Source organism: Myotis myotis, unplaced genomic scaffold (assembly GCF_014108235.1).
Source record: "Myotis myotis isolate mMyoMyo1 unplaced genomic scaffold, mMyoMyo1.p scaffold_m19_p_5, whole genome shotgun sequence".
NCBI lineage: Eukaryota > Metazoa > Chordata > Mammalia > Chiroptera > Vespertilionidae > Myotis > Myotis myotis.
The window spans coordinates 107717262-107960132 of NW_023416357.1; the positions used below are offsets into that span (position 1 = coordinate 107717262).

General features: G+C 50.8%; 3 protein-coding genes, 2 non-coding genes and 1 pseudogene across 8 annotated transcripts; 1 reads left to right on the forward strand and 5 right to left on the reverse strand.

Moving 5' to 3' along the window:
- The first annotated feature begins 2227 nt into the window (after positions 1–2227).
- Positions 2228–70549, forward strand: COG7 (component of oligomeric golgi complex 7). Its single transcript, XM_036309494.1, has 17 exons — positions 2228–2527; positions 9020–9168; positions 9463–9579; positions 15527–15695; positions 25306–25388; positions 26106–26228; positions 39255–39453; positions 42134–42261; positions 43856–44010; positions 49999–50115; positions 52038–52103; positions 56619–56805; positions 58317–58457; positions 64041–64124; positions 66748–66862; positions 68137–68280; positions 70140–70549. The coding sequence occupies exons 1-17, from the start codon at positions 2359–2361 to the stop codon at positions 70304–70306; spliced, it is 2313 nt and encodes a 770-aa protein (XP_036165387.1). The 5' UTR covers positions 2228–2358; the 3' UTR covers positions 70307–70549.
- Positions 24051–24155, reverse strand: LOC118657231 (annotated as a pseudogene).
- LOC118657215 lies at positions 38817–38886 on the reverse strand. The gene has a single exon (XR_004967936.1). It is a non-coding gene; the product is annotated as a small nucleolar RNA U2-30 (small nucleolar RNA).
- Positions 39053–39132, reverse strand: LOC118657216. Its single transcript, XR_004967937.1, has one exon. It is a non-coding gene; the product is annotated as a small nucleolar RNA U2-19 (small nucleolar RNA).
- A 4064-nt stretch (positions 70550–74613) lies between the features above and the next one.
- Positions 74614–124901, reverse strand: SCNN1B (sodium channel epithelial 1 subunit beta). Of its 4 annotated transcripts, none has more exons than XM_036309497.1 (14): positions 124767–124901; positions 108140–108283; positions 90976–91294; positions 88553–88829; positions 85858–86048; positions 81291–81394; positions 80529–80692; positions 80190–80297; positions 78366–78483; positions 77929–78004; positions 77782–77839; positions 77112–77173; positions 75717–75792; positions 74614–75253 (listed from the first exon to the last, which is right to left on the reverse strand). In XM_036309497.1, exons 3-14 carry the CDS (start codon positions 91284–91286, stop codon positions 75116–75118), a joined length of 1683 nt encoding a protein of 560 aa, XP_036165390.1. In that variant the 5' UTR covers positions 91287–91294; positions 108140–108283; positions 124767–124901; the 3' UTR covers positions 74614–75115. The 4 variants fall into 4 exon arrangements, with proteins under 4 accessions (XP_036165390.1, XP_036165388.1, XP_036165391.1 ...); XM_036309495.1 differs by having other exon boundaries at positions 74614–75484; XM_036309498.1 differs by lacking the exon at positions 108140–108283 and having other exon boundaries at positions 74614–75484; positions 124767–124849.
- Positions 124902–184786: 59885 nt separating this feature from the next.
- Positions 184787–213003, reverse strand: SCNN1G (sodium channel epithelial 1 subunit gamma). Its single transcript, XM_036309314.1, has 13 exons — positions 212892–213003; positions 209064–209411; positions 207025–207334; positions 205173–205363; positions 203741–203841; positions 201077–201240; positions 190893–190991; positions 189222–189339; positions 188607–188685; positions 188442–188499; positions 188194–188255; positions 186472–186547; positions 184787–186190 (listed from the first exon to the last, which is right to left on the reverse strand). Exons 2-13 carry the CDS (start codon positions 209378–209380, stop codon positions 185810–185812), a joined length of 1956 nt encoding a protein of 651 aa, XP_036165207.1. The 5' UTR covers positions 209381–209411; positions 212892–213003; the 3' UTR covers positions 184787–185809.
- Positions 213004–242871: the final 29868 nt, after the last annotated feature.

Below are 242871 nucleotides of genomic sequence, written 5' to 3' on the forward strand. Positions count from 1 at the left end.
AACTTACACCCTGAAAAATCTAGTACCCATCTGACATCATGCAGTTACTACAATATTATTGACTATATTCCCTATGCTTTACATGCCCATGACTATTTTGTAATTACCCATTTGTACTTCACCTTTTTCACCCATCTCCCCACCTCCCCTTAGATACAACAACAAATAGTATGACCCATATAAGGAAAAAAGTGATAATGGACCTTATCAAAATAAACTTGCATCTCAAAAGACACCATTAAAAAGGTGAAAAGAGGCCCTGGCCCAGTAGCTCAGTTGGTTAGAGAATCATCCGGATATGCCATGGTTACTGATTTGATCCCTAGTCAGAGCACTTACAAGAAGCAACCAATGGCCCTGGCCAGTGTGGCTCAGGTGGGCATCGTCCAAGCAACAGAAAGGTTGTCGGTTTGATTCCTGGCCAGGGCACATGTCTGGTAGGGGACCTGCAAAAGGCAACTGATTGATGTTATGCTCTCACATGGATGTTTCTTTCTCTCAAAGATCAATAAAAATTATTTTTAAAAAGGAACCAATGAATGCAAAAATAAGTGGAACAACAAATCGATGTTTCTCTTTCCCTCTCAAATAAACCAATAAATACCCAAAAAAAGTGGCCCTGGCCGGTGTGGAGTGTCATCCTGTACAAAAAAAGGTTGTGGGTTCAGTTCCTGGTCAGGGCACATACCTAGGTTGCGGGTTTTTATCTCCAGTCGGTCCATTTGGGAGGCAGCCAATGACATCTCTCTCCTCCCCCTCCCCTCTAAAAATAATGCCCTTGGGTGAGGATTATACAAAATAAAAAAAGGGAAAAAACAAGTTACAAATTAGGAAAAAATATTTGCAAACCATATCTCTTTAAAAGAAATATTTTCATTGATTTTTAGAGAGGGGAAGGGAGGAGAGAGAAACATCGATTGGCTGCCTCCCATACATACTCCAACCAGCAATTGAACCTGAAACCTAGGTATGTGCCCCAACTGAGAATCAAATCCTGGCAGTCTTTCAGGACAGGAGACGACGCCCAACCGAGCCATACCGGCCAGGTGGCAGTTTCTTAAATTTATCTGAAATTTAGCACTTATATTCCTAGGAATCCAAAAGTAATGAAAACGTGTCCAATAAAGCCTCAATGTCCATCAACTGGTGAAATGGATAAAATATGTCATAGCCACACAGTGGAATACTGTTTGGCAGCATAAAGGAACAAACTACTGATACATGCTACAACATGGACCCAACACCATGCTCAGTGAAAGAAGCAAATGCGGATCACATAGTAGATGATGTATCTGAAACGCCCAGAAGGTAAATGTGTAGAAAGCACATTAGTGGTTTCTTAGGACTGGGGATGGGGGCAGAGATGACGTGCATGTGGGCAGCCAGGAGTGTTTTGGCCGATGGAAATGTTCTGGTGGAGACAGCACAACTCTCTACATTTACTGAAGGTCATTTAACTGTACACTTACAATGAATGGGTGGACTTATGTCCTGTAAATGTATAACTCAGTAAAGCTGTTTTTAAAGTGTCCGCTGTTGGGGAGGGAAGGGGCACCTGGAGGCATCCCAGGCTTCTGAGCAGACGTGGGGCTTGATCCCTTGCTCCCAGGGGCGAGTGCAGCAGCCTTCCTAACGCTGGATGCAGGTCTTCAGGAGTTACCATACGCACTCCCAGAGGCTGCCCGTGGGAATGGTAAGCGGAAAAGTTAGTTACAACTGCACACTAGGGTGTTTTCTCCTTTTGTGGTTTTTTTAAAAAATTGATTTCAGGGAGAGGGAGGGAGAGAAACATCAATGATGAGAATCATCCGTGGGCTGGGGACCGAGCCCCCAAGGGGCATGTGCCCTGAGGGGAATCCAACCGGAGTCCCGGGTCCACGCTCCGTCACTGAGCCCCGCCGGCTGCTTGCTTTTTGTTTTGTTTCCTGTGACAGGATTCTCCTGGCCTCCCAGGTCTCCTTTCTGAGGTGCCCACCTTGTTCGTTTTCCACTGCAGGAAGCAGCGACTGCGGACTGGGTATTTCAGGGGCGACAGGTGAGTGCGGCCAGAGCGCTGGGCCGGAAGGGAAGGGCGGTGGGCAGAAGCCGGCCACGCCCCTCTGTCCCCCAAAGGGCGCCGGGGTGCAGGCTGCCTGAGCTCACACCCCGCAGGGCCCGTCCAGCTCCCGGACCGGCAGCGCCTCGGCTCCTCTGCGCAGCGGAGGAACGTGCTCCGCACGGGGACCGGCGCTCCCCCAGCTCCCGGCCGCCCCGCGCGCCCGAGCTCTCTATGGCAACGGCCCCCACTTCCGGGAGAAGTACGGCGCGCGACGAGGGCCCTTCCGGGCCGCTGGCCGGCTGGCTGACGCGGCCGCGGCCATGGACTACTCCAGGTTCCTGGCCGAGGACTTCGACGTGAAGGAGTGGATCAACGCGGCCTTCAGGGCCGGCCCCAAGGAGGCGGCGGCGGGGAAGGCGGACGGGCACGCGGCCACGCTGGTGATGAAGCTGCAGCTCTTCATCCAGGAGGTGAACCACGCCGTGGAGGGTGAGCGGCCGGCCGGGCGGCGGACGTGGGCGCTTCCGGCGGTGAGGGGCGAGCCGGGCTTCGTCCACCCGCGCGGGCCCACACTTGCTCTTTCCACCTCGGGTGGTGCTGTGGTTTCCTTACAAAACGCAAGCTAAAAGAGTTAATTTTAAGGATATCTACTATAAAAGTATATCTATGTAAAACCCTAATATGCAAATTGACCTATGGTTGGAACGACCAGGGGGCGGGGCCGGCGAGTGGGCGGGGCCAGGCCAGCCAGCCCAGGGTGCCAGCAGGCGATTGCCCAGCTGGTGGCCCCACAGATCACCCTGATCGCGGTCCAGGCCTAGGAACCCTACCCTATCTATTGGGAAGTGTCTTAGATTTAAAAATTAAAACCTGGCAAGGCTACTCTAACACTGAAAAAACAGGATGATGCAGCGAAGACATGCATGGACTCTGGCTTGCACATTCTGTGGTCAGCCCTGATTCTGACACTTATAACTGTGTGACAAAGCCAATTACTTAACTTCTCTCTGCTTCAGTTTTTCCACCCGTAAGATGGGGAAAATGGTACCACTGCCTCAGAAGGATCATGTTATGTACTCCTTTTCATAATCAGCGCAAAAAAATGTAGCTGCCTATTCAACAGCAAGGTGCCTTTCACCTGTATGAAAAAGTATGGTCACTGGTGCATGCAGCGTCCAGGACTGCGAGAGGGATGTCCGACTGCCGGTTTAGCCCCGACATCCCCTGAGGGGTCCCGGATTGCGAGAGGGCACAGGCCAGGCTGAGGGACCTCCCCCTCCCCTGTGCATGAATTTCGTGCACTGGGCCTCTAGTTAAGTAGTAATCACCTGATCCTTACATTTGGTAAACACATGTCAGAGGCGTATGGGAAAGACACACCTGGGCGGCGTTGTGTTCCTGCAAATTCCTTGCAGCGAGGAAGCCAGGCTGGTCAGAATAGAGGCTGCAACGGTTCTTTAAGGGTAGTTAGTTTTAAAAAATAACACACACCAGCAGCCATCTTGGGAAGTCCTGCACGTGACTAACCCACTGTCTGTTTATTCGGTATGGACTGTGCCCGTCTCCCTGCTGAGCTCTGGGAAAGACGAGGTCAGCAGGCTTAGGACCCTGGAAGCTTAGGGCCCAGTAAATAGACCTTTTAACAAAGGTTATGGAAAAGGACGCTGATTTCACTTCAGATTCTTTTTTTTTTAATTTTTAAAATATACTTTATTGATTTTTTTACAGAGAGGAAGGGAGAGGGATAGAGAGTTAGAAACATCGATGAGAGAGAAACACTGATTAGCTGCCTCCTGCACGCCCCCCCTGGGGATGTGCCCGCAACCAAGGCACATGCCCTTGACTGGAATCGAACCTGGGACCCTTCAGTCTGCAGGCCAACGCTCTATCCACTGAGCCAAACTGGTTAGGGCTCACTTCAGATTCTTTATTGTACTTTGCGTCTTTTACTAATTATTGAGCTTCTACTGTGTGTGTGTCACGAAACGGGCACTGAGGATGGAAAGTGTCCCTTCTGGAGTTTGTCCTGGGGACGATGTGGAAGCAACCTGCTAACAATGAGGTGGCTTTACTGAGACTAGAACCTGAGCTGGGAAAGCTGGAAGCGGGTGCAGGTACCTCCGGTCAAGGAAGGCGTCACAAGGCACAGAGGGGGAGGACATTAAGAATAGCAAATATTTGAGTCCTTGGTGTGTCAGTCACTGTTTAAGTGCTGTACATGCATTAACCAAGTGGTTCTCAACCAAGGGTGGTAATGCCTGCCCTTTCCCTGGGATATTTGGAAATTGGGAATTATTTTAATAAATGTTTTGTTTTTTTGTTTGTTTTTTAAATATATTTTTATTGATTTTTTTACAGAGAGAAAGGGACAGGGATAGAGAGTTAGAAACATTAATGAGAGAGAAACATCCATCAGCTGCCTCCTGCACACTCCCTACTGGGTATGTGCCCACAACCAAGGTACATGCCCTTGACCGGAATCGAACCTGGGACCCTCGAGTCCGCAGGCTGACGCTCTATCCACTGAGCCAAACCGATCAGGGCAGGGAATTTTTTTAGTTGAAGTGGTGGAGAATGTCACCAGGATTGACAGTGATGCCTAATGTTCCACAGTGAAGGGCTGCACAATGACGAAATGTCCCTGCCGAAAGGTTAGCAGTGCCCTCTCATTGGCATGATTACCTAGTTTAAGCCGGACAATAGTCCTGAGAAGTAGGTACAGCTATTACTCCCACTCTGTGGCTGGAGAAACTGGGGCTGAGAGAAGTAACTTGTCCTGCATCATGTTGCTAATGAATGGGAGAGTCTGGGTTTGAACCCAGACAACGGGTTGCAGAGCCCAGGCTCTTATCCAATGTATGTACTTTGCAGCCTCTCTGTATTAAAGGGAGAGGCTTGTTTGTGGCCATGAAAAGTCCTAGTCAGTCCAGAGAAAGGTGAGAGTTCAAACAGAGCTCCATCAATAAAATCATCATCATTATTATTATTAGAGGATCATGCTTTCATGGGGGAAACTTCTGCTGGAGATAAGGCTGGAGAGTAGATTGGGATCAAACTGTGAAGGCCTTTTTTAAAAAAAATATATTTTATTGATTTTTTACAGAGAGGAAGGGAGAGGGATAGAGAGTTAGAAACATCGATGAGAGAGAAACATCGATCAGCTGCCTCCTGCACACCTCCTACTGGGGATGTGCCTGAGCCAAACCGGTCAGGGCTGTGAAGGCCTTTTTGGCTGTCCTAGGGTTTGGGTTTCATCCCATGGGCAGTGAGAAGCTTTCGGAGGTGGATGTTTATGGGAGATGAGAGAAGGCCCAAGTCTGCAGTGAAGAGCAGTTAGTTACTCAGAGGTGCTGGCAGGAGATGGCGAGGCCCTCACTGGAGGATGGATGTGCTCATTCACTGTCAGCAAATATTTTTTGGGCACAAACTCTTCCCGGGTCTAGAGTCACACTGTTGAACAGACCCCGTCTTAGGTTGGAGAGGTAGGCAGGGCTAGATCACTCAGGGGTTTTAATGTCACATTAAAGAGTTCAGGCCCCGGCCAGTGTGCATCAGTCAGGCGCGTGCAGGAGGCAACCTGTCCTGTGCACAGAAAGGTTGCAGGTTCGATTCCTGGTCAGGGCACATGCCTGGGTTGTGGGCTCCATTCCCAGTGTGGAGCGTGTAGGAGGCAGCCAATCAGTGATGCTCTTTCGTCATTGATGTTTCTCTCTCTCTCTTCCTTCCTCTTTCTTTGAAAATCAATTTTAGAAAGAATTTGGATTTTACTTAAAATGAATGTAATGTGAAGGCAGTGGAGGATTTTTAAGCAGAGGAGTGACATGGTTTGATTGTGTCCCCATCTGGAGGCTGTTGCTGAGTTCAGATGATGTTGCTTCCTCTGGGGTTATGGCAGTGGAGATGGTGAGAAAGGGCAAGACGTTTTTAGGAGGAAAAAGGGGAGCTCTGCTGATGGGTTTGAATGAGGCTGACGGGGAGAAAAAGAATGAGGGCAGATTCTTGAACTAAATACAGTAACATCGAGAGAATTTATAGTGAACCTGCATTTATCCACTGTCCAGATGCTACAAATCTATCCATGTAATCCTTAATCCATCTTATATTTTTGATGTACATTTTTATTTATTTTTAAATCTTCACCCGAAGATATTTTTTTCTATGGATTTTTTTTTAGAGAGAGTGGAGGGGAGGAAGGACCAGGGTGGGGTGGGGGCAGGAGAGAGAAACATAGATGTGAGAGAGACACATTGATTGGTTGCCTCCTGCTTGCGGCCTGACAGGGCCAGGGATAGAGCCTGCACCTGAGGTATGTGCCCTTGACTGGGAATCGAACCCATGACCCTTTGGTGCCCAGGCCAACTGAACCACACCGGCCAGGACTTGATGCAGATTTTAAAGTAAGTTGCAGACACAGTACACTTCATCCCTAAATATTTCCATTAGAACCCTAATCATTATAATTATAATTCAGTATTTCTTTACAGTTTTTTTATTTTATTTTTTCCCTTTAATCCTCACCCGAGGATATGTTTTTATTGATTTTTAGAGAGAGAGGAAAGGAGAGAGAGAAACATCAATGTGAGAGAGAAGCATCAATTGGTTGCCTCCGTACACCCTCCAACCGGGTATCAAACCCACACCTTAGGCATGTGCTCTGTTTGGGAATTGAACCCACAATCTTTTGGTGCATGGATGACACTCCAACCAACTGAGCCACCGGCCAGGGCACAGATTTTTTCATTAGATAAAATGACGTAAGATGAAATGCATGGATGTTATCTGATGAGTTGATGAGTTTTCACAAGTATGTAACCAGGATACCTCAGACCTCCATAAGACAGAGAATGTTACCATCACAAAACAGTGCCCCCATACCTCTTTGCAGTGAGGTCTAACCCTTACCCTCCCAGAGGCAACTCCTAAAAGTGATAGTTTTAAATTGGGTGTAAGAGGGAACTACATTTTGGGGGGCTGTAGGGAGGGAGAAAGGTACCCAGGGCACCAGCCAGGCCTGAACAGTGACTCTGAGGCCTAGCACGTAGCACTGAAAAAGTGCGCTGAGGAAACCTTTGTGTTCTGGCCTTGTTTTCTCAGTCTGCGCATCTGACGTGGGGTCCGTGCTGGACACTGGGTGTTGTCGAAGGCAGAGCTGGGTGAACAGGCTCCCGAAGGGCGTCTTCACCACGTGGAAGTCTCCAGCCCCTGGTGGCACAGAGACCGGGCTTCTATGGTTGATTCCCAGTGAACATCTCATTAAAGGGCCAAAGGGTCTGCTGTTAACCACCCCCCCGCCCCCCACCCCATTACACATCCTGGTCTGCAGAGGTGTTCAAACTCGAGACATTAAAAAATTCGGGTCCCTTGGTCTCAATTTCACTTGGTCTCCTACCAGATCTACTACATAGGAACTCTGGATGGTGGCCTAGGGACCTGCGTGTTAACGTCCCCGCAGCAGGTGCTGGTGGTCGGTCTGCAGAGCTGTAAAGCTTGGTTTCAGCTCTGTGAAATCGTGGGCAAGTTACCTGCCCTCTCTGCGCCTCCGTTTTCTTATTTGTAAGAGGTGGCTGTCAATGACTGGCATGGGCAGTAAGTGATAGAATGTATGTGAAGCACCTGCCTCATAGCTGGCATTCCCCTAATGTCAGTCCTTCGTTCACTCTCCTTGGAGAGGGTGTTAAAACTGAACTCAGTTGATGGTGGAAAACAATTGAAAGTGGGTCAGGTCGATGGTGCGCGTTGTGTTCAATCATATGGTTCTCGCCCATCAGTCTGGAGGATATAGTCCTGGCAGAGGCCAGCTCTCCTTTCAGCCCCATCTCCTTCCCTCCCTCCTTTCCTCCTTCCCCCCTCCCCTCCCTCCCTCCCTCCCTCCCTCCCTCCTTCCCTCCCTCCTTTCCTCCTTCCCCCCTCCCTCCTCCTTCCCTCCCTCCCTCCCTCCCCTCCCTCCCTCCTTCCCCCTCCCTCCCCCTTCCCTCCCTCCCTCCGTCCCTCCCTCCCTCCCCCTCCCTCCCTCCTTCCCCCCTCCCTCCTCCTTCCCGCCCTCCCCCCCTCCCCCCTCCCCCCCGCTTTCCTCCTTTCCTTCCTTTGCAGCCTTGCCTTTCAAAATCCTCACCAGAGGAAATTTTCCCCATTGATTTTCATACAGAGTGAAGGAAGGAAGGAGGAGGGCAGAGAGAGAGAGAGAAACACCTATGTGAGAGAGACACATCAATTGGTTGCCTCTTGCACGTGCCTCTATTGGGCCAGGGATCAAACCTGCACCCAGGTACATATGTGCCCTTGACTGGTTTCTTTTCTTTTTTTAAAAAAAAATACATTTTTATTGCCGAAACCAGTTTTGCTCAGTGGATAGAGCGTCGGCCTGCGGACTGAAGGGTCCCAGGTTCGATTTCGGTCAAGGGCATGTACATGGGTTGCGGGCACATCCCCAGTAGGGGATGTGCAGGAGGCAGCTGATCGATGTTTCTCTCTCATCGATGTTTCTAACTCTCTATCTCTCTCCCTTCCGCTCTGTAAAAAATCAATAAAATATATTTTTAAAAAATATATATATATTTTTATTGATATCAGAGAGGAAGGGAGAGGGAGAGAGAGATAGAAACATCAATGATGACAGGGAGTCATTGATTGGCTGCCTCCTGCACGCCGCCTACTGGGGATCGAGCCTGCAACCTGGGCATGTGCCCTTGACCGGAATCGAACCTGGGACCTTTCAGTCCGCAGGCTGACACTCTATCCACTGAGCCAAACCAGCTCGGGCCCCTTGACTGTTAATTGAACCCGAGACTCTTCGGTGAACAGGCCAATGCTCTAACTACTGAGAAACACTGCCATGGCTCCCTCCAACTCCCATTTTTCTCAGGGTCAATAAATGGTGTGGTTAATAGACAGCTCCCGTCCTGCCTGATTTTTATTGTTCATTGGTGACTGGTCTGATTTTCACCTTTGGTTCCTCTTTCTGTTCTTGGGTTTTTGCTACAGAAACGAGTCACCAGGCCCTTCAGAACATGCCCAAAGTGCTCCGTGATGTCGAAGCCCTTAAACAGGAGGCGTCTTTTCTGAAAGAACAAATGATTCTTGTCAAGGAGGACATTAAAAAGTTTGAACAGGACACATCGCAGTCAATGCAGGTATTTTGGCTCCCGTCCGAACGCTGACTCGTGGTTTCGGAAGATGTTCACTCTCAGAGTGGAGGCCAGCGTTAGCTCAGAATTCTACCAAGCACTCAGACTGCTCTCGTGCTGCGTTCTTTCAGTGTATTCATCTGTGCAGCACCCGCTGGACATGTAGCCATGTGATTGGTGTGAGGGGCACAGGAGCTCCCTGAGATAGGAGCGTGGCACATGCTCAGGTCTCGAGTCCCTGATGGGAGGCAGAGAGAATGGAACAGCTGCTTCCCTGGCTTCTGACCCCTTCCCTTTCAGGTGTTGGTAGAAATCGACCAGGTGAAGTCCAGGATGCAGCTTGCCGCCGAGTCCCTGCAGGAAGCAGACAAGTGGAGCACGTTGAGTGCTGACATTGAGGAGACATTCAAGACTCAGGTAGGTGTCTTGTTCAGGGGATGTTGTGCAATCTGTTCAGGGAACTGGAGGTTTGGGGAAACGAATGAGATACCATTCACTCACAGCCATAGGTAGGAAATGGCCACGGACAGAAGCATTCAGACACGGGGAAGGGACAGCCTGAGGGTGCTCTGAGCATTCCCACCGTCTTTACTTCGCACCCTCTTAGTCCCAGAGAGCGAATTCAGGAGAAGCCCCTATAAAAAGGCAGAGAGAACAGAGTGATTGAGAGCGTGGACTGTGGGCAGAGGGGCCTCACACACTGCAGGACGCGGGGAGTGAGCCCCTCCCGGGCTGCCAGATGTGGAAAGTAGTGAAAGTTGCGTATCAGGATGAAGTGAGATGAGGTCTTATGGAAAAGTCTTTTACTTGTAAAGCAAAATGGATTATTTATCATCTCTTGTTATTTTTAAAAAACTTAAAAATGTGGTAAGTGTATGTGGGAAAAACTTTAGTAAAGAGGAATAAACAACAACAGAAAGTCTTTCTCGTAACCCTGACCCCCTACTTCCCATACAAACTCTGTTACCATCTTTATGCCCGTCCTTCCAGACACACACACCTGTTCCCCGCCCTTCCCCCCACAAGTGTGAGCACTGCTTTGCACCTTGTATTTTTTTTAGAAAGAGCGGAAGAGGGAGGAAGAGGGAAACACTGATGTGAGAGCACATCTATCGGCTGCCTCCTGCACGGGCCCCACCAGGGATCGAGCCTGCAACCCAGGCATGTGCCCTGACTGGGAATCGAGCTGGCAACCTCCTGGTGCACAGGATGGCACCCAACCAACTGAGCCATACCAGCCAGGGCCAGTTATCATTGCCTTTATGTACAACAGAACCATACTCCCTCCCCTTCTATTTCAGAGCCTTACAGGGTGCAGACAAGTCCAGTTGATCTGGCTTTATAGATGTAGGTTGCAAATCTTACGAATTCTTGGCGTGTGTTTGAGAGAGAATGGATTTAAGTATAGTCTCTGAGTTTAACCCTAGCGAACTACTAATGCTAATTGCTTTTCTCCTTCCCACTGTCCTGTTATCCAGAACTGCCTGCGCACATTCCCACATGCATCCAGCCGCACTCCCCCAAGGCACTTAGAACCTGAAGTCATTGTTTCTGTCCTGGGCTACCCTCCTCTTGCTTTCTTTCAGCTTCCTGCCTTGGTTAACGGCATCATTTCCACGCCAGTATCCAGGATGCAACCTCAGCAGTCCTTACTTGCTCCTTCTCCATCCCTCTCTTATTTCTCCTCAGTTATCTGTCCTTTTCGTTCCTCTGCCACCACTCTAGTCATGCTTCCCAGTCGTTTTCTTGCTAAACCAGCAGTCGGCAACCGGTGGTCCGTGGACCACTGATGGTCCGTGAGGTCTGAAAGGTTGGCGACCGCTGTGCTAGACCATTGCAGCAACCCTCATGGGTCTTGCTGCCAGGTCCCTCCCATGTTCCAGTGTATCCTCCACAAGGGACCAGGGAGAGATTCTAAAGCAGCGGTTCTCAACCTTCCTAATGCTGCGACCCTTTAATACAGCTCCTCATGTTGTGGTGACCCCCAATTTCATTGTTACAAATTGAACATAATTAAAGCATAGTGATTAATCACAAAAACAATATGTAATTATATCTGTGTTTTCCGATGGTCTTAGGCGACCCCTGTGAAAGGGTCGTTCGACCCCCAGGTTGAGAACCGCTGTTCTAAAGCATAGATTGGCACTGGTCATTTTCCTGTCCCTTGCCTTCCCATTTAAAAAAAAAAAAGTTTTTTTATTTTTTTATTTCAGAGAGGAAGGGAGAGGGAGAGAGAGATAGAAACATCAGTGATGAGAGAGAATGATTGAGCCCACAACCTGGGCATGTGCCCTGATCAGGAATCAGACCGGGACCTCCTGGTTCATAGGTCGATGCTCAACTTCTGAGTCACGCTGGTTGGCCTCCATCCCCCATTTTCCTTTTCTTTCTTTTTTTTTTTTTTTTTTTTCATTTAATCCTCATCTGAGGATATTTTTTTCACTGATTTTTAGAGAGAGTGGAAGGGAGAGGGAGAGACAGAGAGAAACATTGATGTGAGAGAGACACATTGATTGGTTGCCTCCCGCATGCCCCCAACCAGGGCTGGGAGCCTGCAACCAAGATACATGACCTTGACTGAAATTGAACCCGAGACCCTTCAGTCCGCAGGCTCTATCCACCGAGCCAAACCAACTAGGGCTCGATCCCCCATCTTCTACCAGATAAATCTTATGCACACTCACAGGACATAGCCTGTCTTTCACAGCAGGGTGTGTGGTTTTCCCTGTGGCCGCCCGCTCCGTATGAATTCCACATCGTGGCTGCTGTGGACTGTTAACACCATCCCTTCGTGTCTTCCTGCTTTGCCCGAAAGGTCCTTCCTTTCCTTTTCTTACAGGCAGGAGACCGCCACTCGTCCGTCAAGGCCCCGCTGTAGTAGCACCTCCTTTCTTACTCTCTGCTAGCCCTCGCCTCGCACAGGCAGCGTGAAGTGCTCCCTCACCTGTGCTCCTGTACGTCTTAACCTGTATCGCAATCTCCTGTCCCAGTACTCTGTGAACTCCAGGCCAGCACCGTGACCTCCCTCATCTTTGTGTCTCACACCCCTAATACATTGTCTGACAAACCATAGACGCGTGGAATGCTGAGGTGGAATGCAGTTAGTTATTACACCCTTAATTCTACAAAAATAGCATTTACTTTTCTCATTATAAACATAATATATGTGTCTTAGGAGAATTGGAAAATTCAGAAAAATACATGGAAGGAAATAAAATGATCCCCATTCATATTCCCTAGTAATATGTTTTTTATGTCTTATTAGGTATTTTTTTTTAAGTATTTGTGCATATTTGTACTTATATATTTTTATATTTATGCATACATTATAGGTGACATAAATCTGTATATACATTCAAACCTCAGTTCTTGAACATCTGCCATCTCAAACAATTTGGTTCTTGACCAAGTTGTTCATGGAAAAAATGCTTGTCAAACAAATTTCGGTTCTCGACCTGACAATCCTTTGTATTTCTCAGGCCACAAAGGAGAGAATGCACAAGGTGTGAGGTTACTGTTAAACCTCACCTTCTTAACATCTCAGAAAATTGTGCTGTGAATATTTTTGTGTGTGTTTTTGCTTTTGTTGCTGGTGAAATGGATGGTTAGCACAATTTTAAAACATAAAGAGGCCATCGAGAGTGCTGATGTTGCCCTGGCTGCTATGGATCAGTGGTTAGAGCATTGGCCCACTCATCAAAGAATCTTGGGTTCGATTCATGGTCAAGGGCAAGTACCTGTGTTGCAGCTTTGATCCCTGGGCCCCAGTTGGGGCTTGTGTGGGAGGCAACCAATTGATGTGTCTCTCTCACATCAAGTCAGGCTCACTCTCTTTGTCTCTCTTTGTCTCTTTCTCCCTCCTTCCTTTTTGCCCTCCCTCCCGGCCTTCCAATCTCTCTAAAAATCAATGGAGCCCGTCCCACATGGCTCAGTGGTTGCTCGTCCACCTATGAACCAGGAAGTCACGATTTGATTCCCTGTCGGGGCACCTGCCCGGGTTGCGGGCTTGATCCCCAGTATGGGGCGTGCAAGAAGCAGCTGATCAATGGTTCTCTCTCATTGCTGTTTCTCTCTCCCTCTTCCTTCCTCTCTGAAATCAATAAAAAATACATATTATTTTTCAAAAGAAGAGCTTACTTTAAAAATAAAATTAAAAATAAATGGAAAAAATATCCTTGGGTGAGGATTAACAAAGAAATAAAAAAAAGTGTTGATGTTGCTAACGGTGTGCTCATCACAGGCACTTGGCAGGGTAGAAAGCCTGTTGTTGATGTGGATAAGTGAAAAGCAGTTAGCCTGTGGCAGCATTTCGGAGGCAGTGATATGTGAGAAAGTGATGATGCTGCATGCTGACCCGAAAGCCAGCCTGGAAGGGTGCTGCATGTGATTCGTTTAAGGCTAATAGCGGGTAGTTTGTTTATAGATTAAACAGTACCTTAGTCATGTCCGGTATATAAGAAAGGTTAAAGGAGGGAATCATTTGGGGGTCTAGAATAACTTCAGTTTCTATTCTTTTTAAAAAATATATTTTTATTGATTTCAGAGAGGAAGGGAGAGGGAGAGATATGAGAGAGAATCATTGATCGATTGCCTCCTGGACGCCTCCCACTGGGAATCCAGCCCTCAACCCAGGCATGTGCCCAGACTGGAAATTGAACCTTGACCTCCTGGTTTATAGGTTTATGCCTAACCACTGAGCAACGTCAGCCAGGCCAATTTACATTATTTCGAGGTGGGGAGGAAATGATTCAGTTTTTGAACAAACTCCTTCTTGAACAGCCTTCTGGAATGAATTAAGTTAGAGAACTGAGGTCCCACTGTATTCTAATATCTATATGCTTTTTATTTTTATTTTTTAATTTAATCCTCACCCAAGGATATGTTCATTGATTTTAGAGAGAAAGGAAGGGAGGGAGGGAGAGAGAGAGAGAAGGAAAGAGAAACATCTATTGGCTGCCTTCTGTATACCCCCTACTGGCGATTGACTTGCAACCTGGCATGTGCCCTGACCAGGAATTGAGCTTGCAACCTTTTTGGTGCATGGGATGATGCTCCAACCAGCTGGGCCACCTGGCCAGGGTTCTGTGGTTTTTTTTATCCTGTTTATTTCACTTAGTAGTTAGTGGTAAGTATTTTGCTGTGTAATTAATACTTTGCAAAAACATAATTTTTGTGGTTGTACAATATTCCACCTGCTATTTGAATGACCCATAATTTACATTTTATTTAGTATTATGGAAGATTTAGGTTGCTTTCAGGTTTTTGTTATTACAACACTAAAATCATACTAATTCTATATAATAAAAGCCTAAGTGTCCGGTCATCCATTCAATCAAAATGTACTATGCTAATGATATGCTAAGGCCGCTCAACCGCTTGCTATGACGTGCACTGGCCACCAGAAGGCAGACAGTCGACTAGTCGACCAGTTGCTATGATGTGCACTTATCACCAAGGGGCAGACGCTCCAACCAGTAGGTTACCTTGCTGCTGGGGTCCAGCCGATTGGGACTGGGCGAGACAAGCCGGACACACCCTGGAGCCCTCCCATGGTCTCTCCCCTGCTGGCCAACCTCCCGTGTCCCTCCCTGGCCCCGATTGTGGACTGGTGGGGTCCCTCGGCCTGGCGCCTGCACCCTCTCTCAATCCGGGACCCCTCAGGGGATGTCAGAGAGCTGGTTTTGGGTCGATCCCATAGGCCAGGCTGAGGGACCCCACTGGTGCACAAATTTGTGCACTGGGCCTCTAGTTAATTATAACATATTAATATCTTTGTGTCCTCTGATAAGTTCCTTAGACAAATTTCTAGAAGAGGGAATACCAGATCAAAGATGTGAATGTTTTTAAGTCTCTTGATGCATGGTACTGAATTGCCTTCTAGAAAGACATATGAATTTATGGTACCAGACAGACTTTTTTTGTATCCTCACAAACAGTAGCTATTATAATTTTTTAAAAGTTTTTCCAGCCCTGGCTGGTTTGACTCAGTGAATAGAGCGTTGGCCTGCAGACTGAAGGGTCTGGGTTTGATCCCAGCCAAGGGCACATGTCCGGGTTGTGGGCTCGATCCCCAGTGGGGGTGTGCAGGAGGCAGCCAATCAATGATTCTCTCAGCATTGATATTTCTATCTCTCTCTTCCTCTCCCTTCCTCTCTGAAATTAATAAAAGAAATATATTTTTAAAAAGTTTTTCCAATTGGTTAGGAAGATGGCACTTTCTAATTTTAATATGTATTTGAGTACTAATAATAGTCAACATGTTTATTGGCCGTTTTCTTTTGCTTTTTCATGCATTTTGTCCATTATTAACTGAAGTAGCAGGGGTGTTTCAAAATAAGTATCCTTTGTGTTGGTCTTCTTATAGGACATAGCCGTGATTTCCTCCAAGCTAACAGGTATGCAAAACAGCTTAATGATGCTCGTTGACACACCGGACTACTCAGAAAAGTGTGTGCACTTGGAGGCCTTGAAGAACAGGCTGGAGGCCTTGGCCAGTCCCCAGATCGTTGCAGCGTTCACCTCGCAGTCTGTAGGTGAGTGCTGGCTATTTCTCACCTCTGTGTACCCCTCTTTACAGATATAAGGTTTTTTGAGTGTTCAGTCTTTGTAGTGCCTGTGTTGATTAAATTATGTAGATTGAAAGTAAATTGTGACTTTATGGCAGTTGCCTTTTTTTCAACATTGTATATGAAAAATTTCAAAGTTCAGAAAAGTTGAAATAAGTCTACAATAAACACACCATCAGGATCCTAGCATTGGCATTTTGCCATATTTGCTTTGTCACATGTCTACCCATTTGACCACCTTTCTACTCATCATCTTTGATGCATTTCAAAGTAAGTTGCAGACATCAGTAAGCTTCACTCCTAAACACTTCAGATTCATGTTAATAACTTGAGTTTAGTATTGGTTTGTGATTTTTTTCTTATTGGGTAAAATTTACATGTAGAGAAATGAACAGATCTTAAGTGTACCACTTGATAAGTTGTGACCCTTGTCAAAGAACATTATGTGGGTATGTTACTTTCCAGTGTTATTTCAACACATATGTTTATCTGACTCTCCCTTTCCCTTTGCCCCCCAAAATGTTTGGTAAACCAGGAAGAAACAGCAGCAAAACGGTTTTCTTACCTTTACAGCTATTTGTTTTTTTTTTTTTTTTTTTTTAATATATTTTATTGATGTTTTACAGAGAGGAAGGGAGATAGAGAGTTAGAAACATCGATGAGAGAGAAACGTCGATCAGCTGCCTCCTGCACATCTCCTACTGGGGATGTGCCTGCAACCAAGGTACATGCCCTTGACCGGAATCGAACCTGGGACCTGTCAGTCCGCAGGCCGACGCTCTATCCACTGAGCCAAACTGGTTTCGGCTACAGCTATTTTTTGTTGTTGTTTTTTTTCACAGTTGTTTGTTTTGCACAAAACATAATCTGTCCACTGCTCCTGCTTCCTTCACTCACAAGCCCTTCTGCTCTGGGTTTAATGTTCTTCTCATCCTGTTGCATTGAACTCTCCAACAACTGTCACCAGCAAACTTGGAGGCCTCATCCATTTATACTTCACTGTTTCTCATTGTCAACAAGTGTTAATATTTTTTGCTCCCTTCTTTCTGAAACGCTTCCCTCCCTGGCTCCTGAGAGGTAGTATTGATTTTGTTTATATGATGGTACATTTCCAGTGATTTAAATTAAGTCATGAGAAGATGCTATCTTGGGTTCTGTATGCTGTCTTAAATTTGTTTTAGGATGGTTGCATGTGATGAGACCAGGCTTCATTAGTTATTTTTTTGGAAATCTATAGCTAGCTAGTTAATATGAATATGCAGACCTGTGTATATATAAACTCTTATCATACATATAAACATTATAAAATTTTATTGTACTGAGTTTGACCATATACTTTATTATTAAACTAGGACCCTTTTAGAGGAAAAGGGAGTGCTTTCAATCATGAAGCTGGGACAGCAGTTGTGAACTGTCACCCCTGTTCCCATATAGAACCCTTGAGAATGATCCTGTGGCTAGTTGAGTTATCCGTGTGGGTGAGAGCAGCTTAATAACCTCTCTGTGCCAAACAACTATGCTGTCCTCCCTCTGAAGATTTGCTAACGGGGAGCTTCGCAGTTCAGTCCCCCTGGTAGTCAGACCTGCAAAGGCCTGGCCTCCCTGCCCTGGTGGGGAAGCCACACCTAAATGGAACTCACAGTCAGCCCTCAATACTACTGTGCTAGCTAGTCACAAAAATTATTGTAACATTTTATAAATGCCTTTTTAATAGATGCTTTTAATAAAAGATTGAATGTATTATTTTTATTTTCTCTGACCTACTAAAATGGCAAATCACATTAATCGCATTTCTCATTGTTGCATTATTCTGCAATTCAACAAGCTCCACTTGCCCATGGTGGGTGTGTGCATGTGTGTGTTCATGTCCTACTGGATGTTTGCTGACATTTTACTTAGAATTTTTTTGTTGAGATCACATAAGTGAATATTTTGTCAGGTTGTAGTACCATGATTCTGATTCTGTTGGCCTCATGGAAAACATTGGGAAGCTTTTCTTCTTTCTTCTTTTTCTTTTTAATCCTCATTTGAGAATATTTTTCCATTGATTTTTTTTTTTTAAGAGAGAGTAGAAGGAAGGGGGAGAGGCAGAGAGAGAGAAACTTCGATGTGAGAGAGACACATTCATTGGTTGCCTCCTGCACACACCCTGACCAAGGCTGGGTCGAACCTGCAACCGAGGTACATGCTCTTGACAGGAATCGAACCTGGGACCCTTCAGTCTGCAGGCCATTGTTCTTTCCACTTCTCTTTTAGGATTTAAGTAGTATTTTTATCAATATTGTTATGACCCCTTGAGTACTTTTTGTCTGCAGTTCCACTTGCATATGAATATTATGCCTTCTGTCTATTCTTATGCCAGCACCACACTGTTTTGATTATTGTGGCTTTGTAGTAAGTTTATTTTTATTTTATTTTAGAGAGGAAGGGAAGGAGAAATAGAGAAACATCAATGTGAGAGAGAAACGTTGATCAGTTGCCCCCTGCACATGTCCCAACCAGAAATCAAACCCAAAACCTGGGCATGTGCCCTGACTGGGAATTGAACCCGCCACCTTTTGGTGTATTGGACAGTGCTCCAGCCAGCTGAGCCACAGGGGCCAGGGCGGTTAGTTTTGAAATGAAGTGTGAGATCACCAGTGTGGATGAGCACTGGGGTACCCAGTGATACCGCGCGGCACAGGTCTTCTTCCCACACCTTGCCGTGACCTCCCTCCACTCCCTGTCTCCACTCCTTTCCAGCGTGCTGCTTCGTGCTTATGTTCAGAGCTCTCCCAGCAGTTCCACTCCTCTTGAACCAAAATGATTGCATTGCATTCTTTGAAGTTTGTAGTACAGGTATTTTCCTGGCTTTAACGTAGATGAAATGGTGTTGTGTTTCTTTTGGTGGTTAATTCTGCTCTCAGGAAACCCCCCCCCCCCCAAAAAAAAGAAGAAAAAAGTAATGTGCCCTTTAATCAGTCATCTTTCCTGGAGGCCAAGGTGCTGCTGCTTTTTCTCTTCTTTTTTTTCTTCTTAACGTTTTTATTGATTTCAGAGAGGAAGGGATAAGGAGAGAGAGAGACATCAGTGATGAGAGAGAATCATTGATTGTCTGGTCGCCTCCTGCACATTCCCTACTGGGGATCAAGCCCACAACCCAGGCATGTGCCCTGACCAGGAATCCAGCCATGACATTTTGGTTCACAGGTCGATGCTCAACCATACCAGCCGGGTAAAGTGCTTCTTTACCTAGCAGTTCTTAAAGGGAGAGCTCTAATAAATTTGTACATCCCCAACACATACCCTTTTCTGTTTGTCTCCCAGAGTGACAATCTCTGTAATAGACATGCCTACTTTGTTTTATACAACCAGTTGATAAGTTGAATCAACTTTCTGTGGCATAATTTTACATGTAATAGAAAGATGCATTTATTTATGCCATCTTATGAAAAGAATAAGCATTTAAAGGCAAATAGTAATTTCCTCACCCATGGATTCCTACTCATTAAAGCAGTGTCTACAGTATTGGCAGGTTTCCAGAGTTTAGCTGGATTGTCTCTGCAGTGGTTGCCATTACAGATTTTCCTTCTTAGCAGTTTATTGGGCTTCCTAGAGATGAAGGGGAGCAAAGCAGATGTAAAAGGTGGGTCAGCTCAGGTTTTTTTCTTCTTTTTAATTGAATCCTAAGACTGTGGCATCTATGCTTTGGCCAGAAGGGGGCAGTGTTGCTGCACATTGAGGGCCAGCAGGGACCAGCCTTCCGCTTTCCTGCTGTCATCCTGGAAGCAAGGGCTTTGTGTAGTCATTTCCTCTCTAGGAAGCATGTCAGAAATTACTTGACATTAGACCCATAACTTGACTCTTAGAGCCCTTTGCTACGTGTGGAATGCTGATGTTTACCACGCTATTTACTTACTCCTTAAGCCACCAAATCTGGGGGTTGAGTTTGCATTTTTTTTATGGTTCCCATGTGGTATCACAGTGAGAATTTTCAAAGAGCTAACTAACTGGTAACTCTTACTTCAACCTATTAATAATGTGAGGAACAGGGAATATCCAGATGAGTCAGGTAAGGTTTCTGCCCGTCAGGACAGCTTGGGCGAGGGTGAGGCCCGGAGAGAGTGCACAGATAGTTACAAGACGGAATGTGAAAGCCACCGAGGCCAGGACCAAGGAGAGGACGAAGGAAAACGGAGGACGCTTTTATGCAGGAGCTAGAATCTGTGCAGAACCTTGAAAGAGATGGATTTAAAAACATCTGAAAATACTTCTTATTATAAATGTCATGCGTATAGAGGTTATTGGAAATTTGAAAAATAGAGAAAAGAAGATTGAGCAGTAAACTCCCCATAGAGATGACTGTTAGTGTTTTCTTCCAGTTTCCCCCCTTTGTATACATATATCTTTCAAGGAATGTATATATATTGAGTATATACATTTTTAATTTTTTTTGCCTCCAGTTAGCATTATAGTATGAGTATTTTCTCCTGGGCGTAAGATTTTGATAGGTGAGGAGAAGCATTTGGCAGAGGGAACATGTTTGAATGGTACAGAAGTAGGAAAACGGTCTGTTTTGGGGAATAATAAACCGATTTTTGTGGAGTGACTGTTGGGAAGTGGTCATTGATGAGGCTGGAAAGGAAGGTTGGGACAGCATGTTTTGCTTGAGCAGATGAAGGAGCTTCTGTTCGGGGACTATTCATCGCTGTTAGCAGTGTATTAGTAAGTCTCCCGAGGAGTCTGGCTGAGAGGAAGCAGTGCTGATTGGAGATTGGACAGACCTAGCTTTAACTCTCTGGCCGCTGCATATGAACAGTGAGACCACAGTTCCCTCAGTCACACGAGTGGAATACAACTGGGAGGATTAAGGGAGACAGCAGGAGCTGCCCAGGGGAGACACTCAGGGATCATTCATTCCTCTGGGACCTCCTGTTTGGAGACTGGGGCTCTGAGAGTGGCCCAAAGGGGACAGTTTCTACGAGGCTAGTGAGGAACGCTTGGAGATTCTGCTTGAATGAGAGCTGCAGCAGTCCTAAAAGGCCTGCAGCTCAGCAGATTTAGCTAAACTACAGATTGGAAGTGCAGACCCACAAATGAGTTAATTGGCTTTGCTTTTTCTTGAGTTCAGCTAAATCCCCCCACCCCCCGCCCCCGGCCCCCTGTCAGCTACAATGTTGGAAAAGTCAAATCATACTGAAGGTCTTATAGGGGGAAAATAGCTCCTCATGTCCCACTTCCAATCCCAGGAGACCACCACTTTTGATTTCTAGAGCTCTAGTTTTCTGGTATTTCTCTTTGCATTTCTGCATAATAAATGTATTACTTTATTTCTTCATATAAGATCTGTTGACCCCATTGTTATAGCTAAGGATTTAGCTCTCATAGCTTTCCTCCCCCCCTTACCCATTCTCCTCCTATATCATCATTTTATTTATTTATTTAATTAAAAAAATATTTTTATTGCCCTGGCTGGTTTGGCTCAGTGGATAGAGCGTCAGCCTGCAGACTGAAGGGTCCCAGGTTAGATTCCAGGTCAGGGCACATGCCCGGGTTGTGGGCTTAATCCCCAGTAGGGGGCGTGCAGGAGGCAGCCCATCAATGATTCTCTCTCATTGTTGATATTTGTATCTCTCTCTCTCCCTCTCCCTTCCTCTCTGAAATTTTTGTACGCCCCATTCTGGGGATCGAGCCCTGACCAGGGATCGAACCGTGACCTCCTGATTCATAGATCAATGCTCAACCGCTGAGCCACGCCAGTGGGGCTATACCATCATTTTAAATCGAATTGAATAGTATTTATATTATCAATTTTATAAATAGTTCCTTTATTTTTAACTCCTTTTCTGTTCAGCTTCATGTTTATCCTGAAGTGTCTGATTGCCTTTTTATTCTTTCTCTTCCTTCTTACCATCCATAGTTCTTAATTTTTTCCAAACACTGTATCTTGGGAGTAAGGCATTCTTCTGAGTTTCCCCTTGTCCCAGAGACTTCCCTTCTGGAGCTCTCTCTTCGCTGGTCTGGACCAGCACAGCTCCTGGAATTCTTTGGTAGGTCTGAGATTAAAATCTTGTGCCTGTCAGTTGTCATTATGGACAAGTCATAGGTGTTAGAGGATGTCTCAGGAACCTTGGCCCTTCTGGTTGTGTGATCTTGACTAGCTTATTTATTCTGTTGGCAGTTTCTCCACCTTCTTGACTCGAGGGTTGCATGAAGTTAGTGAGGTTATGTAAAGGGAAAGCTTTGGAAGAAGTCCTGTGAGTGTACAAGTGGGCCTGGTAGCTTGTCCACAGCGAGTTTCTGTTCCTGTGACCTACTCCGCAGAGCTGTCTTGGACATTATCCTCACTTCTCTTTATATTTACTCACACACTCAAGCACACGCTCTGTTTGTCCAGGGCAGAGGAGCAGCGAGCAGGGAAGGGTGAAGGGCGGTTCTCTCAGGCACATGCTTCGGACCGGTTCCTGCGGGCTGTAGCTGGGAGCAAACAGGGTGACGTGCAGACTGATACAGTGGAGGAAGTACTTTAGGGAGCGGTTTCAGGGCATTTTTTTCTGTATATTTATTTCATTTAACAGGTAATTCTGACATCTCTCCTGCATGTGGGGCACTCTGAGAAGCACTTACGTTGAAATAGAATGTGAAATCATATGTGAAAGCAGCATAAATAAATTTGGGGGACTCTTATTTTTTAAAAATATATTTTTATTGATTTCAGAAAGGAAGGGAAAGGGAGAGAGAAGTAGAAAGATCAATGATGAGAGAGAATCACTGATCGGCTGCCTCCTGCATGTCCCCTACTGGGGATCAAGCCTACAGCTCGGGCTTGTGCCCTGGCTGGGAATTGAACTGGCGACCTCTTGGTGCATGGGAAGAGGCTCAACCAACTGAGCTGCACTGGCCAGGGCCCACAATGAATCTTGATGGCATTTCATGGACAGTCTTTTGCACCTCTGATCAATTACTTTAATCAGGAGGATTTGACGCCCTGGCTGGCCAGACCCTGTGCCCTTTATAGAGTCAGCTTCACTAGGAACATTTAAACGGAAAATGGGAGAATGAGAGGCAGATGCATGGTTCCTCAGAGAAGAACCTGAGTTCTTTTAGCAGAAAAGGGGCAGTAGAGGCAGTAGAGGCGGGGCTGCAAAAATAAGTTCACTTTAAGACCCCACAGTACCAGCAGGTGGCTCTGCACCAGCAGGTGCCCAGCAGTTATTCTGAATTGAATTAGAGGCATTTGCAGGAGCCTAGAGTCCTTATAATCGCCAGTGTTTGTTTCCTATTTCTGTTGTTTGAACAGGAACTTCCCCCAGTTTCACTAATGTGTCTGTTTAATTTAAATGCACTAGTCTTGAAAAACTTGAATTCCTCTGTAAGGGCTGAAGATCCATGTATTATTACTTTTAAGTTTCACAGTGGTTTACTAAATGGGTTTGTTATATAGCCCAATTTTGCTTTATTACTAGTTTTAAGAAATAATAAATTCTGCTGCGTTGGGTAGAGATTGTAAAGTTGTGATTATATTTAGACTAGTAAACACTAGAAGTTTTTTTCTGAAAACATTCTGTGAATATACACCAAAATGTTGCCAGTGTTTAACAGAGTGTGATAGGATTATAGGCAGTTTTTTCTTCTTCTGTTTTCTGTTTCCAATATGCTGTAATACTGCTGACGTAAGCTAGGTGCTGTCCTCAAGCCAGTCCTGAGCTGTATCGCCTAAGGGCCTGTTCCTTGGGGCCCCTTCCAGTTGCCAACGCTGTTCACTCGGCAGTTGTGCTTCCCTGTACTCAGAAGTGATGCACTTCAAATCTGGTGACAGGAATCTGGGTGACAGAGGACTGATGGTGCTATTTTTTTAGGTGCCGATGCTGTGCCTGGTGATGCCTAACATCTAACCTTCACAACAACCCTGTTGTAAACTGTTTAGGCTAACTGGGACACACAGCTTTACCTCATGCTTGGCACGTATGCAAATGAGCAGTTGGCCCTAAATGGTAGTTTCTGTAAAAAGGTTACGTCTACACTTTAGCCACATGAGTTACGTTCCCACAACTCAAGACCGAAGCCCTTACACCCTTAAAGGCCATAGCCCATTTCTCTGTCCCTTTTCTACCACCATCCACACCACGACTAACAACCTGCATCTCACTGACCACTAAGGAAAGAGGAGAGCTGGAACTTGAAGGGCAGGCACAGGAAATGCGCGGGGCACTAGCAGAGCCTGCAAGGTCCCCGGCTTCTCCCTGGCAGGTCAGCCTTAGCTTAAGGACTGGGTCGTCACAACCCCTCCAACTCTCCCCCCACAACAACCCCTCCAAAAACCTGCCCCGGCAGCTCAGTGCTGCATTTGGCCCGAAGACCTGGGAGGAAGCAGTTATTCGCAAGCACGGGCTCTGGTGCTGCAGCCTGACCCCAGCGCCGCTGTGCAGTGCGGCTCAAAGGCAGCGCGTTTACTAGTACTGCCTACCATGGACTGTGTGAGCCCCTAGAAACAGTGAAATAAGACAGGGAGGCCCCGGTCCTGTGGAGCTTATATTTCTTTCTTTTTTTAAATCCATCACCCGAGGATATTTTTCCATTGATTTTTAGAGAGAGTGGAAAAGAGAGGGAAAGACAGAGAGAAATATCGATGTAAGAGAAGCGCATCAATTGGTTGCCTCCTGCACAAACCCTGACCAGTCAGGGAGGAGCCTGCAACCGAGGTATGTGCTCTTCACCGGAATCGAACCCAGGACCTTCAGTCTGCAGGCCAACGCTCTATCCATTGAGCCAAACTGGCTAGGGCTGGAGCGTATATTTCCAGGAAAGACCATAAACTATTATACAAGTAACTAAATAGAATAACATAGATTGTGATTAGTTTTATGGAGGGGAAGATGTGATAGGGAGTCGCAGCAATAATCCAGCCTAGGTCGGCTGATTGGGAAAGGCCCTTCTGATGAGGCGCAGGCCACACAGGGAGCCAGAGGGTCCTCCGACTTAGGAAGTGTGAAGGCCGGGTCTGCCCGTGTCATGTGAGTATTAGATGGGGCCGTGTAGGTCGGGGCTGGAGGAGGGTGCTCACGTGGGCTAGCAGTTGACTTGCCAGCTGCTGACGCTCTTTGGGCTGCAGTGTTCGCCGGGCACGGGGTTGGTTGACGGTTGTTTCAGATCCCGTTGAGGCTGATATGTTATGATTCAGCCTCGGAGCCAGGCAGGCGAGTTGCTTAAAGCACAGAATTGTTGGGGGCTCTCACCCTTCCTCGCACAACTCTGAGCGGCAGTTCCTTCAGTGTTACAGCCTAAGCCCCACCCGTGATCCTAATTCTTTTTTCTAGTCCCATGTAACGATTACTTGGCCGATGTATAGTCTTAGCTGTATTAATGGTGCTTATTGATGCATTATTCTGAACAGGCATGTCCCACTGAGACATGGTCTGCCCCTAACTTTGCTTATGTGTCACATTTATGATCTCCACGCGTGAGTTACGCCATTGCCTAGGTAGGAATTTCTGAATACTAGCTCATGTGTCCATCCACATTTATTTTCGTAAATTCTTTCTCTGGCTGCAACAGAAAACCTGATAACAGCATTTGCACGTTTTATGTTCTCCTTTAGAGCAATCCAAAGTGTTTGTGAAGGTGTTTACTGAAATTGACCGGATGCCCCAACTCCTTGCATACTACTACAAGTGTCACAAGGTGAGGAGCTGTGCGGGCCATGCTTGTGGAATCCTAGTTTTCCTGCTCACAGGTAAAAATTGCCTCCTGCTCTGACCTTTGTCCTTTCATTAGCCAGCAGGGGGTGCTCTGGGTCCAGCCTGGGGATTCAGTCAATTGCCAGTTGGAAAATGAATCATCAGTTTTGGTCCCATATTTATTTACAGCTGGATTTCATTTATAGGCTGAAAAGTTGTTTTTTTTTTCCTCTAAGAGAGATTAAGCTTTATTATGCCCTCAGCCAGCTATGAGAATTTCATAGATTTCCTTAGGGTGGTTGAGGTCAGGTTCCTGAAAAACTTGACAGTGTCCTGGGCTAACCTGATTTCTTTCAGGTCCGATGCTCATGTGTCATTTAAGCAGTAGTGTTAGAACTTGAAGCTAAACCCCCCCCCACCGCCCCCTCTTCTGAGGTCCCTTCAGAAGGGTGGAGGCCTGCTGAGGGAAGTACATTGGCCTGCTTTTGGAGCAAGATAAAAGGAGAAGGGATCACTTAGAGGGCACAGATTCGGTTTGGATTGATGATCAGAGCAGGTAACGCTAAGGGGCTTTTCCTGTCTTTGGAGGTGCACGGCCGTCCGTGGGGCCGTGCTCAGGAGAGGAGGCAGCAGTGCATTGCTTGCCATGGCGGGGACAGGGCGGCTTAGGGGCAGCATGTGCTGGTGTACCCAGCGGGGCCCCTTTGTTCTGCCTGTGCAGGCGCAGCTTGGAGCAGCTTGGCAAGAGCTGTGCCAGAGCGACCTCCCCCTGGAGCGGCAGCTCACCGGACTCTACGACGTCTTACTCGGAGCTTGGCACACGCAAACCCAGTGGGCTACGCAGGTAACAGCTCACTGGGGCTCTGGGGAGAACAAAGCCTTGGTGACAGGAGACAGGCGTCTGCTCTGGGAGCGGCCTCTCAACTGCAGCGCACCCCTGAAGAGCCTCCCTGCTTGCTGCCGGCAGGGAAGGGGTTAAAGATAAGCTTCCAATCCCAAGGCAGTAAAACCTCCCGATCTGTGAAAGCTCTTATCATCGTTCTTGTCTGTATCTTAAGTAGAATCTAATGTGGCAGTGCTGGTTGTAGTTCACAGGGGAGCCTGGAATTCCTGGGGCCATTATCTCTGATCAGAAAGCAGGCGGCTCTTGGTCAGGTGCTGTTTGTGAGAACAAGATCAAGATCATTTTTATCTTAACTTTGGATAAAATTTTCCTGGGCTATAGTTAGTTTCTCTTGTTCTCACAATACCTTGCGAGTTAGCAGAAGAATGTGGTTTCACAGGCACCCTCTGACTTGGGTCAGCGGCGAGGCTGGGCAACTTATGTGAAGCGGAACCTTTTCATCATTTCTTTCCAAAAATTTCTAGCCGTAAAGGGTGTGAATTATTGTCCCCTTGTCTTTTTATTGATTGGTGGATTTTATTTATTTATTTTAGAGAGGAAAGAAGGGAGAGAGAGATTGATTTGCTGTTCCACTTAGTGATGCAGTCATTGGTTGATTCTTGTATGTTCCCCGCCCTGGGATGGAACCACAATGTTGGCCCATCGGGATGATGCTCTAACGAACTGAGCTACCTCGTCTCAATGCCAGGAGGCCCCCGGGTCCTCCTTTAGAAGGGAAAAGGCTGCCTGACTTCGGAGTGGCGACTGGCTGGTCTGTTTATGGTGGGACTTACATGTTTTTACAAACAAGCTGTGAACCCTCTTCAGATGTCTGTCAGTCATTTGCTGGGCGAATTCAGCTGCAGTCGGACATGCAGGGCGACGTGCAAGGTGGGGAGGCCACTCTTCTCCATCCTCTCTTCTTCCTCCTCTGATCAGCCCAAGTCAGACTCACAAAGAAAACTGGAAAACAGCGTCCTGCAGCAGTTTCAGTGTTTGTGAGCCCTTAGTTCTCACTGGCCCTGTCCACCGTGCCCTTGCCTCTTCTGCTGATAGCACGGGATGGAGACAGGCCTTGTCCATGTGTACAGATGCTCTTCACCATCTAAGAACAAGGATCTAGACTCCCCAGACTGTGTTCAGGCCTCATCCACAATTTTATATCCTCAGTAAGGATTAACAACAAGAATAACAACAAAAAATACTTAAAAAAATTAAAAAAAGCGTTTATGCTAGGTCGTACTTTGGGCCTGTGACCCATTTTCCTTTCAGGATATAAGCATGGGAGGTGGTTGTCCTCTTCTGAAGTTCAGTCTAGTGCAAAAGGCACCAAGGGTGCTGGGGTGACAGCATCTCCTTCAGATATTTTCCCTCGTATTTTACTATGAAAACTTCCAACATATAACAACTGGAAATCATTGTACAGTGAGCACCCGTGTACCCACCTCCCAGGCCCCACAGTGAACATCTTATTGTATTAGCTTTATCACAGGTCTAGGCATCTGTCCATGTGTCTGTCCTGTCATTGACCCGTCTTATATTTTTTATTGATTTCAAAGTAAGTTGCAAACATCATTCACTTCAGAACATACATTTTTTTCTTTACATCTTTATTACTGAAAGTATTTCATATTCCCCTTTTTTCTTAAAAATATTTTTATTGATTTCAGAAAGGAAGGGAGAGGGAGAGAGTATCGAAGCATCAGTGATGAGAGAGAACTACTGATTGGATGCCTCCCACACGCCCCCCACTGGGGATCGAGCCCGTAACCCGGGCATGTGCCCCTGACCAGAATTGAACCCAGAACCCTTCAGTCTTCAGGCCACTACTGCATCCACTGAGCCAGACCAGCCAGGGCAGTCTCCTTTTTTCCCCCATTGACCCCTCTTATTTAGCTCACCCTCGCCCCAGGCCTTCGCCATCTTCTTGTCAGTGTCCATGGGTTATGAATATATGCATACAAACAACATTCATATTTTTAACCATGGGTTATGAATATATGCATACAAACAACACTCATATTTTTAACTAGAGTTTAACATTTGTGTATTTTTTTTTATAAAATTGGGAAATGCAATAATCTTAAATATGCCATTCGAATGGTTTTGACAAATGCAGCTATCTGTGCAGCCTCATCCCTATTAAGATACAGAACATGAGACCATCACCTAGAAAGTTCCCTCATGCTCCGTCCTCGTCAGTCTGCACCACACCTGGGAAGGCATCCACTCTTCCAATGGCTTCAATCATAAATCAGTTTGCTTGTTTTAGAATTTGATACGAAGGAAGCCTTGCAGTGTGTCTTTTCGTAAGGCTTCTTTCAGTGCGGTTTTTGAGATTTATTTATGTGGTTGTGTGTATTAGTAGTTTGTTCCTTTTAAAATATATATATATTTTTATTGATTTCAGAGAGGAAGGGAGAGAGGGAGAGAGAGATAGAAACATCAATAATGGAGAATCATTGATTGGCTGCCTCCTGCACACTCCCTAGTGGGGATCGACCCCGCCACTCAGCATATTCCTTTGACTGGAATTGAACCCGGGATCCTTCAGTCTGCAGGCCAACGCTCTATCCACTGGGCCAAACCAGCTAGGGCACCACTTTAACCATTTTTAAGTGTACAGTTAAGTGGTTTTAAGTATATTCACAATGTTTACTATCACCATTATTTCCAGAACTTTTTTTATCATCTCAAATGGGAACAGTGTACTCATTAAGCAATAACTGTCCATTCCTCCCTCCCCCATCATCTGGTAACTACTAGTCTACTATTTCTGTAAATTTTCCTATTGTACATACCTCATGTCAATGGAATCATGCAATATTTGTTCCTTTGTCTGCCTTATTTCACTTAGCATATTTTCAGGCATCATCCATTTTGTAACATGTGTCAGAATGTCATCCTTTTTATGACTGAATAATATTCCATTGTATATACATATGTAACACATTTTGTTTATCCATCTATCTGATGAGAGACACTTGAATTGCTTCTACCTGTTGGCTATTGTAAACAATGCCTCTATGAACATTGGTGTACAAATACCTATTTGTGTTTCTGCTTTTTTTTTTTATTTTTTCAGTTTAATTTTATTTATTTTATTTTTCCCAACACAATTTGCTGGGGTCCAACCCCAGCAGGTCCAGGGGTCCCCAAAGGTGTGGACGGAGTCAGCGAAGAAGGAATGGCACGGAGACAGCGTTCAGTTGATCAGCAGCCTAGAAAGGATCTCTAGCCAAGTTCTGGTCAGGATCTCCAGTGAAGTTCTGGCGAGGATCTCTAGCCAGGTTCTGTGTCCATGTTCTCTTGCTAGGTTCTCCAGCCAGGTTCTCCAGGTTCTCCAGCCAGGTTCTGTGTCCAGGTTCTGTCCAGGTTCTCCAGCCAGGTTCTGTTCAGGTTCTCCAGCCAGGTTCAGTCACCAGGTTCTAGTCAGGTTCTCTTGCCATGTTCTATCCAGGTTCTGTAGCCAGGTTCTGTCTCTAGGTTCTTCAGCCAGGTTCTCTCGCTAGGTTCTGTCTCTAGGTTCTGTGGCCAGTTTCTGCCGGGAGCCGGTCCATGCTTGCTGTTTCAAGGGACCTGGCTGCTTTTTTTTTTTTTAAAGTATTTTTTGTTGTTGTTCTTGTTGTTAATCCTTACCTGAGGATATTTTCCCATTGATTTTTAGAGAGAGTGGAAGGGAGCAGGAGAGACACAGAGAGAAACATTGATGTGAGAGAGACATACCAACTAGTGCCTCCCGCATGTGCCCCGACCAGGGCCGGGGATTGAGCCTGCAACTGAGGTATGTGCCCCTGACTGGAATTGAACCTGGGACCCTCAGTCCACAGGCCGCTCTGTTCACTGCGCCAAACCCGCTAGGGCTGTGTCCCTGTTCTCAGTTCTTTTGGGTGTATACCTAGGACTGGAATTGTGGGGTCATACTGTAATTTTTTTACATTTGGGGAGCTGCCAACTGAGTACCTTTTTTATATTCCTACCAGCAATGCACAAGAGTTCTAATTTCTCTACATCCTTGCCATTACTTGTCTTTTTAAAAAAATTTTATGATAGCCATCCTAGTGGGTAATGTGGTATGTTATTTGTATTAGCTTATTTGGAGATGTGTCTTTTTTTAAAAAAATATTTTTATTGATTTTAGAGAGAAAGGGGGGGAGAGAGAGAGATAGAAACATCAATGATGACAGAGTATCACTGATAGCTGCCTTCTGCATGCCCCACACTGACGATTGAGCCTGCAATCCCGGTATGTGCCCTGACCGGGAATAGAAGAACTGTGACCTTCTGGTTCATAGGTTGACACTCAATCACTGAGCCATGCCAGCCGGGCTGGAGATATGTTATTTAAAGTATTTTGCCCATTTTTGAGTTGGGTTGTTTGTTTGAATGTTACTGAATTGTAGGAGTTCCTTATATACACCCCTTATCAGATACATGATTTGAAAATATTTTTTCCCCATTCTATGGGTTGTCATTTTATTCTTTGATAGTATCTTTTTTAAAATTTTTTTTAGAGAGAGAGGAAAATGGACAGAAGATAGAGAGAGAGAAAGAGAAACATTGATTTGTTGTTCCACCCACTTACGTATTCACTGGTTGATTCTTGTATGTGCCCTGACCAGGGATCAAACCCACAGCCTTGGCATATCGGGAAGACACTCCAACCAACTGAGCAACCTGGCCAGGACTTGATAGTGTCTTTTGATGCACAAAATTTTTAAAATTTTGATTTTGTACAATTTATTTTTTCTTTTGTTATCTATGCTTTTGATGTCATATTTAATAAACTATTGCTAAATCCAAGGACATAAGAATTTTTTTCTATGTTTTCTTTTATAGTTCTGCTCAATGTTATGAGTTAATTTTTTTTACAGTGTTAGATAAGAATCCAAAATCTTTCATTTGCATGTGTATATACAGTTTTCTGAGCACCATTTTTATTTATTTATTTTATTGATTTCAGAGAGGAAAGGAGAGAGATAGAGAGATAGAAACATCAATGATGAGAGAGAATCATTGATCGGCTGCCTCCTGCACGCCCCCCATAAGGGGGGATTGAGCCCATAACCTGGGCATGTGCCCTTGGCCAGAATCAAACATGGAATCCTTTAGTCCGCAAGCTGACGCTCTATCCACTGAGCAAAACCAGCTCGGGCTGAGCACCATTTGTTGATATGCTTGTCCTTTCCCCTATTGAATGGTTTTGGCACCTACTAGTATGTTAAACATAATTTGACCACTTATATGAAAGTTTATTTCTGGGCTCTCTATTCTCTCTATTGGTTTATATGTTTTTTCTTTTCTTTCTTTCTTTTTTTTTTTTGCAGTGTAAGTGTATTACTTAGATAAATGGAGATAAGTAGCAAAAATTTATTTATTTATTTATTTTTAATTAAATCTTTATTGTTCAGATTATTACATTTGTTCCTCTTTTTTCCCCCCATAACTCCCCTCCTCCCAGTTCCTGCCCCACCCTCCGCCCTCACTCCCCACCCACTGTCCTCATCCATAGGTGCACGATTTTTGTCCAGTCTCTTCCCGCATCTCCCACACCCCTTTCTCCCCCAAGAATAGTCAGTCCATTCCCTTTCTATGTCCCTGATTCTATTATGATCACCAGATTATTTATTCACTTGATTCTTAGCTTCACTTGTTGATAGATGCATGTTTGTTGTTCATAATTTGTATCTTTACCTTTTTCTTCTTCTTCCTCTTCTTAAAGGATACCTTTCAGCATTTCATATAATCCTGGTTTGGTGGTGATGAACTCCTTTAGCTTTTCCTTATCCGTGAAGCTCTTTATCTGACCTTCAGTTCTGAATGATAGCTTTTCTGGATAAAGTAATCTTGGTTGTAGGTTCTTGCTATTCATCACTTTGAGTATTTCTTGCCATTCCCTTCTGGCCTGCAAAGTTTCTGTTGAGAAATCAGCTGACAGTCGTATGGGTATTCCCTTGTAGGTAACTGAGTTTCTTTCTCTTGCTGCTTTTAAGATTCTCTCTTTGTCTTTTGCTCTTGGCATTTTAATTATGATGTGTCTTGGTGTGGTCCTCTTTGGATTCCTTTTGTTTGGGGTTCTCTGTGCTTCCTGGACCTGTAAGTCTATTTCTTTCACCAGGTGGGGGAAGTTTTCTGTCATTATTTCTTCAAATAGGTTTTCAATATCTTGGTCTCTCTCATCTTCTGGCACCCCTATAATTCTGATGTTGGTACGCTTGAAGTTGTCCCAGAGGCTCCTTGCACTATCTTCGTATTTTCGGATTCTTTTTTCATTTTGCTTTTCCGGTTGGGTGTTTTTTGCTTCTTCGCATTTCAAATCTTTGCCTTGATTCTTGCACTCCTCTGGTCTGCTGTTGGGAGTCTGTATAGTATTCGTTATTTCAGTCCGTGTATGCTTAATTTCTAGTTGGTTCTTTATCATAACATCGAGGGTCTCATTAGATTTCTTGAGGATCTCACTACATTTATCAGCTGCTTCTAGACAGTTCTTAAGAGACCTTAAAAGTGTGGTTCTGAACTCAATATCCTCCATTGACAGTTTTGTCCTGTTTCTTCGTCTCCGCATTTTTTATGCTTTCTTGGTGCACCCCTAGTGGTCTTTGTGCGCAGTCTTGTTGTAGTTAAGCCTTGATTGTTGTCGGCAATACTGGGGGGATTTGACCTCCAGGCCAACTGGCTATCAGAGTCCGCTGTGTCTCTATATGTTTTTTCTTAAGCCAGCACCACACTGTTTTGATTATTGGAGCTTTGTAGTAAGTTTTGAAATTGGAAAGTAGGAGACGGCTAACGTTCTTTTTCAAGATTGTTTTGGCTGTTTGGCACCCCCTGAAATTCCATATGAATTTTAGGATCGGCTTTTCCTTTTCTCCATAAAATATCATTGGGATTTTGAAGGAGTTGCATTGAATCTGTAGATCGCTTTGGTAGTTATTACCATCTTAACAATATTAAGCCTTCCAATTTATGAACATGGAATGTTTGCCATTTTGTTTGTGTGTTCTTTAATTTCTTTCAGCAGTGTTTTGTTGTTTTCGGTGTACAAGTCTTTCAGCTCCTTGATTGTGTTTATTTTTAAATATTTTATTCTTCTTGATGCTATTGTAAATGGAATTGTTTTCTTAATTTTTTCAGATTGTTCACTGTTAGTGTATAGAAACAACGGATTTTTTTTAAATTAAAATATTTTTTTTAATTTTTGAGTATGATGTTAGCTGGGGTGTTTTCATAAATTGTCTTTATCATGTTATGGAAGTTTCTTTCTATTACTAGTTTATTGAATTTTTATTATGCTTTTCTTGCATAAATTGAGATGATCATGTATTTTTCCCTTTATTCTGTAAATGTGCGACATTACATCGTGTATATTACATTTGTGTATATTGAACCATCCTTGCATTCTGGAGATGAGTTTCACTTGGTCGTGGTGTATAATCTTTTTAATGTGCTGCTGAATTTGGTTTACATGTATCTTGTTTAGGATTTTTGTATTCATAAGGGATATTAGTATATAATTTCCTTTTCTTTTAGTCTCTGTCTGACTTTGGTATCAGGGCGATGCTGGCCTCTTAGAATGAGTTTAAAAGTGTTCTGTATTAGTTTGCTAGGGCTCCTATAACAAAGCACCACAGATCAGGTGGTTTAGGTTTAAACAGCAGGAATTCATCTTCTTACAGTTTTGGAGGCTAGAAGTTTAAGATGAAGATCTCAGCAGGGTTGGTTTCTTTATTCCTTTTAAAAATCTTTATTGTTGAAAGTATTCCGTAGGTACCCGTTTTCCCCCCCATTGACCCTTTCTAGCCCCACCCCAGGCCATCACCATCCTATTGTCTGTGTCCATGGGTTATGCATATATGCCTACAAGTTGTTTGGTTGGTCTCTTCCCACCCCCACCCCCTACCCTTCACCCCCCAACCCCTGCCTTCTCTTTGAGATTCAACAGTCTGTTCCATGCTTCTAAGTCCCTGGATCTGTTTTATTCAGCAGTTTATTTTGTTCATTAGATTCCACATATGAGTGAGATCATGCAATACTTGTCTTTCTCTGGCTGGTCTATTTCGCTTAGCATAATGCTCTCCAGGTCCCTCCATGCTGTCTCAAAGGGAGCTGGGTTGGTTTCTACTGAGGCCTCTCCTTGTCTTGCAGATGGCTGGTTCTCCCAGTGTCCTCACATGGTCGTCCCTCAGTGTGCCTGTGTCCCAATCTGCTCTCATAAGGATTAGGGCCCACCCAGATGACCTTATTTTACCTTAGTTGCCTCTTTATTGACTTATTTATTTATTTAAAAAAACCCCTCACTCAAGTATATTTTTCCATTGAATTTTAGAGTGGAAGAGAGAGGGAAAGACAGAGCGAAATACTGATGTGAGAGAAACACAGCGATTGGTTGCCTCCTGCACGAGCCCTGACCAGGCCCTGGGCTGGGGAGGAGCCTGCAACTGAGATATTTGCCCTTGACCAGAATCGAACCCGAGACCCTTCTATCTGCAGGCTGATGCTCTATCCACCGAGCCAAACTGGATAGGGCCTTAGTTGCCTCTTTAAAGTCTCTCTCTCCAAATGCGGTACATTCTGAGGTACTAGAAGGGGTTTGGATTTCCACGTATGAATTTTTTTTGGGGGGGTGGGGGCGGGCGTGGACACAATTCAGACCACAGCACGTCTCTTCCTCTTCAGTTTTTGGAAGAGTTTGAGAAGGATTCATGTTAATTCTTCCTTAATTGTTTGGTAGAAATTCATCAGTGAAGCCATCTGTTCTGGGTTTTTCTTTGTTGGGAGGTTTTTGATTATTGATTCAATCTCCTTACTAGTTATAGGTCTGTTCAGATTTTCTATTTCTTCTGAGTCAGTTTTGATAAATTTTATTTTTTAATTTGTCCATTTCATCTAAGTTAATTTGTTGGCATACAATTATTCATGATAATCTCTTATAATCCTTTTTATTTCTATAAAATTGGTAGTAATGTCCTCACTTCCATGTTTAATTTTATTAATTTGAGTCATCCCTCTCTTTTCTTCATCAATCTAGATAAAGATTTGTCCATTTAAATTTTTTCTAAGAACCGACTTCTAGTCTTATTGATTTTTAAATTGATTTTTCTATTCTTACATATATTTCTGTTCTAATCTTTATTATTTTTGTTCTTTTGCTATTGTTGAGGTTAGTTTCTTTTTTCTAGTTTCTTAATGTGTACAGTTAGGCTACCGATTTGAGACATTTCTTTTTTAATGTCTGTATCTACAGCTATAAATTTCCCTCTTAGCACTGCTTATGCTTATCCCCTAAGTTTTGCTATTTAGTGTTTTCATTTTCATTTATCTCAAGGTATTTTCTAATAAAAATTTTAATTTATTGATTTTGTAGTTATTAAACTCATACCTTACTTGGCCTAGGGCTGCATAAGAACAGTCATATATCTCGCTTCATGTTTGTGCATATTTAGTTATTTGTATATATGTAAAAGCCTAAGCGACCAGCCGATCGTTCTACCATCCGCCCGGTAGCTATGATGTACACTAACTACCGGGGGCAGACACTCAATGCAGGAGCTGCTGAGCTGTGGTGATTTGGCAGCTGCGGTTCTCGGGTGACTCACCCAGAACCAGAGAGGAGGGAGCCCAATTCCGGGGTGCGTCATCCGAGAACCACCCTCTCGCAATGAGGGACCCTTCCAGGGATGTCGGAGAGCCGGTTTTGGCCTGATTCCCACAGGCCAGGCCGAGGGATCCCGGATTCGTGCACGGGGCCTCTAGTGTGATGATAAAAAAGCATTTAATCAGCAGAGGTGGTCTGAAAGCATCCCCCTCTAAATTCACTGTGTATGTGATTAGTTTAGTCCAAGGTACCTGTCGTTCACAGAATGGGGTAAAGCTTCAATGAATAGATGAATCTATAATCTGAAAGGCTCTGGATACACTATTCCTGGTGGTCCTTCCCTTTACTGAAGATCTGTGTCAAGAGGAGAGGTGGCTGCGAGCTGGAAGGTCCTCCAGCTTCTTTTCGGTGAATTGCTCTTTAATTCAATTTTGTTCCCTCTTCTAAACCCTCCCAATTTCTGCATTGTCATCTTCACAGCCCTCTCTCGCCAGTTTTTGGTGACCATCTGAATACCCCATTTCGTAGATTTTTTTTTTTTAATATATTTTTTATTGATTAAGATATTACATATGTGTCCTTGTCCCCACGTTACCCTCTACCCCCCACCCCCCCACTCCCGCTCATGCCCTCACCCCCCCGTTGTCCATGTCCATTGATTAGGCCTATATGCTTGCATATAAGTCCTTTGGTTGATCTTTCCCCCTTCCCCCCACCATCCCCTACCTTCCCTCCAAGTCCCGACAGTCCAATCAATGCCTCTCCGTCTCTGGATCAGTCCTTGTTCATCAGCTTATGTTGTTCATTATATTCCACAAATGAGTGAGATCATGTGGTATTTATCCGCTCTCCAGTTCCATCCATGCTGTGGCAAATGGTAAGAGTTCCTTTTTCTTCTTCCTCTTCTTAAAGAATACCTTTCAGCATTTCATATAATGCTGGTTTGGTGGTGATGAACTCCTTTAGCTTTTTCTTATCCGTGAAGCTCTTTATCTGACCTTCTATTCTGAATGATAGCTTTGCTGGATAAAGTAATCTTGGTTGCAGGTTCTTGCTATTCATCACTTTGAATATTTCTTGCCAGTCTCTTCTGGCCTGCATGGTTTCTGTTGAGAAATCAGCTGACAGTCGTATGGGTACTCCCTTGTAGGTAACTGACTGTCTTTCTCTTGCTGCTTTTAAGATTCTCTCTTTATCTTTTGCTCTTGGCATTTTAATTATGATGTGTCTTGGTGTGGTCCTCCTTGGATTCCTTTTGTTTGGGGTTCTCTGCGCTTCCTGGACTTGTAAGTCCATTTCTTTCACCAGGTAGGGGAAGTTTTCTGTCATTATTTCTTCAAAAAGGTTTTCAATATCTTGCCCTCTCTCTCCTTCTGGTACCCCTATAATTCTGATGTTGGTACGCTTGAAGTTGTCCCAGAGGTTCCTTACACTATCTTCATATTTTTGGAATCTCTTTTCTTTTTTCTTTTTCGGTTGGGTATTTTTTGTTTCTTTGTATTTCAAATCTTTGACTTGATTCTTGGGATCCTCTTGTCTGCTGCTGGATCTCTGTAAATTATTCTTTATTTCAGTCAGTGTATGCTTAATTTCTAGTTGGTCCTTTTTCATGTCCTCCATGGTCTCACTATACTTATTGAGGGATTCATTAAATTTATCGGCGGTTTCCATAACATTCTTGAAAAACCTTATAAACGTGGCCTTGAACTCTATATCCAATCGTTTGCTTTCCTCCATTTCTGCCATTTGTGACCTGTTTCTTTGTCTCCGCATTTTGGCAGCTTCCCTGTGTTGATAGAGTGGCCCTGTGCGCCAGGTGTCCTGTAGGGCCCAGTAGCTCAGCCTCCCCAGTTACCTGGGGTGGACACTCTTGGTGCACTCTTGGTGCCTTGGTTGTTGTAGAATCACTGGGAGGAATTGACCTCCAGGCCAATTGGCTGTGAGAATCAGCTGTGTCTAAAGTGGGAGAACTTCTGTGCTGAAGACACCCTTCTGGGGCAAGACTTGCTTCAGTGGGGCTTTGGTGCTCACTGAGTCTGCTCCCTGAGTGTGTCCCTTATGGATCTGAGGAGTTGCAGTCTGGATGGACCCCCTCTGACCACTGGGTACAGTGGCTCCTGGATCTAAGGAGGTGCTAATTCAGCCTCTGCCTGAGGCCACACAGCAGGAGCCATGAAGAGGCTCAGCTGTGAAGCAATGCAAGCCTCTGCGGGGCCTTGGGCCTTCTCTTGGAAGTTCAGGGTCTGCCTGGTTCGGCTGCAGTTAGGTACATTCACATGCAAAAGCCTCTGCCGCAGCCTGGGTGGGGCGGGGTCTCAGGGAGTCAGAGGGCGGAGAAAGCAGCTATGGCCGATTCTCCGCCCGGAGTTGCGCGTCTCAGTGTCCCGGTAACGGCTGCAAGCACCTCTGAGGGAAAGCCGCCCTCAAGTTCGCTCGCTGCCGGACAGACCAGCTTCTCCCCGTATGAGACCTGGGTCCCCAGAGACTTCCCGGAACCGGAGTTCAGAGCAGTCGGGAGTTTGTGATTCAAAAAGACAGCCGCGTCCTCAGGCGCCACCCCCTTTCCTCGCGCGCGCAAGCCGCCGTACCTCTGCACTTCACCTCCGCAGCGCCTCTGGCTCTCAGCGTGCTTTTCTTTCCTTCTAGTTGTAGAATTTACACTCAGCCAGCCTTCCTGTTGTTCTGGATGATGTTTGCTCAGTCCTTTGCGGTAATTTTCAATTGTTGTGTGAGGCGACAATTTCCCGGTGTTTACCTATGCCGCCATCTTAGTTGCTTCTCCCCATTTCGTAGATTTGAAATAGTTCAGCACTTGGGGCCTGTGATGGGCATGAAGTAGCCAGTTGTTCTGGACAAGTTGCAGGTCCTGCCAGTTCTCTTGGTTCTGAGCATGTTCACATCTGCTGTGAAGAAAGCTTGGGGCTCATAGCTCTTTTTTTTTTTTTTTTTTTTTTTTCTGAGCTCAGGTCAAGTGTAGAAACCTTCATAATTACGAAGGTCAGTAGTCAAACCTTTTCATCATTGCTCAGAACTGATCAGCCTTTCCAACACATATGTCCCCCACCTTCCCACCCCGTCGCATTCATCCATCAGCAAGTTCTCAGTTATCCACTGTCACCTTTACAAACAAATACACACGCACACACACTCACACTCTCACACTCATTGTTTTAAATTACTTTATGCGTTTGCTTCTCCGAACTAGAGAGATCATGTGTCAGGTGGACTAGAAGGTCTTCTGATGCTCAGTCTTGGCTGTTTCCATCCCTGACCCACTTCAGTAGAGGCTCATAGCTCTTGATTCGACCCTGGGAGCGGTCCAGGAGATGGCTTCCTTAGGAGGCACGCACCCATTTGATCACGCGTGCTAACGCATGCGCCCTCTCCCACTGCAGGTTTTCAAGAACCCCTACGAGGTGGTGACTGTGCTGCTGATTCAGACCCTGGGCGACTTGGCACCCTCTCTGCCCATGTGCCTGGGCTCCAGTGTGGAGCAGGCGGGGCCCGAGCTGGAGCTCCCCAAGCTGCTGGAGCTGTACGCTGCCACTGCCCACTTTGCCAAGGGGCTGGAGATGGCACTGCAGCCCCACTCAGGTAAACACCCTCTCCCAGGCTCTGGCTTGTCTTTACTCACTTTTGTTCACGCTTCTGAGGCCTGGGTTGGTTTGCCTTTTTAGGCGACTGATTTTACAGCAGTGGGAGGAGTCACTGTTTTCCTCCTCAACAGATACGAAACCCTTTTCCACAAAAGCAGTGCCATTAGGGAATAGTTGCTGCTTCATGCACTTACCCAGCAGCAGTGCTGCCGGCGCTCGGCACGCTCGGAGCGATGGGCCTTTCTGAGGGTCTTAGGCGGCGAAAGAGGCAGGTAGACGTGGCCACCAGTTGGCAGAGGTTCCTTTGGGAAGGTAGCGTCCTCTTCCTTTATTTAAAGCTTCTTTTTCTCAGTCCTCACCCAAGGACATGCTCATTGATTTTTAGAGAAGAAGGAAGAGGGAGAGGAAGGAGGAGGGAGAGAGAAAGAGAAACATTGACATGAGAGAGGAACATCGATCTGTTGCTTCCCACACGTGCCTCCCCTGGGATTGAACCTGCAACCCAGGAATGCGCCCTGACTGGGAATCAAGCCCTCAGCCCCCTTGGTGTACGGATGACGCCCAACCAACTGAGCCACCAGGCCGGGGCAGTGTCCTCTTCCTCTTAAATCATCATATCACCTCAGGCAGTTCAGCCTAAAAGTTAGGTTTCGGAGGAGTTTTTTGCTGTGACAAACTTTGAGCAGGGATGCTGTGTCAGGACTGAGGTGGCCGCAGAGAGAATGGGCATCCCCCGCTGCCCCTGAGAGCAGAGCACTTCCTGTCTTCATTCAGGCACGTGATGCTGAGGGTGCCACGCAGCCCCAGCTGTTTCCATCTGCTCCTAAAGCACCATCAGCTTTTAGGTACCACAGACATCGAGACGCATGCTGCTGTCAGATCAGGAAGTAGCTCCAGGAAGGGCTGCTGTGCTGTGTGGCTACTGTGTCACCAGCTCAGCTTATTTAATAGTTATTCTCTATAATTACGCTGGCATATAATTGCCTTGGACATTCCAGGGAGTATGTTTATTGTTCAGGCTCCTGGTGACTCATAGGTGTTATTGGCACACTCACTGGTCAGGTCTTGGTTGTGGGAGAGGCACGGTGGCTGTGCAGCTTCCAGAGGACCAGGGTGCCCTTCCAAGTGGCCGGAGAGGGTGTGGGGACCATGCGTCCTGCTGGAGCGAGGGGCCGTGGGCAGTGTGGAGAGAGGAATGAGGAGAGAAGTGCTTCGGTAGTCAGCCATAGTGGGTGAGATCTCTAATGGTTCCTAAAGCGAGTTTTAAAAGGTATTTTTTAAAATGTAAAAGTCCTTTGGAAACACAAAAATAAAGAGGCTAAAATGAGCTGTAACCTTATTGCTCGGAGAGAGCCTACAACATTCTGTATTGCATCCCAGTAATTCAAATACACATTTTTCATAAATACATGTAAATACTTTATATGCACACACATGCATATGTGTATACATTTTAAAATATTTGTTGTATGCAATCTTATATTCTCTTTTTTTGCTTAAGATAATGTAAGGAGCATTTTCTTATGTCATTAAATGTTTAATGGCCACTTTATAACTATGAGTTACTATAACTTTTTATTCATTCTTGGAACAGTTTGTGTCAAAAAGCAAGAAAGCACTTAAAGACTGATAGGGACACATCAAAAAGGTACAGGCGCCAACCTGAAGGAGCAGCCACTGGCCATAGTTGAAATAATTTGAACATTAAAATGAATAATGACAATAGTGGCTGAAAACACAATGAATAAGAAAGGATTCATGAGTTCATAGTGATATTAAAGAGTGAGAAAGAGGCCTGGCTGGGTGGCTGTGCCAGGCACCGAAAGGCTGTCGGTGCAATTCCCGGCCGGGCACACACCTAGGTTGCAGTTCAGTTCCCAGTCAGGGTGCATGTGGGAGGCAACCGAAAGATGTTTCTCTCTACAGTGATGTTCCCTCTCTCCCCTCTCCCTCTCTCCCTCTCTCCCTCTCTCCCTCTCTCCCTCTCCCCCTCTCCCCCTCTCCCCCTCTCTTCCTCTTCCCCTCTCTTCCTCTTTCCCCTCTCCCCTCTCCCTCCCCGCCCCCTCTTTCTCCCCCTCCTTAAAAATCAATAAAAACATATCCTCGGTGAGGATTTAAGTAAAAAAAAGAGAAAGGAAAAATCCATTTATGGTCAGTAATGATAAAGTCTATTCAGGCAAAGATTATCAATGGATGCCAAAGCCACTGGGCAAATGGTCATTTTAGAAGTTGAATTGCTGTCATTTAAATTTTTGATACAGAAGTTTTACATTTTTATGTGTTGAAGATGGGCATTTCGGGAATCCCCGTGTGAGCACCTGTTCTGCAAAGCCCGGAGAGGGCTCCCCTGCAGGGCCTTGCATCATTTGAAGGTGTTCTTTTTCTTTTCTTTTTGACTTTAAAGAATTTTTTGTTTTCAGTTACAATATGAAGGGGTTCTTAACCACAATGGGTTGTTGGAGTTAGGGGGTGAGAGCTTTAATAGTGCTTTAGACAAACAATGCACAGAGTTCAAATGTATCCAGATACTTGTGAATGCTGCAGCTCGCAGGGACAGTACAGGCGGTGACGGTAGCTACCCTGAGAGGAAACAGGAGTCCCTGTCCCTGTCCCTGTCGTTTCCCAGGACTGATTTCTGACTGTGCTCACGATTGCCTCTCCCTTCTTACTCCCTGAAGACGAGCACAACCCGGTGAAAGCCATGGAGCTGGTGGGCGCTGTTTACGGCCCGTACAAACCCTACCAGCTCAGGTACGGCGAGATGGAAGCCCAGAACCTCCTCATCCAGATCAGCGCGGTGCCCCTGGTAATGCCCCCACCTCTCTGGCCGCTTGGCTCATCCTGCTTGCCAGGCGGGGGTTGGGGGTGGCATGCCCTGGGGAAGGTGTGCACGGAGGTGGAACGGGTGTGCGAAGACCGGCCTGAAGGGCCATGTGGGCTCTTGGGAACCAAATGTCAGATGAGACCACAGATGTGCACTCCCAGTTTTCTACTTCACATCTCCAGCAACGGTTTAGCCAAATGGGAAGCTTCCATCTGCTGGGGATAAGCTGATTGTTTCCTCGTTAACATTTTTTTAATAATTCCTTGTTGTTGTTGTTGTTGATCCTCCCCTGAGGTTATTTTTTCCACTGATTTTTAGAGAGAGTGGAAGGGAGGGGGAGAGACAAAGAGCTAGAAACATTGATATGAAAGACACATCGATTGGTTGCCTCCCACACACACCCTGACTGGGCTAGGGATCAAGCCTGCAACTGAAGTTCGTGCCCTTGACCAGGATCAAACCCGAGACCCTCCAGTCTGAGGGCTGACACTGTAACCACTGAACAAACTGGCTAGGGCTTTAATAATTTAAAAAAAGTTTTTATTTCAGAGAGAGGAAGGGAGGGAGAGAGAGAGAGAAACATCAATGATGAGAGAGAATCATTGACTGCCTCCTGCACGCCCCCTACTGGGGATTGAGTCCGCAACCTGGGCATGTGCCCTGACCGGGAATAGAATCATTGCCTCCTGGTTCATGGGTTGATTTAATTTTTGGCCATCTTTTGTTTGAGGCAGATGAGCAAGGGGCGCATCAGCGGGCACTTACACACAGGGCTCTAGGGGCACTGGAGGGGAAGGAAGGTCATGTCTCGGGCAGGTGTTAAGGTTGGTGTGAGGTGAGTTGACATTTAGGAACAGATCTCATGATAGTTAAATTTGCCTCCTCACCGCTGTTCCACTTTCCGGGGATGTACCGGGAGAGTGTTCTGCTTCAGTGACATGCTGGCCCATGAAGGAGGCGTTCGCTTTTCCCTGCATTCTTTTGGAAAATCTGATACAGAGAATTTGAGTCCTAGCTTGAGAACAGGAGAGAAAGATGCCATGTTAATCACGTGAAAAGAGGGAAGGGATGAAAATGTAAGGATGCATGTCAGGATTTGATTACACCTTTCTGCCAGGAGTTAATTTCTGTGATCTCTCTGGCCACTTAAACTGCTCTCCTCCACGTCAGGCTGGTGAAGAGCTATCCCGGTTGGGGACTGCATTTTTATTTATTTTTTAATTCTTATTTGAGGATATTTTTTTCATTGATTTTTAGAGAGAGGGAAAGACAGAGATAAATATTGATGTGAGAGAAATACATCGATTGGTTGCCTCTTGCACGAGCCCAGACCAGGGCCCAGGGCCTGCAGCTGAGGTACATGCCCTTGATCGGAATCGAACCCAGGACCCTTCAGTCCGCAGGCTGATGCTCTATCCACTGAGCACCACCGGCCACGGCGGGGACTGCATTTGTGATGTCCCTGCTGAGTGATGTCACTGTGGATGAGGAGGCTTGAAAGGCACCCGTCTCAGTGTTGTCTGTTTACTTGTTCCCAAGTCTGAGGCGGCTGTGTTTGTCCGTATTTGCTGAGCAGGAGCACGGGGAAGTCATTGACTGCGTGCAGGAGCTGAGCCACTCTGTGAGCAAACTCTTTGGCCTGGCGTCCGCGGCTGTTGACAGATGTGTCCGATTCACCAACGGCCTGGGGACCTGCGGCCTGCTGACAGCCCTGAAATCCCTCTTTGCCAAGTAAGGCTGGGCAGAGGGGGCAGGGCCGCCACGTGGGAGGGCAGCGTCCGCCCCAGTAAATGCGTGTGTCCCATACGCCTGCTTTGAACCCTGGGGGAGCACGCACCCAGAGCGCAAGGGGTGCTCCTAAGGATTTTTGTAGAGAGACATTCCAGCAGCCTGAATGTCCTTTAAGTTGGGCAGCGGCTCCATGAGATATGGTGTATTCACACAGGGACCTCTATGCAGCACTTAAGGTATGAATTCTGTCTACACGCACCAACATGGACAGAGCTCAAAAAGATTGTTGGAATAAAAACCAGTTGTAGAATAATATATAAAGTCTCTTACTTTACGTAAAAGGAACATACACAATCTAGGGCAGTGGTTCTCAACCTTCCTGATGCCGCGACCCTTTAATACAGCTCCTCATGTTGTGGTGACCCCCAATTTCATTGTTACAAATTGAACATAATTAAAGCATAGTGATTAATCACAAAAACAATATGTAATTATGTATGTGTTTTCCAATGGTCTTAGGCGACCCCTGTGAAAGGGTCGTTCGACCCCCAAAGGGGTCATGACCCACAGGTTGAGAACCGCTGATCTAGGGTGTATTTTCTGTATTGGGATTTGGAAAACCTTTTCTGCCAAAGGCCAGGTGGTAAGAATTTTTGGCTTTTGGGCCTTCCTGTCAATGGAGACCTTTGTGGCACCTGCCTTACTATCCTGGGAGCAGAGGTAGATGATACATCAACGAATGGGTGTAGCTGTATCCTACAGCTTCATGTGCAAAAACCACAGTGTCATCCTCTGTTCTGCATCTTTTTTTAAAAAAATATGCATTTTTATTGATTTCAGAGAGGAAGGGAGAGGGAGAGAAAGAAACATCAATGATGAGAGAATCATCGATTGACTGCCTCCTGCACGCCCCACATTGGGGATCAAGCCCGCAACCTGGGCATGTGCCCTTGACCAGAATTGAACCTGGGACCAGTCAGTCTGCAGGTCGATGCTCTACCCACTGAGCCAAACCAGCCAGGGCTGGATCTTTTTTAAATACTTTAAAATGCTTTTTTATGTTTCTGTAAAGTTGGGGTTGGCAAACTCCAGCTCATGAGCCAAATGTGGCCTGCCATCTGTTTTTGTAAATAAAGCTTTATGGGACACAACCATCTCTTTCACTTACCTATGGTCTGTGACTGCTTCCTACTGTGAAGGTAGAGTTGAGTAGTTAGGATAGACTTGTGACTCTCAAACCCTAAAAGATCTGGACCTTAACAGAGAGTTTGCTGAGCCCTGGTGTGGAAGGTTAGACAACACACTCAAAAGACTGGTTGTCTTTGGAGAGAGGGGGAAGGACTAGGGTGGTGGCCGTACTGGATTTAGTTTTATTTCTTAGTTTCTGTTTTTTAAGAAGGAGCATACATGCATTCGCATATTTCTTAGGTAATTAAAAATAAATAATAGAAAATGTGTAAGCATTATGCTGAGTGAGAGAAGCCAGCCACAAAGGCCACGTTACACGACTCCATCCACATGAAATGTCCAAACAGGCCAACCTAGAGAGACAGAAAGACCAGCGGGTGCCTCGGGCTGGGGGAGGACCATTGGGGGAGATGGGGATGATTGCTAAAGGGTAAGGGGTGTCTTTGGGGCAGTGAACATGTTCTGAAGTTGATTGTGGTGATGGCTGCACTAAAAACCGGTGAATTGTGCTCTGTAAGTGGGTGTATGTGCAGTAGGTGAGTCTTACCACAGTATGACTCATATCACAATAAAGCTGTGGAAGGGAAGAAAGAAGGGGAATCTAAAATCAAGCCAAGTTAGAAAGAAGAAAGGGAAGAAAGCAGGGTCAGGTTGGATTCTCTGCCATTCCCTGAGGGAGGGCCCTCGGTAGAAGGCAGCCTCTGGCTTGGAGACAAGTGCATTCTTGGGCTCTCCAGGAGGCCTGCCTCCGAGGCCTGCTCTGGAATCCAGTCGCCTTCAGTCTCAAGTAATTCCTTTTATTGGACTGAATGGTGTTTGATGTTGAAAGTTTAGGGAGCTCTTGTCATTCCAGAAATACTGAGCATGCCCCGGGAGCTCTGAAGGTCCTTGGGCCCTGTGCTCCCTGTCAGCCCGGGCAGTCAGCACTCCCAGGGCAGCTCACAGCATCGGCCTCTGTCCTGCCAGGGACGTGTGCTGCCCACAGACGGACATGCGGCCAGAGGGGCCCAGGGCGCTCCTGTGGGAAGAGAAGCGTTGGCGACAAGCTTAACCAAGTAGAATTTGACCTCTTCTCTGCCACCAACTGGGGTTTGGTGGATGGAAAGAATTTGAGATCTTGAAATTTTATTGTAAAACAAAAGCAACGCCTTTAAAATAATTTTAAAAAAAGAAAAGGTATAAAAATGGAAAGCCTTCCTTTTTTCCTTTCTGCTGACTCTCAGGCCTTCTCGTTAGGACTGATGAGCTATGGACCTTTCGCTCTTCGTCGTCTTTTCCCTTCAGACTTTCAATGTGTTTTGCTTCTCAGCCGTGAATGACGAGGCGCTGAGCTGATTCAGGCCAGTCCTCCTTCGTGCCCTGCTTCTCCCGGCTCTTGTCAGGGACAGTTTTACTTTTTTTTTTTTTTTTTAATATATTTTATTGATTTTTTACAGAGAGGAAGAGAGAGGGATAGAGAGTTAGAAACATAGATGAGAGAGAAGCATCGATCAGCTGCCTCCTGCACACTCCCCACTGGGTACGTGCCCACAACCCAGGCACATGCCCTTGACTGGAATCGAACCCGGGACTCTTGAGTCTGCAGGCTGACGCTCTATCCATTGAGCCAAACCGGCTAGGGCCAGTTTTACTTTTTTTTTTAGGATAAGTAATTTCACATATTACTTGGGTTTTTTTTTTCTTTATTGATTAAGGTATTACATATGTGTCCTTATTCCCCCATTGCCTCCCATTCCCCACTCATGCCCTCACCTCCCCCAACCCGTTGTCTGTGTCCATTGGTTAGGTTTATATGCATGCATACAAGTCCTTTGGTTAATCTCGCCCCCTTACCCACACCCTCCCCTACCTTCCCTCTGAGGTTTGATGGTCTGATCGATGCTCCTCTGTCTCTGGATCTGTTTTTGTTCAACATTTTTACTTTTAGTTCTATTATTGGTTATTTTGACTACTTTATTTAAAAATAATAACACACATCTGTATTAGAGCTTCAAATGGAAACCGGTCACTTGCTCTTAGAAGGAGAGATTATGAAGCTGCTAAGACAGCTGATGTTATAAAGTCGAGGCACAGGGTGATGCTGACTTGTGCAGGGTTCAAGGGGGACAATGTTCAGTAGAGGGCAGGGTATGGAGGGTGGAGCACGAAGGGGCGCAGGAGGAGATTGGCCTAATTTGAACCAGGGTGATGCTGCAGAATTTAGCAGCTGGTACGGTGTCAGAGAATTCGGGGTTTACAGCTGTGATGGAAGCGTGGGCTCTGGAGTTGGGGTCCCCTGGGCTCAGATCCTGGCTCTGACACTTACTGGTCGGGACCTTGGGGTGGGTAAGCGCACCTCTGGGAGTCTGGGTGTCTCCTCTGTGGGGGTGATAACATCCCCTTTTCTAGTTGTGGCTGTTAAGGAAAGTGTGTCATTGGACCCCTAAGCAGTCTCTCACATGGCAGAGGAAATGCTGATTGTGAGAGCGTGAGAGGGTGGGGACAGAGGTGATGCACACTGGTCTGCTCACCACCCCCAGGACTCTGTCCTCCGAGGGTCTGCAGAGCACGCCTGTTGGATGTGTATTCTTCGACGCGTTTGTCAGCCGCAGGGTGGTGACACAGTTGTCTGCCTCCTACAGCTGAAGCCCAGTTCATCAGCAGTCCTTGGCCATGTTGTCCTGGAGGCCTTCCCCTTCCAGGGGCTGCTTTCCCAAGAAAGCTGTCACCGTCTTGGTGGTAAGGGAAGGTGCTGTCAAGATCAGGGTTTCGGGGCTCTTCACGGTAATGGACAGGAGCAGCCGTGGCCGCTGCGGGCGGGCTGGTGGAAGTGGTTTCTGCTGCTGGGTTCCTGGAATGGCCTTTCTTCCCAGCACATGGATGTGCTCCTCGGGCTGGGCCGGGCATTGCCTCCACTCTCCTCACTGCAAGAGTGCAGCCTGCGGTCTGGGAAGCAAGAGAGGCACGATTTCCTATGATGCCACAGGTGGCATAGGTTTTCAGGGAGCCTCTTGGCTCCCAGAGAGCACGACCCCCAGCTGTGTGCTCAGCACACTCCCGAGGCTGTGCACTCACCTGTGCATGTGCTAACACCTTTCCCTTAGAATCGACACCCCACAGCGTGCCTGCCATACTTGTCAGAAAACACCTGTGCGTGTTGATTCATTTATTTTAGCATCATGACAACTCCAAGGCAATCCAGAAGGCGTCACTAAGTCCATTTTTAAAAACTTCCAACAAAACACTTTGCCGTAAATTTTGAAATTTTTAAAAAAATTTATGAATTGATTGGGGTGACATTGGTTAATAAGGTTACATAGGTTTCAAGTGTACATTTCTGTGACACATCATCTGTATATTGCATGGTGTGTTCACACTGTCAAGTCTCGCTCTGTCACCATATATTTGCCATTGAAGTAACTTCATTCAGTCAGTAATTAAGTTTTAGTAGTTTGCTTTCTCGTCAGGTGTATTTTGGAACTATAAAAGCATGAGGAAATTAAGCTATCATGAAATTTCTTTAAAATATTTTATGACCTTAATACTACCAGTTTACTTTTAGTTCTTTTAACTTAATTATTGTTTAGAATAAAGTTCTCTAAATCTGTATTTATTTTGGGAGGGGGTACTTTGTGATAGCAGCCTTAGACGACATAATGGAGAACAGCAGATACTGTAACGCGAGGCCCAGGTTTGGGAAGGCTAAAGGTCTGGGGCCGTCATGAAGCTGCTGTGGCCCTGACAAATGAGATGGCCAGAGCAGACGGCCCGTCGGCAGAGGTCCTAGGGTCTCTGTGGGTGAGGAGTAAGTCTGTTTGAAACAGGTTCAGAAACATGTAGGTACTTGCCCAGGTCTATAGTCAAGTCTTCATTCAGGGCTTCTTTCTGGTGTCTCCTTTATTTTATTTTTTAAAATATATTTTTATTGATTTCAGAGAGGAAGGAAGAAGGGGAGAGAAAAACATCAATGATGAGAGAGAATCATTGATTGGTTCCCTCCTGCACATCCTCCTCTGAGGATAGAGCCCACAACCCAGGCATGTGCCCTGACGGGAATCGAACCATTACCTCCTGGTTCATAGGTCGACGCTCAACCACTGAGCCACGCTGGCCGGGCTGGCGTCTCCTTTGTGCCAGCTCTGTGCTATTCCTGGGGATACGATTATGAGCTACAGTGGGACAGTCCCTGTTCTCTTAGAGCTTCTAGTCTAACAACAAGAGACATGGAGCACAGAGTTTAAATAAGCGGCTGGGTTTTACTTAGGTGCTGGGAAGGAAGTATGCGGTGTGCAGTGGGAGCAGGCAGCACCGTCTCTGAGGAAGGGGATTTCAACTTTGAATCCGGTGTAATTTGTGCCATTGAAGTCGGGCTCTTCCTGTCTTGGAGATGGCCGTTTAGTCCAAATTTGGGAGGTTAGAATGCAGCAAAAGTACCCTGGGCATCAGGGAACTGCCTTATAGCATCCCAGGTAACAGTCAGGTGTTGTAGTGGGTCCATGAGGTTTAAAACAGTTCTTTGAGCCAGTTTCCAAAGAATGCGTCTGTTAGGACAAGGGAGTAATTTGCCTGCATTGTTTTTTACCTGGCGGGTCTCCAGAGTCGTGGTCTTCAGGGCTGTCCCTTCCCCTCACTGAGCAGCTGTTAAAGCTGCTGCCAGGTGAGAAGACCTCTGGGTGTCAGGGTTATGAGCTGTCTCGCCTTGGGAAGGAGCCTCTGAAGGCGCTCTCACGGTCATTAGCACTGGTCCAGACTATGATCCAGGAGTCTGTAGGTCTGAGGAGTTTATGACCACAGCCCTGTACCCTTTTCCTTTCCCCACAGGTATGTGTCTGACTTCACCAGCACTCTCCACTCGATCCGCAAGAAGTGCAAGCTGGATGACATTCCTCCCAGCTCCCTTTTCCAAGAAGATTGGACGGCCTTTCAGAACTCCATCAGGTGACGTGGGGTTGCAGTTGGAGCACGTGCCTCATGTGGGCTGCACCGACATGCGCAGTCTAATATATACAATGACAAGTGTGTTCGTAAGGGATCGTTCTTTTCTGCATTTCTTTTAAAGCAAATACTCTAGACTCTAAAAACAAGTCCATGAATAAAAACCCAACCCAACGAGACAAACACCAAAAAGACTCCTCTTGCTTTAAAAATACTTTTATAAGTTCTTTATAAACTCCTCATCTCTTATGATGACTTACATGTGTACATTTGGTTTAAGATTTTCTCCCCCTTAGCCTATAGTTCTTACAGACCTGAAAGAGCTTAGAGCTTACGCTGTGGCAGAGGCCTCGCAGCCGGCTCCTGTTGCTGGGTCTGGGCGCCATGGTGCCAGATGACGGGCAGTGCTGCCTGGTTGCGTTGGCCCTGAGCGGGCCCTCCCAAGCGGTCGTGGCAGCCAGCTCCTGAGACAGCCGGTGTGGCCTGTGGGGCAGTGGGTAGACACCTGTTGCCCCAGCGGCCTGCTCAGTTTGGCCATTGATACATCCAGCCAGAGAGTGCAGATGGCTGGCCTGTGGCCAGATCTGACCTGTGGACATGTTTGGTTTGTTCACAGCATTACAGAATGTATTGGATTAGTTGCTAACATTTGAATGAAAAACCTGATTGAACATAACCTAGATTTCTCACAGCACTTAGAAATTGGAACCTCTGGAAACACCAGGCCCACATTGTCCCAAGACAGGACCCATGGGGGTTGTCAGCTGCAGTCCCCGTGAGACCGGCCGTGCGTTCTCTGCTGTGCTGTGGTTCTGCCATTGCCAGGGGCTTGCTAGCTATACTGTTAGGCTGAGATAAAAAGCAATCTAGAAATTGCTTTGCCTTAAAATCATTCTTCTGGGATATACATTCTGAAAAGAGAAGCTGCTCTTTCCCCACTTGCATTTCTTGCCTGACCTGTGGCCGAGGTGGTGTGTGCAGGGTGCAGGGTGCCGGGGCACGTGGTCTCGTGCAGTCGCCCACTGAGCAGCTCCAGGCCTCCCTCCGTCACTGGATACAGGACCTCCCAGCACCGCTTGGATTATCCCCTCATGGGCTCCGACTAGACTTGACGTTTTTTATGAGATTTAGTGCCCTAGATGCTCCTGTACACCTGTCACCTGTGTGGCCGGGAATGCCAGAAAGTGTTGTGTACAGGTTGTACCTGAGGCAAGTGGAGTCGTTCACTTTCTCAGAAACCCTTCTTATGATGGAATGCCTAGATAGCCTGGTGATGACAGGCACTTTTAGAGAAAGTTAAAAGTTAACTAGACTTAAGATGTTTTTAATCCTTGGATTTGTCCTGCATTATAGTTTGGTGTTGAAGGACCCAGGAGCCTAGCATAAAATTACTTGCAAATTAAGATTGTTAAGTACAGATCTGATGATCATTTGGGCTTATCTCTGAGAAACAAGTGGATTACTTTCCATCTGCCTTTCATGTGATCAGAGAGAATTTTCTAGTATCAAGACAGTTTTCTATGCCTGACAAATGGCAGGCATCTAACAAACATTAAATAACGAACTGTGGATTTTAAATTTTAGATACGGAGTATTTTCAGTCCATTTTCTCAAGGACAAAGCCCAAAAGCCCCTGAGTAGTTGAAAATGTAAAGTTATTTGGGATCATATTGGATAGAACTGTGACTCTTAGTAGAGAGGCCTGTGACGTGAGGACATTAGAAGAGGCTGTCATTTACCTTTTGTGTTAACCACCAACTAATGCAGCTTTCGGGTAGGCTGTCAAATGGTTAACTTGCTTTCCCAGAACCCAGCATTCCACCAAAGGAGTGAATAGTTAGGATTGTTATGAATGAGACAGTGTTTGTGCTGTAAATGTTGGCATTCCAGATACTTGAACTTCAAGTGCTCTCTGTTTTGTGTAGGATAATAGCCACCTGCGGAGAGCTCTTGAGGCAGTGCGGGGACTTCGAGCAGCAGCTGGCAAACAGGTAGGCGAGAGCTGGGGTGAGACCCTGGGTTCTTTCTGGGAAGAGCTTGGCACAGCACACAGCACACAGTACACAGCAGCGACAGCTTATGGTCAGATCTGAAGCCACAGAGTTCAAGGACTGTGTGTACCCAGATACAAGGTGTCATTGTTGTCATCATGAAACATTTATTGAGCACCCAGAAAGGCCAAGGCTCTGACCTTCTTGGCAGTGGTCGCATAATTTTGATTTAATTTGGAAGTCTCAGCATATATGAGGAGTGGGCTGGGTTCCACTGCTTGTTTGTAAGTCAGTTATTGGGACTGACCATGAATTTACCCATAGAAATGGTGTTTATAGGTGGTGGTGAGCCCCCGGGTCAGCCTACCAAATCAGAATTCAGCCAGCCAGCCTGTCTCTGGGTGCTGCAGCAGGATTCTGTGCTGCCCAAGGGGGTGCATCTCCATGGAGGGTTTCTGGGGTTGGCCTAGGAGAAGTCCCTTTGCCCTCTCTCTGTTCTGACACTTGCCAGGGCCTTATGTCGCCCTAGTGTACTGTTCAGGCTGATTCTCCCCACACGTGCTCCATAGAATTTGGCACAGGTAATAACTTTGTAGGTAAAAGAAGTTACTTACAGAAATACTGTGTCTGAGGTGATACAACTGTGAGGCAGTGGTTTGAATTGGACGTCAGCTGAGCCATCCAGAGTGCGTGACCGACGGTCACTCTTGCGCTGCCTGTTCTCACGGACTCGTGTCTGCCCTTGGACTCCTCTCTCCACATCAGAACACGCACTTTCCTTAATCTTTTTTAATCCTCATCTGAGGAGATTATATGTATGCATGTATATTTAAATATGTTTTTATTGCCCAAGGGAGAGAATGATAGAAACATCAATGATGAGAGAGAATCACTGATGGCTGCCTCCTGCACGCCCCCTACTAGGAATAGAATCCACAACCTCTTGGTGTACGGGAAGATGCTCCAACCAACTGAGCCACTCAGCCAGGCTCCTCAATTTTTTAATGAAGGTGAATAGAACATTCTAAAGGGTAGGGAAGGCTCTGATTAGGAAGATGATGGGGCCATGATAGATAAAGGATGAGCCTGAGGGCTTGAAAGCCTGGCTCGAGCTTTGGTGTGAGAGAGCGGAGAACAGACTGGGTGTGCCCAGGGGGCCTCTATAAGAGCTGGCATCATTTTGGAAGCACGGAGCCTGGAAAGGGAAGAGAGCGAGTCACCATCTGTGCTCCCGTCAGGGAGGCCGTGCGTGGGGCAGCGCCCACACAGCTTACCTTCCCTCCCCGCCAGTCTCACCCGAAGAACTCAGACTCGGAGCAAGGACCCTCCCCTGGGTGGCAGCGGTAGGCGCTGGAAGCACCCTGGTTACGCCAGGGGAGGAATGGCTGTTGCTCTCTGCCTAGAGGCCACTTCCTTGCAGGAGGGGGTCTTTTTGTGATTTATGGGTTGGGACAGCAGGACCAAGTTGGGTGTCAAGTGAGGGATTTCCCTCTCAAAATATTTTATTTTTCAACTCCAGTTTATAGTCAGTATTGCTTTGTATTGGTTTCAGGTATATAGCGTAGTGGTTAGACCAGGGGTGGGCAAACTTTTTGACTCGAGGGCCACAATGGGTTCTTAAACTGGACCGGAGGGCCGGAACAAAAGCATGGATGGAGTGTTTGTGTGAACTAATATAAATTCAAAGTAAACATCATTACATAAAAGGGTATGGTCTTTTTTTTCAATAGTTTTATTCATTTCAAACGGGCCGGATCTGGCCCGCGGTCCGTAGTTTGCCCACGGCTGGTCTAGACAATCACATACTTTACAAAGTCTTCCCCCTGATACTTCCAGTCCCCACGGGCACCATGCATAGTGATGACAATACTATTGACTATATTTCCTATCGGGTGCTTCACATCCCATGACTGATCTGTAACTACCGATCTATACTTCTTAGTCCCTTCACCTCTATCACCCAGCCCCCAAATCCTCTCCCTTTGTGAGTTTGCTCACTGTATCTGTGAGCCTGTTTCTGTTTCGTTTATTTTCTTTAGATTCCACGTATGAGTGAAATCTATGGTATTTGTCTGTCTCTGTGACTGATTTCACTTAGCGTAATGCCTTCTAGGTCCATCCATGTTGCAGATGGTAAGATTGCATCTTTTTAATGGCTGAGTAATATTTCATTGGATACATGTACCACAGTTTTTTTTATCTGCTCGTCTCTTGGTGGGCACTTGGGTGGCTTCCATATCCTCTGAGGGTTTCTCTGACGCAGGGCAGCCCAGGCCCACCTGCCCCTTCATGGTGCCCACCGCTTCTTTTGAGCAGTGGTGTTTTCACCAGGGGCAGGTTTTAGTGGGGTAGTTCCGTGGGACAATAGGGTTTGGGGAATCTAATCTAAACTTCCAAGTTGCCGTGACTGAGGGATGGGAAACAAATTTTCATGAAAAGGAAGCAAACCGAGGAAGTAGATGGAACTGAAATGTGAGTCCTACATGGGCCCATGCTTGCCTCCCCCGTTAAGCTCTGAGCTTAGGGGCAATGACTGTGTTCAGTCATAGTCCCAGGACGTGTCTCAGAGGCACTGCCGTTAGGAGAGAGCTTTTCTCTGATGAGTGAGGAAGTCCAGTGTCATTTCATGTGGTTGAGCTCACAGTGCTAGTAAATACCCAGGCCAGGGGACCATGGCCTAATGGAAATTGCCTAGTGTCTGGGGACGAAGAGGCCAGGCAGGGGGCCCTTAGTTCCTGGGGCTTAGAGCGATATTATTTGAGCATTTTTAATACTAGGCTTGGTTTTTATTGTAAAGCACACTATTCTGACATTTTAAGCTGTAACCTCTAGTCCTGGAAACATTCCCACCGCGTCTGCTGCTCTTCACCCTGGTGGCAGGCGAGGCCAGCTCCCCGCTGCCAGTCCTGTGGAGGGCAAGGCATGCAGCCCCCACCTCCTGTCACCACCTGGCATTCAGGAGATAATTACTGAGCACCTGCCTGTGCAGGGACCATGCGAGGTGCTAGGGACTCTGAGCCGAAGCACAGCCTCACCTTCTAGTGGGATAGAAACGAGACAAGATGACAAATGCCACGAGAGAGGCGAGGGGCTGAGGTAGCAGAAGGCTGAATGGCTTGGGAGGCGTGTCAGGAAAGACGTGGCAGAGAGAATGCCCTGGACCAGCGTGTGCAGGAGGAGTGGGTTCCCCAGGTGCACAGGGCAGGGCAGCGTTTTGGGGTGAGGGTGAGCACAGCATGTGTGTGGGAAGCATGGGGTGGGTTGGGGTTGGAGTGGCACGACGAGGGGCTGCCAGGGCTCTGGCCATGGAGGGCCTGGGTGCCCTGCCTCGGCATGTTTAGGTGTGTCCTGGGCACTGAGGGCTGCCCAGGCCTGGCTTTTGGAAAGCTCATGCTGTTAACCCACAGGAGGACAGAGCAAGTGGCGTGTGGAAGGACTGGAGGCAGGGAGGCTGCCGAGGTTCAGGCGAGGAGTAGTGACGACTTGGGAGTGGGGCAGCGGCAGGGACGGCCACAGCTTGGCAGATAGAGGACCCGTGAGCCTAAGCCGCAGGGCCGGTGGCCGCCCTCCGTGGCAGCGGCTCCTCAGGAGGGCCTGTCCCAGCATTTGTGTGCAGGTACGGGCGCTTGTTTCTTGGCAACTCACGGGATTTATTTTTTGGGGAAAAAGTGCTGAGTGCAACCTGAAAGCGGCAGGTCCAAAGCGGTGTTTTTCGTACGAAATGACAGGGAGGGCCGGGGAAGTAGCCACGTTGGGGCTGTCTGGCGACGTTTGCTCCGCTGGTTACGTTTGTTTGTACCATTCAGTACCCACTGAGGTGTGTAGGCTGGAGGATAAAGGGGCTGAGGAAAAACGAAGGGGAGGCTTTTCAGCATCCCCGGGGCAGGTCATCCTGTTGGAGACAGAACTCCAGCTTCCCCGCAGCACTGGGGTTGGTCATCAAGAGTCTCCTGGAGGCACTTTCCTTTCTTCGAGAAGTTGGGGAGGGCCAGCTCCTCCAAGGAGACCCCCTAGCATCTAACCATAAAGGCAGACTGCAGTGACATTGACACTGAGTGACGGCTAGTCCTGCATGGGGGGCGTGCAGTCTGTTTTCAGCTCTCTGGGACCAGCTGTCCCACTGCCCTGCCCGGTGTCCCTGGAACTGAGGTGCTGGCTGCTCCCAGGGCTCTGACTAGCCCACCCAGTGATGGGCATGTGGAAGGAAGGCCCACACAGAAAGTGCGGGTTCCCCATTGCAGTGAGGGACGGGCCCTGTAGCTGCCTGTCCTGTTAGGAAGACAGCATCTTCTGGAGGAGTGAGTGCTCATCAGCTAAGAGCATTACCTGGTGTCTATTGTGCACCTGCAACCAGCTCACTCCTCCCTGGGGACGGACGCCTTCATTTTCTTATAAAATGGACCCTAAGTCCACCTGCCTTGGGTTTCCTGGGATGGAGTAAGGAGCAGCATGAATGCTTCAAGAAGGCACTTCCAGACAAAGCCCTGGGTGTCATGCTCCCCACTGCCCTTGCAGGATTCTGTCCACAGCCGGGAAGTACCTGTCTGACGCCTACAGCCCCCGGAGCCTGAGCGCGGTTCACGACAGCATCCTGACGGACAGGAAGAGCTCTGCCAAGAACCCGTGGCAGGAATATAATTACCTCCAGAAGGACAGCCCCGCCGAATACACCAGCTTAATGGAAATGCTATATAACCTCAAGGTATGAGACCAGATCGATGGCATTCTTGCCCATGAAAGCGTTCCATTGTCACTCACCTTTCCCTGATCCTGGCTTTCTGGCCCCGTGTGGGCGTGGAGCCGTGGCATGTCCTGCTGCCACCTCTCTGTCTCATTAATGTCGTGGCTTTGAGGGGCTAAGCACTAGACTGGGTTTGAACCAATTACAACAAAGATGTAGGAGTCAGTGGCTGGAGCATTACTACTGACAGAGGTAGGCTGGAGAGTGTGGCTTCGATCTGTGGCCAAATGAGCTTGCTGTACTTCCCTCCAGTGTTAAACCTTCAGCAGCTCCTGGTCCCCTTTTACTGAGTGGCAGAGGGGGGGCCACAATGTGTACTGCCTGCCGGCGGGCAGACCCGGAAAGGTGGACCCCAGCCCAGAGAGGAGCGAGGGTGGAGAGGACCAGGCCTCTCGCTCTTTTGGTGCAAGTTCCTGCGGAGGCAAATGAGGACTTGGGGCAGTGCCCTGCTCACTGGTCCTTCAGAGTCTTAGTGTGTCTACCACAAAGCTGCCCTTGACTTTGAGCTTAAACCCTTGGGTTTAGGGATAGAAGGACCTCCCAATAAAGGGAATGAGTCGCACAGCTTCCTGCGAATGAGCCCCAGTTCCCAAAAGGCCACAGGCATCCTTCCCAGCGTCATCTCCCCCTCCCCCCCCTGCCCCCCGCATCCGCTGTCTGGTTTGAAGCTCATCTCTCGGTAAGAGGCAGAGGAGACATTGCTCGCGTAGCACCGAGCACAATCTGGAATATCCTGACGGGCCTCAGGCTCTGGGGAGACTGCAGGTGCTTCCGTTGCCCTCCCCGCCCCGCTCCCGGACCCTGCACCCTGGCCCACAGGCTGGCTGCACTGGAGCGTGACAAACCCTTGTTCAAGCGGTTCTGCAAGTCAGTCATCTGTGCTTCTGCGGTTAGGGTACAGCAGCTCCACTTATCTTTATTGCTGATCTGATTTATTTCTGTTTCTTGTAATCAGTTCATTTATAATAGCAAAACTCAGGTTCCATTTTCCATCTCTGCACTCTCAGGCTGATGGAATTCCTGGGGCTTGCGCAGGCTGTGCACGCTCTGGCCTACAGCCCAGTGTACTTGACCTGACCTCGCGGGGGTCAGGGCTTTGTCCATCACTCTGGTCTATACATGACACTTCCGGTCGGGTTTTCCCTGTTCCTTTATCCCCGAGGGACAGTCAGGCCAGTTTCTCCTAAGCTGCCAACCCACGAACCTGGGTTAGCTCAGCTGCATCAGAATCGCCTGGAAAAGGGATTTTAAAAATGATTGCTGGGCTCCTGCAGGCTGCTGGCTCCAAGTCAGCAGTTCTGGGGGGGAGCCGTGTCTTCCAATGGGCCTGTGCCCCCGGGTCCTGCTTTGGGAGCCCCTGTTGTCTAGCACCCCTCACTGTTTTCCTCTCAGTGGCTTTTCAGAATGTCCAGCTAGCCAATGCCTGGGCTGGACTCGGCCTAACAAGTGCCTTTTGCATGTTCTTATCTTAGGAGAAAGGGTCCGGCAACCACAACCTGCTGTCTGCCTCCCGAGCGGCCCTGACTCGGCTCAACCAGCAGGCCCACCAGCTGGCCTTCGACTCAGTTTTCCTGCGCATCAAACAGCAGCTGCTGCTCATTCCCAAGATGGAAGTGAGTCTCCCACCGCCCTGCCTCCTTCCCAGGAACATTCTCCCTGCTCCCCCAAAGCTTCAGGACGGGCCTGCGTGGACTCCCAGAGCAAGGAGTCCCCCGCTCAGAGGCAGCTCACTGCTTGCCAAGAATTCCTTATCTTAATTGCGGTTACTGTGGTGCTGTATTTCCAGGCGTTTCTTGGGATGATTGCTCTTGCTCGATTAGCTTCAGCCATCAGGAGCGTGGCTGTGCCCTCCCAGGGGAGTAGGGAGCCTAGGCGCTGGCTGGGCTGGGCAGGTCGAGGAGCTGAGTGTCCTGTGATGTTTTCGTCATGCCACAGGCCTTTCGGGAGAGTTGGTTCTGGGACTTCACTCGGGAGACTGCTCCCCAGATTCGACCTGGAGGCTGGAGGGGCTGGAGGGCTCTGCCCTGCCCTGGAGGCCGTTCCTCCTTGGCCGTCCTCCCTCCCCCACTTCTCTCTCCTGGTTGTCCTGATTCCTTCTCAAGGAATTGCCCACCAGCCATTCTTTCTCTGCTGGCTCAGTCTCCGGTCCTGATCTCATCGCTTTCCTTTTGGATTCCTGGGACCATCCCCTGGTTCATCTCTCACCGCCTCCTCAGTTCTGTTAGGATTTGGCTTTTTTTTTTTTAAATAGTTTTTTGGGAAAGATCCAATTATGGGGATTTAATAACGAGGGGCTCCTTTTAGGAAGCAACAAGAATGAGTTTGACATAATTACAAGTTCTTGGCTTCCTGCTGCCTCCCTGAAATCATACAGGCCGGGCAGCAAGCGTTCACTGTGCCCTTGGCAAGTCTCAGCCCCTCGCGGCATCTCAGAGTCTCCATCTATACAACGACCTGGTTTAACTACACGATTTCAGGGTTCTTTCCTCCCCTGGAATTCTGTGATTCTTTTAATGATTCGTCTATGCAATGCCATGAGATCTACTCTAGCCAGACTGTACATTTCTTGCATGGTTGGGGCGAGGGTGAGAGTGGAAGACAGCCATGCCGTCACAGTGCAGTGGGAGTGATGTCGGTGACCAGTGCCATGCATGGCTTTGGATCATGGGGCCGAGGCTGTTACTTCCTCTGTGACCTCATCTCATCTGTAAATGGGGACACCCATTCATTCTCACCATGCAGATGAGTGAGGATTAAGGGAAATTTTGTATATGATGGAATTGAGCACAATGGCCGCGAAATGAGTAGATGCTTCACAAGGGGTGGTTTTCTTTCTTTCTGTGCTTCTCATTTTTTAAGAGGAATGAGAATTTAAAAAATAAAAAAATATCTACATTTATTTTTAGAAATTAAGCAGTAAAGGAAGGTGTGAAGGAACAAGCAAACCTCTGCAGAATCCCAACACCTAGAAATAAGCAGTGTGAACATTTGTTCGTCCACCCAGACTTCTTTCCATGTCTGCCCACATGTCGAAGGCTACACGGCACTACAGGAGGAAGTGCAATTGGACAGCCAGGCTGTTGTTAAAAATAAAACATACACCATATACATTTTATTTGAATTTAACTAGAAAAAGAAGACAAAGGAAACCAAAGGAATGTTTAAACTTGAGTTGCTAGTTTTTTCATTGCAAAAGAAAGTAGTTCCAAGCCCTGGCCGGTATCCTCAGTAGTTAGAGGGTCGGCCTGTACACTGAAGGGTCACAGATTCGAGTCCTGGTCAAGGGCACATACTTGGGTTGTGGGGTTCATCCCCAGACACCGTAGGGGCACATGCAGGAGACAACCATTTGCTATGTCTCTCTCACATTGATGTCTCTCTCTCCTCCTCCCTCCTTTCACCCCCTCTAAAAATCAATGGGAAAAAACATCCTTGGGTGAGGATTAACCAAAAAAAAAAAAAAGAAAGAAATTAGTTCCCAGATCTCTCCAAGGTTAAGGAAAAAAAAATTATGGAAACTATTAGAGATCGAAGTCATTGTCTTTGCTGATCACGCTGCCATTTAATTTAATTTAATTCTGTGTTTTTATTGATTTGAGAGAGAAGAAGGGAGAGGGAGAGAGGGAGAAACATCCATCAGTTATCCATCAGTTGCCTCCCATGCACACCCTGACGGGAGATGAGTGCACACCCTGGGCATGTGCCCTGACCAGGAACCGAACTGGAGCCTCTCGAGGCCCAGGGTGACGCCCAACCAACTGAGCCACATTGGCCAGAGCTCACACTTCAGTTTAGACAGAGGTTGACACAGGTTCACCTGCCCTGAGAGGCGAGGAGTCAGCATCCTCACAGCTCCTGTCTCCCTCCCCTACTCCAGGCTTGGTTCCTGTTGTTATTTTTATTGGGTTGCAGCTGAAAAACCTTGACCTCTGCTCTGAAATCCTCATTCTCCGTCCCAGCTCTCCACGGGCGGGTGTGGATCCCCACACGCCTCCCCCTGCATCCCGAACTCGTTGTGGGGATGCTTCTGGGCTGCTGGGCTCTGGCCTTTGGCTGGGCCTCAGCACAGCGCCCCTGGCGTGGGCGTGGGCGTGGGGCAGGCCTCTCCGCCTTTGCCAGCACGGAAGCACAGCACAGAGGCAAACACTCTGGTTTTAAGGATTTGAAAATTAAACCCTGGTCATTGAATGTTTGTTTTTAATGTTTGGTCAGTTGTACCACCCTTTCATATGACAGGAATATAAACCCACACTCTATTCCATTTCAAAATAGATTGTTGAGGTTTAGCTGTGTTACCTGGTAACAGATGGATAGAAAAACCCATTTGAAGGAAATCTATAATAATAAAAGTGTAATATGTTAATTAGACCAGACAGCTGAATGACCTTCCGGGTGTCATTCCTGACGTCCTTCCAGACGAAGCTACCGAGGCAGGGGCTGAGGCAGAGGTGGTTAGGGGCGATCAGGCAGGCAGGCGAGTAGTTAGGGGCAATGAGGCCGGCAAGCAGAGTGGTTAGAGGCAATGAGGCAGGCAGGCAGAGGGGCTAGGGGTGATGAGGCAGGCAGGCAGAGGGGCTAGGGGCGATGAGGCAGGCAGGCAGAGGGGTTAGGGGCGATGAGGCAGGCAGGCAGAGAGGCTAGGGGCGATGAGGCAGGCAGGCAGAGGGGTTAGGGGCGATGAGGCAGGCAGGCAGAGAGGCTAGGGACGATGAGGCAGGCAGGCAGAGGGGCTAGGGGCGATGAGGCAGGCAGGCAGAGGGGTTAGGGGCGATGAGGCAGGCAGGCAGAGGGGCTAGGGGTGATGAGGCAGGCAGGCAGAGGGGCTAGGGGCGATGAGGCAGGCAGGCAGAGAGGCTAGGGGTGATGAGGCAGGCAGGCAGAGGGGTTAGGGGCGATGAGGCAGGCAGGCAGAGTGGCTAGGGGCGATGAGGCAGGCAGGCAGAGGGGTTAGGGGCGATGAGACAGACAGGCAGGTGAGCAGTTAGGAGCCAGTGGTCCCGGATTGTGAGAGGGATTCTGGATTGCGAGAGGGTGCAGGGCGGGCTGAGGGACACCCCTCCACCTCCCCCTCTGCCCCCCCTGTACAAATTTTGTACACTGGGACTCTAATTTTAAATAAATTTTGAACAATTGAAAACTAATTTCTAGCATTTCCCAGTTGCCCTCTTCAAGCCCACCTTCTCTGCCTGCTTTTTTAGAGACAGTGGAAGGGAGGGAAGGAGTAAGAGAGAGAGAGAGAGAGAAACATCGATGTGAGAAGACCCACCGATTGGTTGCCTGCCGCAGGTACCCTGACAGTGGTCTGGGCACAAACCTGCAACCCAGGTATGTGCCCTTGACTGGTATTGAACTCTGATCCTTTGGTGCACAGGCCTGCATTCTAACCACTGAGCACACTGGCCGGGGTCGTCCTTCTGTTTAAGTGTGGTTCCCATCTGTTCCCAGGGCCACTGCCCTGGTCCAGGCTCTCATCGCCTCAAGCTGTTTCTTGAGCTTTCTCTCTGCCTCCCACCCGCAGTCCTCCTCAGCGTTGCTGCATTAGTTTTCATAAAGCTTTGCTCTAATTTGGTCTCTCGCCGCCCAAAACTCTTCCTGAGCACACTTGGGCCAGGATCATAGTCTATTGAAAAACTTGCTCATTATGGAAATTTTGACACATATGCAAAGATAGAGAAGAGGACAGTGAGCTCCATGTCCTCAGCACCTGCTTCACCATGGCCAACTCCTGGCCACCCGTTCCATCGCCCCACCTCAGGCACGCCTCTTCCGCTCGGTGCGTTCCCTTCCATATCTACCAGCTCCATTTTTCTCTGTTTCTCTCCCCCCTCCCTTTGCAAGGTATTTCTCGAAGGTAAAGCCTTCTCTTAGCCTGGCGTTCTCCTGCTAGCCGTCTCTCATCACCTCATGCATCCTGTGGCCAGCCCCTTCTCCAGTCGCTCTGAGCTCTTGCTGCTCTGAACATTTATTGCACCTGCCACTGAGACCTCCTGAAGAGGGAGCCCGAGTGGATGCGTGTGGGGCGATTTCTTTGCTCTCTGCAAAGCCTAGCACGTCACAGGCCTTGGTCCTTGTGGGTGATCGGGTGTTCCTTCTCAGTGGGGTGGGAGTTAACTGAAAAGAAGGAGGACATTTGGAAAGAAAAGTGAGGGTTCTCAAGCAAGAACACAGAGTTTAGAGAATGGTAGGGCAGGGCGAGGAAGAGAACTTGTCTGGAGTGAAGAAAGTTAGGCAGGCCCTGTGCTGGAGAGCGCAGGAGGACGGCGGCTGAGCTTGGGCGGAAGCCAGGGTGGATGTGGTCACTGCCTTCCCAGAACGCTACTTAAAGGATCAGGCCACCGGATCGGCATCATGTGGCAGGAGAACCGCAGCGTGACCTCGGGAGCCACTCCAGGAGTCAGCCAGAGCGGCCTTGTTTTCCAGGCCGGCTTTAGGGTGACTCAGGTGGAATGAGATTTACGTGTGAGGGTGTGCCAAGCTGAGCTCTGTAACCATGTGTGTGCCGGCGATTTGCCTAACTATGGAAAACGCGAGGGGCTCACGCAGTAACACTGTAGACACCCCCACTTTAAGTGATGAAGGAGGACGTGCTGGTGCCGAGGTCGGCCCAGTCAGGGCTCACGTAGAGGATGGCAGCTGGGGATTGGGACTGCTTGCCTCCCCTCCCCTCTGAGTTCTGAGCCAGGTGAGGACTGGGTCCAGAAGGCGGGTGGCAATGAGAGCAGTAGCTCCAACTTAGCAGTGTGGTGTGGGTATTCCTGCAGCCAGAAAGGGCTTCCCAAGCCTCCGTCCCCAATTGTGGGTGCTGAGGTAGATTTGGGGTGTCCTAGCCTTTTCAGAGCGCTGGAGACCCAGGAGTGAGTGAGGCTGCCTGTGCCCCACGACTTGTGCCTATTGCCCCCACCCAGTAGAGAAAAAACTCAGAGCAGAAGCAGCCAACTCATTTCTCGTTCGGAGGGAGAAGTAAGGCCGTGGCTCCCACGGGATAACCCAGCGGAGGAGGTGGGAGCCCTCTTGCGTGGCTCCGCAGGCATGAGCTCTGAAGGCCTGTGCGGGCTTCAGGGTCATGGTTTAAAGAAGGGAAGCCCCTGGTCTGCCAGCTCCGAGCAGGTGAGGCCTGTGGGAGTGCGCCCTTCCCGCTGGGGCCCGCTCCCTCTCAGGTGCTGCCTGTGCTGACACTGACCCTCCTCTCCCCCCAGAGCTGGAGCACCGCGGGCATTGGAGAGACCCTGACGGACGCCCTGCCCACCTTCAGCCTCACCCCCCTGGAGTACATCAGCAACGTAAGAGCTGCCTGTGCTTCGCCCAGCGGTGGTCACAGCCTTTCAGGCCTCCCCTTGGGTTGTCATTCTCTCTAGGCCATTCCTGTCCAGGACTTTCAGGAAATCAGCTGGGAAACATGCTGCTTTCCGAACCTGGCACGCTGCCTCCCCTCCCCCCTCCCTAATGGGAGGCAAGTCAGTACCTGCGGCAGCAGAGTGAGTCCAGTGGGAAGGTTGGATTTGGGAAGCCCCACGCTCTCACTTTAGATCCCTCCCCCACATAAGCTATGACTGTTGTAATAGACACACTGGACTTTAAAGTAGAGGCTGAAGTAGAGGTTGTGCCTTCGGAGTGGGTGACGCCACTGGCGGGAGGATGGCATCCCACTCTCTGTCCACTGGGAGTGGTGAGTCCCGGGTGGCAGCCATTGTCCTCCTGTTTTCCAGGGTGTTACCCGATTTCCTGCTCTGTGACACCAGTGGGAGCGATCTCATTTTTAGAATCAAGACATACGCATTACAGTAAAAATTAATACGGGGCACCATGTTGCTAAAAGCAACTTTAGAGGTTATGGAATTGACCTCAAAGGTGTAGAGGAGTAAGGAGGCTGGGATGCGTTTCTAGGCCCGGCCTTGCCCTCCTGCTGGGCCCGGGGTGGAAGGAGCACTCCTCAGGCAGGCACTGTGCAGCTCGGTGCGGATTGGTGCTTGAGGGGGTGCACAGCCAGCCGGCGGCAGCCGTGTCCGGCCAGCGCGGGGCTCGGGCGGGAGTGGGGCGGGAGGCCATTTCTCCACGCAGCTGGGTTAGGACGCCAGGTGCTTCGTGCGTGTATCGCACAGTGTTAGTTTCATCCTCGCCACGGCCGTCGCAGTGAGTGTGAGCTCCTCGTCCCAGAAGTGAAGGAGCCAGGGCCCTGGCAGAGCCAGCTGCCCGGCCATCGTTCTCCCGGAGCGCTGAGCTACCCTCACAGGCATCAGCGGCGCTTGCGAGTTCGTGCCGCGGTAGCTTCCCTGTCCACAGGGGTTTCCGGGGGTAATGCGGACAGAGCTCCTGTGAGGAATCTGCACTCGGGAGTCTCAGAACCACAGCAAGCCCACGGCCGAGGGATGAATGTTTGAGATGCCAGATTATTGACATTTTATAACAAAGGACCTGCCTCGTTGGTGAATGCCCTCACCTATGCAGAACTGTGGGAGCATTCCAAAGGGGTGAATCAGGAGAAAACGCTGTGAAAAGCTTAAAGGTGACACTGGTGCAAGGTACAATGTGCTGTTTTATTGTGAACAAAACTGGGTCTGAATTTAGCCAAAGGTGTGGCTACCAATGAAGGGTGTACCAAGTACAGAATATACCTGAGGTCTGTGCACACAGTAGGTGTGCAGGAAGCGCTTGCTGAGTGGAATTAAGTGCTTGCTGAGGGGAGAAATCGGAGCCCTGGAAATCAGCACCCTTCTCTCCCTGCGACCTTGCAGAAAGTAAGGGATCTGCTATGGTTTTCAAGCAGAAATGACAGTGGTTGTTTTTAGTGAGTGAAGGGACCACTTGTCCGGTTCCTGTGAAAAACCACACTCAGTAAGTGAACGGGGAAAACATTGCGGCCTCTTTAGAGGGAGGCCAGCCTGTCGGGATTTTGTTAGCTGGATGGACCATGGGACGCGCAGACTCACTGCAGCCAGCCACGGGCGGTGTCGGGGTGACGGTGTAGTCGGCACGTGGTCCCTGGGCGGGTACATTTTGCAGTCTGCTCACTTCCGGAGGCCGTGCCCTCAGGAGGACCTGCCACTGGGTAGGTGCGTGTGAGGCCAGGTGCAGAGCCCTCAGACCTTAGCTTTCAGAGTTCCTGTTAACGCTCAGTGGAGACGAGTGTCTGGAATGAATATGGAGCCAAAAAAAGCAACAATAGGCTCACAGACCATGTTAAAATATAATATTATATTGTCATAACCTGGGAATCAACCTTACGTTATACTTAACACACAAACCAGTTCCGAGTAGTGATGGAAACAGGTGTCTAGTCTAGAGTATATTCACGGTGACAGCCACGTGGACCTGACGAACACCGGACAGGCACTGTGTTTCTTACGGCTTGTCCCGAAGGTCTTAGAGCCTGACCTTTTCCAGTTCCCCACCGGCCAATAAGGCTTTTTCTTTATTTCCTAGAGTTTGTATTATGAAGACAATATAGTTTTCCCTTCAAATTAATTTATAATCATAAATGGCTTCCCCCCCCCCCCGCCCCCCGAAAAAATTACTTCCTTCCCCTGTTTAAATCGCCTAGAAGGCAGAGACTGTGGTCCAGATCTGGGGCAGGGTTTGCTGGCCATTGCTATGGAGGTAGTGCCTTCTGGCTTTTCACCTGCGAGCAGTTATTACTGGTGTTGACACAAGTGCTATAAGTTGTCCAAAGTGCTTCGGTGCCCGTTACCTCATTGGAGGGGAGCTTGTGCTGAGTGTTCCAGAAATACTGAGCCCCCAGGGAGAAGGACAGTCGGCCCTGCATGCACACCGCCCTGGCGTGGCCATGCGCAGTGTTAGCACACATGGGGACTGGCCTTGGGCTGCCCAGGGCTAGCAGTGTGTCTGTCCGTCATGTGTCTTCACACAGGTGTGCCTCCTGAAGTCACCTGTGTGCTTCTGTTTCAGATCGGGCAGTATATCATGTCCCTTCCCCTGAACCTGGAGCCATTTGTGACTCAGGAGGACTCTGCCTTGGAGCTGGCGCTGCACGCGGGAAAGCTGCCGTTTCCTCCCGAGCAAGGTGAGGCACCTGCAGGGAGGGCGCGGCCTGGGGTGTGGGGACACGCCCACTCGGCACCCTGGCCGCATCCCACACAGCTCTCCCAGTCCCGCTGAAATGGTTTCTGAGGATCAAACAGTGACTGAGAAAGATTGGGGTATGCAAAATAACAGTGACTTTCACTTGTGTTTTGAAAAAACCAACCCTGTGTTTTTGCATACGTGCACAGGCATGTGAAAACACAGGCATGTGAAACCGTGGGAACAGGTCTCAGGGTGTGTGCTGGGTCAGTGGGGAGTGGGCGGGGAGCTGCTTGCTTTTTACTCTACTTCTGTGTTATCTGAAATGTCTTATAAGTTTAAAAAATTTAGAGAACATTTTTTCATAGAAATTTTCACACAGACACCCGCACACACACACATGCACGTGATGGGGATGGGGTGATGAAACCCACTGCCCTTCCCTGCCTGTCTGTATCTCCATGTTCACATGCTTCTTCGTGAGCAGGGCCCTTGTTGGGGTCCAACCCCAGCAGGTCTAGGGGTCCCCAAAGGTGTGGACAGAGTCGGCGAAGAAGGAAAGACTCGGAGGCAGCGTTCGGTTGATCAGCATGGTTGGGTTCTCTTGCCTGGTTCTATCCAGGATCTCCAGCCATGTTCTCTTGCTAGGTTCTCCAGCCAGGTTCTGTAGCCAGCATCTCCAGCCAAGTTCTGTGTTTTATTGTCTTGTTACATCTGTATTTATACCAGTTGATTTTAATCCTGTCAATTTCTATTCCAAAGGTTAGGGCGTTTCTTATCTCCATTCCAGGGAGTAAAGATTATGTAGCTTAAGGGTGATTGTTCGTAGTTAAAGTGATTAACTACCCTCCCTAACTTCAGGGAAAAATCCCTACCTGGGGAAACAACCTCTCTCGGAGAGGTGACCTTGGTTAAAACACATAGCGCCAAGAAGGTGAGCAAACATATTAAGAACAGTATGCCATATACGCCAGGTCCCTTGAAACATATGCTGTGCAGATGTTTCTTCCCTGCAGCGACTGTGTCAAGCAGCAAGGATGGACTGGCTTCCGGCAGGCCCTCTCACATGTGCCCTGTGGGTGGCACTGCTTAGCACACGTCTGTGCTCTGCTCGCTGCTCCTCCTGGTGTGCATGTGGCAAGCGGAGTGCCCACACTCGCCCTGCCTGTGGCTCCATTGCCCGAAGGCGCCACGGTTGTGGGTGTAACAGCTGCTGCAGAGGGTCTTTCCTGAGCAGGCTCAGTGAGTTTGGTGACTCTCTCTCTCCCTTTCCAGGGGATGAATTGCCCGAGCTGGACAACATGGCTGACAACTGGCTGGGCTCGATCGCCAGAGCCACGATGCAGACCTACTGTGACGTGATCCTCCAGATCCCCGAGCTCACCCCGCACTCCACCAAGCAGCTGGCCACTGACATTGGTGGGTCCTCCAGCTGGGCGGGAGAAGGGACAGCCCTGGCCCACGGCAATGGTCAGCCCCCAGCCTCCAGGCGTCTCCTCCCAGGTCTCCTCATGACATCGCTTCCGATGTGGCCCTGAAGCTTTCAAAAATGCAGTGGCTTCTCCAGGCCCCGTCCCCAGGGCTTCTGACTTAGCCTGGGTGGAGCCCAGACATCTGCACTTGGGAGTGTGGGAGGGATTCTGACAGGCGGCTGAGGCTGAGGCACCAGGGCAGCTTCCGCGAGCTGCTGCCTCGCCCACCCGGCCTTCTGTCCCATTTATAGAACTCCCTCAAACTAGCACTGGTTAAGCTCTTACTACACACCAGGCTGCCAGGTGCCGCGCCAAGCCCTCACGCCCGTTGCCTTACGCAATCTTCAAACTCCCCTTCGAGGCCCTCTCGCCCCCATCATGCTGATAGGGAAATGGAGGCTCAGGGTAGTTGTGTAATGGAGACACCTGGAGTCCCAGAGTCCCTGCCCGCCTCCGGGCAGAGAGGCATGTGCCCACCTGCTCCTGCTGGCGCCCGTCTTGCAGGTGGTGCTGAGGTTTGTGCTGTGGGCAGGCGACGCGAGTGTCCCCAGTCTCCTGGTGTCATTCCACTGCTTGCCTGGGGCGGCCCGGGGTGCTCAGGGCCAGGGTGGCAGGGGCCCAGCAGGGCTCTGACCTGAGGAGCACAGGGCCCAGTCAGCCTCTGGTTTTGCTGAAGGAGAGCTACAAGTGACGCCTTCCTCCTGGGCCCAGAGCAGCCAGTGGGGAGCCCGGCCTGGAGCCCAGACTCCTGGGCCCTGAGCTGCGCCCTTGGCAGTGAGCTCAGCAGTCGCCGCGGGAGGCAGCGCCTTGCCGTGTCACGGGCGCGTGCGCCTCCTTGGTGCCCCGTCAGTGCAGCAGGGGCACAAGCAGAGAACCAGCGGATAGAGAGTGAGCTGAGCTTGGGGTTGCCCTGGATTTCAGTTCACGTTATTTCCCCGCCCTGTTACGCTCCCCTCCTGGTGATCCTCCTTCCGTGTGGGTGGAGTACTGTCCGTGCTGGCCCGAGTGCTAGGAGGTGGGCTGTGGGCAGTGCCTGTGCCCTGGCGCTGGTTCTGGGGCGTGTGCTGGGGCCGGGAGGAGGCCGCCGAGGTGTGACACTCAAGCTGTGGCACGATAGGGATGGGTGAGGTCTGTGGCAGCGCACGGCCCCTTAAAGACGTTCAGGTTCCGTGTTAACAGAAACAAGCCTCAAACCATCCGCTGGCCAAACAGAGAAGGTCGTGGTGGGCCTGGGCTTCACTTCGCAGCCCCTGGCTCCGGCGAGTGGAGCTCAGCTGTGGGGACAAGCTGTGCAGGAGGCAGGTGCCTGACTGGTGGAGGCCGCCTCCTGGGAAGCAGCTCCCCCTGAGCCGGACCTCAGCCAGCAGCCGGGGCTGAGTAGGGCCTCAGGAGACACGGGAAGAGGCAGACCTGCCTGGCGCTCCCGCTGTCAGGGAGAAGGAAGGGCCTGGGCGGCGCTGCCTCCAGCCCTCCCGACAGGAAAGGCTCCCAGAGGTCTGTCCCCACCAGGAAGGAGGAGGAAAGGCAGCACCCATCACCGTCACCACAGTACGTCAGGCTGCTCCGGGCCTGTGTCCCCATTCCGTCCTCTTAGGTGCAGCCCAATGGGCAGCAGCTGGGCAGCAGCTGGGAGCGGGACGGGCCCAGCTCAGTCAGGAACACCCTCAGAGTCCAGGCCTCTTGCTGAGGGCAGAGCGGACCCCAGCATTTGGAGAGTGGGCAGGGTCCATTTATTACCCGAGGGGACCCCGGGAGGCCTGTGGGCCTGTCCTGCCTGTGCTGAGTCTGTCTGTCCCCACCCCACAGACTACCTGGTCAACGTGATGGACGCCCTGGGCCTGCAGCCCTCCCGCACCCTGCAGCACGTCGGGACGCTGCTGAAAACCAAGCCCGAGGACTACCGGCAGGTCAGCAAAGGCCTGCCCCGGCGCCTCGCCGCCACGGTGGCCGCCATGCGGAGCGTGGACTACTGACCCTCGCGCGGCCCAGAGGAGGGCGGGGCTGCGGCCCGGGCCAGGCAGCTCTCCAGGGAGGTTTTGCTCTATAACTGCCCGGATTGGGCAGAATTGGCTTTAAAAAGGCTTTCATTTGTGATTAAAAGAAAACACCCCCAAACATTGTAAATCAGAGGTTTATTTATTAGAGCGGTATTTTCAGATGATTTTTTAAAATGACCCAATCTGGAAAGTGGAATTAATAAATACAGTGAAACACAAGAACGTTCTTCCCTTTCTCTCCAGCGGATGGCTGGTTCTGCGCGTTGGGGACGTCCGTGAGAAAGGGAGGGCGGGGTCGGCAGGTGAGCAGCAGAGAAGATACTTTCAGATACTAGGGAGCAGGAGGGCATTGGGCGGAAGGCAGCCAGGTGAGATGGGGGGGCAACTCTGAGACCCAAAGGACAAGACCTGGCAAAGAGCGGGCACAGCGCCGACCCGGCCACCGGCAGGGCGTGAAGGAGGCTGGAGGCGGCTGGGCGACGGCCTCGGACCTCTGATGAGGACCAGCTTTTCCTTTTTAAAACGTGCAGATGGTGTGGATTCTGTTTTTTTGCCGGTAGCTTTGTATCTGTTATGAGTGTACTTGTCTACAGGTGACAGAATAATGTAATCTGAGTGACTCACACAAATAGGAGTTGATTTTTCTCAGTAACAGGTGTCAGATGGTGGGCCTCGGGCACCGATCCAGTGTGGATGAGCAGGCCTAGCCTCTGACCCGACCCTTACCTGGTCCTCATCCTGGCAGGGCAGCTCCTGCAACCACGAGGGGGTGGGGCAGGAAGCAGAGGCGCTGAGCAAGTCTGTCCCTCTCCTGGGGAGGCAGAGCCCCACCCGCTTCCTCCCAGGCCTCATTGGTCATTTTCTTGGTCACCAGGTACCTCCCCAATTGCAAAGGAGGCTGGGAAGGCTGGGACAGGACTGGCTGTACCAGGGTTTGCCAGTCCTGGCGCGAGCGACATTGGGCCTGCCCTGTGCACCTTGAGATGCAGAGCAGCATCCCAGCCTCCCCCGGGCCAGGCTGAGGTGCTCCCCTAGTGCGACAGCCAGCGTGCCTGCAGACCTTGCCCCAGGACCTCGCCTCCAGCAGAGAAACCCGCTCAGCCCACTCAGGATGTATCGCCTGGGCTGGGCCATCACAGCCCTGAACAGACTGGGCTTTGTTAGCAGGGGGAGGAGAGGGCCAGTGTCTCGCAGGGTCCCCTGTGGGGACTGGATGGGTGCTGTGCTCTCTGGACGGAACCGTTCCTCCCCTCCGCCTCCCAGCAGCCTGCCTGTGCTACACACACAGAAACTGAGGTTTCGAGACGCTCAGGGGGCTCGCCCGGAGTCCCTCAGCTACCAGGGGCAGGGCCAGGCTGAGCGCGAGCCTGTGACCGGCACCCCCTGCTCCTGACCACAGGGCGAGGCAGGCAGCACCACCGGTCCCACCTGGTCGGACCCGCCCCAGGCCGCCAGGATCTGCCTCGCTGGGTCGCCCGGGGGTTCTGGCACATCTGTCGTTCGCCCTGGCACCAGTTTTGCTGGCCCGGAAACCACGCTGTGACGCTGCACCGAGGACAGCACTCTGGCTTCTGCTGTGGGTCCCACGTGGGGCTGGCAAGGTGGAGCCTGGCTCCTGCCCGGAAGGAGGGAGGCCAGAAACCTGGGCGGAGCGGCGGGCTGCCCTAAGTGGAGATGTCTGTGCCAGTGTCCGTGCCAGTGTCCGCCATGAGTGCCGCTGGGCTTCCAGTCCCAGCCTCGCCACCTCCCAGCTGCGACCTGGGGAAAGGCAGCTCACCGAGCCTCCTTGCTAATCTGAGAAGCAGGCCCAGTGGTCCCTGCCTCGGGACCCTGAGGTTCGGTGGGGGCAGCGGCCGTGGCACAGGCAGCCGACCTGCCCTGTGGAGTGGGGGGGAGCCACAGAAGGCATGTCCTGGGCAGTCTGGGCCCTGGCAGCCTAATTTCCAGCCCTGAGAGGCTCTGGCGGGGCCCCGGGGTAGGAACAGGACAGTGCGTGTCCCCATCTGGAGGGAGAGGAGTGCCGTCTGCCGGCCCCGAGCGCCTGGCACTGACTGCTCCAGGCCGGGGCCCTCAGTGCTTCCTGGGAGAAGGGCAGCAGGTGGCCCGCCAGCCGCCGCCTCACATCTACAGGCACCTCGGGGGCAGGAAGCGGCCCCTCCACTCCTGCTTCATGATGTCTGAGCAGAGCCTGTCAGGGTGTGGAAAGGGGCTCCCCCTGGGTTCGCCCAGGGCTGGCAGGGTCCTCTCCCCAGCGATCGGTTCAGAAGAGCTGCATTCTCAGGGCTTTTGCTGGGACGCTGTGGAGGAGGAGCTTCCACGCAGGTGTGGCCAGTGGCTGAGCACCGACCTATGAGCCAGGAGGTTCTGTTTGATTCCTGGTCAGGGCTCGATGCCCAGGCTTGGGCATGCAGGAGGCAGTCGATCAAGGGTTCTCTCTCATCGGTGCTCTTCCTCTCTCTCCCTCTCCTTTCCTCTCTAAAATCAATAAAATAAAAAAAGGGGTTTCCGGCTGTGGCTGCTGAGCTGAGGGATGGAGTTGGACGGCGGGGAGAGAGGCCGGTGGAGAGAGCCTGTGTGAGAGGGACGCCCACACAGAAGGACGTAGAGCCAGCAGCTGGAGAAGCCACCAGATCTAGGTGAGCCCCTGGGCTTTCATTACAAGAGCCCATGTGCCCCTCTCCCCTTTTCTTTGTTAATCCTCACCGAGGGTATTTGTTCCATTGAGTTTTAGAGAGAGTGGGAGGGAGGGGAGAGAGAGAGAAACATCGATGTGAGAGAGACACATCGATTGGCTGCCTCACGCACGTGCCCCGGCGGGTTGGGGATCAAGCCTGCAACCAAGATACGTGCCTTTGACTGGAATCAAACCTGGGAACCTTCAGTCTGTGGGCCGATGCTCCAACCACTGATCCACACTGGCTATGGCCCATGCGTTAAATCAGTTCAGATTACCTTGTGGCCAAAGGAGCTAGATATGTGTTGCTCTACGTGCCCCATAGCAACAGATGAGACAATAAGCATGAAAGCCCTCAGGCCCTGCCATGCCCACTGGCAGCAAGAGGATGAGGCTGGGGTCTTCCTTCATCGCTTACTAGAATAATAGCGATCTTGGGTACCTTACTTTACCCCTCTGAGTCTCAATTTATTTACCTGGAAGATGAGAATTAAATGAAATAAGACTTCTAAAGTACTTGGCCTGGAGCCTGGCATGTGGTAAGAGCTTGATACAATATAACCACTGCTTGATAGCGAATGATAATAGCGAGTGTGGTGACAGCAACCCCTATGCCAATAGTAAAAGCAGTCATAGCAACAAACATGGCAATTACTAAGAGCTGCGACTCCAGCCTGCAGACGCCAGGCTTTCCCCAGGCCCTCCCTCCGCCAGCCCCGGCAGTGCTGCCTGGCCAGAGAGGCTCCAAGGTGCCCCCTGGGATCCTGAATCGGAGGCCAAGGCCCCAGGTGTTAGGCCAGCAGCTGGGCCGGGCCCTGGGTGCCAGGCTGTAGCCAGCGCTCCTCCCCGCGGCAGCGCCAGCCGTCGCTCCTGCCAGACCCACTCTCCTTCCGTAATAGCTCCCTGACCTCTGCGTGGGGAGCCGCAAAGGTCGCCATATTGAGCAATCAAAACTACAGGATGTGAGCAGTTAAATTTGAATTTCAGGAAAACCAGTGAGTTTTTAGTATAATATATCCCAAATATTATATAGACATATTTATACTAAAAAATGAACTCGTGGTTTATCTGACATTCGTATTTTGCTTGGCTGCCTGTATTTTATCCGCACCCGTGACTCCCTGGGGCCAGCGGGCCTCAGGTGTGGTCGGGTCCGAGCGATTCAAGCAGCCGCTGCAGCTGGCCGCACCCGTGGCCAAAGGCAGGCATGTGACCAGCAGCGGCCAGTGAGAGGCAGCCTGGAGCGGTGGCCGCTGGGGAGAAGGCGCTCTCCCAGCTGCTGGCGCCCTTGGCGTGGCCTGTGGGCGGCACTGTGAGCACAGCCCCGGAAAGCAGAGGCAGGGCAGTCCCTGGAGCTGCTGGAGCCTGAGCCTGAGCCAGCCGCGTGGTCCCCTCCCCGGCTCTGTCCTTATAACCCACGCGATGACTTGGGCGGCATTAAAGAAGCCCCAGTCCGCTGCTTCGGGGACAGCTGGAAAGGGACTTCAAAGGCCACCGCTTGGGGCTTCTCCTTGGCCAGGCCCTGCTCTCCGGCCGCAGGAAGTCCTTCCGCCCCCGAGACGTGTCCGACGCTTCCACTGCCCCCTCCGACGAAGAACATGGCTCCACGCGGTGTTTTCTACTTTTATTTTCTAGAATAAAACACGTGCCACCTGGCAGCCAGCCCCGGCCCGCCTGATGCTCTCCTGCTCTGCACAGCCACTGCCCTCACCGATCCCACCCCGGAGGCCAGCCACCAGGAAGGAAAGGCCGCAGGTTCTGGGGGTGGCCCGGCTCTGGAGCGGACGCCGACTGGCTGGAGGGAAGCGGCCGGCCCCCGGGGAAGGTGTCCTCGGGTCTCTGGAGCCTGGCTCAAGGTTAGGGTGGGTAGAAACCAACTGAGCACACAATTCCCCACTCCCGACAGCACCGCGAGCCTACGGCGCCCTCGGCCTGGGGCTGGGACTGCTGGCCTCTCTGCAAGAGACAGACTCGACCGGACACCTGTTGGCCCTTTGGAGAGGGCACGATGGAATGAGGCCTTGGGCCCTGGTCTCGGCTCCTCAGGTCCGAGTTCTTGGACTGCCCAGGTTGGGCAGGGCCAGGGGCAGGGGCAGGGGCAGGGGCAAGGCCTAGATAGCATCACCTTCACTGTCAGACTCAATGACGTCCAATGGCTGCAGACGCAGAGAGTCATAGTTGGGGGGCGGGGTGCCCGGGATGGGCAGGGTCTGCTCATCGGGGTAGGCCCCAGGGTTGGCCGTGTCAGGCTGGAAGGCAAAGTTGGTGTGAGCCTCCACCAGCTCGGCCACGGTGGGTGGGGGGCCAGCGTAGCGCGCCTGGGCCCGCCTCTGCCGCAGGCTCTTGGAGAAGGCCACCAGCCTGATGACGGTGATCCACAGGAAGTCGATGACGATCTCCGCGAACTCGATGAGACACAGCACCGAGCCCCCCATCCAGAAGCCAAACTGGCCGCCCAGATTCGAGAGCAGCCAGACGATCTGTGGGGGGCAGGGAGCTGAGAGCCTGGCGGAGGTGGGCAGGCCACAGGCCCTGCCTGGACCCCAGCCTCCTGGGTCCTGTGAGCTGGGCGGCTGACTGGGAAGGGGCAGGGGGACCATCTCAGCCCACGGAAACAAGTGCTTAGAGACCTTCCTTCCTAACGCCTCTGTGAGCAGGGGACCCTCCTGACCCGCAGGGTGCAGGGCAGAGGGGTCAGGAGCCCAAACTCACGTTATTAGCTGCTGACTCCTCAATGGTACGATAGTTGAATTCTTGGAAGTAGATGTTGAGTTTGACAATTCCCTTCCTGCAGGAGGCAACAGGGACTGGTGCCCTTTCCCGGACACACACACACACACACACACACACACACACACGCACACACACCTGCCCAGCCCTCCTCTGCTTGAGCTTGGCACAGGCCAGTCCCATGAGTGGCCCCTCTGAGCCTGAGTCACAAAAGGCATCTCTGCCCAGCGCCCATCCTGTGGGCCCATTTCTGAACCAGCTTCCTAAGGGATACTCTGGCCCAAGATAGCCCCTGAGAGCTCCCCTCTCCCACCCCCAGGGCAGCCCAGCCCACATACAGGAGATGCTGCAGAGAGTCCACCCTAACCCTTGCCACTGTTAGGAAACCTGGGGCAGAGAAGGGTGGCCAAGTGGGCTAGGCCCTTACACCCGGTGGCCCTCGGAAAGGCTGAGCTTGCTCACGTCCAGGCCTTACTTTTCTGAATAATTCTTACTCCTCCTTGGAGGGTTAGCTCCAGCACCACCCCCCTATACAGACCTCCCTTATCTCTCCTGGCTTTTTCCCACTGTGCTCCCACAGGGAGAAGCTCTGCTCACATCAGTCTGTCCTCTAGATTCAGGTTTCCTGATATATGCACCTCGTGTCTTTTCTGTGCTCAGTGCATGTTTGTGTTGTATGATGGATGGCTGGGGGATGGGTGAGTGGAATAATGGAAGGATGGATGATGGATGATGGATGGATGGATGGATGGATAGATGGAGGATGGATGGATGGATGGATGGATGGGAGGATGGATGGATGGATAGGTGGGTGGGTGGGTAGAAGACTGGAAGGATGGAGGATGGGTGGATGGGTGGGTAGAAGGGTGGATGGATGGATGGATGGATGGATGGAAGGATGGATGGATGGAAGGATGGATGGATGGAAGGATGGATCGATGGATGGATGGATGGATGGATGGATGGATGGATGGATGGAAGGATGGATGGATGGATGGAAGGATGGGTGGGTGGATGGATGGAAGGATGGATGGATGGAAGGATGGATGGATGGAAGGATGGATGGATAGATGGGTGGATGGATGGATGGATGGAAGGATGGATGGATGGGTAGAAGACTGGAAGGATGGAGAGTGGATGGATGGATGGATGCGTGGATGGGTGTATGAACAGGTGGCAGGAGGAGGAACAGGCTCTCCTTTGGGAGTGGTCCACTCTGAGTCCCCTTGGGTGGCTCTCTCACTCCCAATGCTGCCTCCTCCAGGCTTACTCCCAGGTCTGAGCAGTGTGAGAAGGGGTCTGAGGAGCTGCCCTGTGTCCAGACTCCTCTCCTGAGCCCTTTCCTGCCTCCCAGCCCTGCCCACACGCCAGGCTTACCTGCTCAAGGTGATATTGGTGCTTTGGTCCCGCTCCTGAGACAAGACATGGAAAATCCAGTCCTGCAACCCAAGGAAGCAGCTGAAAACAATGGGGCCTGCAGCACTCCCTCCCAAGGAGGGGCCCTGCTTCCTGTGGGGGGTGGGCCATCTCTTTGGGGATGTGTGTTGGGTCGGGGAGAGCAGGCAGGGAGGGAATAGTGCGCGATGTGGCTGCTGTTATGGGGAGGAGGCACTCAGGTCTCCAGACTCTTTCCCCCAGAGGCTCAGCCATCCTCTGCCGGCCTTGCCCACCTCTGGCCCCGGCACTTGCTGCCCCTCTGCCGGTCCTGCTCCCCGGCCCTGCCCACGCTGGCTCAGCTCCATCCTCTGCTCCATCACCTTTTTAGGGAGCCCTTCCCTGGCCGCCATCTAAGGAGGCTTTCCCCATCTCTCTCTCATCATCCGGCTTCCTGGCTACAATCATCACCCTACTCTGCATGGTCTTATTTCTGTGGGCTGACCCTCTGGCCAGAATGCAAGCACTGCAAGGACACAGGACTCTGTCGTGGCTCACTGCATAGCCGCTGGGAGTGGAGGAAAGCGGGGGGGGGGGGGGGGGGGGGGGGGAGGGGGAGGGTAGAGGCTCCCTCTCCAAATCTCCAAGCAGCTTGCAGTCCCCACCCCCTCACCTCAGAGGCCTCAGAAGGCCAGTCGGCCATGGAGATGGTCATCTTGTACTGGGTGTCACTGGAAGAGAGAAGGCATCCCCGTGGCTGTCCTGCCCCGCAGTACCCGCCCTGCCCTGCCCGCCGCGGACAGGCCTGCACCGCACTCACTTGCAGGACTCCTTGCACATCCGGATGCAGGCCTCCCTCTGGCCCAGGCTCTGGCGCAGCTGCGAGTAGCAGTAGACTGAGCAGGGAGAGGGCAGACTCTGAGCGGCCTTCCCGCTGCTCTCCTCTCCCCTGGGAGCCCCGGGCTGCCCTCTACCCTCCGGGCCCTGGGCCTAAGGTCTGTGACTGGGGGGGCTTCTCCTCAGGGAGCAGGAGCAGGCACAGACAGCGCACAGACAGCGTCGCTCCCAACACAGTCAAGTGTAGGAGCCGTGGGCGAGGTGCGGAGGGGAGCGGTGGCCCGGGAGGGGTGCTGGGCAGGGGCTGAGCAAGCCGGGCACACCGGGTCCTGCTGAGGGCATGGAACTGCACCTCCCTGGCATCAGAGCCTTTGTGGACAGGGCCCGGTGGGCTCGGTGCCCATGGCTGGGCCCACTCACCCCAGTCTGGGAACTCCTGGTTGTTGCAGTACTTCTGCCCTCGGGGCAGGGGGTACAGGTAGTGGCCGCAGCTGCAGTTCTGGATCATGTGGTCTTGGAAGCATGAGCGAATACAGGCCTGGGGAGGGGACAGGAGGCTGCGATGACCAGTGGCGTCCCCACCGGAGCCCGTGGGACGGGCCCAGGGAGCTGGGAGTCAGGGGAGGCGTCCCCCCTGCGAAGTGGTGCTGAGGTGGCCGAGCTGCAGAGGGATGGGGCTGCTCCCTGAGGTGCTGGGCCCTGAGCACAGGGGAAAGGCGGCTGCTCCAAACGCAGACGCTGACACTTGGCTGCAGCTCTTGTTACAGGCCCAGCGGCCTTCCGAGCCCTTTACCCAGGCGGCCCAGGAGCAGGAGCAGCTCTGAGGGGACAGCCGGCTGCCTCCCGCGCCACCTCCTGGGGGACCGCTCAGGGGCTGCCAGCTGGGAGGGCGGGGAGCCTGGGCTGCCACGCCAGGCGCCAGGCGGAATGTGAAGACTCTCCGGGGTCGGCGCATTCCACCCACTGGCATCCCCTGAGACCCGCTCTGTGTCTGCAGCAGCGATTCCCTCCCTCGGAGCCTCGGTTTACTCGTGGGTGAAGCAGGGTGGCAGTCACCTGTGGGCTGAGGGGGAGGGCCGGGCCTGGCCTAGTCCCTGGTCTGGACCAGGAAATGGGGGGCAAGCGGTGAGCAGCCTGGGGGAGGGGCGGGGAGACAAGGGGCTCTGGCTTTGGGAAGCAGGTGGTGTCTCCAGCCCCATGACGGAGGCTGGGGTTGGCACAGGTGCCCGGGGTCTTTGCCAAGGTCTCTGGCCAGAGGTGCTAGTGCATTGAAAGGAGCAAGAGATTTCCTGGAAAGAGGTCTCGTGGGTGGAGCTAATGCCTCCGGGGCGCCTACACTCTCCCTGTCTCCCGGGGGGCTGCCCCTGCTGAGGGGACCGTGTCTGCTGGGCGGAGTGCGGGGTGGAGGGGCCAGCTGCAAGGGCGGGCGGCCACGCAGGAGGTCAAAGGGAAGACCACCCCTGCTTGGAGCGCTCAGACATGGAGGCGGCCCAGGGCTTCCCCTTGCTGTGCCTCAGTTTCCTTACCTGCCAGGGCAGATGGGCAGGGGGAGGAAGTGTCAGCTAGTGGTTACTTTTGTCACCTTTGCAAAGATTGAGTCTGTCCCCTTCACTGGGACGGGCTGGGGCCGGCCTCCTGGGCTGCAGCAAAGGGGTTTAGGCCAGAGGCAGAGAGGGGCTCGCCCGGTAAACTGACGAGACATGGACTCACTCCAGCCTGAGGCTCTTAATAATCGCCGCTGCACTGGGGTTGTTGGGTGGATTAAGTGATCGAACATGGGAAGTACTTGGCAGAGTGTTGCCTAGCACACGGTCAGCCTGCTATTAGCACTTAATTCACACTGATAATAACTAAATAGCATATATAATAATTAACAACTGCTGTTAGTATATTATTCCCTCGTGGGGTGTTGAAAGGATCAAATGATGATGTAACACATGCAAAACCTTAGTTCATACACACACGGGTTCTGCGTAGGGCCCCAGAGTGAGACCCTGACAACCCAGGGCATCCCCAAGGGCACCCTGCCTGCTGAGGGGGATGGCAGGCGGGCAACCCGGGCCCTGGTGAGAACCCGGGGACTGGACTGGCTCTACAGCCCCAAGTATCACTACATCCACGGAACCACCCCAACGTGCCCCCAAAGCCCAGCACAGCCAGCCCTGCCAGCCCAGCGGTCCCAGAGCCTTAGGCCTAGGCCGGGCGACCAGACGGCCCAGGGCCAGGGGGCAGTGCCGCCGCTACCTGGATGGAGTAGGTGGTGTTGTAGTCACTGTAGAGGTTGTGGATGGGGACGTCGGAGCCGTTCACGGTGCACTGGCTGTAGGGCTTGCCCTTTCGCTCCAGCTTGTCCTGCGTCAGAGAGGTTGTTCGTGGGGACCCTGGTCAGCCCAGGAGGCCCCTGTGCCCCGCCTGCCACTCAGCAGGTGGCTCTAAGGCCCTGCAAGGGGATGGAGAGCAGTGGCCCAGCAGCTGCCGGGGGGACCGCGAGGGAAGGCCGGGCTGGAAGAGGCCCCGGGAGTGGGGGCTAGGCGGGCGGGCTGCCACCCTCACCCCTCAGGCGCCCCTGGGGCTGCGGCGTACCACCAGCACCCCGATGGATGTCTCCGTCCCCGACATGGCATAGATGCCCTCCTCCTTGACGAAGGGGTACGACCTCTGCTCGTGGAGCAGCAGCCGGGCGCCGGCCGTGGACGTGAGGAAGGGCACATAGTCCTCCTGGCCCAGGTCCAGGATCAGCTTCAGGCCTGTGGGGGGGGGGGGGGGCGAGGGCTGCTGCAGGGAGCCCGCCACCCACATGTCCATGCCCCCAGCAGGGGGCCCCCCGGCCTGCCCAGGAGGCCGGCTCCGCTTTGTGAAAGGCCAGCCCCTGTCTTCTCTAGGCCCGTCCTAGTCCCCGCCACCGGTCTCTCCTCCCGGGCTCCTCTTGCTCCCCCACCGCATGGCGGCCCCACCTCGCCTCACAGTCAGCCGTCTCAGCCCCGTGCTCCTTCCTGGTGCCAGGCCTTCGGAATGCTGTGCTCCCCCCCCGCCCCCCACTCCCAGAAGACCCGCTCTCCCTGCAGGTCTCAGCCCAGGTCACTTCCTCCAGCCCGCATGGGAACCTGGGATCCCACGGGGCAGGGCCGAGCGCTTCCCACTCAGCCCTTATTCTGCTCATTAGCAAAATGGAAGTGGTGTGGCTGCCCCAGGGGTCCCCCCCGCCCCACTGAGGCGGCCACTCTCCCTCAGGCCCCAGCTGCCTGCCCAGATCCTGCCCTTCAACGCTTGATGGCCCCCTGGTCTTTGGGCCCCGCACGGTGGGGGGAAAAGCCTCATGGGCCGGGCTGGGGAGCGGAGCCTTACCGAACTCCACTCCGGGGTTGGAGGAGGGGAGCGCCCGCTCGGCCGTGCCCCAGTTGAAGATGTAGCAGTTGCCGTAGTCAGGGTGGAAGAGGGCGGTGAAGTTCCTGAGAGAAACAGCAGCAGCTGGAGTGCGCCCGCCCGGTGCCCGGTGCCCGGTGCCCGGTGCCCGCCCGGCTGCTGTGCAGGCTGGGGGCCCAGGGCCCAGGCCGGGAGCGAGCGGCAGGCCTTCGCGCAGCCCCTCAGCCCGGACGCCCTCGGGGAGAGGGGAGAGGGGAGTCTCGGGTGGGCTCAGGCTTAGCCAGGAGCGAGGAGCGTCCTTCACGCGTTCACCTCTCGCCTCTGCAGGTCCCGCTCAGCCAGGGCTGTGAAGTGACCTCGTTTGGAGAACCTCTTTGCAGGTGTGACTAAGGGGCCTAGGGGAGGGCAGCCCGGGGCACGGGTGGGACCCAGCCGCCTTAGCAGGGCCCGAGGAGAGTCCCAGCAGAGAGACCACGGGAAGATGAGGCAGCGGTGGGGGTGACACAGCCACAAGCCCAGGAAGCCCGGGGCCCCCAGAAGCTGGCAGAGGCGGGAAGGACCCTCCCCAGGGCCTCTGGGGGGGAGCCGGCCCTGCGACACCTTGATTTCGGGCCTCTGGCCTCCCCCCGAAGAAATAAATTCTGTCGTTTAAGTCACTCTCCAGAGAGGTGGACTGGACACCTGGGCCATTCGGATAAAGAGGGAAGTGGGCAGAGCCGGGGGCCAGGCGGCTGTGGGCCAGCAGGGGTCCACACAGGACTATGTCTCAGCAGGGTCCACGTGGGGCTGTGGGCCAGCAGGGGCCAGGCGGGCTGTGGGCCAGCAGGGTCCACGCGGGGCTGTGGGTCAGCAGGGTCCACGGGGGGCTGTGGAAGGAAAGAGCCCCGCACAAGGAGACAGGACCCTCCACGGTCCTGTGTCAGGTCAGAGAGCTTCCTACGGAAATAATCCAACAAGAAATGCTCCCGTAAAGGTGCTCACGGAGTAGAGGCAGCGTCACGCGTTCCGAAGGGCTTGGTGAGCCCCGTCTTTGCTACGGGACATCTCAAACGTAAGAGAGTACAGAGACGCAGCCCGCCCCCGCCTGCCCGCCCCTCCCCCTCCACGCGCCCCTGCAGCGGGCCTCAGACATCACACTGCTATCTGCAAGCACTTCACATGCATCTCTAAAAGAAAGAACTAAAAGCCAATGCTACGTTCATGTTAAAAACAACTAAAATTCCTTCACATTACGAAATATTCAGTTCAAAGCCCCAGTTGTCTCATAAATGTCTCATACATTTTGTTTCTCAGTTTATTTAAATTGGGATCCACATGATGTTAACGTGGCTCTCTCTTTGAAAAAAAAAATCCACACACACATATATGTTAATTGACCTTAGAGAGAGAGGAAGGAAGAGGGAGAAAGAAAAACATCCATCAAACCCCAACCGGGCACGTGCCCGACCGGAACCGAACCGTGATCTTTCGGTGCAGCGACCTGAGCCACCGCCACGGCCTGTAAGTGTCTCCTAACCTTGCCTTGCGATACAGCTGTGCCGAGGGCCTGGTGGGCCCGGCCGGGCACAGGCTGAAAGCCAGGCTTTGCCCAGCCCCACTGAGCAGGACCGAGTATCTGTACCACTGGCCACAGACAGACGTCAACCTACAAAACCCAGACTGTGGGGACTCAGCGAGGAAATAACCCAGTTTCTCCAACAAATCAGGGGTGAGAGAAGGAGAGGGAGCGGCCGCCGTGAGGGAAACTGGGAAGAGGCGGTTACAGCCCAGGTGGGGCGGCAGCGGGAGCCTGACTCAGCAGCAAACAAAGAAAGAGGCATGGTGTTCGCGAGGTGAGCACCACTGACAGTCGACGGTATTGAGGAATTATTGACGACTTGCTTCCGGGTGGGACAATGGCGTTGTGGTTCGGTTACAGAGCCACCCTGAAGGCTAGACGCAGGCTGCGGCGTTCAGGGGGCGGGCGGGCTGGGCTCACGGGGGTCCGGGCCGCGGCCAGGCGAACTCCCATACTCCTCCCATCCTCCTGCACCTCCTCCGTCTCCACAGAGGGTAGAAATAGCTTTACAAAGGCCTTCGGATGCTCTCATAGTTCTTTCTTATTTTATTCAAAGCAGGAGGGGCTAGGCTCGGGGCATTCGATGCCCAGAGGGTCACCTGAAGTGCATGGTCCCATGTTCTGTTCCACACAGACACCCCCACCGCCTGCCTCCTCACAGCGGGCACCCAAGTCCCAAACCACCGTCCACCGCGGACCTGCTTGCTGCAGCTGCCTCTCGCTGCACATGTGTCGTGAGGACAGTGTGGTGTCTGTCTGGGCAAAGAAAGAACCTGGAGGCTGAGAGCCCGCCAGGAGCCAGCCTGCCTGAATTCATGCTCGCTCTGCCCCCGCCTGGCTGGGAGCATGGGGAAGGCGCCTTGCCTCTGTGCCCGCGCTCACCGCAGCCGGGGTAGCAGCACCCACCCCAGGACCGAGGCGAGGCCGGATGCCGAGCATACTGCCGACGACGGTCAGACACTCGGTAAATATTTGTTAGCATTAGAAACTGGCACACGTGACAGGGCACCCACAGAGATAAGCAGGAAGGGTCGCCACCTAACGCCCTGGGAGGGGCCGGGGGTCGTCAGGGAAGGTGAGGCCCGAGATGGGAGGCTCAACCTGGGCGTGGAAAGGGTGCCCGGCAGGGAGCCCAGCAAGGCGAAGGCCTGGAGGGCACACATAGCTTTGGGCGGGCACTGTGCAGTCCGCATCCTGTGTGGGCTCAGGGCTGTGCCACCGGAGAGGAATGGCGGTGCTACAGCGGGCACTGCTCCGGAGGGCCAGCCCCGCCCAGGGGCGCGGGCACACACTGTTCCCAGCACAGCGTCTCGGACATCCGCAGCTGGTCCTCTCCGCCCGGCTGCGCTCCTGGTCTCCCCGCACCTGCTTGCCGACCATTTGCTGGTTGATAGGCTCCCTTCCCGGAGAGGCGGCTCCCAGTGCTGGCCACTTCCCGCCGCAGACACAGCGGCTCTTTCCGAGCCTGTCCTGGGCCAGGCCAGCCGTGCAGACAGAGACCCAGAGACCGCAGGCCTCCAGGGCACCAGGGGATAGAGACTCCTGGCAGGAAGCAGTAAAACGGCCCCGAGCCGGGGGGCGGGGTCAGGGCAGGCTTCCCAGGACGGAAGCTAGCTGGCCGATCCCTGGTGTTGCAGCGGCGGTAGGATAACAGCAGACTAATGATGGTGACAATGACCATCTAGGCCAGGTCCCCCTCCAGTGAAAGGAACAGGGTCCTGAGAGCCATGCTGGTTCCGGGCCCGGGCACCTCGTAGGGCAGACAGTAAGGAGCATAAACAGTGAGTAAACACATGAACACTGGACGGAGGCATGTCGAAGGGCGGGGAGAGTTTCTGTGGGCACAAAGGGTCTGTAATGAAACTGACAAGTCCAGTGATGCAGCCACCTCACAGGTGGTCTGACCATACGTGCCCAGCTGGGCGGTCCTGGCGGTGGGCACGCCCCGACACATGGCTTTAGTGGAAGGTCTGCTTTGCCTGAAGTAAGCCCTGCCCACGGCTCCCACGCACCCAGGAGCACACCTGTGACAGACCCTCAGAGGAGCCACACCGTCTCGTTGACCATCCTGCCTTCCTCCCGCCCCCTCCATGCCATCGTCCTCACGCTCCCGCCTTCATTCCAAATGCATCGGAGAAGCTGCCGCTGCCCCTGAGCAGATCATCTGAGCTCTGCCCGGCACTGCGGGCAGTTTGGCTCAAACATAAACATTCTCTTCGGGTTTGGACGTTCTTACATGGACACGCCCAGTGACCAAAGCTGGACGAACCCGAGCGGAGGATGAATAACTTGGCCCAAATGCACACGCGACCCACTGGGGGAATACGCGACCCACAGGCGCACACGGAGAACAGGCCAACCTGCCTCCGGGGAGCATAGGTCCCGCCCCCCCCCCCCCCCCCCCCCCCCCCAGGGCGGCCTGTGACTCGCCTCCACCGCACGCAGTGGGCCGGGGGGCAGCCTGGCACTCAGCACGGACCGGACCTGAGGGCGCCTCGCCTGGTGTCTTCTTCCCCAACCCCTCACCTCACAGACGCAGGGGAGCGCTGTGACCGCCTGGCGCTGGGTCACGGTCCTCCACCAGGACGGCGGAGAAGCCGCCCGCAGCCAGAGAGCGCTGACGCTGACGGAGCGCAGTGTGGCCTCCGGGTGGAATTCGGGAACAGAAAAAGGGCACCAGGATAACCCAGCGAAATCAGAACAAAGCATTGTGTTTAGCTAGTGGCACCGCGCCGATGTCGGCTTCCGGTTGTGACAAATGACCATGCTGTCAGATGGCGGCAGCGGTGGAGGAAGCGGGTGAGGAGGGGAACTGACTCTGTCTACGACCTTGGCAACTCTTCTATGAATCCAAACGATTCCGCAACGAACAGGTGACCTGAGATGCTTGGCTAATTCTTCCCAGGTGCCGCCAGGACGCGTGGCCTGAGACGCCGAGCGCAGGCCCTGGGTGCGGCAGCTGGGGGTTGCGGGGGCCGGCGCCTCGCTCACCTGTAGCTGCAGGGCTCGGCCCCGAACAGGCAGGCCAGGATCAGCTGCTCGCCCGAGTAGCCCATCTTCACCAGCTCCTGGGTTGGCACCTGGGAGAAGATGTTGGTGGCCTGCAGGATGTACCATTCTGTCACGGCCTGGGTGGCGCTGGTGAAGTTTCGGAAGGTGCACACGGTCCCGTTGAGGCAGCACTGCGGAGACCGAGGGTTCCTGTGGGTGCAGGGCTGCGGGCCGGCCCATCGCCTGCCCCAAGGGCGTGGGCCGAGAGTGCCCCGCTGGCTGTCCCTGCCCGGGCCGCACCCTGGGCCCCGGGCTGCCCCTCATCCACAGCTGCCCGGCCACAGGGACTTACACAGCCTCCACCCGCAGGGCGTCTTCAGCTCGAGTGACCACACACACCCCCACACCCTTACAGGCACACACATGCACACACAGGCACACACACCCACACACCGAGATAGGTGCCACTTTCTGACATTCCAGCCACATGATGCCATGGTCACAACTATGCACACACATATCCCTGCTACCCCGCTCACGTACGCGAGTCCCTGTGCGGACAGACACTCAAGCCCTCTGACCCCCTGGCTCCTTTCCCAGCCCAGCCTGGGCTGCCAGAGACGGCTGCGGAGCCGGGCCCATGAAGACCCTGGGCTGCCCCTGGGTTGGGAGGGGCTGGCCCAGCTGTGGGCAAACTATGGCCCGAGGGCCGGATCCAGCCCGTTTGAAATGAATAAAACTAAAAAAAAAAAAGACCGTACCCTTTTATGTAATGATGTTTACTTTGAATTTATATTAGTTCACACAAACACTCCATCCATGCTTTTGTTCCGGCCCTCCGGTCCAGTTTAAGAACCCACTGTGGCCCTCGAGTCAAAAAGTTTGCCCACCCCTGGGCTGGCCTCTCAGCCTGAGCCCGGTGCGGCCCTCTGCTCGCTGCAGCTGCCCCCTCCCCCAGGCCCAGCTCAGCACGCAGACACCTCTCTGCTTCCGCTCGCCTCATCCCATGGCCGCCCTCCTCCTGACCCCGACTGACCGGAGGGCCTTCCATGCGGGGCCAGCCCTTCAGGCCGGCTGGGTGTGGCCTCAGCAGCTGCTGGAGGCCTCTGAGCCCCCCTGGGGAGTAATCCTCCCACTCACTCAGGCCAGGCACCGTCTCAGGCTTTACTTTATGATCCCATTCAGTTTTCACAGCAACCCCACCACCATGAAGAACCCGCGGCCCAGGGAGGTTAATAAGGTGTGACAGCAGCAGACCTCGCCTGCACTGTCTGTGCGCACACATGCAGCACACACACACACACACACACACACACGCTGGTATGGCCACCAGGGACACGCCTGCCTCGCCGATGAGGACATGGACACGGGCAGCCAGGCCACCGACCGAAAGCCGCTGGGCACCGTGTCCAAGCTGGCAGCGGCCCTGCGAGCCCCGTGCTAGGTGCCGGTTTGTGTGGCGATGTGGGCGAGCCCTGGCCACGTGGAGGCACAGGAGGCAGTGGCCTCGCTCTGGGGAGAGTGCGCCCCGGCCTGGGTCCCCAGGCAGCAGGGGTGCTATCAGAACCACCAGGGAGCTTGTTGACATATGACTCCCGCTCTCTGGCGCAGAGCAACCACTAGGATTCTGCAGAGCGGGGCCCGGGGTCGCACGGCACAGGCCCTGGGCAGCTCCAGGCAGCGCAGGCGCCTCCCCGTGCAGCGGTGCTCCCGCGTCCGCCGTATGCACGGCTGCGGTCTCACACCTGCCTGATGTCTATGTCCCTGTCTCTTTGTTGTTGTTAATCCTTACCCACAGATATTTTCCCGTTGATTTTTAGAGTGGAAGGGAGGGGGAGAGACAGAGAGAGAGAAACATTGATGTGAGAGAGACACATCGATTGGCTGCCTCCTGCATGCGCCCTGGCCAGGGCTGGGAATTGAGCCTGCAACCAAGGTGTGTGCCCTTGACCAGAATCGAACCTGGGACCCTTCAGTCCGAGGGCTGATGCTCTATCCACTGAGCCAAACCAGCTAGGGCTGTACCCCTGTCTTTTGATAATAAGACTGAATTCGCCCTTCAGGGAGCCACCCCGCCCCTCTTGCTCCTGACGCATGCGGTCTGACCAGGAGCGCCCACCTCCAGCCCGCGTGATTGGTTTGGGGCTGAGCATGTGACCTGATGATCCGGCCCAGGACTTTTGCTGTGGTCACTGGGAAGGAGGGGCACTCTGGGGAGAGTGCTGAGCTGGGGGGTGTGTCTGGCCTGGTCTCGGCCCTCCGAGTGGAGAGAGCCGACTAGAGAGTGACGTCAGCTGAGAACAGTGCAGATGGCTGCTATCGGGTGTACACCTGAAACCTATGTCCTTTTATTAACCAATGTCACCCCAATAAATTCAACAAAACATGGTGAGCCAAGACAGAGTCCTGGCGACAGCATCTGAACACCTGGATCCAGCCACCCCGAACCCAACGCACCTGTGGGCTTCCTAGTATGTGAGCCGGTGAATTCCGTTTTGCTTAAGCTAGTTTGAGCTGGGCCACTTGCATCCACAATGTCTTGACTGACATAGCAGCTATTTCTATGTTTAAAACAGCTTGGCAAACAGAACAGGCGCTGCCTCTCCCCAGCAAGGCCCCGGCTATTAAAGGAAAGCAATGCCCACCAACCTCACTGGGTAGGGCCCTTGGTGGACATGGGCCTGGGCCCACTTACCAGCCTCATGGCTACTTTGCACTGCTGGGCATTGCAGGCCCTTCCGGGTGCTGGGCTGCCGCTTGCCGAGACATTGTGATTGTCTGCAAAGAGGTCGAGGACCACAGGGTGGTGGGGGTTCCGCTCGTCAATAAGGACCAGGGGCGTATGGTTCCAGAGGGTGAAGTTGAGGGCTCTGGTGGCGTTGGCACGGGGTAGCTCTGGAGCCACGATCCTCTCCAGGACGGCTTCCATCAGCTGATCCAGGTCCTTCAGCAAATGCTTGACTTTAGAATACCTGGGTGGGGAGAGGGCTGGTCAGGGGGCGGGGCAGCAGGAACAGCCACTGTAGCCCGGGACCCCCTCATGCTCCAGCACAGCTGCCACCGTGTGCGAGAACGCCCTGCCCAAGCACGTACTTCTCTACCCACCTGCCCATGTGTGTGCCCACTCACTCCTGTATGCGTGCACCGAGTATTTAGTGAGCACCTACTGTGCGCCAGGCACTGTGAAGGTGCAGAGGGCAACGCAGAACTGAGGCTGTGGGAGTTGCTGTGACTCCCCCAGATCACCCACTGATGAGGGCAGAGCTGAGCCTGGGCCCTGGGTGTGTGGGCTGCAGCGGGCATGCTGTTTGTACACGGGTGGCGGGGTGTCTGCTGTCCCCCTCCCAGGAGGGGAAGGGGCAGAGGGGCAGGTCTGTGATCCCGAGGTCCCCCTTTCCCGGCAGTGATTTGGGGAACAGGAGCCAGTGGCAGAAGGGAGAAGGTGGATGGGATGTGGGCTGGGCTCCAGTACTTGGTCTCAGCCCCTGGAGGCTCCCGCATTGGAACCGGTGAGCAGTTCGTGTGGTAGAAATGTCCCCATACCAGGGAGTGCCCCCCAGTCCCTGTGCCCCGGGCACCCCACACCCAGCAGATTCAAGACCCAACCCCGGTGTGGTCACCAGTGTGTCAGCGGGGGCGGGAGGACTTCCTGCAGGAGAGGCATTAAACCTGCACACAGGCCCCAGTTGGGCACAAAGGTATAGGGCAGCCAGTGCTGCCATCGCCTTGGACACGGACGCTGCCTGCCCCTGGCCGTGAACTGGCCCCTGGGGCACGCAGGAGGGGCTCCGGAAGGTGGAAGGTGCGCTTGGCGGCGAGGGCTGCTGTCGAGCTTGGGGGGTCACGGCCTGGACTGTGGTTCAAATCCACTTACTATCTGGGTGGCCTTGGGCAAATGAACCTCTCTGAGGCGCTGTTCTCTCATCTACAAACTCAGGGAAACAATATTAATCACAGAGGGCTGCTGGGAGGAGCAGGGAGGTGAGGCTCATGAAGCACTCGGGACGGAGCCTGGACGGAGGGCTGTTTTACTGTCATCACCCAGGGTCCTCTTGAGCCCTTGCTGAAGGGCCCGCCCACACATGCAGGGGCCCTATGACTGCAGAGGGGTTCCTGTAGCTGCAGGTGCAGTCGGCGTGTGCATCCCCTTCGAGGACCTTCTTGTGGAGGAAGTGTTCTCCGTGGCCCAGCCGCGCTGGCCCTTCTTTCAGTTCTTTGAATGCACCAAACTCCGTCCCCCCGGCCCCTGGCACATGCTTGTGCCCTCCGCTCGGAGTGCCCTCCGCGTCCGACCAGGTTGGCTAACTGTGCTCATTCCTCAGGGCATTTCCTCTGACTGACCCGCCGCCTCTCCTCAACCCTGGCTAGGGTGGGTCTCCTTGTGTCCCTCTCATGGGCCTTGCCATCAAGTGCTTAAACGGTGGCAGCTCTGGATCAGATCAGGCCCGAGTTCAAATGCCACAGTTGCCCACTGTGTGTCTCTGGGCAGGTCCCTTGACCTCTCTGAATCCCCATTTCCTGGCCCGTAACTTGGGGCTCTGACAGGAGTGACCCTCGTAGTCGTGTGGGTTAGAATTACATGAATTACCCACGAACACTCACCACACTGCCTGGCATTTCACAAGCCCTCGATGCATAGCTGCTGTACACACATATTTTTATCATCACTTTATAATTATTGAACTATTATGATTAATTTAATATTTCAGGAAAAAAGTGATTAATGCCTCTTTTCTTTGGTAGGCTGTGAAGAGGGCAGGGACTTCTAATCACTGATTTATTCCCAGTGTCCATGGCAGGGCCTGGCACATAGAAGGTGCACTAAACACACATACTGAAGCCTGAAGACAGGGGCCGCTAGCTACTTTCCAGGCTCTCTTTAAGCCTAGGATGTTTATGAATAGTGACTCTTACTTGCTGCAAAGGGATGAAAGCAAATAGGGAAAGAAAGAAAGAAGGGAAGGAAAGGAAAGGGAGATAAAGGAGGGGAAAGGGGGTAAGAAAAAGAGAGAGAAAGGGAAAGAAACGGGAAGGGAGGAAAGGAAAGTTGGGGGGAAGCGGGAAGGAGAGGGGGGAAAAGGCACCGGGAGACAGCCTAGCGCTCCAGGGACCACCTACTGGAAGGGGCTGGCGTTGCAGATGGTGACCGCGGGGAAGTCCATGGTCTTGAAGCCCACGGAGAGCGAGACGCTGACCTCCCAGCTCAGGTAGGTCCTGATGAAGACGCCCCACTGCCAGAAGACGATGGAGGCGAAGAGCAGCGTGAGCACGAACCACATGGCTTTCTTCTTGGGCCCCTCGCAGATGATGCGCTTGGGGCCGTGGGTGTTGGTGTTGTCGCAGTACCACACCAGCAGCTCCTTGTAGGTGTAGCCGGGGCCCTTCTGCAGCCGGTGCAGGCACTTGACCAGGTACTTCTTCACCTGCATCGTGGCACCTGCAGAGACGGGCATGCCGTGCAGCTAGGACATCCACCTCGCGCCGAGGATGTCCCTGCTTGGCCACAGCACCCACGGGAGACGGGCAGCCCAGGTTGCATATGCCCTCCCTCCCTCCCTCCCTCCCTCCCCTTTTCCTTCCTTTTTGCCATCTCTCATCACCCATCCACTCCTCCATCCAACCAAAAAGCATTTATTGAGTGCCTACTGTATGCCAGGCACTGGATTAGTCCCTCTGGACTCACTACCGAGCAAACGAACACGTTTCTGCCCTCCGGGAGTTTCCAGCCTAGCAGCCAAGTCACTTAAACCCGCAGCCTCGGGTTCACTGTCTGTAAAAGGGGGATGGCGGAGCCTAGTTGAGAGGCCTGCCGAGAGGGTGACGGAGGGGATCCATGAAAGTGCTCAGCTCGGGGCCTGGCGCAGGCTAAGTGCTCCGTGTGGTTAGCTACCATCATGACAAGCTGTTAGCAAGTGGGGCAAACGTTGAGGAAATAGTCCATCAGAAATGCCTGGTTATAGGATGCGATCGGGATGCAGAGCCTGAGCTCTGAGCTCCCAGAGGCAGGAAGGGTGGTGGTTAAGAACCAGGACTCTGGCCCTGGCCCGTTCAGTTCAGTGGCTGGGGCCGACCAAAGGGTTGCAGGTTCAATTCCTTGGTTGCAGGTTTGATCCCTGTCCCCAGTCGGGGCTTGTGTGGGAGGCAATGAATCTCTGTCTCTCTCTCTGTCTCTCTCTGTCTCTCTCTGTCTCTCTCTCTCTCTTCCTCTCCTCCCTCTTCCACTCTCTCCAAAAATCAGTGGGGGGGGAGGGGGGGGAATCCTCAAGTGAGGATTACAAGAAAGAAGACTCTAGAGCTGAAATGTCTGGCTTTGAATTTGGCTCTGCCACTTTCCAGCTGTGACTTTGAGCAAATCATTGCTCAGTGCCTCAGTTGTCTCATCTGTACAATGGGAACAATAATATCCTCTACCTCAGAGGCTTGTTGTGAAGACAATGAAATATGGAATGTGGATCACTGTCTGGCTCCTGTCAGCTGCTGTTATTACAGCTGCTCACACACCCCAGGCTGAGGGGACCTGGAGGAGGTCACAGCAGGGTTCCCTGGGGAAAGCAGACTGGGGCGGGGGGGGGGGGGGGGGGGGAGGGACAGCGGGAGCAAAGGAGCCTGGAAGGGGAGCAGGGCCCTGTGGGCCATCTAAAGATTTGGGTTTCAAGCCCAAGAGCATTGAACCTTTGGAGGCGTGATGCCCTCAAATCTGCCGTCTGAAAAGCGCGCTGGGCTGCCTGCGGACCCGGGTGGAAGGGGGCGGGTCCGAGCAGGGGGCGGGCACGGGCGGCTGCGGACTGCCTGACCTTTCTGATTGTTTCCCAGCTGCGTGGGGAGGCAGGCTTCTTAGGAAGATTAACCAAGACCTGGAGCGGGCAGGGGGAGCTTGTGTCCTCCTCCTCCTCCTCCCCGGTATCGGGGCAGCGGCAGGAGCCCCCGGGCCCAGGGCCCAGCTGGCTGCAGGCCGCCTCCTTCATGAAGCCGTCCACTCCCTGGCTGAAATGCCCCTCGCCCTCCTCCGAGAGCCTCTGAGGTCGGGCATGGCGGTGGGCAGCCAGGTGCCTGCTCCAGCATCTCTCCCCTTGCTCTGGCGTCCCCGCACGTGAACTGCCCCTCCCCCAGCCAAAGCTGGGGTGAGTGGCCAGATTGACGTCCACCCCAGCTTGGACCCCTGGGACTCACTTCCGTGACTTTATGCTGGAATAACTGCGGAAGGGACTCCCTTCCAGCTCAGATGACTATGTCGGTGGTACTTGGCACCGCCAGTGGGGAGACGACCCTAGAGTAAAGCGGACACACAGGAGCCACAGGATGGAGAGAGAGTCCTGACACCATTTAAACACCTGGATCCAGCCGTCCCATCAGATATGGGAACCAATACATTTTCTCTCTTGCCTTTGCTGATCCAAATTGGGTGTCTGTCATTTGCAACTATTAGGATCTTAAGGAAAAAGAAATTCCCCTTTCGCCCCTGTGACAGCTTCTGCCCCTGAGGCTCCTCTGATGCCCACTCCTCCGCGTTCACGAAGCCACGCTGTCAGGCCCTCCGCACCCCTAAGCCCTGCCGATGGCCCCGCTTAACCAGGAGCCTCAGGCTCACGGCTCACCAGGCGACGGCATCTGGTTAGAAGGAACACCATGCTCTTTTCCTTGGGTCTATTTTTAGTGGATCTTCTGCTTATGACAAGATACACTTACGTAAAAAACAAGCACACTATTCAGCAACCAATAGCAGAGCAGACAGCAAAGATGGCGACGACGACAGGCACACAGAAGCTGGTAGCGGCCGGGCTGGTCTCCTACTGGTTTGGCCCCTGGGAGAGTAGCTAAGAATCAATAAATGCTACAAGGCCAGCTTTCATCTCCAAGGTGGTAGATGGTCTGTGTTTGGAGTGTCTACACAGCTTGTGCAGAGAGGTGCTTAAATCTGTTTACGGCTTAAACTGACCCAAAGCAGCTCAGTGGAGACGGAGTCCCTAACCTGAGGCAGGGAGAGCGGAGGCCGCGTGCCCCGAGCCGTCCCAGAGGGCTGCCTACACCCCTGGCAGCAAGTTCAGAAACGATGAATGGCGTGTGCGCCCATTTCCATTTTCTTCTAAGAGAAAACGTCCACTCACTGTCAGAGACAAAGGTCCCTGAGACTGGACTCAGCCCCTGGTGGAAGGGAGCTGGGAAGCGACTATTCTGACCACACGCACCTGAGTGCTATTCATTAGGTCAGTTCTGAGCCTCCGGAGGACAGGTTGCATGTGGACGGCCAGGAGCTGTACTGGGTTTGCAAAAGCCACCCCCCCCCCCCCCGCCCCTTATTAAAAAATCCCCTTTTGCCCTGGCTGGTGGCTCAGTTCGTTGGAGCGTGTCCTGTGCACCAAAAAGGCTGAGGGTCCCATTCCCCGCTGGGGCATCTACGAGAGGCAACCGATCAATGTTCCTCTCTCACAGCAATGTTTCTTCCTCCGCCTTCCTCTCTCTAAAAACAATAAAAACATATCCTTGGATGAGGATTTTTAAAAAATCCCTTTTTAAAATAACAGCTTTATTAAAATGTAATTCACATATCATAGAATTCATCCATTTAAAGCGTAGAATTCAGCGGATTTTAGTATATCCACAGAATTGTTCAACCATCAATCACCACAATAAGTTTTAAACCATTTTTGTCTTCCCCCAAAAGAAACTCTATCCCTCCCTCCCTGCCCCTCCCTCCACCCACCCCAACCCCAGGCAACCACTGTTTCTGTGGATTCACCTATTCTGGACATTTCATATGAATGCAACCATATATTCTGTAGCCCTTTGTGACTGGTTTCTTCCACTTCTCATAATGTTTTCAAGGCTCACCCAGGTTGTAGCCTGTAGCAGCGTTTTTTAATTGTCAAATAATATTCCCTATTATGGATAGGTCACATTTTATTTATCCATTCATCAAGAAGTGGACAGTTGGCTATTATGCTACTGTAAACATATGTGTGCACGTTTTGGTGTGGACATGTTTTCATTTCTCTTGGGTCTATATCCCGGAGTGGACATGCCCCCTGGATCAGATGGTTGTCTCTCTCTGCCTAACCTTTCGCAGAGCTCCCACAAGTGCACGAGGTTCCAATTCCTCCACCTCTTCGTCCAGCTTTGCCACTGGCCATTAAAAAAGTTACTACAGCCATCCCGTGGGTGTGAAGTGGTGCTTGTTCTGTTTTTTATTTGCATTTTTCTGATGACTCATGTTGTTGACCATCTTTTCATGTGTTATTGGCCAATATAGTCATTAAAGGGCCAATAAATCTTTGGAGAAATATGTATTCTGATCCTTTGCTCATGTACTTTAATTGGTCTCTTTGTCTTTTTTATTGCTTCATTCTAAGAGTTATTTATATCTTCCACAGAAGTTCCTTATCAGATGTAGGATTTGCAAAAATGCTCTATTCTGTGGGTTATCTTTTCACTTTTTTGACGGTGTCCTTTGAAGCACAAAACTTTTTCTATTTGATGAAAATCAATTTGTCTATGTTTCTTTTGTTGCTTGTGCTTTGATACTGTTTTAAGAATCGATTGCCTAATCCAAGGTCATAAAGACTTATTCCTATCTAATCTAAGAGTTTTAAGATTTTAGCTCTTATATTTAGGTCTTTGGTCCAGTCCGAATTAATTTTTGTATGTGGTGTGAGGTAGGGGTTCAACTTCAGTATTTTGCTTGTGGATATCCACTTGTCCTAACACCAAGACTATTCTTCCCCCACATAATTGTCTTGGCACCCTTAGTGGTTATTTTTTAAAATTATGTATATTAAAGAAAACCTAAATAAATGGCAAGATACACCACATTCATGGGTCAGCAGCCTCAATATTGTTAACATGTCAATTAACCCCAAATTAATGAATCTTAATCAAAATCCCAGCAGACTTTTTGCAGAAATCAATAAGCTGATTCTAAAATTCATATGGAAAAGCAAAATAACTAAAATAGAAAAAAAAACACTTTGGAAAAGAAGAACAAAGTTGAAAGACATATACCATCCGAATCAAGACTTACTATAAGGTGTAATAATCAGAGCGTGTGATATTGGTGTAATGATAGACCTATTGGTCAATGGAATAGGAAACAGGGTCCAGAATGAGGTGCCAAGGTAATTTAATGTAGGAAGGACAGTCTTTTCAACAAGATGCTGAAACAAATGGATGCCATAGAAGAAAAGGTGAATTTCAACCCCTACCTCACACTATATACAAACATTAACTTAAAATGGATCAGAGACTGAAACACAAGAGCTTAAACTGTGGGCTACCCCGAAGGAGTACAGGGGAAATCTGTGCATGTTGGGGTGGGCAGCGCTGTTGAAGACAGGTCACCAAATCATGAATCAGAAAAGGGACTTCAAAAATACAACTAAAAGACAAAACGGACATCATCCAGAACCACAGGCAGGCTGGCTGAGTGGAAATTCTACAACTAGAAGGAAAGAGAAAAGCACACCGAGACACAGAGGAGGTGTGGAAGTAAAGTGCAGAGGTATGGAGGCGCATGCGGAAAGGGCTGGAAACGGAGGACACTGGTGTCTTTTTCAATCGGGAGGGAGTCACAAGCTCCTGATGGCTCTGAACTCCAGTTCTGGATGAGTCTCTGGGGACCCAGACCCATACGGGGAGAAACTGGACTGTCTGGCAGTGGGCAGAACTCGAGGGCAGCTTTCTCTCAGAGGTGCTTGCAGTGATTACTGAGGGACACTGAGATGGGACACTGAGACCTGGGGGCCTCTTAGGGCAGGGCTGAGGATCAGCCATAGCTGTTTGCTCTGCCCTGTTGATTTCCTGAGACCCTGCCCCACCCAAGCTGCTAGCAGAGGCTTTTGCATATGAATGGGCTGGCCCTTTGCAATCTGAAAATTACCTAACAAACTGCAGCTGGGTCAGAGAGACCCAGAACATCCAAAAGAAGGATCAAGGCCCCACAGCAGCTTGCATTGCTTCACAGCTGGGCCTCATCTGGGCACCTCCAAACCCCAAACAAAGAAGAGGAATCTGCAAATCTCTCCATAACTCCTGCTGGGTAGCCTCAGGCAGAGGCTAAATTAGCACCTCCTTAGAGATCCAAGAGCCAGTGTACCCAGTGGTCAGATTGGTATGATCCAGACTACAACTCCTCAGATCCATAAGGGACACACTCAGGGGGCAGACTCAGTGAGCACCAAAGCCCCACTGAAGCAAGTCTTGCCCCAGAAGGGTGTCTCCAGCACAGAAGTTCTCCCACTGTAGACACAGCTGATTCCTACAGCCAATAGGCCTGGAGGTCAATTCCTCCCAGTGATATCAACAACAATCAAGGGTTAACTACAAAAGACTGTGCACACAGCCCACAAAGGGGTGCACCAAGAGTGTCCACCTCAGGTAATTGGGGAGGCTGAGCCACTGGGCCCTATAGGACACCTAGCACATAAAACCACTCTACCAACACAGGGAAGCAGCCAAAATGTGTAGACAAAGAAACAAATCACAAATGACAGAAATGGAGGAAAGCAAACTACTGGATATAGAGTTCAAAACCAAGGTTATAAAGTTTTTCAAGAATTTTCTAGAAACTGCCGATAAATTTAGTGAGACCCTCGAGGATGTGAAAAAGGACCAATTAGAAATTAAGCATACACTGACTGAAATAAAAAATATCATACAGGGGTGCCAGAAGATGAGAGAGACCAAGATATTGAAAACCTATTTGAAGAAATAATGACAGAAAACTTCCCCTACCTGGTAAAAGAAATAGACTTACAAGTCCAGGAAGCGCAGAGAACTCAAACAAAAGGAATCCAAAGAGGACCACACCTAGACACATCATAATTAAAATGCCAAGGGCAAAAGACAAAGAGAGAATCTTAAAAGCAGCAAGAGAAAGACAGTCAGTTACCTACAAGGAAGTACCCATACAATTGTCAGCTGATTTCTCAACAGAAACTATGCAGGTCAGAAGGGAGTGGCAAGAAATATTCAAAGTGATTAATAGCAAGAACCTACAACCAAGATTACTTTACCCTGCAAAGCTATCATTCAGAATTGAAGGTCAGATAAAGAGCTTCACTGATAAGAAAAAGCTAAAGGAGTTCATCACCACCAAACCAGTATTATATGAAACTAGAGGCCTGGTGTGCCTGCACTCAGGGGGGTCCCTCAGCCCGGCCTGTGCCCTCTCTCAGTCTGGGACCCCCAGGGGATGACCACCTGCTGGCTTAGGCCCGCTTCTTGGGGGATTGGGCCTAAGCTGGCAGTCAGACATCCCTCTGGCAGCCCCAGAGCCCTTGGGGGATGTCCACTTGCCAGCGGGAGCAGGCCTAACCTGCAGTCGGACATCCTTAGCGCTGCTGAGGAGGCGGGAGAGGCTCCCACCACCACCGCCGTACTGGCTGCCGTCAGCCTGGCTTGTGGCTGAGCAGAGCTCCCCCTATGGGAGTGCACTGACCACCAGGGGGCAGCTCCTGCATTGAGTGTCTGCCCCCTGGTGGTCAGTGTGTGTCATAGTGACCAGTCATTCCCAGTTGTTCTGCTGTTAGGGTCAGTTTGCATATTACCCTCTTATTATATAGGATAGAGGCCTGGTGCATGGGTGGGGGCCAGCTGGTTTGCCCTGAAGGGTGTCCCAGATCAGGGTGGGGGTCCCACTAGGGTGCCTGGCCAGCCTGGGTGAGGGCTGATGGCTGTTTTCAGGCTGGTCAAGCCCCCCCCAAGTGGGGACCCTCACCCCATGGAGGTTTGGCCAGCCTGGGTGAGGGGATGATGGCTGTTTTCAGGCTGGCCACACCCCCTTTAGGGTGGGGGTCCCCACTGGGGTGCCTGGCCAGTCTGGGTGAGGGGCTGAGGGCCATTTTCAGGCTGGCCAAGCCCCCCTGCGACAGAATCTCCCAGCCTCTCCTTTTTGACTTTTCTTTTTTATTCTGGGATTTATTTACCTTCTATAATTAAAACTTTAGCCTTGAGAGGAGCTCAGAGCCAGCCAGGGCGGATGGTAGGGAAGCTTGGATTCCTGCTCATTCCAGCTCCATGGCCACGGCCGGCTGAAAGCAGGTATCTGGGGTTTTATTTACCTTCTATAATTGAAACTTTGTTGTTTTGAGTGGAACTCAGAGCCGGCCACGGCAGGTGGGAAGCTTGGCTTCCTCCATCATTGGGGCAACCAAGCCTCCTGTTTGCTCCAGCTACATGGCTGCCGGACGCCATCTTGGTTGGGTTAATTTGCATATAGTCGCTCTGATTGGCTGGTGGGCTTGGCTTAAGGCATAGCAAAGGTATAGTCAATTTGCATGTTTGTCTTTTATTAGTGTAGATGCTGAAAGGTATTCTTTAAGAAGAGGAAGAAGAAAAAGGTAAAGATAAAAATTATGAGCAATAAATACATATCTATCAACAAGTGAATCTAAAAATCAAGTGAATAAAAAATCTGATGAACAAAAAATACTAGAGGAATCCAAAGGCAACAAAATCTCAGACATATGCCGAAGCAATTTCTTCACCCATACATTTCCTAGGACATTGGAAACTAAAGAGAAAATAAACAAATGGGACTACATCAAAATAAAAAGCTTCTGCACAGCAAAAGAAACCATCAACAAAACAACAAGAAAGCCCACGGCATGGGAGAACATATTCGCCAATGTTATCACCGATAAGGGTTAATCTCCAACATTTATAGGAAACTCATACAACTTAACAAAAGAAAGATAAACAATCCAATCAAAAAATGGGCAAAGGACCTAAATAGACACTTTTCAAAAGAGGACATTCAGAAAGCCAAGAGACATATGCAAACATGCTCCAAGTCACTAATCATCCGAGAGATGCAAATCAAAACAACAATGAGGTACCATCTCACACCTGTCAGACTGGCTATCATCAACAAATCCACAAACGACAAGTGCTGGAGAGGATGTGGAGAAAAAGGAACACTCATACACTGCTGGTGGGAATGCAGTCTGGTGCAGCCACTATGGAAGACAGTATGGAGTTTCCTCAAAAAGTTAAAAATGGAACTCCCATTTGACCCAGTGATCCCACTTCTAGGAATATATCCCAAGAAACCAGAAACACCAATCAGAAAGGATATATGCACCCCTATGTTCATAGCAGCACAATTTACCATTGCTAAGATCTGGAAACAGCCTAAGTGCCCATCAGCAGATGAATGGATTAGAAAACTGTGGTATATCTACACTATGGAATACTATGCTGCTGTAAAAAAAGAAGTAATTCTTACCATTTGCAACAGCATGGATGGAACTGGAGAGCATTATGCTAAGTGAAATAAGCCAGTCAATGAAAGAAAAATACCAATGACCTCACTCATTTATGGATAATAAAGACCATTATAAACTGATGAACAAAAATAGATACAGAGGCAGAGCTGCCTCGAACAGACTGTCAAACTGCAGCGGGAAGGCTGGGGAGGGTTGGGGGGCAAGAGGGGTGTAGTAAGAGATCAACCGAAGGACTTGTATGCATGCATATAAGCATAACCAATGGACACAAGAAACTGGGGGGTAGGGGAGGCCGGGGGAATGTCAAGGGGAGGAAAAAGGGAGACATGTGTAATACTCTTAGTAATACTTTAAGCAATAAAACAAAATTTAAAAAAATAAAATAAAAAATAAAAAAATCTGATGAACAGAAAAAAGAAAAGAAAAAAAACCTATAAGGTGTACTTAGTTAAAATAAAATCTTACCTTCAAAAGACACTGTTAAGAACATGAAAGAGAAAACCACTGGGAGAAAATATTTGTAATAACATGTCTAACAAAGAATCTGTGTGAAGAATACATAAATAGTCCTGAGAACTCAATAAGAAAGCAAGAGGCCCAACAAAAATGGACAAAAGATTTGAAAATACAGGCAGAAGATGACATGTGAATGGCCCCTAAGCACATGAGAAGATGCTTCACCTCATTACTCACTGGGACATGCAAATCCGAAGCACACGGAGGGGCCACCTCCCACCCACAAGGTGTGACGGCACCAGGGCCGGCGAGTGTGTGGAGCAATCGGAACTCTCCGACATGACTGGCAGGAACGAAAAATGGTACAGTCACTTTGGAAAACAGTTTGGCAGTTACTCATAAAGTTAAAAGGACGCTTATCATATGACCTAGCAATTCCACTTTTATTTACCCCAGAGAACTAAAAATATGCTCAACAAAGACTTCTATATATACACTGATAGCAGCCTTATGCATTAATAATCCCAAGCTAAAAACAAGCCAAATGCCGACCAATGAGTGAATAAATAAACAAACTGGGCATATCCAGACCATAGAGAACTCTTTAGCGATGAAAAGGAACCGAATATTGGCACATACACAATGTGGATGGGCATTAACAAATCATTGCTGAGTAACCGAAGCTGGGCACAAAAGAATTCCTGCTCTATGATTCCATTTCTACGAAGCCCTGGAAAAGACAGACTCATCTACAGGGACAGGAGACAGGCCAGTGAGTCCCTGGGCCTGGCTGAGCAGTGGGTTGACTAGAAAGATGCATAAAGGAAGCTTTTGGAGGTGATGAAAATATTCTACATATTGAGTGAGATGTTCAATTGGGTGAAATATTTGTAAAAACTCATCAAACACTGTACTTAGAATGGAGGTATTTTACTGTACATAAATTATATATGAACAAGGTTTTAACCAAATACTTAAATCCATTGCCATTTTGAAATTGAGATTTCACATTTTAAAATGAAATCTAGATTTTCTTCCACTTTTGAAAAATCAGAATGACTTGACGACTGTCCGATGTGGCAATGTCCTGCTGGGGCTGCGCAGCAGCTGCCCCGATTCGGAGCCTGTGCGCCCATCACCCCACATCTCGCGTTCCCCGTCTTCTTACACGCAGCCCACTCTGCTCGTTTTCTGTCCCGTGTTGGTGTGTAGGGACATGTGACCTAGCGGCCCCTGTCAATCACAGGTTAGACGCTTTCATTAAAACCCCCTGTACTTACTGTTGCACTAAACCCTCAATTATCCAAGGTTATCAGGGAATAAGTGTGTGGTAGCTGGATTTTTGTAGTTAATTGAAGGTTCGCTGGAAAACGGATGTGACTCTGGTTATTAAGAAGTCGTTCATGTTTCTGCGTCTGCCAGGGCAGCTCTAGAACAGGAAGGTTGGAGCCCAGATGGCGCTCTCTGTTCCGACTGCAGGACAATGTCAGGAGAGGGGCTGGGATCTCTCGTCATTTCCATGGATAAAGGCAAATATGTGCATTGTAGGCACCCAGATTCTGGTCTCTGTATGCCATTCCTGACCGAAAAAACGCAGGGCTCCTTGGAGGAATGGCTTATGCCTCTTTTCGTGCAGGAAATGCGCAGGAGGAACCTGCATGACTTCATCTTAGTAGAAAGCAGAGGAGGCACCCAGCGCTCCTGGGGCCACTCGAAGGACCCCTTGAAGGGGCTCTTCGTGCCAAAGGCGGGACAATTTGAGCATCTTTACAAAAACCTGCAATGAACCGCAACATTACATGCATAAAAAGTCTGTGAGCTCAGAATAATACTGAGAAAGGAAAACATGAATGTTACTGATCAATAAATGTCATTAACAAACGGGTCCCATTCAGGCTGCTGTTCCTGTATTTGGGGCACGAGCAGCTATTAGGCTCAGTAAACGGCTTCCCTTACTGCAAGGGCTCCAACGTTCAGCTCGAAACGCAGCCCGAGGCCTATTTCTGTACAGCCCTTGAGCTAAGAATGGTTTTTATTGATTTTTCTTTTATTTAAAAAAATTATTTTCTTTTATTTTCCCCATCTCCTTTGATCCCCTCTGTGAAGGGGTGTAAAGGGAGGACCGAGTGTGACAGAGGCGCCTGAGGCCCGCAAAGCCGACACTAAGCTCCTGGCCCTCCACAGGCTCGCGTGCCGGCACCTGACCTGCTGTGCCGGCGGATTTGCAGTAAATAGAGAGAAATCTTTAAAATGGGGCTTCACCTCAGGCTCTGTATGCGTCTGTCGCTTCCCGCCCAGTGCCTGCTAATGCAGCGTTTCCGAACATCAGCGGTTTGCCTGCCACCTTCCCTGTTTTTGCTGAATCCCTACAGCACTGGTATCGTTATTTACTTAACAGAAAACATCGCCTCAACTCCCTTTTCTGCTTTAAAATATTCAGCCTTGTCCTGAGGAACACCCGGAATGCGGAGCAGCGCTGTGCCTGTGAAGTAGGCTTGCTACGCTAAACCACGTTTTGTAACGCACATGAAATAGTTTCGCTATTTGAAAAGGGCTCTTCTGTGCAGCACGAAAGTCACCTTGCTCTCGCCCTTCAGGAAATTCTCTGCTGATTACTTTCCACCTGGCTGACACGTGCGCTGCCCAGAGACATGCCATCTCTGCCCAGCGTGTCCGCCTACGTCTCCCTGCCCTTCTCTGCATCCGGGGCGGCCTAGTTATGCCCATTTCACAGAGTGGGACTTACCCACGACTCAGTGAGTCACAGGTGGAGGTGGAAATAGCCAGCAGGTCCCCTGGCTCCTGGCCACGCCTTGAGGTGAGACACCCGACCTCTTGCACGCGCTCTGGTGGGTGTCGGGGAAGTCTGCGGTGTAGCAATAGAGCCGCCGTCTCCGCCTGCGCTCACCCAGGGCAGCGCTCACCATAAACCCAAACCCCGTGGGACTGGGGGAGGCGACAGGAAAGTGGCTTCCTCCAAGGCCCCAGGCGGGGGACCAGGGATCTTATTAGAGCAGATGAGAGAAGGAGGATTCGGCCAGGGTGTGTGGTTAAGTGGAAGAAAAGAAAGGGCAGATCAGCATATGCATTTGTGTAGACAAGAGAGAGCTTTACCTCTCAGGGGAGACACCAGAAAGTGGTCATAGGAGCGGCTGGGGGACAGGCAGGGAGGAGACTTGAAAGCAAGTTACTCCTTATGCACCTTTTGCATTTTGGACCATATCAATGTTTTTTAAAAATTCGATTTATTGGTGTAACATTGGTTAATACAAATCAAGGTTTAATCTGTTCATTTATTCAATCAGTCACTGTTAAGCACTGACTGTGTGCTCAGCACCGTTGTAGGCACCAAGCATCCATCGACACACAGTAAAGACATGAACCCCTGGCCGGCCAGTGTGGCTCAGTGGTAGAGTGTCGACCCAGGAACCAAGAGGTCACAGTTTGATTCCGGGTCAGAGCACATGCCCGGGTTGTGGGCTCCATCCCCAGAAGGGGGTGTGCCGGAGGCAGCCGACTGATGATGCTTCTCCCTCGTCGACGTTTCTATTTTTTCTATCCCTCTCTCACTTGCTCTTAAAATCAATAAAAACATTAAAAAAAAAAGATGTGAACCCCAGGCTTCAATGAGGTAACACTTGGGAAGCGCTTTGCACAGGGCCTGGGCCAGCAGTAGCTGCTATTACTGCTATTATGTCATGCAAGCAGCAGAGTCCTTCAATGGCCCCTTCTTCACCCTGGGTCGTTAGGGCTGTCACTCAGGGGAGATGGCCAGCGGGAGACGTGCCTCCCAGGCTCTGCCCCTTGTGGGGCTGGTCCTTCCCTGGCAAGCAAATCCCATGGTCCCCAATGTCTCCAGTGGCCCCCAAGGCCCCCATGGCTGGCAACTGGCTTTCCCAGACCACTCCTGTGAACAGCTATCCCTACACCCGGCTCCCGGCACCAGCAGCCGTGGATGCGGCCCATGGGTGCTGGCCTCTGAAAGAGCACTTCCTACACTTGTCCCAGCGGAAGGGAGACCGGTGAGGGGTGGAACGGAGCCTCACTCCCCGCAGCAGGCGCCTGGCCCTGCGCATCTCCGCCAGGTGCGAGGCTGGGAGAGCGAAGTGCTGAGCTGCTGGCCGACCTGTGGAGCCCTTTCTGTGGCCCACGCCTCACGGAGCAGCAGCGCTGGCCCCGATCCAGCCCTTCCTCCTGGGCTAATGCTCAGCTCCTGGGAGAGGAGTGGGGGCTCCTGCTGAAGGCGCTGCATCAGAAGGGCAGGGCCCACCCCTCTCTCTCCTCCTGTTACCTTCTCTAAAGCCCGTCGTATGTGGTCATTGCTCCGGTGCCATCACACGCCCTTTGTCCCCATCTTCCCTGAGAGCCCTTACGGCTGAGCTTTGCAACAGGGGTGTTGGGAGAGGAAGGGAGCCCGTTAGGCCAATTGCAGGCACGGAGTACGGCCAAGGAGAGCTGAGAACTCAGTGGCCACGACAGGAGCCGGCAGGGGGCAAAGTGAGCAGGCGGGGCTGCCCCCATCTCCACCCCGACCTGACAGCCTCCATCCTGCCAGTGCCCCTCTGGCTGGTCCGATGGAAGATGAGGGATGGTGTCAGGGAAGTGCTCAGAGCTGCTGCTGGGGCAGCACTGGCCAAGCCCTGCGGGGAGTGGGAGCAGGCGCCAGGGCCTGGGGAGCCGGTCTGCTCTCTGGGTGTGACCTGCCCTGCCCGCCCCCCACAGTAGGCTCAGCCGGGAGCTCAGCGCACCACACACGCTCGCCCCTCGGGCACCGCACACCCTCGCCCCTCGGGCACCGCACACCCTCGCCCCTCGGCACCATGCGAAAAGCGGGCCGCAGGGTCCCCACGAGACAGGCACTTGGAGGGACCGCTCAGCCGACACTTCTCGGAGGACTGGTGCTGCTGCTGGGACCAGGCCTCACTCCCGGTTGCGGGCTCCGTCCCTGTGGGATGTACGGGGGCAGCCGATGGCTGTTTTGCTTTCACATCGATGATTCTCTCTCTCCCCTTTCCCTCTCTCTAAAAAAATCAATTACAAAAAGTCTCACTTCAAACATCAATGCTTAAGTTATGGTGAAGGCGGTGAACCGAGGCCCACAGTTCGGAGGCGGTTGCCACAAGGCTGCAGGCGTGGCGGCCTGGCCCAGCGTCCCGGTTCTGGGAACTCCGATCACACACCCGCGGTGGCCGCTTGTTTCCCGTTCCCTCGGGACCCTTGGCCAGCTCCCACCGCAGGGCGAAGGCCACGGAGCTGCCGCTGAAGGGCCTCTGGCCTCGAGGGCAGGTCAAGGCTTGTGCTCTTAGGGGCTAACGCTTGGCTGCCTGCTTGGTCTGGGCTGCAGCTGGGCGCCAGTGACACGCTCCTGGACTCAACATCGTCCTTTCTGTTGGCTCACTACTGTTTTTACCTAAAGACCTGCTTGAGCTCTGTCCTAAGCAACAACGTCCGCAAATCACAGGGCCCGGGTTCCTAATTACGTATGTTTTCTAATACGGGCAATTACTAGTGAGATGAAAGGCGCTTGTCAGCGCACCCTCTCCGCCCGCCCGCCGCGCTGCACGGGGAGACAGAGTCAGCCGAGGTCCTCCCGCCTCCTGGACGCACCAGGTTAGACAAACACCTCGCACCCGCGCTCCAGGGCCACCGCGGCGTGGACCCCTCGCCCCCAGTGCTGTGCCAGGCTGTGCGCTGACAGAACCCGTTCTGTCGGTTTTTCTACTACCGGCCCAAGATTACATCAGCCTCCATCCCAGGAGGAGTCTGACACATGACCTGCCGCCCAGCCCACAGCCCCTGAACCCCAGGACGTCAGGTGTGGCCAGAGCTGCCGGAAAACCCCTTGCGTTGGCATGGCCTCTTCACGGGGCAGCAGCACCCGTCTGGCCTCTGGCCAGCAGGCCACGCCTCGGAGGAGCCGTCCTGACAGGAGGCCAGCGGGCTCCTGCTCGTCACTTCCTTGTTCGACTGGTGGCCAAGCGCCACACGCAGGTTGGAAGATGAACACACCTCGTGCCGATGAAACCCTCATCGCTGTCTTCTCTGGGTGGACACCAACGCCGTGGCGACAGGGCGGCAGGATGCGGCCAACTGTGCGCGGGCACGTGCACGCCCGGGGCCCGAGAAGGGCGGTTAACTGTTTCTGTTTAAAAAACTGGATTTGTGTGCAGGCGAAGAACAGTGTGCACGGGGTTAAACAGAGGGTCTTACGGCTTATCTTGGTGTGGAAGGCTCTGTGGCTATTTAAAAAATGCTTTTAGTTTATCTGTCGTTTGCAATTTCCTACAACGAACAGACACTGCTTGTATGATTAAAAAGTAATAAAGGAGAAAGTTATTTTTTATATCAACACGGAAAAAAGTGAGCTTATAGCTTTATGGGAAAATGGGTTGTCAAGAAAGGTGGTTGTTAGGCACCTGAAACCGATATAATTGTATTAACCAACATCACCCCAATTAATTCAGTTAAAAAAATAAGTGTAGGGATCTTAGCATTGAGCTGCGACTTTAGGGGAAGGGGCGGGGCGATGCTGGATGGGTTGGGATCAAGTGTCTACAGGGGCTTCCGGAGAAGTTCAGATTAGACTTACTCTTCAACCTGGGTTCTAGTATTTGCGACAGTTTTCCAAAAACTCGTTACTTTTATAAAATGTTTAAAAGCCTCAAAGGGCGGGGGGGCGGGGGGCGCCAAGTCAGCTAGGAAACTCGGCCTGGGCCCCTTGCAGCTGGACTGTGCTCCCCATGGAGGCAGGTGGGCCCTTCCGTTGTTCCTGGGCACAGGGTGAGCCCGAGGTGGCTTCCTGTGGAGGCCTCGGAACGCGCATTTCCTGGGTGGCTCCTGTCTCCAAACCCTTGTTGACAGAGCCTTGAAGCCGTTTGCTTCCTTGTTGCCGGGACGCGGCTGCACTGGGCTATGTGCTGTACGATTACGTTTATGTGGGGAGACAGCTCGCCCCCCTGGCCCCATGCCAGGCGCCATGCCATCGCATCCTAATGGGCAGACGACTTGGGGGTGCCAACGGCGAGCACACGAGCCCACGGCCCTCCCCTCCCCGGCCATGCAAGCGGCCACTTGCCCAGGGTGGGTGGTGTGTGTTGACAGCTGGTGGGGCGGAATGCGGCCAGTTTCATGTGCTCCCTCCCGCCCTCCCTCCTGCTAAGGCTGGAGGCAACCTGAAGGAGAAAGTGTCTGCCAAGCCTCAGTGGGCGGGGAGAAGGGGTGGAGGATGGAGATGGTTACTCCACTGGGAAGAAAAGGCTGTGTCCTGATGAGAGTCAGAAAAATAAGCTCAACCTGGTAAAATGGTGAGGCTCACACAATAGTTCCAGCTCTATAGCGTCTCTATTTTCCATCAGGAAACACGAATTATTCTGTTATTATTCAAAATGTGAGCTTTAGAGTCAGAGGTGAGTGGAGTCTCAGACCATCACACCGGCTCATCTGTAAAGCGCCCCCCCCCCCCCGCCCCCGGGCCTGCATTTTCAGGACGGCTGAAAGGGGATGATGCCCGCAAAGCGCTGGGCATGGCGTGGCGTCGGTGCTGGCTGTTGTCCTTGCTGGGGAAAGGGGTGGGACAGTGCAGGTGGCCGCTGGGCGTGCACACTCACCTGCGAGGCGGCCTCAGAGAGGACGGTGCTGGCAGGGAAGTTTCCCAGCTCACAGATGAAAGCTTCGAGCCCTGCACTGCGTTCCCCGAGGCCCAGCGGCCGGGGTCACACTTCTGTCAGGAACTTTCAAGGGCACCCCTGTGTCTGCAGAGTAAAGGAGAAGCCCTTAGCCGGCTTTCAAGACGCCGTTCAGTGTGCCCCCACCTGCGTGTCTCCTTTTATCCCTCTCATTCCCCTTTAAAACAGGGTAGTGCTTAAGGGCGTGGGTTTAAATCCCAGCTGTCACTCACGGTGTGACTGTGGAATCCACTTACCCTCTCTGTGCCCTGGTTTCCCCATCTGTCAAGCTAGGGGAAAACAGTACCTACTTCATTTCCAGTCCCCCCCGAATGGAAGTCACCTGGTCGTCCTCCTCCTCCCCCCGCCCTCGCCCTGTGGACCAACTCCTTCTGTTTTATTTGCTTCCCTCTGTCACAGATCATGGCTATTTATATCCCTCTCTAATCCGTGCTACTGGGTGGGGAGGTCCCTAGATTTCCCAATGCTTGAGTTTGGAACTTGCACACAGTAGGTGTTCAGTAAGTACGCCTGGCCTTCAGGGCTGGGTGGGGCAGGGTTGCCATTCAGCTGGTATCCGAGGTGTGGTTTCGAGGGTTGATTATGTCTGGAAACCTTTCCTGGTGGAAGGGCCTTTTACGTAAACCTTCCAAATATGATCACTGCTCTGTGTGTAGGGGTGGGGGCACCTGCTCTCCTTCCATCCACCTGCCACTTGGAGCTCAACTGTGTCCCCCAAATTCATATGTTGAAGCCCTAACCCACAGGACCTCAGAAATGACTGCACGTTGGGGTCTTTAAAGAGATGCTAACGTTAAATGGGCCAACGGGATGGCCCTAATCCAACCTGACCGGCCTCCTCAGAAGAGAGGACATTTGGACACCCAAAGAGACACCTGGGGTGCCCTCTCGGAGGAGAGACCTTGTGAGGACACAACCAGAGGCGGCAGCTGCAGCACAGAGGCCTCAGGAGGTGCCTGGACCTTGGACTTTCAGCCCCAGACTGTGAGAGAAGTTTTTGTTGCTTAAGCAGGGGTATCACAGCAGCCTGATGGACTAACGAAAGCTGTAATGACAGAAGGAACCAGGAGGCTGAGGCGGAGCCGGCGGTGAGGAGAGCGGAGGCTGGGGCTCCCTCCCACGACCAGTTGCGAGGCCAGGCAGGTCAGGAAGCCCCCAGACCCCGCAGAATGACTTCTGCTCAGGGGTGAGTCTGCTCTTCCCTCCCGACCAACGGATTCCATGCCCTTCTGTGGAGACACATCCATATTTAACCACCCGCCCTGCAAGTCCTTCCCCATTACCAGATTAAAGGCAATAATACATGGCATTTTAAACCTATTATTATTATTATTATTATTATTATTATTATTATTACTAGAGGCTCAGTGCATGCAATTTGTGCAGGGTGGGGGGTCCCTCAGTCTGGCCTGCACCCTCTCGCAAACCAGGACCTTTCAGGGATGTCCAACTGCCGGTTTAGGCCTGATGCCTAAACCGGCAGTTGGACATCCCTCTCTCAATCCAGGACTGCTGGCTACTCACTGCTTGCTGCCTGCCTGATCGCCCCTAACCACTCACCTACCTGCCTGACTGCCCCTAACTGCCTCTGCCTGCCTGCCTGCCTGATCACCCCTAACCACTCACCTACCTGCCTGATTGCCCCTAACTGCTCTGCCTGCCTGCCCGATCACCCCTAACCCCTCTGCCTGCCTGCCTCATCGCCCCAACCACTCACCTGCCTGCCTCATCGCCCCAACCACTCACCTGCCTGCCTCATCACCCCAACCACTCACCTGCCTGCCTGATTGCCCTTAACTGCCTCTGCCTGCCTGCCTGATCGCCCCAACCACTCGCCTGCCTGCCTGATCACCCCCAACAACTCGCCTGCCTGCCTGATCGCCCCCAACCACTCGCCTGCCTGCCTGATCGCCCTTAACTGCCTCTGCCTGCCTGCCTGATCACCCCCAACCACTCGCCTGCCTGCCTGATTGCCCTTAACTGCCTCTGCCTGCCTGCCTGATTGCCCCTAACTGCCCCTACCTGCCTGCCTGAATACCCCTAACCACTCACCTGCCTGATCGCCCCTAACTGCCTCTGCCTGCCTCATCGCTCCAACCACTGGCCTGCCTGCCTAATCACCCCTAACTGCTCCTTGGGGCGTGGGGCCAGCCGAGGCAAGGGGTGGTGGTGTTCCGGTGTCTGGTCATTCTGGTCATTCCACTATTTCAGTCGCTGGGCTTTTATTATATAGGATTTGCCTTAGACAAAGAGAGTCCAAATTTTTTTGTCCAGAAGACCTTGCATTTTCCTGCAACGAGTCCAACAACAGCTTCCCAACCCACTTGGAGTAAAACCCAAACTCCTTCCCATTGCCTGGAGGGTCTGGCTGCCCCCTCCTGCTCTGCCCTCCCCTCTGCTCCCCCAGTTTCCAAGATTGTTTCTTGCTGTACCCGCGTAGAGCAGTGGCCCCTGGACCGCTGATCCCCAGCCCCTGCCACAGCTCCAGGCTGTGCCCCAGGATCACACATGCGCGCGCGCGCACACACACACACACACACACACACACACACTCATGCACACATGGACGCATGCGTGCGTGCACACATTGGGCCTCGCACACAGCTGCTCTGACTCTGCAGGTTGAGTTGGGTTAGGTGTCTCTCTCTATATATTTTAAACTAGAGATCTTTTTAAAAAGTGATTATTGATTTCAAAGAGGAAGGGGGGAGAGAGAGATAGAAACATCAATGATGAGAAAGAATATTTGACCAGCTGCCTCCTGCACGCCCCCTACTGGGGATGAGCCCGAAACCAGAGCATGTGCCCTGACTGGGAATTGAACCCTGAACTCCTGGCTCATAGGTCTACGCTCAGCCCCTGAGCCCCGCTGGCCGGGCTGTGTGTATATTTTTAAACTTCAGCACAGAGTCTGGAGCATGGGCAGCACTGAGGCGCAGCACCGTGGGTCTTCGTGGAGCTGCTGCTTCTTTCAGCCCCAGCTCCAGGGCCATCTCTCTGAGGGGCCCACCCTGACCCCCAGTCCCCAGAGCCCCCTAGCCCATGGCCCTATTTATTTTCTCTGGAGACCTAACTCCATCAGAGACCATCTGATCTATTCATGTTTCCTGTCTGTCCCCTCCACCAGACTTTAAACTCCCCATGGTGTGTGCTGGCTTCTAGTCCCAGCAGCACCCCAAGTCCCACAGCACACCAGAGCACCTCAGCAGCATCCAGGAGCAATCCGACAGCACTATAGCACCCCAGCAGTACCCCAGAGCACCCCAGCAAAATCCAGAGGACCCAGGGCACCCAGGGGACCCAGAGCACCCAGGGCACCCAGGGGACCCAGAGCACCCAGGGCACCCAGAGCACCCAGGGGACCCCGGGCACCCAGAGGACCCAGGGCACCCAGAGGACCCAGGGGGCCCAGGGCACCCAGAGGACCCAGGGCACCCAGGCGACCCAGGGCACCCAGAGCACCCAGGGGACCCAGGGCACCCAGAGCACCCAGAGGACCCAGGAGACCCAGGGGACCCAGGGCACCCAGAGGACCCAGGGCACCCAGAGGACCCAGGGCACCCAGTGCACCCAGGCGACTCAGGGCACCCAGAGCACCCAGAGGACCCAGAGCACCCAGGGGACCCAGGGCACCCAGAGGACCCAGGGGACCCAGGGCACACAGAGCATCCAGGGGACCCAGGGCACCAAGAGCACCCAGGGGACCCAGGGCACCCAGAGGACCCAGAGCACCCAGGGGATCCAGGACACCCAGAGGACCCAGGGGACCCAGTGCACCCAGAGGACCCAGGGGACACAGGGGACCCAGGGCACCCAGAGGACCTAGGGCACCCAGAGCACCCAGGGGACCCAGGGCAGCCAGGGGACCCAGGGCACCCAGAGCACCCAGGGGACCCAAGCACCCAGAGCACCCAGGGCACCCAGGGGACCCCAGCAGCAGACCCTCTCTGTCCAGCACCGGAGCCACTGCCCACATGTGTCCACCGTCAGTGCTGGCCCCGCCGCTCGGGGCCGAGCTGTGTCCTCCGTGTCAGACCTCAGAGAAGTGGTGGAAGAGACGGGAGATATGGTGAGCTCGGGGAGGGACGGTGCTGCCGGCGGCAAGGCTGTGAGTGTGCCAGTGCCACTGAACTGTGCACTTAGAAATGGTTCGGAGGGTAAATTCTGTTCTGTCTTTTAAACTGTGTTTACCACAACTAAGAAATTTAAAAGGATGTGCCGGCCATAAAAAATCTGGCTGGACAGAGCACCAGCCTGCGGACTAAGGGGCCTGGGGTCCGATTCCCTGCCAAGGGCGTGTGCCTCGGTTGCAGGTTCGTCCGGCCCCTCTTGGGCACGTGTGGGAGGGAACCAATGGTGTGTCTCTCTCATGACGACGTTTCTCTCTCTCTCTCTCTCCCCTCTCCCCTCCTCTCCCTCCCGTCCCCTCTCCCTAAAAAAATCAGTGGAAAAAAGTCCCCGGGTGAGGAGTAAAAAAATCTCAATAACTTTTAATATTGATGACATGCTCGAGTAATGATATTTGAATATAGGGGTTCCAGAAAATATATTACCAAAATTAATTTCACCTGTTTCTTTTTTCTCCTCTTCCCCCCCCCCCCCGACCCCCCCTTTCTCTGAGAGAGGAAGGGAGAGGGAGAGAGAGAGAGAAACTTCAATGATGAGAGAGAATCATTGATCGGCTGCCTCCTGCACGCCCCCTACTGGGATTGAGCCCGCAACCCGGGCCTGTGCCCTGGGCCGGAATTAAACCCGGGCCCCTTCAGTCCGCAGGCCGACGCGCTATCCACTGAGCCACACCGGCTAGGGCTCCTTTCCCTTTTTAAAAATTTAAAGCTGCTTATGTGGGTGAGACTTGGGGCTTGTGTTATATTTATATTGAATGGCACTGGCCTAGAACCACGGCCGGTACACAGTAGGCAGTTAAATAGGAGTTGAATATCAGAGTGAATACCGTGGCTGCCAAATAGGTACGGTTCCGTCTGCCAGGCTGCAGGAGAAGGGGGGAGTCTGCGGCACAGCAGTTCACATCACTAAGGAATCGTAACTAACGTCTGCTCTGTGCTGCCAGGAGAGCGGCTTGCTGGGCGCCCGCCTGTGCCTGCCTCCGCGCTTCCCTCGCACCCTCTCGCCTAACCCTCGTCAGTCCTGCACGGCCCCACCAGCGCTGCCGCTGCCCAAGGTCACCATGGCAGGGCCTGCCAAAGGCTGCCAGGCCTCCCCATACGCCTGCCCACCCAGTCTGCCACATGGGGCTGCCTGGGACGGACAGTGGCAGGGGCTTCTGAGCCAAGGAAGAGGCCTGCGAGGCAGCCAGTCCTTGCCCCGAAGGCCCAGGAAGAGAATGAAGTAATCCACAATCTCTGATCAACGCAAGTTCACCCATCCAGACCCAGCCGCCAGCCTTCTCAGGTTCAAGGACTCCAGGGAACCGGTCCTGGCCTGGGAGGTCATTCTGGTTCTAGGCAGTTGTGGCGGATGGCGCTGGGCCCAGCTGACCTCACGAGGCCCCGCCGGAGTTCCCGCAGCCCAGCGCGCAGCTCTCTTCCTTCAGGGGGCGCCCTCTCCCCTCCAGGCTGTGGCTGCCGGCCTGGGTCCACCAGCACCCCAAGTCTGGCTCAGATCTGCTGGAGCCGGGCCTGTGGTATCTAAGGGGAGCCCTCCCCGGAGGACAGGACGCCTCTGTGGGAGGGCGCGGGGATCAGAACCTGCCGGAGCGGGCAGAGCTATGCGACGCCTGACAGCTGCGCTTGTCTGTAAACTGTGGCTCTGAGCGTGGGGAAGCTGCTTGGACCTGGACAGAGACAGTTGACACCAAGAAGCCAAGAAAGCCCTGATCCCTCGGCAACAGCTGGCTGGGCGTCTGAGGCCCGAGGGAATGAAGACCCGCTGTGGGGGCCCTCGCCGTCCCCACCCCAGGTGTGAGGCGGAGGGTGAAGCGCAGGCTGCCAGCCTCGAGCCGAGCTTCTCAGCGCCGCTGCAGTGGTGGCACCGGGGGGCTTGCTGAAGGGCTAGTCCTAGTTCCCCCCAGGCCTCCGGAATCAGAAACTGCGTTTTCACAGCCCCCGGAGACTCTGGGCCACACAGAAGTTTGAGAATCCAGGCCAACAGTCTCACTACCAGGCACCAGCTCACCTTGTCTAGCAGCTCGACCTCCTCAGTCGGAACCAACGCGTGTGCGTGTTCGAGTTTGAGATGTGCTGGGCTAGACTTCCTTACCATGAAGTCAGGACCCTCAAACTCGAATGCTTTCAGGGCTTTTAGCAGGTGATGCTAAAGAATGAAGCCACGGCAGATCCAGCGGCCACTGCCACTTGGAAATAAGGTCCATGGGGGCCAGCTGGCAACCCTGCCCACAGGCCGGGGCAGAAAAGGCGCCTAAACTCTGGCAAGCTTGCTGAGTGTGGGACAGCCCTCCCAGGTGTGGCAGGAGGCGCACAGTAGGGACAGGGACAGGGGTTCCCAAACTCAGCGGCACAGTGGCCCTGGCTCCACCCCAGACAGCCTGACTGACTTGGTCTGGGCATCACCTGAGCATCAAGCTCTCAAAAGCCCCCGGTCCTCCATGCAGCCGGGCCTGGCGCCACGTGCTGGAGCAGGTCAGCAAACCTTTCAGTGAAGGGCCGAGCAGGGACGGTTTAGGCTGTGGGCCTCATGGTCTTGGTGGCAGCTGCATGCTGCCACAACCGTTCAAAAGCAGCCATAGCTAATATCAAGTGATGGAGCTTCCGGGGCCCTTTGGGTCAGGACCAGGGAGCGGCTGGCTCTTGCTGGAACCTCCTCCGTCCAGCGGAAAAGGACCCTGCTCCCTGGCCTCTCCAGACCGGACGGATCACAGCTCCGGCTCTGAGTTCTCAGCCCTGTTCCGGCGAGAGCGCCCTTCTCATCCCTCCGCACCCTGGCCTCTTAGGAAGGAAGAAGGGCCCTTGAGTGGTCTCCCCAGTCCTGCTGCCAGGCGCTCTGTGCCGGCCCTCAGTGCTGTTCTGTACCTGCCCCTCGACATTCAGAGCTGCCGGCAGCGCCCAACCAAATGCCCCGAGCGCCCCCCTTCACTGCCGCTCCCCTTGCCAGACTGCTCCCTTGTGTTTGTTCTGCTTTTACGATTTGAGCCAGGCCCAGGGCTTTATATGCACCTGCTCACGTGACCCTCATCGTCACCCTCTGAGGCAGGAACTGTGATCAGCCCCATTTTACAGACAAGGGCTCTGAGGGTCAGAGAAGTTATGCCACTCGCCCAAAGTCACACAGCTAGAAAGTGCCAGAACTGAGAATCAAATTTGGGTCTTTCAGACTTTAGAGCCCAAACCCTTAGCAGATGGCGGTGCCATGTTTTCTGGGTCTGTTTTTCCATCTGCTGGTTGGACCTTGGGTCTGGGAAGTCACGTGGGTGTCCATGATATTGCTGCTGGGGATGATGGGGGTGGTGGGATGGCAGTGATGATGGTGATGGTGATAATGATGGTAATGATGCCGGTCATGTACCTACTTGACAGGGTTATTGTGCAGATTAAATGAGATTACTCAGGCAAAGCATTGCTCACCATGCCTGCTCTATAGTAAGGACTCCATTAGGGTTGGCTCAGCTGGGCTCCCCGTGCCCTAGACCTCCAGAGGGGGTTCCACTGCCTTGGAGTTTGTTAAATAAACCTTCCTGTTTAAACACGGAGTGAAAGTGTGGATCAGAGACAAGGAAGGGAAAGGATGGTGTTTTTCTCCTTTGACTCCTCCTGCTTTCGGCTAAGTCTCCATTTCCTGCCAGCTTTGGACCCAGCCTCGGCCCCAGCCTTGGACCGCAGCCACGGGCCCAGGCTCTGTGGATGGCCTGCTCCCAGCCTCAGGGAGATGTGGAGGCTGGGAATCTGGTCTCAGAAGGTGAAAGGCTCTGCCCACAGCCACATGCAAGCTGGGCCCTGTCCTATCCTGTACGATTAGGGTCTTCACATCGGAGGGAGTGACCGGCTGGCACCTTACAGGGGAGCCCAGGCCTCCGAGAGCCCTGTCACGGAGCGAAACTCCCCACTCCTCTCTCGGCCCCTTTCAGATGACCCCCGCAGGGAGTGGCGGGAGCAGAGTGGGCTCGGGTCGGACTGCGTGGGTTAGAACGTGTGCCCGGGGCAAGCTGCTTACCCCCGCTGAGCCCGGCTCTCATCCGCAAAATGCAGACAATGCACAGCTGTTCCACGGGACTGTGGGAGGGAGACAGACCTCGGGGAGCGCGCGCTTTCTCCGCTGTGAGCTGGGGAGAGTGTTTGTAGCCAGCCTTCAGGATTGCAGGAAGAATCCCATGCAATAGCACATCTGCCTGCCAGGCCGCTGATGGTTATTGTTGTTATTATTACTGCGAAGGAGAAAGCCGCGGCCCGTCAGCATTTATTTGCTGAGAGAAACCGAGGACACGCATCGCTGTGTGTGAGCAAACAAAGCAGCAGGCAGTAGCCACACCTCCTCGAAGGAACGCGCTGTGGCAGCGAGAGGCCTTCAGTGTAGCCAACTGACCCTAAGGTTCAACAGGACACAGCTCCCCACCTCAGGCCAGGACCCCTGGGGGCCCAGTGGGCATTCAGGAGTGGAACGGGGGTGGAGAGTGGGTCTCAGGGTCGGCGCTGAGCGCTGTGGCTGGCTCACCACTGTGTCTCAGCGCCCAGCCCTCTTCTGGCACTCATCCATCCATCCATCATTCATTCACTCACTCACTCACTCACTCACTCACTCACTCATACAACAAAGATTCGCTCAGCGTTGCTGGGAGGTGGTGGGGCTGCAGAGTGAAGCAGTGAGCGCAGCAGAAGAGTCCGCCTCTAGCAGTTTCCCTTCCTGGGAACTGGAGCCGCAGCCTCTGGGAAACTCCCTAAGTAACCCTACTGCTGGGGAGTGTGCCCAGGCCCCCCCAGGTTTTGCCTTCTGTGCTTAATGCCCGTCATCCCCTGGCCAGGGTATCATCTGTCATCTGGTGTTGGAGGGGTTGGGCGGGCTTCTGCTCCAACAGGCAGCAAGGTGCAAACCAGTGCGCTCTCCACTTGCCTGACCATCACCGCCCTGGACACGCGCCAGGCCCTGACTGCGATTTTCCAACTTGCCCTGAACTCTACAGGTGGAGGTGATGGTGTCTTTCCAGCCCGGGCTCCCTCCCACGCCCCATCCTCATCCTTTCCCCCAGCAGGCAAGAACATTCCGCAGTTAATCAGAGCAGTGAGGAGGGGGGCCAGGGACTGGGGGTGAGTTACCTGCCGGCCATGAGTTGCTGTGCCCTGAGCTTGCTGATACCTCACCAGGCCCCCGAGGGAGGCACTGGCACTGTCCCCAGTCCACAGTTGGGGCTCAGAGGTTCAGCGTCCCTGTCAGTCACACAGAGCTGAGCTCCAACTCCAACCTGTCTGACTCCCAAACTCTTAATTGTTAACGCAAATCACCTGTCGAGGAAAATTATGGAATCGGGATTACTAATAAAACCCCTCACCTTGGCAGTAGTTCTTTGGGGACCAGAATTGTTTCCCCAGAGACCCCCTGGCCCAATAAATGGCCCCTTCTTCCATTAAGGAGCACAGGCCCTGTGCCAGGCACACTTCTAAACATTTCACCCCCCCACCCCCCACCCCCCAATGTCAAAACAGTCCTTCAAGGGAACTTCAGGTGCACAGCCTCAGGCCCTGAAGGTTCCTGGGGCCTCTTTCACTGACCAGCTTCCCCGAAACGTCCATCCAAATTCTCACTCCCAGGCAAACTTCGGAGAAAGGTGATCCCTCCTAAGCCGGGGGTGGCGCTCTCAACCAGGAAAATCAACAAAGTCCTCGGCCAGAGGTGGGAGAGCCACAGCAGAATTTCAGGAATCAACTTGGGGCGAGAGGAGCTTGTTTGGGGCGGTTGCAGCCCAGCCCCTGCTCAGACCCTGATGGAGCCAGATCAGACAGCTCTTGGAGGAGGGTGCCGCTGACGGCCTGGACCGTAGCCCTCCTTCCAGACCTCGGCTGGGAGTGAGTCCCTGACCATCAGGAGCAAGGGGGCTGCCTGATGTCCTGGGGGGTCTGCAATTCAGGGCCCCCAAGGCCCCAGCCTCCAAACCCTCAGTTAGGGAGGCACGGGGGTGGAGGAAGTGGGGGCTGAATTCACATTCTATTGTTATAACTGTGTGAGTTATCACAATATGACTCACAAGCCCATGAACCCCTCAGAGCCTCCATCTCTTAGTGCCCCTATCACCAGGGCGCCCCTTACCTTACTTCAGCCTCCCCAAACCACCTCCCCAGGGAACGCCTCCAGGTTCAGCTCGGCCCCATGACTATGTCTTGTTTTCCTTACGGTAAGAAAGAAATTCCTTTTTAAAAAACAAAATTGTTAAGACTTTCAGGCTTATTTCAAGTTAATTTAACAAACATTTATTCAGGACTTACTGTGTGCCAGGCACTGTTCTAAGCACTTGACACATTTTATAACACCCCTAATGAGGTGAGAATTCGTATCATCTCGAGTTTACAGATGAAAGAAACAACAAGCACGGAGAGGTTAAGTAATTTGCCTGCGGTCACAGAGCTAAGCGACCGCCAGGATTCAATCGCCCTGTAGGATAGCAGGCTCCAGGTTAAGAATTGCCACACCTTTTGTGTATTCCCAACAGCCAAGAAATTTTTGTCTGACACTACATTTTGTAATTTACATTATGGAAACACACAGTGTTTTAATTTTGCAGATACAAAGTGATATAAAAATACAGATGATGCATTTACAAACTCCCTTGACACCTGCCCCACCTGAATCTGCTGGTCTTAACATTTGGTCCTGCGGCTATTCCAGCCTCCCCCCTCCCCTAATCCCGACTCTTAGAACAGTCCCAGGACGCAGAGCAAGGGCTTCGCATGGACCAAGCTGCGGAACCCTCGCAGGATGCCGTGAGCCAGGCGTCTCTCCCAGCCCCACCTGCAGGGGGAAGACAGGCTTAGAGAACGGCGCACACTTGCTCAAAAGCACACACAGCTGGGAAGTGGCAGGGCCCAGGACCAGACCAGACAATCTGTATCACAGCCCCTACTTTTTTGTTTTATCATCCCTAAATGTTTCCATTGTGGCAAAATATACAACAAAACATTTACCACTTAAACCATTTTTAAGTGTACTTTTCAGTGGTATTAAGTGCATTCACATTGTTGTGCAACCATCACCGCCACCCATCTCCAGAACTTCACCTTCCCCGACACAATGAAACGCCGCACCCATTAAACACGAGCCCCCGATGCCCCCTTCGCCGGCCCCTGGTCACCTCTATTCCACCGTTTCTCTGAATCTGCCTCGTCTAGGTCCCTCATGTAAGTGGCATCACAAAATATTTGTTCTTTTGTGCCTTCCTTTTAAAAAATCTAGTTCATTTTTATATTTGAAAACATAATATGTAACTTGGGTGGTGATCTTACCTCTAACTTTATGATTGTCTTGAATAAAGCGAAAGAAGACGTGTGTGGCTAGAAGATGTAACTGTAACATAATAAACATGTGGATGAAAAATACCGAAAGAGCACCCAGCTGCATGCAGTGAAAAGCAACCCTCCTTTTCACTTAAGGTCATTAACTTCCCTCCCCAAAGTCAACCACTCTCAGCAGCTTCCAGGCTGTCCCCCAGCTTCTAATGTGCACACATAAATGTATACATTATACATGCCTGTGGAGGCCCTTTTCCACACACACACACACACACACACACACACACACACACGGCAGACAGCACAGCTGGGAGAGGATTTCACATCTGTTCTTCAGAGCCGCTGCTCTCCTGCAAGGGGCCGCGTCGCCTTCTCCGGCGCGGCTGTGCCCACAGTGCCGGTCCTTCTGGTGGACGTGTGGTCAGCGTGTCATTGCTTGCTCTTATGTACGTGCCACCTGGTCCTGGCGCGCTGTGCTCAGCCCTGGAGGTGGAAGGGCAGTGCCCCGAGGACGCCCCGAGGTTGCCCGGTTGGTGCTCCCGCCGCAGGGCTGGAGCCTGGCTTCCCCGCACGGCCGCCTGTGCCCTGGCGGCGGGAGACAGTTCCATGTGGTCCGAGCTTGTTTTCATCCGTTTGTATTCAGTTTGTCTTCTTTCTAAGTGAACAGCCAAATCCTTTCCATTACTCTCTTCTTCTCTTTCGGATGGGGTGGCTGGTCTTTACCCATGGCATTAACTCTTTGTCGTAAAGGTGGCAAATATTTGGATTCCTTTGATGTGCCTGGGTTTATGGGTGCTTTTGGTTTTGGTTGTGCAGAAAACATTCACTTTCATGTTGGCAGACTAGCGACTTTGACCGTGCACCTCCCCGTGGGGCTGTGCAGCTCCTCGCTCCCGACAGCTCTGAGCGGCCTGCTTCTCCCTGGAGGTCCTCTGGCAGCTGCGACTGTCCCAGCCGGACGCGCCTCCTCGCACTTGACCCGGGACCTCCTCAGTGTCCTCAGTACAGAGCCACGGGCGCACCCCCTGCCCAGGACTGGCCTGGACACGCATCCCCATGGGAGTCAGGGGAGAAGAGGCCGCCCCAAAGCCCCAGCCGGACAGCCCCAATAACAAGCTTTTCGCAGGGCGATGAGTCCTCAGAAATCTCAAGATGGGCGAACTGGGGCTGCAGGAGTAGGAAGGAGAGCAACTCCTAAAGGATGACCACCGGACCCCGCGGCCCGCGACCTTCCGTCTGTACGAAACGGTCCCGTGCAGCCTCCGGAGCAGGGGGCTTGGCTGAGCACAGAATTCTCCCATCCACTCACCCTTCTAGGGCGGTGGATGCGGGCCGGAGATCGCAAGTGAAGTCCTCCTCTAGGCCAGTGACTGCAATGTCAGGGAGCACGAGACCCACCTGGAGGGCAGGTCCCAGGGCAGGTTGCTGGGCCCATCCCCACGCCTCTGCGTGTCTGAGACCTGCATTTCTAACAAGCTCAGGGTGACAGGTGATGGACGCTGAGGCTGCTGACCCAGGGGCCACCTTCAGAGACCCCTGCCCCTCCCCCGTCTGAGGCTGGGCAGAGGTGTGAGAGGCTGAGGGGCCTCATTCCAATCAAAATCACCACAGCAACCACTACGTGCCAGGGGCTGTGCGCTTCATTCACGCATCTGGTGCTCACAGCCCACCTCTCAGGCGGTTCCACTGGCCCTGTCTCCACTTTACACTGAGAAAACGGAGGTTCAGAGAGGGGGCCCAGCCTTTAGAATCACACAGGTCTGGGGTCTGACCCCAGCTCTGCCACTGACCCACTGTGTGGGCTCTTGGGCAAGCAACTCACCCTCCCTGAGCCTTCGTCTAACTCGAAATTGGGGATCACAAAACCCGATTCCAGGGGCATCTGAGGTCGCAGGGGTGGTGATATGAGCGCCTGCACACAAGAAGTGCACAAGAATGTGCACCCCCTTTTTATTTCAGAGAGGAAGGGCGAGGGCGAGGGAGAGAGAAGCATCAATGATGAGAATCATCCATCGGCTGCCTCCTGCACGCTTCACACTGGGAATTGAGCCCAAAACCCAGGCATGTGCCCTTGACCGGAATCCAACCGTGTCCTGATTCATAGGTCAATGCTCAACCGCTGTGCGTCGTCGGCCGGCTGTGCATCCCTTTTCCTGCCAGAAGCCCATCATGATTTCAGCCCCTCTCTGTCTGCCCAGACGCGTCTTCCTGCCTCTCCCTACACACTGGGTACTTCACCTCACCGCTGCACTGGGCTGCTTGGCACCCCTAAACATGCGTGTCCTGGCCATGCCTCCAGGCCTTTGTAAAGGTTATTTCTGGGTGCAAATGCCATTTTCATTCTACTGCTCCACAGAAACTCATATTCACCCTTCAAAACCCACTTTAGAAGTCCCTCCTCTTTGTAGCTTTCCTTGAAATGTCCTCTTCCTGTCCTTGGGCAGAAAAAGATCGAGGATTGCAGCCTCCGATTTGAAGAAGGAGCTCAAAGTGTTACTTTCCCTCCCTCCCCTCTTTCTTCCTTTACTTGTGTTTCCACAGCATTTTATGTGGAGCACAATTCGGAGAACACATGATCAGGCAGCCAGCACTACCATTCTTACACCAGGCCCGCACTGAGCGCGGCCCATGCACCGGGCACCCTCTCAGAGGGCTGGGTTGCTGACTGACATAATGCCTAGAATAAGCCCTTGAGACATGCTCCTTATTACCCATATTTTACATACAAGGAAACGGAGTCACAAAAATGCTGAGTAATTTGCCTGAGACCACACAACTGTGTGCCAGAGCTGGGGTGCAGAGCTGGCGGTGGTCAGGGTGCTGACTTTCACACTGTGCTGCTCTTTAAGAATGAGGGGCGGGCCCCTGGGGACGAGGGCACCCTGGAGGGCGCCTGCCCATCCAAAGGGGAAGCCACATGTGGGGCCTGGAGTTGTCAGCTTTTCTGATTCTCTTTTCTCAAGAGGATCCAGAAACACGGAGTTTTATGTGACATCTCCCACTTTTTAAAATCTTGGGAGTAAGCAAAAGTTTTTAAAGGAACATAGGCCTCATAAAAGCTCCCCACAGGTCTCCTTTGAGACGTCTACCATTTCCTGCATCTCACAGGCAGGACCCCGGCTGTGTCTCTGCAGCCTCGCTCAGCGCGGACCTATGGTAGGTGCCCTGACGCTTCTGGACTGCACGGAGCCAGGCTGGGCTCTCCACAAGCCAAACCTCACCCTCAGGGCCACTCAGCTCTCAGGATTCCCTGCCTGCCCCGTGTGGACGAGGCCCCACATACTGGCTCTGCGCGTCACCACCCCGGGGCCATCTCTGGGCCGGCCCTGCCCAGGCCGAGGTTTCCTGCTCGCCGAGCGCCCACAGTGCTCTGCACACTGTGCTTCTTCCTCCCGTAGACCCCGCCACAGTTCCCGTGTCGCCACCCGCGTCACAGATGAGACAGCTGGGGCTGAGGCAGGGAAGGGAATTGCCCCACCTGGGGAGGGGCGGGGCAGGGCTGGGATTGTGATCCAAGCATCTCTGATTGCAGCTTTTCTCTCCGGCTGTCATGCCAGCCCATGTCTGGTGCACCCACTCCAGGGCATCAGGCCCTCCTCACAGCCTGGACCGGCAGGTCTGTGGTACACCAGCAGGACCTGGACACGCCTGTCTGTGGCCACCGTGCCGAACTCCTCTGTCTGCCATTGGAGAGTGGGGGCGACACGGGAGCATCTAAGGAGAAGCCCTGGACCCACCCCTATGGGGACTGCCCACTGGGGCCCGGACAGGCAGAGCTTGTGGCCTGGCTGTCTCAGGTCTTCGGGCTCAGCAGGGGCCACAGCGGGAGGGGTGTCCTTGTCCACAGCTAGACAGGTGTACATATGTGCACCTGTGCATGTGCAGTGCACACATGTATGAACATGTGCATGCGTATGTGTGTAGGCCAGGTGCGCACACATGCATGTGTGCAATCATGTGTGTGTGCAATGAGATGAGGAGACTTTGAACCCCAAATTCAGATCCTGTGAAGTTAGTTTAGGACAAAGAGCAAAGAACTCTGATTCAACCCAGAGGTATCATTTATACAAAAGGCTGAAATAAAAATAAAATAAAAACCAGTCCCTCCATTTTTGTGACCTAAACGCCCACCAGGACGCAGAGCAGGTGGAAGCCTCTGCAGGTTGAGATAAATAAGCCAGATCGGCGCAGCAGCGATTACAGGGAAGACGGGGAAGCACAGTCGCCAAGTGCTGTGGGTGATCGCACGGCCGCCCACACACCGCGCAGCTCACACACCAAGTCCTGGAGCTGCTCCCCTCGGGGGCAGGGGGGAGGGGGCGGGGGCAGGGGGGAGGGGTGGCAAAGGGGGGCAGGGGGTGGCAGGGGTGGCAAAGGGGGCAGGGGGTGGCAGGTTACAGATAAAGGAGGAGGCTGGAGCCAGGCATTCCTAGTGGACACAGTCGGTTGGAAGGCTGGGACACAGGATGCCTAGATCTGGGGGCGCCTTCACGCAGTCCCCCGCCTGAGGGCTCCTTGGCAGGGATGGAGTGGGGTGCTGCGAAGCTTCCTACCGACGGCAGAAGTTCTGCGTCTTCCCTGCACTTCTCCGTGCCTCAGTTTCCCGCTGCGCCACAGGGGAAGGTCCCCGCTCCACCTGCGTACCCTCTGTTCCCAACTTCTCCCCGGCCCCCAAGTCACAGCGATGTGGCGCTCTGGACAGACCCCGCCTCCGTCCAGCCCTCCCGGCACCGGGAGAGCACACCCGCTCCCAGCCGCTCGCTGGCGGGCTCGGGGGTTTCCAGGTTCAAAGCTGGGCAGTGGGGTCCCGCGGGTCTCCCCCTCCGCCCCCGCCCTGCCCTCCGCCCTCCGCCGCGCAGCGCTCCCCGGGACCGCGGCCAAGAAGGCGAGCCGCTCACCCCCACACATCCGCGCGTCACCCCACACATCCGCGCTCTGCCGCGCCGGTCCGTGCCCCGGTGTCGCCTGGTCACTCTCCTGAACCACGCGCCCCGCGCCGCGCACTCGCGGGGCTCGTCTCAGCCCGCAGGGTCCCCTGCCCCGAGGCGGGGTCCCCAGTGCCCCGGCGCCCGGGCTGAGAAACTTCCGCCGGGAGCGCGGAGGGCGCGGGGAGGATGGGGGGGGGGGGGGCGCTGTCCTACCTGTCGGCCTCGTGGCGGCTGGCGGCGGCGGAGTGGGGCTGGAGCGCCGGGACCGGCGCAGGGCAGGCGCGGGGCGGGGAAGCCGGGAGCGCCCGCGGGCGGAGCTTGGCGGCGCCCAGGCCCGGCCACCCGCACCGGCCCGCCTCCCGGCCGCCTCCCGCGGGCCCTCTTTCCCCCTCCCTCCCTCCCTCCCACGAAGCTCCGTCCACATCCACGCACACCCCACACCCGCCCCGTACGCGCAGCGCACACATCCATTCTGCCTCCGCAGCCGGACACCCACGCGTGCCACAGCGATGCACACAGAGTCCCTCCCCCGCGCGTCCCCAGAGACCCGGTCCCACAGTCCCCTGAGGCTCATCACAGCCGCCTGCGGCGCTCCAACCCCCAGCGTGCCGGGAGGCGCACCCCTGTGCGACCGCGCGCCGTCACACTGCCTGGTGCCTCGGGAACCGGCGCCTGCAGCTGACTCCCCAGAAGTGTCCCTGTGTCTCCCCGCACCCCTGAGTTGGCTCACCTCTGCTTTCCCATGACCTCCTTCCCTCTGCCTCGGCCGCCCCTCCAAGTCACCCTCAGACCTCGTCATCCCCAAAGCCCCACCTCTGTGTTAGGAACTCAGCCCGGGCCCTCCAGAGCCCCACCTTAGCCCCTGCTGCCGGCCCCCTCCCCTCTGTCTCACGGCTCCCTTCCCTCTCTTCGCTTCATCAGCTCAAGGTCCCAACGGTCCTTTCAGCCACTTTCTTGCCAATATCTGTCACACGTGGGTTTTCATGTCCCTTGTGCACGAAAAACCCCAGCTGTCAGCCTTCTCCATCCTGCCACTGAGACACTCCTTCTCACTGTTGCTGTAACAAACGACCACAACGTACTGGCTTCACCCACATTTACTATCTCCTGTTCGGGAGACCAGAAGGCGGACACCCCAGAACCAAGAAGTAGGAGGAAGCACCGGCTCCTCCCTCCTCCCGAGGCCCTGCTCCTCGCCCTCCCAGCTGTGGGATCCTGCCTGCACTCCCTGGCTTGTGGCCCCTTCGTAAGAGCAAGCAATGTCCGGTCAAGTCCTTCTCACCTGCCACCTCTCTGCTTCTCTCTCTCTGCTCCTCTCTCTTCTGCCTCCCTCTTCCACTTATAAAGACCCTCTGATTGCGTTTGGCTTACCCAGATCACCCAGATCACCTCTCCATGTCTAGGTTAAGGGATAACCAACCTGACTTCCACCTGCAATCTTAGTTCCCCTTAATGTGTCCACAGGCCTGGCATTGGGGGTGTCATTCTTCTGCCTACCACACAGACACTGAGCCTGCGGGAGGCTGGGCCCTGCTGGAGAACATCAGTCACTATTTGACACTATCATCATCCTATATAATAAAAGCCCAGCGATCATAATGTCATAATGATCGCTTGACCACTGTGAAATGCATTGACCACCTCTCGGTCCCTCCCCACGGGCCCGCAGGCTCCGATCACCGATGGTGAACAGGGAACCACGGGGAACTGGGGTGGGTGGCAGCAGGGCGGGACTGGGGACTGGCGAGCAGGCAGGAGCAGGCCCTGATCGCAGGCTAGGCCTGGGGACCCTACCCGCTGGGCCTCTAGTCTATAATAAAAGCCTAATATGCTAAGTTTCCGATCATCTGGTGACCAGTCAACTGTTCAACCAATCAAAGCGTAATATGCTAATGATATGCTAAGGTTGCTCAACCTCTCCCTATGACATGCACTGATCACCAGGGGGCAGACAGTTGACTAGTCAACCAATTGCTATGATGACCATTGACCACTGGGGGGCAGATGCTCTGACCGGTAGGTTAGCTTGCTGCTGGGGTCCGGCCAATCAGGACTGGGCGAGACGGGGCTGGACATGCCCTGGAGTCCTCCCACAGTCCCGCCCTGGCCCCAATCTTGCACCGGTGGGGTCCCTCAGCCTAGCCTGAGCCCTCTCACAATCTGGACCCCTTGGGGGATGTCAGAGAACCAGTTTTGGCCTGATCCTGCAGGCCACTCCCCTCAGGAGGGCGCCAGACACAGGGCTCATGGCTGGCGAGTGCTGCTGTGGCAGCATGAGCCTCTCCCAATTGGGATTGAGCGCGAGCCTGTGGCAGGCACAGTGGGGCCAGGATGAGCAGGAGTGGTAGGTAGGAGCTGCAGGTGGTGTTGGACTGCAGGTTTTGGCCCAATCCCTGCAGGCCATCCAGAGGGATCCCACCTGTGCACAAATTCATGTACCGGGTCTCTAGTAAATGTATAAACCTCTACAAGTAATAATTGTCATTATTTTTAGTAGAGAACTAGAGGCCCAGTGCATGAAATTCGTGCATTGGTAGGTTCCTTAGCAGCTGCTGGCTGCTGGCAGGTACTCCCTCCCTTCCCCTGGCTGCCTGCCTGCCACTGCTGCCACTGGTTGCCACCTGCAGGGACGTATCGCCCCACTGATTGCCCTGCCCCCCACCGCTGCTGCTGGTTGCCCTGTGATTGAATTGGCAGGGCATCGGGCCCCCGCCTGGCTCCCTCAGTGCCTGGGAGCCAGGGGGCGGTGGGGTGATTGGATCGGCAGGGCAACCAGCCCCTGCCCGGTGACCAGTGGCTTGCACCCGCCTTGGCCTGGCACCACCCACTCACCTGCTCCACCGTCCTGCCCCGGTCCCGCTCTCATTGAGGCCCATCGGGGCCTGCAGCATTTCCATTGCTGCCCGCTGCCAGTGCCATGTCACCAACACCCGCCATGTTCTGTGCCACCCCCTGGTGGTCAGTGCACGTCATAGCAAGTGGTCGAACTCCCTGCAAAACTCCCGGTTGAGGGGGCAATTTGCATATTAGGCTTTTATTATATAGGATAATAAAATGTGAAATGGTTATTCAGTGAAATACTATGCAGCACCGAACAAGAAACATACCCCATCTATGTATATGGATGTTCATAAACTTCAAAATCACGAGGGAAAAAAGCAAGAGGTTGGAATAATAATGAGAACGAAAACTTTTATAGTGCTTACTCTGAAATGCTGTTGTAGGCCTTTATATTAAAACTCAGAATAACCTATGGGGTAGGTTCCAGGACCACCCCTATTTTATTGGTGAGGAAACTGGGGCCCAGAGAGGTTGAGTAACTTGCTCAAGGTCACACAACTAGGAAGCATCAGAGTCGGGATTTGAACCCTGGCGGCAGTCTTCAGCCAGAGCCTCACACACAGCTGATGAATTTGTACAGACTGAATTATTTCACGTAAAAATGTAAAGAACATAAAACAATTATATATACTATAAAAAGATTATAATTAAATATACAGGAAGAAAACCACTGAAATTCACAATAGTGACCCGAGAGTTTGGAAATGGAATGGAGACCAAAGGGATTCTAATGTTAGCTGGAAAGTTTAGTTAATTCATTAATTTGTAAAAAGACTAAAAGCAAATATTACAAAATGCTAACATTTTGTTATGGGTTGTGAGGCTCTGAGTGATTATTGTTTCATTATTTTTTTGTATTTAAAAAATTGAACTCTGAAAAATGCCGTGGTCTCTGAACTCAGTGTTGTCGCCACACTTTTATACGCTCTTATGGCTCCCATTGTCTCCACTCCATGTATGTTTCTCTGAAGACTGTCCTAATGTACGAGTTTTCCAAGTTCTTGGGCTTAGGAATCCTTGGCACTTTACAAAAGGATTGAAGACCCCAGAGAGTTTTTGTTTATGTGGGTTACATCGACTGATGCGTATCAGAAATTTAAATATTACTTTCCATAGTAACACAAACAAAATGCCTTTATGGACAATATGTTCCAAACGAAAAGAAATTAGTGGGAAGAATGCCATTGTTCAGCGTTTTCGCATAATGTCTGGCCTCATAAGAGGCAGGCACGTTGTTTAGTGGGAATAAATAAGGGAAAGCCAGCCTGTGCAATTCTACCTACCAGCACACCAGTGCTTCCGTCAGTGCGGAGGTTAACATGGCGCAGAGGCAATGCGCACCTTAGTATTACTAGGAAAATAATTTGACCTTGTGTTTTTCTTCCCCTCCTCCTCCTCCTCCCCCTCCTCCTCCTCCTCCTCCTCCTCCTCCTCCTCCTCCTCCTCCTTCTTCTTCCTCCTCACCCGAGGATATGTTTCCATTGATTTTCAGAGAGAGTAGGAGAGAGAGGGAAAGACAGAGAGAAACATGCATGTGAGAGAAACACATCGATTCGTTGCCTCCTGCACGCGCCCTGACCAGGCTCCCGGGCAGGGAGGAGCCTGCAACCAAGATATGTGCCCTTGACTGGAATGGAACCCGGGACCCTTTGGTCCACAGGCCGACATCATCCACTGAGCCAAACCGGCTAGTGCGCTCGTGTTCTTGAAAGGGCCTTTGGGAGCCATTCCTCCTCCCCCACAGGAGTCTGCGGGCCACACTTTGAAGACCACTGCCCTGGTAGATCCCGCATGACCATGTGAAGTTGTTGACATTAGACTGTCACTTACCTACAAACGTGGCAATTTCATATGGTTCCCCCACTGCACGCGATCCTGGAGGTTTTCCTTGTGTTCGTGCTCTGCCGGACAGCTGCTCCTGCCGGACAATATTGGGGTGCATCTCCCCGGGGCTGTGTTGGTGTGAGCAGCGTGTACAAATGACAGGCCGTTGGTTGTGCCCTGATTTCCGAGGTGGAGGAGCGGGGGTGCTGGGGATGTGTAGGGATACGGGCCGGCCCATGCGGGGCCGAGACAGGTTAAGGTATGTGTCTTAAGTAATTGGGAACAGGAGAGGGGTGTTGTCTCAGGGTTGGCTTGGCTTCTGACAGGTCGAACTCGCTTCTTTCTGTCCTTTGACTGGACAGAAACTGTCTGGACTCTGGTCTGAAGGACATCAGCGAGAGTCCGTGTGGACCTCTGGCGAGGTGTTTGGAACATCTGGTCAAATTAAAAACACACCACACTTTTTCTAGATGAAGACACAGGGGCTGAATTACGCTCAGTCAGACCAATTCGTGTCTGGGTAGATGCATGCCTGGTTTGGGAGGCCTCCAAGTGCCACAGAGAAGCTCTCCTGGGACCACGCAGGACGATCCTTGCTTCCTTAATCAGGCAGGCCTAGAGGGTTATGAGACAGGGAAGGTGATCCAAGAGCCAAGAGGGAGCCAAGCCAGCCCCTGCGATCAGGTGCCAGAGGCTGCCCTTCAGAGCCACTATCTCAATAGTACTGTGCATAAAAGAGGTGATTCTTCTTTCTTTTTTTTCATAAGCGGGGGTGGGGGGCACTGAACACCCCTTCATCCTATTTCAGGCAACTGCACCTGATTTGGCTCCGGGGTCCCCGCCCCTTCCTTGCATCCCGTCCATACTTGGATCCTGGGATGTTGATTTCATTATCACCACCTGTTCGGGGCTGATACCTAGAAATCAGCACATTATATTCTCTTAGGATTTGGTTCAAGGGAGGGGGCGTGACCCAAGTCAGGTTAACCATCACCAGTGAAACTCTGCCAGGGCGTTTTCTTGGGATGTTTTCTTTGAGGTCCTAGGGAGTCCCGCCTGCTTTGGAGTTGTTGGGCGTGGACTGCAGCTGGGAAGCGGCTGGATAGGGATGGATGCCATCCAGAAAGATGACAGAGAAACCAGGTCCTGGTTTCACCATTTTGACCCACATCAAGACATACCTGAGACCAGCCCAACCCCTGGACATTTGAAGTGCGTGAGATTATAAATTTCCTTTTTGCTAAGCCATCTTGGGTTGGGGTTTCTGTTGCTTGCAACCAAAAGACTCCTAACTGGTTCTGGTGAAAAGGTTATCCAAACTATCAGATCCTGACAGGCTGGAATGTCAGGCTCCAAATTAATAAGACTGAGTGCTACAAGCACAGATGTGAAGTCCTGCAGTTAGGCTCAGCCCAGCCACTGCTGGGACCTGTGCCGACCCCCCCCCCCCCGCCCCCCAGACAGGGAGCCTCGAAGGAATGCAGCACCACCTGTGGGTCTGGAGGCCCCGGGGCACTGGGTCGCTGGCTTGTTGGCAGAATCCTTACCTGGGCCCAGTGAGCAAAAGTGGGTCCTGGATTTTCAGTCTGAGCACCCCAGGCCACAGCAAGCTTAGGTGCTCCCCTGCCACAGCATACGGCTGAGGCCATATGTGTCCTTTTGTTATTCCTCTTTCCTCAGTCTTCCCCAGGCCCTTTGCTCCTCCTTTCCTCCTCTTATTACTACAATAGATACTATTTGTCAGGCACCTGCTAACTCTCCTCCAAAGTGATCTTATAAGGTACGTTCTATTTTTGTTCCCATTTTGCAGATGTCAAGGAACTGGGCCAACCTGTGGCAAAGCCAGGTCTCCTTGAAACCAGGGTCTGTGTGCTTAAAATCCTTGCTAAATAGCAGAGCTGTAAACGGGTTGTCCTGGAGTGGGGGTATGGGGGGGTGTGGGAGACATAGTTTTTGAATTTTTTTGTGTGTATGTGTCAGATCACATGGTATTCTTAACAATTTTGAACCAATGTTTAAAAATGAGGAAATAGTGCCTGAAAGCCAACGTCCCGATGCCCTGGAAAATGAGTAGTCAGGAGGTGTGACACACAGGGCCTCCGTTCCTGCTTGGCCTGGATCTCTGGTTCCCCTTGATCCCCACTCCCAGGTACCCAGTGTGGGCACACCCAGCCTGCCAGCGGGCTTCCACCCCACGGGCATTGGAGTGTGGGCTCTGCCGCCAGGGCACCGCCACCTTCTCTCGGCTTTCCCTCCACCCGGCCGGCCTGCCACAAAGGCCTCTGGCCCCTGCCAAGCCCTGGTAGTTTTTACTTTGTTCCCAGAAATCCAACCACAGAGCCCAGATCACACAGGGCGTAGCCAGGCTGGCGCTCAGAGCTCACCTGGTCACTCAGAGCACATACCTTTCCAATGATATCTCCTTACTGGTACCGGCGGGAAATGTAATCAGTTCCTGGGACTGGACCAGGGGAAGAAGACCTGGGAACAAACGTTGCAACTTTGCTATTGAGTTATTCAGTTACTTCCGGGAACCCTGAGAAAGGACAGGTTATGGCTCAGAGACTTTAAAACACTTGAACATTCTTACATTCTAGTGAGAAAAGACAGACAGTAAACAAATAAAATAATCTTTTAGGTGGTAATAGCTTCTACAGAGGAAAAAGAATTTTAGCCAAAGAAGAAGGATTAAAGGTTGAATTTTCAATAGGCTAGTCATTCTAGAGGAAGTGAGGAAGGTAGCCCTGTAGGTATCTGGGTGGTGGAATAGCAAGCGCAGTCCTGAGGCAGGGAGAGTGCCTGGCATGTTTGAGGAACAGTAAGGAGCAAAAGTGAACAAGGAGTGGTGTAATGTCCCACAGCTTTTTATCCACTGTGCATCTACTGATGGGCACTTGGGCTGTTTCCAGATCTTAGCTGCTGTAAATAACACTGCTATGAACACAGGGATGCATACATTCCTTCTGATGGGTGTTTCGGGATTCTTAGGATATATTCCTAGAAGTGAGATTGCTGGGTCAAACAGCAGTTCCATTTTATTTATTTATTTTTTTAAAATTGTTGTATTGTTGTTGTTTTTTCATTTCAGAGAGGAAGAGAGAGGGAGAGAGAGATAGAAACATCAATGATGAAAGGGAATCATTAATCAGCTGCCTCCTGCATGCCCCACAATGGGGAATGAGCCTGAAGCCTGGGCGCATGCCCTGAACAGAAGTCGAAACTTGACCTCCTGGTTCCTAGGTCAACGCTCAACCACCGAGCCACACCGGCTGGACAGCAGTTCCATTTTTAATTTTTTGAGGAAATTTCATACCGTTTTCCACAGTGGCCGTAGCAGTTTGCATTCCCACCAGCAGTGAACTAGGGTTCTTTTTTCTCCACATCCTCACCAGCACTTGTCGTAGTTGATTTATTGATGACAGCCATTCTGACAGGCATGAGGTGATATCTCATTGTAGTTTCAATCTGCGTCTCTCTGATGATTAGTGACGTTGAGCATTTTTTCATACATCTGTTGGCTATCTGTGTGGAGAAGTGTCTATTCAGGTCATTTGCCCATTTTTTTCTTTAATCCTCACCTGAGGATATTTTTTTCCATTGATCTTTATTTGATTTTATTTTTTTATAGTTTAAATATATTTTTATTGATTTTAGATAGGAAGGGAGAGGGAGAGAGAGATAGAAACATTAATGATGAGAAGGAATCATTGATTGGCTGCCTCCTGCATGCCCCCTACTGGGGATCAAGCCCACAACCTGAGCATGTGCCCTTGACTGGAATTGAACCTGGGACCCTTCAGTTCTCAGGCCAACGATCTATTCACTGAGCCAAACCAGCTAGGGCTTTTCCATTTATCTTTAGAGAGAGAGTGGAAGTGAGGGAGAAGAGAGAGAGCGAGAGAGAGCGAGAACGAGAGAGAGAGGGAAACATTGATGTGAGAGAGACACATTGACTGGTTTCCTCCTGCACGTGCCCCAACTGGCTCCAGGTATTGAGTCTGCAACCAAGGTATGTGTCCTTGACCGGAATTGAACTGAGATCCTTCAGTCCAAGGACCGACACTCTAACCCCTTAGCCAAACCGTTTTTTTAAATTGGATTATTTGTCTTCCTTTTGTTGACTTGTATGAGCTTTTTTTTTTTTTTTTTAATTCTGTATATGAGTTCTTTATATATTTTGGAAATTAACCCCTTATCAGACGCATCATTGGCAAATATGTTCTTTCATTGAGTGGATTCCCTTTGCATTTTGAGGATCTTTTTTTTTTTTTTTTTCTGTGCAGAAGCTTTTTAACTTGATGTAGTCCCATTTGTTTATTTTTTCTTGTGTTCCTCTTGCCCTAGGAGATGTATCAGTAAAAATCCTGCTACGTAAGATGTCTGAGATTTTACTGCCTGTTTACTTCTAGGATTTTTATGGTTTTGTGACTTACATTTAAGTCTTCATTAAGAATAAGAGATTATTCTTGTGCATGGTCTAAGTTAGTGGTCCAGTTTCATTTTTGGCAAGTACCTGTCCAATTTTCCCAACACCATTTATTGGAGTGACTATCTTTACTTCATTGTATGCTGCTGGCTCATTTGTCAAATATGAATTGACCATAAAGGCATGGATCTATTTCTGGGCTCTCTGTTCTGTTCCATTGATCTATATGCCTGCTCTTGTGCCAGTACCAGGCTGTTTGGATTACAATGGCTTTGTAGTATAATTTGACATCCGGTATTGTGATTCCTCCAACTTTGTTCTTTTTTTCTCAAGGTCACTGAGGCTATGCAGGATCTTTTTTGGTTATGCATAAATTTTTGGAAGATTTGTTCTAGTTCTGTGAAATATGCCTTTGGCATTTTAATAGGGAGTGCACTAAATCTATTTATTGCTTTGGGTAGTATGGACATTTTAATGACATTAATTCTTCCAATCCATGAACATGGTATATGCTTCCACTTCTTTGTGTCTTCCTCTGTTTCTTTTTTCAATGTCCTATAGTTTTCCAAGTACAGGTCTCTTACCTCCGTGGTTAAGTTTATTCTTAGGTATCTTATTTTTCTTGTTGCAATGGTAAATGGATTTTTTTTAAAGTTCTTATTTCTGAGAGTTCATTATTGATGTATAAAAATGCCACGGATTTCTGGATGTTAATTTTATCTGCTACTTTGCCGAATACATTTATTAAATCTAGTAGTTTTTTGGTGGTGTCTTCAGTAAAATATCATGTCATCTGCGAATAATGACAGTTTTACTTCATCTTTTCCAATTTAGATGCCTTTTATTTTTGCTTCTTCACTGATTGCTGTGGCTAGGACTTCCAGTACTATGTTGAATATGAGTGGTGAAAGCGGATAACTCTGTCTCGTCCTGTTCTTAATGGAAACGTTTTAGTTTTTGCCCATTGAATATAATATTGGCTGTAGGTTTGTCATATGTGGACTTCATTATGTTGAGGTATGCTCCCTCTGTTCCCACTTTGCTGAGAGTTTTTATCAAAAATGGGTGCTGGATTTTGTTGAATGCTTTTTCTGTGTCTATTGATATGATCATGTGATTTTTATCCTTCATTTTGTTTATGTGATGTACCACATTTATTGATTTGCAAATATTTTACCAGCCCTGCAATCCCAGAATAAATCCCACTTGGTCATGGTGCATGATCTTTTTAATGTTTTGCTGGATTTGATTTGCTAATATTTTGTTGAGGATTTTAGCATCTATGTTCATTAGGAATATTGGCCTGTAATTGTCTTTCTTTGTAGTGTCTTTATCTGGTTTTGGAATTAGGATAATGCTGGCCTCATAAAAAGGGCTTGGAAGTCTACCCTCTTGAATTTTTTGGAGTAGTTTGAAGATAGGATTCGTTCTTTGAATGTTTGCTAAAAACTCGCCCATGAAGCCATCCACTGCAGGGTTTTTGTTTGTTGTGAGTTTTTATTTTTATTACTGCTTCAATTTCATTTGTTGTTATCAGCCTATTCAGGTTTTCTGATTCCTCCTGATTGAGTTTTGGAAGATTATATGTTCCCACGAACTTGTCCATTTTGCCCAGGTTGTCTTGTTTGTTGGCATAGAGATGTTCTTAGTATTTTGTCAGAACCCTTTGTATTTCTTTGATATCAATTATTACTTTGCCTCTTTCATTTCTGATTTAATTTATTTGGGTCCTCTCTCTTTGTTTCTTGATGAGTCTGGCTAAAGTTTACCAATCTTGTTTTTCTTTCAAAGAACTAGTTCTTGGTTTCATTGTTCTTTTGTATTAAATTTTCTTATTATTTTTTATTTCCAAATAGAAAGGAGAGGGAGAGAGAGATAGAAACATCAATGATGAGAGAGAATCATTGATTGGCTGCCTCCTGCAAGCCCCACACTGGGGATTGAACCTGCAACCTGGGCATATGTCCTGATCAAGAATGGAACCGTGACTTCCTGGTTTATAGGTCTATGCTCAACCGCTGAGCTATGCCAGCTGGGATAGAGTGTTTTCTTTTAGACTCTATGTCATTTATTTCCACTCTGATTTTTATTATTTCCTTCCTTCTACTTCCTCTGGGCTTCCCCCCCCCTGTTCTCTTTCTAATTCTTTTAGTTGTAGGGTTAGATAGTTTATTAGAACTTTTTCTTGTTTCTTGAGGTAGGCCTTTAGTGCTATGAACTTTCCTCTCAGGACTGCTTTTTCTGTGTCCTATAGATTTTGGGTTGTTTTATTTCCAGGAAGTTTTTTTTATTTCTTTCTTAATCCTATTGGTAACCCATTTATTGTTTAATAACATGCTATTTACCCTCCATGTGCTTGACTGTTTTTGATTTTTTTATTGTAATTTCTAGTTTCATGCCATTGTGATCCAAGAAGATGCTTGATATGATTTTAATCTTCTTGAACTTGTAAAGACTTATTTTGTGTTCTAAGATGTGGTCTATCTTTGAGAATGTTCCATGTGCACTTGAGAAGTACATATATTCTCCAGTGTTGGGATGAAATGTTCTATAAATGTGAATTAAATCCATCTGATCTTGTGTGTCATTTAAGACTGCTGCTTCCTTGTTGATTTTTTTGTGCAGAAGATTTATCCACTGATGTCAGGAGGTGGTTAAAGTCCCCTACTATGACTGCATTGCTGTCTATCTCTCACTTAAAGTCCTCCAGGAGTTTTAAAATATATTTAGGTGCTCCTATATTGGGTGCATATATGTTTACCAGGGTTATATCCTCTTGTTGAATTGATCCCTTTAGTATTATGTAGTGACCTTCTTTGTCTCTTTTATGGCCCCTGTTTTTGAAGTCTATTTTGTTAGATATAAGTATTGCTATTCCTGCTTTTTTAAAATTTCCATTTGCATGGGAATTTTTTCCCTTCACTTTCATCCTGTGTGAGGCTGTTGTTCAAAGGTGGGTCTCTTGTAGACAGAATATATATGAGTTATGTTTTCTTATCCATTCAGCTGCCTTATGTCTTTTAATTGGAACATTTAATCCATTTACATATAAGGCTATTATTGATAGGTACTAATATATTTCCATTTTTATTTTTTATGCCTATATCCCCCCCTACTCTCTCCTCCTCTTCCTCCTCCTCCTCCTCCTCCTCCTCCTCCTCCTCCTCCTTCTCCTCCTCCTCCTCCTCCTCATCTAAGAAGCTGTTTATTTCACTTCAATTTTGAATTATAGCCTTGCTGGATAGAGTAGTCTTGGTTTCAGATCTTTGTTTTTTATTACTTTGCATACTTCATGCCAGTCACTTCTGATCTGTAGTGTTTCTGTTGAGAAACCAGCTGACAGCCTTATGGGAGCTCCCTTGTAGGTAAGTGACTGTCTCTCTCTTGCTGCCTTTAAAATTCTTTTTGTCTTTAAAACTTATTTAAAATATGATGTGTCTTGATATGGTTCTCTTTCTGTTCATCTTTTTAAAAAAAAATATGTTTTTATTGATTTCAGAGAGGAAGGGAGAGGGAGAGATAGATAGATACATAAATGAGGAGAGAGAATCATTGATTGTCTGCTTCCTGCACACCCCACACTGGGTATCGAGCCCACAGCCTGGGCATGTGCCCTACCAGGAATCAAACCATGACCTTCTGGTTCATAGGTCAATGCTCAACCACTGAGTCATAACGGTCAGTTTTATGTCCATCTTGATTGGAATTCTCTGTGTTTCCTTCACCAGGTTAGGGAAGTTTTCTGTCATAATTTCTTCAAACAGGTTCTCTATCCCTTGGTCACTTTTTTCTCCCTCTGGCATTCCTATGATGCAGATGTTGTTTCATTTCATGTTGTCTCAAAGTTCCCTTAAACTCTTCTCAGGCTTTTTAAGTGTTTTTTTCTTTTTGTTGCTCTAATTGAGTTTTATTCCTACCTTGTCAGATTTGACCCTCTGCTTCATCAAGCCTGCTTTTATTTTATTTTTATTTATTTGTAGTGTTATTGGCTGTCATTTTAAAAAATCTTTATTGTTGAAAGTATTACATATGTCCCCCCCTTTCCCCCCATTGACCCACTCCAGCCCACCTCCACCCTCCCCTGCCCAGGCCTTCACCACCCTATTGTCTGTGTCCATGGGTTACGCATATATGTACACAAGGTCTTTGGTTGATTACCTCCCACCCGCCCACCCTCCCTGCCTTCCCTCTAAGATTCTGCACTCTGTTCCATGCTTCCATGCCTCTGGATCACACTCCATTCATCATTTTATTTTGTTAATTAAATTCCACATAGGAGTGAGATCATGTGATACTTTTCTTTCTCTGACTGAGTTATCTCACTTAGCATGTTACTTTCCAGGTCCCTCCGTGCTGTCTCAAAGGGTAAGAGATCCTTCTTTTTTACTGCTGTAGAGTATTCCATGGTATAAATGTACCACAGCTTTCTTATCCACTCGTTTACTGATGGGCACTTGGGCTGTTTCCAGATCTTAGCTATTGTAAATTGTGCTGCTATGGACATATGGGTCATGTGGGCTTCAACCCCAGCATTGGGCATGTGGAAGGCAGCTAATGAATAAGTGTCTCTCATCTTTGATGTTTCTATGTCTCTCTACATCTCCCTTTCTCTCTGAAATCAATAAAAAAAAATATATTTTTTTAACCACCATTTTATTTATTTATTTATTTTTTTAATATATTTTATTGATTACGATATTACATCTGTCCTTATCCCCACGTTACCCCCTACCCCCCCAACCCCTGCTCATGCCCTCACCCCCCCTGTTGTCCGTGTCCATTGGTTAGGCCTATAGGCTTGCATATAAGTCCTTTGGTTGATCTTTCCCCCTTACCTCCACCCTCCCCTACCTTCCCTCCAAGGCCCGACAGTCCAATCAATGCCTCTCCGTCTCTGGATCAGTCCTTGTTCATCAGTTTATGTTGTTCATTATATTCCACAAATGAGTGAGATCATGTGGTATTTATCCTTCTCTGACTGACTTATTTCACTTAGCATAATGCTCTCCAGTTCCATCCATGCTGTGGCAAATGGTAGAGTTCCTTTTTCTTCTTCCTCTTCTTAAAGAATACCTTTCAGCATTTCATATAATGCTGGTTTGGTGGTGATGAACTCCTTTAGCTTTTTCTTATCTGTGAAGCTCTTTATCTGACCTTCAATTCTGAGTGATAGCTTTGCTGGATAAAGTAATCTTGGTTGTAGGTTCTTGCTATTCATCACTTTGAATATTTCTTGCCACTCTCTTCTGGCCTGCATGGTTTCTGTTGAGAAATCAGCTGACAATCGTATGGGTACTCCCTTGTAGGTAACTGACTTTTTTTCTCTTGCTGCTTTTAAGATTCTCTCTTTGTCTTTTACTCTTGGCATTTTCATTGTGATGTGTCTTGGTGTGGTCTTCTTTGGATTCCTTTTGCTTGGGGTTCTCTGTGCTTCCTGGACTTGTAAGTCTATTTCTTTCACAAGGTAGGAGAAGTTTTCTGTCATTATTTCTTCAAATAGGTTTTCAATATCTTGGTCTCTCTCATCTTCTGGCACCCCTATAATTCTGATGTTGGTACACTTGAAGTTGTCCCAGAGGCTCCTTACACTATCTTCATATTTTTGGATTCTTTTTTCTTTTTGCTTCTTCAGTTGGGTATTTTTTGTTTCTTTGTATTTCAAATCTTTGACTTGATTCTTGGGATCCTCTTGTCTGCTGTTGGATCTCTGCATATTATTCTTTATTTCAGTCAGTGTATGCTTAATTTCTAGTTGGTCTTTTTTCATATCCTCCAGGGTCTCACTAAATTTATCAGCGGTTTCCATAAAATTCTTGAAAAACCTTATAAACGTGGTTTTGAACTCTATATCCAGTCGTTTGCTTTCCTCCATTTCTGTCATTTGTGACCTGTTTCTTTGTCTCTGCATTTTTTATGCTTCCCTGTGTTGGTAGAGTGGTTTTGTGTGCTAGGTGTCCTATAGGGCCCAGTGGCTCAGCCTCCCCAGTTACCTGAGGTGGACACTCTTGGTGAACCCCCTTGTGGGCTTTGTGCACAGTCTTGTTGTAGTTATGCCTTGATTGTTGTAGGTATCACTGGGTGGAATTGACTTCCAGGCCAATTGGCAGTGAGAATCAGCTGTGTCTGCAGTGGGAGAACTTCTGTGCTGAAGACACCCTTCTGGGGCAAGACTTGCTTCAGTGGGGCTTTGGTGCTCACAGAGTCTGCCCCCTGAGTGTGTCCCTTATGGATCTGAGGAGTTGTAGTCTGGATGGTCCCACTCTGACCACTTGGTACACTGGCCCTTGGATCTAAGGAGGTGCTAATTTAGTCGCTGCCTGAGGTTACCCAGCAGGAGCTACGAAAAGATCTGCAGATTCCCCTTCCTTTTTTTTGTAGTTTGGAGGTGCCCAGATGAGGCCCAGCTGTGAAGCAATGCAAGCTGCTGTGGGGCCTTGGGCCTTCTCTTGGAAGTTCTGGGTCTGTCTGGCCCAGCTGTAATTTGTTAGGTAATTTTCAGGTTGCAAAGGGCCAGGGCATTCATATGCAAAAGCCTCTGCACACAGCTTGGGTGGGGCGGGGTCTCAAGGAATCAACAGGTCGGAGCAAGCAGCTATGGCTGATTCTCAGCCCTGCCCTAAGGGGCTGCGCGTCTCAGTGTCCCGGTAATTTAATTGCTGCAAGCACCTCTGAGGGAAAGCTGCCCTCGAGTTCTGAGTTCTGCCCGCTGCCAGACAGTCCAGTTTCTCCCCGTATGAGTCCTGGTTCCCCAGAGACTTCCCGGAACTGGAGTTCAGAGCAGTTGGGAGCTTGTGACTCCCTCCCGATTCAAAAAGACAGCCGCGTCCTCAGGTACCAGCCCCTTTCCGCGCACACTCGAGCCTTGGTACCTCTGCACTTTACTTCCGCAGCTCCTGACTCAGTGTGCTTTTCTCTTTCCTTCTAGTTGTAGAATTTCCACTCTGCCAGCCTTCCTGTAGTTCTGGATGATGTCGGTTTTGTCTTTTTGTTGTATTTGTGAAGTTGTTGTAGGAGGCAGCAATTTCAGTGTTTACCTATGCCGCCATCTTGGTTTCTCCAAAAAATATATATTTTTTAAAGCCATCGATTTTTGGCGTTTTTTGCTTCTTCGCATTTCAAATCTTTTCCTTGATTCTTGCGCTCCTCTGGTCTGCTGTTGGGAGTCTGTATAGTATTCGTTATTTCAGTCCGTGTATGCTTAATTTCTAGTTGGTTCTTTATCATAACATCGAGGGTCTCGTTAGATTTCTTGAGGATCTCACTACATTTATCGACGGCTTCTAGACAGTTCTTAAGAGCCTTAAAAGTGTGGTTCTGAACTCAATATCCTCCATTGACAGTTTTGTCCTGTTTCTTTGTCTCTGCATTTTTTATGCTTTCTTGGTGCACTCCCTAGTGGTCTTTGTGCGCAGTCTTGTTGTAGTAAAGCCTTGATTGTTGTCGGCAATACCGGGGGTGATTTGACCTCCAGGCTAACTGGCTATGAGAGTCTGCTGTGTCTGCAGTGGGAGAGCTTCTGTGCTGGATCTCTAAGGCGGTGCTAATCTAGCGTTTGCCTGAGGCTATCCGGCAAATGGCTCTGCTCAGGGCTTGGGCGGGGAGGGTCCCCGATGATCTACAGGGCGGGCCAGAGCGAGCAGTTATGGCTGCTCTCAGTTCCGTCCCTAGGGGCTCTGCCTCACAGAGTCCCAGAATCCGCTGCAAACCTCGGAGAGAAAGCTGCCTTCGAGTTCCGACCAAAGCCAGACAGTCCCGCTTCTCCCGTTTGAGTCTGGGTCCCTAGAGACTCACCCGGATCTGGAGCTCAGAGTCTGAAACTCCCTCCCAATTGAAAACAACAACTGTGCCCTCTGCCACCAGCCCGCTCTGCGCGCACTCCGCACCTGAGTATTTCACTTCAGCACTGCGCCTCCTCTGAGCCTGGGTATGATATTCTCTTTCCTCCTAGTTGTAGAATTTCCACTCAGCCAGCCTTCCTGTGGTTCTGGATGATGTCCCCGATTTTTGGTATTGATTTTATATCCTGCTACATTGCCAAATTCATTTGTTAAATCCAGTAGTTTTTTTTTTTGGTGGAGTCTTTAGGTTTTCTATGTACAATATCTTGTTATCTGTGAATAATGAGAGTTTTACTTCCTCCTTTCCAATTTGGATGCTTTTTATTTCTTCTTCTTGTCTTATTGCTGTGGCTAAGACTTCCAGTTCTATGTTGAATAAAAGCGGACATCCCTGTCTTGTTCCTGTTCTTAGGGGAACTGATTTTAGTTTTCAGCCATTGAGTATGATGTTCGCTGTAGGTTTGTCATATATGGCCTTTATCATGTTGAGATATGCTCCCTCTATTCCCACTTTGCTGAGTGTTTTTATGAAAAATGGGTGTTGTATTTTGTCGAATGCTTTTTCTGCATCTATTGATATGATCACGTGATTTTTGTCTTTCAGTTTGTTTATGCGATGTATCACGTTTGTTGATTTGCGAATATTGTACCAGCCTTGCATCCCTGGAATAAATCCCACTTGGTCATGATGTGTGATCTTTTTGAAATCTTGCTGGATCCAATTTGCTAATATTTTGTTGAGGATTTTAGCATCTATGTTCATCAGGGATATTAGCCTGTAATTCTCTTTCTTTGTGGTGTCTTGATCTGGTTTTGGAATTAGGATAATGCTAGCTTCATAAAAAGAGCTTGGAAGTGTTCCTTCCTCTTGGATTTTTTGGAATAGATTGAGGAGTATAGGTGTTAGTTCTTTGAATGTTTGGTAAAACTTCCCTCGTAAGCCATTCTGACCTGGGCTTTTGTTTGCTGGAAGTTTTTTTGATTACTGCTTCTATTTCATTAGTTGTTATTGGCCCATTCAGGTTTTTTGATTCTTCCTGATTCAGTTTTGTGAGATTGTATTTTTCTAGGAATTTTCCCATTTCATCCACATTGTCCAGCTTGTTGTCATATAGTTATTCATAATATTTTCTTACAATCCTTTGTATTTGTGTGGTGTTAGTGGTTACTTCTCTTTCATTTCTGATTTTATTTATTTGGGTCATCTCTTTTTGTTTCTTGATGAGTGTGGCTAATGGTTTGTCAACCTTGTTTATCCTTTCAAAGAACTGACTCTTGGTTTCATTGATTTTTTTTGCATTTATTTCTTTTTAGTTTCTATGTCATTTCTTTTTGCTCTAATCTTTCTTATTTACTTCCTTCTACTTACTCTGGGTTTTCTTGTTGTTCTCTTTCTAATTCTTTAAGTTGCAGGGTTAAATAGTCTATTATTAATTTTTCTTGTTGTTTCTCTCCCTCTCCCCCCACGAGGTAGGCCTGTAGTGCTATGAATTTCATGCTCAGGACTGCTTTTGCTATGTCCCAGAGATTTTTGGTTGTTTTGTGTTCATTTTTATTTGTTTCCAGGAAGTTTTTTTATTTCTTTCTTAATCTCATTGATAACCCATTCATTGTTTAATAACATGCTCTTTAGCCTTCATGTGTTTGAATGTTTTTAGGTGTTTTTACTGTAGTTGATTTTTAATTTCATTCCACTGTGATCTGAGGAGATGCTTGATATGATTTCAGTCTTCTTGAACTTGTAGAGATTTGTTTTGTGTCCTAACATGTGGTCTATCATTGAGAATGTTCCATATGCAATTGAGAAGAATGTATATTCTGCCGCTTTGGGGTGAAATGGTCTATAAATGTCAATTAAATCCATCTGATCCAGTGTGTCCTTTAGAATCACTGTTTCCTTGTTAATTTTTTTGTCTGGAAGATCTATCCAGTGAAATAAGCAGGGTATTGAAGTCCTCTACTGTGATTGTATTGTCAATCTCGCCTTTAAAGTCTTCTAGAAGAATTTTTTTTTTATATATTTAGGTGCTCCTATATGGGGTGCATATATGTTTACCAGGGTTATATCCTCTTGTTGGATTGATCCTTTTAATATTATGTAGTGACCTTTGTTGTCTCTTGTGATGGCCTTCATTTTGAAGTCTATTTTGTTAGATATGAGTATTGCTACCCCCACTTTTTTTTCTTTTATATTTGCATGGGAAAATCTTTTTCCAACCATTCACTTTCATCCTATGTGTGTCTTTTGTTATGAGGTGTTTCTCTTGTAGACAGCACATAATTGGGTCATGTTTTTGTATCCATTCAGTTCCCTTATGCCTTTTGATTGGAGCATTTAATCCATTTACATTTAACGTTATTATTGATAGGTACTTATTTATTGCCACTTAAATTCTGTATGTCTAGTTTCTCTGTCTTTCTTCTTCTCATTACAGCAATCCCTTTAGCATTTTTTGTAATGCTGGCTTTGTGGTGATGTTTTCCTTTAGTTTTTTTTTTTTTTTTTTTTTCTTTGTCTGGGAAGCTCCTTATTTGGCCATCTATTTTGAATGGTAGGCTTTCTGGATATAGTAATCTTGGTTTCAGATCCTTGCTTTCCATTATTTTGAGTACTTCATGCTATTTCCTTCTGGCCTATAGAGTTTCTGATGAGAAATCAGATGACACTATATGGGAGCTCCTTTGTAGGTAACAGTTTGCTTTTCTCTTGCTGCCTTTAAGATTCTCTTTTTGTCTTTAATTTTAGCATTTTAATTAAGATGTGTCTGGGCATGGGCCTATTGGGTTCTTCTTGCTTGGGGTTCTCTGTGCCTCCTGAACTTGTGTGATTTTTTTCCTTCACCAGGTTAGGGAAGTTTTCTGCCATTTTCTTCAAACATGTTCTCTTTCCCTTTCTCCCTTTCTGCCTCTTCTGGCACACCTGCTATTCAAATATTGTTATGTTTCACATTGTCCCACAGCTCCCTTAAGCTGTCCTCCTATTTTTAAATTGTTTTTTTTTTTCTTTTTGGTTCTCTGAGTGATTTTTAAAAATCTGTCTTCTAATTCACTGATTCAATCCTCAGCTTCCCCTACTCTGCTGTGTAGTTCTAATGTATTCTTTATTTGTGCTATGTCATTCTTTATTTCCATTTTCATAATTACTGTATCTTCTCTCATGCTGTTGAGCATCATTACCATCATTATTTTAAACTCTATATCAGGTAAATTTCTTATCTCCATTTCATTTATTCTGCTTCTGGAGAATTCTCTTGTTCTTTTCTTTAATTTAATTCATTTAGTCTCATAATTTTAGCTGCCTGTTTGTTTTTGTGAGTATATATCAGGTAGATCTGTTATGCCTCTCAATCTCGAGTGCAGGACAGTGTCAAATGCTGTTTCTGACCAATTAGATCAGGCAAAGACTCAATGCCTCCAGAGACAGCCTGTGCCAGCAGACTGACTAGATTCAGTCTTGAGTAGCCCTCAAGCAATCATCCATAGGTGTGGCATGAGTTTTTTCAACAGGGTGGGGAAATTGCTTCTGCCTGGAGGCTAATTATTATTCTCAGTCTCTTAATGGTCCTCAGAAATTGCACACCATGGGGCAATGTGTTTTCCAATAGGGTAGATCAACTGTTTTCCCCCCAGACAAAGCCACCTGGATAGCAAATGTCTGAGTGAGAAAGATGACCTCTGCAGCATGAGGGAATAACTCAGCACAGAAAACTGGGGTGTCTGCCTTCTGAACTCTAACCCCAGGACCCCCAACCCTGGCTTCTGCTTACACATCTCTAGTCTACTCTGCCCTCCTTCTGCTGGAGCACAAGGTGAATGGCTGCACACAGACTTCTGTGCATTGGCTCTTTAAGAGGGCGACTCCATTTCCAGCCACCTTTCTCTTGCAGACAGCAAGATGTTATGTGGGCACCTTTCTCAGTTATGGTGCTCTCTTCTGGGAGCCAAGTTTGGGGATTAGACACCTGTAGGGAGTGGCTCTGGAGTTAAGCCTTGGATTGACCTATGGCAGAGCCACAAACAAGTCCCAGCTTAGAGGGCAGAGCCCTCTTAGCATAATTAAGCTTGACCTTATGGCCACCCCCTAGACCCTTCCTGGGTAACTAATGGGCTGTGGTAGGTGCAGCAAGTGCTGCCAAAAAAAGTGAAACTCACAAGAACATTGTAAGCATGTTGACCACTACCTTGTTTTTCTCTGACTATAAAATAAAGCCTCAGCTTGCTGGCTGGATCCTTCTCTGTGGCCTCATGCAGGCACAGGAGATCCACTGAGCCCCAGCTATATTCTCTTTGTCTGTCTTTTCTTTAATCCTTCACCACCCCTCCTCAGGCTCACCGAACCCTTGGCTGTGCCGGCATGACACAGACACCAGAGTTATCAGTGGCAACCCCCCACAGCTGAGATATCTCTCCAGAACCTCAGCTGCTGACTGTGGGGGTCCATCCAGCCCTTTCACACCTTTGCCCTTCTTACCAATCTCTATGTGGTCTCTACTTTCTGTCCTTGGTTATCAAGGTTCTCTCCAGGTAGTCTTCAGTTGATATTCAGGATATTTTTTATATTTTAGTTCTAACTCCAGTTTGGTCCTGAAAGTGTGTCTGTGTGGCATCCACTTTATCTGCCACCATTTTTCTTAACCAAGCCTGCTTTTAATTTCTTCCTGTGTGTTCTTTTTGCTGTTGTTGTTGTTAATTCTCACTTGAAGAGATTTTTTTTCTATTGGTATTTAGAGAGAGTGTAAGGGAGGGAGAGATAGAGAGAGAAAAAGATAGAGAGAAAGAGAGAAAGAAACATTGATGCGAGAGAGACACATTGATTGGTTGCCTCTCACATGGTCCCCTACTGGGTCCAGGGATCTAACCTGCAACTCAGGTTTGTGCTCTTGACTAGGAATCGAACCTGGGACACTTCAGTGCACAGATTCGCCTTCTAACCATTGATTAACACCAGCCATGGCCTTTCAGTGTATTCTTGATGTCAGATATAGTATTCTTCATTTCCAACTGGTTCTTATTCATGGCCTCTATGTCCTTTTTTTTTCTTTTTCTTAACGCTGATGTAGTTCCCACTTAGTTCCTTGTAGCTCTCACAACTTCCATGAACATTCTTATAATCATTACTCTGAACTCTATGTCTGGTATATTGCTTACCTCTGTCTCATTTAGCTCTTTTCCTGGCAATCTGCCTTTTCTTTCATTTGGGGTTGTTTCTTTGTCTTCCCATTTTAGTTCCCTTTTTGTCTTTATTTCTATGTATTAGATAGAACTGCTGTGAGACCCAACCCTGACCACATCATGCGAACTGTTGTACAGGTGTGGGAAGTGCTGCAGGTGAAAACGGCAGAGGCAGTGGCTGAGGCGGTGGTGTCCTTGTCTCTCTGGAGTCTACAGAGGCAATGCTCTCACTTCCTTGCCTCTGTCCAGTAAGGTGGTGGATGGCGTGCAGGGATTGGGGGCTACGTTTTCCTCAGTGACTCTACTCTGAATTGTTCTTGATGAAGGACGGACTCACAGACTTGGCACTTCAGGTGGGACAGATTTACAAGCCTGGCTCAGAGCACAGTGACCTCTTTGCCACTGCAACTAGGACAGGCTTCCGTTGTGAACAGGCAGTCAGATCAATGGCAGACAAACGTATGCCTGAGCCCCACCTTTGTGCCTGCCAAGCTGCAGGTAGGTTTCAGGCTACTGAAAAGCGCCCACCTCAGTGCTTTTAGTTGTATCTGACTGTAAGTTGAAAAGACTCACTCACAATAATTGTTGAAAATAGACCACAGGTTGGCAAGAACTGAAGCAGGAACTAGGGTAGGTGACCTGGTGGTGGTGAGCAGTGCTTAGAGTGTGTAAATGTTCCTCAGGGAAAGCTGACATCATTTGCTGAGCAATCAGATGTGGGGTGTGAGAGAGTTTAGGACCAAGTCTTCCCGTACAATTGGTATTTAGTCAGTCCTATTTCCTTGCGAATCTATATAAACAAACTGTAAAACCATGCCTGCAATATAACCTTATTTACATGAAAACCATATAAAACTATAGCATATATTTGATCGAGTACATAAGTTTATATAAATGCAGAGACATCGTTCAAGAAGGATGTACAACCGTGGCTTCTTCTAGAATAAAATAGAGGAAACAGAAATAGGAGGTAGTCTAGGAGAATTTTATCCTTAGCTGAATTTTTTTTAAAAAAAGAGTATATTAACATATTTTTAATGTAATTAGAAACTTGAAAACTCTAATAAAGAATGTTTCCACTTTTAAATAAGAATAGGAGGGATATGATTTAATTTAGGACCAAGTCCTTCTAGACAATTGGATGGCTAGTGAGTCAGGCTCACATTTGAAGCTATGTGATTGCTATCAGCGTGGAGACCCAAATACAACTCATTGAAGTCAGTGTGAACAGAGTCAAGATCAACTACCTAAACAGCATATGCACCCTGAGAAGCTTTCAATCAAGTAAAGTATGTGTAAGCTTTAAAAAAAATTGCTGCCAAAGTGCCCCGAAGCCACTGGTACATGCTGGGAAGGCAAATAGGAGGCCTTATTTGGCTCAGTCTAGTGAAAGAGAAAACTTTTAGTTAGTGTGGGCCCACGGCCGACGATGGGCCAGGCAGTCTTACAGAAGTCAGCAATTATGTGGCCTTATAAATGAGTTCAATCACGTGAGCAACGATAATCATCTCAACAACAATAGAATAGCTGCAGCAGCCACTTACACTTCTGAGGCACTTGCAGTGCCAGCTGTAGCTCTAAACATTTTATTCTTTTTTTATATATATATTTTATTGATTTTTTACGGAGAGGAAGGGAGAGGGATAGAGAGTTAGAAACATCGATCAGCTGCCTCCTGCACACTCCCTACTGGGGATGTGCCCGCAACCAAGGCACATGCCCTTGACCGGAATCGAACCTGGGACCCTTGAGTCCGCAGGCTGACGCTCTATCCACTGAGCCAAACCGGTTAGGGCTAAACATTTTAAAAAATTTTTTAAATGTATTGATTTTAGAGAGAGGGAGGGAGAGAGAGAGAGAAAACATCAATTTGTTGTTCTACTTGTTTATGCATTCATTGGTTGCTTCTTGTCTGTGCTAAGCCAGGCTGGGCTCAACAGAGGTGACAATTCATCAGTGGTGACAGCCTGACTCCTCCATTGTAAAGTCATCTCTTCTCTTAGAACCAGAGAGTTCGCTATGGGCTGATGATTTGGCACATGTGAGCACCCAGTCTTCCTTGAACCTTTCACCCAGTGGTTTCAGCATCCATTGATGATCATTGCCTGAGTCGACCCTTTCATTCGAGGTTGCAAAACTCTAATATTATCCTGCCTTCAACATTTATGACCTGGCGTTCTTCTGTACAGAAGAATTTCTTTCCCCTATTGACGAGGTCAGAATAGGTTATTTCCCTTTAGTTACTACATTTTTAGAGTAAAGATTTGATGGAATAGCTTCTTCCAAAGGTGACAGACTAGTTCTTTTTTTTTTTTTTTGAGTATTATTATGAACTCATTAATTTTAAAGTAGAGTTAGAGAGTTTCATTCAACTGCATTCATTATTTTTTATTTATTCATTTAAAAAATATATTTTTATTGATTTCAGAGAAGGAGAGGGAGAGAGAGCTAGAAACATCAATGATAAAAATCACTGATCTAAAAAAAAAAATCACTGATCTGATGCCTCCTGCATGCCTCAGACTGGGGATTGAGCCTGCAACCCGGGCATGTGCCCTGACTGGGAATCGAACTGTGACCTCCTGGTCATAGGTCAATGCTCAACCACTGAGCCACGCTGGCTGGGCTGCCTCCATTATTTCTAAAATAAACATTTATTTAGGAATAATTTTAGATTTATAGAAAAGTTGCAAGATAGTACAGAGAGTTCCCATATGCCCTTATCCGGTTACCCTATTGACAGCATCTTACATTATCACGACCCCTTCGACAAATGAGAAACCAACATTGGTACACTACTATGAACTAAACTCCACAGTTTACTTAGATTTTACTAGTTTTCCACTGATGTCCTTTTTCTGTTCCAAGATCCATCCCTCACTCATCCATTCTTTCATTTTGATGCTTAAAAACGACCGAACTTAACCAAAGGGGCCAGGAAGAGAAACAAGTGACGGAGGTTAAGCGAGGGGAGCTGGAAGGCTGCCCCGTGTTCCCTTGACATGACCATGACCCCACGTAGTCTCTAATGAGCTTCTTTCTGCCCAAGAAGACGTCTCAAAGGCATCTGCATTTGACTTCTTTGCCAACATGTAAGAAGCAGTAGACTTAACTCAAAGGCCAGGATTGTCTGTTTTTCCTGAAAAGTCAGCAAGTCAGGCAACACTGAGCCCGCCTTTCTGTCTGGCAGAAGTTGGCTGCAGCTTAGGATGGCTGTCCCTTTAGACAGGGGGTGCACTCTCCGGTTTGGTCCTCATATAACCGGTTAGCGCCATGCCTTTACCTAAGCTGCCTGGTTTCTGCAGGCACTGAGGTCGGTCCCTCTGGGTGAGAAACAAGCTTTGGTGTTTGCCTGCCCTTCTCCCTCCCTGCTTCCCTTCCTGCTTGTGAAGTACCTTCTTGGTGCCAAGCATTCCGGGGGTAGGTGCTGGCTCCTGGCTGGGAGCCCCTGCTGTGCTTCTAGCTCTTCCCTGATGCCCCAGGGAGGCCCCCCCTGCCCCCTGGTCCCAGCAGCGACAGCAGCTTCCACTGTGGCTAAGCCCAGGCTGCTTCGTCATGCTTATCTGACTTCTCAGCTGTTGGCGCCTTTGTGCAATCAGTTGCTTGTAGAGTCCCCTCTGTTGGAAAGACCTAGAACAGTTTCTGTTTTTCTGATGCGACAGCCCTGCCCCTGACCTGGTGGAGCACATGCTGCATTTGTTTGCTTTGTGACTCTGGGCGAGTTACTTATTCCTCCTTAGCCTCAGCCTGAGAAAGCAGGAGAATAATGGTATATATATATATCCAGGCTGCAGCATGGATATGTATATATATATACATATATAGTGCTTAGCTCAGTCCCTGGGACCTAATCAATGTTCAAAAATGCAACCTATTCGTATTCAGGCTACAGGGTACAAACTGTGCCTGACCCCACCAGGGGACAGCTAGGGACTCTTTTTCTGTAGTTTCATGGACACAGAGACAGTGTTTACTGAGCACCTACTATTGCCAACATCTTAACTTACTAATCTTGACAAATATCTTTCAGGTGCAGATAATATTCTCCCCATGTTCCGGATAAGGAAATCAGAGCACACAGAGGTTGTGTAACTTGCTCAAGTTTTCACAACTATTACAGAAGCAGGGGCAGGGTCTGAACCTGAGCGCACTGCCTGCCGCCCAGGCCCTTTAACCTGCTCATAAACTTCCTCAATGCGCCGGGCCCATTGTCATGTCAGAAAGGGTCTCACCCTGAGTAGCTGGCAGCCTAGCTGGAGAGACAGGCTCATTCATTTACCATTCACAGTGCAATGCCATACAGGTTAATCATTCTGTGGGTGCTTGTTCAGTCAATCAATCAATTCAGCAAGCTCCTGACGCCAATTATGTGCCAATCGCTGCTAAGGGCTAGTGAGGAGACTCATAGAGGTTTGGGGGAGCCAGACCTGCCCGCCTTCTCTAGCTACGGAGTGCCGAGTGGCGGGAGGGAAGCTTCTGACATTTCTGTTTCTATTCCTCCCAAGCACAGCGCTTCACAGTCAGACATACTTGAGTTTGCCTCCTGTTTCTTCATTTGTTTACTTGCTGTGTGACCGCAGGCAGATCACTAACCCCTCTGTGCTTGTTTAGACATGTAAACCTGGGCCAATCATCATGCCGATCTCACAGGCTGATGCTACAGCAGAATGAGATGACGGATGCAAAGCTCTGAGAGAGTGTGCTGGGCACACAGAAAGGCTTAATTATTACCGTCACCAACAATTCCTCTGCACACTGCACTCCTTTGACAAAGTTTTGCTGGTCTATCAAACCAGATGTGTTCCTCTGGCTCTTCACCGGACAAGTCTCAGCAGGACGGAGACCATGCTAATAGGCACAACAGACACATGTCCGTGGGAGACGCACGTTGGCGGCTGTTCTCCAGGTCTGCCGGGGCGCTCTGCAGAGCCTGGAGCCTGCCGCCTGCCCCGCCCTCCGGCCCCACCCGGCCTGCCTGGCTCCAGATCAGCCCTGACTGGGTGCCTTTAAAGAGCTGCGACGAGAATCTCCTGCAAAAGGTATGGATTTCATCCCACAAACGTGGATGTGTGACACATAGAATTGTTTACTTTTCTGTGACAATGTGACTTCTGTCTCTGACCTCTTCTTCCGGAGAGCAGAAGGTTAACACCCGCCAAGGCCAGGTCTGAGAAGGAACCGCCTGCTGAAGATTCCCAGGCCCTGCATCCTCCCCGAAGCCGCCCAGGCACACGCCCATCTGTCTGTGCGCGTGACAGTCTCGCTTGGGTGTTCACAGGCGTCTCCAATTCGGAGGCTGCCAGGACTGAACCTGGGGCTTCCCTCCCAGCCCTGCGCCTCCTGGAGCCTCCTCTACCCCAGCAGATGCAGGCAACCCGTTCTTCCAGTTGGCAGACCAAAGGCATTGGGGTCATTTAAAAACAAACCTTTTCTACTGAGGTGAAACGCACATAAATTAACCATTTTAAAGCGAACAATTCAGTGGCATTTAGTACCTTCCCAATGTCACGCAACCACCACCTCTATCTAATTTCAAAACATTTTCATCTCCCCAAAAGGAAGCACTGCTCCCATTAAGCAGTCACTCCGCTCCCCACCCCCACACCCTGGTGACCATGAACCCACGTTCTGCTTCTGTGGCTTTCCCTGTCCTGAGTAGCTCAGATGGATGGGATCGGGCAATAGGCGGCCTTTGGGCCTGGCCTCTTCACTCAGCAAGGTGCTTTCCAGGCTCATGCAGGCTGCAGCATGGATCAGTTCTTCATCCCTTTTTATTGCCAAATACGACTCCAGCGACATTCGTGGTGCCGCCTCTTACACGCCACAGCCAACCAGCCAGCTCGTCCAGCGGGCTGTCCCTCAAAGTATTTCCAGAATGGCTCGCTTCTCACCGTCCGCACTGCTGCACCTGCGGCCCATCTGCCACCGCCTCGCACCTGGGTTCTTGCCTTTCTTTACTTCTGTCCTGCAGACCCCCAGTCCCCGTTCCTGCTCCAATCTTTTCTCCACGGGTGTAACGCCTACGCTACCTCCTGTCCCTTCTCTGATCAAAGTTCTCCAGCGCCACGTCCCCGTCGCATTCAGTCAAAGATAAAGCCCTCAAAGTGTCCCAGAAGGTTCTGGGTGTCCTGTCACTCCCCACATGTCACCTGTGCCGCCACCCCCTGGCCCCGTGCTTTCTGGCCACCTGGGCTGGCAACTTTGCTCTCAGCACACACGCCCATCTCTGTGCTGCCTCGGGCCTCTGTGCGAGTGCTATTTCGGGAACATCGATTGATGGGTTTCAGCCCTTACTGTCCTCCGGCTCTGTGCGAGTGTCATTCTGTTGGTCATCATGCCGGCATGAAATTGTTTCTGCCCGTTCCTCACGGTGCCCCAGCTCATCTTCCTCCTGTGTGCCTGGCCGTTTCCTGTCAGATGCCTGCACGAGCCCCACTTCCTCTGCACCCTTTCATGTGGGCATTCCACAGGGTTTTCCCCCAGCCCTCTCCGCTTCTCTCCTTCCTCCTCTCCCCGAATGGGCTCATCAACTCTCATGGCTGCCTCCTCGGCCTAAATTCTTTCCTTAATCCTTAGCTGCATTTGTCATGGACTGCACGCCATCTCTCTCTAAATGGCCCACGAGCACCACACACGCAGCAAGTCCACAGTGAAACCAATCCCAGTAAAGCAGCAGGGGTGTCCTTCTTGGCAAATGGAGTCACCAGCCATTCAGCTGTCCAGTATGGAAACCCAGCCCTGGTTCTCGATTCATCTCTTGCTTGGTTGCACGTCTGACCCACCACAGTCCTAAGCAACACACATGGAGCTACTTCTCTCTGCAGCCACTCCTGTACTTCAGGTTGTCATCTCTTAGCAGACAGCTGGGCTTCCGGTGCCTTCTCTGGCCCCCTTCCAATCTGTTCTCCACACAGAAGCCAGAGAAAAATTTTCTAGAACGAATTCGATCCTCAATTGATAAACCTTCCGTGGCTCTGGTTACCCTGGGGATCAAGTCTTCAACCTCGTAAGACATGCAGAATTTCTTTCTTCTCTTCAACAGACCACGATTTCCAGTGTCCTTGTTCTTGCTTACATATGCTGGTCTGCAGCCCGCCCCTTCCCGCTCGCCTCTGCCGCCCTCCATCAGGTAACTCTTGGGTATCCCTCGGGTATCAGCTTAGAAACCTCCCCTCCAGGAAGTTTTTCCCACTCCCCAAGTCTGGTGCAGCACAGACTGCTATGTATCCATCAAACTCTGGCTCTTTTTCTTTTTGGGCTCAGAGCTGGACTACATTTCCCAGGCTCCCATGCAGATGGTGGGGCCATGTGACTGAGTTCTAGCAATGGAGAGTGGACAGAATGATGACCATCTATTCAAGGCCTAACCAATGAAAACCTCCCAGGTCATCCTCCATCGTCTCTCTTTTCTTCCTCTGCCAGGACGCACGGGACCCCATGGAGAGCTCTGACTCCCTAGGAGGGGGCAATGGAACCATTAGGAGGAGCCTGGGTCCCTGGATGACTGTGTGCAGCAGAGCCCCCTGCCCTTTCCCCAGCCAGCATCTGTAATGTGAGAAATTCTTTATTTTATCAAATCGCTGAGACTTGGCGTTTTGTTATAGCAGCGAACCTACCCTTGATAGATGAATTCCCTCTCCCACCCCCATTCTCCCAAAGAGTCCTTTACCTCCCATCGCAGCACGGGACCGTCTCTTCACCAGACCACGCGGCTGTGCGAGGTCAGGTGGGTCATGCCTGTCTCACCTGGGGTAAACCAGCGTCAGGTTGGCACCTGCTGGTCGCAGCCACTAAATAAGTCTTTGTGCAGTTGCGCTGTGGTTGCTAATGTTCTGTTCCTGAGTGTCGATTTTGATCACTTGCCCAGGTCTGGGATTCCTCCTGCCTCTACCCAGTCCTCTCCTAACCCAGGACCTGCCTTTGAGCCAGTCCGGTAGCTGGGGCTCCCTGATGACACAGCTCCGAGGCACACAGCGATCCTGGGGGACACAGCGATCGCCAGGATGTGTGGTTAGCAAAACAAGTCAGCAAACAGGGTGTACTGTGTGCAGCCATTTGTGAAAAAGTAAAAGATAAAGGAGCTTTGGGGAGGGGTTATCCTTTACTCCTTGTACCTAATTAGGAGGCATAAAGGCTGCCCGCAAAGACAGCCACACGCTAGTCCGGGCTGTGAGCATGGGGCCCTTGCCTGGCAAAGAGAGCTTGAAGCTGAGACTCCGTTAACCGTGAGAAGCGGAGGTTACCCTGGGTTACCTGGTGGCCCCAATGTCATCACAAGAGTCCTTTCCTGTAAGGGGAGGCAGGAGGATGAGAACCAGAGAAGCAGAGGTGATGTTGGGGAGAGGGGCAGAGAAGGGAGTGGGGAGGGAGAGGTTGATTTAAAGGTTGATTTAAAGACGGCACACGGCTGGCTTTGTGCTTGTCCAGAATCCAGGCCCCTGAGCTCCAGGCCTGGGGTATGTGAGGCCAAGGGGGAGCTGAGGACCTCACACTGTGAGTGCCCTGGGCCCTACGTCCCCAGCCTGTCTGCTTCTTCTCTCCGCCTGGCAGCCTCTGTCATTGGTGTTCTATATAATGTTCAGTTCTGAATTGTACTTAGTGGGAGGAACAGAGAAAGGGACTCTATCTGTCTTTCTGGAAGTCACTGGTGCCTTTTTAAGGCTTATCGGGCGATGAAGCAGCCAGAGGTAAGGATCACTGTGAAAAACTGGTGTGGGGGGGTGTTGAAGGAGGCTGATTTCAAAACAGCATGTATGGTGTAATTTGCAGAACACAAATATATATGCACCTAACGAGTCTGGGCGGGAAAATGGCCAAACGCTAACCGTGGGTGGCACTGTGATTGGGGGGTTGCCGGGGCGAAGGGCCGCCATTGTTAGTGGGATGGGGTCCTTACGATAACTTGAGAAAGAATTCTCCGAGGCCTGCCCGGGAGCATGGGTGGTTTCTATTTGCGGAAATTACATCCCTCGGTTGGCAAAGCCCCGTTTCCCTTAATCCGGGCCTGGGAGGGGTCAGCGGGCCTTTGCAGAGCTAGAAGTGGAGCCAGTGCCGACTGTCCGTTCTGCAGCGGAGGAGCTGGTGCAGCATCAGGCTCGTAAAGGCCGTGAGTCACTGTGTGGAGTCCACCTGGCTGTGGGCCACGTGGGCGAATGCAGGGAGCAGGGAGCAGGGAGCGCGCCCCCTGCAATAAAGGAGCCAGGATCGCAAGAGGACCAAGAGCCAGGAGAGGGGACGCCCTTTGTCCAGGAGTTGAAGTATCAAGTCTCCCCGCCCTTGCAGTGGCCACGCCTCCACACCTGCCATAGTCGCGGGCCTGTCCCCAGGTCTGACGGACAGGCAAACACCGTCCCATGTCACCCAGGTCTTACCGGGCATGCACGTAAACTGCAGCTTCCCGGGCTCCTTCCCAGTTATTAATCAATAACCAGGTTATTCCGATGAGAGCGGTCTGACTATAAGCAATTTTTAATTGAAATGTCTTATTTGGAAATAGTTTAAGGGCCACAAGAAACTGCAAAAGTAGCACAGAGAGACCCTGTGACAAGGTTGTTCCCAGAGCCTGTGTTTTCCCGGGGGCCTGCCTGCCGCACTGGCACAAGGGAGTGCACAAGAAGGAGTCTGCAGGATAGAAAGAAACATAGTTTATTGTTTTTTTTCAAACTATAAGAGAAAGTTTGTTTAGAAAGTCACAGAAGCAGAAGGGAGCTGTAGGAGAGATGGGCGCCGGAAGCAGGTTACAGAGGCAGCTGTGGAGAGAGAGGGGCGGGAAAACACGCGTGGGTAAGGAGGTGGGGAGGCGTGGCGCTCCGGAGAGAGCCAGGGAAAAGGGTTTAGTGTGGAGAGGCCGGTGCAGAGCTGGGGGCTTAGGAACTAAGGACCTGCCTCCCCGTAGTACGGATTACAGGTTACACAGGGCACATTCGCCGGACGCTCTGCGTGAGGGGCTATGTGGGAGCTGACGGGCTGCCTGGCGGGAGGTGAGGTCGTGGGTATTTCTTCAGGGCTTGCGGACAGTTCTGAGGTCTTTGCGGGTCCCTCTGTCGGGTCGTGGGAGAGCAGGCAGGGGGTCATTCCAGCGAAGGGCTCAGGAACGGAAACAGAGCTTGGGTTAGGGCAGCGGTTCTCAACCTTCTGGCCCTTTAAATACAGTTCCTCATGTTGTGACCCAACCATTAAATTATTTTCGTTGCTACTTCATACCTGTAATGTTGCTACTGTTATGAATCGTCATGTAAGTATCTGATATGCAGGATGGTCTTAGGCGACCCCTGTGAAAGGGTCGTTCGACCGCCAAAGGGGTCGCGACCCACAGGTTGAGAACCGCTGGGTTAAGGTCTTACTGTTTCTCCTGCTGGTGGCCCAGACCGATGCCATTGGTCAGGCCCAGGCTCCTGTCTTCTGCTGCCGCGGGGGCTGCTGATTACCAGGGAAAAGGCCAGGTCCCTGAGGGGGACGGGGCGGCAGGAGAGATATGATTTCTGGAGCGAGGATTTAAAACTAAAGCCATGAGGACCCTTGGTTTCAGTGTCTTGCATACTATTTATTACAATGCTGTTAACCAGAGACAGGCATTCTTTAAATTTCATCAGATTTTACATCACAGGCATTAGATAAAAAAATTCAACCAAGTAAACTTTAAAGATCTAATTGGCTTTATTGAGCAATTAATGGATCGGGCAGCACCCCATGTAGCAAGGAGAACGGTGCTCCCAGGGGCTGTACAGAATGGAAGTCTTTTATAGACAGAAGGAGGAAAAGGGGGGTGTCCCAGGTCTAGGCCACCTACCTTTAGGGGCCGGTGGGGGCTGTGGGCAGATTGCCTCAGTGCCGACCAGGCACCCCAGACTGCGGGGGGCTGTCCCTGCGCTGAGCTTAGCTTAAGTCTTGGTTTGGAGACACGGGGTTTAGCACAAGTGACTCCATTCTGGCCTGCTGTCTTTTTTTTAAACACAACTTTTATTTTCTCTCTTTGCCTATCTGAACATACTGCCTGTATAACAACAGAAGATTTTGGGAAAATCAACTCCTCCTTTAGCGTTGTCGGAAGTCATTCATTCCCTTTGGCTCCTGAAGTCTTTCCTGTTTTCACTTCTGCGTCCATCTCTCTGCCCAGGTCGTGAGCACCCGCGGGGGGCAGCCCGGGAAGGAAGCACGCGGGCAGACCTGTACGGAGCGGAACTCATTCATCCGTCCGTTCTTTGGACACACCTCCGCTGGGCCAGGAGTCGATGGAGAGTCAGTCTCAAAGCAGCGCTGTATTGTCTATCTTTTTATTTGTTTATATTTTTATTTTCTGTATATTGTGATGCCATAACATCGTAAAATGCTTCTGGCTGGGGGAGACAGCCCTCCTGGAGCTAGCTCCTTCTTAGAGGCCTTCGATATGCAAATCCACCAACCGGAGGTGTCTGCTCTCTGGCCCCCCGCACCCCAGAAGCCTTAATCCTGCCAGGACCAGAGACCTGGAGACCACCCTGTCGCTAAGAGCTGCTGAAATCACTCACACGGGCTCATCGGGCCAGGCGCCCGCTGGCTGCGCCCCCTCCTCCTGGCCGTGCTGAGGCTCCCGTGACTGCACCACGGAGCACCTCCTGTTCAAGGCCCCGGGATAGAGCACCTGCTGCAGCCACACCTGCCTGACCACCTCCTCTGAGAGCCTGGAGCAAGCTTCCCCGCGGGGGCGTACACGCCCGCCAGAGGCGCACGAGCGGGACCTGGATAAGGCTTTGGCCCGTCGGTGTGAAACGGTACCGGCAGGGGCTCCGTGAAGAAGTTTGACTTAGCATGAGGTCTCCTGGAGGAGTGAGATCAGAAAGGGTGAGGAGTGGGAATCAGCCAGAGGAGGGAGGGGCCCAGACAGAGGCCGCGCAGCCGGAGCCAGTAGGGGAGTGGGTGGAGGGGAGAGGGGACCAGGCAGAGGCCTCACCGCTGGAGCCAGCAGGAGTGGGCAGGGGGCGGTGGGGGGGGACCAGGCAGAGGCCTCATGGCCAGAGCCAGTGGGGGGGGGGATGGGGAGGGGAGCCAGTGGGGGTGTGGGGGGATCAGGCAGGAGTCGATGCAGTCTTGAGGCAGAATTTCTCCTTTGGGAAACCTCAGAGAAGAAGCCCGTTTTGGGCTTCGAACGGCCTGTAGCCCATTCACATTATCGAGAGTGGTCTCCCTTGCTGAGAGTCAACCGATGGCAGATGCTAACCACATACCTTCACAGCCGCTTAACCGGACCTCAGTGCACGTACACCCTCCCCCAGGAGCAGAGTGTTGCTGGAGTAACTGGTTACTGTCGCGTAACCAGGGGCACACATGAATCACCTATCACAGTGCTCGAGCTGGTGACACTGTGGGCAATGGCTGAACCCTGTGGGCCCCGGGAAGGCGTGCGGAGCACAGCAGCACGATCCACCCGGGGACCCTGGGTGTCCGCACCCAGCTCTCACCAGCCCTTCCCTGCGGGCTGCAGGTGGGCAGGCAGTTTGAGCTCAGAGGAGGCCCTTGGGGAAAGCAGAGCAAGGGCTGGCGGTGGGAGGCGGGCAGACACGGTGAGGGGCAGGCTGAGGGTGCAGCACACCTGCCCCGGCCTCTGCCAATGGCGCACAGAGCGAGGAGAGGGGCTCGGCAGGAGGCACCCGCAGGCCCTGTGAGGACGAGGTCCTTATCAGAACCGTGGAAAGTATTACGGGGCAGTGACGACGGACTTGTGTTTTCAGAAGACCTTCAGGCTGTAGTGAAGACCATGTATTGGGAAGGGGCAGAGACAAGTGGAGCCACTGACTGGGAGATGTTGCTGGAGCCCAGGAGGCAGATGGGTGTTGGGAGCAGAGTGGGACAGTGAGGACGGAGAGGAAACAGACTGTCGGGCCATTCGGGACACCAAGGCCTCAGCTATCGACCTGGGGTATTGGCAATGGGGCACAGGACGGCACTGAAGCCAGCCACACTCCAGGATCCTTAGATTTATAGTAATACTTTCTAAAGTATATTTTGTGGGTAGTTGGGGCCCCAGTGTGGATCAGTCTAGAAGTTGCCTGTACCAGTTTCATCATGAAAATGACCTTCAGATGACCTTGCTGCTGCCTGGCCTGTTTCCACGTCCCGAGATGCTTATTGCATAACCAGAAGCCTCCTGTTGAAAATACAGCTGCCGGTGCAGTGTGCGCAGCAGGGCTGTGGGAACCCCCCCTTCCACCTGCCCCCCCCGCCCCCCCCCCCCCCACTCTGGGCCTCTCGGCGCGAGGGCACAGGCCCACTGTGGCTGAGAAATCAGAGACCCACACCTGCCGCCTTGAACAGGCGCCCTGAGCCCTCACACCTTAGTTGCCCCAAACATGGGGTGTTCCTTAAATTCCCACCTGCTTCTGCGTCATGCTGTGTTTTGCCCGCTGCTCGGAACAAAGGGTGGGCGCGCTGTTCTGTCGGGAAGCGTTAAGATGGGCAGAGCAATGCCATTCTAGGACTCCCGTTGCCTGGGTTTCAGCGCCAGGGGTGAGAGGAAGCTTGGAGGGTGGTGGCCCGGCCTGATGGAGCCTGGCTCCCCTCGCTGCCCCCCCCCCCCCGGGAGGCTCCACTGCCCCCCCTCCCCAGGAGGAGACCGCGGCGCGGTTGGTGAACCAGCAGACGGGGACAGAGTCCTGTGGCCCGACCACAGAAGTGACTAAAGAACCAAATTGTGCTTTACTTTCCATTGGTGTCTGAGCCAGGTTGTAGTGCTGCCCATCTCATCCACAGCCACGGAGCTCAGCTGGTGGTGAAGGCCAGCGGCCACCGGGCTGCAGGAGATGGCACAGTCAGCCACACTGTGCCCTGTGGATGTGGTGGTGGGCAGGACAGTGGCTTCACAGATGCCCGCGTCCCAGTGCCGGGGAACCGAGGCTGCAGGCGGAATGAAGGTTGCTGATCCACTGACCCGGAGATGGGGACCATCCTGGGCTTCCCGATCAATAACAAGTGTCCTTAAAGGGGAAGAGGGAGGCAGAAGAGCCAGAACCAGGGCCCGGCTCCAATAGAGCCACCAGCCCAGGCATTGCTGGCCAAGGATGGAGGGCTCTGGCCAGGCGCACGCAGCCTCGGAAGCGGAAAGGCAAGGAGACCCGAGGGTTTCCAGAGGGAACGCAGCCCCATGACACCATGGTTACCGCCCGAGACCGTTGGGACGCTGCCCTCCAGGACGCTACGGGGATAAGTCGGTGCCGTTTCATCCGACTCTCCTCCCTTCCCCTCGCTCCCAGCACGTGTTCCGCGAGAGCCACACTTCCCACGGCCCCACGAGAGGCCCCAGGCTTCGGGGACTGTGACCCGCCCACGACCTGACCGCAGCCTCGAGGGAGCCCTGCGCCGGAGCTGCCGGCCAAGCTGCTCCCCCCAACGGCTCCTGGGTGCCGACCCTCGGAAACTTTCAGGTAATAAAAGCCTCTGTGGTTTGGGGTCACTCACAGGCTACTCCGCACCTCCCCGGCACCTTCATCAGCGCTGAGTCCTGGGCTCTGCTTCCAGGCGACTGTGGCGCTGCACCTGCCCCTGGGCTGCTGACGGCCCTCTCACCCCTGGGCTGCTGACGGCCCTCTGATGCCTCAAGGCCTGTGCCTGCCCCTGGGCTGCTGACGGCCCTCTGATGCCTCAAGGCCTGCACCTGCCCCTGGGCTGCTGACGGCCCTCTGATGCCTCAAGGCCTGCGCCTGCCCCTGGGCTGCTGACGGCCCTCTGATGCCTCAAGGCCTGCGCCTGCCCCTGGGCTGCTGACAGCCCTCAGATGCCTCAAGGCCTGTGCCTGCCCCTGGGCTGCTGACGGCCCTCTGATGCCTCAAGGCCTGCGCCTGCTGTCCCCACTGCCAAACAGTCCCGCTGGATCTCGCAGAGCTGGCGCCTTCCTATCGGCTCTCAAAACAAGCTCCTGAGGTCAGGGCCGTCCGGTTGTGGCCCCAGCACCTACCACGTGCCTGGAATGGAGAGGGTGTGGGAGGCAGAATAATGGCCCAGAGGTGCCCACACCCTAACCCCAGGACCTGTGACTGTGTGACTCACATGGTGAAGGTGATGAAATTAAATGTTCTAATCAGTGGACCTCGATATAGAGACATTATTCTAGATGCTCTGGTGGAACTCATTTCTAAAATAAGGATCTCATCTCCTCTTTTTAAAAATATTTTTAAATTGATTTTAGAGAGAAAGAGAGAGGGAGATATAGAAACATCAATGATGAGCCTGGCTGGCGTGGCTCAGTGGTTGAGCGTTGACCTGTGAACCAGAAGGTCATGGTTCAATGCCAAGTCAGGGCACATGCTGGGGTTGCAGCTCGATCCCCGGTGTGGGGCATGCAGGAGGCAGCTGGTCAATGATTCTCTCTCATCATCAATGTTTCTCTCTCTTCTGTGAAATAAATAAAAAATATTTAAAACAAACAAACATCAATGATGAGAGAGAATCATTGATTGGCTGCCTTCTGCTAAGGATGAAGCCTGCAACCTGGGCAGGTTCCCTGACAGGGAATCCAACTGTGACCTCCTGGTTCACAGGTCGACGCTCAACCACGGAGCCACACAGACTGGGCAAGGACCTGGTCTCGTCGCCTCTCTGCTCATGTGCCTTTAACGGTCTCCCTTGGGCTACAGGATGAGTCAAAGCTCCTTCCAGACCCTCAGCATCCTCAGCCCATGTTCCAGCCTCATCGGTCCCCACTGCGGGAGAGTCCACTTGGATGTCTTGCTTTACCCCAGCTTGGCTGTGCCCTTCTGTGCTGTGCGTTTTCCTATGCTGTTCCCTCTTCCAGGACTCACCTCTACACTTGGTGACACCCCAAGATTCAGCTCCTGTGTCACCTCTGGGAGACTTTCTCGAGCCACTCAGGTAGAAACTAGGGCCCACAGTAGCGTGCTGTGCTCACCTGCACCCCAACGTGGATTACCTGGGCCATCTCAAGCTTCCTGCCGTCTCCAGTACCATGTAGATCCACTCACAGGGGAGGCTGGTGTCTTAGCCATCCTTGCAAACTCTTGGGATAACAAATTTGGGGAGGAAACATCAATCCCAAAGATTAATGACTAGTCCAAGCATCCTAGTTTTTCCTTCTTTGATCTCTCCTCCTGAGAGTTAAACCTTTGAGTCACCTCTAAAAAAAAACCCAAAAAAACACACAAAACAAAACAGAAAATGATTAGGCATTATTATTATAATCAAGAAAATAATGTCTAATCATTTTCTATCTCATGGGAAACACAGACATCTACACAGAAGACCACAGTCTCCCACCCCGACCACCAGCAGCATGTGCAGGCCTGTCACCCATCATAAGGAATGACTACCTTTTCTTTCGTTTTTCCTGGGTTGCCCGGCACGCAGCCAAGCTCTGTCATGTGGAGTTTCCATGATAAAGCCCATTGACAGATGGAGAAATCGAGGCTCAGGGAGGTTGCGTGGGAGAGCCCAGGGCACGCATTTAGTCCTTCGGGTCCATGCCTGCCAGCAGGCAGCGGAGGGTCTCTCTCTGCTGTCTATGTGCTCCATCTGGGTTTTCATCTCTGCTTACCCTGAATTCTCCTCTCTCTCAAATTAGAAGCTTAAAGAGCAATAATTTTTATTATGGGAAATGTCAAATTATACAAAAATAGTATAATAGTGTGATGATCCCCTAAATACCTATCTCCCAACTGAAATACTGATCAATGTAAAAAAAAAAAGAATGTACAAAAACACGGCCAATTAAAACAATGTTGTAAAATACACATACCATGAAACCGACTGTCTTAACCATTGTTAAGTGTACCGTTCAGTAGTGCTAAAGGCATTCACAGTGCTGTGCAGCCAACCTCCCGAAAGCCACTGTTATATTCTAACCAGAGGCCCGATGCACGGAATCTGTGCAAGAGCCGGCCTGCCTTCCCCCGGCTGCTGGCACCAGCTTCCCTCCGGCACCCGGGACCTGGGCCTCCCTCGCAGCCCCGGCTTCGTCCGGAAGGTCGTCTGGAAGGACATCCGGTCTAATTAGCATACTAGGCTTTTATTATTATAGATGGCCTTACTATCTACACTGCCATTCATCTCTCTGTTTAGAGTTATACTATGCTGCTTTGCTTGTTTTATTTTAAAGATTATTATACAGTAAAACTGCCCTGTTTTGGGTTTACAGTTCTATGAACTTTAACATCTGTATGTATGTGTGTAATCATCACCATCACTGGGATAGGAAGCACTTCGTCACCTGAAAGACTCACCTCCGCCTGCCACCCATCACTGTCACCCCCCCCCCCCCACACACACACCTGTTAGGTGACAGCTGGTCTGTTCTCCATCAGCACAGTCTTGTCTGTTCCAGAACGTCCCAGTGGAGCCACACGCCTAGTGGCCTTGTGAGATGGCTTCAGTCACTCAGCACACTGTCCCCGAGACTCATCTAAGCTGTGGGTGTCCACAGTGTGCTCCCCCTTATCTCTGTGTCTGTGGCACTGGGGGACTGTCCCCCACACAGCTGCCATCCCACAGTTTTAAGGACAGTAGGTTTATAGTGGATTTTTAAAGTTCTTTAAAAAAAAATTTATCTTTATGTTGAAAGTATTGCGGATGTCTCCTTTGTGTGTTTTTGCCCCCATTGCCCTCCGCTCCACCCTGTACCCACCCCTCCCAGGCCTTCACCACCCTATTGTCTGTGTCCATGGGTTAGGCATAGGTGCATGTAAGTTCCCTGGTTTATCTCCCCTCCCACCCCCACCCCCACCCCCGCCTTCCCTCTGAGATTTGTCAGTCTGTTCCATGCGCCTCACAGTGGACTTTGATAAATGGTTGGTAGGTTGCAATATTGCCCATCAGTGTTGCTCCCTATCTCTTTGTTTTCCACAGAGAGACTTGCATGTGGTGATAAGACATGTGCCTGGAGGTGAACACTCAATATGGAAAGATGTCTATTCTTTCCAACTTAATTGAGATATTTTGTAGATTTAATTGATTGTAATATTTTCCATCAACATTTTCATAGTAACGTCATAAACTAAGTGATGAAAATTGTTGTTGTTAATCTCCTCCCTCTCACTGCTCACATCCCTGCCTCCCCTCTTTTCAGCTGGTCTGCGCTGTGGCCTAAGACTCCCGAGGCTACGTGGTGGCCTTGGCCTCACGTAAAGACCATGCCTCTCTCCCTCCGACCTTGTGAGGCCTCCTGAGGAGGCAGGAAGGGGGTTTGACCAAGCGGCACGGTCCTGGGGCCATCACCCACTCCAGTGGCTCCAACGGCCCTTCCAGACTCAGCCACTCCTGTCCCACAGGCTGTCACCCCAGCCTCACCCCTTTCTTTCTCTCAGCAGGTCATTATTGGGTTGGTTATAAACATTATATAAACTACCATATTAGTATAATGTCTATAATGGGAGAAGAAGTTAGATGGAAAAGACATAAATACAGGCTTTTAATAAGAAAAGAGGGAGTTTGTGAACATAATCACACACACACACACAATTTATTGACTGGTTCTTTCCAATAGACAGCTCTTGGTTTTACCAACTCGACCTATTTTTCCCTTTCCCTTCCCCAACATCTGTCATCGGGTCCATTTTCTCCTTCTGCTTTCTTTTGATATATTTTGTTCTACTTTTCCTAATTTCTTGAGTCAAATGCACTGGTCATTCCTTTGGGACTCGATTATCCTATATAATAAAAGCCTAATATGCAAATTGAACAGCAGAACGACCAGCAGAACAACTGGTCGCTATGACAAGCACTGACCACCAGGAGGCAGATGCTCAATGCAGGAGCTCTCCGCCCCCAGGCCTCAGGCCGACCAAGGCAGGTGCTAGTGGGGCCCCCCTGATCGCCCTGCTGGTTTCCCCACAGATCAGCCCTGATCGCCGGCCAGGCCTAGGGACCCTACCCATGTGCAAATTTCATGCACCGGGCCTCTAGTTTATTAATAAAAACATCGAGGGCTGGGCGTTTTCTTCCAAACACCAGCTTGGCAGCATTCTCCAAAGCTGTTGATGGCTTCATGGGCAAAGTCCCCTTACGTAGAAAATCATCGGTGCCACTCACACGAATTCTGGGGCAACTGCAGTCCCTAGTGGGCGGGCTGCCCCCTCAAGGGAGGTGTGGGGAGGGGATCTGGAACTGCTTTACTGCAGCATCCTCTAGTGGTGCACCCGCTCTGCTGAGTGTCACAAGGAGCAGAGACCACTGGGTACGTTCCCTGTCCTTCCCAAAGCCCGTCCGTGTGTCCACCGTGTTCCCAGCAGGCACAGGAAGTGGCCTGGTCCCTGGGGACGACTTCCGGTGACACGGTGCTCAGGAGCCGGGCCTGTGGTTGTGCCTGGTGTTCCTTTCAGTTTGGTCCAAGCTGTCCAATATTTTTGAGTTTTGTGTTATGATGTTGAGGCCTGTTTCAAGTTCAACTGAGATGGTAGTTATTTCCTCTATTAACAGTTCTTTTTGTTGGGTACTGGGAAGAAGTTTTGTTTGTATTTCAGTTTTGAATCATATATTCTGTATTAGTAGAGACTCAATGCAACACAAACCTGACTCAAACTGGCTTAAACCAGAAAGAGGGAAATTTACTGAAATTAATCAACATTCACACCCAGAGGGACTGTGGGTCCTCGGGTGCCTATGTGCTCAGAAAGCCTCCTCTGGCTCCATCTCCTGACTCCTGTGTGCAGCCTCCGCTGCCCAGGCCTTCCGTCCACACCCCCGGCGTCTGCCTGGCCGCGGCCTTTCAGGACCAGTCGCTGTGGGTGGGGCTGTGGCGCTGGCCGCGGAACCCCTGTGTCCAGTTCAGGGCTCACATGGCTGCCCTCCTCCGAAATGTCTGAATCGTGGCCGGACTCACCTGGAAGTTTTCCTGCCTCCTGAGCAGGACAGGCAAGCTCTCCCACCTCACATGTCTTTACAGCCTGAGTCCGGCCGCCCCACACCCTGTGTCCCAGCCCAGCAATCTACTCCCCGTTTCCAAACAAACGTGGACTTGTGCTTCTCGGCCTCTGGACACGCTGTTCTGTTTGCCTGGAATACCCTCGCCCCCTTACTCATTCTCCAAGCTCTAGGTCATGTCAGGTCGGAGCTCCTCCCTCCTCCCTCCTCCCTGCTCCTGGCCGCAGCCCTGAGGCCTCCTGGTCGGACGGCCTGTGGCCTGGGCCCTGCTGAGCACGGCACCATATCGCGCTATAGGCTCATCCCTTTGCAGCCCCACAGCCAGCACCTTCTCTTTGGTGAAGGCTGCCTCCAGGCTGCCAGACCCGCTTTTCCTGCGTGCTCAGGAGAGCCTGCGATGCCTGCACGTCTCCATGCTCAGGGGTCCTTTAATCAATGACTAGCAGGTGCGGGGAGGGACTCCCCTCCTTCCTATGGGACACCTCCAGTATGACTGTCCTGAGCTCCCTGGAGGGCTGGGCCCCCATTACCCTCTGTGTGACTCGGCGTGGTCACACACTCCCACTGGGCCTCCCGCCCCACACCCTGCCCACTCCCTCCCCTCGCCCCCGGCCTGGGAGCACCTCGTAATTAACCACATCCACACGAATCCTGGGCTTAGACCCCAGTCCTGCTTCTGGGAGACCCAGCGAAGAGAAGAGCAGTGAATTCAGAAACCAGAAGCTGCTCATTGGTCCCGGCTGCAGGGAGGAAACCCAAGCTGAATCGACCCCGTCTGGGCTGAGTCTTCCTAAGGAGACAAGATTCACCTGTGTAGAAAGAACTAATGGAGACAGTGGAAGAATAAGAAGGTCGCCCTGGCCGGTGTGGCTCAGTGGATAGAGCATCGCCTGCAGACTGAAGGATCCTGGGTTCGATTCTGGTCAAGGGCACATGCTCAGGTTGTGGGCTTAATGCCCAGTAGGGGGCGTGCAGGAGGCAGTCAATCAATGATTCCCGCTCATCATTGATGTTTCTATCTCTCTCTCCCTCTCCCTTCCTCTCTGAAATCAATAAAAATATATTTTTTTAAAAAAAGAATAAGAAGGTCTAAGGCTCTAGGGAGGAGGGGTCAATAAGGACATGTCAGAGGCGGCTCAGACCTCACGGGCAGGAGTGAGACTCAGTCCCCCTTGGAGGAAGGCTAAGAGGTCGCACCAAGCTGGTGAATACCGAAGCAGGACATGGTAAAATGCCCAGGGCTTACAGCCAGGATGTGAAGACTTGGAATCCATTCAAATGAGTTTGGACTTTATCTGATAAGAGGATGGGGGGCAGTTAACATTAATTTATTCATTCAACAAACATTGATTTTGTGCCTGTAACAGGTGGCACACCCGCAGTGACAAGGTGTTCTCTAGGAGGGGTGCCCCTGGCCTGGACTACCTGTTCTGGCCACCTGAATCGTGACTACATTTATTAGTGGGTCCACCTCTAATTCCTGGCTAGTTTTTTTTCTTACGTAAGTTTTATCCTGTGTGTATATAGGTTTCTGATTATAAAGCAGAATGTCATTGTTGTAAAAATGCAAACGTTTGCAGAACTGTGCGTTCCAGGAAAGGGGCTGTCTTCTATTCTGGGGAGAGGACAGGGCATCCTATGTGGGGCTGGGCTGGGCCTGAGTGATCAGAATGGTCCAGATGCGCGCCAAGTCCTGAGCAGCCACAAGTCAGAGCAAGGCCAGCTGGCGGACGTGGCAGGGGATGCAGGAATGAACTTCTAAGCGTTCCTTTCAGAGCCAAGAGCAGGGGTAGAAACTACACTTTCGGCTATCGGGGAATGATGGGGGTGGTAGTCAGCATATTACGAACATTTTAAAATTGCAACTTTATTGGGAGGGAGGCTGGAGGGCAGAGGAGGTGCAGCCACAGCCGGCTGCTTTTCTTAGGAGAACTCCCAGAGCTGGCCCCACCCAGCAGGCTTCTGCTGCTCTCTCCTCAGCCAGGGCTGGGTCACCTGGCCACCCTCTCTGCAAAGGAGGCTGGGAAGGCAAGTTATTTAGCTGCGCACTTTTCAAGGGAAAAGGGGGAAATGCATATTTGTAGACAACTTAAAGTGTCAGGCAGAACACAGAAAGTTCCACCACCACCGCAACAGTAAGTAGATAAATAAATAAACAGACTATGAAAAGTAAGAACTGTTTGTTCTTAAAATAACTCCATAAAGAGAGTGAACAGGCAAATAGCACTGGGGGAAAAAGATGCTGACAGCCCTAGGCGGTTTGGCTCAGTAGATAGAGTGTCGGCCTGTAGACCAAAGTGTCCTGGGTTCGATTCTGGTCAGGGGCACGTACCTTGATTGCAGGCTCCTCCCCAGCCCAGGCCCTAGTCAGGGCTTGTGCAGGAGGCAACCGATCGGTGTGTTTCTCTCACATCGATGTTTCTCTCTGACTTTCCCTCTCTCTTCCACTCTCGCTAAAAATCAATGGAAAAATATCCTCGGATGAGGATTAACCAAAAAAGAAAAAAAAAAAAAAAGATGCAGACTGTACAAAGGGCTACACCTCAGTAAGAAAAAGGCTGACAACCCAATAGGAAAAAAAGATACCTATCTGTTTGCCTGCCAATCTACCTATCTTCAGTCCTTTCACAAAAGACAGCATCCAGATGGCTGATAAACATTGGAAAATGCACTCACCACCATCAGCTATTAGAGAAATACCCACTTAAAACCACCAGTTACCATTAGATATACACCCGCTGGGTGGCTCCCGTGATGGTGGGGAATACACAGTGCTGACGAGGACGTGGAGCCGCTGGGACTCTCCGCTCTGCTGGCTGGAGGGGAAACTTGTGCGGACGCTTTGCAGATCCCTTTAGCTGAACTCACGCGTGCTCTGACCCAGCAAGTTTGTTTTCCATACAAATACCCAGCAAAGAAAAGCATGTGCATGTAAATATACATGTGTGTGCTTATTTATGTAGCAAGAGTCGTGGGCTAGAACATTCGCAGCCGCAGTATGTGTAACAACCCCAAACCAAAGCTACGAGAAGCCCATTAATGCAGAGCGGATGAGTCAGGTATGGTGTATTCATACATACAACCTGTCAACAGTGAGCATGAGCCCCTACAAGCACATGCAGCAACATATACGAATCGTACACCTAACCTATATACCTCCTACATGTTATAGTGTATAATCTGATAGGATAGGGGCTATATTGGTGAGGAAAGGGCAGCAATGGGAAGGAGTTGTTCGTGACTGAAAGGGGGCATGAGGGGGACGTCTGGGGGTGCTGGTTATTTACTTTATTATTGTTATTTTTTTAAATTGATTTCAGAGAAGAAAGGAGCGGGAGAGGGAGAGAGAGAGAGGTAGAAACATCAATGATGAGAGAGAATCATTCATTGATTGGCTGCCTCCTGCATGGCCCCCACTGGCAACCCGGCATGTGCCCTGACCGGGAATCAAACTGACCTCCTGGATCATAGGACGGGCTCAACCACGGAGCCACACCGGCTGCGCGATGTTCTCTTTCTGGGTCTGGGTGCTGGGCACACAGCTGTGCTCTGTATATTTATGCTACGTACGCTCTTCTGCATGCAGGCTACACGTCAATGAAGAAAATGAAAAATTTGAAAAAGCGCCAGCCACCCCCAGTATGAGATTAGGGGAAGAGGCCCCTCCTCCCCTCTGCCCCAAACTGGCCTTCAGATAAACCTGTCCCTCGGGTGTGGGCAGGAGTGACCCCTCGCCCCTGCTCCCACTCCCCAACCTGCCTCCTAGTTCACGGGAAAGAACAGACGTACACGGCAGTGACTCAACAATTTCTGTTTACCCCTGGGGTCCCACAGTCGATGCCAACAGGGGCAGGTGGGGGACATAAAGGCGTGATGGCCGGCTCTCCAGGAAGTGGTGGGGACGGTGTGAGCCGGCTTCTAAAGGGGCCGTCACAGTAGCTCCAACTGCCGAATGCCACTCGGGAATGCGGGCTGATGAAGTCAGATTTTCCCATTTTGGTTTTTTTTTTAAGCTAGAAGTCCAGCCCTGGCTGGTGGGGCTCAGTTGGCTGGGCTTCCGCTGTGCACTGAGGGGTTGCCTGTTCAATTCCCAGTCAGGGCCCATGCCGGTTGTGGGCTCGATCACCTGGTGGGTGCGTGCAGAAAGCGGCCAATCAATGTCTGGTGCTCACATCAATGTTTCTCTCTCCGTCTCTCTCCCTCTCTCTTCTTTTCTGTCTAAAAATCAATTAAAAAAAATATTTTTTTAAAGCCAGAAATCCAGAGTGCTCTAGGAAACTTTTCTTTCAGTTTTCACATTTTGGCAAGTCTTTCCAATGAAATGGGCCAATCAAAACACGCCAGTGGGCCAGGTTTAGCGAGGGGCCAGTTCTGAGGGAGACCTGAGGCAGGTCCTCAGGGCATAGCAGTGGCATGTGGGCCCAGGCAGGTGCCTGCAGCTCATGCCGGGGAGCTTGCTGATGCCTCCTGCTTCCCCATCCCCTTTGCCCCATTGGGTCACCCTCCAGAGGGCAGAGTTCTTGGGCCCTTTTTAGGGAAGACTCTGAACTCTGGCTCAGCGCCTGGCTGGCTGCTGCCCTTAGCCCGAGGCTGCCACACTTCCTGAGGGAAGGGAGGGGCGGAGCTGCTCCAGGACTGGAACCGAGTCCAGACCTCAGCCTGAAGCCACTCCTTCCTGGAAGTGGCTGCCAGTTGAGTTTCTAGGTATTCCACCAGGCCCGTTACTAAGAGCAGAATTTGCCCAGGGAGTGGAAGGTCATGGGAAATCCCTTGGGAGATGCAAGTCCCTGGGAGGCATCTGACGAGGTTCCTGTCCAGTGTTGCTGAAGACTTTGGCCCAAGGATGCTTCCGGAGCCTGGGGCAGCACGGCCAGGCAGTGCGAGGCTCCGAGCCGGCCTGCTCACGGGTCTGGGGAATCCAAATGAGACCAACGAGATGCTTTTCACTCTTCAGAGTGGCACAAAGTTCGACATACCAGGCTCTCACGGAGGGGGAGGGCACCGCCGACACTGGTGGTGTCAAGGTGCTCTTCAGATGTTGGCCGTAGAGAGCACGTTGGCGCTCTCCAGGAGAATGTGGTGTGTGTTGTCTACAAAGCTCTTCCACATGCTAAGGAAGCGTGTACAAGTTGTTTGTGGTGGCGCGGTTTGTAATGGCAGAAAACTGGAAACAATCTAGATGCCTAGAAATAATGGCATGGCTGAGTAAAATGTGGTCCTGACTGTCAAAATAACCTGGTCTACATGTATCCATATGGCTAGCGCCACAAAACACAATATTAAGTGATTTTTCATGATGCAGAATGATATGTGTATTGGCTCTCTATTGTGAAATATCAGATTATCCCTAAACTTTTTTTGGTTAATTCTCACCGAAGGAGATTTTTCCATTGATTTTTAGAGAAAGTGGAGGCGAGATGGAGAGAGAGAGAGAGAAAGAGAGAGAGAGAGAGAGAGAGAGAGAGAGAGAGAGAGAACAACATGGATGTGAAAGAGACATTGATTGGTTGCCTCTGACATGTGCCCCAACGAGGGCCAGGGATTGAACCTGCAACCCAGGTATGTGCCCTTGACTGGGATTGACCCTGTGACCCTTCGGCACATGGGCTAACACTCTAACTACTGAGCCATGCCAGCCAGGGCTATCCCCAACCTTAATAGTGTTAAGCAAGGGCAAACATTTATTATCTTCGTAGTTTATGTGAGTCATGGAAGTAAGTGTAGCTTAGCAGGGAGGCTCTGGCTCACAGAGTGAAGATCGAGATGCCAGCTGAGGCTGAGGTCACCCAAGGACGCCTGGGGCTGGAGAATCGCTCCTCGGGTGCCTCCCTCCGGCTGCCAAGTGTGTGCTGATTGCTCCCCAGGCGGACCTCTCCATGGGCTGCTTGTGCGTCCTTGCAACATGGCAGCTTGACTGCCCCCTGAGAGAGCAATACAAGAGGGCGGGAGGAGGGCGCGGCCATGTCTCCTATGGTTGTTTCTGGAAGCCACACCATCACGTCTGCCTTATTCTATTCATTAGAAAGAAGTCACTAAGTTTGGCCTACATTTAAGGGAACACAAATTAGTCTCCATGTTTCAAAGGAAGAAATGTCAAAAAATTTGTGATCAACTTTTTAAAAGAATATTTTTATTGATTTCAGAGGGGAAGGAAGAGGGAGAGAGAGATAGACACATCAATGATGAGAAGGAATCATTGATTGGCTGCCTCCTGCACTCTCCCTACTGCAATTTTGTAGTCCATTTAAACACTGGTATCTGTATGGTTTGATAGCATTTATGTAATTTTTTTAAAATATATTTTATTGATTTCTTACAGAGAGGAAGGGAGAGAGATAGAGAGAGTTAGAAACATTGATGAGAGAGAAACATCGATCAGCCGCCTCCTGCACATCTCCTACTGGGGATGTGCCCGCAACCCAGGTACATGCCCCTGACCGGAATCAAACCTGGGACCCCTCAGTCTGCAGGCCGACGCTCTATCCACTGAGCCAAACCGGTTTCGGCAGCATTTATGTAATTTAAAATGATACCTGGGTGTAAACATATAGACTCAGCCAATCAGATCTTCCTACCTTGATTGCTTCAGGGATCAATGTGACACAACCTAGGCCAGCCGTGGGCAAACTACGGCCGGCAGGCCGGATCCGGCCCGTTTGAAATGAATAAAACTAAAAAAAAACAAAAAAACCATACCCTTTTATGTAATGATGTTTACTTTGAATTTATATTAGTTCACACAAACACTCCATTCATGCTTTTGTTCCGGCCCTCCGGTCCAGTTTAAGAACCCATTGTGGCCCTCGAGTCAAAAAGTTTGCCCACCCCTGACCTAGGCCAATCAGATCTTCCCCCGCACGTGGGATGAGAGATTCCCTCTTTGTCCTGGGGTTGCTAAGCTTTAAGATACACCTCCTGGATTGCTTGAGTCCATTGTGTCCACCAGAATGGAGAGAGCCTTTCTGAGGACTGAGGGAGAGAAACAACCCAGCGAGATCATCTGAGCCTCCGGATGAGGGCGTGTGTGAAGCCTGGATGATGTGACTGAATGTTTCAGTTACATAAAACAGTGAATCCCCTTTAGGTCATGCTGAGTTGAACAGGGTTCCTGTCCCTTGACACCTTAACACTCTTGACACATAAAATAGTCATGGTGCTATTGCGTCAGTCACAGTTCTCTAGAGAGACAGAAATAATAAGGAAATAGAAGTACGTAAAGGGATTTATTATAAAACATTGGCTCATGTGATCATGGAGGCTGAGATGTCCCACCATCTTTGTCACAAGCTGCTTATCGTTTTTCTTTATCATTTCTCTCTGAGCTTTAGCACCTTTGGGAGACATCTAATCTCTTGTTAACTGCCTTTATGGTCTATTCAATCTCAGTAAATACATTTTTTATCTCCTGAATAGGTTTATGTTCTAGGGATATTTTCTTTTTAAGAATTGTTTGAGAGCCCTTCCTGGTTTGGCTCAGTGGATAGAGCTTTGGCCTGGGGACTGAAGGGTCCCGGGTTCGATTCCAGTCAAGGGCACATGCCTGGGTTGCAGGCTCCATCCCCAGTGGAGGGCATGCAGGAGGCAGCCGATCAATGATTCTCATTGATGTTTCAATCTCTCTCTCCCTCTCCCTTCATCTCTGAAATCAATAAAAATATTTTAAAAAATGGTTTGCGAGATTAATAGCCTCTAAATACCAAGATTACAAATCAGCAGATCTTTGCCCTTCACGTTGGCCCCAGGGCTGAGTGTGACCTGCGCGGGGACGTTTGCTCTCCTTCCTCCGGTCCCGGTGCTTCCAACCTGCACTCTCCGCGGATGCCGATGCCGTCATTGCCCTCTATTTGCTCATTCGTAGAGGAGGAGGCCTGTGTTTGTTCAACCCTGGGTGTTAAGATGGGTTACACAGGCTGTTTAAACACTTTGGCCCGACAAAGAGGCGGGAACAGCGGGTGTTTACTGTACCTTCACTTTGCCCCGTTTAAGAGTCAGCAGCCTGTGGCGACAGGGAGGGGCCTCCGCCTCAAGCAGATGCTCCAGTGCGGTGGTTCCCAACCTTCTGGCCCTTTAAATACAGCTCCTCATGTTGTGGTGACCCCCAATTTCATTGTTACAGATTGAACATAATGAAAGCATAGTGCTTAATCACAAAACAATATGTAATTATATATGTGTTTTCCGATGGTCTTAGGCGACCCCCGTGAAAGGGTCATTCGGCCCCCGAAGGGGTCGCGGCCCACAGGTTGAGAACCGCTGATCTAGTGGGTTTCACTTTGGTGCCAATGGCCTCATTTCATGTCAGATTTGTGGTAGCCGCAGACTTAACAAGCCCAGCCGGTCGCACTGGGGCCATGCTCAGGAACCACCTGTTGGACCCAACGCATCTCTTGGGATGGGCAGACCCTGGTGGACGCTTCAGCAGAATCGAGTTTTGTTCCTGCTCATCCCCACCCCCTGCACCACTGCTGTCCCCAGCTGCTGTCCTTTGGGTTGGCAGGGGTCACGGGAATCTTTTGGTCCCTTCCATCTCCTCCCTAAATGGGCTTCTCTCTCGACCTGGAATGAATCATGGCTTGGCCATCCCTCCCTTCCATCTGCTTAAGCTCAGTGCATCTTGAGGAACCTCCTGGATGTGTCTGGCCTGCTGTAGTGGCACCCTTCCCTGTTGTCCGCCCGTGGGGTGAGGCTTTTCCTCTTATGATGAGCCTCATTCTCCCTCTGCCTCATCCTCCTTCACTCGGCTCACCGAGCCTGCCTCAGGCCTCAGCAGAAACCGCACTTCCTCCAGGAAGCGTTCCCGGACGCCTCCCTGAGCAGACACCCTGTGTTGTGTTCTTAGAAAGCCTTGTGCTGTGCCCATCAGAGAACTCACCGCCTGGGCGCTAACTGTTTGCTGCTCTGTCCTCCTCTGGCCTGCAGAGCAGGGCAGTGCCTGTCAGCCACTCAGAAGGTATTTATGGAGGGCCAAGTATACATGTGAGACTCAGAGCTCGGCACTGGGTTTTTGGTTCTTTAATTTTTATTGATTTCAGAGAAGAAGGGAGAGGGAAAGAGAGAGAGAGAAACATCAATGATGAGAGAGAATCATTGATCAGCTGCCTCCTGCACACCCTCTACTGGGGATTGAGCCTGCAACCCAGGCATGTGGCCTTGACTGGAATCGACCCGGGACCCTTCAGTCTGCAGGCCAACGCTCCATCCATTGAGCCAAACTGGCTAGGGCAGCCGTGGGCAAACTATGGCCCGCGGGCCGGATCCGGCCCGTTTGAAATGAATAAGACTAAAAAAAAAAAAAGACCGTACCCTTTTATGTAATGATGTTTACTTTGAATTTATATTAGTTCACACAAACACTCCATCCACGCTTTTGTTCCGGCCCTCCGGTCCAGTTTAAGAACCCAGTGTGGCCCTCGAGTCAAAAAGTTTGCCCACCCCTGGGCTAGGGCAACACACTGTTTTTGTCTCGGGCCCAGATGGTGGCCGGTGATCAGAAAAGATCCAGGGAACAAGACAGGCTTAGGGGAGAGGGAGCCAAGCTCTCCTAACCCGGGCAGGTGTCCTGAGGTTGCCTGTGTGGGGACAGCCTGCCAGTGGGCATCCGGAACTTGTTCTCAGGGCTCAGGCAAGCAGTGAGCCAGGGCGGGCCATTGGGCAGCCCTCTGACGCCACACTAACCACCCTGGCGTGTCTGTGGCCGAGTTCCCCAGGGCCTCGGTGAGCCCCTGTGCTGGAGTGTAGTGAAGTGGGCACACCCTGTATCTTGCATTAAAAAAAAAAGTTACTTCAGTTCTCGGAGCCTCAGTTTCCTTTTGTGTAAATGGGGATGTTAGGTTTAATCAAGTAACTGAATCGAGACCCCTCCCCTGGGAACTGACCTTTAGGCCACTTCACAATGGACATTGCCTTTCCCTTAGACCACATCCCACTTGCCAAGACCATTATCCTTCCCCTCCGGACCTTCCCAGGATCCAGACCTGCCCAGAGAGTTCTCCGCCCAGAAAAAGCCCACCTAGAGCCCTTAAAAACCTCTGACTCCCTGTCCCTGGGGGCTGGCACCATTTTGGGGCTCAGCCCATCTGGTATCCAGATGACCTAATAAATTCATAATCCCTCACCGCTTTGGCCTCGTGCGTTCTTCCTTCGGTGACCCTAACAGGGATAAGACTAGCACTCTAGTCCCTCCTATCAACAGAGGGCTAGGTTCCAAGAGCCCCAGGAGATGCCTAACCCCAGACAGTACCCCACTGTGTACCATGCTTCTCCCACACATATATACTTGTGATAAGTTTAATTTATAGATTAGGCACAGTAAGAGATTAACAATAACTAATAATAAACCAGAGCAATCATAACAATGACACAGTCAATGCACTGGGCAAAGACATATAGATGCATGTCCCAGGCGTGGGATGGCAAGAGATTTCATCACTCAGAATGACACAATTTAAACCTTACACATTTTTTACTTCTAGAATTTTCCATTTAATGTTTTAGACTGAGGATGACCCTGGATAACTGAAACCACAGGAAGCGCAATCACAGATGAGGGGCCCACAGTACTCGTGCCATAGGCCATGGCGGGGACTAGATGAGCTCGCGTGTGCAGCACGTCAGCCGCGTGTCTGGAATGCAGTAAGACTGTCCTCAGTGTGGATTAGGATGAACCCTGGCCCCAGTTTGGAGGTTTTCTTCAGCATCTCTCAGAGCCAACAGCAACGGAAGGGCCTTTCCTGGGCCTGTGCTGTCCCAAACCTCCCATGGCTGCATCCGCACATGAGGCCCTGAGCTGCCATTACTCACGTAAAACATCACGACTTTCAAGAACTTCTAATCACAGTAACTCCCCTAAGACAAAAGGAGCTGCTGCGTGTCATGGAAACAACAGATGAAAGAGCGACAGGGGACCACGTGGAGAGCAGTGCAGCCACGGTGTGAGGGAGCCCGAGGAAGATGTCTCAGCCAAGGCTCCGGTTTAAGGCATGGGAGCCACTTTCTTTGAAGGCTGCCCCACATGTAAGGGCAGAGGCGAGGGCGGTATGAGGGGAGCTGGCGCTGAACCAGGCGTCTGAGGAAGGCGGTGGGATGGGCCAAGGTGAAGACGTGCCTCTTTCTCCAAGACCCGATGGAAAAGAACAAAGACAAGAGGAGGCACAGCTGGAGCTGCCTGACAGGAGCGTTCACACCAGCCCAGCTGGGTTTTCTCTGGGAGACCAGATGTGGGACTGGTGGATGACAGAGAAGACCTGGAAGCCAGAATGAGTCATCCAACCAAATCACCATGAGGCAGAAGTATTTCCCAGTTTTCCCGGGAGCTAAAGCCACTCGGAACGTGTTAAAAGCACGGAGTGCCTAGGTCTCTGGCCGATACCTAGTCAATGAGAAATCCCTGGAAGAGCTTGGTCACCTTTATATTTAGCAAGTGCCCCCTGGTTCTCCCCGGCAGGGACGTTGGGGCGACACTGAAGTGGAGGATTGCTGAAACCTGGCTGGTCAGCAGCTTCCGCCTCACTTGGGAACTCTTAGACCCTCACACCTCACTCCCGACCTAAGAAGTCAGCATCTGCATTTTAAATTTGACCCCCAAATGAGTCAGGTGCATATTAAAGTTTGAGAAGTGTTATTCGATGTCACCGACATTACCATAAATGTGTACAATGGCGCAAAACCGTGACTGTCCCCACTGGGGAGCCCACTGGCAGGAAGAGAGAAAACCCACTTGGACTGGCCAGGGCTGATTAGTTGGAAATCTAGGGAAGACTGCGGGTCCTGAGATTCAGATTGGGTTAAGAAGCAGGGGTGGAGGGAGGACAGAGTAGGAAAGGTGGAGGGACGGGAGGTATGTCTATATCCAAAAGGTAGCCCTGGGAGTGGGTGGCTACAGAGGAATGGAGATGAAAGCGATTGGAATGGAGGAACTCAGGGAATTGTGAGGTCTCCTGACTGAGTGGGTCATGCCCAGTTCAAGTTCAATTTAGCACCTCAAGGTTAGGACCTATGCTTGCTTGCTCAGCCACCATTCTTTGGGGATTTGTGTGATTTGGGCAGAATTCACCCTTTGCAGGGATGGGTATGTGATGCAAAAACGGCCAACAAGAATACTCCATCCTCCAGCCACAGTGGTTGGTTCAGAGTTGGGCATGTGACCCAAGCAGGACCAATCAGATTCCTCTGGTGAGTTTGACTTATGAAAGCTGGGGGAAGAAGGGTCTCTGGGGGAAGACCATCTTCCCACTGTATAAGAGAAGTGGTCTAAGCATAAAGGCGAGGAGACCGTGGAACTGGGGAGAAGGATGGATGGAGCCCCAACAGCTGACTGCACACCTAGGTCCGTCCATGCCTAAAGCTGGATGCATCTCATCATTTCATTTCAGAGAGTCAAAATATTCTCCCTCCCTCTCCTTCGCCAGAGCCAGCCTGAGCTGGGGTAGCTGCCACAATGAAAAAAGCACAAATGCAAGAACAAAACAGGCCATCGGGGCTGAAGTCTTCCAGGGCGACAGTGGGTGAGGTGGGCAAGAATGAACAGGGCTGGATTGACCTGTGCCAGGAGCTTCGAAGGAAAAGTGAAAGAAATGACACGGAAGTGACAGAAAAGGTCAAGTGCAGGAGAGTCACGTCCACCCTGAGAAACACCTGTGGGCGAGGAGCAGCCCCCACCAATAACAAGCAGGGTTATCAGGACCAGGGACCTGCTCAGGGACTGCGCCCTGGGTTGAACCTTGATTCTGACCACAGATTGACCCCTGACCCTGCCTATGGGCTGGGCCCTCCTCTGGCCAGAGACTGACCCTTGATTTAGGTCTCGTGCCAAACCCTGATCCTGTTCTTTTTTCTCTGTTCAGACTCAGCGCAGAGCCTCTGGAGCCAGCTGGCCTGCTCAGGGCAGCCGCGGCGTCAGCATAAGAAGGCCCACAACTGCAGAGAGGTTTCATGAGAATTTATTTGAGAAACAGAGGCTATGCCAGGAAGCAAGATCTCCACAGGCTGAGAAAAATGCTTCCCAGAGTGAGAGTTTGCAGGTGCTTTTGTGCGTCTGGAATTAGGGGGGAACTAAGGAAGATTGCATGGAGGTGGGAGAAGGCAAGGTGGGGATTACAGAATAGTTAGCAAGAATATGTGCTCTCCCGAGGGTGGCTACTCCTCCCAGGGACCTGGAAAGGAGGATCACTCTGGGTTCCAAAGCTGATGTACAAGAGCAGTGGACAGGGCTTGGTCACGGTAAAGATAAACCTGTCACTAAAGAAGTTGTGTGTCAGGGGTGTGGCTGCCCACCATGACCTGCCCAGTTAGGAATTTATGATCAGATCACCTGTGAGGTGACTTTCGAAGAACCGCTCTTCGTCCACAATAGCCTCCCCTTATTTCATGAACTGCGTCATCATTGGGGGGGGCCTGGAACATTATTTCCAGATCTCGAGCCTTGGTTCAGAGACCTAAATCCAGTGTCCCTTCCCTTCCCTGATGTCTCTGCCCAGGAGGGAGGCGTGATGAGGAGGTTTTCTGTAAGCCTGTCCGTTTCCATAACAACCCATCAAGGATGTGAGGGGAGGGCTGGTGCCTGTCCGTCCCCCCCCCCACATTAAAATGGGGGCCCCCAGTGGTCCAGTTTACCCAGCCCTCAGCCAGGAAGTTTAATCAGCAACAGCAGATCTCAGGGCCAGACCTTGTGGACTTTTAGGAGTTGCAAAGTCTGAGCTGCCTTTTTAGAAAATGAAGATACAGTAGTTTTTTGTTTGTTTGTTTTTATCAGTAAGTCCTGGAGGACATTTCCTTGATTCCTCACAGTTCTTTGTAGCCATAATTTGCCTCAAGGGCAGCAAAGAGGGAAAAGTTGCTGTGCTGGCCCAATCTTAGGCCATTCAGTTACCTGGCAACTGTCTGATAATAAAAACACTAAGTGTTATAAAAACAACAAAAGCCTAATGCCAGAACACTTTACCGAGGCTCTTTGTGAATCAGACCGTTAGCTAAGCTTTTAGTATTTGCCTTATTTCATTTTATCCTCAGAACCAACCTTCGGCAGTGGAAATTGTTATTAACCCCCTTTACAGATGAGGAAACTGAGGTACAGATTGGCTAAGTAGCTTGACCAAAGCCAAACAACTGAAAGTGTTGGGACTTGGTTTAAACCAGGTCCTAGGACCAGGTAGTCTGGCTTCAGAGTTTTGTTCATTTGTTTGTTTTTTAAATATATTTTTATTGATTTCAGAGAGGAAGGGCGAGGGAGACAGAAACATCCATGATGAGAGAGAGAGTCATTGATTGGCTGCCTCCTGCATACACCCACTCCTGTCCCCCAGGGATCAAGCCTGCAACCCAGGCATGTGCCCTTGGCTGGAATCAAACTCGGTACCCTTCATTCCACAGGCTGATGCTCTATCCACTGAGCAAACCGGTTAGGGCTGACTTCAGAGTTTAGAAGATGATTATTGGATGGGCGGTGCAAAGACGGTGGATGGGTTTGTGAATGGGTTTGTGAACGGCCACATGAGTGGGCAGACACATTGCCGGTGGGTGGCTGGGTGGCTGGGGGCATTGGAGGAGGCAGCAGTGTGTCCTGGGGCCGGTGGGGACCAGCGATGGGCTGGCCACAGGAGGGGGCGGGGAACCAGGGAGAGCCAGCCTCACTGTGGCACCAAGCTCCCTCTGCTTCTCTTCTTCCTCATGTTCTTCCTCAATCGCTGTCTCGGTGCTGCCTGGGCATCCTCTGAGCGTGAGCGAGCCCCCCAGGGATGGAAAGGTGACGCGGTGGCGCCGGGAAGAAAGCCTGCCATGATGGGAGGTGCTGCTCTGTTTTTCCTCCGCGCTTTCTGAATTCCCGCAGCAGGTTTCGGCCTCGTGCCGGACCAGCCCAGCCCCTCTTTCTATGGCAGCAGCAGGACAGCGGCTCTTTGGCGACCACCTCCGGCCTCTCCCGCACTGTAGGCGGCTCGCAGGTGAGATGCCTGCCCAGTGCCCACAGAAGCGCACACGGCAGGCCTGGCAACCGCGGTGTTTCATGGCCCAGCGTCTGTGGTGCGGTCAAGACCTGTGGCCAAGTGTGTCCACGCAAGCCCATGGGGTCACGTTGGTTTTGGGAATCGTGAGAGAGAGAAGCCTGCTTTCTTGAGGGGTGGGAAGAGATGGGACACGCGTCTGGGGCTTCCAAGGTGAGTGAGGTTTTTGGCATTTGCAGACAAGAGACCTAACACAACATTTATTACTTTTGTATGAAAACCAATGTGCGTTTCTGGTAGTGTTAGCTAAAACGAACAAAAGGCAACTGTCAGATTTCTGAGTGCACGCAGTCAGCCACAAACAGCTGTCACATCAGAGTCTGTCGCCGCCTGCGCTTGTGGGTGGGCGGGGCGGAGAGGCCGAAGGAGGCTGACAGTCAGCTCCTGTCACCTCCGGCTCCTCCAGCTTCCAGCCGGCACAGTGAGGCGCTCAGCCTGCAGCCTGCAGCCGGCCATTAAAACCGCGTCCCAGGAATCCTGCTGCCCGGCCCTGTCCGCCCGGCTGGCCCTGTCCCTCAGCGCGGCTGGGGAGGTCTCGGCTGCCTCCGCCAATGGGGGGGGGGGACATTTGTCCCTCGTGCGTTTCCAGGAACACCACGTTGCTTTCAGGGTACTGTTTATATCCCCAGATCCTTATGTGACCACTACTCACCATTTTCTTTCTTTTCTGAGATTTTTCAAATTGTGCAAAACCGTGCTCTTCAGAGGAGTGCAGAAACGCATAAGTGCGGCTCAAAACAGGAAAGCAAGCCCCGTGCGCCCCCTGAGGTGGGGGCTGACTTGCCACCAGCTCTGGCTGCGGCCTCCGAGCAGCCTCACCCCCCGCCCCTCCCCGCCCCGCCCCTCCCCCAGCTCCCAGTGATCTCCACCACGAGTGCATCTTGCTCGTCTTTTTAGTTTCATTTCTCATTTTTGTTAACTCACTCTTTTTATTTAAACAAATTAATTTTTTTTTACTTTTTTTATTGAGGTAAAATTCACGCAACATAAAATTAGCCATTTAAAGTGCCCAGTTGAGTGCCATTTCCTACACTCTCCTCCCTCTAGTCCCAAAGCGTCTTCATCCCGGACAAGACCCCGTGCCCACTGAGCAGCCGCCCCGCCTCCTCCCCTCTCTCTCACCCCTGGCAACTGCTAATCTACCTTTTGTGTTTATGGACTGACTCACTGGGAGTATTCCTATCAGTGGAATCGTGCAATCTGTGTCTCTATCGTGCAGCATAATGGCTTTGCACAGGGACAGGAGGGTCAGAGCGGGGCAGGGAGGAGGGGAGCCTCCTGTCCAGGCTCCTGCTCCTGCTCCAGCTGCTACGTGAGCACAGCGGTCCCGGGGCCCCATCCTCTCTCCTCCTCTTCGCCTGCTTGGCCTCCGGTGGCCTCATCCACACCCGCCGATGCGCGGGCTCTGTCCAGCCCAGAGCTCCCGCTGGCGGTTCAGGCCCAGGAGCGGTCGGCGTCTTTGCCAGCTCTCTCCTCCCCTGGGTGCAGCTCACAGGGGCCGGGTTGAGTCTGAGGTGTCTCTGTTACCGGGGCATGTCGTGGGGGCTGTGGGGACACTGGGTCTGGGACTCAGGGGCCCGGGAAGGGAGTCAGAGGAGCAGGGAGGACAAAGGTGCAGAGAGTCTGAGAACAAACGTAACCCTGACCTACAAATGGCGCCATTGTCCCTTGGAGACAGTAACTCCGGGCCACGGGGGCTGCTTGTCCAGGGGTCTGGGAATGAAAGCTTCTCCCTGCCCCTGCGCCTGCCCATCTTGGCACAAGAGGCCTTTCAGCGGGGCAGGCTGGACCCCAGGCCGCAGAGGACCGAGGGCACTTCCTTGGGGCCGGTGGGCTCGGCCTCTCGGGAGAGCTTCCGTCGGCTCTGCGCCGTGGTTCGCACCCGAGTGGTGGGGCCCTCAGAACGCTCTGGGCCTCAGTTTCCTTATTTGCGAGAAGACCTGTGCGTGACAGCCCACGAGCTGATGTGTGCGAGGTGCTCAGCAGGAGCCGCAAACAGGGAGAGCGTGACAAGTCGCAGCCATTGTTATTTTTATTAGCTCCATAAACTGTCCCTAAACGCCATCACCTTCTCAGACCTGCCCCAGTCTGGGGACAAAGAGAGAAGACCATTCCTGCTCTCCAAGATCCACCATTTAGTGCAGGACAGACAAAGGGACACAGAATCTATCAGGGGGTGGAAAGGCCGTAATGGAGGGGCCCAGCTCCTCGGGGCAGCAGAGGTGTGTGGGGACGTTACAGTGATGGTGGCATCTGTACCTGGCCTGGAGGCGTGGCCAGAGGGGGAGCGGGCCGCACTTGGCCTCCCAGGAGCATAAGCCCCGAGCTCGATGCCAGGCAGGAAGGAGTGGCTGGAGCATGGGGTCTGATTGCACATGTCCTGGGGGACAAATGGCAGCTGCTGGCTCCAAGTGCCCATGGCCTCACCTTGGACAGAGCCAGCAGCAACCCCTCCTCGCTGGCAACATTCCTACAGGCGGCATCATGCTGATGCCGTGACTGTGCGGTGGGGAGAAGGAGGAAGCTCCCTCCGGGCAGTGTCCAGGCAGGCATCCGCGGCAAGTTCCCGGTCTGCACTGGCTGCAGCCACCCAGCCTGGCATGGCTGGCAGCCAGGCTGGCGCCCTCTGTAACCTGACGCTCGCCTGCATCAGCCCTGGCTTCTGAGCCCACTCCTCAAGGCGCTTCAGACAGCCTGGGGTCGCCGTGACCTCTTCCCCGCGGGCTGCCAGGCCTCCTTGCCGCGCCCTGCCCCCCGAGGTCCAGTGAACCACCGCATGGAACAGGATGGCTGTAGCCGCCACAGGCCTGGGATCAGGTTGGACCAGGTGTCCACAGCCCCGGCTCTTTCACTAACACTCCTGCCTCCATTAGCGTCAACCTTGCTTGGGAAGCAGTCCTGACATGCAGGCTGTGGCTGCAGGAGTTCCTTCTGCCCCATAGCGCCGTGTCCAGCCTTCCCCTCCTCCCACCGGAACTGACTCGAGCTCCACCCTCAAAAGGCACAGACACTGATTGGATGCAAAATGATGATGTGATCACATGCCAGGCTTTGGGGTCACACTGCCTGGAGTTAGCCCCAGCTCTGCAACTTCCGGCAGTGTCACCTTGAGTAACAGCCTTTCTCTGCCCCTGTTTCTTCACCCATAAAATGGGATCGTCATACTTACCTTATTGCTAACCCAGGGCCGGGAGATTTTTTCTGTCCAGGGCCAGGGAGCCCTCAGAGCTATGACTGCACTCAGCTGTGCTTTTAGCTCAGACACAGCTGCGGAGTCCGTAAGCGAAGAGGCCTGGCTGTGTTCCAATGACATTTTATTCATGGACTGGAATCGGAAGCTCGTAGGATTTGCATGAATCACAAAATATTCTTCTTTTGATATTTTTTAAGAGAAGTGGAGGATAAAACACCCAATCTTAGGTCACAGGCAAAACCAGGGTTTGGCCTGAGGGTCACAGGTTGCAGCCAGACACTGAACTCTGTAAGAGCCAGAACGGACACAGCACACTGTTCTGGTGCTGATAGCGACCCACTCTGTGCTTAATACATGAGCTGGGTCACGTTGGAGTGTGGCTGCGGGAGGGAGTGGTGCGGGGTCTGGCTGGAGGGGGCGCAGTCTATCAGGATACAACCCTTTATGCCTCGGGCTACCACTGGACAGGCATGTCCAGCAGTGCCCTTTAACTGGCTCCTCTCTGCTTGGGAAAGGGGCCCGGGGCACTGGCTTAGCTGCCCAGAGCATGCCCCTCCCCCACCCCGCTCCCAGAGGCCTCCTCTGACATCCCCAGGCCTCCCCCCTGCACCCTCTCCCTCCTACACATTCTAGGACCCTGCCTGAGGGCTCAGGAGCCGTTGCCCCCATGTCAGTGACTAAAACAGTTCATTCACAAACAGCTCCAGGCCCGGCTGGAGCTTCCTCCTGTTGTGGGCACAGCTGGCATCATCAGGCCCCCAGACCTAAGCTCACATTCTTGGGCCCCCACCTGGCTGGAAGCTGGGGAGTGTTTCTCAAGTTCTGGCAAAGAACTCTGCCAGACACGACTTCCTGGGCCCCGTCCCCGCGGGGGCATCCGTGCGTGCGTGCGGAGGGTTTGCGCTGTAGGGCCTGTCTCGGTGGGATGGCTCTGAGTGCTGCTGGGCAGGGCCCACAGCTTTCTGCACACGCCCAGGCCCCATCTTGTTATTCAAGGCAGACTTCCAGTCAAAGTCTCTGAAAAGCCCTGAGTGGGTGCAGAGGGCCCCTCTGTGTGCAGGAGATAGGGCCCAAGTTCTCAGACCACGGCTGGCGGTCCTGGCTAGGTCTCTCTTTCTCGCTCGGCCTCAGGACTCAGCTGGCACCTGGGTATCAGTGAGTTGGTTGGAGAAGGCCCTTTCCAAGCGCAAGGTATTGTATCTGGGAGGTGGTGTGCCAGGCACCTGAGCCCCTGGGGCTGGAGGCAAGCGCAACGCAGAGGTGAAAGTGGGCAGGTCATCGTCTATATCCAGGACCGGGTTGTCCTGGCCCCGAAGGCTCGGGGGAGCCTCAGGACAGGCGGGTGCCTGCCTCTGGGACCACCACTTCTTGGCTCTCTGCCACTGTTGGCGGGCAATGATGGAGAGAGAGTCGATGAAGAAGACCTCGATAATCTCAATGATGCAGACTATGGAGCAGCTCATCCACAGGCCCAGCTGGCCACCGAAGTTGGACAGAAGCATCTCCACCTGCAGGAGAGGCCGAGCCACAACATCAAGACAGAGCCCACCTGAGTTGGCCACATGCAGGGACCCTGATCCCTGCGAGAGCCACTGGCTAGCCTTGACCCTGAACAGGTTGGAGGAAGAAGTGGGCAGGCTTCCTGTCCCCACTTCCTCTGCCCGCCTGGCTGGCCTGTGGTGTCCCCACTACCCCAGGCTAGAACCCCATGATCTGACTCGGTTCCTCAAGGCCAGGCAGATGGGCACATTCGCAGACCCAGGACGGGTCCCAGAAGGGAGCTACTCACACTGTTGGCAGGGCTTTCCATGATGGATCTCTGGTTCAGGTCTTTGTAGAATATCAAGAGTTTGGCCAAGTCTGTCCTGCAGAAATTCCAACAGGTGAGTTGGGTACCTTTGCATTCTACCAGGTGACCAGCTCTTCGGCACGGCTGTGTCCCTGCTGCCCAGCCCCCAGCACGGCCCAGGCTCTGAGCGCCACAGGATCTCAGGGCCACGCCCACAGCGCTCCTTCTGCACCCAGAGCACATCCAGCCAGGGCCTGGCTGCTCAGCTCGTCTGTCACTCAAGACCATTTTCCAACCTCCTAAGTCAGCCACCCAGCTGTACGCCCAGAGCACCCTGCTCTTCAGTAGGCCTTGGACATTGTGATTATTTGATTGCAATCTCGGGAGACAGGCAGGTAATGTAAATGAGTGAGGTAAGCTGCGTATAAGGTCGTTATGACAATAACCATTATAGCAGCTAATATTTATCAGATACTTCCTGTGTTGCCAAGCACTGTTACAAGAACCTTGTATGAATTAACTCATTTAATTCTTACAACCCTATGAAGTAGGATGTTTTAATCATCCCCCTTTTACAGATGTGGAAATTAAGAATGAATTGGTAAGCAACTTGCCCAAGACAACACAGCTCATAATTGGCAGAGCCGACGTTCACACTAGAGAGCTGACTTCAAAGGCCACACGCTTAATGGCTGTGCTGAGTTGCCTCCTGCTAGAGCCTACACAAGCTGGAGAGTTCACACTTATTTCAAAAGGGCAGCTATTACTAAGCTCTTTGGAGCTACGCAGGAATGGAGGTTTTCTGTTGCCAGAACTTTTGACTTTTCAGGAAAAGCTGGCAACAGTGGGTTTTGTGGAGCTAATGTAGCCTTGGGAGTCAGCGATTTGCAATGCTGGCTTCACAGTGTGCACTCGCTGGGCCCAAGTCTATCTTTATCACTAGATTGGAAGCATCCTGGGGGCAGGGGTCATGTCTGCTCAGTCGTCCTGGTACCCCAGCACTCACAAAGCATCTGGCACAAAACATTTAGGATGTGTTGGGGTCAGCCTGGCTCCTGGCTGGTGCTGGGCACTGCGGACGGGAGAGCCCAGAGCTGTCAGTCCCCATGCAGCCCCCACGCTGCCCCCGCTCCTCTCCATCTGCTGAGGTCCCTGGGCTGAGTTTTGCTAAAGGAACCTTGGAAATGAACTTCCATGTGGAAAATTCAATGGGATTAGAAGTGCAAGGCAACTAGATCATGATATGTCAGGAACCATGAGATAAATGTACTGGGTCAGGACCAGTGCCTTTCGCCAAGTGAAATGAAATAGAAAGTGTCGGATTGCATCCATAGAGATAGTCACAATTTTTATCAATTGATACGAGCACTAATCGCTCAGAACTGCTCCGGGCCATCGGAATGGGCGTTAAGGGCTGGCTCGGTTCGTGAGCATGTGCCCTCTGAGAGCTGTCCGAGTGCATGTGCAGAAGGCATGCTATCTATGAGCTGAGATTTGGGTTGTGTAGTCAATGGGCCATAGTGGAAAAGTATTTTTTACTGTGTGTTGTGGGCAAAGTATTCAAGAGCCCCAGGCCTAGAGCAGGGCCTGGCTCATGGCCCAAGCCAATAAGTATTTGTCAAATAAAGGAGTGAGTGAATGAAAAGGAGAAGGTTTGTCAACGAGGAAGCAAGTGCGGAGGCCGGGTCCAGGGCAGAGGAAACAGGGAGGAGGTCAACTTACTTGTTCAGCTTTTTCTTTATTTGTTGGCCTTGGTCCCAAGTGAGAACGCGCAGCAACCATTTCTGTGATGGAGAAAGAAGGTGTGGCCTGGGCAATGAAAGAAAGTGCCGGCCAGCCCCTCTGCCCTCCGCACTCGGCCCCAGCCCCCGGCCGGGCCCCCCTGGTCACCCCTGAGGCCAGAGGACACAGCCAGGCATCAGGCTCCAGGCTGAGGAGCTCAAGGAGGAAGAGGGGGTGGAAGAACTGACCTCAGAAACCACAGACGGCCATTGCGCCAGGCTGGTGGTCAGTGTCCACTCCTTGAAGCTAAGGGAGGAAGGCACAGAGTGAGTGTGGCTGGCCTGGCCAGCCCCCCCCCCCACTACTCCCCCCTGCCGGCCCCTCCCCTGCTGGCCCACCCTAGGTACACTCACCTGCAGGCTTCCCGGCATACGGACTGGCAGCCCAGCTTTTCCTGGACAAAGGCCTGGTGCAGTTCATAGTAGCAGTACACTGAGGGGCAAGCAGAGGGCAGCATGAGCATCAGGGCCACAGGGCTCTTCCTGGGGGTTTCCAGGGGCGCCCTCATGGTCTCCTTGTAATTTCTCCTGCTATTCCCTACAAACCCAGCTTCCCCGGAAGCAGATGCTGCTTTGTGATGTTAGGGACACGTGCTGGGGGTGGGGTGGCGGTCGGCAGCCCTTGATGGGTTCTGTTACTCCCTAGCTGTGTGACCTTGGGCAAGTTTCTTAACCTTTCTGAGCCTCAGTTTCCTGTTCTATGACAGGTACTATCAATAGTTCTTGCCTCCTGGAGTTGACACAGGTGCCAAGCTCTCAGCACAGACTGGGCTGTAGCATTTGGTCCTTAGTTGGAAAGTATCCGTTAAGCCAGGCTGGATGGCAGGAGTAAAACTCTGGTTAACATCTCTCTACCAATATCTCCCTCAGAAAAAGGCCGCCAGGGCAGGGGCCCGGGGGCACCCGAGCACGAGCTGGTGTGGGGGGCTGACGCAGCTCTGGGGCTGCAGGGCGGGCGGGCTCACTCACTCCAGTTGGGGTGCTGCTGGTAGTTGCAGTAGTTGGCTGCGGGAGGCAGAGGCTGGCTGTACTGGGCACACCCACACCTCTCCACCATCTTAGTCTGGAAGCACGAGTGGAGGCAGATCTGAAAGAGGAGACCCAGCGATTCCCTTAACCTCTCCGCACGCAGAGGCCAGGGAGCCCCCCAGCCCCGGGAGCTCCCCCTTCTTCTCTTTTCCCATCCGGGCCCCCCCCCCCCCGCCCCCGCACATGCCTCATCTAGGGTTAGCCTCCCATGGCCTTGGGAGACCACAGCCAATTGGGCCGGGTGGTCCCTGACTCCAGAGACAAAACTAGGAAAAGTGTTGAGAACGTAGACTAGCAGAGAGGTGGAGAGCGGGCTGAGCTGGAGCGGGCTCGGGGTGGCCGTTTCCCATATGTGAGCGCCGCCCCACAGGTAAGTGGGAAAATTGGAGCAGATGCCAAGAGACAGAGCGGCACACCGTCCCCACCTTTCCCATCTCAGGTCCAGGCCACCACACTGCATCCCTGGGGTCCTAAGCCACCGCAATACCCATGAAACTTATAACATAAAAGCTAATGGCGGGGCTCGGAGGCAGGCTGCTGGAGTTCAAGACCACGCTCGCCACTTCCCCGCTGTGGGACCACAGGCCAGTGACTTAACCTCTCTGGGGCGCTGGCTTCTTCACCGCGAGCGTGGAGTGACCTGATACATGAAAGTGTTTGTACATGGCGGCCTCTCGCTGGATATTACCCAGGGGGTCGTTCCAGGAGCCTTTTTCGTTTTTGGTATTGAAGTCAGTTCGATTGCACTTCTGTTTCTCACAGGCAGACATTCTCTGACTATCAGTCTCCTTCACTTAGAGCCCCACCCGCTCTCAGCTCAGCTCTGAGGGAGCAGGACAGTGCGGAGGGCGCCCGTCCTCCCATCCCGTCGGCGTGAATGCCATCGCCTCTCTGGGCCCCGTGGGCGGTGGCCTGCGGACTCCGAGAATGTGGGACAAGGAGTAACAGATGATCGCACTCGAGGGCCGAAAACCCAAACACCGCTGGGGCCTGTCATGGGGGTCGGACACCAGGGGCTGGTGGGGACGTGGGGAGCCACAGAACACAGGCCTCACTTAGTGGGCAATCCCACCCACTGTTCATCCTGCAGGGACAGGCCCGATCTTGTCTTTCAGGAGAAGCTGGGGATTTTGGTTTTCTTGTAAAATTCCCTGACCTTTAAACGCCATCCAGGCTAGAAAAACCAGGTGTGCAGCCTGGCAGGCGTCTGGGGGCTGCCCATTAGCAGCCCCGGATCCAATCCGACCTCTCCTCTGCTTGTTGAGCATGACACACTTGCCCAAGACCACCGGCCAGTGAGGGGCCCGGTGGGGAAGCCAAGCTGGGGGCCCTCAGCCAGTGCCGCCCAGACAGCTTCGCTCCTGTGCCTCCTGCACAGGCCGTTTAGGAAGTGGGCCTGGCTCGGCTGTACACCGTGTTCCATGGAAACCCCAATGAATCAGTTAAGCTCTGGTTACAGGCGGATTGAGGGGACCGGAACCAGCCAGCATCGGTTGTTCCTGAGGTGTCTGGATGAACCCCAAGGACTCTCACCAGAGTTCCTGGTCCCAGACACGCTCCAGCCTATACATAACTTTGCCGGCCTGGGTCCAGGCGCAGAGTGGCGCGTACCTGGAGCGAGTAGGCAGCATTGTAGATGTTGTCGATGGGCACGTCGCTGCCATCCTCCGTGCACTGGCTGTACGGCTCGCCCAGCTTGAAGGACTCCGTCTACAATCACAGACCCACAGTCAGCCCTGCTCCTCGGACCCAGAGCGGGCGGGAGGGGGGTGGGGTGGTGGGGAGCTGCTAACAGCCCCTGGGAGCGGCAAAGGCTCTTGGTCCTTCATTTAACAACTATTTATTGAGCACCTACTAAGCACCGGTTGCTACTCTAGGCACTGTGGGTGAACAATTCCCTGTTCTCATGGAGCGTACATTCCAGTGGGGTAGACAGATGGTAAAAAAAAAGACAATAAATAAGATCATTTGGGTAGTGATCGATGAGACGGGTCAAGAGGCTGGAGGGGTTGGGGGAATCAGGGGAGATGCCTTTGAGAAAGAGACATGTTGGCTCCACATGGAATGGAAGAAAGAGCTAGAAGTGCCAAGAAAGGGAGGAAGAAGATTAGGCAGAGGGCGCAGCGGGGCGAGGGGCCAGGGTGGCTGCCGGCAGCCGGGCGAAGCGCTCGGTGCAGTCAGAGAGGAACACGGTGGCTCTCAGAGTGGCAGCCAGCACTGGAGCGTCCCGGCAGCAGGGCAACGAGAAGGAGCAGGACAGCTGCATGCACTCGTCCCAGAGAAGGGCCCACGTCCCACCCTCGTGTCTTCTAGCCCCGAAATGGACTTTCCTAGACAGAGCCCAGGGGCAGCGGCAGAGGGGTGAGGCCCGGTCAGAGGGGCAGAGCGCTGCTGCTCACAGGCCGCTGCTGCTCACGGGCCGCGGTTTATCGGTTTATCGTGGTTTCCTCAGTTTGGCTCAGCTTACTATTTGTCACTGCAAATAAACAATCCGGGCAAGCCAACCAGGGAAGAGAGGACACTGTCTCCCAGGAGGGAGCAGTGATGGAATACACATTGTGACTCCCTGATAGCCAGGGACCAGGGAGGGAGGGAGGGGGAGAGAGAGAGAGAGAGAGAGAGAGAGGTTTTTTTCCCTTCTTCTGAGAATGGGGACGAAGGGAAAGGGGATGACAGATTTGTGGGAGGGCAGAACATTCTTTTTTCTTTGAAGAGAGCCTGGATAGAGAGAAAGATAATTGGGGGTGGGGAGTGGGGAAGGAATTAAAACGTTTGAGGCTAGAATTTCTTTCTGTTTGTATTGTAATTCATCTGCTCGCCTGATCCCTGATGTCTCCCTCAATTAGTGGCAAGTACCTCAAGGGCAACCTACAGTGTTCCTTTTAAAACGTTCAACAGCAGAAGCAAACAAAGGGCAAAGTGGCCCTCTATCTTCCCTCTTGCCTGGGGACTCTCTCCAACAGATCAGCCCCTGATCTCAATCAACAGTCCAGGCAAGCCAACCAGGGAAGAGAGGATACTGTCTCCCAGGAGGGAGCAGTGATGGAATACAAATTGTGAGGTGGCTAGCCAGGCAGACGTGCATCCACGCTTCCCTGTGCCCTGCAATCCCCCTTCTCACTAACAATAAAGGGTGGGTCTTTCCGGTCCGGTCCGTAGGAAGCGGACTTCATTCCTCTACTCTCTGGGGAGCAAACAGACGTGGGCCCCCAGCACAGGCCAGGGCGGGGCTGGGCACTGCGGACGGAGGTGCCAGCAGTGCTTCCCCGGAGGTCACCTGCATTCACGGCCCCCCTCTAAGCTTCTCCCAGCAGCAGGCTCCTTGGGCACATGTCCTTGGAGCCCCCCAGTCCTGAGGACGTGTCAGCTGTCCTGTCCGAGAGCCTAGAGCGACATGTCTGAGCTCTACCAGCCTGGGGGCTGGCACACGGCCGAGCACTGAGGTGAGGGGTCTGTCCACTCAGGTCAGCCATGCGCAAACAGCACGGAGCTGGGCTCCTCGCACGTGGAGAACCAGCCCACGGCCCTTTCCAGGAACCGATGTGAGATACCATCTTGCGATCTGTATGCTTTCCGAGTGCTCGATGGTCCTTCACTGCAATGACGCTGACTACACGCAGGGCCTGGGTTGGTCAGCCTGCTTCCAAAGCAACAAGGGCAGGTGGACTCTAGAGAGGCACAGAGCGCTCAGCTTCTCAAAGGCTGGATGGGAGAACTGGGCCCTCCCTGCTCTCACTTTCCCTTTCCCCACACCCCACTGTCCGCTTTACAGACCTGCTGATCTGTGCAGGGCGGGGAGACATTGTGGTTGTGTCCTAGGGAGACACACAAATGAGACTGGGCATATGTGTGTGTGAATGTGTGCAAGGTATGTGCATGTATGTGTGAGTATGCACACATGTCTGTGTACACACGTGTATGGGTATGAGCATGTGTGTGTGCATACACAGGTATGTGTAGGTGTGTTAAGTGTGTGCGCGCACATGCATGTGTGTGTGTGTGTGTGTGTGTGTGTGTGTGTGTAAAAATAGGACCGTCTTTATCAAACCAGGTCCTAGCTGCTTCCTTCTGGAATCCTGGGGAGGACGGCAGTTGCATGGAACCCTTACCTCACGCCGTTAAAGGTACGTGTGGTGCCAGGGACCAGCCCGGGGGCAGCAGGATGCCCAAGATGGAATGACGGTTGTTTAACTTTTTCCTTTTGTCTTGCTTTTATATTGCAATAAATGATAAAAGTTACTTGTGTCTGATAAAACTTACAATGGAGAAGAAAAGAATTAGTCAATATATGAGATGAGGACAATTAACTATTTGGAGGAAGTAAATTCTATCTCCACTTCACCGCCTGCAGAAAACAATTCTAGTGGGTTGAAGTATGAAATGAAATAATAAAATAACTGGAAGGAAACTCAGCTCAGGATCTGGTCTCGAGGAGGGAAAATCCTCAACAAACATGACAACTAACACAAAGATTTGAGTATGGAAACATCTGGTGTTTGTGTGTGTGAAGGAGCAGCCTGGAGAAGACTAACAGGAAACACAGACGAGGGGAGATATTCGCAACACACGGATATTTGCACATAATGAGAGCCTCTCTATACATGAAAGAGATCAATGTCTAACGCACAAAGGAAGCGGGTGTCACAAAGGACAAGAAAAAGCTTCCCCAACTCCTCTTTTTCCTTACTGTTCTCTTCACATCCCTGCAGAGTAATAGTCGGTATTTAAGGAGCACTTACTACATCCAAGCACTGTTCTAAGTGCTTCACACAAATCAGCTCACTGGATTCTCACCAGCCTATGAAGTCGCATTACTATTTCATCCCCATTTTACAGGTAAAGTAACTGAGACACAGAGATTACACAACCAAAGTGGGAAGCTGGGGTTGTGTGAACCCCTGCTGCCTGGCTCTGGAGTCTGAGCACTGAATCCCTATTGTACACCCACTTGTGAAAAGAAGATGAAAACATAGAGTAGGCTTACAATGACGGTGAAATGCCCGCCCCCCACCCCCACCCCAGGGCTGGCCCCGCAGCCCCAGGGGAGTAGTCCACCCTCGCCTGCTTCCTCGTCTCCCACTCATGATTCAACCTTTTGTGCTCAGGTTTCTGTTCCGCTCCTGCCTCTCAAAATGTCTCTGGCGAAGAACACAGGTGACCTCTTCGTTGCCAAACCCAGAGAAGACCAGCTTGTGGCCTGTACCTTGCTTGACTCTCTACTGCATGTGGCCCTTGGCTCACACCTTCCGTGAAATGCTGTCCCTTGATTTCTCTAATACCAACCCTTTCTGGCTTCTGCTCCTACTTCTCTGCCTCTATCCCCCATTTTCTTTCTGCTCAGACCTTCAACAGCTGCATTCCGCCTCAGGCCCCGGGTGATGCATTTACTTCCACGTCTAGAATGACACTGCATCACCCAGCTTCCCTGGCCCCCGCGAAGCTCCAGGCTCAGAGCATTACTTATGGGACATTTCCACCTAATTTCCCAAAGGCACAGAGCATGGGTATGTCCCGAGGGATGTGGTTATCTTCTCCCCCAACTCAGCCCTCCTCTTGTAGTCCCTAACTCTGAGCCTGGCACCGCCATCCACCCCGCTGCCAAGCCAGAACCTACACACCAATCTAACTTGCCTGGCTCTTCCTGGCTGACGGTGGTTGGCAAGCTCCGTAGTTGCTCTCAAACCCATTCACTTCTGCTCATCCCCACAGCCGTTGCCTTAGCTAAGACGCTCATCATTTCCTTCTGTAATTATGGTAAATGTGCTGCCGCCAGGCTCCTGATTACACTCAGCCAAGGTGCTTTTTCAAAAGGCTTCACTGCCTGGCTTGCAATCCTCTCTGTGACCATGTTGTAACTGCTCTGCCCTTTGTCTAGACTACCCTTCCCTGACCATGTTTGACCCACACTTGTCCTTCAAGACGCCATCATCTAGAAAACCTTCACCAACAGCTTCTGTTTGCGCTTCCATCTACCCATTCATCCATCTACCCATTCGTCCATCCATCCATCCATCCATCCATCCATCCATAATATTTACTTGGGACCTACTATCTTCGAAGACCTGAACCTGGGAATAAGGCAGAGAAGGTCCCTGCCCAATAGAGCTAAGGGCTGCATTGCGAAGGTGTGCTGTCTTCGCCTCATGAAGTCAGATCTTTGAGGCAGGTGTTCTGATGTGTTCATCTCTGAAAATCCCGTACTTTGGACACACAGTCCCTCAGTGAATGAAGGAGATTTTGTTAACTCACCGCGTAAGCAGCTACTGAATCTACCAGCTTAACATGCCCATCAAACAAACATGCCCATAAATAAGAAAGGAAGGAAATCTGGTTTGTTTGGACTTATTCTTAGTGACTCCCTACTGACCTCTTTCTAATCCCTGTTTTTGTTGTTGTTGTTGTTGTAAATGCTCATAAATCAGAACTAGAGCTGACTGACCCTGCTCTGTGGCTTTGATTCTGTACATCTCAAATTAGGCGTAGCAGTAAACCCACCCATGTCCTTGTTTACCCACCACTGGTAAAGAGAATATTTGCTTAACAATGTAGTGGGTATTTCTAAGCTCGGAGCAGAAAAAAACCAGAGGGCAGAATTCCTTGGTTCTTGTAACTCCCCAGTCTGCAGATCCTGTGAGAGGCAGAAGGCAAGGAGAGGGCGGTGAAGGTAAGGGTGCACTGCAAATGCCAGGTCCTTGTCAGCAGGCAGATAAAACTGCAGGGAGGGGTGGACTCAACATGTTCACTGTGCTGATCTGGGAGGCTGGTGACTTGCTGGTGAACAGGAATCAGTGACTCAGCTCCTTGAGTGGTGCCACAGCCTTTTCAAGCCACAGTTCAAGATCTGTTTCTTGGGCAATCAGCCCTCACACAGCCAAGTTGGTATGCGATACTCCTCACGTCAGAACAAACTTCCCACAGTGGATGGAACACAGCCCCTGAACAACTCGCCTCCTCAGAGCAGCAGGAGTCCCAGGCCACCATCCGATGGCATCTCTTGTCCCGGGCTGCCTTTTGGTGGGACACCATGAGGCAGCGACCCCACAACTGTCCTCTGGAATATCACCATTCCAGCTCATGGTCTTTGTTGTCTACCTTCAACATCACTTCCTCAGGAAAGCAGTCCTTGAACTCCCTAAATCCCCCCATTAAAAAAGGCCCTCGGTCAGGCATCCCCATGATCTGCGCCCAAGGGTCCTGCCTTTGTCCTTCTTAGCACTTATCTGTAATAATAAAAGGGTAATATGATAATTAGACTGGATGTCCTTCCGGATGTCCTTCTTTCCGGACAAAGAGCTGCAGTGGGCGGGGGCCGCAGCAGAGACTGCAGAGGCCCCCACCCACGGTGGCGGCAGTGGTGGGCGAGGCCGGGGCCAAGGCCCTTGCACGAATTTTGTGCATCGGGCCTCTAGTGATGATTACAATGAACCACCTGTGTAATCTTTTGTTTGTTATTGGTCCTCTCTGCTGGACCCTACGTTCCAACAGGACAGGCACAGTGTCTTCCGCACTGATGTGCTCCCAATGTCTAGCACATAGGAGGGCTCAGAAATGCTTGTTGAGTGGATAAGCAATGAGCGGGTAGATCAGCCCAATGGCCACCATGTCGCTTTCTAACCCAACATAAAGCCATCAGGGATGGCTGCGCTCAGCCTTTTGTGGCATCCTAGCTTTACTTGTGTTTGGGGAGACACACTTTGCTTCTCCTTTCTCGTGGAGCTACTCAGGTTCCTAACACCGAGGTTCCTCGCTGGCTGCCTCTGGGAATAACCACTGGGGTTTGGGAAAATACATGTCCTTGGGCTCATCTCTCAGAGTCTCTGACTCAGTAGATCTGAGGCTGATGATCAACCAGGTTTGGAAATCCCTGCTCTGGAGGACAAATTCGTGAGGCATGAAAGCTAAGGAGTTTAATTGGGACATTAAGGTTGGATATAAGCAAAGGTATAAAAAATGCCACTAAGGATTGTCAATTACAATGATCATTATAATAGATACCATTTTTGTCTTGACAGATTAGCACAGATGAAAAGTTGGTTAGGAGAAACCAAGTTGGTGGCATAGGTAAATACCTGAAATTGCTGCCTCGCACAACCACTTCAAAAATACAACGAAAAGACAAAACGCACATCATCCAGAACCACAGGAAGGCTGGCTGAGTGGAAATTCTACAACTAGAAGGAAAGAGAAAAGGACACTGAGACTCAGAGGAGGTGCGGAAGTAAAGTGCAGAGGTACAGAGGCTTGCGAGGAAAGGGCTGGCAACTGAGGATGTGGTTGTCTTTTTCAATGGGGAGGGAGACACAAGCTCCTGACTGCTCTGAACTCCAGTTCCAGGCGAGTCTCTGGGGACTCAGACTCATATGGGGAGAAACTGGACTGTCTGGCATCGGGCAGAACTCAAGGGAGGCTTTCTCTCAGAGGTGCTTGCAGCGATTACCACGGGACACTGAGACCCAAGGCCTCTTAGGGCAGGGCTGAGGATCAGCCATAGCTGTTTGCTCCGCCCTGTTGATTTCCTGAGACCCTGCCCCACCCAAGCTGTGCGCAGAGGCTTTTGCATATGAATAGCCTGGCCCTTTGCAATCTAAAATTACCTAACAAACTGCAACTGGGTCAGAGAGATGCAGAACATCCAAAAGAAGGCCAAAGGCCCCACAGCAGCTTGCATTGCTTCACAGCTGGGCCTCATCTAGGCACCTCCAAACCCCAAACAAAGAAGAGGAATCTGCAGATCTCTCCATAGCTCCTGCTGAGTAGCCTCAGGCAGAGGCTAAATTAGCACCTCCTTAGAGATCCAAGAGCCAGTGTACCCAGTGGTCAGAGTGGGACCATCCAGACTACAACTCCTCAGATCCATAAGGGACACACTCAGGGGGCAGACTCTGTGAGCACCAAAGCCCCACTGAAGCAAGTCTTGCCCCAGAAGGGTGTCTCCAGCACAGAAGTTCTCCCACTGCAGGCACAATGATTCTCACAGCCAATTGGCCTGGAGGTCAATTCCTCCCAGTGATAACTACAACAATCAAGGCTTAACTACAACAAGACTGTGCACACAGCTCACAAAGGGGTGCACCAAGAGTGTCCACCTCAGGTAATTGGGGAGGCTGAGCCACTGGGCCCTATAGGACACCTAGCACAGAAAGCCACTCTATCAACACAGGGAAGCAGCCAAAATGCAGAGACAAAGAAACAGGTCACAAATGACAGAAATGGAGGAAAGCAAACTACTGGATATAGAGTTCAAAACCACAGTTATAAGGTTTTTCAAGAATTTTCTAGAAACTGCCAATAGATTTAGTGAGAGCCTCAATAAATCTAGTGAGACTCTCAAGGATATGAAAAAGGACCAACTAGAAATTAAGCATCCACTGACTGAAATAAAGAATATCATACAGAGATCCAACAGCAGACAAGAGGATCGCAAGAATCAAGTCAAAGATTTGAAATACGAAGAAGCAAAAAACACCCAACCAGAAAAGCAAAAAGAAAAAAGAATCTAAAAATACGAAGATAGTGTAAGGAGCCTCTGGGACAACTTCAAGCGTACCAACATCTGAATTATGGGGGTGCCAGAAGAAGAGAGAGAGCAAGATATTGAAAACCTATTTGAAGAAATAATGACAGAAAACTTCCCCTGCCTGGTGAAAGAAATAGACTTACAAGTCCAAGAAGTGCAGAGAACCCCAAACAAAAGGAATCCAAAGAATACCACACGAAGACACATCATAATTAAAATGCCAAGAGCAAAAGACAAAGAGAGAATCTTAAAAGCAGCAAGAGAAAAAAAGTCAGTTACCTACAAGGGAGTACCCATACGATTGTCAGCTGATTTCTCAACAGAAACTATGCAGGCCAGAAGAGTGCCAAGAAATATTCAAAGTGATGAATAGCATGAACCTACAACCAAGATTACTTTACCCAGCAAAGCTATCACTCAGAATTGAAGGTCAGATAAAGAAGTTCACAGACAAGAAAAAGCTAAAGGAGTTCATCACCACCAAACCAGTATTATATGAAATGCTGAAGGGTATTCTCTAAGCAGAAGAAGACCATTTGCAACAGCATGGATGGAACTGGAGAGCATTATGCTAAGTGAAATAAGCCAGTCAATGAAAGAAAAATACCACATGATCTCACTCATTTATGGATAATAAAGACCATTATAAACTGATGAACAAAAATAGATACAGAGGCAGAGCAGCATCGAACAGACTGTCAAACTACAAACTACAGCGGGAAGCCCGAGAAGGGTTGGCAGGGGCGGGGGGGGGGGGGCCTGGGGGGGGGCGGTAAGAGATCAACCGAAGGACTTGTATGCATGCATATAAGCATAACCAATGGTCACAAGACACTGGGGGGTAGGGGAGGCTGGGAGAAGATCAAGGGGGGGAAAAAGGAGACATATGTAATACTCTTTGTAATACTTTAAGCAATAAAACAAAATTAATTAAAAAAAAAAAAGAAAAGTTGGTTAATACCCATGTTGGTGAAAGTGTGGAAAACCAGCTACTCTGACACATTGCTGGTGAGCATGTAGATAGTTTCATAGACACATGCTCTTTGACATACTTCTAGGAAGTTATCAGATAAATACTCATCACATCACACCATACCACACCATTGCTTGTAGTTGTGCCTGGAAAGGACCTAATGTCTATCGAGAGGGAGCTGCTCAATAACTTCTCCCCACAGTGGAATGGCTGGGTCCTTAGGAAGGATGCGGCAGGTCTGTGTGTTGATAAGGAACCATTGCCAAGCTATAGGGTCAAGTGGAAAATGGGGCATAACAGTATTCTGTATTTACATAAAAGGAGAAATGCTTTGCCTGGTGCACATACTTGAAGACGACGATGACATCCCTGCTGGGACTCAGAAGCAGCAGTGAGAGGAAGCAGGGCTGGAGGTCAGGCATGGGAGGGAGATGCGTGGGGTGTTCCTGGCTATGGGGTGGGTATCTGTCTTTGGGTATACACTCCCTTTAAATAAGTTCTTAAGGGTCATTCTACATTGTCTGGCCACAGTGCTGTATACCTGAAACTAATAGGAAATAATGTTGAATGTAAACAGTAATAAAAAATGATCTTTTTAAAGGGTCATTCTACTAGAAAGAGGGGGGCGGAGGGGGAGAGAGGGGAGAGAGAGAAGTGCACTGGCATAAAAGACGCAGGCCTGCAAAGAAGAAGCGCACTTCTCACACTGCCCTCTGCTCCCATTGAGCGCGACCTACTCAGGGTGGGAGTTTGCAGCTCAGATGCGCTTCTGTTGACAGGTGTGAGGGTTCTCAGCACCCAATGAGGTCAGAGAAGGTCAAAGACTCGAGAGAGAAGGGGTTCTTGGTAAGTGAAGTGGAACTGATAGAAGTGTGATGGGCTAAATAGACGTTCGTCTGACCAGTGACTTTCCATTAACCTTTAACTAGGGGTTCGCATGCCTCATCGGCCTCTAGATGGCCCAGGAAGGAAGGCGTAACCTGCTCTATTTACATTACTGGCAGGTATGGAGTTAGTGTCTGATGCCTTGCATCCATCACAGGGTCCATAATTGCCGGTGTCTGTCTTTGGGACAAGGCAGGTTCCTTCCATTCTCCCCCAAACAGCACCCTGTCCGGTTCACTCGTACAGAAGATGCAAAGGCAGGCTGTAGTAACCACCGGACAGCCAGGAGGTGGCCACTGGAGAACACAGGGCCACGCTGCCTTTTGAAACCGACACCCTCCCATAAGCTGCACCTCACTGGTTTCCGGGGAAAAATCTGTGCTTCTCGCTAAGTCTACAGAAATCAGACTGTCCTCTTACCAGGTGCATCCCTATGGAGGTGGCCATCGCCGTCTCAATCTCCGTGCCCACGTCCTCGATGAAGGGGTATTCATCCTGCCGGTGGACAATCACCTTAGCCCCGGTGGAGGACACCAGGAAGGGGTTATATTCCTCTTCGTTTATGTACAAGATGACCTGCAGCCCTGGGAGGATAAGGCAGCTCATTGTGGTCAAAGGCTGGGAGAGCTTGCCCGGGGCAGCCTGCCTCTCTCTGCTTTGGGAGCCTCACAACGAGGCCCGGGCATTCCCAGCAAGTGGGAGGTGGACAGGGCTCCTCTGGAAGCTCTGCAAGGGGCGGGGTTGTGCCTCCAAGCAGGGGCTCAAAATTCTGCTGCCGAGACATGCCCGCCACGTGGTCCCTCCGCTGGGAGCTCTGCTGAGCCCGGGGCTGCGGGGCCCGGGGAGCGCTGGGCGCCGGCGGAGGACTGGCCGCTGGCCTAGCTACCTGCCCCGCTGTCTACTCCGCACCAGCAGCGGGAGGGACCTTCCTTTTAAAACCAGAAATCAGTTTGCTCGGCTGGTCTGGCTCAGTGTTTAGGGCGTCGGCCTGGGGACTGAAGGGTCACGTGTCACGGGCATGTATGTCGGTGCAGGCTCAATCCCTGGCCCTGGTCAGGGCACACGTGTGGGATGCAACCAATTGATGTCTCTCTCTCCCCCTCCTCCCTCCCCTCCACTCTTTCTAAAAAAAAACCCAAAACACAGAAATCAGGGAAGATCAGTGTCTGAAACCCCTTGGTGGCCCCTCACCGGACAGAATGCCACAGAACATTCTGGGGCTGGCAGGGGTTTGGTGTCGCAGCCCCCCAACCCCCTTCCTCAGCCTGCTCTCCTCTCCCCCAAGAAGCTCCAAGCCCACTGGCCTTTCAGTTTTTAGCGAACATCAAGTCCTTTCCTGCTCAGGTCTGCACTGCAAGTGCCCAGGACACTCAGAGACAGCCCAGCCCGCCTTTCGGGACACACTTCGTTGAAACCAAACTGCATCCTGGCCCAGCACCTCCCTCCTCCCCTTGGTGCGTGTCCCGGCACAGCACCGGGATTTGTAACGGGAGACGTCTCTGCTTGTCTGCTCATTTGTTATCTGTCTTTTCACTGAAATGCCAGTTCCCTGGAAGCCGGCAGGCGTCTCTCCTGTGCAACACTGCGTTCCTGGCGCCTGGCATACAGCGATACTCAATACACGTTTGGTAAAGGAGTGAGCGCATGAGCAGGGCCTCCACGGGTTGGGAGAGGAGAAGGTGGGGAGTTGTTCGGACCTTTTCCTTTCGACCTTTTCCTTTCGTACAGGAACCTAAGCCCAGCCTGGGGAAGCAATTTGCTAGGCTTCACCCAGCCCACAGGGGCGGAGCCAGGCCTGTGCGAGCCTTTGCCCAGTTCCCAGACTGTGTCTCCCCCTGCAGCGGCGCCCTGCCACGGTTCCCTGCACTCGGTGAGGACCCTGACTGCACAGCAGCAAAGGCTGGGAACCCGAGGGGTATGTGCCTCCGTGAGCCGCCCTGGCCCTCCCTTCGGAGCGCACTGTGCCTCAGTCCTGCTCAGTTTGCTTAGGACCTTTCCAGGCTCCTCTTTGTGGGGAAGCCGGCCAGCGTGCTGAGCCCTGCCTCCCTCCAGACCTCGCTGGAGAGCAGCAGACAGCAGCCCTGGGGGTAGCAGCGACCACACTGGTGCCGCTGGCGCCGGCTTTGGTAGAACAGCACCACGCTCGCCATGCAGTTAGATCGGCGATGACAAGCACAGCTAAACGTACTGGGCGCTTTGTGTGTGCTGTAGACTGAATTGTGACCCCTCCCCAAATTCACATGGGGAAACCCTGACCCCAGTGTGACTGCCTGGAGATGGGAAGGTAATTCAAGTTAAATGAAGCCATAAAGGTGGGGCCCTGATCCCACAGGACTGGTGTCGGCACAGAAGAGGAGGAGACACCTGCAAGCTCTCTGCGTGCACAGCAAAGGCCACGTGAAGGTGGCCGAACTGCAAGCCAGGAAGAGAAGCCTCCCCAGACCAAATCTGCCAGCACCTTGACCATGGACCTCCAGCCCCCAGAACTGTCAGGAAAAATGTCAGCTGCTCAAGGCCCCTGGGCGTGATCTTTTGTCATGGCAGCCCGGCCCACTGACCCAGCTGTGCCAAGTGTTGTTCTAAGCGCTTCACACAGCCTGTCTGCTCACTGACCTTCCCTTGGAGCTGTCACCATTGTCCCCGTTTGGGACGAGTGCAGTCACTTTACAGGCTTACACAGTGAGTGGCAGAGCTGACTTTTGGCTCCGGAATCTGTCATCTTAGCCAAGATCAAGGTAAGTGTTTGCCTCCCTAATCTCCTGCTCAGTACATCTGGGTGTAAGTCCATCTGGAAGCTGCCTGCCTAGCGTTACTCACTCCAGCTCCGAGCTTAAACCAGAGTGGAGTCCCAGAGAAGAAACCCCAGCCATGTTGCTACTGCTCTCTCAAAGGTAAAGAGGAGATGTCACAAAGGGGGGAGATACCAGGAAAGAAGGGACCCAGGGCGATGCCGATGGACCCACTGCCACAGGGAAAGTGCCCCTGGTTTCTGGCCGTGGGAGTTCCTGCACTTCTGGGAGATCAAGCCCCCCCCCCCCCCCTCCCCGGCTGGCTGCCGCCAGGACCGCCTGGCGCAGGTCTTACCGTACTCACTGCCCCCCATGGAGGTGCTGTGGGTCTCATTTTCCTTATTGTTGAACGTGTAGCAATTCCCATACATTGGATGGTGGAAAAGTGTGAAGTTCCTGTGGAGGAAGAATATGGGTCAGAAGGGGCAGTGCTAGCGTCCCCCATGCTCTTGTGAACAATGGAGGGTACACAGGACTCACTTTCCCCAACTTTCCTCTTGGAAATGACAAGCAGGCCTCTCCTCAGGTCGACACATGCTGATGTAGAACTGCTCCCTGCTTCCTGTTCCCCCTCTCAATCTTCTCGCCTCCGTCTCCATCCTGACTTGGTATTTCTTATGCCATATGTCTGCCCCAAATCCCTTTGTTCTTGAAGTTCTCAGCCTCTTGACATTTTTCTATCCCAATCCCCAGTCCAAGGACATGATCCTCAGAGAAGGGTCACATCACAGACCTCCCTCCCTCTCTCTCTCCCTCCCTCTCTCCCTCCCTCCTTCCCTCTTTCCTCTCTCTCTTCTTCCCTCCTTCCTCCTTCCCTTCCTCTATGCTAAATCAGTGGCTCTTGATCATTGGTATGCATGATGGTAATAGACAAGGCTGTGTGTCCACCATCTGTGTCTGTTTCTATGAGCACTTTAATGAGATTAAGGATATTTTGACTCTGCACCATCTCCACCTTCCTCACTGACTCTAGAGCAAGCATGTCAAACTTGCAGCCCACCGGCCGCATATGACCCACAATGAGTATTTTTGCGGCCCAACCAATATAAGGTACGTAAGAAACATTTAAATAAAAATTTCATAACATAATTTTTACAATATCCTGTTATACATAATTATTAATAATGAACTACAATGTTCGCTAATGACTGATTATTACAATCGTGTTACATTCATTTCCCTTACGTCGCCTTACATGCAGGCGCACCATTTCTCTTCACTAACACCAGCAGCGAATATTTACCAGCTGATTGCCACGTCATTAGTCTTGGACTGACCTGTTTGGTGTGCGCAACAGGAAATATTTTGCTTTTGGAGCACAAGAAAAATAGGTTTATTTGTGTTATGCTTATTAATTTGTGCAGTTATTCAGTGTCTGGTAAGTTAATGTTCAAGAAAAAATATTAATTTTTATTAAAATGATCTATTATTTTATATTAATGATGATTCATTTATTTCAGCCCTTTGTATTCAGCATGTCTCTACTGAAATAAACCTACATTTCTGTGAAAATTGAAGCTTTTGCGGTCACATACACTTCAACCTTGCTTATTTGGCCCGTGTTAGCCTGGGAGTCTGACATTCTTGCCTGGAGCCTAGCTCCTGTGTAAGCTGTTCTCCAAAGGGCGGGCCAGTGAGAAGACCGCCATTCCCTTCCCAGGCCTACAGCTGAGCTGCAGGCGCATGCGAGGGGCCCGGGGCTGAGAGAGCAGCCTTCCCCTCCTCACCTGGCATCACAGGACACCCCGTCAAAGAAGCAGGTGACCAGCAGCTCCTCGGCCGAGTAGCTCATGTTGATCTTCTTCTCCAGAGGCACCTGCGCCATGATGTTCATGTAGTGCAGCTTGTACCACTCCTGGATGGCATTGACGCCCGAGCTGAAGGTGTACGTGGCACAGTGGGACGTGCCGTTCGAACACTGCAAATAAGAGGAGACATGAGCCTGAAGCCGTCAGCCCCAGCACTGGCCCACAGCAGGCCTGGAAGGGTGAGAAGCTGAGACTCCAGACCAGATGCCAGGGGAACAGGAGGGGGTGCCGGGCAAGGATGGGCTTCTGCTCACACCTGGGGGCTGAGGGACATCATCCTGGAGCCTCAAGGACCAAGAAGGGGTCAGTGAGGAAGGATTGCCTCCCTGCCCGGTGAAAAGCAGAACTAGCTTCTTCAGGGCCCCCACACATCAGGGCTTTGGCCCATTATCGCTACTGAGTTCCTATTGGCTCCACAGTCTAAATCTCTGAATTGTAGCCCAGATTCTGACACTGCTTCTCTGTAGGACCTTGGGCAAGCTATACACCTATTATACTCAGAACGTTCTGTGTATACTCATCCAAGCTATACACCCATTACTTCACTACAAAATGCTGACAAAAATACCATCCTTCCCCACCTCACATGGTCATTGGGAAGAGCAGCATTTAAAATATACAATAAGCCCAGTCGATATGGCTCAGTGGTTGAGTGTCAACCTATGAACCAGGAAGTCACGGTTCAATTCCTGGTCAGGGCACATGCCCAAGTTATGGGCTCGATCCCCAGTGGGGAGGCATGCAGGAGGCAGCCAATCAATGATTCTCTCTTATCATTGATGTTTCTATCTCTCTCTCTCTCTCTCTTCCTCTCTGAAATCAATAAACATATGTATTAAAAAATACAATAATGAGAGCTTTATAGGGAAGTTGTGGTACAACCCAGATGCTCTCATCATGCAGGGCTTAAACACGCTCCTAAAAGACAGACACCAAAGGGTTGATTTGGACATCAAGGAGAGCCTCATGGGCATCTTATGAAAGACCCAGGAAGACTTGAAAAGTCTCGGTGATTAAGAGAGAAGGCTACTTTCAGGGCCTGGGACTGGAGTCAGGAGGTCTCACAATCAGCACTCAAGGCTAGAAGGTATAGAAGTAGCTCTCAGCCTGTGGCAGTGGCTGGGGCATGCAGAGGACGGTGGTGATTGAGTTTGCCCAGGAAGGTAGGTGATGAATCTCATTTTTGGTGAAGGGCTACTTTTTCTGAGCCCCTCAAATGGGACTAAGAAGGAGAGATCAGGTGCGTGCCCCCCGCAAAGGCAAGCAATGCAGGGGACAGTGGGTGTTTCTGCTGTTTATCTTCTTCTTTCTGGTGTCTGTGCCCCGATTTTGCTGTGGCGGAGTTTCCGTTCCCCCTGGGGATACAGTCTCGTGAGGCTGTCCATCAAGGTCCCCGCCCTCTGTGAGCCAGCAGGTGATCCAAGCTTGGCCAATCAGCTATCCCAAGATGGGCTGGGACACCATCTTCATGGATGAATGACGAAGACTAAAACTACTTGAAGCTTATGTAACCCAGCAGCAGTATCTGACATGACGTTCCATCATTTCTTGTCACCAAGAGCCCTGGATCTTCCCTAATTTCTGTCCTTAGGCAAACTACTGGTCACCTAAGACATTTGCTTTCTGCATCCATTTTAGTTGTCTGTAGCCCGTTCACCCTCACTGGGTGCGCTTCCTCCAGTGGGGCCGTGGGGCTAAAGGCAAAGGAGACACCGCCCTGGACCACTGCCTGCAGCCCACCCCCTGCTCCAAACCAGGAGCGTGTACTCACCAGCTGGAATCCCACCACCTCCTTGGACTCTTGGACGTGCATGACGTCCGCTGCCTTATGAATGATGCTCCCACTGACTTTACGCTTCTGCCCCGTGAGGAAGTCGGTGGCCTTGCTGGTCTCACCCTCATCGAAGACCATCAGTGGGATCAGGTGGAGGAACTTGGGCTGGGGGCCCTCCCACGCCGAACTGCAGGGCTCGGCCTCCCGGCGTTTCCGAGACTTGATCTCTGAGAAGCCGTACAGGGTCTTCAAGGCCGCTTTGGTCTCCTGTTCCAAGTCGGCTAGAAGGGGCTTCACGGCGCTGTACCTGCCAAGGTGGAGAGAGGGAGTCAGAGAGAGCCAAAGCCCCTCCGGCACAAGGCTGGCACTTCCCATGCTGCTTTCCAACCACATGTGCCAGCCTTGTGCCCACTGCTCCTGACCATTGGCCAAGGAGCCCAGGCTTTTTACGGGGCCCGTCCCAAGTGACCACTGGCCTGAGTGAGTGGGGACAGCTCTGTGGACCCTTGTGTGGCTTCCGGTGGCTTCACCTCTGCCACCACTGTCTGCTTGCTCTCGGGGTGTGTTGATGAGTTTGCCTCAACCAGCATTTCTGGAGTGGTGACTGTAGGTGCCTCCCATAAACCAGCCACAGATAAGTGGGGGTGTACCCAGGGGGCAGGCTCCATCTCCACCTGGCACACTTGGCCTTGCCCTTGCCCTCTGATTCTCCTCGAGTCAGTGCTGGGAAGGAAGAGGTGTAACTGTTGCCTTGACAGCCCAAGAACACAGAAGAATGATACAGGACTCAAGTGACTGAAACATGACACCACCCTTCACAGCACCAAATGATCCTGGCCTCCTCCCCCACCCCTCCTCCTCGTTCTGTGCATAGTAATGGAGCCAGTCACCTGGGTTCCAGTTCCCTGCCCTGGTTCTGGATGTGTCAGCTTGGACAAGTCCCTCAGCCTTTCCATGTCTCATTTCCCCAACTCTAACACGGCGTTAGTAGGCAGAGTCCATGAGTGTATTATGCCTATTTAACGAAATGGTCACTATTCTTAGCTGTATTGGTGTTAATTGTACTTGTTAGCTTTTCACTCTTCTAATACAATATCAGTTCCATTCGGACAAAGACTGTGTTTGGGTTGCTCAGTTCTATGCCCCACATCCTACTACAATTTGTAGAAGATTAGGGAACAAATAATGAACAGAAGGAAGAAAGAAGGGAGGGAGGGAAGCAGGAAAAAAAGTAAGAAAGGGGGTGGAGAAAGAAAAGAAGACTTTGAGGTGGAGCATGAGTCTTAGACCCGATGCTGGTTTGACCTTTGCCATCTATCTACTCATAGATGACCCTGGCCCAGGTAGCTCCCTTTGAGAACCTTCCTGCCTTGCTCCCCTTCTCCCCACCCCTCACCTGCTCGGACAAATTCTGCCGGATTCTGATCTGCCTCACAGATCAGTTTTCAAGAATCCCAAGAAGGACACCGGTGACCCATTTAAAACAGGTCCCGTGGCAGACGACGGAGCAGTACCGACGGAGCAGTACCGAGGCCTGATTCTGCCCAGAGCCCAGTGACCTCAAACAGTGGGCTGGGTTCACTCAGGTGAGAATTTGGGGCAGCTGAGATGCTCCGGAAGTCACCAGGGTGCAACTTCTGAGTCAGCCATGAGCTCACATCTGGGGAGAGTGAGGGCGTGAGCTCGGAGAGCTCAGGGGACATGGCTAAGCTGAGCTGTGTGCGTGCAGGTGTGCATGTGCGTGCAGGTGTGCATGTGCGTGTGTGTGCGCGCATGTGCGTGCATGTGTGTGTGGGATAGCTCATCCCAGATCCAGCCCCCAAGCAAAACTGATCCTTGCAGCCTCCCCCGGCGTTCCCTGAGCCAGCCCATCCTCAGAAGCAGCTGATGGAGGGAAAACCTGGTGCAGATTAGAGGCTGGGAGAGGGCAATTTGCCAACGTTGGCAACGAGTTCAAGTTTCCACAGAGCACGTCTGCAGGCTGGAGGGCCCCCTCTAGGAGGGCCTGCCCCACCAGACCCTGCCCTGCCTCTTACTTGTAAGGGTTGATGTTGCAGATGGTGACTGCGGGGAAATCCAGCTTCTGGAAGTGGATTTTGATGGAGACAGAGACGGTGTAGAAGGAGAGCACAAGCAGGGCACACTGCCAGAAGATGAGCGCCACCGCGGTCAGCGTGAACACGATCCAGAGCAGGCGGCGGAGGCGGCCGCGGGACACCACGATGCGGCGGCAGCCGTGGGTGTTGGTCTTCAGGCAGTACCACCGCATCAGCTCCTTGATGGTGGGCGCCTGCGGCCCCCTCACGGGCAGGTTCTTCTTGATTTTGGCTTTGATCTTCTCTCCAGGAGCCATGGCGAGGATGGCACGTGGACAAGCAGGCAGGCTGGACGGGCAGAGAAGAAGGGCTGGTGAGCTCACACCCGCCGGCCCACTGGCGTGTCCCTGGAGGTGCCCTTGTGCCCTGAGGCCGCCTCCCCTCGTCCCTCTGTGGGCTGGACAGCCTGCGCTGAGGCCTTGGCCCCTCTCCAGGATGGTTGTGTTTGGGGCACCACAGCTGCCAAAGAGCTGCCTTCCCTACCTGCGCCCCGGCCCAGGGCGTGGGGGCGGGGAGGGTTCACCTGCGGTTCACAGGACAGGTTTGAAGAAACTTTCACCTGGTGCTCGAGGCAGGAGCCGCGGGTCAGCCCTGCAGCGCCTGCCATGCTTTCTAGGATTGCCCCCTGCGCCGGGTTGCCTCTGGGAGGGCAGCCGTCCTAGCTCATCCTGCCCCCTGGTGCCCGGCGCAGGGGCTGGCACAGAGCAAGCACCTGCCACTGATTCTGACAGATAAACTCTCCCAAGAGAACTTCCCGACATCCCCTTAGATCATGTTCAGCCCCTTCCTGCCAGATCCTCCCGCCCTTCTGCCGTTTTACTGAAAGTGGAGAGTTTCTGTTTCGTTTCTGCTTCATTTCTTCCCTTTACAGCCCAGCTCTTAGTGTTTCTAAGGCTGCTACTAGAACAATACCTACAACTATTGGCCACTTAATATCTGCCAGGGGCTGTGCCCCATTTCCTTGATTCTAAGATAGAATACACATTGATTTCATAACAGCTTCGTTTGGGGAAGAGTGTTGGAATGCAAATTACCACATTCATCTATGTCCATGATGCATCTCAATTACAGAAACTTCACGATGTGAAATAACTTTCCTTTTAGAAATGGATAACATATATATACACACACCTACGGTCACCTCATAATTATATGTAGTATCATAAGTCTTATAAATATATAGTCTTTCTCGATATATACACATAATCTATGTATATTTCATCTCATGTTTTAACAATCCCACAAGCAGGTTTACAGATACTATTGTTTATCTCCATGCTACAGAGGGGGAATGAGTGACTTGCACAGGTCGCACAGGCAGTTGAGTGGAGGAGCTGGATTAGAACCAGGGTATGTGCCTGCGAAGGGCCGGGATTGTGCTGGGTGCTGCCTCCACCCACGGCAGTGAATTAGCAGCTCCTGGGGCTAAAGTGAGAAGGAAAGAGAAGCGATCCTGAATTATTTGACTTCCAGTCACTGGGCGGGTAATGTGATCACAGCCCACCGGTGTGAAGGAGGAGAGCATGTGGACATGCCGTCCCCTGTGACTGCCGTAGGGGGCAGAGGCACTGAGGACATACTCTAGGATTTACAGGGTGGTCCCAGGCTACCCAAGGCCTGTGTCTTCGGCAAGGACCTTCCTTTGCCCATCAAATTCTTCAGGCAGGATTCTGGACTTGAGTTATTTCTCCCCACTAAACCCATGGGATATTGTCCAAAGTTTAGAGCTAGGGCAAAACTTGGAGGCATTCATACTCATGATGCTAGAGGGTTTCAGGTTTGTGATGTGAAGCAAGCATGTCAAACTCGCAGCCTGCGGGCAGCATGCCTCGCTTATTTGGCCCGTGTTAGCCTTTGAATTGGACATGCTTGATGTAAAGGAATTAGAGTGCTGGGGGTGGGGCGAGAGGTCCAGGGCCGACAGACCACACCGAACCCTCCATTGACAGACCTGATCCTGCTGGGAGGAGGAAAACCTTGGACCCTCAGAATGATGCTCTTAGACTCTCGGCAAAGGGAACAGAATTTATTTTGTCATTTAATAAAATATTGCCCATCCCACCTCCTCTCTCACTAAAATCCAAAGGCAAAAATGTTAGTAACAGTTTGTTTTTAAAACCTAGATATAAAAATCGAAAGAAAAAAAGCTTTAAGTAGAGGTTCCTTTTCCTGCCACCTAAAAGGTTTTTGGCTCTGCCAATGTTCACCAGAAACTGTGGTTCCGAAAGCTCCCGTCTCCAACCCTTCTTCTCACTGAAGACAACGCCTGGGGTCCTCCTGTCCCATTAGCCCCCCAGAACTGACCCAGGGCCCGGCGGGTCACCTGCCAATGTCCATGAAACTACAGGGGAAGGAAGGAGGCCCACGTTGCCCATCGCAAAACAGATAGATGTTCGCACAAATAATATCTCAACTTCACAGCAAACAAGTCTGCAGCTGCTATTAGGTCGACCGCGCGGCTAAATGGGATGTTGTGGGAGGACGTGCACCTGACACACAGCACGCCCTCTTCTAAGCACTTTACAGGTAGCCACACATTCCATTTCTACGGCTCCCGAGTGCGCACCAGATTCCCCCATTATACAACAACGCCCACACTGGCAGGTTAGCAGCTTGCTCAAGGTCACTCTAGACCCGTGGCCGGCAAACTGAGGCTCTCGAGCCACATGCGGCTTTTTGGCCCCCTGAGTGTGGCTCTTCCTAAGCCTTAGGAGTACCCTAATTAAGCTAATAACAATGTACCTACCTATATAGTTTAAGTTTAAACAATTTGGCTCTCAAAAGAAATTTCAATCGTTGTACTGTTGATATTTGGCTCTGTTGACTAATGAGTTTGCCAACCACTGCCCTAGACAGTGGCTGAGCTGGGATTTGAACCCAGGAGTCCTCAGATAATAATAATAATAATAATAATAATAATAATAATAACAATAATAATAATAATAACAACCATAATAGCAGCTATGATTTATTGATCCCTTACTCTTTCCCCAGACATCCCACTGAACTCTTTTTACACGTTACATCCTTGAATCCTCACTATAATTATATAAAGTACTAACAAGTACTATCCCCACTGCACAGAGGAGGAAACAGGTGCACAGAGGTGAGGTAACTTGCCCAAGGTCGAAAAGGTAGGAAAGATTCCTTAAAATTCCAGGGTCCTAGCTCAGGACGGTGACTCCCGCCCACTCCTGACCTCGCCTACCGCATACCAATGAGGGAACTGGAGCCTCAGGGGACCTCAGCTCCTGGGGGGGCAGGGAGGGTGCAGCCCCTGCCCACCCCGAGCAGAGCCACCAGGCATTGTCCTGCGGCCCACGGACAGCCGGGGCTGAGCCCCGGGAGGGAATTAACAACCCGCTACACTGAGGGTTTGCTTCTCTCTGCAACCACAGCCGCCCCAGAGAAGACGCTACCGAGGGCGAGAGGAGCAGCGCGGCAGGTCTGCGCGTCTCTCCGGGACCGGGAAGAGGCTGCGCAGGTGCAGGGCGAGAGGCGAGGCGCCGCCCCGGACCCCGGCGCGGTTTCTGAGCGGCTCAGAGTCCCCTCTCGTTAGCTGTGTGCTCGGGGCACAGCACAGGCAGACGCCAGGGAGCTGGATCCCCACTGACCTGCGACGGTCAGCATCCCGGCCACCCGGAGGCAGCCCCGCGCGGGGGCCGGCACCGCCACCCGGCGCGCGGACGGCGTCCAGGAAGCCAGGGACCCCGCGGCCGCTCCGGCGCCTGAATCCCCCCGGCTGTGCGACCTGACCCGGCTGCTCACCTCCCTCGGTCCGAAGGCTCCGGCGCGAGCAGGTGCGCGATCCGCGCGCTCCTTTCCGCTCCGGGTACAGCGCGAGCATCTCCCGGCGGCGCCGCTGCCGGCTCTTGTGAGCCTCGCCGGCCCCGCCCCCAAGGCCCGCCCCGGGCCCGCCCCCCTGCCCAGGTGCGTTCCCCGGGCGGCGGGGCTGTGCGGGCCGCCTGCCACCCTGCGGCCGCTCTGCGCCCCGCCGCCTGCGTGCGCCTTCCGGGGGCACAGCGCGGTGCCTACTGCCGCCCGGAGGCCACCCGGCGCCCTGCATCCCCCGGGGCCGTGCCGGTGCGCACCGTCTCCCAGCTGATCGCAGCGCCCCCTGCCGCCAGGCACTCGGGCCCGGTTGGCTGCCAGGCTGCCCCAGCACCGGGACCCCCAGCAGGCTCCTCTAGGGCTTCCTCCTGCCCTGGCTACCTGAGTCCAGCTGCTGGCCACAGCGGCTCAGCCAGGCCGCTCATCCTCTGACTCGTCAGCTGCCTTTTTACAGGGGCTCAGCGTACATCTACAAGAAATGAGCTTAAAAGATTGCAACTGGGAGGGACCATAGCGCCACCTCGGGCTCAGTCCCTTAGAGTAGCGAGGAAACAGGAGCCGCGAGGGGAAAGCGTCTGTTCCCGCTCAGAGCGTCTCAGCCTCACCTGTGCATCCCATCACCTGCGGATCATGTTATGATGCAGGTTCTAATTTAGCGGGCGCGGGGCTTGGAAACGTGCATTTCTGACTTCCCGGGTGACGCTTCTGTTGCTGGTTGGAGGGCCACACTTTGAGTAACAAGGGCTACTTGCCCAGGTGAGTGGAAAGTGGTGCAGATTTTTGGAGGGTAATTTAAAGAAAAGCTCATTATTTCGAGTACCAGTAGGACATATGGGAATACGTAGCAGACAGATGGAAGGTGGAGCTCTGTGGAGCAGTCTGGGCTGGAGACCTAGATGAGGGGCTCAGCATGTAGGAAATGGCATGGAGATAGATGTGGCCGAGAAGATATCTGGGCTGGGAGTACAGTCTTAGAGAAAGCACTTTTAGGGAGCAGGAGAATGAAGTGGGGGAGGAAGAGAGAGAGAGGGAGTGAGGGAGAGAGAGAGAGAGAGAGAGAGAGAGAGAGAGAGAGGGAGGGAGAGAGAGGGAGAGAAGTGGAAACGGAGAAGAAACCATCAGAGCAATGGGTGAAACTGAATGATACAATGACCCAAGGGGAAAAAATCGAGGAGGAGGATGGGCAATATGGTCACGCAATGGGGAGGATGATCATGGGGAAAAGCCGGCAAAAAAATCTCAACTGCTTAGTCCAACATGCATGCACATTGTAAAGAGCTCATAATAAAGGGAAAATGGAAGTCTTTCTGTAATATGCAACCCCAGTAAATGAGCATGGTTATTATTTATATATTCCTATGTGTATTGAGACTATGAAGTATACACTGTTCTTTAAGTTTGTTTTAATGACAATGCACTACACAGTTATATTCTCATTTTAAAGAAATAAAGCCAGCTTTTTCACTCCATGATATATTGTAACTTTCCTTGTACATATATGCACACTTACTGGTAGGTAAGCATTCAACTCACATAGCTTACTTAATCAATCTATTAATATTTTTAAAGATTGCTTCCAATTTTGCATTAATATAAATTATTCTCTAGTCTAGATAATATCTTCATGTATGTCTCTGATTATTTCCTTGAGATAAATTCCTACTAGTGGGTTTTTTTTTTTTTACTGTCAATGTACTTACCCTGTTTAATTGACACAACAAAATAGACAAAAGAGAAGGCTACAAAAACAGTATGTAGAATAAAATAATATATATAAAAATGTTTTTTAAAAGATGTTATCTCTTGGGATAGGCTTACATGTGATTTTTTTTCTTATAGGTGTTTTTTTCTCTAATGGTGACATATATATATATATATCACCTGTGCCATAAATGCTTTTAAAAGATGGTAAGCTAGTTAAAGACAGGGATAAGATGTGAAATCAGATCTATGCCACTATTGGATGGAGTGGATTTAGGCTGGATTATCTTCTTTTTAAAAACCAAGTTAAAATTTACGTACAGTGAAATGCACAGACCTTATGGGTACAGTTCAATGAGTTTTGGTAAATGTACACCATCACCCCAGTCAACACATTGCCCCAGGAAGCTCCCTCGGCCCCCTCCTACTCATTCCCACGTAGGCACCGTGGGTTTACACTCCATAGGAAGGGCTTACACAGTGTATACTCTTTTGTGTCTGGTTTCTTTCATGAACTCAGTTCTGACTTCTGCTTTTCCACGATGCCATTACTGCCTCTGGATACTGAGTTACCCGCTTTCACAGGTGAGGGGACTGAGTCGCAGAGAGAGTACGTTTACCGTTTGTTTCCCAGTAAGTACCAGTAGTGGTAGGACTAAGATTGCATCCAAGTCTGCTGCCCTAGAAAGCCTGCACACTTATCTACAGAGCTGGGTGAGAATCTTGCTGTGAGCGGGACCAATCCTCATCCTCCCAGCTCCCCCACAGGGATGGCAAAAGGTCTTTGGAATGGCTGAGACGGAGAGAAGCCCCTCACTTTGTGGGCCATAGGCAGCAAGCCTTCTACCAAGATGTATGTGCCAGGCATAGTCAACCAAAATTGCCAAAACTATCTTGGGTACAGAGTGGTGTTGTCTCGGAACCACTCTGTCATCATAGACCATAGGCAGCGGCCTTCCCTCTAGAAGCATCAGTGTCCATATTTATAACACATACCTACAATCGACTTCTTACCACCTCTGGGGCCACCACTGTGCTCAGTCCATCACCATCGCTCACCTGGCTCATTGCTGTGGCCTCCGACCTAGTCTTCCCTCTCCACACCTATTGTCAACACACCAGCCAAAGGGATCCTATCAAATTAGAGTCAGATCATGTCACTCCCCTGTTTATTTATTTTTGTTTTGTTTTTAAATGTACTTATTTATTTTTAATTATTATTTTAATCCTCACCTAAGGATATGTTTTTATTGATTTTAGAGAAAGAGAAAGGGAGAGAGAGAGACAGGGAGAGAGAAAGAGAAGCATCGGTGTGAGAGAGAAACATCAATTGGTTGCCTCCTGCATGTGCCCTGACCAGGAATTGAACTGGTGACCCTTTGGTGCATGGCATGGCACTTCACCCAACTGAGCCACACCGGCCGGCGTCACTCCTCTGTTTACACCTGTTCAATGATGTCGCCATTCAGAGTGAAAGCCGCCCCTACAGCCATTGGCATGGCCTTGTGCCGGACCCTGTTACCTCCCACCACTCTTATTCTGGCTCGTTCCGCTTCTCTCTCACTGGCCTCCTGCTGTTCCTGGACTATAACTGGCACATCCTGACCCAGGGCTTGCTGCTGGTGCTCACTCTTTTTGAATTCCTCTCTCCACATACACACACCCAGATAATCACATGACTCGTCCTCCTGCCTCCTTCAAGTCTGCCCATTTAAAATCGCAAAGTTTCCCATCTTTTCAGAACTTCCTTACCCTACAGTTCCTCCTTCGCTGTTTTCTATATATCAGACCCAAGCAAGATAAGCAGAATCGCTTAACCGACCCCCCAGTGGCACCCATGGCGCAGCGTTGCTGTGGCATTGATAACTGACACACTTCACTCAGCCAGAAGCCTTGAAAGACCCATGCATTTCAGGACCATTGGGACCAATGCCAGGCTCAGCCTCACCTGTAAGCCGTGAAGAGAAGAGTTCCGAGCCCAGGAAATGCCACCAGCAGGGGCCACCTTCTGAGAACACTAAAACCATGAACATTCAACATCAGCTCCTTCTTTTGGGATGCTACTGGAATTCTGGGACTGGAATTAGCCTTGGTAAAGTCCTTTGGCTTCAAGTAACAGAAATAGACTCATGTTAGTGAAAGCTAAACCAAGAAATGATTAAGGGGTTATCACATGGGGTTTGGGAATGAAGCCAACACAAAGAAAAGCAGAGCTGAGAGATGGAGAGGGTTCCAGCTCTCATGATAAAATGCATGTCTTTGCACCCAGTACCACCTAGAGCTGAGTCTACATCCTGGATTTTTTAGTCACATAAGCCAATAAATTTGCTATAGTGCTTACGATACATTAAATTCAGTTTCTCTCATTGGAAACCAAGAGTCCCAACAAATAGAGAGGATAAATATTTTATCTTCACACATGGATGTGTGTGGGGGGGTGCCATCTTCTGTTCCTTAAAGTGAGTGTATTCCAAATCCAGTCCCAGATGAAGGATCTACACATTTTCTGGCAATGTTTTTTCTCTTCCAGATGACATCAGTGAGGACCCTGCTCTACTAAAAGGGAAGAGGGGAATTTGAACTGTGACTGTCTTTAATCCTGGACCTCTTTAGCTATCTCAGTAAGACCCAAAGTTTACCAAATTATCTCTACAGGACCTGCATCTTGTTATAAAATCTTGCTGCAGTCTCAATGGGACTCAAATTCCCAGGCTCACATTGATGTCCTATATAATAAAAGCCTAATATGCACATTGTTCCCTCAACTGGGAGTTTGACCGGGAGTTTGACCAGGGGGCGGGGCCGGCCCACCAACTGCCCTCAGCCCCTCCTCCCGGCTGGCTCCACTGCCAATAGCCCACCCCCACCCTGATTGGGGGTGGGGCCGGTCAGCCAACCGCAGGAAGGGAGGCCCCAGCCGGCAGCTGGCAGCCACTAGGGACCCTACCCGTGCACAAATTTCGTGCACTGGGCCTCTCGTTATGTAATAAAACAGTAAGATTCCAAAAGTTATCAACAAGGTCTTCTGTGACTTGCTGGGCTCATGAGGGGTGGCGGCATGATAAAAGGTCACTCGTATTTACTTATTCTAATTCTCACGCAAGGATATGTTCTTATTGATTTTAGAGAGAGAGGAAGGGAGAGAGATAGAAACATCGATGTGAGAGAGAAACATTGATTGGTTGCCTCCCATATGCACCCTGACTGGGGATCGAACCTGCAACCTTTTGGTGTATGACCTAACCAACCAAGAATGAGACACTGGGCCAGGACTCATCTAATTCAAGCATGTTAAATTCAAAGGCTAACAAGGGCCAAATAAACAAGGTTGAAGTTTATGTGGACCGCAAAAAACAAAAGCTTCAATTTTCATAGAAACGTAGGTTTATTTTGATAGAGACATGCTAAATACAAAAGGCTGAAATAAATGAGTAATCGTTAACATAAAATAATAGAACACTTCAATAAAAATTAATATTATTTCTTGAACATTAACTTACCAGACACTGAATAACTGCACAAATTAATAAGCGTAATGCAAATAAACCTATTTTTCTTGTTCTCTGAAAGTGGAATATTTCCTGTTGCGCACGCACACCAAACAAGTCAGTACAAGACTAATGACGTGGCAATCGGCTGCTAAAATATTCGCTGCTGGTGTTAGTGGAGAGAAATGGTGCGCCTGCGAGTAAGGGAAATGAATGCAACACAATTATAATAATCAGTCATTAGCGAACATTGTAGTTTATTATTAATAATTATGTATTAACAGGATATTGTAAAAATTAAGTTACAAAAGTATTATTAAAACGTTTCTTACATACCGTTATATTGGCTGGGCTGCAAAAATATTCATTGTGGGCTGGATGCGGCCCGAAGGCTGTGGGTTTGACATGCTTGTTCTCATTCATTAATCAGACCCGTGACCCGTATACTATTTGTGTGTATAATCTTACATGGGGGCAATAGTGTCAATTGTTGTCGTATTAAAGAGGCAACTTCGGCTATATTTTCTAAGAATGGCCCTGGGTGCATTGTGTGGGCCCTCCTGTTGTAATTGAGTCTTGATTGCCATTGGCTTTTTTGTGCGTGGGATCCACCCCAGGCTGGCTGCCAGTGAGGCTCGCCCCCAGCACAGCATGCAGGCTGCTGTGCAGATGCTGATCACATGAAGGGGAATCGCCTCAGCAGGTTTGGTGCCTGCTGAGATCTCCCTGTGGATGTGCTGCTTCTGAAGCTAGTTGGACCCTGCTCTGTAGTTGTCTGAAGATGGCCACTGGGTATATTGGTTCTGGGCCTCTTCAGAGGGACTCCGGTGCAGGCCAATGCCAGGCGCTGTCTGTGACTGGCCCAGGGCAACCTGTTGGGAGCTATTAGCAATCCACGGCTTATGGCTCCCTCTGCTGGGGCTGGGTGTGTGAGGAAAGAACCTAGCTGTGCACCAAGGTCTGCTTTTCCCAGCACAGGGCCCAGGGCAGGTCAGCAAAAGTCTCAAAGCACCCAGAGACCCGCCTCTGCCTACAGGCTGCCTGTTAGGCTGTCACTTAAAGGGCCAGGGGCTGTACTCAGCAGGGTGTGAGCTCCACAGGGTGGGGTGAGAGGGCTTCCAAGGGGTGGGGCTATTGCTTCCCCCAGGCTGATGCTGCATGGAAGGGAATGCTCTGTCTGAGAAAGATGGCGTCTGCAGCATGGGGGAATGACTCAGCACAGGGATCCTGGCAGCTGACCTCCCCAGAGCCACCAACCCGACTCTCCTCACACAGCTTTAGTCTGCTCTGCCCTCCCTCTGCCAAACCCCAGGGTGAGAAGCTGCAAACAAAATTTTGTGTGTTGGCTCTTCAAGAGGGCGCCTGCATTTCTCACCATCTCTCCCTGGTGGACAGAAGCCCTGCTGCTTTTCACAGTCAGATCTTATGTGGGTGCCTTTCCTGGTTCTGGTGCTCTGGGCTGGGGAGCTCGGCTTGGTGATTAGACCCCACATTTCTTAGGGGGAACCCCCCATAGCTGAGATATCCCTCCAGAACTTCAGCTACTGCCCAAGGGTGCTGGGCCAGCCCTCTCAAACCTCCCCATCTCCTACCAGGCTCGATGTGGCTTCTCTGTAAGTCCTTGGTTTTTGGTTACATCTATCTTCCAAGATACTTTCTTTCTCCAAGAGGGCACACATGCTTCTGACCAATGTAGCATCATTTTCCTAATGTAAGAAACATTTAAAGAAATGTTTGGAAAATTGATTTCAGAGAGGAAGGGAGAGGGAAAGAGAGACATAGAAACATCAATGATGACAGAAAATCATTGATTGGCTGCTTCCTGTATACCCTCTACTGGGGATCGAGCCCCTAACCCAGACAATGCCCTGAGTAGGAATTGAACCATGACCTCCTGGTTCATAGATCGATGCTCAACCACTGGGCCATGCTGGCTGGGCAAGAAACTTTTTAAAATTAATCAGATTCTTTAAGGATCAAGAGACATGCACAGATTACCTATGATGATGGGGCTTATTGAAAGTACACACAAGATGACCCATCACAGGAGAGTTCTGGATGGAATCTGTTTCTCCTGCATGAAATCCATTCTACTTTCTCCTGGCAACAGAATCTACCCTTTTCTTTGAGGAATCAGCTTCCCTTACTTTTTGTCCATGTGATTCTGGTAGGAACCCCATTCTCAGCGCCAATCACAACATTTCTCTCTATGGCCATAGTTGGTTCCAGAAAGGGCAGCCAATAAAAATCTGGAGAGAGTTTGACCAGTATTTGTGCTAATAGATGAAAATCCTTGCCAACTTTTCAGCTGTTTCAGAAGGGTTTTCGCTGCCCTATCCGCCACCTGCTTAGCCCTTGCCCATCCTACATTTTAGCCTTCATCATCTGAAAAAATCCACTTCTAGTACTTATTTGTAACTCAGCTAGGAGTGTATCTTGCAAGTATCAGAAACAAACTCAGAACTAACTTAGGTTTAAGAAAGGAAGAGGTTATTTCATGTCCTGGGGAGTTTGGCTTTAGGCCCAACTTAAGCCTGGATTCCAAAGACGTCAGCAGGACCTGGTTTCTCTGGCTTTAAGTCTAGGCTCTACTTTCTCAGTGTTCATGCCATTCTCTGTCCAGTGCAGTCGGAAGATGACGGTATTAGCTCCGACCCTCACATGTACGTAGCTAAGTCCAGCAGGACTGGTAGTTCAAGCATAGATTGTAGGATTAGTTATGAATGGTACGAATCAGGCCTTATTATTTTGCCTGAGTTATGTGGCAGCCCTAATTGAACACGATAATTAGAATAATGGAATGCTCTGAGCAGCTCAGGTTTAGATTACATGCTCCACCTTTGAGTAGAACCAGCTTCACCCAAAACACAGGTGCTGCGAGTGAGGAAAGGGCGTTTCCCCCAAAGCAAAATCAGAGTCAACTCTGCTTTGCAAAACATCGAGGCTCCTGTGATTTCCCTCCCTTTGCCTTCTTTGGTGCTTGCAGCTGCTAATTGTTTCAGTAAAACACTCTTATTTTGGTTTCTCTGGTGTATCACTTTTCTAGAATTTACTTATACTCCATGGAACTTTATGTAATACCTCTGAGGAGTTTCTGGGATTTAGAGATCAGTGTCAGGGATCATGAACTCAGGAACCCAGTCATGACAGGTGGCAGGAGATCTTGAGTCTTCTGGAGAGTCAGAGGAGAGCTCAAGTGGCTGAGAACACATGGCTAAACTGCTAACCAAGTGGGCTTAGGCCTCGGTGGCATGGCATTGACTAAGGGTGGGAACCCAGTGAGTAAGCTTGCTCCCAAGTTTGGCTCTCTCCTGGATTCCTGTGGCTTTAGAATTGTGTCCTCCCTTTCTTATGGATGTTACTTTGCCCCATGAGCATGAGGCCAAGGCTCTCTCTTCATGCATGCTCGTTAAGCCAGTCTTTTTAGAAACCTACTCTCCTTGATCACTGGGGACTAGGGGACAGAATCCTTAGATTCGCTTATAATTTTCCTGGTGCTGCTCCTCTTGCCAGAAGCTGACTTTCAATGGTCAGCACCGCGGACAGCAGCCATAGCTGTGTTTGTGGGTTCTCCCTTTAGGCAGGAGGTCTGCAATGGGCTGCTCCTGTCCCACAAAATGCCACTTGCAGCTTGGAGGTAGATAGAGAAAGGACTGTGAGTAGATAAAGTGACCGCCGACAGCCAGGTTATTCAGCTGGCAGAGGAGGAAGTAACAGATTGCCTAGAAGTGCACAGTTGATGCTTGATATTTGTGCTTGCAATGGCTATGTTCTATAAAGTCACCACAGACACCGAGTTAGCGAACAGCGAATCATTGCCCCAAGGTGAAATACAGACTTTGGTCCCTGTGAGCCTCTGGTCACAACATAGTCATTAACCGATTGATGCATACCTTTTATTTACTTATTTTTACATTTTAATTGATTTTTAAGGAGAGAGGAAGGAAGAGGGAGAGAGAGAGACAACAAAGTGAGATGAAACACCAGTTGGCTACCTCCTGCACACCCCCTCTTGGGGATGAAGCCTGAAGCCCGGGCATGTGCCTCTACAGAAAATCAAACAGGCAACCTTTTGGGCGCATGGAATGACACTCAACCAACAGAGCCATACCAGCCAGGGCTCAATGTCTAAATGTGTTTCTGTGTAAAGACACCTTATTTAATAGATATTTTGATTCATCAACATTGAACTCACAGCCAACAGCACTGTAACTCATACCTGGACAAAGCTAATCTAACACTCATACTTTCTCTGGAAGGCACACCACCACCTTGCACAACCATTCTATTTAAAATTGCAACCTCGAGAGAAATTTTCTGTTCCTCTCTCCTGAATTATTTTTTTTTCATAGCACGAATTTTCAAAATTGTGTATGTTACTGGTATCTTGTCTGTCTTTCCGCACTAGAGTGTAAGCTCCTTGAGAGCAGGCATTTTTACCTATTTTGTTCATTACTTTTATCACCAGGGTAGATGGGACAGTGTATACAAAGGGGCTCAATGTATATTTTATGAATAAATGAGTGAGCACAATAACAGAGCCAGTCCAGTTTGGGTTATAGTTCGCTCCCTGGCCCTAGAAGGGTATGCCTGGGGAGAAATGGGTTGTCTCACTCAGGGGAAATGCCCAACTGACTGCAGGCTGGAGGGTTGAAGGGGCTGCGAAAAGACAGTGATATTACCATTTTTGTATTCCAAAAGGGCTTCAGCTTGCAGCTGCATGATACACAGAGGGCCGGTTTCATGGGAGCATGACTTGAGTGGCTGTGTCAGTTCCTACATTCGGAAGGGTCTTGTGCTATGTTTAATGCTCTGCTGTCATCATCTTGAAATTTTTAATAATTTATTAACAAGGGATTCTGCATTTTCATTTTCACTGGGCCCCGCCAATTAAATAACTCTCTTTAGATACGCAGAACAGATTCCACAGTCTCCTTGGATTTGGGAACGTTGTGAGTGATGAAGGTGGGAACTGCTACGGCTAATGTGAACAGAATCCAGCGGACTTGGCACTTTCGTAATGGGAGAGGAGCTGTTCTGACTGAGAACAGGGACCAGAAAGTTCAGGTTCCGGAGGGGAAATAAAAGTAAGCTAACATTCATGAAAATTTAAGTTCCATGAGGGCAGGAATTTGGTCTGTATTGGAGAAAAAAGAATGGCTGTTTAATGCACTAGTCTTTCAGCTTTTTTCTATGTTTGAATTTTTCGTGTCCTGGCAGGGTAGCTCAGTTGGTTAGAGCATTGTCCTGAGACGCCAAGGGTGTGGGTTTGATCCTCAGTCAGGGCACATACAAGAACCAACCAATGAGTGCACGCTTCTCTCCCCCAATCTCTCTCTCCCTCCCTTCCACTCTCTCTGTAAAATCAATTAAAATTTTTCATAATAAAAAAGTTTAGAAAATAAGAAGTAAATCGTTAGCAATATGGGTCCATTGAGATAACACATATATTTCCATGTTTGTTATTCATTATTGATGAAGTTGACCTGTTGCTTTATGGTTTGATCAATAACTTACTCGACAATTAACTGATATCCACAGTGTTTTTAAGCATCTCTTAGCAAATAATTACTTTAGATGATCAAGAGGGAGTTTTCTATTTCAATGGCTATTAATGTTTTCTCAGCTATCCCCCTTTGGAAAAAAATGTACTTAAGTTTTGTTTGATAAAATTAATCATTGTAAAAATGTTAAGCATTACAGAAAAAAATGAAAATCTTGCTTAATAACCACTTACCTCAGACACAAATCCCACCTCATTCTTAACAATTTTGTGTGTTCTTTCAGACTTAAAAGTTGTTACACAAATATAGAAAACTGTATTACCTACGTGCGCTTACATTTTTCTGCAATCGTCTTTTTTCACTTAATTAAAAATTATGGTCATCTTTCCATGTAAATCCATAAAGGGGTATCTTATTCTTTACAATGGCTGCATAGTATGTCTTATATCTCTTAGTCTATAGCTATTTTTCCTTTTCAATTCAAGTAAGATTTAAAAACATGTTCTTGGTGCTATAAATTTTCCCAATTACATGTCTTAGTGGGGATCTCTTTCAAATACATTATGCTGGGTACCATTAATCTACACACACACATTCTCTAGTCCTAGATGTTTTCTTCTATTGTTTTCCTGGTGGAAATTACTGCTCTTTACTTGGAGGAAATGGAGACAAAGTAGAGAGCTAAAGAAAAGTATTAAAAATTGTACTTATGCTCAAAGAGGTGAGAAAAGCATTGCATCTATAAAACAAAAATACGATTTTTAAAATAAGAATATAAAAGGCTTTGGAAAATAACATTTCAATAGAAGAAATTTAAAATTAAATAAAAGCATTAAAAGATAATGTTTCAGTCTTCTGGTGTGGCTCAGTGGATTGAGTGTTGTCCTGTGTACCAGGAGGTCACAGTTCGATTCCCAGTCAGGGCACATGCATGGGTTGCGGGCTTGATTCCCAGTAGGGAGTATGCAGGAGGCAGCCGATCAATGTTTCTCTCTCATCAATGTTTCTAATCTCTCTCCCTCTCTCTTCCTCTTTCTCTAAAAATCAACAAAAACATTTTTTTTTAAAAAAAGATAAAGCTTCAGAAATCTCCTAGGAAGTAGAATTAAAAAGAGCACAGATGGGAAAGAAAAAAGAAAAGATAATGCCATTAGAGAATTAATTCATTGATGTTCAATATTCAACTTAGAGGAGTTCTATAAAGAGAGTAAGTGCAGGACTCAGATTCTGTTTTCATTGGAAATTTTGATATTTTGTTCATCATGGATTTTTTTTTGCATTAAGTTTTTTTTTTTAATATATTTTTTTATTGATTAAGATATTACATATGTGTCCTTGTCCCCACGTTACCCTCTACCCCCCCCCCACCCCCGCTCATGCCCTCACCCCCCCGTTGTCCATGTCCATTGATTAGGCCTATATGCTTGCATATAAGTCCTTTGGTTGATCTTTCCCCCTTACCCCCACCCTCCCCTACCTTCCCTCCAAGTCCCGACAGTCCAATCAATGCCTCTCCGTCTCTGGATCAGTCCTTGTTCATCAGCTTATGTTGTTCATTATATTCCACAAATGAGTGAGATCCTGTGGTGTTTATCCGCTCTCAAGTTCCATCCATGCTGTGGCAAATGGTAAGAGTTCCTTTTTCTTCTTCCTCTTCTTAAAGAATACCTTTCAGCATTTCATATAATGCTGGTTTGGTGGTGATGAACTCCTTTAGCTTTTTCTTATCCGTGAAGCTCTTTATCTGACCTTCTATTCTGAATGATAGCTTTGCTGGATAAAGTAATCTTGGTTGCAGGTTCTTGCTATTCATCACTTTGAATATTTCTTGCCAGTCTCTTCTGGCCTGCATGGTTTCTGTTGAGAAATCAGCTGACAGTCGTATGGGTACTCCCTTGTAGGTAACTGACTGTCTTTCTCTTGCTGCTTTTAAGATTCTCTCTTTATCTTTTGCTCTTGGCATTTTAATTATGATGTGTCTTGGTGTGGTCCTCCTTGGATTCCTTTTGTTTGGGGTTCTCTGCGCTTCCTGGACTTGTAAGTCCATTTCTTTCAACAGGTAGGGGAAGTTTTCTGTCATTATTTCTTCAAAAAGGTTTTCAATATCTTGCCCTCTCTCTCCTTCTGGTACCCCTATAATTCTGATGTTGGTACGCTTGAAGTTGTCCCAGAGGTTCCTTACACTATCTTCATATTTTGGAATCTCTTTTCTTTTTTCTTTTTCGGTTGGGTATTTTTTGTTTCTTTGTATTTCAAATCTTTGACTTGATTCTTGGGATCCTCTTTTCTGCTGCTGGATCTCTGTAAATTATTCTTTATTTCAGTCAGTGTATGCTTAATTTCTAGTTGGTCCTTTTTCATGTCCTCCATCGTCTCCCTATACTTATTGAGGGATTCATTAAATTTATCGGCGGTTTCCATAAAATTCTTGAAAAACCTTATAACCGTGGCCTTAAACTCTATATCCAATCGTTTGCTTTCCTCCATTTCTGCCATTTGTGACCTGTTTCTTTGTCTCCGCATTTTGGCAGCTTCCCTGTGTTGATAGAGTGGCCCTGTGCGCCAGGTGTCCTGTAGGGCCCAGTAGCTCAGCCTCCCCAGTTACCTGGGGTGGACACTCTTGGTGCACTCTTGGTGCCTTGGTTGTTGTAGAATCACTGGGAGGAATTGACCTCCAGGCCAATTGGCTGTGAGAATCAGCTGTGTCTAAAGTGGGAGAACTTCTGTGCTGAAGACACCCTTCTGGGGCAAGACTTGCTTCAGTGGGGCTTTGGTGCTCACTGAGTCTGCTCCCTGAGTGCGTCCCTTATGGATCTGAGGAGTTGCAGTCTGGATGGACCCCCTCTGATCACTGGGTACAGTGGCTCCTGGATCTAAGGAGGTGCTAATTCAGCCTCTGCCTGAGGCCACACAGCAGGAGCCACGAAGAGGCTCAGCTGTGAAGCAATGCAAGCTGCTGCGGGGCCTTGGGCCTTCTCTTGGAAGTTCCAGGTCTGCCTGGTTCGGCTGCAGTTAGGTACATTCACATGCAAAAGCCTCTGCCGCAGCCTGGGTGGGGCGGGGTCTCAGGGAGTCAGAGGGCGGAGAAAGCAGCCATGGCCGATTCTCCGCCCGCAGTCGCGCGTCTCAGTGTTCCGGTAACGGCTGCAAGCACCTCTGAGGGAAAGCCGCCCTCAAGTTCGCTCGCTGCCGGACAGACAAGCCTCTCCCCGTATGAGTCCTGGGTCCCCAGAGACTTCCCGGAACCGGGGTTCAGAGCAGTCAGGAGCTTGTGACTCAAAAAGTCAGCCACGTCCTCAGGCGCCACCCCCTTTCCTCGCTTCACCTCCGCAGCGCCTCTGGCTCTCAGCGTGCTTTTCTTTCCTTCTAGTTGTGGAATTTACACTCAGCCAGCCTTCCTGTTGTTCTGGATGATGTTTGCTCAGTCCTTTGCGGTAATTTTCAATTGTTGTGTGAGGCAACAATTTCCCGGTGTTTACCTATGCCGCCATCTTAGTTGCTCTCTCTTTTTTTTTTTTTTTTTAAACAACAACAAAGGTCCCCTCACCAGTGTGGGTGTGTATCATCCAATCCATTAAAGGCCCGCAGAGAACAAAACGGTGGACAAAGGGCGAATTTAACTTTTCCTTCTCCTGCCCTGGAACAGGGTGTCTCTAGACTCAGACTGAGACACCACCAGCTTTCCTGGCTCTCCAGCTTGCAGACGGGAGGCTGTGGGGCTTCCAGGCCTCCATAACTGTGTGAGTCCACTCCTGTAGTAAAGCTCCATGCACGTGCCTGTCTCCGACTGGCTCTGTTTGTCTGGAGAGCCATCAGGCATGAGTGTCCCGGTGCCCTCTTCAAATCCATGTCCCAGGTGACTGCCTCACTAGCCTCACCTTATACCTGGCCCTGCCTTTGGGTGGCAATTGAGCTTCTGGGTTGTTCCTGAGATTCCTTCACTTGGTGCCACAGGCTGTGGTTGGCAGAGTGGCTTGCCTGCCCTCTCCCCCCGCCTCCCGGTGGTGGCATAAGCCTCAGCTCCCCAAGGGAAAGCCCTCCCTACTCGAAATACAGAGCAGCTTCTGTTTTCTGGATGGAACCTTGACTTACACGTTCTCTTATCAACCGTACTCTCCTTTCCATGATCACTATTAATATGGATTTATAACATTTTATTCTTTTACTCTCATCTTGGTAAGGTTTTGTATGGAACAGAGGAAAACTTAAGATTTACGGAAGAGTTGTGAAGATAGTACAGAGCTATTATATAACCTTCCCCTTTTCCCCCCGACGTTAACATCTCGCACAGCTGTGGTACATTGTTAAAACTAAGAAACGAACATTGGTACCACACTATTAATGTCCTGGTTTTATTTGTATTTTATCAGATTTTCTACTAATATCCTTTTCTTTGCCAGGGCCCAACCCGGGTGCCATGTTGCATTTAATCATCACGTCTTCTTAGTCACCTCTGGACTCTGATGGTTCTCAGTCTTCCTCTGGTTTTCCTGACCATGGCCGTTTTGAAGAGCACTGGCCAGTTACTTTGTAGAATGTCTCTATATTTGGGTTTGTGTGATTTTTTTCTTCATGATTAGACTCGGGTTATAGTTTTGCAAAGAATACCATAGAGGTAAAGCGCCCTCTTCATCACATTGTATTAGGGTTCGATATTAAATTTTATGTGTTTACTTGACAGGGTCACAGGGAGCACAGATATTTGATCAAACATTTCTCTAATTGGCTTAACTTAACAATTCGGGAATCAGACAGCACCCCATCTAGCAGATAAAAAAGAGCTCCGCGGAGCTTTATGTTTTATATTTTAAAAGCAAATTAATCCTCCTGGAAAAGTATAAGCATATTTTTTGTGGTTCTAATGCTTGAATGATAGTGGTAAAATTGTCTCATGAAGCTAGGATGAATATTCTATTTTTCAGAGGAGGTTGGGTAGAATTAAGATGGGAAAGATGTCTTTATATACCTCTGTCTAATTGCAGGAAGAATTGTGTCTGTGGAACTGTGATGTTCTTCTCTGTTTCTGTCTTGACTCTTTGCCGTGGCCTTCTTTTTCTTTTACTTTAAGTCATTTTTTATTTCTCAATGACAGTTGGTGTACATTATTATTTTTTTAAATATATTTTATTGTTTTTTTACAGTCAGGAAGGGAAAGGGATAGAGAGTTAGAAACATTGATGAGAGAGAAACATCAATCAGCTGCCTCCTGCACGCCCCATACAGGGGATGTGCCCACAACCAAGGTACATGCCCTTGACCAGAATCGAACCTGGGACCCTTCAGTCCACAGGCTGACGCTCTATCCACTGAGCCAAACTGGTTAGGGCTGGTGTACATTATTATATTAGTTTCAGGTGTACACCCCAGTGATTAGGCATTACAGAACTTACTAAGTGATCATCCTGATAAATATTGTACCCATCTGACACCATACGTAGTTATTAAAATATTATTAACTATTCCCTATGTCATATTTTACATCCCCATGACAATTCTGTAACAACCAATTTGTACTTCTTAGTCTCTTCACCTTTTTCATCCATCCCCCCAACTCCCGTTGCATCTGGCAGCCTTCAAAATGTTCTCTGTATCTATGAATTGATTTCTGTTCTGCTCCTTCATTTATTTTGATTTTTAGATTAAATTGCTGATAGAGTCCTAGCCAGTTTGGCTCAGTGGATAGAGCGTCGGCCTGCAGACTGAAGGGTCCCGGGTTTGATTCTGGCCAAGGGCACATGCTCAGGTTGCGGGCTCAGCCCCCAGCAGGGGGTGTGCAGGAGGCAGCCAATCAATGATTCTCTCTCATCATTGATATTTCTATCTCTCTCTCCCTCTCTCTTCCTCTCTGAAATAAATAAACCAGCTAGGGCAGTGGTCGGCAAACTCATTAGTCAACAGAGCCAAATATCAACAGTACAACGATTGAAATTTCTTTTGAGAACCAAATTTTTTAAACTTAAACTATATAGGTACGTACATTGTTATTAACTTAATTAGGGTACTCCTAAGGCTTAGGAAGAGCCACACTCAAGGGGCCAAAGAGCCGCATGTGACTCGTGAGCCGCAATTTGCTGACCACGGGGCTAGGGAAATAAAGAAATATATTTTTAAAAAATTGCTGATAGATATGTATTTATTGCCATTTTATTGTTAACATTTTTTATCATTTCTTTTTCTTTCTCCTTAAAGAAGACCCTTTAACAATTATTTTAATACTGGTTTGGTGGTGATGAACTCCTTTAGCTTTTTCTTGTCTGGGAAGCTCTCGCTGTTTATAGATTCTAAATGATAATTTTGGTTGTAGGTCCTTTCTTTTCATCCCTTTGAATATTTCTTGCCACTCCCTTCTGGCCTGCAAAGTTTCTGTTGAGAAATTAGCTGATAGTCTTCTGGGAGCTCCCTTGTAGGTAACTAACTGATTTTCTCTTAATGCTTTTAAGATTCTCTCTTCATCTTTAACCTTTTGCATTTTAATTTGATGTATCTAGGTGTGGGCCTCTTTGGGTTCATTTTGTTCGGGACTCTGCATTTCCTGGACTTCTATGTCTGCTTCCCTCATTGGGTTAAGATAGTTTTCTGTCATTATTTTCTCAAATAAACTTTCAATTTCTTGTTCTCTTTTTCTGGCATCCCCATGATGCAAATGTTGGTATGCTTGAAGTTGTTCAGAGGCTCCTTACACTATCCTCATTGTTTTTTTGAATTAGTTTTTCTTTCTGCTGTTTTGTTTTTTGCTTCCTTATTTCCAAATTGCTGATTTGATTAATCTGCTCTACTGTTAATTTGTTAATTCCATGTAACTTACTCTTCATTTCAGTTAGTGTATCCTTCATTTCTGACTGGCAAGATATATATATATATATATATATATATATATATATATATATATATATATATACACACACATACACACTAGTGGCCCAGTGCACGAATTCATGCAGCAGTGGGGTCCCTCAGCCTGGTCTGCAGGATTGGGCTGAAACCAGCTCTCCGACATCCCCCGAGGGGTCCTGGATTGCAAGAGGGCGCAGGCCAGGCCAAGAGATCCCACTGGTGAATGATCAGGGCTGGGGAGGGACATGGGAGGTTGGCCAGCTGGGGAGGGATCGCAGGAGGGCTCCAGAGCATGTCCGGCCCCTCTTGCTCAGTCCCAATCGGCCAGACCCCAGCAGTAAGCTCACCTACTGGTTGGAGCATCTTCCCCCTGGTGGTCAGTGCACGTCATAGCGAGAAGTTGAGTGCCCTTAACATATCATTAGCATATTACTCTTTGATTGGTTGAACGGCTGACCAGATAGATGACCAGACACTTAGCATATTAGGCTTTTATTATATAGGATACACACACACACACACACACACACACACACACACACACTAGTGGCCCGGTGCATAAAATTCATGTACTGGGGGGGGGGGGGTCCCCTCAGCCCAGCTTGTGCCCTCTCGCAGTCCAGGAGCCCTCAAACATCCTCAGTGCTGCTGCAGAGGCGGGAGAGGCTCCCACCACCACCGCTGCGCTTGCCAACTATGAGCCAGCTCAGGGCTTCTGGCTGAGTGGGAGCACACTGACCACCAGGGGCAGCTCCTGCATTGAGCGTCTGCCCTCTGGTAGTCAGTGTGCGTCACAGCGACTGGTCATTCTGCCGTTTGGTCAATTTGCATATTAGCCTTTTATTATGTAGGATATATATATATAAATTGATTTCAGAGAGGAAGGGAGAGAAGGTAGAGGGAGAGAGAGATAGAAACATCAATGGTGAGAGAGAATCATTAATCGGCTGCCTCCCTGCACACCCCCTACTGGGGATCATGACTGGCTCTTTTTTATGTCTTTCATGTCCTTTTTAGTCCTGTTGAAGTTCTCACTAAGTCCATCTATTATTCCCCTAAATTCTTTGAGCATCATTATAACCAGTGTTTTGAACTCTGCCTCTAATAAATTGCTTGTCTCCATTTTGTTTAGGTCTTTTTCTGGAGTTTTGTTCTGTTCTTTCATTTGGGACATGTTTCTTTGTCTCCTCATTTTGGCAGCCTCCCTGTGTTTGTATCTATGTATTAGGTAGGGCTGCTATATCCCTTGGGCTTGGTAGAGTGGCCTAATGTAGTAGGTGTCCTGTAGGGTGCAGTGGCACAGCCTCCCCAGTCACCCAAGCTGGGCACTCCAGTTGTACCCCACCCCCATGTGGGCTGTGTGCACCCTCCTATTGTAGTTGAGTCTTGATTGCTGTTGGCATGTCAATGGGAGGAATTTACCTCCAGGCTGATCAGCTACAAGGATTGGTTGCAACCACCATGGAGGATTAGCTGTGCAGGAGCCCACCCCACAGAGCAGTACTGACTTCAGTGGGGCTCTGGTGTCCACTGAATCTTCCCCTTGAGTGTGTTGCTTGTGGAGGTGTTTGGGTGGTGGTACTTCAACGTGGTCTGAAGCTGTCCACTGTGTACACTAGCTCTGAGGCCTCCCAGGAGGTGTAGGCCAAGGTCAGTCATGGCCTGTGCTCTGTACAAGGCCACCCAGCATGAGATACAAAGTGATCTTCAGATGGCTGTTCCTTGTGCTGGGCTTGGAGACACCTGGGAGAGGCCAAGGTTGGCTACCATTTGTGTTGGGCCTGGGGCCATTTAGTGAGAGGTATGGGGCATGCTGAGGCCACATGTTGCTTGTTTGAGAGATTTTAGGAAAGTCTGAAGCATGAGCCAAGACAGGCCATTTGTATAGAAAAGCCACTGGAAGGAGCTTGGGTGGGCCCACAAGTTGGGTGGGGAAGAATCTCAGGGAACCACCAGGGCAGGACAAACATTGATAGCCACGTTGATGGAGTCTCAGATATGGCACAACTTGCTGGCTCTGTGGGAGGAGGATTTGGAAAAGGAACAATGGCCTCTGTCAACACTTCTGTCAGAGAGAAAGCTGCCCCTCCAGTTCTCACTCTGATGCCAGATGAGTTAGCTCATTCCATATGTCTCTGGTGCCTTTCAAGCTGCTGCCCCAGCGCTGGGGCTCAGAGTGAGTGAATCCAAGCAAGTCTGTGTGCGGTCCTTTAAGAGGGACTGCCCGGGATTCCAGCAACCCTATATCTCACTCAGGCATAATTTCTGCTGCATTTTAGAGCCAGAAGTTATGGACTTCTCTTCCTGGCATTGGAACGCTGGGTTGTGGGGGCCTGGTATGGGGCTTGTGCCGAGCCAGCTCAGCCAAGGGTTCGTAAGCCTGAGGGAGGGCGGTGAAGGATGAAGAAAAGACAGACAGAGAGAATAAGCAGGTCTAGGTGGGTCTCCTGTGCCTGGCTGAGGCCACAGAGAGAGACCCAGAGGCAAGCTGAGCCTTTATTTTATAGCCAGAGGTAAACAAGGTAGTGGTCATCATAGTTACAATGTTTTTGTGCGTTTCACTTATTTTGGCAGCACTTGCTGCATCTCCCTCAGCCCAGTAGCTACCCAGATAAGATCTAGGGAGCTCATAAGGTCAAGCCTAATTATGCTAAGAGGACTGTGCCCTCTGAGCTGGGACTCGTTTGTGGCTTTGCCAACAGGTCAGTCCGAGGCTTAACCCTATAGCCGTACCCTACAGGACTGGCACCCCTTTGCTCCTTAGGGGGGAACCTCTTCAGCCAAGACATCCCTTCCAATTTATATTTGCCACATGTGGGTATGGTGAGACAGGCCAGTAACCCAGGACAGGTGGAATAGGGAAACTAAGACACTGAACAAACTGGTCTAGCAATTTACAGCAGATACAGGTCACCTCCATAGAGATAACATCTAGGCCTCAGTTATATTTCAGCTCCAGGCCCAGAAAAGCAACAAAACCAGGTGGGAGACACCAGGACCAGCTGCAATGACTATGACCCCCTGCCTTGATACCGACCAATTAGTGGAGGCCACAACCCTAAAAAATGATGAATATTCTGCTGACACCCTCCCCTGAGATCTCCCATAAACTCCAAGCCTTTAAAAACACTCAAAACAAAGAAGCTGGCACAAGCTCCCCCTCTGGGAGCAGCTGCACCATTCTCTTCGCTCTTCTTCTCCCAGAGGCATGCATCTCCTAAACTCTAAGGGACCCAGGAGACTTGCAACCAGGGGAGCAATGAGCAGCAGTAGCTCATCCCAGGCTAGTCCCCTGACCCTGATCCCAAGACCCCTTTTCTCTGACTTCCCAGAGAGCTAGGGCAGCCCAGCCTAGGCTCTCCTGTTGCTTCTTCCATGATAAGCCTTTCCTTATTTTACTGCCCCCTACTTTAATAAACGTTCCCTCATAGTCACCTGGACTTGTGTTGTGAAATTTTTCTTGCACGAAGTCGAGTCCACACACTACCGGCTGGCCTTAGGCAGACGACCCACTCAGGCCCAGGTCCCCTGTCTGGTAACAGTGGGGCCAGCCCGCTTCAGTTTCTGCCCCTCCTACCAGTCTCAATGTGACTTCTTCTTTTATACACTTGGGTGTAGGACTTCTGTTCAGCTAGATTTCTGGCAGTTCTGAATGGCGACTGTTCCGTAGTTTAGCTGTACTTTAGCTGTTGTGGGAGGATGCGAGTGCTATGTTGCCATTTTGACCGGAAGCCCCTGGTTGTTTCCGGATGAGATTAACATTTAAATGATAGCTTGAGTCAAGCTGATTGCTCTCCTCAATTTGGGTGGGCCTTGTCCGGTCAGTTGTAGGCCCAAATAGAACAAAAAACTTGACCCTCTTCTGAATTCCTCCTGCCTGACCACAGGAGTTGGGCCATTGGTCTTTTCCTGACTTTGGACTCAAACTGAAACATGAGCTTTTCCTGGGTCTCAAGTCCACCAGACTTTGGACTAGAACTACTTCTTTGGCTCCCCTGGGTCTCCAGCTGCTGACTGTAGGCCTTGGGACTTGTCAGCTTCCATAATCATCATGCAAGTCAATTCCTTATAATAAATCTCTACACACACACACACACACACACACAGTTGGTTCTGTTTCCCTGGAGAACTCTGACAGACACAGGGGTCATGACATCAACATGCCCTATCTCGAGTGATGTTGGCCTTGATCACTTGGTGAAGGTGGTGTTTGCCAGGTCTTTCCACTTCAGAGTTACTATTTGTCCCTTTCCATATTTTTTTTTAAAATATATTTTATTGATTTTTTACAGAGAGGAAGGGAGAGAGATAGAGAGTTAGAAACATCGATGGGAGAGAAACATCGATCAGCTGCCTCCTGCACATCTCCTATTGGGGATGTGCCGCAACCCAGGTACATGCCCTTGACCGGAATCGAACCTGGGACCTCTTAGTCCGCAGGCCGACGCTCTATCCACTGAGCCAAACCGGTTTCGGCCCTTTCCATATTTTGTTCTTTGAAGTGAGTCACTAAATCTAGCCCATACCCAAGGGGTAAGATGTAAAAATTAATAGAGGAAAACAAAAATGTGACTAAGATGTATCTAGATTCTTGTTTGGTTATCTCATTGTGAAGTAACAGATTACCCCAAAACTTAATTGGTTGAAACAACATAATTTATTTTGCCATCTGGATGGGGCTTGGCACGGAAGGCTCATCTCTGCTCAACGGGGCACCATAGTGTGGGAGCGGGCTGGGGACCCATTTCCAGAATTGTCCATTCATATGGCTGGCAAGTTGGTGCTGGCTGTCAGCTCGAGCCCAGGTGGGACCTAGGACTCAGGGCTCAGGCTTGGTTTCTTTCCAAGGGACTCTCAGTGTGGCCTGGGCTTCCTCACACTGTGGTGGCCGGGTTCCCAGAGTGACTATCCTGAGAACCAAATGGAAGGTGTATTGCCTCTTATGATCTGGCTTCAGCAGTCCCGTAGTGTCACTTCTCCTGAGTTCTATCAGGCGAGGCAGTCCTAAAACTCTCCAAATTTCAAAAGGGAGGGGCCTAGATTTGACCTCTTGATGGGGATCGAGTGACAAGATTCTCCAAGAGCATGTGGAACATGAGTCACAAATTACCCCTGTAATGTTCCTACTGAAGGCTCTGGACTGGAGGCCTGCTCCAAAGGGAAAGGAAGAGCCCTGGATAGTTTGGCTCAATGAACAGAGCGTCAGCCTGCGGACCTAAGGGTCCCAGGTTCGATTCCAGTCTAGGGCATGTACCTTGATTGCAAGCTCTTCCCCGGCCTGGGCCCTGGCTGGGGCTCATGCAAGAGGCAACCGATCGATGTGTTTCTCTCACATCGATATTTCTCTCTGTCTTTCCTTCTCTCTTCCACTCTCTAAAATTCAATGGAAAAATATCCTCGGATGAGGATTAAAAAAAAAGAAAAAGGAAAGAAAGATGTGAGCAGGCGGTAAAAAGGTTTACAAAACATACTAGCTTTGTACCTAGATTAGTTTTGTACATAACTAGGTTTTTTAAAAGGAAATGAACCAAAAGGATGTACTCTTCTTACCATGCATTTCTGAGTTTGTGGAGCAACCTTAAACCTGAGCTTCCCGAATATATCAAGCCTTCCCATGTCCCTGTCTCATTACACATCATTTTCTCTTCTTAAGGTTCCCTCACTCCCTCCTCGGCCTAGAAAACTCATTTTCACTCTTCCAGACCCACTCCGCACTCCCAGGCAAAAGCAGCGTCTTGTTTATTCGAGCCCTTATTTACCCCTTGTGTTGTAATTTCCCTGAGACCTGTTTGGGTTTCCAAGTTCACTCACCACCGTTTGAATTCCTAAACCATAGGAACCACATGTTATTTATAATTATGAGCTCTCCCCTCCCCCATTTTTATCTATGCTTGTAACTCCCACCTCCACACTATATTTCTGGCCAACTCCTATTCATTCTCAAAAACCCAAATTGACTTACACTTTCTCAGTAAAGTGTTTGCTATCTCCTCCTGATTGAGTTACTGACTTCGTATTCACAGGCTATCTCTATGACAATGCTCAGGTGTCATGGTGTAATTAATTAGATGCTATGCCAGCTTCTAAGGGCCGGGATTAAGTGAAAACATTTTTGGCTGAGACCAGTTCCCCAGAACCAGACCCTGAGATGAAAATTCATGTGCAAGTGATTTCTTAGAAGAAACTCTTAGCCGTGAGGAGAGCAGGCCACCAATAGGAAGAAAGGATGAAATCTGGGGCAAGGTCCTGGAAAGAGTGCCTTTGGCCTAAGCCTGCAGGGAGCTCTGGAATGTACTTTATGCCTCAGGATTCGTCACGACGGGAGGCAGAGAAGCTAAGGTTCATACTCCTGCACCCAACAGCCACTGCCCCCCACCCACCCCAGCCCAGGACATCAACCCCTGGCACCTCCAGCTCTCTGTGTTGGAAGAGGCAGTGCCAGTGGCCCCAAGGCAGGCGCCAGAAGACAGCCACAGGTGAAGTCACTCGAAGCAAAGCACACAGGGTCTGGCTGGGACACCAATAGTGCCACCCATCATTCTGGGGTTTAGTGAATGGCTGTGAAAAGGAGAAATGACTGGTGGACAGGGGACGCCACTGCCATCCGCCAATGATAATAGAGTCACACATTGAGAAATATATTTAACTCATTTCTGTGGTCCTGAACTGAAAAAGAAAATGGAATCTCAAGACAATTCTTCGTAAGCTTTTGCTAGTAAACTGGAACACATGAATGTTTTTCTAGCAAAGTAAAATGACTACAATTAATTCAAGAAGAGAAAGAAAATTTACACAGACCAGTATTAATGGATGAAAGTTACAAAATATTTCAAAGAATGGCCTGCTCTACCAGGTCTAGAGAGTACATTGTGTGAATTCTTAGAACCTTTGAAAACACATTGATTTATTTATCCTCACCCCAGGATATGTTTTTATTAATTTGAGAGCGAGAGGAAGGGAGAGAAAGTAAGCGGGGGGGTGGGGGGGGGCGCGTGAGGCGGGCAGAGAGAGAGAGAGAGAATGAGAGAGAGAGAGAGAGAGAGAGGGAGAGAGAGAGAGAGAGAAATATTGATGTGAGAGAAACAATGATCAGTTGCCTCCCATACGAGTCCTGACCGGGGACAGAACCCGCACACAACCTATTGGTGTACATATGACAACCATCTGCCCAGGGCTGAAAACACATTTAAACTGTTGCAGAGCCTAAGGATAATAGGGACCCTTCACAGTTGTTTTTAAAAAGCTGGCAAACTGGGTAACCTGCTTTGGGCCCCCTTCCTGCTGCCCTCTTGTGGCAGGAAGTCTGCCTATCTCCCAATAAACTTTGTTTCAGCCAGAAAAAAGAAAAGAAAAGAAAAAAAAGCGGGCAAACTGAAACTTGACAAGGACAGTAAGCATGTACACAGACTGCAAATTGGCTTTCTTATAAAAAAATATATAAATTTCCCTGGATGGCTTGCTCAGTGGTTAGAGCGTTGCCCTGCAGACTGAAGGGTTGTGGGTTGGATTCTGGTCAATAGCACTTACCTCTGTTGCAGGCTCGATCTCTAGTGCGTGTGGGAGGCAACCAGTCGATGTGTCTCATCAATGTTTCTCTCTCCCTCCCTTCCATTCTCTCTAAAAGAAAATCAATGCAAAAAATATCCTTGGGTGAGGATTAACAACAACAAAAAAAGATAAGTTTCTGTATGCTATGTTAGCAAGTACATAAAGCAATACACTCAATGTGATCAATATGACACACACATGAATAGTTTGCAGTGGATAGTTGTCATTTTTGGCTGCCAGCATTAAACATAGTCCTTTTTTTTTTTTGAGGGGATCTCAAGACAGATGGGAGGCACTCTGTCCGCCCTGTAGGGGATGTGGTCTCGTCCCTTCTCCCAGCAGCGAGTGACTAGACCAAGGGTCCAGCCCAACCACTTGGGGCCTAGGATGTGGACGGTGGTAGCAAGCATTCAATCACGAATCACTCACGAACAGTCACGGTGGCTATAGCAGAACCAAGAGTCCAGCCGTGAGGCCGCCACTGTGCAGTGGTGGGCCAGCCTGTGGCAGCAGCGCATGTCCAGCCGCACTCACGTGCCCTTTTCCTGAGCGGGGCCTTGGCTCTGTGCTGTCTCCTGGGCTTTCTAAGTCTGGCCTGAAGCTTTTCATGTCCTTAGAACAGCATAGTTTCTTTCCATAGGTCTGTGTGACATTCGTAAGTTGATTCCTGTTTGTTGATACTATGAATGGGATATTTTTATGTCATTATATTTTCAGTTGTTTGTCTCTAGGAGAAATTATTTTGTAACCAGCCACTGATGTTCTTTCTCCTAATTTGCAGTTGGTTCTCCTGGTTTCTTTCAGGCATTCGTGTCAGTGCATGAGATGATGACCTGGCCTCTTCCTTATGCTGTTTGTACCTCATTTGCTCTCTCTCTCTTGTCTGAGTGCCCTTCCAGAATTCAGTTAAGTAGTAGTAATGGGAGTGGGAAAGCTTGATCGTTCCTGACACTAACAGCAATGCTTCCAGGCCTTTACTAGCAAGCATGATGCCTGCTTTTGGTTTGAGATATATATTATTTATTGCATTAAAGTGGCATCCACTTATTCCTACTTCAGAAAGGGTTATTATCAGAAACGGATCTGGAATTTTATCCAACGGGCGTCAGCAGAGACGAGCCTCGGCTTCTTGTTTTCCTCGGACCCGTAGGCCCATCTTAGACTCTTGGCAGCGAAGAGCATGAGCTTCTTTGAACTAGCTGAGGCAGAAGAGGAGTCCATTGGAAGCACGGGTATCGAGCAGCTCACCTGAGGACATGAAAAGCTTGTACAATTTTTAAAAGACACACTTTATTTTCAGGGAAGAGAAATTTTGATGATGTCAATTTCACCTAAATTAATCTACATAAATTAATACCCTCAAAGGAGTGAATTCTTCTGAGAGAACAACCAAACAGTGAATAAAATACTAGGAGGTGTAGCCCTACCAAACATTTCAATATATTCTAAATCTGTGCTGTCGTGGATTATAGACACACAGCAATGAGATAGAACAGAATTTTTAAAAACCCTAAATATATGTGAAGTTTACTATGCGATTAAGAAGTGACATAAAGCAGGGGGAAGGTTAGATTGTCAAAAATTGGCACCTCTCAGTCACAGCACTACTGTTACCATCTGGGACTGAGCTTACGATCTGTCACCTGCCCTAAGGTACAGGCCTCCTCACAGCAGCAGACGCTCATCTGATTCATTAGTGGATAGCCAGTGAGGCAACCTTCATACAGATATTGATTATTTAGAGCGAGTGGAAGGGAGAGAGGGAGCGAGAGAGAGACATCCATGGGAGAGAGATACATCATCCCGTTGTCTCCCACATGCGCCCTGACGAGGGCCGGGATCAAATTTACAACCCAGGTATGTGCCCTTGATTGGGAATCGAACTGTTTGGTGCTCGGGCCAAGGCCTAACCACTGAGCACACTGGCCTGGGGTCAGCTCTCATTTCTTTGAAGCACATGACAACAGAGGGATTCCAAGTAGCTTGCTTGGACTGGAGAGGAGGGCCAGCAATGGGGTCATATTCAGGCTATGCTCCACTTTAACTCCCACTTTAATAAATTAAAAAAAGAACATTTGTTAGCACCGAATGGTAGCATATGCATGCCAGGCTTTTATGCCAGTAGAGAAAGGGTGTTCTGAGAAGCAGCCACCGCCTGGATAGTCACACGGACAAAGCCTGTGGGAGGAGGCTGGGGACTGCTCGAAGCAGGTAGGAGAAAGCCCTGTCTCAGCCAATTCCAGATCTGTCTGGGGCTCTAACTCTCCAGCTCCAGTTAAAGCTGCTCCACCTCTGAGTTTGGGTTCTCCTTCAGTCAGAGCCTGAGATGAAGACAAACAGCAGGTGTGGAACTGGGGGTGCTGTCACATGCAATGGCTCACATAGTTCATAGTTGTGGCTGAAATTAGGGGTGGGCTCCCGGCACGAGACATGGGAATGGAAAGCTTTTGCTACGCTGTTTCCTCTGAAGCAGTTTATTCATTCAACCAAGCATATTAGACCCATGGTCAGTACTAGGCATCCATGTCCAGCAAAGCAGACCTAGTCTCTGAGGATTCTGAGCACGCGTGATGGGGGGGCATGGACATCTGAGTCTCAGACGGAGACGTGCTTTTAAAGGAAAAGCTGCATAGGGAAGCTAACCGAGGGGCTAACTTCCCAGTGGGCTTTACACCCAGGGAGACCCCAAGACCCTTCTCACCTCTGAGAAGCAAGCAAACGAACTCTGTTAACATAATGGTTGGATATTGTGATGAAATGTCAGACCGCTTGAAATTCCACCAAAAACGATTCCTTTTTATGTCCCCCCCCCGCCCCCCACCTTCATATTTGAAGAAACTCAACCACGTCTGAAAGGTCGTGCCCACCGTTTTCTTCCCGATGTCCGGATGCGTTAGTTCCACATGAGTGAGGAACGGATACTTTGATTAGGTGAGAATGGAGGTGATTTGGGGGCTAGTGCAGAGCACCCTGGGGGTGTCACCATAGGGTCCTGCTTACCGGGGGGTGGGAGGCCAAAGGGAAAAGCCAATGACTTTGCTATCCAGCGTAAGGCGGGATTTATGTTTTAAGGGGAAGAGAAAGCCCTTCCCCATCTCTCTAGTAACCAGGCTCAGGCCAAGGGTTGGCAAAGAGGAGAATCTACAGAAGTCACACTCCAGTGGGTTTGGGGCTGACGACAGCCCAAAGATGTACTTTTTTCCCTGCTGTATATTTTCTTTTTTAATTAAGTAAACATTTAAAAATAGGATTTCCCCCTTCTCTTTAAAAAATCGGGTGATCTGAGCCCTCATTTCCACATGGAACAGTTGGCTGGGGCCGAGGGGCAACCACCGCCTTAAGGATGCTCATTTGCTGTCTGCCCTTCCTGAGAGTCACTTGTATTAACAGGTCACCGTGACGATGAAACATCAGGAGTCTTCAGCATATCTTGGCCCCGGTGATCCTGCGGGTCTGTGACCTTTCGTTTAGACGTCAAGTCTAGGGGCGTTGAAACGAACTTGGGCTTGAAACAGTGAGCATCTCACCCACGTGAAAGGCTCTGCATTGAAGAGGCGGGTGGTGCGAGCTCAGCACTCAGCAGCTGTCGGCACCAAGGGAGTGCGGGGGGGGGGGGGGGGGTGGTAGGCGGCGGTGGTGGGGGGGGGCAGGCGGCGGTGCGGGAGTGTGAGGGGGGTGGGGGGGCAGGCGGCGGTGCGGGAGTGTGGGTGGGGGGTGGGGCAGGCGGCGGTGGTGCGGGAGTGTGAGCGGCGGGGGTGGGGGGGGTGGGGGGGCAGGCGGCGGTGGTGCGGGCTGCACACCTTGCCTCGCTCCGGTGCCCAGCCCAGTGCCTGGCGCGGAGCAATAACCATGTGTCTAGGCGCAGGGGTGGGCAAACTTTTTGACTGGAGGGCCACAATGGGTTCTTAAACTGGACTCAGAAGAAGGAGCTGCAGCCGTGTTTCCTGACGCTGCCTTCTTAACACAGCTGCTGGTGAAGGAGCGGAGGGGAGAGCACCCTCTGCTCTTTCGGCTCCTGGCCGGATAGAACAGCCCAACGGTTGGATTGGCCCGCGGGCCGTAGTTTGCCCACAGCTGGGGGTGATGGCCAACCTATGACACGCATGTCAGAGGTGGCACGCGAACTCATTTTTTGGTTGATTTTTCTTTGTTAAATAGCATTTAAATATATAAAATAAATATAAAAAATATAAGTCTTTGTTTTACTATGGTTGCAAATATCAAAAATTTTTTATATGTGACACGGCACCAGAGTTAAGTTAGGGTTTTTCAAAATGCTGAAGCTCAAAAGGTTCGCCATCACCGGCCTAATGAGTGAATGACGGCGGGCTGCAGCGGGACTTTATTATTATTATTATTTGTAATCCTCGCCCTAGGATATTCTTTCCATTGAATTTTTCTTAGAGGGTTGAAAAGGTGTGTGTGTGTGGAGAGAGAGAGAGAGAGAGAGAGAGAGAGATACTGCGCCCGCAGGAAGAGGGGAGTCGAACCAGCAGCCCAAGTCCGTGCCCTTGACTGGGAACGGAAGACTCGAACCCGAGACCCTGCGGTGCGCGGGCGGGCGCGAGCCACACGGCCAGGCCAGCGGCACTGGAAGGCCGGGCTGCAGGAAGGGAGCCTGATGATGCGGTGTCACTGCAACCCCGCGTCGCCTGGAAGTCCGGGCCCGGATGCGCGGGCTGGACACGCAGCGGCCCCGCCGGCGCAGGTCAGGGTCAGGCCCTCACCGCCTCAGGGTCCGCTCAGGCGGCCCCGACTCCCGCCCAGCAGCCTTCGCCGTCTGAGCCGGGCCTCCCTCCGCGCCGGGACCGCCCACACTAGACATGGCGGGTCAGGCTTCAC

What these genes read in the sequence shown, in the direction of transcription:
- COG7 (XM_036309494.1), top strand. Translation starts at nt 2,359, where the DNA reads ATGGACTACTCCAGGTTCCTGGCCGAGGACTTCGACGTGAAGGAGTGG. An exon ending in AGGAGACATTCAAGACTCAG is followed by an intron (nt 9,580 to 15,526) that starts GTAGGTGTCTTG and finishes GTCTTCTTATAG; the next exon opens with GACATAGCCGTGATTTCCTC. An exon ending in GGCACTGCAGCCCCACTCAG is followed by an intron (nt 39,454 to 42,133) that starts GTAAACACCCTC and finishes TACTCCCTGAAG; the next exon opens with ACGAGCACAACCCGGTGAAA.
- SCNN1B (XM_036309495.1), bottom strand. Translation starts at nt 91,286, where the DNA reads ATGCAGGTGAAGAAGTACCTGGTCAAGTGCCTGCACCGGCTGCAGAAG. An exon ending in TGCAACGCCAGCCCCTTCCA is followed by an intron (nt 88,830 to 90,975) that starts GTAGGTGGTCCC and finishes CTCCCCACCCAG; the next exon opens with GTATTCTAAAGTCAAGCATT. An exon ending in GGCCTTCTGAGGCCTCTGAG is followed by an intron (nt 77,174 to 77,781) that starts GTGAGGGGGTGG and finishes CTTGGGTTGCAG; the next exon opens with GACTGGATTTTCCATGTCTT.
- SCNN1G (XM_036309314.1), bottom strand. Translation starts at nt 209,380, where the DNA reads ATGGCTCCTGGAGAGAAGATCAAAGCCAAAATCAAGAAGAACCTGCCC. An exon ending in CCTCCATAGGGATGCACCTG is followed by an intron (nt 190,992 to 201,076) that starts GTAAGAGGACAG and finishes CTGTGATTGTAG; the next exon opens with ACGGAGTCCTTCAAGCTGGG. An exon ending in ATAAAGAAAAAGCTGAACAA is followed by an intron (nt 186,548 to 188,193) that starts GTAAGTTGACCT and finishes GAATTTCTGCAG; the next exon opens with GACAGACTTGGCCAAACTCT.